A 265,810-nucleotide genomic window follows, 5' to 3' on the forward strand; every position below is an offset into this window, starting at 1 on the left:
GGCCAAAGGCAGGCACCAAACTGCTGAGCCACCCAGGGAGCCCACCTTGGCCCTTTTAAAGCCTTTTATTGTTAACAGACACTTTTTACTCAGATGCTGTTTTTAAATAAAAGATTTTATTTATTATTTGAGAGAGAGAGTACACACAAGTGGAGAGAGCAAGAGGGCAAAGGAGAAGCAGGCTCCCCGCTGAGCAGAGAGCTCAACGCAGGGGCTCCATCCCAGGACCCCAAGATCACCACGAGCCAAAGGCAGCTGCTTAACCAACTGAGCCCCCAGGAGCCCCTCTCAGATACTTTTATGAAAGCTTTCCACCAATGGGCTTCATCTTCAGTGAGGCTCATAAAAAAATAAAAACAAAAGCAGAAACAAAACCTCTGAGTACAGGTTTCTGATAACCTTAAAATCCTAAAACCAAGCTATATAAAAATTCCCAGAATTAGTAGAAAAAGTGGACTCGAGCAGAACAAGACTTAATAACAAGGGAATGAATGAACCAAGGAGGACTGGTATCATTTTTATGACTTCATGTTCACTTAAAACAATGTTTCATTTTCCCAGATTTAAGGAAAACTTTTTCTTTTAAGCTAAGTGACTTACAGCAATTCGATGCATGATACTGTTGAAAGCAGGATTGAAGCATTTACTTTTCTCTCCACCTGAACCCTCCAAAGTTCAGAAACTCGAGGACTGTTCGTATTTTTTATGGCAATATATCTATTTGCAAAAATTCAAAAAGAATCTGTTTTCCTCCCAACAGGAAACATTGGTTACATTACCAATACTTTGGCTGAGCTGTCATATCTGAGAAAGACGTGCACAGACTCAGACACGACCAGACGGCAGCTTTAAGGAACTGAAGTTGGCTTCACGGAGCCAATAAAGCCCCTTGAGATACCAGCCTGCTGCCTTGCTTACAGAGTTCCCAGCATCCTTACTGGGTACGTATAGAAGGTCACTTCTTGGGAGGTGCAGGCGCCTCAGGATATTTGGGGATTGGAGAAGACAGGAATTCACCCAAATCTGTAGGTATCACAGGCAAATCTGATAGCAGGTAGTTAGCTGGGTTCCTGGTCTTGAGAGGCCATTAAAAGTTCAATCTAGAAATTCCACATGAAAAGTTCCATCAGAGCAGGTTTTTAAGAGTCTATGTGATCAATCACTCTTCTTGCCACACTTAGGTAAATAATCAGGCCAAGTATTTTTTAAAACGAGACTTTTTTTTGCATATAAATTCATGTTAACTTGAAAATCTTTGGTAAAAATGAAGGTGATGTTAGAGAGAAAATTTGTTTCAGTAACACACCTTTGTAGCTAGTAGATTCTAATACCGTTCTTCATAAATTGAACTAGACTCTGATTTCTACAAGTGTCTTCTTATGTCTGGTGACAGTTCTCCAAACTAACATTTTTTATTTATTTTTTCACCTTTCAGACTTGGAGTCATTAGAGAACAAAATCTGTCCTTTTGCCTGAAGCCCTGCAAACTGAATATAAATGACTTGATGTACACTTCAGAGAAATCGCCACAACAGCTCATATATGGACCATCTTCATGTCTGTTGCTCTGTGGGCCACTAAAAAGGATCACCTGAGACATTTGACCTACAACCAGGAAAATCTATCAGACTGTCACTGCCTGCTCTCTATCTGAAGATCCTTTCAGATTGACGTCCAGAAAGCTCAACTAACTGCCCTCAGCCCTCAAAACTGGCTTATAACTTGATCCAGTCATTATTTTCCTTTTGGTTCCATAGAAATGCCTCTTATTTAATACCTGCTTATTTGAACCACAGGCCTAACTTTGAGACCACACCTGCCTTATCACCTTCTGAAATGAGTTTCAGAGAATGAGCCTCTTGTCAAGACTAAGAGACTGGTCCAACACGATGGAATAATTGACCAGCTCAACTTTTAATTTGTGGAACTTCAGCTAAGTTCCAGAGGAAGGAACTGGAGGGGCCAATGGCAGGCTACCCCCAAATGGGCCACTCTGACATGAAGACTGTTTGGAGTATAGAAGGAATCAAAACGCTGCTAATTCAGGAAAACTTCTTTACTTCTCCTTCAACCACCTAAAAAGAATGTAAGCAGAGGACCTGCTCCAGGAAGATAACTGTTACCATAGGTAACTACATGGTGATGTAAGCTAGGTATGCTAGGGAGGAACCTAGCCAGGCCACTTCCATCAAAGTCCTATCTTTGTTCCCTTGTTTCTGAGTGGCCCAGCCAACATTTATTTACCAAACATTGACTCTTTTGCATCTTCCTGTAAATCGCATTCCTTTCCTCTGAGGTCCCAGACCCCTACTGCCTTCTCCTTAGTTCAAGATGACATATGTGCCTCATTTTGCCTGTTTTTGGATTTCTCTGTCAGTGGATTCCTCATACATCTGCTACCTAATTTTGATGTTTTCCTATTAATTGGTCTTAACCTCATTTGATTCTTAATCTAGCTACAAGGACCTTGAAGGGGACAGCATTCCAGCCCCCAACAGGAATAACTTTCTCACTGTGGGATTCATGGCCTGCTACCATTACAACAATTTTGCACTCAAGTTAAAACAACCTCATGTACCAGAGAGGTACCTGTTTCCTCTGCATTAGTCAGGGTCCAGGTGAGGACATTATTGAAAGGGCAGTGTCATGGGCAAAATTCGTAGCAACATCCAAGAAGATCATGGAGCAGCCCTATGTCAAACACAGAGGGAGGGGAGATGGAATCCTCAATGGCCTGGCCCTGGGGACTCTAGGGCAAGGTTCGGAAAGTAGCTGTTCTCTTAAGAAGGAAGTTCTGTTAAAAGGGAAAAGGGGGCAACCCCTGAGGCACAGTGGTTTAGCGCTGCCTTCAGCCTGGAGTGGGATTCTGGAGACCAGGGATCGAGTCCCACATTGGGCTCCATGCATGGAGGCTGCTTCTCCCCCTGCCTGTGTCTCTGCCTCTCTCTCTCTCTCTCTCTCTCTCTCTGTCATGAATAAATAAATAAAATCTTAAAAAAAAAAAAAAAAAAAAGGGAAAGGGTCAGAGGGAGGATGCTGGGCATAGAAGCAAAGTGCTGCCAGAGTCTTTATACTTCTTTATGGAGATACCAGGGTGGGCAACTTTCCAATCGGATGTGGGCCCACTTGGGATCCTGAAGCCATAGTAGGAATCAGCCCAACCCAAATGTGAAGGGCTCAAGGACCATGGAGCTCACTGCTCCCACCTGGGAAAGGCCGTGGGGGGCATGCTAGGGAGCCTTTGGGGTCTTGAGAGCATGCACCCAGGTAAGGCTGGAACGGCCTGGCAAAGTCCCACCATGGTCACGGCCTCCACCTGCTGCAGGAGGGAAGACAGCAAAACACCGCTCACCTCCTGCAGCCACAGAGACTCAGATGGTGCAAGGTCCTAGGAGCCAGAAAGACAAGCCTCTCATGGGACCCTTTTTCTTAGTGTCGCAGTGACGTGCACTTGGGAACATGCCCCTCACCCCTCTGGGTGGTGCTGCCCCTTGGTAGAAAGCCCACTCATGGGCTCCCTTTGGTGCCTGAGGTCTCTATACCGACAAGAGCTTCCCAGGGACCCAAAGCTTTTATGGAGTGCTGAAGGACTTTTGTGAGTTCTGATTGGTTCTGAAATCTGGATTCCCCACCTTGGAAAAGGACTCAGGACTGTGGGTGGGAACCCTGGTGGACAGTGTGCAGAGGGGTCTACTTACAAACACAGGATTCCCCGAAATGATGAAATGGATGATCCCCACAATGTCCTGAGTCCCCAGTGGGTCTTACTGAACCCTCGAAAGGAAGGAAAAATTCCTCTCTACCAGGGTCTTCCAGTCGGACTAAGAATTAACTTGACATGAGACAGGTTAACAGGAGAGGAAACCAAAGTTCTCTTCTGTGCACACTGAGGCCCAGTAATGAGACCGAGCCCCATGGAAGGGACTGAGGCTGTAGTTTTTACACTTTTTAGACAAAGAGATGCTGGATCTGGGAGGAATTGACGGGACCAGGATAACCTAACTCCAGGAACTTCACTTAAGGAAGGAATTCTGCACAGAATGTGGGCTGCGTGGGAAAGTAGGTAAAAAGTCCCATGAGTGGTTACCCAGCCTTCTGGGCCCATGAATCTCCCGTCTCTGGTGACGAGAATATCTTTGTCTCCTGGTTCAGGGAGGGCACAATCCACAGGGAGGGATCTTGCCTGCTCTCAGGGGGCGGGGGCCTGAGTGCCTCAGCGTCTCTTGGGTAACTTTTATTCATCATGATCGATATGCCAAAGAGGCGCATTTGGGGGCAGCTGCCCTTGGCCCTACACTCTCATGCTGTGATCCTGGAAAGCCAGTCCAACATGAAGGGCTGCCCCGGCTGCTCCCCAATCACCAGCCGCTGTGGCAGCCAGGCTGTACACCCGGAGGAAGGTCGGGAGATCTGAGCCTAAAAGTGGAAAGCCTTCGTGAAACGTAAAATTGTAATTCTAGTTTTGCAGGATGAAGAACATTCTGGAGACCAATGGTGGTGATGGTGCACAGCAATGTGGGTGTGCTCACTGCCCCTGCACCGTGAAGGTAAATGCGGCTAAAATGAACAATTTTGTGCTATGTCTCTCTTACCACAATTTCTTAAAAACAAAGCAAAATATCCATAGACCTGAAACCTAAAAATAACCAGGTAACAAAAAAGCTTGCAGAGAAATGCACATGATTATCCACTGTGTGTAGAGGATTCAGAAAAGTAGGGTTCCCAAGACTGAGAGAGAAAAAAAAAATGATCGATTGCCATCTGGAAGAATTTGATACTTGTTTTTAAAAAACAAAATCTGAAGAGGGCTTATCATAGAGAAAGAGGTAAGAATTTTGTTTGGCCCTTTTCTCTTTTGTATACTATTCCTTTTTTTTTTTTCTTTTTTCCAGTTCGAATCCATACTTGTGATGGCACCATTGTCTTGTCAGGGCTTTGGATTCTTGAGGACACTATCAGGACCAACTGTGTATTAGGAGTGAGGTCATCTGATCATCATCTCCCAGACCTTTGCTGAGCTCCCATGGTGGGCACCAGCCTGGGGCTTAGCACAGGGACACAGAGACAGGTGTGCAGACACGGGCCTGCTCACCCAGGCTGGGCATGGGGCTCAACTCCACAGCTGCTCAAAAATGGCTGTTGGGGGCTATTTCCAGAGATTTTGCTGGGCTTGTCCTCTCAGTCTCCTTCATCTCTTTTATCCAGCCTCCAGCCCCTTACTCAGTGGCAACAACTGGTTTGTTTCCTTTTTTTTATGAATCTGTTCCATTTTTTGTTTGTTTGTTGTTGTGTTTTGTTTTATAGATTCCACATATACACAAAATCACGTGATACTTGTCTTTCTCTATCTGACTTATTTCATTTAGCATGATGTCCTATAGGTCCATTGATATAACAAATGGCAAAATCTCATTCCTTTTTACAGCTAGGTTATATTCCATTATATATGTACATATATAATGGCATACATATATATTTACCAAATCTTAATCCATTAATATATCATTGGACATTCGGGCTGTTTCCATATCTTGACTATTGCAAATAATGCTGCAATAAACATAGGAGTTCATATATCTTTTCATATTAGTGTTTTCATTCTTGTTGGATTGTCATAGTAGAATTACTGGATTGTATGGTATTTCTATTTTTAATATTTTGAGGAGCATCCATACTGTTTTCTATAGTGGTTGCACCAATTTCAATTCCACCCACAATGCATGATGGTTCCTTTCCTCCACAGCCTTGCCAAAATTTATTCTTTCTTGTATTTTTGATACCAGCCATTCTGACAGGTATGAGGTGATATCTTATTGTGGTTTTATTTTGTTTTGTTTAAATATTTTATTTAATTATTCATGAAAGACAGAGAAAGAGAGAGAGAGGCAGAGACACAGGCAGAGGGAGAAGTAGGCTCCCTGTGGGGAGCCCCATGCAGGACTCGATCCCAGGACCCTGAGATCATGACCTGAGCCAAAGGCAGACAGATGCTCAACCACTGAGCCACCCAGGCACTCCCTTATTGTGATTTTGATTTGCATTTCCCTAATGATGAGAGATGTTGAGCATCTTTTCATGTGTCTGTTGGCCATCTGTATATCTTCTTTGCAAAAATGTCTATTCAGGTCCTGAATATTCTGATTTTTTTTTTTTTTGGTTGTTGAGTTCTGTAAGTTCATCATGTATTTTGAGCATTAACTCCTTCCCAGATATATAATTTGCAAAGGTCTTCTCCCAGTCAATAGGTTGCCTTTTCATTTTATGGTTTCCTTTACTGTGCAAAAGTACTTTACTTTTTATTTTGGTATGGTCCCAACAGTTTATTTTTGCTTTTGTTTTCCTTGCCTGAGGAGACATTATCTGGAAAGTCTGCTAAGGCTGATGTCCAAGAGATTACTGTCTTTTAGGAGCTTTATGGATTCACACCTCAAATTTAGGTCTTGAATTCTTTTGGAATGTATTTTTGTATACGGTATAAGAAAGTGGTGCAGTTTCATTGTTTTGCATGTAGTTGTCAGTTTTCCTGACAGCAGGTATTGAAGAGACCATCTTTTCTTCGTTGTATGTTCTTGCCTTCTTTGTCCAAGATTAGTTGACTGTATAAGTGTGGATTTATTTCTTGTCTTTCTATCTGGTTTCACTGACTTAAGTGACTATTTTTGTACTAATGCCATATTGCTGTCATTACTATGCATTAGTAGCATATCTTGAAATCTGTGATTGTGGTACCTCCAACTTTGTTCCTTCTCAAGATTGCTTTGGCCATTCAGGGTCCTTTATGGTTCCATATAAATTTTAGGATTATTTGTTTTAGTTCTGTAAAAAATACTATTGATATTTTGATAGGGGTTGCACTAAATCTATCCTTTGGGGATTATGAACATTCTAACAATATTAATTCTCAGTGCGTGAGCATGGTATATCTTTCCACTTGTTTGTATTGTCTTCAATTTCTTTCATCAATATCTTATTATAGTTTTCAAAGTACAGGTCTTACACGAACCAAATGTATTCCTAGGCATTTCATTTTCTTTTTTGGTATTATTATAAATGGGATTATTTTCTTAATTTCTTTTCTACTATTTGATTATTACTGTATAGAAATATCACAGATTTGAGTATATTAATTTTGTATCCTGCAAGGTTACTGAATTTGTTTATTAGTTCTAATAGTTTTTTGGTGGAGTCTTTAGGGTTTTCTATATATAGTATCATGTCATATGCAAATAGTGACAATTTTATTTATTCCTTACCAATTTGAATGCCTTCTATTTATTTTTCTTGTCTGATTGCTATGGCCAGGACTTCCAGTACAATGTTAAACAAAAGTGGCAAGATTGGACATCTTTGTCTAGTTCCTCATCTTAGAGAAAAATCATTCAGTTTTTAACCATTGAGTGTGATGCTAACTATGGGTATGTCATATATCGCCTTTATTATGTTGAGGAATTTTCCCTCCAAACCTACTTTATTGAAATTTTTTTTTCATGTATGAGCTGTAGAATTTTGTGACATGTCAAGTTTTCTCATCTACTGGCTTATTTTAAATGCTCCTTGAATTAACAACACTCATTAATCAGTTTCTCGTGGTTGATTTCCTTCTTTGCCTGATTTGAGGGGCTGAGTTTCTGCGCATACTCCCTTCACTGGGGACACAGCTTCACTAGAGTTCTGGTCTCTTCCCTGTGTGAGACTCCCCTATCCTCTGGCCCAGGTTCCCACTTCTCTAGCCTCCTCACATCACTGGGCCTGGGAGCCAGCCATCCAGCCAGGACCCTGCCCACCTTGGCACTAAGAAACCACTGAGGGACTTCATCAGTCAACACAGACCATAAATAGTGAGGACCCCTCCAGAAACTTTCATGTAGAGAACACCCAGCCCCAGGGCCAACATGCAAAACAGGTTATCTTGTAGAATGTTCTGATTTGTGGCTTTATCTAATTGCTTTCTTCTGGTGGCATTTAATTTATCTCTCCATAAAGCAGAGAAAAGTGGAATAAAAGCTTGATTAGATTTTCATTCATCATTTTGGCAAGAACATAATCCTGAAATTTAGAAATAAAAATAAATTTTACTGTCACTGCCCCCAAGGCTGTAGCAGAAAGCTGTTACCCAAAGAAAAGTAGTTTTTCATTTTACTGATGCCTGATCCTTGAGAAGCTCTACTATGTGCCAGTGGTTCCCACAATTTGAGATGCTCATGGAATAGTAAAATTTCTTGGAGAACATGGGGGACTGACAGTTTGTTTTGCAAAGTAAGGCCACTTAGAAACAGCAACATCTGCTCAACACTATCATCAGTCATTTCAAAAGAACAAATTAAATATATTGTAATGCCAAATAAATCCCAAAAAAGAAAAGAGAGAAAAAAAGGAAGGAAGGAAGGAAGGAAGGAAGGAAGGAAGGAAGGAAAGAAGAAAGAAAGAAGAAAGAAAGAAAGAAAGAAAGAAAGAAAGAAAGAAAGAAAGAAAGAAAGAAAAAGAAAGAAGTTTTAAAAAAAGAAAATTAAGAAACTTGGGGTTTTAGAATAATGGACATTATTTCAATTGAATAATTTAATCTGGGGATCCCTGGGTGGCTCAGCAGTTTAGCACCTGCCTTTGGCCCAGGGCGTGATCCTGGGGTCCTGGAATCGAGTCTCATATCACGCTCCTTGCATGGAGCCTGCTTCTCCCTCTGCCTGTGTCTCTGCCTTTCTCTCTCTCTCTCTCTCTCTCACTCTGTTTCTCGTGAATAAATAAATAAAATCTTAAAAGAAAATAAAATACTTTAATCTTAGAAAAAAAATCACCAGTGATCCTTATTTCTACATTTCACTAGAGTAATAACTAGTTAATTGTGGGTAGTATGGATTTAAAGTTTATTGCTATTTTGTTTGTCCAAAAGTCTTTGTGCTGTGCTGTGTATAGAAGTGTAAAGCCCCACAACCTTTATCCCATGAAATATTTCATGGCCATGTAGATTCTATCCCCTGATACTATAAAACTCACCTCCTGTTCCACAGGTAGAGCCTTGCTTTGGGAAACACAGGGGCTCTTGAAACATGGTCACAGCTTTCATCTTTAGGGGGAAGCGGGGTCACACACGAGGTCAGACCACAGCCCTGTCATGAAACACGGGGGGCAGCCGGTCTCTGCTGCAACGGACCCAGGGAGAGAGAATGGGAAGAGCTGGTTTTAATTCATGAGTGCGCTGGTATTGCACCTGACCTTCCTGTCCTGTCCTACCTCCAGGTTACATGGAAACCTGGATTCCTCGTCCACTGTAACCAGGTAGACATTTGTTAAAACAATTACGATGCTAGGGCACCTGGGTGGCTCAGTCGGTTAAGCACCTGACTCCTGATTTCGGCTCAGGTCATGATCTCGGGGTTACAAGGTCAAGCCTAGCATCAGGCTGGCTCTGTACAGGGTCTGGCACCTGCTTAAGATGCTCTCTCTCTCCCTCTCCCACTGCCCTTCCCTGACTCCCTCCCTCTAAAAAAAAAAAAAAAAAAAAAGAGACCCCCCAGCCCCGTCCCCGCCCGGAAGAAAAAAAGAAAACAAAACCAAAAAAAGTAAACCCAGTGATGTTGCTGCTTGTGGATTCCTTCATCTCCTGAAGATGCGCACAGCAGAAGACAAGATGATCGTGAGTCAGGACATCGGAGGGGCCCACCCAGCTTCTCAGGAGCTTCTGGCATTTAGAACAGTGTATCTTTCTCTATACAGCCTGACTTTTTATGAAATCCAGGAGTTCAAAAATTCAGTTTGGGAAGTTAAATCTTGAATCTTTGACTCCTGTATTTTCATTTCTCCTTTTCAACTCCTGACACTTCCCAAGGCAATGGATGCTTCTGGCTTCATCAAGGGTGGGTTGAATACAAGAAAGGCAATAAAAGATGAACATGAACCTTCTAAAAATCATCACAGTTGAAATTGAGGAGCTGGGAGGATAAGGGAGTGGGGAATTAGTGGTTTATGGAGACAGAGTTCAGTTTGAGACAAGGAATGTTCTGGAGATGGTTGGCGGTGACAGCTGTACAACATAGGTGAATGCCCTAAAGGAAAGGAGTCACTCTGTTATGTGTATTTTGCCACAAGAAAAAGAAATTCAACTTGCTTCCCAGTGAGCAGGTGAGTGTGGGAAGCTGTCTCGCCCCCTCCTGGAAAAAGAACAGGAAACAAGTTGGGCACAATGGCTGTGGGTGGTCTCAGGGGGGCAGTGCTGACCACCTGGAAGACTGAGGAGAGCAAGACATGCCCAGCTCCCTGGTACTGTCCTGTGGGTGTGACCATCCAGTTGGGACCTCCCGCTGCGGCCCCCTTCCCCCCCGCTTGCCCCCATGTCTGGATCATGAGCTCTGAATGAGCAGGGCTGGAGCGGGTTGTGAACCTCAGCTGCAGCAGCATATTTCCCGTTGGCCCTGCAAATGCTTGCGCACTGTGTACACTGCCCCAAGGTGCCTGGAGGGTGGAGACTGTTATTTTATCTGCATTCAACCCGCTGAAATTTTAAGGCAACTATTCACTTGTGTTTGCTGGTAAGTCCATTTTGCCAGGACCAATGAAGAGTGAATCCTCTAGAAGTCAAGAAAGTCATTTTTGACTTTCTTGTTATTTTTCTGAGAACATGAATGAGAAGAGGAGGAAGAACACCGGCTTCCAAGATGGACCAACCATGAGCAAGTTTCACTGAGGCAAGGATGGACTAACCGGTGCATTTTGCCAACATTCTGCCCACTGGGGACCTATTTTAATGCATCATGCACATTTAGGGGCTGAACAAGCAAAGAAAAGCAGGGCAGAAAGCCATGATGGTGGAAGCTGGTTTGGTTGAGAGTCTTCAAAGGTGCCTTAGTCCTTAAGTCTCCTTCCAAGGACTTAAACAGAGAGCATACCTGTGGCTCTCTGTTGGAATGCTCCAGGTGAGAGTTGTGTCCTTGGGTCCCTGAGCCTCTGTCCTCTCTACTGGTCCTATGACCTCAGGTGCTTGGATCTCAAAGGCTTGTTGTCATGTGTTCTATTATTTCTGGATTGTCTGATTTTCTAAAATTTTCAGTGATGTGTCTTAAGATATGACCCAACAAGGGTGTCTCGATGATAAGGGCCCCGTTAAATTACAGAACATCCTTAAGAATAATAGTACTAGCTACAGTCTAGGGACTGTATGCTAACCACTAAATAACATAGCTTCTATAAATTCTCAAAATACCCTCAAAAGTAGTTATTTTTAATCCCCTTTGACAGATGAGAAAATGGAGTCTTTGGGAGATGAATGGTCTTGCTCAAGATTATATAGATGTTAAGAAGCAGAATCAATTCTGAACCATGAAACTGTTTAATTCCAAAATTAGTGGCCTAAATTACTACACATTTGTTTATTTGATTATCATCTGCCTTTGCCTGGCAATCTTCATGTCCACCACTCATGACATATGATGGATCCTAAATAAATATTTGTTGAATGAATGAGTGCCATCTCCTGTCCACACCTAAGGAACAGGGCATAATGGTGGAATTGCAGATCATTATTTTGTAGTTCCTTGAAATATCAGGGCCAGTTTCTTGTGGCCTCGAGGAGTCCAGCCAACCCCATGGCCCCTGCTACAGACATAGAAAGCCTCCTTGCATTACAGAAACATTCCATATCAAAACTTTAGTACAATTTCTTATTTCCTTTTATAATAACAGTACAGGTTGTTATAACAAGCTCAAGTTGTTATAAAGATGGAAAACCTGAATTCAGAAGTAAACACGAACATTTTTCAGAAGAGGAAAACCTACTTTAGCCTCAAATGGGAAATTTCTTGCCTCAAATAACAAAGTCTTTGAAAAATATGGCCAGCATTGCTTCTCCTACAGAAAAGTAAAATCACTTCCCTTTTTCAGAGACATAGGAGACATTATTTGTGACAGGCCTCAACAACCAGTGGTACCTGATCTTATTTCTTTGATTTTGTCTTTCTTTTGAGTTTAGAAAGGTTTTCTGGACCCTTTCCAACAGCTCCCTCCTGTCCTCAGCCCACCGCTTGCCTTTGTCCTCTGTCCTTCCCACACATTTTCTCAGGGACTCTGCGGCGCACTGAGCAGATGTCCTCACCTCTGCCCATCTCTTTCTCCTGGAAAGAAGAAATGATTCCCTGCATTTCTTGGAACTAGGAAATTATTTTGAATGCTAAGTACTGAGTTATTCCTAAAATAAGACCTAGTATTCTAGATAGTACCTATAGCCAGGATTCCAGAGAGTTCGAACTGCTTCTCCTCTCCCAGAAGCACTTTGCTGTGAAAGACATGGTCAGCAGAAGAGCAAGTCCACTTGGTATCCTTTAAAGATACTCATGAAAAGGAGCTACTATGTCTTTCTTCTTTTTTCTTTTCTTTTCTTTTTTTTAGAGAGAGAGAGAGAGAGAGAGAGAGCAGCCTGGGGAATGGGGGGGCGGGGGGAAGAATCATAATCAGGTACCACCTCCAGCATGGAGCCCTATACTGACCTTGAGATCATGACCTGAACTGAAATCAGGAGTCAGACGCTTAACCCTCTGAGCCACCCAGGCTCCCCTCTGAAGGTGTCTTTAATAGTGAAAAATTTATTGTCATCCATGGATCAGTGACCAGTTTCTGGAAATGTTTTTGAATGTTTCTGTTAACCATGCAGGACAGAACTGCTGAAGCAGTAGGGAGCATAAACAAGATGGTCAGATGGAGGAGGCTGAAGGAAGTGGAAAGGTTCAGCAGTGGCCCTTCAAGGCTGTGTGGGTGTGAGGAGAAGGCCCCAGACATGTGCCCCAGGCAGAAGGGAGCTGCAGGGCCTGTCCCTCAGACTCCATGTCACCAGAGAGAGGACTTGACCTTCCTCCCATAGGTCCAAGTTGTTATTAATCAGATCAGAAGGACAGGATGCATTCCTGCCCCTTACTCTACCCGCCCCCAACAAGGAGAACCCCAGAGTAGTGTTGGATGGTCCTGATGCTAGGAGGCATTTCTGGCAAATGTTTTACCCATTTCAACATTTGCTGAATATTCTCCAAAAAATTCTCCAACAAATGAAGTTAGGGATCCTGTGAAAATGAGGCTACATCTGAAGGTACCTAGAGGGATACGATGAGACATGATGGTGGGGTGAGTGTCACAGAGACTGTTCTCGGCAAATTTAGGCTGACTGTGTGATTTGGGGTCCTGTATCTAAATAAGGAAAGCCTTCTCATCACTGACTATAGTGGGAACAGAGACTAACCAGCAGCCTCCTGAGGGGCTGTCCAGTCAGTGGGATGATCCTAGTAGAAGAGGAAGTTGTCAGCATTACTGTTCACATGAGCTCAATGCTCCAGGGCTGCGTTATTGCTAGTAGCATTCAGCAGCTCCTCCAAGGCTTTGGGAACTTATCCAAAGCAGGCAAAACCAAGGTGGTAAAAAGTAAAGTAGGTCAACACCACTGCCTTTGGGGGAGGAAGTCAGAGAAGCAAGAAGAAACCCCCTGTGGGCCAGAGCCCCAGCGCATGGAAAAGTCTGTCTGGTCAGACAGAGGTGGCTCCACTTCTTCAAGCTCTGGGTTTGGATAATGTCCTCAATTCTTGCCCCTAGTTTCGGCCTGGACCCCATTATGCCCACCGAGTCATTGAGCTCTTCTGGTGTTAGTGAATGCACTAGTTGGTGAATACACACAGCAAGATGCTGATGAGCACCTACAGGGTTGACTTTGGCAGGTGGCAGGAGAGCTCACAGCTCACAGCAGGTTTTTGCATCCAGGGCCTAGTAACATGTCCCTGCTGCCTCATCTGATGCCAGAGGCTGTAACAGCCACTCTCACCAAGGCTCAGACTGGAGCCAGCGTCCCCACCGCTCCCTTTCTGATCCCTCCATGAGTAATGGAGTCACGTGCCACCGCGATGGCTAAGGACTGTGTTCCAGGCAGCTGGAGGGCCAGCGTCCAGCTTCTCAGCCTCCGCAGCCAGGCAGGTGCTACAGGCATGCCACCTCCCCCTCCTGCTCACCTCTCTGCATCTCTGTGCTGGCAAAGGAGGAACTACCTTAGTATTTTTCTCACTCTCCCCATTAGGGAAATTCTGAGGGACCAGACAGAGTTAAAGCCCCTAGGGGAAAATCTGAGCTGCTCAAAGGAGAACCTCCAAGTCCCTCACCCTTCAAAGCTAGGTCTCAGGCCAGTGTTGGTACCAATAGCCAGGAAATTAGTACTAAACACAACAATCTTCCAAGGGAGAGAAGCAATTAATGAGGCATAGAGGAAAGTGGAAATGAGAAACCAAAGATTAGAGACCAGAAAGTTCCACAGCATTAACTTCCTGCCCTTTACTCCAGTCAGAGAGTGTGACAGGATTCTCCAGTTATAAAAAACTTGCTGGGGCACCTGGGTGGCTCAGTCAGCTAAGCATCTGCCTTCGGCTCAGGTCATGGTCTCAGGGTCTTGGGATCCAGCCTTGACTCAGACTCCCTGCTCAGTGGGGAGTCTGCTTATCCCTCTCCTTCTGCCCCTCCACCCACTTGTGCCCTCTCTCTTTCTGTCTCTCTCTCTGTCAAATAAATAAATAAAGTCTTTAAGAAAATAAAATAATCAATATGCCAAAGCGGCTTATTTGGGAGCAGCCAATGTTGACCTCAACAGTTTCTTCCTCTGAAACTTCCCTGGATGTTTCACACATTCAAAGTGGCTGTACCGTTCCTTCTTCTCAAACCAGTCTCTTTGTTCTGACAATAGGTCAGTTCGGTTAAACTCACTTCAGGAGGTAGTGATGCAGGTGAGTTCTCAAAGTTAGGTATATGGTTTAAATAACCAGGTTACAAATAAAAGGCATTTCTATAAAAAGAAAAATAGAGGTTTAGATCAAATTACAAACCAATTTCTGAGTTCTGAGGGTGGCCAGTTGAGAACACTTTCAGATGTCATGCTCAAAGCATCTTCATAGTATGACATGGATAGTGGCCTTTGGGCAGGTTTCCTGGTTTATGGTTGGTTCCAGTGTCTGGAAATCTCTTCAAGTGGCCCCCAGAGCAACAGGTACGAAGATGGTCTGTGAATGAGTTGTCAGTGATTTCTCTGAAGTTTATATCAAGTGGTTTATATTCAGTTTCTGGGGCTTGACGGGGGGGGGGGGAAGCAGTTCAAAGTATCAAATGATTTCAATTCAAAAACGTGGGGAAAAAATAGGGGGAATCTGGGTGGTACAGTCAGTTAAACATCTGAGTCTTGGTTTTGGCTCAGGTCATGCTCTAGGGGTCCTCGGATAGAGCCCCACATCCACTCCATGCTCATCATGGAGTCTGCTTGGGATTCTCTCTTCCTTTTCCTCTGTCCCTCCCACTTTTACAGTCTCTCTCTTTCTCAAATAAATAAATTAAATCTTTAAAAATATATACATGAGAAAAAATTGAAAAAAAATTGTTTGGAGAGGTGTAGCTGGGCTTTGGCAGAAACTAAAAGAAATCAGGATCTAGTTCAGTTTATAATGAACTGTATTAGAATCTAATATCTATAAAGCCATGTTATTAAAACATATTTTTTTCCTCTCTGCAATCACCCTCATTTTACCAAAAATAGCCAAATGAAGACTAATTTGTTTGCAAATTAAGTTTTGTTTTTAAAAAGTTGATCTGAATATTTACATAGGAGCAACAAGAATAGTAAAAGTGCTTTGCTGGAACTTTTTATAAGGAATCTCTAGATTGAACTTTTAACAACCTCTCAAAGATAGAAGTCACGCTAAATACTTGTCATCAAAGATCACAAACCCACACACAAAGAGGAATGGGATTGGGTTTCACATCATCAATGCGAGGAATGGATGCAGTTTGAAAAAGATCAGACTTAATGTTTGGGACTTTATGGACTTCTGGTTCTGATGTCAGATCCTTGTTCACCAAACAATTAGCATTCTAGCTTGCATGGGTGTTGCATTGACTTTAACTTATTCAAAAATATGATTTTTTTGTAAATATCAAATCAGTGATACTGGTGTTAGTGTTGTAATGAGGTTAAACACATTTCCATTAAACTTGACAGGACTATAGAAGGACAATATTTTTTAGTTCATGAATTCTACTTTTCAAATATGTAAAAGCTGCAGGAGGGATAAAATCTCATACATGGATATTTTGTGTCTGCTCTCTTGTGTACTTTTGTACTTAACCTTGTACAGTTATTTTCATCTCTTGAAACATGAAAGAAATGTTATGTAGTTGTTCTTTAGAAGATCTGGCCATTTGGTACATAATCCAGCACATATACACTGGGAGGTGATGACAATAAAAATGGTTTTCTCAATAATAAATAAATAAATAAATAAATAAATAAATACTTGCCATCAGATATTGCTTGCAATGTCTATAGATTTGGGTAAATTCTAACAGATGCCGTGAAACGGCAGGACACCTGCACCCCGATGTTTCTAGCAGCAATGTCCACAATAGCCAAACTGTGGAAGGAGCCTCAGTGTCCAACGAAAGATGAATGGAAAAAGAAGATGTGGTTTATGTATACAATGGAATATTCCTCAGCCATTAGAAATGACAAATACCCACCATTTGCTTCAACGTGGATGGAACTGGAGGGTATTACGCTGAGTGAAGTAAGTCAATCAGAGAAGGACAAACATTATATGGTTTCATTCATTTGGGGAATAGTGAAAGGGAATAAAGGGGAAAGGAGAGAAAATGAGTGGGAAATAGCAGTGAGGGAGACAGAACATGAAAGACTCCTAACTCTGGGAAACAAACAAGGGGTGGTGGAAAGGGAGGTGGATGGAGGGATGAGGTGACTGGGTGACAGGCCCTGAGGGGGGCACTTGGCAGCGTGAGCACTGGGTGTTATGCTATATGTTGCAAATCGAATTCCAATAAAAAAATATGCAAAAAAATAAAGTACAATAAAAAAATTTTTAAAAAAGATTTGGGTAAATTCTTGTCTTCTTGAGGTCCCCAAAATATCCTGAGTTTCCCCCACCTGCCGGGAAGTAAACTTCTTTACTCACTTGAAAAGTTATCAAGCTTGTTGGGGTTTGCTTTTTGTTTTTAATTTTTGTTAAGAGGCTTTATTGGCTCCATGCCATCAGTCTTAGATCCTTGAAACTTTGTGGTCATATTTCACCCTATACATGTCTGTCTCAAATATGACATCCAATCAAAGCTTTGATAACATAATCAGTGTTTTCCATTGTGTTCTGTTACAAGGAGAATAGATTCTTATTGAACTTATGCAAATGAATATATTGTCATGAAATCTAAGAACACTCACTGAGAATTTTTTTTTTTTTTTCACTGAGAATTTTTGAATTCTGGAGGGATCAGGTAGGGAGAAAAAGATAAATGTTTCAATTTGTTCACAAAAGTATGAACGTATATTTTGTCCAATTGTAAGTCACAGCTTAAGAGAAGAAATTTTTTTAAATGTGGAAAAACAAAACATTAAAAATCAGCAATGTTTCAAACACAAATGTCATAAAAACTGTAATCAGCCTACTCAGTTCATTCAGTCCCATTATATGAATTCAGTTCTACTTGAATCCAGTTTTTCCACCAGTTCTAGAAATTCTTGCCCAGTTCAGTTTTATGATCTTCAGGTTATCAGAAACCTGTATTTATCAAAAATCCTTTTCACGAATTTCTCTGAAGATGAAGCACATTAGCAGAAAGGTTTTATGAAAGTATCTTAGTAGAAATATAACTGTTTGGAAATGATAGAAGGCTTAAAAATGGCCATGGTTAAAGATTTGGTGAGAGTTTGTGACAACGCAATTGACAAGAAAATTTGGAAATTTCTTCAACACACAATATGCCAAGATAACGACAGACATACCAGGACATTTCCGATTTCAAGGAATTTTATACAATTCTTAGAACACTTATTTTAATGACATATATTTACACAAATATAATCTAAGAGGCTTAGTATCACTTATTTGACAATGCTTCCCAAGAAATTTAAAATAATAAACCTAATCGATTTAATTTCCCACAAAATCTATTAATACTCCAGGGCCCTCTGGAAAATTTCAGGTAGATTGTGGTCAAAAGAATTGATTTTAGAATTTGATTTTGGGAAGTATGTCAAAAAATATGAAAAGATTTGAACGTTTCATTAAATGGATCACAGATCATTATGAAACAATACTTATCTTAAATAGATCCAAGTGACAATAAAAGATTTTTTTTTACAATAAAGGATTTTAAAGACAAATACAGATTATATGATTGTGAACAAAACTTAGTTCTTTTTATATTAACAAGACTCAGTTTTCTTGAATAATTAAAGATGTGATAAAATCAAAACACTGATACTTTGTTTTTCAAGGCAGGTTACATTGAAGGGGAAGAAAAACTTTGTTCACTATTTCTGATAAAAAGCAAACCAATAATCTAAGAAAACTTTTTGTCCTTTTTAATAGAAAGAAAAACCAAATTATAGGCGTGTACAAGTGTACTTCTGACATTAAAACTCATTTTAAAATGAATTTATTTGGGGATCCCTGGGTAGCTCAGCAGTTAAGCACCTGCCTTCAGCCCAGGGCATGATCCTTGAGACCCGGGATCGAGTCTCACATTGGGCTCCCGGCATGGAGCCTGCTTCTCCCTCTGCTTGTGTCTCTGCCTCTCTCTCTCTTTCTCTCTCTGTGTGCGTGTCTCTCATGAATAAATAAATAAAATCTTAAAAAAATAATAAAAAATAAATAAATAAAATGAATTTATTTTAATTTTAGTCACTGACCACACAATAAAATTCCTTTCATGGTTCCTTTTTAATAAGCCTTCTATAACTTTCTTGTTTTTCCATTTAGATTTTGTCCTTTTTCCCTCTTTATTTATTTATTTTTTTCTTCCCTCTTTAAATACCAACTTCGCAGGGCTCCTGGTGATTCAATCAGTGGAGTGTGTGACTCTTACTCTCAGGGTTGCGAGTCTGAGCCCATGTTGGGTATAGAGATTAAATAATAATAATAATAATAATAATAATAATAATAATAATTTTAAATAAAGAAATAGGATAACATAAATAAATAAATACTTTAGGACAAAATTATTTTCTTTCTCTCAACAAAATTGTATTTTAGTTTCCCATACTTTCTTACCAAAAACATACATCTTACTTTCCTTCATATGGAGTAGTCTATCTTATTATTTCGGTAGCTTTAACCATATATATTACTTAGAGTTCCTAATTCTTAGATGTTTTAATTTCTCATGAAAACTAAGTACAAACTCTTGTGAATTGTATCAGCAGCACTTTGTAGACAATACATTTATGAATATATTTCATAATTTCCAGAAACTTGTGCTTCCTCATAGTAGAATCTTTCAATAAAGCACAAAACATGTTTGCTAGCCAATCCAAATTTATTTTTAATTTCTCTGGAATAAGGAACCAAAAGTTAATAAACCTGTGCTGTGTTCAATACTTAATATTTGTTACTTTATCTTATTTGGAAATGACCAAATTATCCTCACTTATCACTTAACATAGCAGAACTCCAAGGTTTCAGGTTCTCAAAAATACTTTGGGCAACATTTTCACAAGTTTACCTAAACCTTTTTTAAAATTTTACATTTATTCAATTTACTTATTCTCAAAAATCGTGCTTAGGTTACCCAAAACAACTTCAAGAGACACCAAAGGAAGTCACACTATTATTGTTATTTTTTAATGTTTTCATAGTATACCAATCCTAGCTTTAAAGCAAAGTGTAGGGGTTGAGAAAAGTAAGTATTAATTTTTACTATTCCCCTTTCAAATAGTTATTGGTCATCCAAGTTACTGCTCCCAAAAGCCTCGATCCAAAATTTTAAAATTTAATAGCCATGAGATTTCCAGTTCAAAATTTATCCAAAATCAGACAAAAAGTAACTGTCAGCCATTGAACTATATAAAAATACACATTTAAATATATATATAATATATATGTGTGTGTGTGTAATATATATTATATATATGCATCTGTTTCATGGGAAAAGAAATGAATTACTACAGGATAAGACACTTGGTTCAGGGGATTCCTGAGTGGCTCAGCAGTTTGGCGCTTGCCTTTGGCCCAGGGCGGGATCTTGGAGTTCCTGGATCGAGTCCTACCTCGGCTCCTGGCATGGAGCCTGCTTCTCCCTCTGCCTATGTCTCTCATTCTTTCTCTCTCTCTCTCTCTCTCTCTCTCTCTCTCTATGTCTATCAGGAATAAATAAATAAATTTTAAAAAAAAAGACACGAGATTCAAATTTTAAGCCAAACAAGACAAATTTTTAACTGATCTTTGGATTTTTTGCCCGTAGTCTGTAGCTACCGATTTCCTGGCTGATACACTTGGAACTCTGACCCTACTGGCTGCTGTTCATGAGAGAAGACAGATCGAAGTTGTTCTTTTCACTTGTGGGTTTTTATTTTGAGCCCTTCACACCCAGTACAGAATCGCCTCTGGCTTCTAGAACTGTGAGGAGTTCACCCCTGCTCTTCTGGGAGTGATTGGGCAGGGGGAGGCTTTGCCTATTTATTTATTTATTTATTTATTTATTTATTTATTTATTCATTCATTCATTCATTCATTTTTTATTTTTTATTGGTGTTCAATTTGCCAACATATAGAATAACACGCAGTGCTCATTCCATCAAGGCTTTGCCTTTTGTTACTCATCACTACTGTTGCCGATTATCATTCATTCAGGGCATTTTATCCTCCACCCACTAGCTTAGGAATTGAAAACATAATGTAATTGAGCATTTCATTCACAAGAGCCTCCACTTTGACCAGTGAATAAACTCATCTAATGAGAGACCACTTAAAGTAAGAGATGGTATCATGTAAGAAACTTAAAGAAGGAGAAGGAGGAAGAAGAGAAAAAGAAGGAGGAGGGAGGAGAGGAAGGAAGAGGAGGAGGAGGAGGAGGGAGAGGGGAGGATATATGAAGGGGAGCAGAATAAGCAACTCCAGAATATACCACTTTGACATACTGATTATTTTATTTTATTTTATTTTAAAAAAAATTTTTTTTAAATTTATTTATGATAGTCACAGAGAGATAGAGAGAGAGGCAGAGACACAGGCAGAGGGAGAAGCAGGCTCCATGCACCGGGAGCCCAACATGGGATTCGATCCTGGGTCTCCAGGATCGCACTCTGGGCCAAAGGCAGGCGCCAAACCGCTGCGCCACCCAGGGATCCCCATACTGATTATTTTAAAGTCAAGTTACTTGAGAAACAGTCAGTACAACAGGGACACTCTGACCCTCCTCTGTCCCTCAGAAAGCAGAAATAAATCTCCCATGTGAACAGTACCCGTCCTGTACCGGGAGGAAGAAAAACCTCTTTAATGCCAGAGATAGAGAATTCAGGGCCAAACTGTATAAATAGACCTTGCTATTTCTTTACTAATTTACTACCCGAAGCCCAAACTTCTTTGTCTTCTCAATTCTTCACAAATTTATTGTTTCTTTGTCTAAAGGGTATAAAAGCTGTCTGCTTTCGTCACTTCTTTGAGTTTCCTGCATATACTAAATTAATTTTTTTTCTCCTCTTAGTCTGTCTTATTGCTACTTAACTATTAGACTGACCAAAGTAGCTAGAAAGAAAAAAAGGAAAAATTTCCCTGCCCTACAATACCAACAACCATTGCTCAGCAGCTCCTTGAAGTTCCTTCTTGGCTTACTATGTTCATGGCCCCCTTGATTCCTGAGCTCCAGAACTTTCTGAACAATAGCAACCATTGCACTTACTGTAAGTGGTGTGTGTCCACTGGGAAACTTGTCAACAGCTTTAGAAATCATTCAAAGCAATATATCAACATACTGTAAACATTTTATTTGTCCCGTAATGGAAAGAATATTTGTTCAAAAAAAAATGAGTCAAAGGTCATAATTTTCCTCAGTATCCAGCATAGAGGGTATGAATGTGATTAAAGTGCTCCTTCGGGCAAGTTTTTTTTTTTCCCATTCCGTAACCCATCTGAGATTCCTTTGTCTAATCTAATAATTCTCTAACAGCACAAAGGAAGACAGAAATCACCCAGGGCAAGCATTGAGGGTTTTGTATTTGGACAAAGTTTGGGATTAACTCAGCATAGCATAAGTAATGAATGACAAGCTAAGAGAAGCTTCACAATAAATACTTTGTTTGGTGAAAGAAATGTAATAGTTTTTCAAGAATGAAACCCAAGTTAGAATGAGTAATTGATCAGAGTGTATAAATACCAGTAAGATAAAAAACATAAGCTACTGTTCTCCTCAGATTTAGAAATCCAGTTGCTTTTTAAAGAAAATTTAGTTTCCAACACTTAAAAGTTGGTAAATTTCTCATAAACATCCAAATTTAAAAAACCGGTTTCTGTGGTACATGTGGATACAGGAGTGGATATCCATCAGATAAGGTGTCTTCCAGGTTGTCCTGGGAACTGCCACCTCTGTACACTTGGGCTTGGCCTCACCTGAATTAGATACTCCCTGACCCACACATCCTGGTTTAGGAGGTTTGCAAAGCAAAAGAAAATGACTATCAGAATCTTCTAAGGAAAGAAGGAGAAACCAATAACAATTAGGCTTGGATGGGACCAGAAAGAGAAATTCACCCAATAAAAGAGATCAAAATGCAATAAAAGCAGGCACTGTAGGTGATTCCAAGCCCCAAATATTAGATGGAATGCAAAATCTCCCATATGCCCTCTTAGGTAACAACATGAGTAGTACTGTTCAAAAATCTTGTGTAAACTCAGCTCAATAATTTTTCAGCATCTTATCCATGCCTAGCACCATGCTGGGCCCTGAGGATGCCAAAATCGGGAAGACAATCTCTGCCCCCACGAAAAATCCCCAACTGAAGCAGGAGACTAGCATATATAAATGTATAAAAATATATGAATTTACAATTCTATAATACAAATAAAATAACCCAATTAAAAAAAATAGACAAGGGGCTTAACCTTACACCACACAACTGATTCACTCCAAGTGGATGGAGGATCCACACAAAACAGCTAAAACTCTAAAACTCTTAGAAAACATAAGACAAAGCCTTGATTGATTTGGGATTTGGTGATTTTTTTTTTTTTTTTGTATGACATCAAAATCGCAGCCAACAAAAGAAAATGTTGACCAATTGATTCCATCAACCATTGAACCTTTTGTGCATCAGAGAACACTATTGCCAGAGTACAAAAGCAACCCACAGAATGGGGGAAATATCCACAAATCATTATAGGACAAGGATCAACACTCAGAATATGCAAATAACTCCTATGACTCATCAACAACAAAAGCAACCCAACTGTGAAATGAAGAAAGGATTTGGACACTCCCCCAAAAAAGTTATAGAGATGGCCAATAGCACATGAAAAGATGTTCACCATCACTACCTATCAAGGAAATGCAAATTTATGTTTCCAGAAATTAACAATTCATGATAGTGCTTATTTTCCCATGTCTTTTAAATCTTTGCCAATCTCACCCTGCATTTTATTTTCCATTTCTTTCTTACTAGCATTCTCCCACTTGCTGGCTGGACATTTGTGTTTCTTCCCTGACTTGTGTAATCATCATGCCCTTTCATGGTTTTCTATTTGGGGTTTCATCCTGTGGTAGGATTACAAGGCAAGAGGTCCTTGTGTGGTCAACCTGTTCACCTACTGTTGGTCATTCATGGGCTGATGACTTTTTTTTTCTCATTTGAAATCTCTCCTTCAAAGAGATTTATGGTATTTTTTTGTATAGGAGTTTTAAGATAAATATCATCTTTCATGGGTTCTAGAAGAGGCACTTTTTAAGCTTAGAATGGGAGCCACTATGAAACATCTCCAAGACTGGGAACACGTAGACAATTTTGACTTTATCAACCTTACAATTTACATCCTGTGACTTTTGCCCTCAAGACATTAGATGGGTTTGTGCCTCATGGCAAAATATGACCTAGAAGGACAGGTACAGAAAACTGTACTTTTGAGAACTTCACTTAAAAAACAAATGAAAGAAGAAACTACTCCAAGATTTCAGCAAAGACAGGTCCTAGCATCTTGGTTTTTCTTTTTTTCCCCCCAGCATCCTGTTGACTGAATGCCACTTGGCACCATGGAATCCTGAGCTCTTTCTCCTTGGAGTTCATGAGGACTTCCAGGGACAGCCAAGCTGGCAACCACACAACTGCCTTTCCAGTACAAGATAAATGGTGTCTCTAAAAACGTCTCCAGAATTTGGTGAGAGAGGGTCTCATTTGTAAACAAGCTTGCGTTCCTCTTCCAATTTAGAACAGACTTGACACACTTGATCTGGAAATTCTTTAACTCTGCTCCCATACCTGTCTTTAAAGCTCTCTTAGTATGGTGAACATACTGAATGGATTGTTTGGGCTGCATTAGTAAACACATGAAGTCCAGGATTTGGTAATCCCATTAGGAGACAAAGAGAATCCTAAAGCTTGGGGTAAAAACAAGGTCCTCCTATTAGGACACATAAATGAGACTTTCAAATACAATTAGTCCACCTAAAAGAAAATGTGAGTGACCAGACTCTATATAGATGGTAGCTCAGCAAACAAATGACTTGGGACATTCTGGCCTGAACTTCTGAATTTTGAAAATGTGATCTGTTTTCTTTATAAGCAATTTTTCTGGGAAAAACTAACTGGAGAATATTATCTTAAATAGGTAACTTTTAGCTGTAAAAGATATTGATTGCCTATGAAGAAAAGCAGAGTCCACCATTCTTACACTGACCAGAGCCATAAACAGTGGCAACCACCTCATTCAGCCAGGCCCCCAAAGCTGCCACCCAAACAGAGACCCACTGAGGCAGCATTCTCCCTTCTACTGCCTTAGACTTCCTTCACTCACCTCAGGAAATTTCTTTCTCTGTACATGCTTTAAGGTGCCAGCATTAAAAATACTTGGGACCACAGGACAGAGCAAGGTCAGCTTCCTTGACACAATTCTAGAAACAAATCAAACCCTACCTTCTTCACCAATCTCCAAACCTCTCTTATACATCTCAAAATGCTTCTGGATACTGTAAAATTCCAGGATATTGGAACATAATTGTCCTTTACTTAAGGGGAAAAAAAAGTAGATTTTAAATTGCAATTACCCTGAAACTTGTAGAAAAGAAAAATAAAAAATGCACATTCTTTCTTTTAAAGTTCTCTACACTGTTCCCTTAAAGTTATAAATCCTATCAAATTTTTAAAATGTAAACATAGCCCACAATCATGTGACAATGAAGGGAAAAAGAAGGTGGAAGAGGCATTTTAAAGTACAAACTTCAGGGGTACCTTGGTGGCTCAGCTGTTTAAGCTTATGTCTTTGTCTCAAGTTATGATCCCAGGGTCCTGGGATCGAGCCCTGTGTTGAGCTCCCTCTCCCTCTCACTGAGCTCAGTGAGGAGTCTGTTTTTCCGTCTCCCTCTGCCCGCCCCCCAACCACCACTTGTGTGTGCTCTCTCTCTTAAATAAGTAAAATCTTAAAAAACAAAACAAAACAAAAAACAGAATCACACCTCAGCATATGCAAGTACATTTTATTTTAAAAGGTAAAACTTTATGCAATCTTTTTTTAATGCAACCTTTTAAAACCTGAAAATTCAGTTATTAAGCAAGTGAATCACACAACATTGATTAGAGTGATTAAAGAAGTAGTGATGTTCACCACTGTGAACGATCACAGAAGGGAATCACAAGTTGGATCTTCAATGATTTAAAAGTTTTATCTTGCACAATTAGATATGGTCAGCTTTAAGACAAAATTCATTTTCTAGTCATTCTGCTCCCAGTCATGGCCCTCTTCATCACCATCATCTCAGACGACAGGAATACTCACCCTAGTGGTGCTTCCCCAATGGTTGTCCTGGTCTTTGGCTATCAGTATGCAGCCCTGCATGTCCCAGTCTGTGCCCTAGCTGGGAGACAGGGTTTGCTATTTGCTATTTATTACAGAAGAACAAACACATTTATCTTTATGAACAATCACACCTGATACTGAGCAGTGCAGCAGAGGCCAGGACAGATTCAGGAAAAATCAGGAGAGGCCATTCCTGTTCATCGTTGAGCTCTAACCCTATACAAAAATCTATCCCCAAACCTTTCATAGACTGCAAAATAAGAGACAGGTAAAGGGAACACTTGGGGGTCAGATGTATTTCTGAAATAAGAAAATTTCCAAATTTAGAAATGCAATGGTACCAAAACTGCACCAGGACCCTAGCAAACTTGAGATAGTATGTTAATATTACCATCAAATGAGTATATCTGTGCTCCGTCTAAGTGGAGTAAACGCTTCTGGGATTTCAGAAGTGTGTTCAAGTGTTGGAACATGGAAACCTGCATCCAAACACTGATTCCAAGAAGGATTCCCTTTTCAATTTCAAAGATAAGTGTTTTTGGGTTTTTTTTCACCCATTCTTGATAATCCAAGTTTTTTTGTTTTCTGATTCTGCTCCTTTAAATCCATAGCCAACCACCAGAACACCATGGTTCAGGTGTTTGCTGCTACAGTTTGGATCATAACAAATGCCTGGAAAAGAAAAATTCAGTCTCCAGGTAGGATCTCCATGTGACATGTTAACATGTGACAATAATCTAGACTATCAACCATGATAAGGGGAGCATCTCAAAATTCAGTGAAATAACATAACTCCAGATAAGATTTAAAAGCAGTTCTTTTCTGAACTAGACTAGGGATTCAGGCCCTAATCTAATACTAGCAGAAAGAAAAAGTGGCACAATCTTTTTGTAAACAACTTACCAATGGGCATAAAAGATCCCTCATTGAAACCTTGTCATTCTGCTTTTAGGATACCAGTTAAGGAAACAGCACAGAATCCAAAATTACTTGAGTTAAGCAGTTCTTTTGATTTCAATTATAGTAGTAAACTCTGTAAATTTTAAAAGCCTAACGAGTGGGGGGAAATTAAAATGAATTAAGCTATACCAATTGGCTTATATAGCCATTTAGATATATTGTGAAGTGCTTAAAATCATGAAAATATGGTTCAAGTCATGTCAAATGGAAACAAAATATTACATGTACAGAATGAACAATTGTGTTAAGTCCATACCCCCAAAATTCTACATTAGCTTCCACATACCAAAGTCAATATTGTTGTATGTTAGGGTGGTTTTTAAAATTTTCTGCCTGTATTTCTACATAGACAAATGGTTACCTTCTTTATAGACCAGAAGGTATCCAGGCTTGCATTGATACCAATAGAGACCGGCCCCACAGTTGCCACTGACACCATAAGGGACTCCTCCTGCTGAAGGATGTTCACGAAGTCAGTGACGTTGGCAGCAGGATACTCAGGCCTGTATTTGCAGGATCCATCCTTTCAAAGGGAAAGGGAAAGAGACTTGTTGACTACCATCCACCTCTTGGGGAGCATGAGTTCAAGACTGTTTGCAGTTGAATGATTTCCAAGTCAATCTCCTTATAAAGCATCTCAGGAGCTGAAGTAACATCAGTTGTTTTGAAGTTGGAGAATTAGCTGGTGTCTATTCAATGACACACTCTTGGTCTACCAGTCCAGAGGAAATATTCCATTCTAGAAAACCTGAACCATATGTAGAATGGTGTAGATATTTCCATATAACAAAGAAATAGGAATAGCCAAATGGTAACCGGCTAGCAGAACTGTGTTGGGCTAATACATTTTAATGACAGTTCTGACAGTTTGTAGATGCAGAGTCTACAATAGAAAATGTGAATACTAAATATGGTATCTTTTTTCTCCAACTCTTTTTCCTCAACTCTCAAGCAGAGCTGGAATGACAAGATAAGGAGTTCTATTTACATTTCAGTGTTTGGATAGGATTCCTTTGAGTCTAGGCCCCCGTTGTCCTTAACATACTGGAAGCTGTTATCCACCAGGCCACCACTGCAGCCCTCGTTGCCTTCAGCCCAAGAGAAGTCAGGTTCTGCTCACTCAAGGACACAAGTTTGCCAGTTTTGCGGAATGTCTGTCCTTCCCAGGCATCAGTTGTATTAAATGCCCACTTAGATTCACAAGGACCCTGAAACCAAATTAAAAAGCACTCAATTTCTAAAACAAATACAAAGATTTGACAATAGCTCATTTATCTGAAAATTCTCTTAAACATATTGTCCCTCACTCTGTCATAGCAATGACACTTGTTCCTTTTTTTACTTCACTATTGGAGGGTGACCTGCTGAATATGGTCACACTTGATCCTTCACAGGAATGACGTAGCCTTGCTCTCTCCAGTCCACAGATGAGGGGATCTCAGCAAAGACAGGTGCTCAGAACACTTTTCCCTTCTTGTGCTTCTGGATTTTAAATTCATTCAGCACCTGTTTGAATTCTTCATTGGTCTTCAAGGAAAAGGAAACAGAATGTTGACAAACATGAGATTTTTTGAAAGAATACTTAGAGGAAGCACAAAATGTTCAGCAATCCATGCCACACTCACCATGTCACCAAAGGCATTCATTGCCAGAGTGAAGCTGTGTTCCCCTTGGCTGTATTCCTGATTGTGCTGTTCAATCATTTCCATGTTCTTCTCCCACACTGTTCTCCTCCATCCTTCTTCATCCTGCAGAAAAATATATAACCCATCATCCTTATTTCTAGTTAAAAGCACTCAACTGCACCAAGTGGATGTGCTGACAGAGAGGAGAAGAAACCATGTCCAGCGCTGGCCTGGTGCTTCTGGAAGCTGTGCTCCAGCAGCCACACAGCAGGACATGTGCCCACCTCGTGTACAGACCCAGGGCCCTGCTTACTGCCTTGGTAAGAGCGGCCTCAGGAAGCTACTCTCTGCTGCGAACTCCCCGCAGCATAGACCGTTCTCTGGGGGTCTCCCTGGACAGCTCGGATGTTACCAACCTTGTCATATAGTTTCCCGTGTGCCTCCTTCCACTGGGACCAGTGTGCATATAAGCTGTGATCCAGTTGTGGAGCAGCTGAGGCTATTCCCAGGCAGAGGGCAGCCAGGAAGAGAGAAGGATGCATGATGGAAAAGAGGGATGGAAAAGAAATGAGTTTCTGATTAGGCCAATTGATATACAAAACCATCCTCCTTTCTTCTAGATGCTAGAGCCAATACAGTGGGGAGAACATTGAATATATCCTCCCAAGTACGTACATGGGGACTGCACTGGCCCCACCAGGGGCACTCATCTGATAATGCAGCTGTGCAGCATCGTCAGCAGGTGTAGCTCCAGGCCCATGGCTCTGAGGCCACCTACTTAAGACCCTGGGGCTTCGCCTGATTGGCCCTATCAGTACCAGCAGGGTTCACTGTAATCTTCCTGGGTTTTTCAAGGAAGATTTTCCTTGTGTTTTTCAAGCTGATGACTTCTATTCTGATGTTTTCTTGATGATAATTGCTTGTTCTTTACAGAACAAAAACTTTTTGACACTGGTCTGGGCTCAATCCCTATGTCAAATGGTCTCTAATTGGATTGACTAAAACAACAGAGGAGTCACAGTGGTCCAGCTAAGACACAAAAAGAAAAAGTTTATGCTTATTCAACAAGGAAAACTATGTATAATTTCTATTTAGTTGATGCCATTAGAGATGTGAAAAAAGTACATATTGAAGGCACATTGAAATATATGTAATATGATGATTTAGTGCTCTGTGTCCCCTCAAGTGAAATTCAGGAACAGGGAGCTAGGGAAAACCTTGAGACCCCTGCCATTCTCACAGGCCATGTATCAAAGATTCGAGGGCGTTGGTGGAATGGTGCCCGGTGGCTGTCCTTCCACAAGCAGGGGACAGAGGAACTACTGGTGGGGCTCTGGCCTAAGTGATCTGAGAACCCTTTCCTTCTCGGTTTCCCATTCCCTCTTGACTGCCTTCCCAGGTTCAATGCTTGGGCCTGTCTCAGGGGGCATCTGCGTGTTCCTTCCATTGTCTCACGTCCCTCATAGGACACGGGACAGGTCTGGCCGCACTGGGGGCAGGTGGGACCATTCACTGGTTTCCTTGTGCTTTGAGGGATAAGGGCTTCAGTAACTGGAAGGCAGGGCCACTAAACATCAAAGCAAGAAAAGCCATAAGAACATTTTATTTTTTTTAGTTTTTATTTTTTTTAAAGATTTTATCTATTTATTCATTAGAGACAGAGAGAGAGAGAGAGGCAGAGACACAGGCAGAGGGAGAAGCAGGCTCCATGCAGGGAGCCCGACGCGGGACTCAATCTCGGGTCTCCAGGATCAGGCCCTGAGCTGAAGGCAGCGCTAAACCGCCGAGCCACCGGGGCTGCCCCATAAGAACATTTTAATAGGTGCTTTTTTAGAATAAGAAGAGAGTGTGCTGTTTCAGTTCAGTGGGAAGAGAATGACTGGTGAATAATTAGCTGTTCATCTGCGAAAAAAATAGAAGTGGCTCCACAAGACATATTGCAGATAGATTCCAGAATTAAACACCTACAAAAACATCAAGATATTACAAAATGGTATTTATGACTTAACCAGGACCAAAGACACCAAGCAAAAGGTATAAAGGACAGAGAGATGCATTTACACCAAAACTAGAACAACACCCCTGAGCAAAGTTAGAAGATGCTCCGCAGCGCAGGAGAGTGTCTGTGACATGTAACAAAAATGCATATCAAGGATCAGACACATTAGGGGGAAAAAGGTGAACCACCCACAGAGAAATGCACCAAGGAAATAAAGCTGCAGTGTGTGAGGAGCGAGTACAAATAGAGCCCTGGGGAGGGGGTCAGCCTCCCTGAGGACAGGAAATGAGAAGCACAGTGGGCGGCAGTTCCCACTCCGGATCCTCGAGGAACAACAGGCACCTGTACCCCAGAGGTCCTAAGGTGCTGGGACGCCTCCTCTTCTGCCGCTGGGGAGACAGGTCGTGGGCCGGCCCTGGGACAGAATGTGGCAGTTCTGGGACGTGGAGAAGTTCAGAGGTGCAGGTCCCAGGCGCCCACCGGGGTCTGCGGGGAAGCCTCCAGGAGCCTTTCCAAAGCTGTGCATCGTCTGTGGGAGCAAAAACACGGGAAGGATGCAGGCGTCCATCAGGAGGGAGGCATTGACCTTGAGAACCTGCAGCCTTGGGTAGGTTGGGAATTACTCAGAAACCCGCTCCAGCTTTGATGAACACGCCAATTAATTCCTCCCCTAGTTTGACCCAAAGGCATTCTTCACCTCACGTGGACAAGAGCAGAGAGAGCTAGATGTACCCAGCAGCCCGCCAAGGCCTTTTGCTTCCTCCCAGCACGAGGACGTTCAACACGGTCTTTACTCTCTGGCTTCACCTCCAGGGATGGAATCGAACCACCTGCCTTTCTTCTGCAAAGAAGTGACACAGGCCTGAGTAAGGTATGCAGGAAAGTGGGAGATGGTGGGTGGCTGTCTAAGATGCGTCTGCACATCAGTGTGAGTTCTCCAGAGACGCAGAGCCTATAGGATGGAGCCCCACACCCCAGACAGACAGACAGGCAGGCACACACACACCCCCTATGCCATAGCCTTGAGGCAGAATTCCTTCTTCCCCAGAAACCTCCATTTTGCTCCTAAGACGTGCAACTGATCGTTGAGGCTGGGGCTTCTGCACACACCACCCCGAGGATGCTGCTTTGGCATATTGGTTATTTGAGCCGAAGGCACTTGAGAGGCCACAGAGTCAGGAAGGGCTCTGACATCGTTTTCCGAAGGCAGGTCATCACATTTCCCCCGAGAGAGGTGTTCGCCCGGGGAAAGGTACCAGCAAGAGAACAGCCTGACCGCCAGAGGCTGGGAGTCCACACCAAACCGCTTCTGTGTAAACACACTTCCTAATAACCCTGAGCTTCCCTAGTTTTGCCTCCTGCTCCCATAGTATCTCCTTGTCACTTCCCCACAAATTACTGCCCTTTGTTTTGTCATTTCTCTATAAATTTATCAATATATCCTTTAAAAGTAGAGAAGCTTCCAGCTCTGGTCACTCCTTTGAGTATTGAATTCAATTGTGAAGGTCCCCATGTCAATATAAAAATTTAGGGCAGCCCGGGTGGCTAGTGGTTTAGCGCCGCCGTCAGCCCAGGGTGTGATCCTGGAGTCCCTGGATCGAGTCCCACATCAGGCTCCCTGCACGGAGCCTGCTTCTTCCTCTGCCTGTGTCTCTGCCTCTCTCTCTCTCTCTGTCTATGAATAAATAAGTAAATCTTAAAAAAATATTTAATACAATGTGTATGCTTTCTCCAATGAATTTGTCTTAATCATTTTAATTCTCAGGCTAGATGAGATCTTAATAGCATAGAAAGGCAATTTTCAGCTCTCAGGTTCGGGTTCTGTGTCCTGGCTGGGGATCTCCATCCCCATACTCCATACTCCTCCACCCGAGTTGTGTGAATTCCTGCTCAAAGGAACAGTTCTAGATTGAGGTCCCAGTCTGCAAAGTGCTCAGTGAGCTCAGAGGAATGAAGATAGTCTGGGCACAAATCCCACCCAGGCTGTGCCAATGGTGTTACTAGGATGGTCAGGGCTTGCTGACAACAATCACCGGTACAGGTAGAGAGCCGGCCCCAGGAGCACTGGGCTTGGATTGAAGGCAGGTGAAATGTGACCCCTCTGTCGTCTCCTCCAGACACCCCAGACACCTCGAGCTTTAGGGCAATGTACACAGTACACAAGCATTTGCAGGGCCAATGGGAAATATGCTGCTGCAGCTGAGGTTCACAGCCCGCTCCAGCCCTGCTCACTCAGAGCTCATGATCCAGACATGGGGGCGAGCGGGGAGGGGGGGCGAGTAGGGGGGCCGCAGCGGGAGGTCCCAACTGGATGGTCACACCCACAGGACAGTACCAGGGAGCTGGGCATCTCTTGCTCTCCTCAGTCTTCCAGATGGTCAGCACTGCCCCCCTGAGACCACCCACAGCCATTGTGCCCAACTTGTTTCCTGTTCTTTTTCCAGGAGGGGGCGAGACAGCTTCCCTCACTCACCTGCTCACTGGGAAGCAAGTTGAATTTCTTTTTCTTGTGGCAAAATACACATAACAGAGTGACTCCTTTCCTTTAGGGCATTCACCTATGTTGTACAGCTGTCACCGCCAACCATCTCCAGAACATTCCTCGTCTCAAACTGAACTCTGTCCCCATGAACCACTAATTCCCCACTCCCTTATCCTCCCAGCTCCTCAATTTCAACTGTGATGATTTTTAGAAGGTTCATGTTCATCTTTTATTGCCTTTCTTGTATTCAACCCACCCTTGATGAAGCCAGAAGCATCCATTGCCTTGGGAAGTGTCAGGAGTTGAAAAGGAGAAATGAAAATACAAGAGTCAAAGATTCAAGATTTAACTTCCCAAACTGAATTTTTGAACTCCTGGATTTCATAAAAAGTCAGGCTGTATAGAGAAAGATACACTGTTCTAAATGCCAGAAGCTCCTGAGAAGCTGGGTGGGCCCCTCCGATGTCCTGACTCACGATCATCTTGTCTTCTGCTGTGCGCATCTTCAGGAGATGAAGGAATCCACAAGCAGCAACATCACTGGGTTTAGTTTTTTTGTTTTTGTTTTCTTTTTTTCTTCCGGGCGGGGAGGGGGGTCTTTTTTTTTTTTTTTATAGAGGGAGGGAGTCAGGAAAGGGCAGTGGGAGAGGGAGAGAGAGAGCATCTTAAGCAGGTGCCAGACCCTGTACAGAGCCAGCCTGATGCTAGGCTTGACCTTGTAACCCCGAGATCATGACCTGAGCCGAAATCAGGGGTCAGATGCTTAACCGACTGAGCCACCCAGGTGCCCTAGCATCATAATTGTTTTAACAAATGTCTACCTGGTTACAGTGGACGAGGAATCCAGGTTTCCATGTAACCTGGAGGTAGGACAGGACAGGAAGGTCAGGTGCAATGCCAGCGCACTCATGAATTAAAACCAGCTCTTCCCATTCTCTCTCCCTGGGTCTGTTGCAGCAGAGACCGGCTGCCCCCCGTGTTTCATGACAGGGCCGTGGTCTGACCTCGTGTGTGACCCCGCTTCCCCCTAAGGCTGAGAGCTGTGACCATGTTTCCACAGCAGCCAGAATCCCGGTGCTTCCCAAAGCGAGGCCCTGCCTGTGGAACACGGGGTGGATTTACAGCATCAGGGATGGAATCTATGTGGCCACGGACTATTGCATGGGCAGGGGCCTGTGGGGCTTGCCCTGCATGTCTCTACACAGCACGGAGCAAAGGTTCTGGACAGACATTGCAATAATAACCTTGATAGTCAACGGCCACAACCATATATTCACTGGTCTAGTGAATTGGAGAAAATGAGGACCATTGGATGATTTTTTTAGATTATTGAATAGAAAGAAATATGCATTATTCTAAAACTCTAACATACCTCATTTCAAAACATTTTTTTTTCTTTCTCTTTCTCATGGCATTATAATGTTGTGATGTTGTGCTTTGATGGTGACAACAGTGGACAGCTGTTGTGTCTAAGTGGTCTCACTTTGAAAGCAGTGTCAGTCCCCAGTGTTCTTCAGGAAATTCTACTATTACATGAAATTCACAGTGTGGGAACCACTGACCTAAAGCAGGACTTCTAGCATTCTAGAGGCAGTAAATGAGGTGCTCACAGCTTTGGGCTCCAGATTTTGGGTGCAAAATGTAGTACATTTTATTTTTATTTCTTATTTTTAGGACAGAATTTATACCAAAATGATGAATGACACCTAATCAAGCCTGAAGTCCACCTTTGTCCAGGTTATGTCACCAGAAGAAACAATCAGACGAATCCACACATCAGAACATTCAACAAGATAACCAGGTTTGCATGTTGACCCTGGGACTGGGTGTTCTCTCCATGGAAGGGTCTGCAGCGGGGTCCTCGCTATTTACACACTGTGTTGGCTGATGAGGCCCCAAGTGGTTCCCCAGGGCCAAGGTGGGCAGGGTCCAGCTGGATGGGTGCTCCATCCAGACCCAGGGATGTGAGGAGGCTGGAGAAGTGGGAACCTGAGGCGGGTGCCAGGAGACCCTTGCACAGAGAAGAGCCCAGAGCCCTAGTGAGGCTGCGTCCCCCATGAGGGGAGCCTAGACAGAAACTCAGCCCCTCAAACCAGACAGACAGACCTCAAACCAGACACAGACCACCACAGACTGGTTGGTTAATAGTGTCGTCAACTCAAAAAGCATTTAGATGAGTCACTAATTTCCACATGTCAGGAAATATATACAGGTTACTTATGAGAAGCCCCTGACATGATGCAGATTCCTGAGATCTGAAACCAGTCCTCAAGGTGTGTATGGCATTACCAAGAATGAGTTTAAAGGTAAAAGTTCTTTTTTTTTTTTTTTTATAGGTAAAAGTTCTAAGCTAACAATGACTACATTACTAACCAATGTATTTTGTCTCTTACAATGATGGAATGATTGAGCTTTCTTTCCATTCTGTTCAAAGAGTGATTATATATTTTTAAAGGATTTTATTTATTTATGAGAGGCAGAGACATAGGCAGAGGGAGAAGCAGGCTCCCCACAAGGATCCCGATAGCCCGATGTGGGACTCGATCCCGGATCCCGGGATCACGCCCTGAGCCGAAGGTAGATGCTCAACTACTGAGCCACCCAGGCATCCCAAAGAGTGATATTTTAAAAGCTCTTCTAGGTACCAAAAAATGAGGTAAGAAAGAATTAGAAGTTGTATCAAAATTAATGTTTTCTTGGGAAAAAGTAAAACCAGCACAGAGAATGCGAATACAATTTTCTACTCAGCAATGAGTCTTCTGTCTAGGATTTTAATTATTAAGTCACAAAAGACAACCCCTCCTTACAAAAGGAAAAACGTCTTCTCCAATCCAAAACACAGGAGAAAAAACGTGCATAAAGATGTTCATCCCCCCTTTATATGTAACAGAAAAATGCCTGATGAGGGAGGAAAGTCCGCTGGGGTATGACACTGTCCGGATCACGCAGACGTTAAAACTCCACTTTCGGAAGAGCTTCCATTCATTCACTGCTCCCAGGAATCCGCAGCAGCCTCGCTCCAGGCTGACTGGCCTTCCCTTCCTGAAGACAGCAAGGTGATCCTGAGCACTGGCTGCCCTGCATGCCGAGGCTCCGAGAACCCCATGGGGCTCCCCTGGGCAGGGGCGGCGTGGCGGGTGGGGAAGGAGACAGGCCCACCTGCTCTGTCAGTCTCCCTGCCTGGGGGAACCGGCGCCCGTGGGTGATGGGTCAGGGGCAAGGCGCTTGGCCAGGAGGGCGGCTCCTTAGGGCCAGAGAGTCCCTCAAACACAAATATATACGTGCTTATATGCAACACACACAATACAGGCACACACAGACACAGATACACACATACACATGCACAGTTACCCGGTAGACACATAGATGTGTACACCGACAACACAGGTACAAACACTACCATATAAACACTTAGCACAGGAGAATAATCGGAACTCAGGTGTAGTCACATGCCCGGACACTTAGTCGAAACCGTTAACAATTGATGGTATAGTTCTGCCTAAATTTCCGTTTTTTTAATTTTTACTTTTTTTAATTTAAATTCAATTTGTCAACATATAGTATGCTAACACCCAGGGCTCATCCCATCAAGTGCCCTCCTCAGTGTTCATCACCTAATTACCCTAACCCCCCACCCACCTCCCCTTTCCCAACCCTTTGTTCGTTTCCCAGAGTTAGGAGTCTCTCATGGTTTGTTTTCCTCTCTAATTTTTCCCACTCAGTTCCCCTCATTTCCCTTATAATCCCTTTCACTATTTCTCATATTCCCCATATGAGTGAAACCATATGATTGTCTAAATCTCCTTAAACACTTTGTTTCCGATCTCAGATGTGAGGTTGAAGCAAACCAAGTGTAAAACTCTTTGAGTCATAAAATTCTGTGATCGGGGACAAGCAGATCATCCACCAGGGGCTGACCTCAGATCCTGCTCTGGGCCCCTGACAAGAAGCTCCCAGGCTGGACTCACAGCCTAAGGCCCCGGGCCCCCCTCACCTAACATCAGCCCCAAGAATGAAGCCACAGCCAGGCCACATCCCGGGGACCTCTGCTAGAGATCCCTGTGGAACTTCTTTCCTGCCCCTCCTCCCCACGCCCACACTCTTCTTCATCCTTTCAGAGCAAACACTTGGCCCTGTGAACAGCAGTCACAGCAGCAAACCTCTGGGGCTGGAGATTCTGGAAGATTAGCGGCTGTCCCCTGAGGCATTTCCAGGGGTGCCCATGGAAGGGGGCTGCTTACCCTTCGAATCCCCTCTCAGGGGTTCCTCCCTGGCCCTCCCTCCCTCCCCTAGGGTGTCCAGCTGGCACCAGTGCTCCCGCTTCTGTCCTGCCCCATGTCTGGAAGCTGCTGGGTCCCTGGACTGAGGGGTTTGAGGGACCTTCGCTTGCAAAGATAAAGTCTTTATCTTTATCACCCCTCAGGTGTCCACCCAAAGCCCAGCACAGTCTCTGGAAATAGCCCCTAAGAGCCAATTTTTGAGCAGCTGTGGAATTGAGCCCCATGCCCAGCCTGGGTGAGCAGGCCCGTGGTCACCTGTCTCTGTGTCCCTCTGCTGAGCCCCAGGCTGGCGCCCACCATGGGAGCTTAGCAAAGGTCTGGAGATAATCATCAGATGACAAATACTCGTCATAAAGTTTGGCCTGATTAAGTCCTCAAGAATTCAAGGTCCTGAAAAGTCAATGATGCCTTCCAATGTGGGAATGGAACTGAGGGGGTAAAAACTGTACTGGAAAGAAAAAGAGAAAAGCCTAACTAAATTCTTACCTGTTCTTCCTATGATACCACTTTAAAGATTTTTTTTTTATTAGAAACATGAAATTCTTCCAAGACAAAAACTTTTTCTCTATCCCCTCTTTTGGAAGCCTGCTTTGCTGGATGCTATAAAAGCAATATATGACCTTGTACATTGCTCTCTAAGCTTTATTGTTACCTGGATATTTTTATGTTCCAGCTTTTTATATTTTCTCTATGTAAATGGTGGCAAATTGTACATTTTAGCCACATTTACCTTTACAGTGCAAGGGCAGCGAGCTCGCCCACAAGGCTGTGCACCGCCACCATCATGCGGCTACAGAAAGTCTTCATCTTCAGAACTGGAAATATTTAACCCTTCACTACAGATGTCCACTGTAAGCTCAGATCTCCTGACGACCTATCAACCTTACCTCCTGACAGGCACATAGCCACTGTTTATGTAGGAAGAGCTAGGTCAGCCCTTCACTTTGGAGAGGCTTTTCTAGGGTCGCACCATCAAGGCTTAGTAAGACACACGTGGACTCTGGACATCAATGGGGCCGAATGTGGTTTTGTCATTTCAGGAAATCCTACAGTTGTGATTAAGCCCCTTTCTGCTAACCGTGCAGAACCTCCGCCTTCAATTTTGATTCTTTTTCAAAAAGTGCCATCGAGAGTTGGAGCCAGTCAGACTCCCCCAGTGGCCTCCAGCCCAGGCCATAAAGGCTTCGGTCCCTGGGACACTCTTCTCCGTGTGGAGACCCCAGGCACCAAAGGGAGCCCAGCAGTGGGCTTTGTACCAAGGGGCAGCACCACCCAGAGGGGTGAGGGGCATGTTCCCAAGTGCACGTCATTGCAACACTAAGAAAAAGGGTCCCATGAGAGGCTTGTCTTTCTGGCTCCTAGGACCTTGCACCATCTGAGTCTCTGTGGCCGCAGGAAGTGAGCGGTGTTCTGCTGTCTTCCCTCCTGCAGCAGGTGGAGGCCGTGACCATGGTGGGACTTTGCCAGGCAGTTCCAGCCTCACCTGGGTGCATGCTCTCAAGACCCCAAAGGCTCCCATGGCCTTTCCCAGGTGGGGGCAGTGAGCTCCGTGGTCCTCGAGCCCTTCACATTTGGGTTGAACCGATTCCTACCATGGCTTCAACATTTCAGGAGCCCAGGTGGGCCCACATCTTGTGAACCTGTGCCAATCCCAGCACCTGCATGAAACAAGAGCATAAAGACTCTGGCAGTGCTTTGCTTTTCTTTGCCCAGCATCCTCCCTCTGCCCCTTTCCCTGTTACCAGAACATCTTTCTTAGAGAGAAAGGCTCCTGCCTCAATCTCGTCCCAGGGTCCCCGGGTCCAGGCCATCACAGACTCCATCTCCTCTCCCTCCATGTTGTGTGCAGAGCTGCCCCAGGACCCACGTGGGACCAGATCCTTCTCTGGGATTTTACACGCAGATGCTGCCAGACCAACCTCTGGGTTCCGGTGCCTGGAGCCACGTCCCTCCCCTGTGTCGCTCTCTTGAAGCAGGGGAGAGTGAAGTGACCATCAGGACCATTTAGTGAAGTGAGGTGACGCAAGACGACAGCGGCAACCACAGCCTCAGTCTCAGTGCTGCCCTTTCCAGGCGTGACTATGTGTAGCTTTTAGCTTTGTTTCACTTCTATTTCTTTTTCTCATCATAATATCATAGATTACGGTGGGTGATTTGGGCAAAGCAGAAATGAACTGTATTCCCAGCTCCACAGAGAAAATCACCATTACCATTTCACTCTTTTTCCTTCTCATCTTTTTTCTTCTTTTTCCAAAACTGTCTTGAGATTTTACTAAATGCAGGTTTTGTCACTCAGTGCTACCATGCAGGTCAGAGCTGGCATTTCTGGCGATGGCCTGCAGCCGGGGGCTCTGTCTCGAGGGAAGGGCAGGGGCTCTGCATCTTCTGAGGTAGGTTTTCTCTCCCTCCTGTGGGTTGCTCCCTGCACCCCTGTACAAGACAGAGAAAGCTCTCCGTGTGCCTGGGCGGGACCCAAGGATTCCATGTATGTTTGGGACACGCAAGGACAATGGAAGGGACACCTTTCCTCAAGTGAGAACAAATGTGAAAACCATCTGGGCTCTTCCCACTTCCCTGTACCATCCCCAATTTTAGTAATAACACCTTCCACCCCAGTAAACTGGGTGTTTCCACATGGGAATTTAGGTTCCTTGACTTTCTGGACCTCAGTTTGGTTAGCCCTGCTCTGTGGGTACTGATGGATGAAAACGAAACAGAGAAACAGGATTCCTTTTGAGTGAAAGACCAACAATCCAATGCAACAAGCAAAAGTTTATTTATATTTAAAAAAAAGGAAAAGAAAAAAAAGAGACCAGAAAAGAAAAACCAACATCTTTTTACTACATTGTATAGATTAAGTAAAAATACCTGTATTCATATATATGTATATACATACTGCATATATATATATATACACATATACACACATGTAATGTAACATTCAAATTACATGCTTCCCAGGACAGAAGAAATTAGGACACGTTTCCTCATATGAACTTAAAACTCTACCACAATTTAAAATCACTGCAAGAAAACTCACTTCCTTCATCTTGTTAGACTTCAAGTATAGGAAGTTACCGAACCAGGATTTACACCTGGAAATCCCCTGCTATGCACAATACCAATGGACTGCCACAGACCATGAATCGGGGGTCTTCTGAGTTCCCCCACAGGCCTCCCTTCCCTACAGCTGTGTCACCTTCTACCTGAGATGAGCGGGGATATGATGCAGGGGGACAGTTCTGCAGGTGCCACGTGGACGAGCACACGGACATTGACACAAGAGCAACAGGAAGTGTCTTTCCATGAAAACAACATTGGCTGTAAAATGACTCGAGAAGAGGACTCCTTCCTCCCCTTTCCTTGCCAAGTGAAACACAAAAATTACTGGGGGGAAAAAACAGGGTGAAGCACCTCTGGCGATAATCAGCAGACAGCAAGGGACAGAGAGGGAGCGTTTCCTTCTCGACAGCTCCTGGCTGACCTGGATGGTCTCAAACACACCCTCTTCTGCAAAGGCACTCACATGTTGTCTGTTTATCAGTCATACAATGGAATTCCATACATGGGAGTCTTTCCTACAAATATCAAAGAGATGAGCTGAGGACATGGTCTAACCAGGAAAAGACTATAATAAATACACATTTTGGATAAATGTGTGCTTTTTTTTCGTTTTTTCTTTTTAAAGGATAATCTCATACTTTAGTTTAAAAAAATTCATTGAAAGTTAGAATTCCAGTAAGGAATCAGCAAGGAGCAAGGTGCCGGAGGATGAGAGATGGATCCAGAACAGAGAGGAGGGACTCTCGCTTCTCCAATGGCCAAAGGGCAGGGTATGGTCTGTTCTGAAGCCAGAAAGACCATTCACACACAGTGGAATGTGTGAGAGGGAGGAAGGTAGCGGCAGAGAAATTGGTGAAGCAGAAAGGAGGGTGGCGTCCTTCGGTACGTGGGCTCAGGGCGGGATGCACCCTGGGTTTCCCATGGGAAAGCTGGGCCACATCCCCCCGTTCTGCAGTCCAAAGAGACCCGCCCCGGCCAAAGGCTGCCCTCACCGGGACACCACCGAGCTAATGGAATTATAAGATGTGCCGCTGTTGCAGCTCGAGTCGTAGGTTTCCTGGCCATTGCCGTCGAGGTTGATTTTGAACACAGAGGATGCCTTCAGCAGAAAGTCCGCTGCGTCCCGACGCCCCAGCTCCCTCAGTTTGGACATGAGGATGCCAACTGTGCTCTCGGGATAGGAGGCCCACTCCCGGAGTAGGGCGTGCACCGGGCTGGGGAGAAACTCCTTGGGGGCCCCATTATTGGTGTTGTACTTGGCCACGAGGTCAGGGAGACCCAAGTTCATGGCGAGAAGGCACCAGTCCTTCCCCATGGGATCAGGTGGGTCCAGCAGACGACAGAGTTTCCTCCGGGTCAGGAGGTTCAGATCTGAGGCATGGATGTCCATCCCCAGGCTGGCCTGTGAGTACACGTCGTGACACCCAAAGCACATGATGCTGCTGAAGCTCTCCTTGTACCCACCCATGGTGTTGGTCAGTGAGGTCTCCTTCAGGGTCTGCGCACGGAAAAAGTCCCGTGGCTGGTAGATCATGACAGGCTCGTGGTGCTCTCGCAGCTGCTGGGGGCTCAGGTAATGCTTCACGGTCAGCAAGCCCGGGAGCGTGGTGGCCATGACGTTCTCCATGGTGCTGCAAACGGAGTCCAGCAGGAGGCAGCACTTTATCTTCTCCGTCTCCAGCCCTCGCACCTGGACCTCGATGCCCTGGCCATGGTTGACCAGAAGCACCAGCAGCTCGGCCCCACGGTTGGCGATCTTGCAGCCATTCACCCACAGGCGGATGTCCGCATCTCCCTCTGCGCTCTGCTGGTGGATCCACCGGCAGAGGTTCACCTGGACCTTGTGAAAGATGCCGCACGGGAAGGGGGTGAGGTACTCCACAGGGACGATGCGCACACCCCCGTAGACCCTCCCCTCATCCTCCTCGTCTGTCCAGGAGCGGTGCAGGTTGTCCGTCTTGATCAGGGCAGGGATGTCCACCATGGTCCCGCTGCTCAGGTCGCGGGCACAGATGTCCATGGCATCGAGGATCTGCAGCAGCTCCTCCACGTCACTGTCGGGCACCAGGCGCTGGACGTCCTCCACGGTGTAGCGGCCCCGGTAATGGTGCAGGGCCCGGGGGGTCTCCACGGAGAGCAGCTTCCCCAGGACGTTGGTGCAGAGCCAGCGGGGGTCCAGGAGTAACACATCCTGGACCGTTTCACTCTGCATGATGTTAATCTGCCAAAAGGGACAATAGGAAGTCACGCCTGGGGACCGAGAGGGCTAGTTGCCAGCTGCTCAGAGCACCAGAGGACCGAGCAAGGATAAAATCTGCGCACATGTTGCAAAAACTGACCCGGGCCATTCATGTGGATGGACCTCAGTAATCCAACAGTGGGCCAGAATACCAGCTTGAGAAGACCGTGAGAGAGACTCTGAAAAGCCTACCTTTGATCATTCAAAAAAAAAAGGGTCAATGTAATGAATGAAAGACAGGAGGGAGAGAGAGAGGGAGAGAGAGAGGGAAGGAGAGAGAGAGAGAGAGAGAGAGAGAGAGAGAGAAGCCAAATGCAATGAGTATGTTTTGACTGGATTTTACATCCCCAAATAAACACACGAGTGAATAAACACAGCTATGACTCGGATCAGTGGCAAACACTAGAACGAGAGCTGTAACTTCAATAGCAGTATTCTCTCAATGCTGTTTCTGGAACATAATTAATTATACTGTGGTAACATTGGTGACCCTGTTCTTAGCCTGCTGTCTTGTTCACATCCACTCCCTGATGCCTTCAGCTACACGTTCTGGGGACTCTTGGAGATTAATAGACATACCTGAGAAATGCCCACCAAGGCCAGGAGGGTGGGAGGCTTGCTTTGGCCCTGCATACTCTTGTACACATAAGGAAGGCTCTCCCCTTCTTGACACACACATGGTGCCACGAGATCGAATCCAATGTCAGAGGTCAGTGAGGTGCACACAGACCCTATCTCACCACATGCCGTCTGGGCATCCCTTTGCTAGCTAAAACCTGCAGACTAAGGTTTTAGTGAAGAACAGCGGTGCAATTGGGTCGTTGTCCGCCACATCTCCTCTGCTGGTTAAATTACCCTGAGTAAAACTGTGGAAACTATAAGGAGTTGCCAGCTTCGTCTTCTGGTCTCAACTGGGGGGATCCCTCACTGTCCCTCCTCCACCCTGTGCCAGTGGGAGAACAACCCATGGCTTAGGAGGCTTACGTGCTAAGTTATATAGGGCTGAAATGTCACAGTATCTGCAAAATAAGTAAAGCAAAGAGAGAGAGAGAGAGAGAGAGAGAGAAAGCAAATGGAGCAAAATATTAACAACTGGTTAATTTAAGCATGAAGTATATGGTGACTCTGAGTTACTTTTGCCGCTTCTCTGAAGGCTTGAAATTCTTCAAAAAAAGATTCAGATTGTTCTATTACTGCATCATGTAAAATTGTAATGCACAGAGAAAAGGTCTGGAAAGTGATACCACAGGAGGATGACTGGGGAAATGTGCCTAAGCACTGGGCCTTCCTCACTGGCGGCAGGAACAGCACTGCGGGAGGCTGGCAGCCATGCAGAGTGTGGTCATCTGACGGATTTCCCGCCCTTACTCCTACTGCCAAATCTTCACTTACTCCCTAAAGTCTCAAGGGCAAGGTGGGGCATGATGCAGAATAAAAGTGGATTATACCCTTGATCTAGAAACTGCTAGTCAAATACCAAAAGGCAAGGGAATCCTGGGCCAATGGGGCGTGCTTATTATTATGGTTAATCTTATCTTATAATAAGCATCTTATAATGTAAGCTTGGATCCCAGTCCTTGGATTCAATCACTGTAAAGTACTGCCCGGGGGGTCTGTACATCACCGGTAATTTCAGTGGAGTTCGGAGGCTCATGCTCTCACTGCTTGACACCCTAGCTCTCAGGGTCACTGGATTCGGTCATGATTTCAATCCTCTCTAATCCATACAAACTGGCCTCGAGGCAGAAGCAGCACTAAGCCTGGACAGGAAGTTCCTGCTGTCTACAATTCTCAGAACCGCCTCTGGGTTTTCATGTTCAGAGCTGCTCTTCATGGCCCAAGACTAGCCTAAACTGTCCCCTGATGTCACAGGATGGAGGAACACAAAGGCTAGGTCCCCTCTCTGGGGACAGAAATAGGATGCAATTAGATGCATTCCCACACCACACCCCAGTGCAGAATGCCACAAAGACAGGAGTAAAGAGTCCCACTGCTTGGTCACCTGCTGGGACACTGCTTGCTGGGTCTCAGTGTCTCCGGACATCCTCTCATCACTGCCTTTTCTCAACCATCTGTGAACCCAAGAGTCTGTCTGAGCACACAGCAGCCTATGCCAAGCAGCATGCAGGGGCTTCAGAAATCGCAGTGAAGCACCAGGTGCCCCAGGAGGAGAGAGGAGAGGCCCAGTAACCCAGCGTAGCAGGATCAGTGCTCCCTAACTCATACAAGATGTAAAACAAACAAATCCAAGCAAAACCACAGGACAGCTCTCAGGGTGTGTGTGGGGGGAGCAGAGACTGCAGGTCAGAAGATCACCTGGGCTTCCGTGTGACAGCCACGTGTCTGGATAGATTATGGGTCCTGGGGCTATTTCCACTCTGCCTCTCTAGCCCCAAAGCACCTTCGGAGTGGGGACGGAAAAACATCCCCAACGCCACTACCCCAGCCAGGCCCCAGCCCCTACCTCGCCAGCACTGTGAAGCTGCTGGGCTATGCGCCGGAGGTCTCCCTCTCTAGCCAGGGGGTTCAGCTGGTCTTGCACATCGTACACAAACTGCTGCAGAGACATGAGCTGGTTGGGCCCGTTGAGCTTCCTCCAGGAAGGCAGAGTGGAGATGATCTTCTCACACAGGTGGGTCATCGGGGGGCAGACCTAGAACGTGCAGGGCAGGACATATCAACATGCAGCCGACAGGGGCTCCCCAGGAAAAGCCCAGGTAGAAAGGACGGCGCTCTTTTCTGCACTGTTGCAAGAAATACTTGGGACGAGTTAGTGAGGTTTTGGGTACACTGGGCCAGTTCTTTTCTTTATAGTGTTGCCTCCAAGCAAAATCCATTTATAAGCATAAAATGGCATAGATGCTTTCATTGCTGCTGCTAATGGAGAAGAGTGGGGAGGCTTCATAACAATCCTTGTGGACTATACAGACTCCATCACAGTGCTCCTTGGCCCCTAATGCTCTGCTCTCTCCATTCCTCCGTCCCTCCCCTGGAGTGACTCCTTTAGCTAGAACATGGTCACTTTATGAGCAAAGGGAGAGGAAAAGAGAGTAACTATCATTAGCAATACTGGGGTGGGTTTTTATCAGCAAATTAGGTATCCGTGGGACCATTGTGAAAAGTACAATTTAAATTAGACCAATTCTTGGTAATGGGCTTGAAATATATTTTTTTCTTAAATTATTTAAACAAATTGTTAAAAAATTTTATTTGACTATAGTCCAAATGCAATGTTACGTGAGTTTCAGGTGCGTGACACAGGGACTGGACAAGTCGTAGGTGACGCTGGGCTCAGCACACAAGAGTAGTACCTCCCTCACCACACACTATTACAATATGACTGACTCCATGCCCTATGCTGTGTCTTTTATTCCTGTGATTTATTCATTCCGTGATTGGAAGGTTGCATTTCCCACCTCCCTTCACCCATTTTGCTCATCCCCTCCTTTCCCCTTGAAATAGGTTTTTAATCTTTCAATTTGATTAACTAAATCATGTGTATGACAGACTCCTATAATCCGCACACCATCCTAATTAAAAACACCTGCCATACACTGCCCTGCATCATTTATCAGGCAGTCCCTTCTCGAATTCTACCTTTATGTCAAGCAGCATCCCAGCATCCAGGGGCTGCTGGAATCACAGTCAAGCACCAGGTGCCCCAGGAGGAGAGAGTCAGCTAAATCCCACTCCCTATTCATAAAATAAAATTCCCAGGGAAACAGGCAGTCTGCGTGATGGGTTCCACCTGCTTGGCCTCAGGAGCTGAGGGTGGGGGTTGTGAAGCAAACAATGTCACCAGGCCCTGGTTCAAAACTCTCCAGGGACTCCCCGGAGCCCAGGGCAGAGGCCCTACTGCCCCCTGGTGCGGAGGTGCTGGGGTCCTTCACAGACCACGTTCCCGATCACCATCCCTGGTTTCTGTGACTGGGTTCCTGTGAGTGCCACTACACGACTCCCCACTGACTGGGTTGAGGGCCAGGCTTCCGGAGGGCCCTGAATCTTCCTCAAGATTCCTAAAGCACACGTGGCTGGAGTATGGTGGTGTGCACAGGAGCATCTCCCAGCACGGAAGCAGTAAGCTTTCCCTCGAGAGAGGCCACCCACCACCAGGGCTGGGACACATGCTCTGCATTCACATCCAGGCTGGGGCAGCAGGAACTTTCCAGGGAGCATTGTGCCCTTGGAATGCTAACCCCTTTCCCATCAGCTTGGGAGAACTTGCTGAGTATCATAGATTAGCAACCTTTTACGGGTCAGAGGCACAGAGAATACTTTTTCTAGTCTATTTCACCTTTTAACTTTGTTCATGGAATTTATTTGCCAGAAAAGAAATGTCAGCTTTTATGTTGTCAGATAGGTATGCTATCTTTGAAGACTTCTAGGGTTCTCTATATTGCTTGAAAGGTTTTTCCAAGGCAGTACCACATTGTTTTAAAAAGACATTCAAGATATTGTGGGCTTTTTTCTTTTTGACATTTAAAAGTTTTTATCAACCTAGAATTTATTTTTGGAATTCACAGTAAGTAGAATTCAATCTCGTTTCATTCTAGACTAACAGCCAGTTGTGTCAGATCACTGATGAGATATTTTTCTCAAAATTTCAATCTCTGTTTTCTATTAAGTTTCTATAGATGTTGGATTATTTCTACAGTAATTTATTCCACTTGTTCAGTTACTGATTTTGGATTTATTAATTGCACAGCCTTTATAATAGGTTTTATTTATGCTTCCACTGAAATTTTAAGGTAAAATACCCAACCCAATTGTCTCACTCTCAGGAGATGCATGCTGGGACTGTACCAAGCTTACACAATATGGGAAAACCAAACATTGAATAAGATCTTGCTGCCCAAGAGCCCAGTGTCATCCATTTGTGCATCTATTATTTTTATGTCCTTCAATAAATTTTGCTGGTGATGGTTCTTCTATTTTTCTGCATTTTTTTTCTTTTTTTAAAACTTATTATCTGAGAGAGAGAGAGTGCAAGTGCATGCACAAAACTGAGGGGCAGGGAAGAAGGAGAGGATCCTCAAGCAGACTCCAGACTGAGTGTGGAGCCCGACTCAAGGCTACATCTCACGACTCATGAGATCAAGATCTGAGCTGAAGCCAAGATAAGGCACTTAACCGACTGAGCCATGCAGGTGCCCCTCTGCATTGTCTAACTATTTCACAATAAGTCACTTCTGGGTAGGTTCTATGATTTGTTTTTTTGTTTTGTTTTTTAGATTTTATTTATTTATTCATGAGAGACACAGAGAGAGGCAGAGACATAAGCAGAGGGAGAAGTAGGCTCCCTGTAGGGAGCCTGATGTGGGACTTGACCCCAGGACCCTGGCATCATGACCTGAGCCAAAGGCAGATGCTCAACCACTGAGCCACCCAGGTGTCCCAGGTTCTGTGATTTCTAAAAGGCCGTGCTACTTGCAGACTGGCCACAAAAGCTGTCAGAATCCTACACACTGTAATGTGGCCCCTATGCCCATAACCCCCCTCATCTCCAGGCCACCTCCGTATTCTCATCCTTCTTTCCTCCTCCCACAGCAAACATGGCCGTGCAGCTGCCTCCTACCATGACCCCTGGGAACCAAACCTAACCAAGAGGACAGCACAAAGAGGCCAGCTCCGGGGTGACCGGATGGTCTAAGCAAAGGTGGGCCTGCAGCCTCCCAGCACACTCACCGAGACAATCTGGCTCCGAATGTCTTGCAGGTGACTTCGAAGTACTTTCATGTCCTTAGAGCCCGAAGCGCCAGCATCCAGAACAAAGAGCTTGTTTGAAATATGGAGATCGTTCCCAAACCTAAGGGAAGAGCAGTGGCCTCATCAAGGTGATGCAGTCCCACCAGTTGTCCCCACAGACGGCAGGCTCCTGCTGGCCTGAAAAGCTGGTCTGAAGCCAGAAAGTTCTTATGACCTTGCAAAGGCCACCCCCTTCCTGCTGGCTTCTGTCACCTTACACTGGGTGGTGACCCCCACGCTCCGAGTCCTTAGGACGGTGGTGGAGGGGTGGGGAGTGGCCCCAGTTATACCAAACAGCAGGGACACAGTATGGGAAGATTTCAGAACAGGTGAGGCCTATGCTGTTACCTTGCAGGCTAGGAGGACAGTGGCCACCGCAGGGCGATGGAGTAAAAGCAGAGAAAGGGCAGGACAGCCACACCTTAGATGGAAAATATCAGTACGAGCCCTCTTTTTCCTGTCAGGAGGACTACGGGAAGTGTCTGCAGTAGATGAACCAAGAATTTGAATTCCCAGCAGAATATATAGAGCTGCAGCTTCAAAATTATTTTGACAGACACTAAGTAAAAATACACATTTCTACATTGTGACCTGTGCACATCCATCCTGATAAATGAAACAGAAGTTTTACAGGAATATTTGCCAGGAAGGTCCCCCTCCGGCCCATCCCCCTTTCCAGACCAGGTCGGTCTGACCAGTGACTGTCACGAACCACTCATGAGTGGAAACACAGACTTTGAGAAATACTGCTCAATGGGAAGAAGACAGTCATCGGAGGAGCCAAGAGGTAACGCAACAAAAGAACTGAGGATCTATGTCAACTGTGGTAACAACAGTGGATGACATTGTAGGACATGACTGACATTCACTACGTGTTGGACTTAGTCATCTTTTCTCACCAAAGAAATAAAAAAAGAAGAAATAGAGAAAAGAGAGAGAGATGTGAGGGGATGTATGTGCTCACTAACTAGATGGGCGCAGTGTCATCTATCCGGTCACCACAATGTGGACATGAAATCTCTAATACTGTTATTTGTCAATTATAGTTTCCTCCATAAAGTGGAAGATTAATGTATGAAACACTTAACAGAAGCTCCCCCTGGGCAGTGGTCCCAGGAAGTGAAGAAAGAAGAGCAAAGTCTGTGGGTTTTTTATCTTGTGCTCTTGATGTCTGTTGCATTTGTTACAATTTCAATTCTTTCTTAAAAAAGACTCTATTTACTTATTCATGAGAGACCCACACAGAGAGAGGCAGAGACACAGGCAGAGGGAGAAGCAGGCTCCCTGCAGGGAGCCAGATGTGGGACTCCATCAGGATCAGGACCTGAGCCAAAGGCAGATGCTCAACCACTGAGCCACCCAGGTGTCCTTGTTTTCATTGTTTTGATAAAAATAAAAACTATATCACAAAAGCCAAGCCAGCACAGGAGGCCTCTGCTCCCTGTGTCCGGGGCCCGTGAGTTCCGTGGATGGCCCTGCATCTAGCGACGCCCTCACCTGTTCTTGATCTCCTTCAGTAAGGACGTGTCCTTGTCATATCCGAACTCGCCTCCCGCTGGCCGAGGCACGTTCATGATGTCAGCGTGGGTGGCCACCAGGACGACGTGCAATGGGTTCTTCAGCTTGCCGCCGAAGGCTGGGGGCAGAAAGCAGATGTTCCACAGGTGGGTCCTCCTCCCTGGCTGCCGGCATCCCCAGGTGGTGAGGGGACACCGGCCTCTGGGGGTGCAGCCTGCTCTCAGACATGAGGGCCCCGGGCCTGCGGTGCGGGGTGACCCCGAGAAGGCCTAGGTCTGGACAACCTGGGGATGAGCCTGTTCACTGGACCTGGGAGAGGCTGCTCAGAACTCCTCCAAGTGGGCCCTGCTTGTCTGGTGAGGGGAAACCTAACTCTGGTCTTTATAAGACAAAGAAAGCCCTCTGAATGCAGAAATAGCCAGTGAGGCTGGGACAGTCCCCTGAACTGCACAGAGGTTTAGGAAGAAAACATCAAAAAGAATGTGAAAGAAAGAGGCAGAGCCGGGTTACCCTGAGGAGGTTAAGGCCAATTATTTGATTATTATCTGATTTTCAAAGAAAAAAAATTGATAGTCCAGTTTCCAGAAAAGAAGGCCACTCCTTTTTGTTTTGTACAAGGGAGCAAAGGAAGGTTCCATGCTGCTGGTCTGGAAATAAAGTTAAGGTAACACGTCCACTCCGTATGGTCCCTTCAGTTGTTGATGGAACTACAGAATGAAGGAGGGCTCATTCTGCTTCTCCATCATGTACTGTCAAGGTGGAGGCGCAGAGGCCATCAAAGAACAAATTCCACTTCCACCAACAAAAGTGACCACAGTTCTAAGGTGCAGGGAGAGAGCCAGAAACGACTCTCAAGGAATTGCTCAGACTCGGTCTCTGAGGCAGGTCTCCTGGTCTTTGTAAAAACTCCCTATGTACGAAGGGGGCAACTGATTCTTGGGAACCGGCCAGAGGTAGGATCTTGCCACAGGAAGGAGAGGCCAAAGGAGCCTTGCTGCTGGCCCCGGGCTGTAGTTCCACCAGGGCGGCTGCAGGGCCCTGGGGAGGGCACAGTGGGGTGTGCTAGCTCACCTATGGGTTCTTCAACTGGCACCAGAGACTTCAGGAAATTCAGCCAGAAAATCACTTGGTTCAACTGGATCTCGTAGGGCTCTTCCAGGCTGAAAACGATGATGTGGATGGACGTGGGATCGTTTGCAGCAAAGTAGTCATAACAGCAGAAGTATACAGGATTGCCGGAGAATTCCCACACACTGAAATCACCGACTCCTACGGAGAGAAGATTACTACCTGAAACAGCAACAGCCAGTCACCACTGTCCTGAGCACTTAGGGACTGTGGAGAGAGAGAGCACCGCCCTCAGCATCTGCCCATCTATCTACGCACCTGCGAGACACACGCACCTTCGAGACACACATGTTCCACCTTCCCCACAGGGACAACTCCCCACAGGGAAGGGGTCAGAGCCAAAGGCTGACCTTGGGTCTCCGTCAACATACACACACAGACTGAGAACGTGTGTGATAGGATTCTACATCCTCAAATAAGTACAAATTCTTTTCTGAACACAACGGGCTATATAATGTGGAACAGAAAAGTCACCAAGATATGTAATTTAACTTTGGTTCAATAAGGATGACATTCACCTTCCACAGGTGAGCAAGCAATCTGCTCAGGTGGGTCCGAAGTGAGCAGGCTACCTGTGCAGGTGAAAGATGCAAGAGCTGATGAGCAGCTCTGCCTCTGCAGGATGTGGGCAGCACTGTGAAGGGTGGGCTTCTGAAGGCCACCCAGTGTGGGGGGCGGTGGAGGGTGGAGCAGGGTCGAAGGTCGACCCTGCCCTAGTGTTGGGGGCAGCTCTCCCTCATGCCTGAGCAATGGAGGCCTTTCTTGGAAGTGACTGTGGGTGAGGCTCAGTGGTTTCTAAGGCACCTGGAATTTCCCAGTGACCCTCCAGACACATGGGCACCCCTGGCCCTAATGGCCACATCCCAGCAGGACAGTGACCACCCCCTCCATGAACCCCTGGGGTGACCCGGCAGGCCCACTTATGTTGTAAGATTTCAGGATCCCTTTCCCTCATTTTTCCTTTTGGTGTTTATTTTGGGCCAGAAATTCTTCAGTCAGTAGTCATTTTGGGAGGTCCAAGGGCTCTTCTGGGGCCTCCTCCAGGAGCATAGGACTCTATAAATAGTCTGGCACCTGAGGCTTTAGTGTGCAGGGTTCTGTGAGCACGGGGAGCATGGGGAGCCTGACCCGGGGCGGGGAGGGGTTGGGGAGGAGCCGGTGAGGGCGGGATGGGGGGACAGGCCGCGCCCCCCCCCCCCCCCCCCCGACATGCCAGCTCTGCTCCGGGAGCTCAGAGAACACTCAGCTTTTACAAGAGAAAATGCCCATGGACTTAATTCCATTTCACTGGGGCCAGCGGTCCTCCCAGCGGGGTTCCCGGACCAGCAGCAGCATCACCTGGGGACCCCTTGACCCACTGCCTTGGCAGCTCTGGGCTGCTGCGTCTACACGTGCCCCGCAGGGGATCTGCTCCCACACTGTAGATGACGAGCCTCTGCTCTAGGTACACACAGTGACAGTCTATGAGTCATGGGCTTTGGGTCCTAGAGAGCCCACGTGAAGCTGCACCGATTGGCATTTTCTGAGCACCTGCTCTGGGCCAGACACTCGGCCAGGCGCTCGAACGAACCTACAGTTCCTCACAGATAAGTCTCAAAGGAACTGCCTCATCCCTGCTCTGAACCGTGTCTCAATAAGGCGGGGGCTGGGGTTCAAGTGACACAGGCCACCTGGGAGCCCCGGGAACCAGGGGGCACTGCACAGGCGACTGAGCAGTTGCCGGAGAAAGTAACCTTCCCCGGGCAGTATTTAAAGCTTCGTCTCCTTGAAAATGTTTGAGAGCAAAGATGTACTTGACATTGTGCCCGTGGGGAAATCGCCGGTGCCTGCATCACAGCATCAGCCATGTGTGTAGACGTATTCAAGGAGGGCTCTTCCCACGCATGGATTTGTCAAACTGCTAGTGGGATTGTGTTCTATAAGGTTGCTCATTCAGATAAATATTGGGCTCTGCTTAGAAAACGTATTGATTTGCTCAGTGGTCATTATTAAGTGCCTACTGTGTGCCCAGGGCTTTCCTAACTGAGGGAGTAGGTGGGAGATAGGGGGGTTAGTTTCACTCTTGAGGGATGTTAAGTGGCCAGGCTTCACTGGGTCACTCCCAAGGTCACTTTGTGCGGCTCTTCGTCCATCCTTGTGGGGCCATGACACATGCAGCAGGCCGGGCTCCCTTGGGGGGTGACTTACAGTTCCCGAAACAGACAGCGCAGGCACTCCCTCCCCTGCGGGGTGGGTGGGCTACCTTACCGTTCAGGTAAGCATTCTGGATGTCAATGGCCTTCGTGGACTGGTCGTCAGTCGCACAGTGCAGGTGCGGGGGTGGGGCCACCAACACCCCCAGGGTCCCTCTGGTGAGGCCTGGCTCGAACATCATGCTGCGGCTCCTTACACTCACGTGCTCGCAGCCCGGATACAGGTTGCTGATGCTCACAGAGACTGTGGGTGGACAGGAGGCAGTGAGACCCGGGCAGCGGGCCTGCCTGTGCCCCTCCCGCGTGCCCACTCCCCATCCCTTCACGGGACACTGTCATCCCCACCCTCTGCTGCTTGGGGCTGGGCCCTGTGGACCCCCCACGGGTGCCGGGGACAGTGCTTCAGGGCTGCTGCTGCTCCTCCCACGTCCCTTCCCTGCCCTGCTCTGTGCCCCAGAGGCCCACCCGGGGGCTGCACCTCCCAGGCCTGCCTGCCACCTGGGCTTCTGGTTGGGGTCAGCCCCCAGGGGCACGGGACAGGCTGGGGGAGAGGAGGCTCAGATACCACCTCTCCCTCCCTCCCTGCTGCTCCTCACCCACCAGTGGGGTGTCTGTGATCCAGATCCCTGAGCGGCTTCACCCCTGCACTCCAGCTTTCTCAGGAATAGGATTTCTTCCTCCTATCTTTCTGCCTGGGGAGGGAATGGCTTCCCTCCATTCCAGGCCTTGGATGCTTCACTGTCTCTGGGATGTTCCCAAGAATTTTGCCCATTTTGTCCTTCCGTGAATGTCACCCTGGACCCTGACTGATGCAGATGAAGCAGTTGGACTCTGGTCCCTGATATGGTGTCAGGTTGACTGCAAAACAACTGTACACAGTAGCAGGCCAGGCCTGTCCAGGGAGAGCAGACAGGACTGGGTAAGTGCTAGGCATTCCTGAGCCTCACTGAATTCTCATTAGGACCACGTTTGTATGCAGCATCATAAAAATAACTTATTTCACAAGGAGACACTGCGAGCCTAGAAACCCCTGATTCTGGCTAACTGCTGCCCCCTGGTGGTGAAGGGTGGTAGGCTTGCGGGGAGCCCCCCTTCGACCTGGCCACCCCGCTCCCCTGTGGGGACAGCGGCAGCGACCCTGCAGCGCTCCCCAGGGACACTTGACCCTGCTCGCCACCCCCTTCCCGCCGCAGCCCCACGAGGCCTCCGCTCCCACACTCAGCGGGCCCGAGACCCGACGGCCCAGCGGCTGCCTCGGAGCCAGCTAGACCCCCGGGTGCCACCGTCCTGCGTCCTGCTGGTGGCCCAGCCCTTCTCCGCAGCATTTTCAGGGGTTTCTAGTGCAAACAAACTTCCTGCTGTTTGGGTGACAGAAATGTGCGCGTGTGGCACATTTATATCTGATATCAGATATAATGTAAAGTGGTGCACCCAGGGCTTCCAATTTTCTACAAAGAGCTTCAATGTTCAACTTTTTGGGGGACTGAGCTTTGAATGTCAGCAGTGAACACAATTTTCCCACACATGACACAGCATAGCAGCGGCCTGGGCCCCGAGTTTCAGCGCCTGCCTGAGGCAGACACGCATTGTATCTCCGAGCCCGGGATTACTTTTCTCTAAAGTTGGGTTATGACACAACCTCACAATGTCATGAAGATGCAGTGTAAGGACATGTGTACACCACGTGAACCCGGGTCAGCACAGATGATGTCAACCACACACACGGCTTTCCACGCTTCCTTGCTTCTAGGTTTTACTGTGGCCTCCCCAAGGAGCAGCCACTTTGCCAGCTGGACATCCTTTTGGTGCCCCCTTGGCCTTCTCTCATGTCTTTCCAGCATTTGTCACTTTCTTCAATCTTGCAAATTGAAGTCCCCCCCACTCCCCCCAAGGGGACTTCTTTTTACACAAGTGACTGTGGAGAGCAAAGCTGTGCCTCCTGAAAGAACAAGGCTCTCTAATCCCAGGGGAAGAGAATATAGAGCTTAAGGGGTTCCTCCATCCAGTTCCTTCTGGTAGCAAAGCCAGCGTCCTCGGGGATGCTTGGGACACCAGGAAGATTCTGGAATGGATTCACTGGGGATACTAGAGAGAGCAGTATTTACCTCCTACCAGTCCTGTCAGGGAAGCCTGACCCCGCTAACCTGTTATCTTGACAGAAATGTGAGGGTTTGGCCTGGAGACGCAGCTCTGAAGCAAGGGTGGTTGAAAGAACAGAAGTAGCCTCCCCAGGAGATCTGCTTCTTTGGTCCAGAGCAGACATTGTCCTCAACAGAATCTTCTGTCATTTAGCCCCACGACCCAAATCTCTCTATGCACTGGCTGAAGGACACTGCTACACATGGTGACCTTGGCGGATAATGTGGCCTTCGAGCCACATCTTATTAAGAATCTACTTCCAGATTCTTCCAGATATGGAAGATGAGTGGTGGGGGCTGAACAGGAGAAAACATCTGTCTGTGGCTGGTTCAGTGTAGCTCCTGGGCTCCTGGCATAATTGTCATACTCAGTGAGGACTTAGACATTCCAGATCAAGATCTAAATAGATCTCTTTGTCTCTGTCTCTGTGTCTCTCTCACACACACTTGGAAACACTGGCCTGGGCCACACAGAGGCAGACATTATGTATGGAAGACTGCTGGCTTCAGAGGAGGTGCAGGCCATCCGACATCTCCAAACTGAGCCACAATTAGAGAAGATAACCTAAAAGACAACCTAAAACGTGTGCCTGAAAATGCCCTTATTCCAGCCAGAACTGCAAGCATCGCCACCAAGCACCAGCTCCAGAATCAGATGTGCCACGACCTTCTAGCTGGGTAACACTGGGCAGCCCACTGAACCCCTTGAGACTTCAGTAACACGCTGGGGAGCTGCCTGGATGTTGTTGCATGGATTCATTGAGGCACCACAGGGCCCACACTCTGTCCTCGTCCTGGCATACAGTGCTCAGGGAGCACTTGTACGATGGAGAAGCAACACTGTACTCCTATGAGTTATAAATCCATTGTGGGTATTATTTCTTCACGTGGTGACATGTCTACTGCTGTTCAGAGAAAAGAAGTTGAAAGGGGCACGTGATTCTCAGGTGCCACCCCTTAGCCCCAAAGAATGCTCCCCACACACCCTCCCTCGTGGAGGGAAGGATGAGGTAGAAACAAAAGTCTAAACCATGGTTTTCAACGTGGGGAACTGACACATCTGGTAATGTCAGGTACGGAAAATGAATCCTTGCAGAAAATTGTGACTGAGGAAACTCCCTGAAGAGATATACTCTTATCTTTGCAACATGTAATTCCCGCACTTGAGGGGATTTGGGAGAAACGACATCCCAGATGGCACAATTCCTGGTGTGCCCTGTAGTTGCTTCTCTGGGCTGGTGGGGAGCGGGGAGGACAGGCACGCTGAAGCTCTGGATGTGAAAGGACCTATGACCCTGTCCAAGAAGGAGGGGGAGGACGGCAAAGCCCGCCTCCCAATGGGGCTCCGAGGAGTGGACGGAACAACCATGGCATCATCAGGGGCCTTTCAAAACCACAAAGTGACTTTGAGACGTGCGGGGATGGAAGTGACCTCTGCTGCTGTGTTCTCCAGTTACTGTGTGCACCCAGCATTCCAGGAAGAAAGCCCGAGGGGGAGAACCCACCCGGGGACCAATATTCCCTGTGTGCAATCTGGAACCCGTATCCATCCACTGGGTTTGTCTGCAGGGGCTGAGCACCCTGATCTATGATTGTTACCCACGTACGAGGTATGTTTTATTCCACCCCACTGGATCTAAAAGAGATTTGTGTAATGTGCACATAATGTGCAATTCACCATGTGAAGCATTTTAGAGCAGAACACGACACCATCCTGTGATTTGCACATTTGCAGTTTGGCCCTTTGCGTCTGTAACCGTGATTTCAGGGAGGCCCCGGCCTTGCATCCGCAGTGTAGGCCAGGAGGGTAGACGTGGGGCCCACAGCCGGGTAAGACCATACCTAAAGCCACCAAGACAGTGAAATGTGGTCAGCACAAGCCAGGTGACCGAAGCCAAGCCACCAGTCCTCCTGGGCCTTGACAGGAACGCCCAGCGAAGCAGGCACCCAAGGGAGAGACAGGAGCCGGGGAGACGGTGCCTACCTGCTGGCTTGGACGCCAGGGGCGACGGTGGGAACCTGGTGGAGTTGGTGGAGGAGAGTCTGGGCCGGCGTCTCCTGAAGAAGCTTCTCAGCAGCCCACACTTGAGAGATTCCACCAGGGTGGTCTTCCCAGAGCCAGAGTGGCCGAACAGCTTCAGCTTGATTCTGGACTGGAGGTTCTGTGTGGGTCGCAGTTGCTGGATGAAGAGTCCCCGGTGAGCATCCTGAGCACAGAGGGACAGGGGCCAATGAGCCACAGATACAGAGAAGGCTCGGAGCAGCCTGCCAGTGCTGAGTCTCACAGTTTGGGAGTCTCACCATGTCCTTCCTCCTCGGGGATTTTTTTGTGATGAGAAGCTTTAAGAGTTACTCTCTCAGAACTTTCTAATACGGAATACAGCATCAGTAGCTGTGGCCGCCACCGTGTACAGTACATCCCGGCATCTATTTTATAACAACTGGACGCTTGCAGCCCAGTCTGCGATTCTTACCCGTGTCGTAGACAGGTTTTATTCCATCCCACTGCATCTACAAAAAAAGTCATGCAAAGTGCACATGCCCTGTTTTTGCCATTTTAAAGTGGACTGAAGCTCCGAGGCATTAGTACGTGCACAGTGTGTACAAGTAGCCCCGCTCTCTGGTTCCAGAGTGTTCCCATCACCTAAAGAAGCTCTGAGGCCATCAGCACCCACTGCCCCCTCCTGCCTAGCCCCTGGCAGCCACCAGTCTGCTCTCTGCCACCAGGGATGTGCCCAGGTCCGTGGCATATGGTACATAAGGAATGGGGTGAAGCAACCCTGTGAGGCCAGTGAGGGACACCTGCTCATCTGTGTGGAGGGGTCCTGTTCCCTTGTGGCACTGCGATGGCACCAGGTGCTGAGAAGGAGGGCCTCAGGGGGTACCAATACAATTGCTGTGACAGGGCCAGGAAACCAAGAACCTTCCCACTGTCCTCTCTCTCAGCCCTTCAGGGAGAAGCAGGATAATCCATAGACTCACTCACTCACTCATCAGCAGACATTTATGGAGACCCCCTGTGCTAAGCATAGTGCAGGGAATGGGAAGGTGCAGACCCGGCCCAGATCCATGTCCTGGGAGGACATGGACATGGGAACACTGACACCAAGTATACCAAGAGGGGGACGGTATAGGCAGGTGCTCTGTGCACCCAGAGGCCCCACCTTGAGGCCCGCACAATGAGGCATGGCTCTTGCTGCCCCAGCCCCCCGGTTGCATCCGGCCTCACAAGCAGTCTCATTACCCACCCCTGATCCTGGCTCCGGAACAGTGTCCCCAGTGCCTCTCAGAACCATGGAAGGCAGCCTCGGATGCTTTCCTTCCCCCAATTCAGGATGGTCCTGCTGCTTTAGCCGGTTACCTTCCAGCATCCAGGGCACTAGAATGTTCCTCCCTGTGGGAGGCTCTCCATCCTGACCCCTCCAGACAGTAGGATGTGAGGGATACTCTCCCCCTCTCAGTGGAGCCAACTGAGGGGAGAGCTGGTGTCCCCAGCACCTGGCAGGGCAGGGCTCAATAAAGATGTGTGCTAGAAATGACCTGCCTCAGGGGGACCCTGCAGGAGCCTGTCAGGGGGACTGCCTGTTAGTGTCCTGAGATCAGGCCCGGCAGCCACTGCTTCCCCTCCTAAACTCGGGCGGGGACTCCCTGTTGTGCTCTTCCCTCCAACCACCCAGCAAGCGCACCTGTCAGACTCAGCTCTGCTGGAGGCTCCCGTGTCCCCCCATCTTCTGTGTGGGACCCTGACCCGCTGTCTCCCTGCGGCAACACCGCCCCCGGTGGGCCAGCTGGAAACGAAACGGGTGGCTCCAGGTTTAGTTCAGATGGGGAGGGGGGGGGGATGCTCCTGGATGTGGGTGCATGGGCGTAACAAGTTCTCAGGTCCACCTGCCTTCTGACGGTCTGCTGAGCACTTATATAAGGTGTGATTAGGTGATCTTAACACTAAAGTGCATGTTTTGGAGGATATGGTTTAATAGTCACCAACATTTCCAGGAATGTAGCTGTTCAGTGAATCAGCAGGGGGCGCAGACTGGTGTCTGAGAAGGCAGCTGCCATCGTGTGCTCTCCAAGGCTCAGTGGGGTTCTGATAGGGAGATGGCCTGAGGAAGACAGTGAGTAGCTCCTGACCAGCTCTGAAGGTGGGAGAATATGGACTTCTTTGGAGGGGAGCACACAAGTCCAACCCAGGCCTCTCTCTACCAGGAGCTCCCAGCTGGTCACAAAGCCCCACCTGGTCAGGTCAGGACCTCCTGGCATAACACCTGAGGACCTGGGACCACTGTGTTTCCTACATTCTGGCTCCTGCCTTGAATAGGTCCCCTGCTCCCGTCAGGCAGGTGGGGCTGGCTGCACAGGGGAGGCCTGGGGTATCCATGGCTATGGGCCTCTTGCAGGAGAGGCTGGAGGCTCGGGGAAAGGACAGGAAAGCAGCGGAGACTCTGAGGAATCGGAATTTGAAACCAGTCCTTCCCTCCAGGTGGTCAGAAAGGGGTATTTGTGTAAGTGAGACAGAACACGCACTATCTCTGCTTCTTTGCTTTAACCGTATACCTTAAATATTTACCCAGGGATGGGAGCTCTGTTTGCATGCCAGCCCACGGCTCACAGAGTAACTGAACCTCAACAATCCATGTAAGTGCTGTCATAGCTCGCCTGGCTGTCAAGATCACCTCCTATCTGGTCTTTCTGGGCAGTCCGAGCGAAAGTCCCAAAACCAGAGTCAGGTCTTGCTGGGCACACCTGGACCAAACCCAATCTCCTGACCTAGGTGTGTAAAGGCACTGACCTCTCCAATCAGATCCCTTCAGGCCTGATCCTCCCCCAGACCACCTGGCTCAAGCCCTGGTGCCAGGCGCCTTCAATCCTTTTGATCTGTTTCTTGGGACACACCTAGCTCTCTACTGCCCCAGGCCCTTTGCACTCACTGTTCCCACTGCTATCCCCCAGCTCCTCCTCTGGCTGCCTCCCCTCTTTAATCTTTCATCTGTTGGCTTAAATGTCACCAGCAGAGAGGTGTTGCTGACCAATGGATGGAAATAACCCACCTCTCTTTTTTCACCTTGTTTGAATCTCTGCACTTACAGGAGAAGCAGTCATCCTCTATAAAGGGTTTGGTGGTCTCTCCTGTGTTTGCCATGTATGCAGAAAGCAGCAATACACAGTAAGAAAAAAGGGTGTGGCTGTGTTCCAATAAAGCTTTATTTACAAAAACAGGTGGTGGTGGGCTGTCCCCCAGGCCATCATCTGCCAACCCCTGACTTACCGCATCTGCCAGTTTTGTTATTTGTTTACAGTCTGAGTCTTGCCTCTTGCTCACTGTGGTCTCTCACGTGCCTAGAATAGTTCTCAGCATTTCTAGACGTGGTCAATCTCTCTTAAGTGAATATTATTTGCTAATTGCATCACTCTTTGACACCCTAGTGAATCCCAGTTTCTAGTTAACCTTCTTCCTGCACCTTTGCCCCTGGCAGCTTAGCTTCACTCTCTCATCAGCAGAGATGACTAACCACCAGAGATGACAGGGAGGCCCACCTGCAATCTGGGAGGGCCGGATGAGAGCAGGAGGAGGTTATGTGACTTCCCCCACGTGGCAGGAGGCAGTTAGAAGGAGAGGAACAGCAACTCTTCCTTATGCAAATGTCGTTACTTGTACTGAATTTTAAATTCTGGGCAAACTCTACACTTCATCCTATTTTCCAAAATATTCTCAGGCATCTTTCTTCACTGTCTGATTTTAGAGATAAAAAAAGGAACTATTTTTTTTTAAAGATTTTATTTTTTTATTTATTCATTCATGAAAGAGAGATTGAGAGAGAGAGAGAGAGAGAGAGAGAGAGGCAGGCAGAGACACAGGCAGAGAGAGAAGGAGGCTCCATGCCAGGAGCCCGATGTGGGACTCGATCCCGGGTTTCCAGGATCACGCCCTGGGCCAAAGGCAGGTGCCACCCCGGGATCCCCGAAAAAGGAACTATTTTAATATCACCTTATGGAAATCTGATTGGAAGGACAATCGTGGAACCCCCAATATGAGGGCACTGAGCACACAGAGGAGATGTGTGGGGTGGGCTCTGTGGGTCAGGACCAGAGGCTCCCACACACTGCGGCCCCCAGGCACCTTGTGGAGAGCTGGGTCAGAGGTCAGGCTGCCCCCACAAACTCTGGCCTCGGCCACCCTCAGCTCCACCTGCCCAGATGCACTGGCTGCAAGGTCTCATCTCCCCAGGGTCAGCCCCCTGTGATGAGGACCCCAGGACCCCCACTCAATTCCAGCTGGTGCTTTGCTGCCCCCTGCAGCTCAACAAGAGGACTGTCATATTTCTGGAGCGGGAAGCCCATGGCTTCCCTAGAAACCTTCTTTAAAAAGATGCCCTTGCCAGTTCAGACTCTGTGCACACTGAGGACGCTGAGGCTGTGGAGCAGCTGTGAGAAGCTCTACACGAGTTCCTGCTGGAATATGAAGCCGGCTGGGCAGGCCCTGGAGGGGGTGCTGAGCGGCGGTGGGCAGGCAGGCTGCTGCTCACACTACTGCTCCTGCACCAGACAGCGGGCAAAGTGCTGTCCCATTTCTATGGGGTGAAGCTGGAGGATAAGATGCCCATGCACAAGCTGTTCTTGGAGAAGCTTGAGGCCCTGATGGGCTGAGGCAATGGGTGGGCATGGGTGGGGGTGCTTGCAGGACCCACTTGGAATGGGGTCAGCCCCAATGGGGCAGAGCTGGGGTCTGGGCAGTGCTACAGCCTGCTGGCAGGGCCAGGGCAATACCATCAGCCCCTGGGAGCAGGCCCTATGCCCTCCCTTCCCCTCTCCCAGGGGGGTCTTAGAAGCTGGGAATGTGTGCACCCAGGCTCTGGGCACAGTGCTGCCCCTTGCAAGCCATAACGTGCCCCCAGACTGTAGGGGGCCTTGTGGAAGCCAAAGGGGGCTGCAGGGGACATGTGGTGTGTGTGTGGGAGGGGGGCAGAAGCCTGATTTCAGGGAGGGAAGGGAGTGAGGCCACAGTCTCCCAGTGGGTGATGCTTTTGCTGCTGCTTAATCCAACCCCCTCTCCAGAGCAGAGGGGGATTTGGAGAGCAAAGGCCCCTGCACCCTTCACTCCTCTCATCATTTGCATTGGGCATTACTCCCCCTGCCCCAAGCAGGCTTCAGTCCCTTGACCCCTGGAGTGGCCAGGCCCCCCCCCTCCCCATCAGCTTCCACCCAGCCTCCTCAGGGGGTAATGAGACCACTGCCTCTATGCCCTGCAGAGCAATAACTGTATTTATTTTTGGGTTTGGCCAGGGAGGTGCAGGGACATAGGGCAAGCCCGGCCCAGAGACCTAGGCTGTAGAGACTCTATTTTAATGTATATTTGCTGCAAAGAGAAACCGCTTTTGGTTTTGAACCTTTATGACAAAAAGAAATATATTGAGCTCAAGAAAGAAAAAACAAACATGTTCCTAGGCTCATCACCTGAATAGAGGTGCAAATAAGGGGGCGTTTCTGTTGCTAATCTGGTCCACTGGCAATCCTAGGGCATGACAAGGCAATTTAAGGCCACCCCCCTGCTGTGCAGAGACAGGCTTCTCCCCAGGGATGTGTTTAGGATCCACATGAGGGGGTCTCAGGGTGACTGGCTCCCCCCAGGTCTGTCAGGAAATGTGTAGAGGTGATTTTTTTTTAATGTCACAGTGGATGGGGGAGGGGAAGCTATGACCTGGGCTGCTTGGGGTCCTCATGTCCCCCCTCCCCAAATGCCCACCCAACCTTGGAGAGAAATACAGGGACGTCAAGGATGAAATGACAAATAAAGGAAATTGGGGACAAGATACTCCTCAGTGAAATTGGCCTCTTCCTCTCTCTTCCCCGTCCTTACTGGTGGTGATCACTCTCCTCCACCACATGACCCCAGTTACAACTGCAAACACATCTGCCATCTTGGCTTCTCTGCAGGCATGGCCTGGCTGGTGATGACTTACTACAACAAGTCCTTGCTGACCTATTCTCCATGGGACATCTCAATCTTTTTCCAGAACTAGATTCCAGTACCGGGAGTCCCCACACTCCCAAGCAACTACTTATTTGGAGATTTTTTTATTAAAGAATGTGGTTAGAAATGCATGGCAGCCCCCTCCTTGCTCTCTGGTTCATCAAGAAGTTGGGCTCTAGAGCCTTCCAAGAGAACAGCTGAGGCCAACGAACCTGCGGGTTTCACTGGGAGACTCAGCTGCCCGGAGCTGCCCTGTGACCCTGGGAGGGAGATCGGGGCTCTCCACACAGCAAGCGAGCTCAGCTCTGGGGAAGGGCCCCCTCCCGCCCCACAGAAGGGTCCTATTTCAGGACTGAATGTGGCACAGTGCTGATGGGCACCTGCTGAGCCTCACGGAGAGCCCCCTTCCTGCAGGACCATCTTCACCCTCTGGATGTCGTACAGACAGCCCCTGGCACGTCTCGAGGCCAGAATGGTGGCTGCGACTAACGATGGCTCTCAGGGTGGCCTTGTTGACTCGCTGGCACCTGCTCCGGGCACTGGACCACAGGAGGGGCCACCATGGGGACTCGGGGCGGTTTGCAGGGTACCAACCGCAACAGCAAACACATGGTGCTTATTGTGTGCAAGCACTGTTCTAAAGACATCGTTTCTATCACCACCGTACTGGAAGGCAGCACTATAGTTACCTGCTTTGACAAATGGGAAACTGAGGCACAGAGCTGCTAGAAGGTAGCAGGACTGGGATTTGAGCCAGAGGGTCTGATTCCTGAGTCTGTGCACTTGGCTATCACTTTATATTTTGCTTCTCAAAGCAAAGATAAGAAAGGAATCTATCTGTGGGTTCTAGGCACGAACAGGAATGATGTCCTCTTGCTCATAGGTATTAAAATAACTTTTCTTTGCCTTGACTTCTTTGAGAAATATCCCAGGATAACGGTAACATGCTAGACAATGGAATATTCTTTCTCCCATCTGTCTTTTAAAAATCTAGTCACCAAACACGAGGGTGCCAATCGGTGGGAGAAAATAAAGGAAACTTGAAACAGGGACAGTGCAAGAGCCCACCCACCTCAATTGAGAGATCCTAGTCAGGAAACAGCCAGCTGCCTCCCTGGGCCTCCCCTGGGCCTCCCCTGGGCATATGGGGTTGGCAGTAGCAACACACAAGCTTCTCTGTATTTATATTTCCAATTACAAGAGCAACATAAGCACAGAGCAGGAAATCCCAGGATCAGATTAAGGGAGAAAGCACCTTTACCCCCTCCAATCCACTTGCACCCTGGCTGTTGCTTCAGGGCCTGGCCTTCCTGTCTATTGTCTGGGCTTTCCTGACTGTTTCTCACCCATCGCTGCAATGACACTGGCTTTGCACCCACTTTCTTTTTTTCTTTTTGCACCCACTTTTATATAAAGGATCAGAACTGCGGACGTCTGGGTGGCTCAGTGGTTGAGCATTTGCCTTTGGCTGGGGGCGTGATCCCTGGGTCCTGGGATCGAGTCTCGATGGGGTTCCCAGCAGGGAGTCTGCTTCTCCCTCTGCCTGTGTCTCTGCCTCTCCCTCTGTGTCTCTCATGAATAAACAAACAAACAAAAAACCATTAAAAAAAGAAAAAATAAAAGAACGGACCTTTCCTGAGAGGTAGACAGGCAGTTAAACACAGCACAGCCCAAGGAAAAGCTGTCACTCTGACCAAGAATGATGTCTCCTGGGTGACCCACCAGACGAGTGTGGATCATGGTTTGTCACTGATTTCTGCTTAAAAATAAGTGCCTGCACTCCGAGGGCCACAGCTCTGGGAGAAGTCTCTGAGATGGCGAGCAGTGCTCCAAGCCAAGAAAGACTTGCCAGATGCTTTGCTGTGAGAAGCATGTGGGCTGTGGTCGCTGAGCCTGCACACACAGACACTGGGGCTCAGATTCGGGTGGTGGCACCCAGTGTGGGACGGGGGTCAGACTTGCCCTCTGTGGCATGTGGGAACCCTGAGAATCCCCAGCCCAGCGTGTTGATCCCCTTGTAAGGTGTTAATTACATTAGCAAAATCCCACAAACCTCTGTTCATGTTTTCTTTTTATGCACTTTAAAAACACAGGAGGGATTATAATGTGCATATATATATAACTTATTTTCTGCTTTAAAACCCCGGAACATCCGTAAGCATTAAGCTCTTCTGTTTAAAACCTCTTCAAAGATACATTAGTGGCCAAACACAGTTCTAGGGTATAGCTGTAATAGCAATTTACTAGACATTATTGTTGGTCATCTGATGTTTCTGGCTTTTATTACTGTATTATAAATAACGTGACAATGTGTGTGCATAAAACACTATTTCCCGCATTTGTTTCCTAGACATGGAGTTCCTACCTGAAACGGTGTGACTCTTTTGAAAATTCTTGATAAACATCCCTATGACATGAGCTGGAAAGACACCATTGGATTTACTTATTTTTGTCCTGTGTCCTTAAACCTTAGAGCAACGATGTTTCCTCGACCAGAGTATATCATGTGATGTTTTGGAGCTCAAAACATTAAGAAGAAAAGAAACATTCAGCTTTCTCATTTCCTATCTACTTTATGGGAACAGTTACTACAGAGAGGGTAGATGGAGAGAAACCAGGCACAGCCAAATGATTTCCAAGTCCAAATACAGAAGAAGGAACCCAACAGGTAGGTGATGCGTTTACGCTAAATGTATGCAAACCACAGGCCAGGGACAGACACCAACCCATATGTCCAACCCCTCATTTTGTTCATCTCGTTGTTTACAAGGAAAAAGACACTTTTTCATGTAAAACAGAATTTCAGACTGATAAAAAGAATTTCTTACCTTTCGGAGTCTTGCAAGCAGACCTGCTACATGTTCATGCTGTTCTGACTTAGCAAGCTCTTCTGCTGTCTTCCCATCCTGTTGAGGAAAAATGATTAGTTTCTTTCCTTCACAAGAGAGCTGTTTGTTCCATACATTAGTTCAGCCTTTGGAGGCAGAAACAAGTGTTAACGGGCCTTAGAAGAAACAAGAAAGGTGGACAGAGTGTGTCCTGGATTCTTTCTCTTTCTGTAGAGTGCTTATTTCACTTGGTCCCGGGAAGAAAAATGAGAATTAGAAAAAAAAAAAAAAAAGTGCACTGGTGTCTTGAAGTCCATCAGTGAGAAGTCTCAGACCCCCAGGCTTTAACCACACTTGGCACCTCATTGGTGAGCAGATGACCCCAAACGCTGAACCTCTCTCCAATAAAGCAGATGATGAAGCCATTTATAGATGCCAAATTCTAGTTAGTACTAGCTAAGGTCTTTAAATTCCTCCCCTAGACATCAGCACTCAGAGGAAGCTAGTTCCTGGTAACTGTTGTGCATATCAAAGAAAAAGCTTAGCTTTACAGACAATTTTGATCTAAAGCTCTTCAGTGACCATAAAAGGAGAAAACCAGAGTTCACAGCACCTTTCAATTAGAGAATTTTCATAGGGTTGTAGTTTCAAAGCAAGCAAATTAATTTCCATTTCTGTCCCACAAATAAGCACAACTCTGGCTCCTAATGCCACGCGCTTGGTCCAGCTCTCCAAGCTTTGCGCGCATTAACCCTCAGGGTCACTCAGGGGAGGTGGAACTGCGGCCGTTCCTGTGCCACTGAGGAGGAAACAGAGGCTTAAGGACTGTCCTGCTGCAATTTTAGTCATTACAAATTTGAAATAGAAAGGGTGAGAAGCAATTTCCATGCAAATAAAAAAGAACTTTTTAACAAGGAACTTTTCAACAAGGAGACTAAGAAGCATCTGGGTCCATCTCTCAATAAACAGAGCTCCATTCCCATGGAAGCTCAGGGATGCCGAGTCTGGATAACAGCACATCTTCCAGCTTCTCAACTCAACAATCTGAACCATGTGTGGGGCTTCATGAGACCAGTGCTTCTCGACCTCAGCACCCCTGACATTTTGGCTCAGATAATTCTCTATTGTGCGGGGCTGTCTGGCACTGTCGGATGTTTAGTGCATCTATCTTTCTCTGGTCTCTGCACTAGATGCCCGCAGCATCACCTCCCCAGTTGAGGACCACTGTCTAGGGTAAAGCTGGAAGCTCACATGAGCACTCCGGGAGGAGGCTTTATGGTCACACTGCCCATCTTGCTCTCCCATAAAGTCCTGAGATGTCTCTAATGGGCATGTAGGGCCTCTAGTTGCCTTTGCGGTGATTAAGGATCTTGCCAGACACCACACCTCACCCAGGGATTCATGCCAAACTGCCTGGATCCTTACTGACACGATAAGACAAGGCCTCAGGTTAGCGGTTCCCCAACCTCACCGCACACTGGGGTCTTTAAAAACCCCTGCTGCCTGCATGTGCCCACCCCCTCCTGGACACTCTGCCTCCGTCAGGCTGCTGGCCTCCCAGACATCGCGGTGGTCAGCGTGCCCAGGTGATTCCAGCGGGCAGCAAGGTTTGGGAACCACTGTCTTAGTTGGAAGAAATCTGAACCTTGACTAACACTGTCTCTTGGCCACAGCATTTCTCGCAGAGACCCCAGATCCGCACATGACACAGGCAGAGGACCTTCAGTGACAAAGGCCCCTGTCTGTCACAGAGCCTCTGCAGGGACAAGAAAACCACCATCAACCAAATGCCCTCTGTATGCCCAGTATTTTACAGTTTGCAAAACACTTTGCCCAAAGAGACACTATTCAGGCTCCCAATAGAAGGCCAGCTGGGGGATCCCTGGGTGGCGCAGCGGTTTGGCGCCTGCCTTTGGCCCAGGGCGCGATCCTGGAGACCCGGGATCGAATCCCACGTCAGGCTCCCGGTGCATGGAGCCTGCTTCTCCCTCTGCCTGTATCTCTGCCTCTCTCTCTCTCTCTCTGTGACTATCATAAATAAATAAAAATTAAAAAAAAAAAAAAAGAAGGCCAGCCAGGAGAGTGGAGAGTTTGACCTTTGGAGTCAGAAGGATGAGGTGTAAGGCCTGAGTCTACCCCTCCCCAGCTGTGAGTCAGTCACTCGGCCTCCTGGCATTTGGCTTCTCCATCTGCAAGGTGGAAACGGGTGCCCTCACCACACAGGGTCTTGAGCAGATTAAAGAAAACCAAACATAAAGAACCAGCAAAGCACCAGGCGTGGAAAAGCAAGCAGCAGGAATTATGAATAGTGTGCTGAGAATTTCCCAAACTCCCTGGTCTTCTGTCCAAGAGGGAACAGGGTGGGAGCTGGATGTTTGCATTCTGGCCTTGCCCTCCCCTGTGCCCTGGAGTCAGGTGCTGACTCCCACAAGCAATTCGAACACTCAGTGTCCTCCTGGTTATAAACAATGGTCTGGGAGGGCCTCCTTGAGAAGATGATGTCTGAGTCAAAACCTGCAGGAGGTGAGAAAGCAAGCCATTTGGACACCTGAAGAAAGTCCTGTGAAGAAAGGCAAGTGCAGAGGCCCTCAGGCAGCAAGATGACTGTCATGTTTGAAGAGTTTCAAAGAAGCTCATATGGTGCGATGGGGTCAAAGGGAGAAGATGGAGTAAGAGATGGTCAGGGAGGCAATGTGAGGGGCCAATCTTTAAGGGAGCCCCCATCATAAGCACTTCTAACTTGATGGGTTAGAAGGGTCTGAGCAGAGGAGGGACAGGATCTGACTTATATTCAAAAGGGGTCACACATGTTGCTGCCTGAAGAACAGACTGGACAGGTGAGGGTAGCAGCAAGGAGACCAGGCAGGAGACCAAGACAGATTGCACGTGATCATGGCCCAGGGCTCACACCTCATGGGGGAACAACAGCCAATTCCAACAAAGCAAGAAAGGGGAGAAAACCATACCTGCTGGGGGGGCTGGCAAAGAGGAGGCTGTCTGGGGCTCCAGCTGAATACTGAAAGATGAGAAGGAGCGAGTGTTCCAGAATCTTCTGCCACTTATGTTACCTGTTACTATGTGCCCAGGCACCTGCTAGTAGGCATTAAGTCTCTCACTCTGAAAGAAGGAGCACACTGTGTCTTCTAGCAGGGGTGTGTGCAGGTGGCACTCTGCAGGACAGGGAGGGAGTAGAGACCGAGGAGATCCCAGATGGAAAGAAGAGCATACCCAAGTCGGTGAGGTGGGAGCAAGCAAAGGGCTTCCCAGGACCTGCCAAGAGCTCTGTTCTGCTGGGGGTAGCCGAGGGGGAAAGGGTGGAGGGTGAGGCTGGGCACAGAGGGTGCCAGGCAGTGGAGGTTGGAGTTCACTGGCTTTTCCAGAACCCCAGATGTAGGGATGGAACGGAACTGTCAGGAAGGCCAAGGTGACACTGAAGGGACCAGATCTGGGCCCAGATGGTCTGGGAGAAACACACACTGAGGTCCTTAACCAGGTAGAGGCCAGAGTGCTAGGAGACCAAGAAGAATCCAGGATGCTGCCCCACGAGGATGCAGGGGGAGGAGAGGCCAGCAGAGCTCCCCCATCGCGGGACCCACTGAAGCCCTCTATAAAGGCCCACAAGGGCAGAGAAGGGCACAGTGGGGGTGGGGGTGGGAGGTGAGGATGAACCTGGAGGCAGCCCTCCGCTGCTGGGGCCCCAGAAAGTCCCAGAAGGCCGGGGCAGAGGGCAGGAGGATGCCCGGCAGCACATGGGGTGGAGGAGGCCAGCAGAGGCCAGAGGACAGGCAGGAGCAAGTGGGGTTTTCTTACCCCAGGCGGGAGGGAGGGTCAGGAAGTGTAAGTCCTGGGGAGACCACTGGTGCCCTGGGATTTAGAAGAGCTGCTGGTACTTAGCTGCTGGGGAACGGTTACCCCCAAAGCCAATGCGTGGAGGAAGACGCCAAGACTGACTCAAACCCTAGGGGCTTTTGACCTGACCTCAGAAGTTCTATTTCTTGACCTTGAGTGGGTTACAAAGGTGCCAATCTTGTAATAATTCAGTAAGCTTTTCTTTTGTTCAAGTGCTTTGTTAAAAAAAAAATCTATTTTATCTTAAAACATTTTGGGGATGCCTGGGCGGCTCAGCGGTTGAGTGTCCAGAGTCCTGGGATCGAGTCCCACATTGGGCTCCCCATGGGGAGCCTGCTTCTCCCTCTGCCTATGTCTCTGCCTCTCTCTGTGTCTCTCATGAATAAATACAATTTTTAAAAATAAAACGTTTTGAAGGCAGGAGCTACCAGGAGGTGGTTGGAGGTTTGGCCAAGAGCACGAGAGTCCAGGGGGCCCTGTAGGCGGAGTCGGGGGCCCGGAGCCCAGGAAAGACAGGGCAGGGTGTTCAGAGGGTTTTCCAAGTAATTGGGGCTGAGCCCGGCACTGGAGGCAGGCGACCGCCAGGGGGCGCCCCAGGGCCGCGAGCTGCGTTAGGGACGCGGAACTCCGCCCGCTCAGGTGCGGGGGGGGGGGCCGGAAACGGAAGGGCGCCATTTCTGCCGATAAGGGGGCGGCCCCGCGCCACTCGGGGCTGCTCAGAGCTTGAAAGCGGCGCATGAGTTGCCTGTGGATGTGAAGCACACACCGGATTTCCATGACGGAACAAACCGGAGAATGTGAAGTAGCTCGGTGGCCTGAAAATACCGACTGCAGGTCGAGAGGATGCCATTTTGCATGTTTTGTGCTGCATTAAATATATTCCGGAAATTAATTTCTTCAGCTTCTTTTCCGTTTTGGGTATGGCTTCTAGAACATTTAGAATGGCTCCTGCCGCCCGTGGTATGGCTCCGTGGGGCTGTCAGCGCGCCGCAGCGCAGCCCCGCCCCGCCCCCACCCCCACCCCCACCCCCACCCCCACCCCCAGGCGGCACCGCACCCTCCTCCTGCTCCGCTCCTCTCTGAGGAGCATTCCCCACCCCTGGAAACTCCCTTAGGGCCGACCCTCACTTCCATCCCATCCCAGTAGTTTATGGCTGTGGCTCTTAGTCCGCCCCCTCCCCCACCCCCACCCCCCACCCCCCGTTAGGCTAGAAATTTCCAGAGGGAGGGGAGCTCACCTGCCCAGGCCCTCCTGTGTTCCTGATGTGCCCGCTATTTGGGGAATGAAGAGACACGTCCGGAGTGGACTCCCGGGTGCGGATGAACGAGGGGACGCCCTGAGGAGACGCCCTGAGGGGACGCCCTGAGGAGACGCCCTGAGGGGACGCCCTGAGGAGACGCCCTGAGGGGACGCCCTGAGGAGACGCCCTGAGGGCCGGCTGGGGGGGAGGCCGCAGGTGGGAAGCAAGGAAACAGCGGCTGTGGGCAAGTGCAAGGGGAGAGGCCCCGGGGCGCTCCGAGCCCCCAGCAGAGGCCTGACTCTGGGATTTGGCAGACTCAGGTATCTTCAGAGCCGTCCTTGACAGTTTATTTTTTTTTGAGGCAACATTTGTGACCAAAAATTAAAAGACTTTTCCTCATAAAAATGCATATGAATACCACACTGTGTAAATAACTGGATCGAATGCCAAGACATGGCTGAGCAGGGCTTGATGATGGCACATGAGGCCTAGAAGCCCACGCATGGCCCTGTGGGGCTTTGTGATGGGCAGGGAGGTGCCCCGAGAAAGGGACCATCCTATCTAGAACACTGGTGTCCACTGGTCCGCAGAGAAGCCCTGTTCAGCGCTCAACCCTACCGAGGATGGGCCGACTACCTGTGGGGACAGAATGACATCAGAGGAACACCAGTGCGTTCAGGGAGACAATGCCCTCAACCAGGGGTCACCAGACGTTTTCTGTAAAGGGCCAGAGACTAGATGCTTTGGGCTCTACGGGCCATCGGGTCTCCGTGCAGCTGCTCAACTCCACCCTTACAGCATGGAAGTGGCCACAAATATGTAAACAACGAACACGGCTGGGTCTACAGAAAGCTTTACTTATAGAAACAGGTAGTGAGCTGTAACCCATGGGCATGGCTGGCTCCCAGTAAAACCTTATGTACAGAAACAGGCAGCGGGCTGGATTTGGCCTCTGGCCCATAGTTTGCCAACCCCCGCATGGCTCTCCAAGAAATGAAGCCTCCCTTCCAGCCCCAGGGCCCTGACTTCCCCAAAGTTGGCTACCATATTTTAAAGCTCCAGTGGTCCACTGTTTAAAGGTAAACACTTTACATCAGCAAAGCACTAGTGAGTTCCAGGAACCTCCCACATAAAAGAGTGGGAGACTCAACCCACCCTTAGGCCTGAAGCAAATCAAACAATAAAATTTCACTGTAGCCGTAAAGATGACAACCTGACCTCATCAGTCCCCCTATTTTTCCTCTTTGGAATTTCATGAAATGTAAATCAAAGGGCCCTTCCTGCAGGGCAGGACCAGGTGTGGAGTGGGGAGTGGGGAGGCAGGGGAAACCGAAGTATCTCATGTAAAATCACTGTGGCGGCCTAAGCACCAAGCCAGACTTCTCAAACAGGAAAGAACAGCTGTCCTAAGTGGTTCCCTCACCCCCAACCCCCAACCCCGAGGCACCTCCAGTGTTGGGGGGAGCACACGGAAAAGGAAAACACAGATGTAACAACACACACAAAGGCGCCGTTGTGTAACAGGGGACACAGCAGGCCCCTGTGGCTGCTTGGGCCTCAAGCGCAGTGAGGCTACGGCCGTGTGGGCCATCACCCAGCTCTGGGGGGCAGCCAGCCTCCTAACCACGGCACCCGAGCAAAGCTTAACAGCAGCTTGTCGACTTGAGATGCAGTTGCCAAGCAATACTTTTCCCCTCGTGCCCTTGAGGCCTGAGCCAGTCTTCTATCATTTTCTCTGGCTCTCTGCTGCCAGAAGGTGACTCACCGAGGTCAGCGCCTCCACATTGGCGCCTGCCAGGCAGAGGTAGCGGACCACGTCCAGAATCCCGTTGTTGGCTGCAAGGTGCAGAGGCGTCCGGCCGTACTGGAAAACACAGAAAGCCCCAAGAGAGTCCTTCTTGCAATTGCTGCCGAGGGCCTCGGTGGAGCCTCCCCTGGGCCAGCCCCGTGTGACAGATCTGGGGACACCCCCACCCCCAAACGCATAGGAGGCGTGGGCTCCCTTCCCCAGAAACTCGCCCTCTCCCGAGGGAGGCAAGCCCAGCAGAATGCATTCCAGTATTTTCCAGTGAAAAGAGTAACTTGGAAATAAAACTCTAAAGCATAAACGAGTGGGAGGCCTCTCATAAGGTAACTAGATCAAGTCTCTTGCTGTGCTGACAGAAAGGAGGCATGAGTCAGGGCTCTGACAAAGGGTCCCAAAGTTCCAGAAAGATCTGCAGCACAGTGCAAACATAGACACTGCAAAGGACAAAGGGATGGACGACAGCCACTGAGGTCAGTCTAATGAGGGGACACTGCAAAGCCCTGCCCACCACGCTCCCTACTGTGTACATCTATGGTTCCCAAACTGTGTGCCCAGGCATGTCAAGGCACGTGGTGAATCATGCGGTACTGAGGAATAGTCTACGTTACTGATGGAACCAACAGGTACACACACGAAGTGAACTCCCAGCTCAGGCAGTTCAGGCTCTTAGCATCGGACTGCACTGCCTTCCTTTCAACAACATGTGGGCACAGCGGGGCTTTGCTGATGACTGAGACAAGAAATCGGGATCCTGAGGACATCGGTGTAGAACAGAGGACAGTGACCAACCTGGGTTCATGGTCCCAGGAGGAGTTGCCTGGTGCCCCACAAGCACACCCCTCCTTGGTACAGCCTTGCAGTTATGGAAGAACAAAATAAAAACATATTCATTCACTTTCCATTTATGTGGATGATTTTTTTCCCCACAGATACTGAGTCCTGGGACATAAATTCTTACTAGGTCGTTTGGACCGAGCCACCTAATAAACAGAACTGTTAGGTTTCTTGCGTCCTGGGGGAGCCAAAAAAGTTAACTAAGACTCAAAGGAGTCTCACAGGCTTTAGCCTGGTGAGGTATACGGCTCAGGCTCTTTATTTGCAAATACAAATTTTTGTTCCCAAGTTAATACATGCTGATGGGGAACAGGCAAAGGACACAGTGGGGACTGGTAGAAAACAGAAGTGCTCATTCCCTTGGGTCCCCTCCCCCAAGCTGCTCCCCTCAGAGCACTTCCTGCTGAGCCTTTGGGTGCCTCTCCTTCCAAGCATGTAGCTCTGAATCCATAAAAGGAAACAAATTACTTGAAAAGCCAGGACATGATCATACTTCACTTTCTATTCTGTCCCTTGCTACATTCAGCTAACAATATGGGGCAGACACTGCCATGCTTGTTCACCAAATCTATTACATTCTCTGGGATGCCTGAATAATACGGGGACGGGGACATGTCATAATTCACTCAGTCAGCCCACTGAGGATGGACGCTTGAGGTGATTCCATTCTGTGCCCTAATAAATAATGCTGCAACGTGCATACACGTCCAGGTTTTGTTTCCTGTCATCTTTAGATGCTTTAGAGAGCAGATATGAAACTTTCAAATACCCTAGAGAAGGGGTTGAGGGGGTTGTAAAAGATATGATGAAGTGTCTGGATTTATGCAGGAGGAAGAGAAGCCTGGCAATAGGAGGCATCACTTTATGGAAGGGAAGGACGACAAAGAAAAAGGACTGGGGAGTGGACCCTTTTGAAGACTCCAACCTTTGACAGAACCAAACCCAAACTCCCGAGTGTTAGAGTCAAGGTCTTGCACCATCTGGACCCACAGTCCCCCTCCACCTGCATTTTCTCTCTGTGCCCCGCTGCCTGTCTGCCTCCCTAAATACCTACACCCCATGTCAGCTGCAGGTGCATCCCCACCATGACAGTGTCATCCCCACGCATACACGAACACCTCCCTCAGTCTGAAACACATGCTCCTCTTTTCATCCAGCAAAGCTCTAAATGCCCCTGAAATGCTGTCTGCATTTCTGTAGCACTTGTGCCCCTTTTTAGCAGAGCCTACAACCTGAGATGCAGCTGGAGCGGACAGCAGCCTGAGGGCAAGACCATTCACTCCACTATCCACAAGCCCCCCAGACCTCACTGGGCACAGGGCCCACCACAGCCAGGTGTTAATACACGCTGAAGGGGCATGGCAGTCTCACTCACACACTTGGATATGTGCATGCACGCACGTGCGCGCGCGTGTGTATAGGTGCATGTGTGCCCATTTGTGTATGCAAGTGTGTGCGTTTGTGTGTATATGTGCACATATATGTACCTGCATTTGCATGTGTGCACATCAGTTTATGTGTGTATACCTGTGTGTGGATGCACATATCTGTGCTGGTCGGTGTGCATATGTGCACATGTGTGTGCGCATATACGCATGCATGAGCACAGCCTTCCCCGTGTTCGCTGTTAGGAAGAGCCATCCCAGAGGAAGAAAGGGTTAAGGCCCGTAGCTCTGTGCTCCCAACACACCCGTTTAAACAGCTACCTCCTGACTTTCCCACGGGACGAAGGAAGAGTGAGAAATACCTGTTTCACTGAGATGAGTGTCAGAGATATGGACAAATTCCTGTCACATACTGAGGACGGGCCACTTTTATCTCTGGGGGAACTGCATCCAGGTAAGGAAGGGCCAGATGCACCATGAGAAAGGAGTGACCATCTGCCTGCGGGACACAGATGCTGCATGCTTGTCCATCTTGACTGCTGACTAGGGGGCTGAGGCTGGGTGAGGCCATGCATGCTTTCCCAGCACATAAGTCCTTCCTCTTACCTTATGACCAATTCAGCTCCTCTAGAGCTCCATCATTTTCCCAAAACAAAATACTAAAGAAAGCAAAAAAGAACCCGAAGGTGCCACCAAGCCAGTGAAGGAGGCGTGCGACCCGCAGTGTCTGGGTGTGGTGAGCCCGAGCTCTGAAGGCAGCCCGGGAGCTTTCTGAGGCTCCGAGCGCACAGAGCTGCTGAGCAGTGCGCTGCTGCCCTGAGCAGCTTCCAAAGCACGGTCCGAAGGAGGCCGACATGTGGAGTTTCAACTGAGCTCAAGTCAGGGACAAAATCACCTACTGAATGCCCTCCCTGAGCTGCTTTGTGACCGTATGTGGTAAAAACATCTATGTGGGCATGTCTGAACTACCATCTGCAGTATCACATAGGTAGAGGCTATCCCATCAAAACATGAAAATCTAGGATCATCCTGATGGCTATTTTGTCTTATTTTTTTTAAAGATTTATTTATGTATTTGAGAGCTAGTGTGTGAGAGCAGGGAGAGGGGCAGAGGGAAGGAGAGAGAGAGAGAGAGAGAGGGAGAATCCTCAGACTCCTCACTGAGCCTGGAGCCCGCCACGGGGCTGGATCCCAGGACCTGAGACCATGACCTGAACTGGAATCCAGAGTCAGCTGCTTAACTGACTAAGACACCCAGTCTTGCTGGGTATTTTAAAGAACATATTTAGCAAGTGCACTGTTTGTACTTAGGCGTGGGGTGAACACCCATCCCTTTCTTTAACTTAATGCAAAGTACCATGAATCACCCGCTCTGTCCTCCACCTTCCCAGGAGACAGCTCATCCCAGATGCTGCACGCACAGTAGCTAGCTGTGCCAAATCCAAAGGTATTCAAATAAGTGCCACTATGTTCCTTGAAACCACTTTTAATGTGTTTAAAGACTCCTGGAAGGAAAGTCAAGGTCTTGATGCTGCTTAATATTACATTTGGCTTTCCCCTTAAGCCACTTACCTAACGGACTTGGCAGGATTAGAATGGGATAAACAAAGAAAGCAACCAGCACTGCAGCTGATGGCTAAGACCTACAATATTACATTTTCAAATTTCAGAATGTGAAGATTGCCAATTTCAATTTTCATTAGAATTAATCACATAATAAGCAAGAGGAATAATTTTTTTGTAGAAGTGTAATTTTCCAGCTGTTTCAGATATTAATTCTCTCGCCTCAAATAAATCATAATAAAATTCTGCTGGCATCATGTCTGCCATTTATAAACAAACACTTCCCACATTCAAAAATTTAATTCTACTTGGACTCTCTTCTTAACACAATCATAAAAGAATAGTGTTTGCCTTCCATACAGTTACACGGCTGAAACCACATGGATATCCAACTCTTCTGTCTTATTTGGTAAGGAAAATCTCGATGGTATTCAAGGAAAAGGGAGGGTGTTAACAAACCTCTAAAAGTCAACATCTGGGGTCCTGAGAGCATGTAATTATTTATTTTCATTTCTTTATTTGCCAAATGATAGCATTCCCTTGGTCTTACCAAATTTACTTAGCACAAAAAAGGTGGTGTTATGAATGCTTGACTATAGAGCTCTCAAAAGGTGAAGCCAAGAAGAGAAATCTAGTTCTAGGAATCTCAATGAGGTGTCTTCCTAAAGACTCAGCACTCCAGAAAGATGCTCTAATGTGACCGATGTTCTGGAATTTCTCTACAAGAGGTCACAACACACACACACACTCTCTCTCTCTCTCTCTCTCTCTCTCCCCCTCTTTCTCCTTCTCCCTCTCTCGATGTTCCTAAGTGACAACCTGGCTAGATAGAAAACACTTAAAATAATTAATGTAAAAATCTTCTGTTACTTCAGCCAAGTTATTCAAAAATCAAATGTAAAATAGGACTTAAAGTAGAGAGTCCTATAAGACGGAACAGAACAGGTCCCTGTGAGTAACACAGACTTGGAACAATGAAGAGCCACAAGGAGAAACTCGGCCAAAAGCCAGAAGCAGATGGATGGATACACCTGCTGGCCTCTGCAGAGAGATCCCCTCCAGCATTACCTTGTTGGAGATATCCAAGTTGCAGCTGGCTTCACAGAGGGCCACCACGATAGGCACGTTGCCATCCTTGCAGGCCACATGGAGCGGGGTGTTGCCGTGCCTGTCTTGGAAGTCGACAGAACATCCCTGGCTGATGAGAGTCTGGATGACCTCCATCTGACACCTTCTCACAGCAAGGTGAAGAGCGATGTGTCCATCCTGCAAGAAGCACCAGGGACCATGAGCACTGTCCCCTCGGTACATGGGCCTGGTCACACTGGCCTTTCCGGCCACCATGGGGCCAGCTCTAATTGGTAATGGCCTTGCTGGTGCAAAGCCTGAAGGAGGATCACAATGCAAACTTTGCTCCTGGTGGGTGGGGGAGAGGCTTTGTGTACCCCACTCTGCATAACCACAGATGAAGCTCACCACCAGCCTGACTACCCTGGGCTTGGCCAGGACAATCAGATAGAAAGGCCCATTACTTCTTCTTGTCCCTGAATTTATGGAACTATAGTAATTGCTGGTACTTACTCCAATGGCCTGTTTTGTCACATACTTGAAAACCACTTTAAAAAACATTTGCTCAGCAGTCTTTACTAACTTCCTAAGCAGAGAGGGCACACATGCCTATTATTTTACCTCACTCTGGAAGAAACTGAGAAAGCCCTGGGAAGTGATGTGCTCAAGTGCTGTCATATATATTTGGGGCAAATATAACATGCTAAATCCATGCATCCCATTAAGGACCAGCCTGAGAATTCCCTCCACTTGTTACAGAATCCCTGGTGAACAGACATGTTGAGTTTCCTGAGCCAGGTAGAGAGTTTGGGGACATGTGTGTACCATCTGTTCTAAGGTTTCTCTACCCCAGTACTATTGACATTTGGGACCCATCCTGTGAGCTGTGGGATATTTAGCAGCACACTGATCTTTACCAGCTAGATGCCGGTAGTAATCCTCACTCCCGACTCTGACAACTGTAAGAAGTCTTCAGCTGTTATGAAATGTCTCCTGGGGGGCAAGCCTGCTTTCAACTGAGAACCACTTGTCTGTACTAGGAAAATAAATACTCCACAAGCGTCCACTAACTTAAAGACGGCATCCCAAATCTGACTATGAAGAGTAACATCCCAGCCTCATGTAAGTACAAACTCATAATAAGAACAGATGATGCTGAATTTGCTTCATTAATAAAGGAATACCTGGTTTAGGATGGCAATTATCAGACAAATAAGGGTGGTTTCCAGAGTTTTACAAAACAGCGGTGATGAGAGTAAATAAACTACCTACTTCTTTGTTTATCTACGAAGTAATAGTGAGCTGCCAATTTTCACTATGACTGAAGATTGTCTTAGGCTCAGTGATCACCACTGTACCTGCTCCAAAGCTAAAAAGGCTAAACTCCTGAATCATCTGACCATAAAGTGTTATAGGCCATAAGTGAATATGAATTATCAGACAGAATCAAGGAAAGGCCACAAATTTCTGAAACAGAGAGGAGAAATGATCATTGTAATTTGCTACATTCAAGCTTGTTAATTTAGGTAAACTAAGGTAGGAGTCTTGTGGTCCTGCCAACCCCCCAGATCACCTTGTCAGAGGCATTAAGGTCAGCTCCGTGTTCCGAGAGACACTCCACGATGTCGTGGTAGCCCCTGGCAGAGGCCGTCAGGAGGGGCGTCTCTCCTTCTCGATTCTTACTGTTCACATTGCAGCCGGCTTCACAGAGGGCTTTGGCCACGGAGTAATAGCCGTGCCAGGCAGCACAGTGCAGGGGGGTTTCTTCTTCCTGGCCAAAAAGACACACGCATAGGGGAGAAGGATGCGACACTGCATAAGGGCACGCATGCTGAGCTCCAGCCACCACGGCAGCCGCGGCATGGCAGCACGGGGAAATGAGCTCCTGGCTGCTGTTAACCTGAAATAACGGATGTGGGTCTGACATCTCTCCTTCATTAGTTCTCTGGTCTCCACGCTTGTGTGTCGGACAAACTCGGTTTTCCCTGCAGGTTCCTGGTTGACTTTCAGGAAGGAGTCCACTAGAACCGTCAGCTCTGAACAAGAGAGCCTCAGTGTGGGCCGAATCATATAGCAGCTTTCTCGTAAAAATGCCTTTGTCTATTTCATCAGAGGCTCCTCATAATCATAGGGCACTGACCCGTGCAAGATTTCCGTCATGTGTGTAACATAAAGCCAAGTCACGTAATTTATTGTTGCTCTGGCAAAGCAGTTAGAAGATAATAGGGCTTTAACAAGTCAAGGGAAGAGCTAGGGTCAGGTCTGTAGGACTGCGAGGTCTGTATATTCACGATCAACATCATTAGACACGTAAGTCTGTCTGTGTTACATGGTAGTGTTTACAGCATGACTCTGGAACCAGACAGAGTGGGTTTGAGCCCCAGCTCCACCACTTAGGAGCTGTGTGAGCTTGGGCAAATCACTGAACCTCTCTCTGCCTCAGTCCACTCTTCTGTAAAACGAGGATGAAAATAATACCAACCCACTTATCAGGCTGTCCAGAGGAGTAAAGGAACAAATGAATGAGCTAGTGTTTCTATTTGAGCTCCTGCCCTCTGAAATCTAAACAGAAAGCCAAGCTTGGATAAAACTCCAAAGGACCTGACTGTATCCATCGGCTATGTGGACCTCCATACAGCAAGCAAATGGAGGCAAGGACATCGACCACCAATACCCACCTTGTCCTGGAAATTGGGATTAGAGCCAAAGCTGCACAGTAACTGAACCACGTCGGCGTGGCCATAGCGAGCTGCCACGTGAAGGGCTGTCTCTCCAGACTGCAAGAAAAACAGCCAAATTTAGCAGACTGTGGAAACTCAATGCTCAGGACTGGAGGTCAGATCCCACGTATGCCTGGCTCCATGTCTTCCCCCTCAGGGCCCCCACCACTCTCAGGTCAGGCCCCCTTTGGGGACTGGGCTCGGGACTCTGGAGCAGAACATGCACCACACAGCTAGTGTTAAACCCACACACGTAGCTCATCCTGTTTGTCACAAAAACTCCTAAGTGAAAATGCTTTCCTTTTCTGTGATGGTGGTTCTCGGTCTTCTTTATACACTGATTGATGCTTGGAGCCACGGGATTTTTTTTTTTTTAAACACAAAACTCCTTTTTTAATATTCAGTTATTTCAACAGTTTTTTTATGAGCAAGTTTCTGATTCCATTGTCTATGTTAAGAATGTTATTTCTTACAGTCTCAGGGATTTTTAAAAACACCACTATTAGCCCACAGTTGCATTCTGTGAATTTGTAATAGGTGCAATTTCCTTAGGATATTTTACTTTTTAATCTGCCCCAAACTTGTGAGTATAAACAGATTTAAAACAAAACAAAGTACTTGTTCCTACCTGACCAAAAATTGCCATAACATATAAAGGTGTGTGTGTGTGTGTGTGTGTGTATGTCTTTGATGTGAATATCATTCCTTAGATATAGAGCAGTGCACAGTCCATACAACTGTATGTGGCAGTCCTTACTAAATATGACAAATCAGTCTACAAGTATTAGGAGCAGATAGGGGCTGCAGAGTAGAATGCTTAAGAATCCTAGGTACATGTTCCAGTCCTATCAATTAACTCACAGGGTTGTAGTGTGAATTACATGAAATACAGATATATGAAAGTAAGGTTATGCTAAGTCAGTAATTTTTATAATATCTTGGCCCCCCAAAGCCTTATTTTACATGCAGTCTCGTGAATCAGTCTAGTGCCCATGCTTTTAAGGTCAGCACTGGCAGCTACTTCACAGAGGAGAAAGGGAAAGAGATGTACCCAGGGCAATTCAATAAAAGAATCAGGCTCTGTTTCTGGTTGTCTTTCTAGTAGAACCTTGAACTTCCATGTTATGGGGAAGATAATTCACTGCTTGCATATTATGCCAACTACCTGGCAGACTTCAGCTAAAAGCAGATTTTAATATTAGACCAAGCCAGCAGCAGAAACTTCTAAATTAAATTCTCCACAAGAAGAGTTTGATCATGAACCTTTTTGCTTTGGGTAGCGATGCACATGGGGCAGGTCAACACTCACATGCAGCCTCTTATTACTTCCCATTGTCCCTGAGAGGAGAAGTGGCCTTACCTTGTCTTTAACATCCAAAGGGCATTTGTTCTCATTGAGAAATTTCAGGGTATCGACGTGGCCATGCCGAGAAGCCCAGTAGATGGCATTGGATCCGCCCTGTGTAAAAACCAATGTGGAGTCACATTCCAGACCCAGATGCATGCATCACTCAGACTCACTCTATTTCCCTTCCTATGTGACAGCAACTCCAAAGGAGCAATTTCCAAAAGGAATGCACTCCCATTTTATTTTTTAGTCTTGACAAGGGTATATAAGATGTTAACATTCTGGGGAGCAGGGGATATAGAAGCTCTCTGTCCTTTCTTTGCAAGTTTTTTGTTAAATCGAGAATTATTTCAAAATCTTGTTTTTCTTTTCTTATAACCTTCATTTCAAGCTCTGGTTAGAAATCCCTCTGTGTTCAAGGATCAGATCCACTCCCTTTACAGTTCTGTTGAAGATCTATGGAAGCTGATGGCAGATCCACTGTAATGACTATTAGCCGCTAAACAATCATGTCTGTTCCTCCAACGTGACCCGTGCCTCAAAGCATATGTATCATCCTTACTTCGTTGCCCCAGTAAACATGTAGGCAAATATACTTCTAATAAGACTACTTAGAAAAAAAAAAAAAAAAAAAAAAAAAGACTACTTAGATAATGAAGTTTTGCCAAATGTGACATCTAATAACACTGTTGAATAATGATTCGTGAGGAGTGAATCTAGGGGTAGCGCACAGGGAAGAAAGGTTAATGCCAAGAGGAAGGGAAGTGTTTGCCTTTTTCTTTATAACATAGGTTAGACTGTGCCAGTCTGTTCAGCAGGTCTTCTCCTTCTCCTTCTCCTTCCCCTTCCCCTTCCCCTTCTCCCCTTCTCCTTCTCCTCCTTCTCCTTCTTCTTCTTTTTAGATTATATTTATTTATTCATGAGAAACACACAGAGAGAGGCAGAGACACAGGCAGAGGGAGAAGCAAGCTCCCTGTGGGGACCCTAATGCAGGATTCGATTCTGGACCCCAGGATCACACCCTGAGCCAAAGGCAGATGCTCAACAGCTGCCCACATCACATCTTCCTTTATAGGAAACTGAGACATGAAGTAAGCAGCACATGTTATTTTTCTCTGTTACCTCTATGATAGGGAGACATTTGGAAACACTTAAAAACTAACTCAGTGGAAATGAAACAGAATTATGACCTTATCCTGGACATCAATTCTTGAGCCTCTTTTAATGAGCAACTGTAGTATTTGAATATTCCCACAGCCAGCAGCGATCAGTAACGGAGGTGTCCCATGCTGGAATAGGCAAGAAAAAGATATTTTTTCAGGTTTGGTAGAAAAAGGAAAAGCAAGTATTCCCTGCTGCCCATGCCACACAGCTTCCTATGTCTCAAAAGACGCCGGACTACTTTGCATATTAGGAATAGGGACATTCAGGAGAACACACAGCCTTTCTCTGCCGGATTCACAATCAAATTACATCCTGTTCACATTTGCAGAATGAGCACATTTACAATGTCATGATTAGAGGTGCCTGAAGCGCACAAGGAAAGGCCTGGCATGAAGAAAGGCCCTCAGTGCACTCGACCTCATTTCTAACTCTATTCACTCTCGACACAGAAGTGACTTCCCTACAGCATGGAGTCTGTAACAGCCAGGGAGAATGGAGATGTAGCAGAGATCTCTTCCACTTGGAGGTATATAGTCACAGTGATCACTCTCCCTGCCCCACCCCCAGCAGAACAGTATCAGACCTTGTTGGGTTGATTAACATCATAGTTGGACAATGAGCCCAGGAGGTGCTGCAGGCCTGGGACATTGTCATCATTGATGGCGTGGATGATGGCTTTCATCACAAACGAGTCTTCTTCATCCTTGAGATGGACAATGAAGAGGGAAAAAGAGTTAGTTTGCTGGCCATGATCCTCTTATCACCATAAGAGAAATCAATGCTCATTTGTCAAGAGAAGCATTCAGAGGAAAGTGAGCCACTTTGTCCCCAAATCCACATGGTCATGAAGGGAAGCAGAAGGTTACTTTTTGCTCCTTCCATGTTGGAAACTGACGCCACTTTCTGTTTACCTGTGCCTTAATGTCACTTGCATTGTAACCCAGATAGCAATAGCTTTTAAAACTCAAGATTTAGAACAATGACTGGTAACAAACTACCCTCTGTTTATCTTAGGAATCTTTCAAAATATATAGTCCCAGAAACCACCGTGAAAAATAGCAGGCATAACTCAGACTCTAAAAACCATAGAACCAAGGAAATGATACTTCTGATTTCTACAGTCATTTTTGTTAAGATTTTATTTTATTTTTAAGTAGGCTCTATACCCAGCATGGGGCTCGAACTCACAACCCCAAGATCAAGAGTTGCACAGTCTCCTGACTGAGTCAGCCAGGTGTCCCTGAATTCTATAGTCTTAATTTGTAATTCATCCAATTATAGAATTATTTTCTGATCACTAGGATTTCTCCCGTCTCTAGGTACAGAATAACATGGCAAAATTCTCTGAAAGCTGGCCACAACTAATATTTATTCTTAAAAAGGCACCAGAGGGGGAGAAGTATGAAAATAAAGGCCAGATAAAGGAAAACAGATGCATTTCTAATTACAAGGAGAAAAATAACTAGAGAATATTGAACGACAGCTTAGTTAAATCTTTGCCACTTTGTCAAAGTTTTTGTATGATAAGGTATTTACCAAATATGGCACATTAAAACTAAGGAATAAGCTAGAAAAACCTCAAACAAAATCTCTGGATTTACAGAGGTATGGCTTCTAATATTTCAGATCTAGAAAAGCATATCTACAGAGGCCGAGTCTCTGCCTATGGGGTGGAATGGAGAAAGCATTTCTCTGGGTGCTGCTTTCTCTTCTCTACGGATCTGAATCCAAACAACCCTCATGAGAGTTTTAATAATCTTCGTACAAAGCCCATGTTAAGAATGTCACTGGTCTTACTTTTCTATCACAACTCAAGTTGATCACTAAGAGACATTTGTGTGAAAGTGACAGTGCAGAGAAATGGGGTGAATAGGGGGAAGAAGCAGATTGTTATGATAGGTCCTCAATTAGTGGGACATCAGGATGATGAGGAAACCTGAGTTGTGGGAGGGATCATCCCACCCAGAGCCCCAAAGCCCTCTCCTACCCTCAACTTCACATTGTGACACTTATATTTCCCCTAAGTGATTATTCAAGATGATTTTAACTTATAATATTTAATTGTTCTCATCGTACTTAGATTAATAGTTTTTATCTTGGCTCTAGTTCCACTGTTATCCTCAAATAACTCCCAAAACCAAACTTTCTACTCCTCCTTCAACCTTTTTTATCTCCCATTCCTGTTTTCTTCTTAACATTTCCTATCTCTTTTTTCTCTATGAGGCTACACTTGGAGCCAAGTAACCAGCTTTAGGGGGCAAAAAAGAACTGATGTCTGCAGATGAGTGATCCTGCCCCAGAGTCCCTGGAGCAGCTCAGGGAAACACTCACAATGTAGTTAGGCGAGCAGGCTGGTTCCCACAGAACCAACCTTTCTGACTTCTCTGAACTTCCTTTTACCTCCAGGGCTCCCAAAGCCCTGTCATCTGTCAGGGGAAAGTCTTAATGAATTCAGGTGTGTCCAATCATATCTGAAGAGTTAATCTGTGATTAGGGTTCACTGTAGAGTAAGGGAGAAAAATTTTGGAGCTGTTCTCAAGGGCACTGCACACTTAATACAATATCAACAGAGCAAGTGGGTTTGGTCTTATGGTCTACCATGAACTCCCCCAGCAAGTATTGGGACTGATTTTTGGGTGTGTGTGTGTGTTTGTGCATTGGCAGGAAGAGTATCTGCCCCTTTTGTACTATTATAACCCAGTATTTTCCAAGGTCAGTGGCAATAGAGGACTCTCATTTTATTCATGAAAATCAGAATAAACTCTTTCCTTTTCTGCTGGCCAGTTACTCTTCCATCAAACTATGAATGTGGGAGGGGTGCAGTGGGGAGTAGTAGTGTTGGAGGCAGTGGGTGGGAGTGGGTATGGTGCCAATCCAAGCAGAGAATAAAGAAAAGAAGCAATAGAGTACACCAAATCAGCCACTTAACTCCCTCCCTCAAGCAGAGGAAGAACAGGCCTGACACTTCCGTGACTTCAGGTTTTCTGGGTTGTTGAACTAATCAAACAACCTAAACATTTGAAATACACACTGCTTAGAAAGAACCTCACCAAGGCAAACAGGTTTGCTTACCAGAGTATCATCACTTCTGGCAACACTCATGTTACTTCTGGACAAGAATGACCTGGATAATCTTTGGCACAGTGATATCAAGCGAACGGATTGCTGTAAACAAACAAACAAACAAATAAATAAATAAATAACCAAACCAAACAAAATGCAGGGGGAGAGGAAGAAAGAGAGCTTATAAAAGGATGCTCAAATTAGTGCAAATGGCAAAGTCTTTGGGATAGCATTCACTGACAGCATGTTCTTTAGGGGTGGGAGGTCTATAAGCAGGCTGGATCACATTCGCTTAAGGAAATTTCTAAAAGTCTTTATAAATCAGGACAACAGGACAGAGATTCTCCTTCCACATTTCATTATTAACTACACAATTGCATGCCCTGCATCCCTTCTCTTAACATGTTATTCTCTACTTTTTCCCCACTCAGAAAAGCATGGTTTGCAAGGGTCTGGTCCTGTATCCTTGTGCCCAGGCAAGCTGACAATGGTAGTAATGTGACTATCAAAGTTCATACAGTTGTTGGAAACAAACAGTGGGGAACTCCTTAGCCTATACGACAAACACACCTTCATCTACTCTCAAAAGCAAAAGCAAAAGCAACAGCATGTGTGTGTGTGTGTGTGTGCGCGCGCGTGTGTGAGTACCCCAAAAAGAGAGAAACTTATGGTGGTTCTCTCTATAATTTTAAGCCTATTCTCAGGGTTTCTTTCAGACTAAGTGTTAATTAAGCAACCTAGTGCTATAGTCCTCCTCATTCCTATCATGGAACCCTGAACTTGATGAGTGTGAAAATGAGGTACATTTCTGGCCCTGTGCTCAGAGACATGGCAGGTACTTGCCTCCTCTGAGCTTGACAAGACCATGGGCATAGAAAAACATCCTGTCACCTTCTTAACTTTGAATTTTTATTAGTTCAGGGTTGACTAGAATGCATTTTAGAGCCATGTGAAAAAGCCCCTTCAGTGGCCATCCACACTGAAAAAGTATGAGAGACCACATTGCAAATGCTCATGGCCCCTCCCCACCCCATTCTAACCATTCACAGACCAAGGCTGGATTTAGAGAATAATTTATACAAATTCTACTATAAATGCAATTCCGTACTGCTTACCACAAAGGACAGATTTATTTAAAATGTAGCTTTGGTGAATTTAGGGAAGGACTGCACTATAATTTTGTTGTGCTGATTTAAAAATTTGCCTTGTGAATGGTTTTAATTTTTAAAAAATGCAAAATTACATATGAAAATATGAGTTAAAGAGGATTGAAATATTATTTTGCTTATCTTTTGAAAATAGCGTAATGGTATAGAAGAATATAGAGTAAATTTAAACAAACAAACAAAGGTTGCACTTTTGTATGGCCATTATCAGAAGAGATGAGACTAGCCCGAGGCAGTGCCACAGAGAAACTAAATTAGTTAACCCTTCCCTATCAAACATTCTTACTTTCCACTTTTTCCGGGCTGCGAACTTCTTGAACTTCTCCATGTTGACTGCCGATGCCTTTCTACTGAGTGCTTGTTGGGTATCTTTAGGCTAAAAACAAAATCCAAGAAAGCAAATTTAAAGCACTCAAATGATGGAAATGTGTTACATGAGAACTTCTAGAAACCTCTAATTATTTGGGATATGTACACACTCACCTTAATGAGATAGCAAAACAAGTTGGGATAATATGCAAGAGCTAGGAACCTAGTCTCTGGAGGCCAACTCTTGTGACTAAGGGTTTGATAAAATCCATAAAGACTGGATCTTGGGAAAAGCTGAGGAGGTGAGCTAGGACCAGGCTGAATTTCAATTTTCTGCACTGAGAGTTTGGGAATGGCAAGATTCATGGTAAGGTCATGTGATGAGGCATTTGAACTTAGTATCATTAAGTAATTTAGAGCTGGTAGGGAACTACGGTTAGCAGATTTGACCTGACAGCATTAGAATCCCATATACTGCATCTTTTTTAGGAGGCCATTAGCTCCACTGAGGAGAGAAGGAGCCACCACTGCCTCGTCAGAGAACCCATGCAACTGCTAGAAGCTCTCACAGCAGAGCTCTCCAGATGCCCCAAACCTACTTTTGCAGCACAAGTTGTTATACTGCAATCCCCTTACCAGTTCCATGATTTTATTCTGGAACTGCCATATTGCCCGCACTTAGTCGTTTCTGCTCTGGCTAGAGCAACTTCAGTTCTCTAACCCAAAAGCCAATGGGTGTCACAGGGATGTAGAGGTAACTGTGCAAGGTTTGGGTGGCCTATGGAATGAGGGCTCAATATTGGTAGACCTTCAGATTTTACAAGAAACACTGGAAATCCAGAGTTGATCTGATATTTAAATGCTGGAATTCAATTCCAAATATTTAAAATATTCTCTGGGCCAATATTCCAGAGGTCTAACCAAAACTAGCTATTGAGTAGACTTGACCTTCAACTCCCCATTTACAATTCTGCATTGTGATTGCTTACTCTTTTCTACCACCATGATCAATGAGACATCCTGTCAGCCATTTTAAAATATGGAACCAATATCAAAAACAATACTCCAGACGTGATCTGTAGTGAGACCCCACAGTAACTAGTAATACTCTAGGGCAAATGCATTCCAAGATGTCCTACAATGCCAAACCAATCACAACAGGCAACTTACCTTGATCCAGGGATGCTGCAAACTATCTTGAATTGTCATTCTCTTCCTTGGTGGGGGGAGGGGAAAGAAAAAAAATGCTGTGACCATAGAAGCAAACACTGAGGTTGTTTCCATGCCGGCTGGGCCTACGAAGCAGATACTCTGGAAAATGCAATTCAGGGCCTGCTTTATTGAAGAAAGCTGAAAAGAACATCGGTCTTTCTGTGACTATTTCTCTGCGCCTGTAGGGACTGACTAAGCAGGTACAAAGGGCCCTGCCTGCATTTTCTGAAGCATTCCACATGGCATGCTTCCTTTGCCACACAGAACCAATCAGGCTCTCGTAAACGTGGCCACAGGCACAATAGAGGTGCTGAAGCCACCACAGCCGAGTACCCTTCAGGAAAAACAAACACTCACTTTGGATCCTTGACGAGGAGTCTTCTTATGAAATCTTTGGCTAGGGCACTGGTATTACTGAAGTATTCTTCCTCAAATTCATAGTTGACAGCGGATACATTTGCTAACGTTTCTTGCTTAGTGTCTCCAAGAAATGGGGAGGCTCCACTTAGGCTGTTAATAAAGTGGGGTGCAGAACATGAATAATTACCTCTTGAGTTGTCATTCCTATCATGGCTGATGAGGGAAGTGAGGAATCAGATTATAATCTGGTGCTTGGGCAGTTACTTCAGAATCCAATTACATTTTATAGAGCATTTAACTGTCATGCACAAAAGTTTCAGCTTAATGCATATGATGCATTTAAAATGTTAATTTGGAACAGCATCTAGTAGTCAAAAAAACACCCCTTTTCTATTTTCTCAGCAGTGATGGACAGCCATGCTTGCTTTCAGCAATTGTGCTGCAGTTTCTGATGACTCATTGCGAATTAGAGGATAATGTTTAATTAGTATAAATTAAACGTGTTCTGGGGGTGTAAAATGGATATGTTTACAGAAAAAGCATGCATAAACTGAAGAGATCAACACGACACATAGATGGTTAATAAGACATATGGTCTCAGAGAAAGAGAAAAAGAACGTGAGGCATGGATTTTGGTACTTACAGAATATAGGTTATTACCCCAATACTCCTAGACACAAAACAAAAACAGAAGCAAATGTCAGAAGAATAGTAAAGTAAATCAGAAAGATGACAGTATCAGGGGCACATGCTCCTTACCACATATCTGCCTCAAGACCGAGAGGTTCATAGTTGACGATCTCAGGAGCTAAGAGGAAATAAACATATGTTTAGTTTTGAAAGAAAGTAAATCAACAGATTCTATCGTCATATATAAATCAAAAATAAGTATCAGGGAAACCGATGATGTTATAGCAGTGGACACTTTGTCAGTATAATTCATAATATTTGTGAGAAATAAATGATCACAGGAGTAAAAAAAAAAAAAACAAAAAAAAAAAAACTTACCAACAAACTCTGGTGTCCCAAATATGTTTTTGAATTCATTTCCAAAGTCAATTTTATGGGCCAACCCAAAATCAATGATCTTGATGCGAGGTTTAGGGACATTTCTATCCAAAAGCATTATGTTTTCAGGCTTAAAAAAAAAAAGACAGAAATATTACACGTGTTCAAAACAGTGTATTCATATAACCAAAAGGTGGAAACAATCCAATGTCCACCAACTGATCAATGGATAAACGAAACGTGGTGTGTATATACATATATAGATATTAGGTATTAGGTATTATTCAGCCTTAGAAAGGAAGTAAATTCTGACACATGCTACAACATGAATGTACCTTAGAAATATTCTGCTAAATGAAGTAAGTCAGACAAAAAAGGACAAATACAGCATGATTCCACTTATCAGAAGCACCTGCAAGAGGCAAACCCATAGAGATGGAAAGTAGAATGGTGGTTGCTAACAGCTGAATGAGGAGGATGAGGAACTAGGGTTTAATGGATACAGAGTTTCAGTTTGGGAAGACCAATTAGTTCTAGAGATGGAGTTTGATGATGGTTGTACAACAGTGTGAGTACACTTAATGCCACTGAACCATACATTTAGAAATGGTTAAAATGCTATGTTTACTTTATTGCAATTTAAAACAGCTGTAATACGCTGAAGACAAAGTGGCAGAGTTGTTCTCCCCCTTCCCTGAAAATACAACCTAAAACTAGGGATGAAAGGGTAATTGCAAGAGAACACCGAGAAAAACAAATGTCTTTGGTTTAGGTTCTCCTAGGAGCAGACCTATGACAAGGATTCAGGTGTAAGTGGCTTATGTGGGAGGGGACTCCAGGGAATGCTTGGTAGAGGATGGGGAGACAGGAAGCAGAAGAAAGGACACCCAGACAAAGTATCCTGTCAAGGTTGGGGTGACTGGAGGACAATCCCTTTGGAGAACTTGAGGAGGAACCCTGAGTTTTCCAACTGAAGCAGGAGGGAGTCGGGCACTTATCCACCATCTCTCCATCCTCTGTTGCTAAGAGAGGCTTCTGAGGGCATTTACTCTGGCATCCGCAGCCCCCAGGGCCAGAAACCAGACATCAGGTGGAGAGCCCCATGTGTGTGCAGCAGCAGTGTTCAGTGTGTGTGTTGGGGGGATTGGATGGGGTCTGGACAGCTCTGCCACAAATAAACATGGGGAAAGTCCTCCCTCCTCTGAAGTCTTGTCCCAGCTCCAACGATCTGAATCATTCACTTGGCAATTGACCATAGGATATTTCATGACTATTTCTCAGTCCCTTGGACTATATCTTGAATCTTACATTGTCACTGCCCGTTGCTTGGGTATATACCTTCCCTTCCCAAAGAGACTGTAACTTCTCTGACAGTTACAAGTATGACATGCCTTTTTATCTCTCATGGTGCTTTGCCCCTAGGCAGGCAAAGACCCCAATTAGCCAATCTCAGAGTTTGTCTTGATCAATTGCTGGTGACAGGTCTTTGCATCAAGAAGGAGAAGGGAGATCAAGACATCTTGCACCTTACGCACCCTGCAGCCACAGGGGGTGGGAACTGGGCAGCCAGTGGCCACTCTAAGCTGAAAACACCCGGTAACCAACAGCAGCCCTCTTTGCTTAGAGATCTGGCTGGTAAAATCCTTTGATTCTGCCCCAAGGATTCTTGAACATAATCATTCATCTTAAGCTTCTATCTCACAAGAAGTTAGGAACCCTCGAGTAGGTATGCACTATATACTGGCTGGTTTAGCTTCATAATTCCATCTGTTACACCCATACAGGATAAAAAAATGTATCTCTCGGATGCCTCAATTTTTCTTAACAAACAACCAACCAATGCTGTGCTCTCTGGTGGCTTACACTTAGCAAATGCTGTGCTCTCTGGTGGCTTACACTTAGCAAAACATACCTTAAGATCAAAATGGGCAATCTGAAGGGAGTGCAGGTAGTAAACGCCATTAAGAATTTGTTTGAGAAACTCCGTTGCTTCCTCTTCAGTCAGAGATTCCTTTTCAGCCAAGAAGTCAAACAGCTCACCACCTGCAACTCTGAAAACCAGGAAGCAGAGGTTACCGGGAACCGTTCGGTTTCACACTGATTTGTTCTCTTATGTGGCCTGCTGGCGTGCTCAAATTTCAGGCAAGGGAAAGGCATAGGAACAAGCTGAAAGTGCTAAGCAAGGAAACAGAATTCTCCGTATTTCTCACAACTGGATGGGAATTCTGTCTTCAGGCACGTTTGTGCTTGAAAGCACCTTGGTACCATCCTCTTCATGCGCTATGTTCACATGCAAGGGCACGGAGCAGAGATGCCATGGGCGGGGGTGAAATAGATCTTTAAAACATCTTACACATATCTACAGGTGAAGTCTTAACTTACTGATTTAAAAACAGAACTATACACCAACTTTGTGCAGAACTTATAGAATGTATCTTCCTCGTGCAGAGTGCCTGGAAAGTTTGTAATCTGTGTACTAATCAATTCTTCTAAGCTCCAAATCACAGTATATGGCCTACAAGGATTTTCTTCTTGTTGTTTTGTATCTGTTTATATGTAAATACTTATATATATTTTTTAAATCACATTTAGTAATGAATTTAGTACCTTCAAGAATAAGAATAAACATGTGCAAAACTGAAATGCATGAGGTTGTTTGGGATTTATCAATCAGTCCCCCTGGCCAAACTGTAAATCCCTAATGAACAGAGGTCAGCCCGTGACTGTTCCCACGTCCGCACACGGTGCCAGCCACATAGCAAGACCTCAAAACTTTGTTAGCCGGTGGATAAACGAGCAAACTCCCTGAAGAAATTCTCAGCAGTAATTAATGGCAAATAACAGGGAACTTTTTTAATAAGAGTTTTTATAAGTTCATCTTTTCTCAAGTTTAACCATACATTCCCAACATAATAATTAACTGCAATTATGCACATAAATGCTGTGTTCATTATCTTTCTTTCGGCAAGACAGCTCCATAAACATACCTACCACTTCCACATCCAGAAAAGAAATCTGGTGCTCGCGAGATTAAACTCTAATGACAAGAAGGCCGGCATCTTAAAGAAAGGGGTCAGATCCTCCCTCTCTCAAGTTGTTGTTTTTCTTAGCCTGGCCGACTAGCATCAGGATGCTTGGGGTCTTTGAAAAATGTAGATTCTGGACCTAGGTTCCAGCCTGCTGCCTGAGAGTTTCCAAGAAATGTAGTTTCAGAGAAATGCAAAACATCTAGCCAGCACCCCAGGTGATTCTTAGCACACTGAAAATGAGGACCATTTTTCAAAGTTTTAATTGCATTTTCCTGATGCACAGCCTCCCTCTGATATTTAACATCTGGATGTTTATCTGGAAGGCAAGGTGACTCCTCCACCCCGGGACCCTAGCAGAGGGTTCAGGGTAGATCAGCCACGGGCCTCAGAGCCTGAGCCACGGTGAAGGTTGGGAGCCCCGACCGGCCAGATGCCCATGGGAGTGGCCTCTCAGCCCACACCCTCCCACCCTCCCTCTCCGAGAGGAGCCCTCGGCCATGAACTCTGCATTGGGTCCCTACCACTCTTCACTCTTCTGTCTTCTAATTCGTCTTTAAACCAACAAAACAGAGAAAGGGAATCCTTCAACTCTAGGGAGGAAAAGGGAAAAATGGGAAATGATGGACCAAGTAAATTTTGAGAAAGATGCTGGATCATCTGGGTGCTCCTTTGTGCTCTCGCCTGCCCAGCCTCACCTGAGGGCGGGGGGGGGGGGGGGGGGGGGGGGGACTGCACCATCGTGGCCTGCCCTGTGGAGTGAGGTCCAGAGTTGCCACATGTGTTGCAAACCTTCCCTCTGCAGCTGGAAGCCCACTCCTTCACTCGGCCTCATTTTCTCACCTAACAGGTGTAAGAGGACTTATTCCTGTGAGCATTTTACAGATGAAAGGTAATAAATACAAATGAAGAGGTTGGCAAGCCTGGCAGGAGGCTGGGGTCCAGTGAGCAGAATGGGTGCCACTTAAAGGAATGCCATGCCACCTGCCCCAGTGCTCCAACAGGAAAATCCCCTTCCTGCCCTGCTTCTCTCCGCTCCCCCGCCCCCTCCTCGGGCCCACTATCTGGCCCAACCTCTGCACTCCCGAGAATGGGGTGCTGCTGTGGCTGTAGTGGCTGGCCTAGCCCTGCCCTCCTCTGCCCCTCTTCAGGGGCATCCCCACTCCCACTCCCACTGACTGCTTGTGCCTCTAAACACGTCGGAAGTTTCCTGGCAGTGAGAAGTGTCTAGACGTTGGATGTCTGGAGATGGGGTGAACCTTCTAGTACCCAAAACCTCAGTGTAGGGCGGGGGCCTGGGTCCTTCCTAGAAACCCCACTGCCACTTCAGGCCAGGCCTCTGCCGGTCCTTTTCTCTGAGGCAGCCTTCCCCACCTCTCATCTGACCTGAGTTTCCTTTCAGTCAGTGAAGAGCAACCTATTTCATCCTCCTGAGGGCTCCAGGCTCTGTGATGCAGGACAGCAGGGGGTGGGGAGACTCCAGTTCAAATCCTGCCCCATTACCCAACCTCGCTGAGCCTAGGATTCCTCTTCTGTAAAATAAGGGACAATCACACACCGCAGAGATGTTCTGAGGTGCCAGGACACACAGAGCCCCTTGGTGCTCAATAAATACTGTTTTTGTTCTCATTTGGCTTCAAACTAAAAGCCCTCCCACAGCGGCAATGGTGGTGTGCTGGTCTGTATTTAACAGCAGGCTCTCTGGGGTTGGGGGCGAGGACAAGGCCCATTCCATTCCACTCTGGGAGTGTCCTCTCACAGCCATTTCAAGCCACCCACGGAACGATGGTGACCATGGGGTTGGGAGACACAAAGAGCTCTGTGACCTGGGCAAGCCAGCTCACCCTGGGCTACCTGGCCCACCGAAGCATTCCATACTCTCCAGAGCTGGCGCCACAGCATGTCACATTGTCACATGCTCTTCTGCACTGTGATGGTGCCTCTGTGGCTCCACCACCTGGAATCTAAGCAGATCCCACTCTGACCAATAAGACACAGTAGAGTGACTCTGTGCCAGCCTTAGTGTGGTTCTTCAAGGTCCCGTGGCTACCACATGCTGAGGCCCTCATGGAGAAGTATGAGGATCCTGAAACCACCATGCTATGGTATGAAGAAACCCTGGAAGATGAGACACCTCATACAGAGAGAAAGAGGCCAAGGAGCATTAAGCAAGGAAGAAATTTGGGAGTGGGTCCTCCAGTTCAGCTGATGCCATAGAAGTCACACTCTCCACCTGAGCCCTTCTAGAATTCCTGACTCACAAAATCGTGTGCACAATAAAATGGTCATTTTAATCTGCTATGGTGGGTGCCGTGAGCACCACCCATACTCTCCATGGAGAAAGGACCTGTTAGCCAACTAAGGGGAGACACTAGAGCTTGCCTCTGCTGCAACATGCCACCCAAAGTCACGTCCAATGGCTACTGAGCACAGGAACATAAAGCTGGGCTGGACAAATTTATATAAAGGGCTAAATATGAATATTTCAGGCTTTGGGGGCCATATAGCTCTGCCACAACTACTCAACTCTGCCCAAGTAAGTGAGAACAGCCTTATGGGACGCCTGGGTGGCTCAGTGGTTGAGCATCTGCCTTTGGCTCAGGGCGTGATCCTGGAGACCCGGGATCGAGTCCTACATTGGGCTCCCCGCGTGGAGCCTGCTTCTCCCTCTGCCTGTGTCTCTGCCTCACTTTCTGTCTCTCTCATGAATAAATAAATAAAATCTTAAAAAAAAAAAAGTGAGAGCAGCCTTAGGTGATATATAAATGAAGGGATGTTGCTGTACTTCAATAAAACTTTATTTATAAAAACAGGTGACCACCTGGATTTGGTTCACGGGCTGTAGTTTGCCTACCCTGACATAAAGGCCAGGTCATCTCAGTCCAACTTGGAACAACTCTAGGGGTCCTTCAGAGCTGTTGGGCCAGTGCAGGCTGTCCCTGAGCTGCAAGCTGTCACTCTTCTGCCCACTATTGCTCCTTCCCTTCTGTTCCATGTCTTCATCCTAAGGGTAACAATTAATACATTTCCTGCACCCTCTTCTCCATCTCACAGTCTGCTTCCTGGGAACCTATCCTGCCTCCCACCAGATCTGGGGGGTGGTTTGTCACACAGCAATAGAGGACCATAACACTATGTTAAACTGGGTCTGTTCACTTGGTTCAGCCAACAGAAACCAGGTCTGCCTTTCTCTGGGACTGGTCATCTCCTGCCCTTTCAGCCTTCCTGTCTTGAGCAACTCAACTCCCAACAGTGCTTCCCGACCATATCAGTGAGAACCGGGAACAAGTCTGGAGTCCCCAGGGTGAAGGAGAGGGAGGGACCAGCCTACAAAGTGGTGATGCCTGACCAAGACTGAGAGGAAAGAGGCACGAATCATCTCTGATTTTCCCATCACCCTTTTCCATGCACTGATCAAATCTCAGGGTGTTCATGATGAGGTCTATGCTGTGGCTTATCCAGGGGATCATTCAGCTGGACCCCAGGAGTGTTGGGAGAGCCCCCATCTCACAGGGCCTAGATCCATCATTGGTTTCCTGCTACCCTGTAGGCCATACACATATATACATTCTCCTGCATACCATGGGACGGCAGATGTTCTAGCCATCAATTTTAAATATAGCTTATAAGACACTTGGTCATTAATCAAGATAATCAACACTATATGACTTCAGTAAAAGTTTAGGAGCATAAAAAGCATCACTGGATATTTTGCCCTATTTGTTCCCCTAATCTCAGAGGTAGAAAGTGACATAAGGATTTTTTCATATACATGCTTAGAACCAGGACACAAACATTTATAATGTAGTTGGTGAACAGCAGGAAAATGTTAACAAGAAGATCAGCCAAAACCTTGGTGTTTCCAAGGTTTGTAAAATTTGTTCCAAATTTTACATTTTGCTTAAGAGAAGGAAGATTGATGGGGAGATGAGCAATCTGTGCAGCAAGTTGAGAAAGCAAGTCTAACCTCCTTTATTAGGTCTTTGACTCAGAGTGTTTTGAAATTAGAGCATGATCATGGAAATTGTGTGAAATGCATACTAATAAGCATTGCTGTTTTCTCTAAGAAAGCTGGAAAATAGGATGGCTTCTTCTCCTCCCCATGCCTTCCTCGACCGCCAATGCTTCCCCTAAAAGGTAGCTGTCACAGAAGGTATTTAAAAACAAAGGGGGCCTTCAGAGTGAATTTATTACAGAATTCCAATTTCTAAATTATAACACTATTCAGGGTCCCTGACTTTTGCTAGGAATTGTCCAAGATGTAGCAGGACTTGTTCTGGACTAGATATGGTCATGAGCTAAGCTGCAGGGGACTGTTGGCTACAAGCTAACTATAGCTGATGAGGTATTTTAAGGCAAATGCTATGATTTATCAGTGTTGGGCTGGGTTTCACCATTTGGTGAATGAGGGGCCATTGGAACAATTCGGGGCACTCTCAGGGTCCTGGCCTACTATGACACAAACCCTGCGAGGTGGCATGGCAAGATGACTGGACGGACCTCAGCACAGAGGCCCCCAGCCCTGGATCCGGACCGAGGCTATGGGTGACTTAAAGGAAAGTATGGAGCTCCCAGCCCTTCTCTGGGCCTCAACATTACCATCCTAAAATGAGAGGGTTCAACAATTTGGCCAAGTGACTCTCTAACGTTTCTGTGTTTCATAACCGGAGGAATTTTGTAAAAATACTATTTCCTAGAACCTACTTCCTAAGGTTCTGACTCAGCAGGTAGGGCCCCTGTGAACAAATTACTCTAGCGATCTTGGTGCTGAAGGACTACGCTCAGAGAGACTGCTCTCTCAGGCCCCTGCCACCTCTGGCCACTTAAGATTCTATGAGCCAGTGTGAGGGTGTAGCAGAGCCTTTGCTGTGCTCCCATCACATTTAGCTCTTCCTTCTGGGCACACAACTAATCTGCACCCTCTTCTAAGGACACCTGCCCCACCAGATGAACGCTCACCTTGTGGCTTCGTTTTCACTTGACCACATCCATTAAGACTCTATTTTCAAAGAAGATTATATTCTGAGGTGCTGAGGGTTGGGACTTCAACATTTTTTTTTCAGGGGTAGGGTACAATCCACCCCTAACAGGTAGCCGCTGCTCATAGGCTACAAGCAAAAAGTTAGAGGATAGCTGAAGTGGCTAAAGCAAGTGAGACTCAGTGAAGGTAACCAGGATCTGCTAATGTATTTTGTCAGCGCTGCTTTCAGATTCTCCTAGGAAGGAAAGATTCCTTCACACACTGTAATAAAAATCTTTAGATCCAAGTCAGAGAAATGTGTGTGTGGGGGGGGGGCGGGTGGAAGAAATGCATATCTGTTCTCATCTTGAAGTAATTTCCCCAACACATTAAGATGTCATAGACCTTTCGTGATGGACGTGATGTGAAGGTTGAGGGCAAGCTCCTGGCCACTTCCTGGATCTGCCTCAGAACAAAAATTAGAGCTCCTGTGCTCTCCTATCATCATTACCAACAGAATGTTCTTCTTTCTTGTTAATCTAGGGGAACCCCTGAGGGTTTTCACACTCACACCTCCCACCTCTCACCTTCCAACTGCAATCCCCTGGGTAACTGAGGACTTTGGGGAATGCAAAACTGCAGCTGGGGATCTGAAGGGAAAGGTGAACACAACACCCTCCTTCTTGATTGTGTGAAATAGGTGTGAATCTAAGGCCTGCGGTAGACTAGGGGCTTGAGAACACCATTCTCCTGTGTTGCCCCCTGAGGTACCATATAAACAGCATCAAAGGAGTTCCTAATCTTCACACCTCCTCCGAATCAGCCCTGCCTCCTTTGAACGCAAAACCATAAACTGTATCTGGAAACACATCTTCTGTTTTCACCTCAAATTCAAGTAACAACTTAAAAGAGTTCTGGGGATTCTCACAGAACAGCATGGCCGGCACTCAAAATTCATGGGGGGAAGTGATCTTTCACTTTCCCCAGAGAGATAGTGCACACAGCAGGGAGGAGCCTTCTGAGGGTTTCCAGAAGGAAATCCCTATGGGAAGAGCAACATTTAAAGGGTAAAAGGCGTTGCAGGCAGGCGTTCTGGGCTTCAATCTGGGCTCTGTGACTTCAGATAGGTTAAGTCACCTTCATAGGCAGGTCCTTTGTCTATAAAATGGGGAGAATAATACCTACTGTCCATTATTACTACCAAGGATGAAAGGAGGAAAATATGACTTAGGATAGGAGCACCTGCACTCGGCAAGTATATCAATACTGCAGGCAGCGGTCCTTGGCCTTCCACTCAGCCACAGGTGTGTGGGTGAGGAAAACCCCAGAGCTACTCTCTGCGTCTCTAGCTAATGGGGTGGGGTGCTGACTGGCGATAAGGCTACTCACTTGGTTAAACAGCAGCCTTTCCTTGAAATGAGTAGACATTCCTGAGGCTACAAACCTGGTGAAGAGGTGGGTTCTTAGGCATTTAAGTTGGAAAGTGGGCCTTGGCTCCGTTTCCTTGGGTCCGGACATGGAGGGCTCTAGATGAGCCTGAGGGCAGCCATGGGCCAATGGGAGAAAGCGCATCTGCCATGGGGAGGAAGGTGTGGGCAAGCGGGAGAGAGTGCTGGCAGTCCCAATCCGACACCATTCACTTACTGTGACTATTTCTCTCCTGTCAAATAAAGACGGATTAAACACGGTCCTGTCTAGACAGTGTGACGAGAGACGTCGGTGGTTTCTTGCCTAGTTAAGAGAGTGAAGGGATATCAAGGCCTGAGTGGAGGAGAGAGAGGTGATGCTGAGGAGGGAACCGAAGGCCAGCTGAGCGGGAAGTGTGTGACATTCCTCCAGGAAGCTCCCAGATGTCTTAACGCCTCGCTAGAGGGAAAGACAACCAGGTTTTGACAACAGCAGGGCCTCCAGTACCTTGTGAGTGAGTCCTCGTTAGCATAGGAAAGTCCTTTTGAAAACCTCCCTTTTCCTGACCTCCCCCAACTCCCAAGTATACAACCAGCCACCCCTCACAGGCCCCGTGATGCAGCTCTTCCCGCCCACAGGTCCTGTCCCTGTGCTTTCATAAAACCACCATTTTGCACCAAAGACGCCTCAAGAATTCTTTCTTGGTCATTGGCTCTGGACCTCACCCCAGCAAACCTCGCCTATGTTCCAGAACTATGTCAATGAAGCCCAGTCCCCAAGGGAAGTTCAATCCCAAGGCCAAAGCGACTACCATGTCCAGACACTCCCCTAGCCTTCCATGTAGCTCCTCAGATGGTCAACCTAGCAGACCTATGCTTACCCAGGGAGCTGACCCATTCTCTTACAGAAGCCACTCCATTTGGGTAGAATGGAACTTTAACTTCTTTAATTTGGTCTCTTTCTCTCTCTTTTTAAAGATTTATTTATAAGAGAGAGAGCATGCATTTGTGCACCAAGTGCAGAGAGGTGGGGCAGAGGAAGAGAGAGGCCCAAGTAGACTTTATGCTGAGTGAGGAGACTGACTCAGGGCTTAATCTCATGACCCTGAGATCACAACCGGAACCAAATCCAAGAGCCAGACGCTTACCTAACTGTGTCACCCAGATGCCCCTTTAACTTGGTCTCTTAAAAATATTATAGAAAAATACATAAATATATTCTTCTTAAGAAAAATTAAAACACCCATATATAAAACTGAAGTCCCCTCTGACTATGGCCCTCCTCCCCAGTCCTGGCCCTTCTCCCTCCCTCCCTCCCCCACAGTGTACTCTACTAGGAATATGCTGATAACCCTCCAGAACTTTCTCTGTATGCTCTGTGAACTACACAGCACTACATTTTAAAGAACCTAAATGGTATCAGATGTGCCACTGAAATTTGCCACTTCGCTGTGGCAGTGTTGGCTGGTACAGAGCTCTCACAGCCAACCAATGGCCATCTGGGCATCCAGACCATGACTACCTAGCCATTCTCTGGTTGCTGTGCTTTATGTTGTTTCTAATTTTTCATGATCACAAACTACAAGGCAATGATTTTTTTGTGTGTGTACCTGCCTCCTAAAGATATTTTTCTAGACCCCAGGATGTATGGCTTGATTTGCAATTTCTAGGTCCTAGGATATGTTTGTTCTTAGTTCAGTTTACAGTCCTGCAGCAATAGCCGGTGAACATGCTGTGGCTTCACAGCCTCGTGTGCTTGGCATTATTACTGTGCACCAATCCAATGGACCTCACTGACGGACTCGCTTTGTATCCTACACGTTCCTGCTCACAGGCTGCTCTTCCGTATCGAAAGACGGCTTAATTTTCATGTTTATCAGCCTTTTGCTTCTGAGTATAAACTGTCCACACTCTGCCCATCTTCTTACTGGACTATCAGTTGTTTTTTAATTTTACTCGACTGATCAGGGTTCCAATCATCCTCTCAACATGAAACCTCGATCTCTTCTATATTCTCAATGTTTTCTCACAGTCTGTCATTTCTCTTCTAACTTAAAGTGATGCATTAAACAAGTTCTAAACTTGGCTCCAGTTGAACTTATCACTCTTGTAGAAATCAATGTTTTTGAAACCAAATGTGCGGACAGTGAAATAGCAGGTGGAGCTTAGCAGCTGTGGAGCGGAGCAAATATTTCATCCTTCCGCATCTGCGGATTTTAAAGGTATTTATTTATTTATTTATTTATTTATTTATTTATTTATGATAGTCACACACAGAGAGAGAGAGAGAGAGAGGCAGAGGGAGAAGCAGGCTCCATGCACCGGGAGCCCGACGTGGGATTCGATCCCGGGTCTCCAGGATCCTGCCCTGGGACAAAGGCAGGCGCCAAACCGCTGCGCCACCCAGGGATCCCAGCATCTGCGGATTTTAACAACAGCTGCCTGTGAGCCCAGAGAGGCAGGCACAATGTCAAAGGTTTTTCCAGCACTATCGTTCCTCCCTGAACCCATGTGTGTCCCTAGATTGGGAGCTACCTGAGGGGCCACATGAACCTGTCACGGTGGTAAAATGGGGCTCCAAGAGCAGATGATGTGCCTCTCTTCCCAACTCCGCCTGGAAGGACAATATGTTGGAACTGGAAACTGGCCAAGGTGGGATTTGTACAATTACAAACATTACAAATCAGGGCTTCTCTGACTTATTAGGCATTTTTTTATAGCACACCACTCATCTATAGCATCCTAGGCATAGCCACCTGCCTGCATAACCTTCAGCTATGAGCTGCTATTTTTCATGGATGACTCCAGTCAGAAAATTCCTTCTTACATAGACCTGGTAACACAACTCCAGATCCTGCCTTCTAGAACGGTGTCAGTGAACATTTCTATAAGAGGCTTTGGGTTGCAACTTTTTGACTCTGCTATATAGTCTTCTTGCTTTTTTCTTCAACTGTTTGAACATGTTAATAAGCCATTTGCCATTCTTTTCTTCAGAGCTGTGCATAAACAGGCAGCAGACTTTGGCCCACCGGCTATAGTAGATCCTGTAGACCCTGCTCAAGAACGCAGTTACAGAATGCACATCACCCTTCCCAAAGCTGAATGCAGTTCTTATACACCCCCTGGATCTTTTCAAGCCTAGGATTCTGCTGGAGTTGCTCCTAAAGCAGATTGGATTCCAATCTTGGATTCTAAATCCAAGTAAAGTAATTTAAGGATGTTTCTAGAACCTGCTTTACTGGGTCTCCATAGCTGTGGTGAGGTTACTCTATAGGCCCAGCTTATAGCAGGAAAAGGTACAGAAATCTGGACTGAGGTCAGTCAGGTACTCTGGCCAACTCAAGAGTGTCACAGAATCCATGAGAAGTGGGACACAAGGGGGACGCCTGGGTGGCTCAGTGGTTAAGCACGTCTGCCTTCAGCTCAGGGCATGATCCTGGAGTACCAGGATGGAGGCCCACATCGGGCTCCCTGCAGGGAGCCTACTTCTCCCTCTACTTTGTGCTTCTCTCTTTCTGTGTCTCTCATGAATAAATAAATAAAACCTTAAAAAAAAAAAAAGTGGAACACAAGGGTACCTATCCACGTGCTAGCTGTGTAATCCAGGGTGAGGCACTTAACCTTTCTGGGCCCCTGGGAGAATAAAGATGGCCACAAATTCTTACACGACCCGTTGAAAGCTGGTCTCTTTGTCCTCACCTTGAACCTAAGCAGGCTCTGTGTCTCCTTGACCAATAGAAGATGAGAGAAGTTATCCTGGGTCAGTCTTAAGAAACTGGCAGCTTCCATTTCCCATTTGGAATCCTTGGCCTAGGAGCCCAGCTGCCACGCTGTGGGTGAACCCAGGCGGCCCTGGGAGGGCGGCACACGGAGCGGAGCCAGCACCCTGACTGAACTCCCAGGCGACAGCCAGCGGCACCCAGCCGCTCAGGTGAGGGAGCCGCCATGGAAGGGGGCCACCCAGTCCCCGCAGCAGCCCAGCCAACTCTGCAGGGAGCGGAGATGAGCTGGCACAGCGAACCCATGCCCACACCGGAGATTCGCGATCAAAACAAGTAACGGTTGCCATTTCAAGTCGTTGAGCTTTGGAGTGGTTTGTTATACAGCAAAAGGCACCCAGGGCAGTGCCTCAGAACCCTGCCTCCCCGGGATTTTGTGAGGATTCAGTGATACGCTGTTTATAATGTACTCAAGCTCCATGCCTGGCACATAAAATGTCCTCCATGAATGGCGAATCTTCAGAAAAAACACAGCTGCTTGAGTTCTCTTCCAGGTTTAGGGGAATGTTTACCTCCTCATCTTAGGGGTTTTGCTTCTCAAGCCAAGCTTTAAAGAGGCTGATGTTTCTCATGGCTTCTTCATTAAATGAGATGACATGAAAAGCACTTTCCACAGAGCACAGCACATAGTAGTTGCTCAGGAAACATAAAAAAATCCTTCTACTTTGATGTCTAGAAACCTCCACAGGAGGCCTAACTTGTCTCAAGCCTCCCCTCCGAACCCACCTCCAGTCCAGCATGTTACTGCTCCATCTGGGTGGCTGCCTGATTCCCAAACTCTCCAAGAGCTACCACTTTTATTTCAGTTCCTTTGTATCCTGGCAGACATACTCTCCCTGACTCAAGGGGGGACAGAGAGTTGTCACTGGCAAGAAAACCTGAAGTGGTGCTGAGTAATAAATGGAGAGTGAGACTATATGCTTCTGGGGAATGTATGCTTTGTGAGTAAGGGCCCAAACCCATGACTGCTGCCAAGCTGTGGCAGGAAAAGGAAGGTCCCGATCCCATACAAAGACCCACACTTGGAAAAACAAAAAACAAAGACCCACACTTGGAAATAAGCTGGGCTATCCAAGGTCACTTGCTTCAAGACTCTGGTCTTCCATCATCATGAAGGACTAATCTGTGAAGTTGGATCAAAGCATGGCCTCTATGGAAAAATGATGATTTTGAAGCAATCACGTTCATTCATTGAGGAAAGAACAGAATCATGACTTTTTTTCAGTGCCCGAGATAGAAGCAGGATGCTGGGCTGGTAACGAAGAAACGTGTCATGATTTATCAAAACCAGCAGGCATGAGCAGACCGCATTTCTCAGCTGATAGGAAGGTGATAGTGGCTGTGGACACAGCATAGTAAGTAGCTGTGCTCCAGCCGAGTGGCCCCTGACAGGATTACCCACTCCTTCACTAAAATGGTGGTGAGCTCAAATTCAAGGCTGGAATAATGGAGCTATAGTTTGCTGAGGCAGATTTTCAAACAGGAGGCTGTGGTTTTCAACCAGACAAGGTACTAAAAGCAAAACAAAAAACACCCTCTCTTTTTTTTAATTGAAGAAGCTTTATGAGGAATATAATGAAGCATTTATAAAACAAGCCAACAAACCAGAAACAATTTTGTTTCTCTTCCTCTTCAAGGGAACAGGATCTACTTGCTTTCTGCCCACTGACTAGATCAAAATCATTGTGACTCAGGAAAATATGCTATCGGTTCAGAGACGTGGCAGGTTAGGGCCAGCTCTTTGGAGACGAAAACGCTGATGGTGTTTTATGGGTGACCAGGGAATGGGGTGACAGGTCAAACCTATGGGATATCTTATGTAGGTGGTCATCACTCCTATGGTGGATGCCCATACACCAGAGCTTCCCCCCAACTCTGAGCACATCCTTGTTTTCTGATTCCCTACTTGCATGTTTGTTTCCATACTGGTTAGAGAGAGGGGGGACATGGGAAAGAGGAGTGGTTGGAGGAGGGAGCAAAAAATACGCCAGTGATAAAAATCAGTTTAAAGCTTCCAGAAAACTTCTAGAAACAAACAAGAACAATGGAGTCCATCAGTTCAGGAAGGGAAAGAGGAGTAAGACCAGAGGAATGAAAACCTTTGTAGAAAATGGCTCAATGAATGTGCTTCCCAAATAATTCCATGAGACCAAAGGATGGCCTGGAAGGGAGGTAATAATATACAAGAAAGGGCCATGTTGGGAACCTGGTGTGGATGCTTGCAGAATCTCAGGTTTCTGGGTCACAGTAATGAGGAGCTCAGGATCTGGAGCCACCCAGGCCTCAGTTCTGATGGGGGTGGTGGGGAAGAAGAAAAGGAGGGGAGAGAGGGAGAGTCAGATGTGTCCATGCCAGGTGAAATCATAAGCAAACTCAGATGAGAAAAAGCAGATGCTAGTATGCCAAAGAGGGAATGCAGGGTTGGTGCTGGGGATGCAGTGTGGATTTAGAACCTGAAGCACAAGGCACATCCCCCATCGGTCAAAGCCCTGAGGACTGCAGACAGTCATGGACCATACATTTCACAAGAGATTTGGATCTGAAGAACATTCAGGAAATGCCACACCAACAATGAAGGTGATACCCACGAGGCTGACCGTAAGGATGGTCCGGCCCTCGGGACATTTAGGGCAGCCAGGAGATGCAGGAATGCTGGGCACATTGGCCTCGGGGATGAAGGGATCCCTGGCTGGGCTGCTTCAAGCAGGGAGCCCACGAGACAGACCATGCAAGGGCTTCTGGGGATGGTGTCCCAGAGTTCAGGGGCTAAGCCTGCTGACCTGGGTACCACAAGTGGGGTACAAGCGTGCAGAGGCGCAGGAGCCCCAGCCTTCCACCTCATTGGAGCCCAGAGGTGCCTGGCTGGACCCCATCTCCAGCCACTGAGAGCCTCAGCTATTTACCCTCATGCTCCCAATGACAAGCAAGTGCAGTGCGCCGGGCGTGACGGACTCGGGATGAGATGTGCTGACGTTGGCAAGAGGGTGGGGATGGGCGGAGGGTGGAGGGAAAGGGCTGCGAGGTAGACCAGTTCCACTTCCAATCGGTCCACACATGGTCCTTGAAGTAAAGTTCTCACATAAAGGGAAATAAACTCAATAGCATACACCCGGCCTCTTTTTACTTTAATGGCTTCAATCCAAGCTTCAGACGCCCAGAGAAATAATTAGGCCAATCAAAATGGGGGCAAACGGAAAAGCCGAGGCAGCCAGACATCTCTTCAGCCCGGGTCACTGCACCAGGTGCTGGAACAAAAGGCCAGCGGGAAGTAAACCAAGCTGGCACAGCCATAGCTGGAGGTTTATTCCAAAATCAATCAGTCTCGTCTAGTTGAAAACAAGGGACAGCTATTATCTCGGGAAGCACAGGGACCCAGCTCCCCTCCCACTCCTTGACCGGGTTTGTTCTCTCTGACAATCCAGCCCAAAGGGTGCCGATGAAAGCTGCTAATTGTCGTTAACAACGTAGAAATCTCAGGATGACAGACCACGGCCCATCAGATCGGGGGCACCTGCCAATCTGAAGGACAGTGCTGCCCGTTCTTGAACCACTTCCCGAGACGGGGAAAGCTGTGATTTAAAATGAGCTTAAAGCAGAGTAGTCTTTCCCTTGAGTCTGACGATGAATCTGAGGAGGAAGAAGCAGAGTTGGAAGAAGAGGTGGGAAAGGAAGAAAAGATGGCATTCACTCAGCAGGTACAGAGGCCATCAGAACGCCTCCTGCCTCAGTTTCCCCCCAGGAGCTCTAAAGAATCTGGCCACTGGCAAAAGCCAGGTACCAGGGCAGAGGAGGGCATGGAGCTGAGGGCCTCCTACTGAACACTTGGGTAAAGGGAAGGGGAGGGTGGAGCCTAAAACCGGGCTCTGTAGGAAGGGGAGGCAGAGCTCTAGGCCTCAACACACAGCCTCCAAGAAAGATGGATTTGAGATCTGGATCTCTTTTTGAATGGCATAGTCAGCCTCGGTCCATGCCAGGGTTTGAGCAAGGATGGCTCTATACACAATGCTACGCTGGGCAAAGGTGACTCCTGATTACCTGAAGGGCTTGCCTCCTTCCTTCTTTTCTTTCTTTTTCTTTTGCATAAATGTTGATTGAGTACCTACCATGTGACGAGCATTATTATACAAGATACCAGTGACAATCAGCTACTTTAATTCTAACTGCCCACTTGTGACTGTCACTGACATCCAGCAACATAATGCCAGGCACATAGTAGGTTCTTAGTTCCTGTCCCTTGGAGTCCCGCCAGCCCTCCCTCAGTCTACTCCTTCTTCATCCCAGGCACCCAGCTCACAATGATGGCCCAGCCCTCTGAGGCCCAACGTGGAAATGAGGTAGGGTGACAAACTGCTCTGATCTCCGGAAAGAGGCTACTTTCGGCAGATCACAAATGATGCATAACATTCAGCTTTGTTCCCTCTCGTCCTCCCCGCTGTCTTTACTCTAGTAAGGCCGCTCACTGCTGTTCACCAGGATCTCCCTGCTGGTCTTCTTGAATGAATTCAATCTCAATTACTTTTACTGGGCACTGACTGTGCTGGTGTGCACGCCTCTTCTAGAGAGAGACAGACAGACAGAAAAACAAATAAGCAAAATGCTGGCGTGTCCTCTGGAAAGCTCACTGTCCCTTGCAGGAGAAATACACACAAACATTTAAAATACAGTATGGTAAGTGCTATAACACACTTCTAAAAAGTGATGAAAATGCACATGAAGGAAGCAATTAAGCTAACTGGAGCAGGTAGCAAAGCCCAAGAGAGAGGATGATGTCTGAGCTGGACCTTAAAAGATGAGTACAGATTCTCCAGGTGGGCAAAGTTTGGCATGTCAGGCAGAGGGTGAAGCATTAACAATGGTTTGGAGGTAAGAACATGGAATAATCTAGTAAAGGCAAGAGGTTCTCTGTGGGTTTAGCATCAGGGGCAGAGGTGGAAGGTGTGGAGGAGAAATGGTTGGATATAAGGAGGAGGCTGAACATAGATTCAAACATCCTACAAAATTCTACAGATCATGGCCTCATTCTATGGGAAGGATGCAGCCATCAGAGCTGTTTTCTAAAGTTTTATTGAGATATAACTCACATACCATACAACTGACTCTTCTAAAGTATTCAATTCAGTAATTTTTAGTGTATTACAAAGTTGGGCAACTATACCACAATATAATTTTAGAACATTTTCATCATCTCAAAAGAAACTTTGTGACCACACCCATTCTCTGTCCCCACTGTCCTGTCTGCCTTAGGCAATCAACTAATTTATTTTGCGTCTCTACAGATTTGCCCATTCTGGAAATTTCATATAAATCCAATCATATGATACATGGTCTTCTGACACTGGCTTCTTTCACTTAGCATAACATTTCCCAACGTTCATCCACATTGTAGTGTGTATCTATACCTTATTCTTTTTTCATGGCCAAATACCAATCCATTGTATGGACAGACCACATTTTGTTTATCCATCCATCGGCTGGGCTGTTTCCACTGTAAGGCTTTTGTATTCTGGTTTTTATTCCCTACCCCTTAGAAGACTTAGTCAACAGTATGTTTCCTGAAGCCCAAGTGAGTAGATCAGCAACTTGGAACAAAACCATCTACATCAGTGGTCAACAGGCTCTTGAGACACACATGACCTTTCCCTTACATCATGATGTTCTTCTTGTTCTATTTGGACTCTCACACATTTATTAGACCACAGTCCTAAGTGTGGTACATGCCAGAGCAGGCCATAGTCTTGCTCTCAAAGAAACATACTGAGGGGGGCAAATAGGCCCATGCAGCTATGATACCAAAGCTGCCACAACGCCATCCCACCTTCTGGACTTCCATCATTCCCGTAGCTACACTAGAACGTGTTCTACCCTCTTCCAGAAACACGGACATGCCAAGAAATGAGGGGTAAGAGCAACATGGCTGTTAGAAAGGTCCCCCAAGTTCAAGTTAGCTTCCAAAAGCTGCAACACCACTGCTTAGAAACTGAAGAGGAGCAAATACAACTCTAGACCTACTGAAAGTTGAGAATCCCTGCCCTGGGGGTAACGGTCACAGGTGACTGGCCAAGTCCTGCAAGAAGAGGAGAGTGAGTCGGGCAGGCTTGGAGGGCCCTCGGTGCTCCAAGGGGGTCTTCTTTATTTCCCCACAACCTCTAAAGATGACAGCATTTAAAAGATGGGCAATGGGGGGCACCTGGGTGGCTCAGTTAGTTAAGTGTCTGCCTTCAGCTCAGGTTGTGATCCTGGGGTCCTGGGATCAAGCCCTGCATCGGGCTTCCTGCTTTGCAGGGAGCCTTCTTCTCCCTGCTACTCCTTCTGCTTGTTCTCTCTCTCTCTTTCTCTGTCAAATAAATGAATAAAATCTTATTAAAACAAAAAAAGATAGGCAATGGGCCTTGTAGGCTAAGTCCTACAGGGGCTTGGCAGAATTTTAGGGCTCAGACACAAACTTTCCCTCCCCAAAAAGCAACTGTCTGAGAATCAGAATCCCCCACTCCTGTATCTAGACAGAACAGGCCTAGTTTCCTGAATCTGCAGAGTGGTGACAATAATCTGAAGCTGCACCCAAGGATTAAATCAGGTAACGTCAGGCAGGGGCTCCACCGTGGCTAACCCAAAGAGCCATGTGAAATCCAGCTTCCCTCTCTTCTCCAAGAAAAGTCTCTCTCATCCTTTACCTACATCCTCTTTCTCAAAACAGTTGGCCAAGATCCACACCAAACTGGAAAGACCTTAGAAGAAGTGAACATGCTACCCTATGTTTCCGAAACAATCAATTCCACTTGAATTTCCCCATCAGAATATCAGGCAGACGCTTCTGTCACCAAGGGTGGTCCAGGTCTATGAGCCTGTGTCCCACATCTAACAATCTAACATCATCAACACGGCAGCATTCAGGTCACGCGGCAGCCACACGTGGTAACTGCAAAGGTCCACAGACTGGAGATGAAACTAGCATTTGAGTATGACACATGCAAATACCGACCACTGTGCCACTGGAGCCCTGCAGTCCCTCATCTGCATCACAGTGATTCTCACTGTATTAAAAACAAGTCACACACTTGGAAAGAAAAGGAATGATTAAACATGAGAAGGTCAGATAATATTTAGTTACTTGGAAATACAAATTAGGAGGGAAAAAAGCAAATACAAGGTCATTTTAGAAATATTTTGATTTGATTTTAAGCAACATTTTGCAACGACATGAGGCAGAAAGGAGGCTCTGAGAGGCTCAAAAATGATCGGGAGTGTTTGCTACTGACCTGCCCTAGATGCTAGCCTAAGGAAGGGAATGCCACCCAGGTCCTGGAGTCTGGGGGCTCTCCGTTTCTTGGGGTGAGTCCCCCAGGCTTCTGTCTCCAAGCTCAACCCAACCACCATCTAGAATTCTGAGCACAGTGTGTCTAAATGTGGGTGCCATATGACCAGCAGGGAGGAAAGCCACGTGGAAGGTTTAGGCTGAGCCGGGAGGATCAAAACAGCAGCCCTTGGCCTGGGAGGGACCTGGGCTCTGGTTGCAGAGAGGAAGCCAAGCCGTATAGGGAGTTGTGACCCATCACTGGGATGGCCCAAGGCACAGAGAAGAGAAACTGGGGCCAGCAGGAAGAGAGAATGGGACAAGAGAGGAAATCAGAATGTCTGAGGGGCCAGTTGGGCCACAGTTCTCCAGAATTTCCTTCTGTTACATCCTCTCTATGGTCAGGGGAGTGGTGACCAAGGCAGGAAAATAATAAGATTTCTCTCCATGTTTCCAAGAGGAAGTATGAACAGTTCCCAGGGATTTGGAATACCCTAGAGTGTCATAAAGTGGTCTGTGGTCCCTGGAGAGGGACCCAAGAACAGCCAGCCTGTTAGGGAAGCTACGGATGTCCATAGGCTGGCTGGCAAGCAGCAGTGCTAACCCATTTACCACAGGGGACTACAGGTCTTCCTTGGAGGTAAGCAAAGATTGCAAATACCGATTAACTCATGGATACATCACAGAAAACACAAAGCCAGATACTAAGATAATGAGTATGTGATGAAAAACAACAGAACTTTGAGCTCAGATGCCTCACATGGCTTTTATAACTTCCATTTTCCCAAATTTTCTAAGACCAGCCAGCAACCAAATGCTCCACTTAAGTGAGCGAAAATGCCCATTGAATAAACACTAAGGGAACACTTTTCAACTGTGCTGGCAAGAAGTGAGAGTGTGGGGGAAGACACACATGCAGGGTTTTGTTTCTCCAGAGAGTGCCTGAATGGAAAAGAACCTATTTTACGTGCTTTAGTTCTGTTGAGAAAGGTAAGGCTGCTGCCAAATGCACTTCGGTTCTCTGCTCTTGCCTAATAGCCGGTATCTGAGGAGCGAAGTGCCAAAAGTGCAACCCAGCACAGTTCTTGAAATTACCTCTCTGAATAAAACCAAAAGTTCAAAAAGTCAAAAGAGCTGGCGGGAGCTCAGAGAAGAAGGAACAAATGCAGCTAGGGGGGAAAAACACATTGAAGAAATCTGAGTGTGCTTTTGTGTCTTGTGAGAACCAGGAGAAGAGAGAGAGAGGAACAGAGAGCAGGGGAGGGGCAGAGGGGTGGAGGTGGGGGGCTGACTGGCCCCCCCAGCATCAGATACACCTCACTCACCAGCATCACATATGTCCCTACAACTATATCCTGCTTTGTGCAACGTTGCCCCTTTTAAGGTAGCTTGAGACTATCACCCCAATCACTGCATTTTCTTCTTGAAAAGCTCTTGTGATTCTAGATCTGGTGATGTCAGGATGGAATGAATTCATCCACATGCACCGAGCTGATGACGTACACTGAAAGAATTCACCTTGGCTTGGCGATGAAAGAGAGAGTGAGCCAACTTTACAATGATCCTGCTTCAAGTGACCTCAGATTGCACAAATGTTTGAGTAGAACTCAGCGGTTGTTTGCAATGAGCAAACAGAATTCCAGCAATTATTAACCAGGTCAAAGTCAAAAAGTAAGCTAATAAGGGAAGTTGTCATTCCAAAGGTATAGAGATGAAAAAGTTCTAAAGAGCTACTGGACAACAATGTACATACAATTATATTATTATACATCTAAAAATGGTTCAGATGGTCAATTTCATGTGTTTCTTACCACAATAAAAAAATAATGAAATTTACATTGCTCAATTTAAAAACTATTAATAACAGAATGCATTATTCATTCCACGCCCTGCACTTGGCTACAGCTACAGTAAACTAAGTAAACTGAATTTCTGGTCACAAAAAGAGAGAGCAAGCAAGTGCACAAGCTAGCCAAAATGGGCTACTCTGATTTCAAGATCTGCTTTACATTCCAAGCAGAACAAATAAGAAGAAAAATTTAAGACTGGAAAATCCAAACTGGTTTGATTTTCCTGTTAGAACCCATCATGCCAAGGCTTACATAGCAACGTCAGCATTTTTACTTTGTAAATCTTTACATTGTCATGTTCAGATAGGTGATTCAAAGCTACAGGGATGACTCTCCCAAGGCAGGCGGGGATGGGGTGATGTCCGCTCCCACCTTGAGTTAAGACCCCAGCCACCACTTCTGCCCAGGCCTTCAGCAGCTCGACTGCTTCACAGAACCGTCATAATTAGGCATTTTGTTTTGGTTTTGACTTGCTTACAGAATTTAGACTAGCATGTGAGTGGGCTCCCAGTCTAGGAATTACAGTTTTCTACTCAATCAGTACATCTGTATTAGTTTGCTAGGGTTGCTTTAATAAAGCACACACCTTGAGTGGCTTGAAACAACAGACTAACGCCTCACAGAAGTTCTGGAGGCCAGAAGTCCAAAATCAAGGTCTCGGTGCTCTGGGTCCCTCCTGAGGACTCAGAGGGGGAAGCTCTGCCATGCCTCTCTCATTCCAACCCTCCACTTTCTGGGCCTTCTCCCCGAGCTTTTGTCCTCGTACAGCCTCCTCCTTATGATGGCACCGGCCATGGTGGATTAGACACCCACCTTACTCCAGAGTGACTTCATCTTAACTAATCCACATGCACAGATCCTGTTTCCAAATAAGGTCACATTTTGAGGTACTGGGACTTAAGATTTCAACACAGCTGGTTGGGAGGGTCACATGTCAACCTGTGACAGCTTCTAAGAAGATGAACACCAGACCTGCAGCATCAGTATCACTGGGGAATTTGCGCAAATGCCAACTCTTGGGTCCCACTCAGACCCACTGAATCAGAAACTCCAGAAGTACAGCCAGATGATGTATACTTTCCTAAGCCTTCCAGGAGATACTGATGTGCGCTAAAGTCTGAGAATCACCATAAAGTAATGCTAAGTGTGTGCCTTGCCCTTCTGGGAAGTCTCTGACTGTATTTATCATGCACTGTATCTTCCCCAGCAGTGGTCAACTAGTTCTTACGGCTACAATAAAACAGACTGGAGTCTCAGGTCTATGCAGGTCATGTGTGGCCTTCAGATAGGTTTTATTTTTTCTGTTTATGAATACTATGAACTGCCAACATAAAAAAAATAGATTACAGACTTTTCTTGGGAAAAACATTCTACGATTTGGCAACACTAGATCCAAAATTCCACAACAATCAACTGATTGGTGTGATGTGGGGCATCAGGATTCTGGCTGAGTCACAGTCCTCCCCATTCCCCGATGCCTCCCCAGCCCTGAGGCTTCATGCAGACTGCACTCGTTCGCTTTGACCACCTCTCCGGCCCCTGAGGCAGTTGGGCTTGAATCAGGTCTGGAGGGAGGAGAGCTAGAGAGAAAAATGCATCATGACCCACAGCCTAACACACATAGTTGTTTCCAGGGAGCGAGTTTAAGAATGAAATTTGAGAAGCCAGTGGCTCTGATTAGCACTGACTTTGAGTTCTGAGAACTGAGCTTCCCTTTATACGAGGTAGCAGTTACCAAATGAGTCAAGTACTGACCTCAAGGTTTTGTAGAGGCTTGCCCATGGGACAATGCACAGGCGAGTAACAGCTCCCTTAGAAGAGAGTTCCGGGTTGACATGACTGCGCTAGGGAACAGTGGGATGGGGAGGACACGCAATCGTCATCAGACATCACGTATGCCTCTTTTGTGTGCATGCTGTGCTGGGCTCCAACAGCAGATCAGCTATGAAACAAATGATTCTTTCCCCGTAGAACACGTTTGGTGGGGGCGGAGGTGGTGGCAGAGGACTTCATTCTTTAAAGCGACTTTCAAGGCTTACACAATTCTTAAAGGGCAGATCCTGAACTAGGATTGAACGACCGTGCCTTTGACACACACACCAATTAGTTTCTTCCCAAAGGACAGAAAAGATACCATTTCCACACACCTCCCAGGTCATGGGAGGCAGCTGGAGAAAAAAGGAACAGAGTGGTGGTTTGGTCTCTTCACCTCTGCTGTAAGGACGGGCCTGAAGTTGGTAGGTAGACAACTCACACACACAAGTGGCATTAGGCACAAATTTTCAAGGAGGGAAGAAGTGTCCTTAGAAAGCCTGAAGGAAGCTCTACTTACCAGGGAGCTCATCTCAAAGCAATAAATCAGACAAATACATCCACCGAAGGATTATTGTACCAGTGGATTCAGAGAAGTGGCCCCCATTACATGACAGGGTTATTTTCTCACAAATTCTCAAATTTGATTCTCTCCTGAACCATCATTAATACCTCAGAATTCTTAAGAGGAAATGGAATATGTCACTGATGGCTAAACTTCCCATAAAGCTATTAGAATGTAGAATGATTTCTTCCATGACAAAGATGATGGTCTCTTCCAGGCAGACCTAATATTCTGAATTGTCTATTAAAAATTAAAACACCTATTTGTGGGATGCCTGGGTGGCTCAGTGGCTGAGCATCTGCCTTTGGCTTGGGTCATGATCCTGGGGTCCTGGGATCGGGTCCTGCATTGGGCTCCTTGCGGGGAGCCTGCTTCTCCCTCTGTCCGTGTCTCTGCCTCTCTCTCTGTGTCTCTCATGAATAAATAAATAAAAATCTTTAAAAAAAAACACCTCTTTGTGGCAAAGTAAATAAACACAAATGGGACAGGCTTGTGATGTCTACAGAAGGGTACATATTCCCTCTGACTATATCAGTCAGGGGTCTCCAGAGAAACAGAACCGATAGGAAGTATGTGTACATACATGGAGGGAGAGAGAATTTATTCTAAGGAATTGGCTCACATGATCATGGAGGCTGACAAGTTTCCAGATCTGTAGGGTGAGTGATCTGGACCTGGCTAGACACCCAGGAGAGCTGAAGGTTCAGTGCAGTCCTAAGACAGGAAAAAACCTCTGTCCTAGGCTCTAAGGCCATCAGGTAAGAGGAATTCCTCTTAGGAGAGGTAAGGTTCCATTTTGTCCCATGGGGGCCCTCAACTGACTGGATGAGGCCCACCCACATAGAAGGTGATCTGTTTTATTCAGACTACTAATTCAAATGTTAACCTCATTCAGAAACACTCTCACAGACACGACCCAGAATAATGTTGGATCTAACGTCTGGACATCCCCACTGACGCATAAAAGTCGCCATCACAACCCCCACATGCCCAGTGGGTGAAAAGACAGGAAAATCAGCTCACAGGGTGCTGGAAGCTGTGAAGAGCAAATACTCAGGGAGGAGAAAGACACCGCTAACCTTGTGGGGAAGGGGCACCCTCTCAGGCCCCTCCTGTCCTCTCCATCTAAAGGCCATTCTCAGTAGGTTCGCTCAACCCTCATTCAAGGTCACCATACGATGGACTGCGAATGTTACGTGCCACTACGAATCCCCAGAACAGCTACAATTAAAACAAGTACTGACACATCCAAGCATTGGTGCAGCAATGGGAATTCCCAGTCTCTGCTGGAAGGATTGCTGTCCTGTACGGCTGCGGCAGGAAGCCACTCATCAGTGTCTCACAAACCGGCAGTTATGTGTGACACACCAATCCCACTCATGGGTATTTATCCAAAATAAATGAAAACTTGGGGTGCCTGGGTGGCTCAGTCAATTTAGCCTCTGACTATTGGTTTGGGCTCAGGTCATGATGTTGAGGTGGTGGGATCGAGCCCCATACTGGGCTCCAGCTCAGTACGGAGTCCTCAGATTCTCTCTCTCCCCCTCCTGCTCACACTGTCTCTGCCTCTCTCTCTCTCTCTCTCAAGTAAATAAATAGAATCTTTTAAAAAGAAAAAGAAATGAGAACTTAATATTGTACAAAAGTCCATAAGTAAATATTTACAGCTGCTTTATTCACGATCACCAAATACCAGAAAGAACGCAAATGTCCCTTCAGGAGGTAAGAGGACAAACGAGCTTCCACTCAGAACACCACTCAGCAACAAAACGGAGCAAAAGACGCATATATGAATCTCAAAAGTAATATGCTGAGTGAAAGAAGCCAGTCTCAAAAGACTGAATATTGCACAATTCTATTTATAGGACATATTTGAGAAGACACAACAGCTCAGCGGTTACCAGGAGGTAGGGGGCAGAAGGTGTGTGGCTGTAAAGGATTGAGACACGGGAGCTTATGGGGGGGGATGGGACTGTTCCGAATCCTGATTTGGGTGGTGATTCCACAAATCTAAGCACGCGTTCAATTCCTAAGACTTGCACCAGATTGACTGTATGATACTTTTAAAAATTGGAAAAATGAAACGCTTAAAAAAAATGCATGTCACCAACTGATGCACAGGACAGGTGGACCTACAGGGAAATATGTACGGTATGGGGCCAGGCAAGCAGCTGACTCCAGAACATGCTCAGGGGCAGGTGAGGACCAGGAGGGCCATAGGCACAGGCATCATCCCACAGCCCGGTGTGTAAAGAGGATATGTGACACTCCTGAGGCACTGGGCACAATCTGGTAATTCTCTGAAAAGTCAAAACAGCTGTGACTTGTAACATTTCTTCCCCAGGAATTTTATACTCATGGCCTCTTACAACAGTCTTAAGAGAGGAAACACAGGCTGACGGACGGTGAAGATTGGCCTGGATTTGGATCTTGGTTCTGTCTGGTTCCTGCGTTGCCATATGAAGTCGCAGCAAGGATTACACTGTGCCATGTCTCTTTCCTCTGCCGTACCTCAGGGAGCCCTTAGCACCCCAATGAGCCCCGTAGCACCCCAGTGAACCCCTCTTAGTACCACAGCAAGCCCCTTAGTACCCCAGAGAGCCCCTTGGCACCCCAGCGAGCCCTTTAACTATGCTGGGGATTGTCAAATTCTTAACTCACTTATTTCCTCATGACCCTGCAGAGGTAGCTATTAACAGCCCCAATTTACAATTAAGAAAGTTGCTGCTCAGATCCATAACAAAAAAGTACCCACACACTAGTGACAGACAGGAAGGTGCAGGCATCCCAGGGGCCTGCAGTGTGGTACCCTCGGGGCTACAATGTGTCCTCCATAAACCTCCCTCTGCTGCTTTCCGTCCCATCTGGTCTCCAAAACCCCCTCGTAACCTAAGAGATCTGTAAACAAGGGAAACTGTTTGGCAGTGGGATGAGCAGATTTGAATTCTAGAGGCCCCAGGAAACAAGTGGGGCCCATCAACACTAAGAACCACCCAGACTGGTGTGTCACCTTGGCTTCTCGGGCTCCATCCATGGCTCCTGCCCTTGGGGCATTAAGGCCTGGCCTGCAAAGCCCACAGCCCAGAGCCATTCCCAGCCAGCTGCTGTAGGGGAGCAGGAAGCGTCCTCTCCTCCCTGCCAGCCTGTCCCTTCACAGGGGTAGAGCACTTGGGCAGGGCCCCAGGGCTGGGGGACAGACAGACACATCGCAGAACTCCATGCTGCAATCAGTTTCCCACAATAACATCCCACAGGCAGGGCCTCCCTGATAACAGAAGTGAAAGGCTTGAAAAGCAAGTCCTATAATCACCTCTGAGTGATTCTGGTTCCATTTTACCCTCTCATGTAATTAGTGTTGACAGTTCTAACAGCTGAAATCGGAGGTGGGGGTTAAGACGGAAGGAGGAGGAAGAGAAGTGGAAAAACAGAGAGAAGGCAGAGGAACAGCCAGAGGAGAAAAAGAACATTAGCTTAAAGTTTATCATAAAACTCAGGAAACAGATGACCTCCCGACAAAGGAAGAGGAGCCCCGAGATTTGGGGACCTTCTGAAGCATTCTAGATCACCACGGACAGGCCTCAGGCAGGCAACGCATGGCTGTCCTCGAATTTGGCAGAGCAGAGTTAACTCCCAAGGGGGCTGGGCAGCCCTGGGCCGACCTCAACCTGCCCTGACCCCCGCCCCAGGCACCACTCACAGTTCTAGAATCAGGATGACGTCGGTCTTGTTCTCGTAGACCTCATGTAGGGTGATGACGTTGGGGTGCTGGATCTCCTTCAGGATGCTGACCTCCCGCTCGATGTCCTCGCGGCTCACGCCCCGCCGGCTGGATTTCGTCCGCCTCTTCTTGATAAACTTGGCGGCATACTGGAGACCAGTGCTCTTCTCCCGGCATTTCTTCACGACTGCAAACTGCCCACTGCCAACAGAAGAGGAAGGGTTTCAGGTCATTTATACATCTCTTTATTGTGCGCTACAAAAACCTGGATTTGAGCAAGGACGCAGCAAGGATGTGGCCTGGCATGAGCAAGGAGGGGCATTGTGAGTAGGAAAGCCCATAGTTTGGGCAATTAATGAATTAAGCAGGATCATTTCTTATTACATCTCATTTTCATTAAACTTGTTTCTTTATGAATAATGTTGCAAGCGACACAGATTCTTTTCTTGAAGAATATTTTATTGAATGGGGAATGAGGCCTCCATTTCTGTGTTTCTTCCTCCCTCCCATTTCAGATTCTGGGATAGCAGCAAGGAGCTCCTCAATCTGACAAGCCTTTCTCCTGAATGTCTGGGAAAAGAAGGGATCAAGACGAGGGAACTCATAGAAAAATAGGGTCTTGCTTTTGATGACATATCTCTAGCACCAATATTTATCAATTGAAAAATCCAGAATAAAAAAAAAAGCTATGTATTTTGTTCACACTTCACATTGATTGGCAGCTTCTCCAGCATCACCTCCTTCTTTCCTTTCTAGAGATCCCACAATTCTCAGGAAGGTGACTCCACTCCCATCTAGAGACACACATCATGTACCTCAGCTAAGCCAATCAGTGTACTGTATCTTTCTGGCTCAAGTGACAGGCATACGACCTAAGTAAGACCCCTTGGAGAATGCAGAGACAAAGACCTCTCCTGAGACGTCTTTTTTCTGGATGTGCATACTTAACTATATAATCCCAAACGCTGCTTCCAGCCACCTGGGGACCAGGAGGAGGTCCACTCTTGGTTTAAAGGCAACCAATGGGGATCCCTGGGTGGCGCAGTGGTTTGGCGCTTGCCTTTGGCCCAGGGCGCGATCCTGGAGACCCGGGATTGAATCCCACGTCAGGCTCCCGGTGCATGGAGCCTGTTTCTCCCTCTGCCTATGTCTCTGCCTCTCTCTCTCTCTCTGTGACTATCATAAATAAATAAATAAATAAAAAAATAAAGGCAACCAATGCAGAGGCAGAGCCAGTAGAAGAAACAAAACCAGGTTTGTGGGAACCCTGCAGACTGGCTGGATTCACCCTAACCTGGAAGCCATCTCCCTTTGAATTCTTCAGCAACAGAAACCAATAAATTCCCTTTACTGCTAAAGCTAGTCTGATTTGGGCTTTCCATTCTTGCAGAGGAACACATCCTATGCAACCTATGCCACAGCATGTACCCAGACCCTTCTACCTACATAGAAGAGAATAACAGAACTTAACGCAAAATAATAAAATGAATACATAAAACAGGGAAAGTCTTGAGAATCTTGAGAGGAAAGTCAGTAAGCCACCCTGAAAGTAAGAGGGGCACAAGACAAAGGACTCTTCCTGTACCAATGCTGGTACCCTCACTTCTTCCCCAGAGCCCAAAGCAGTGTGGATCCACCCATCACAGGATCTGTATATTTCTTGGCAGGTGCTGGAGAACTGCTATAGAGAGAATCATCACAGTTATTTTTAACTGGCTTTATTCTCACATGAAGACAAAAGGGGGAGAGAAAATCCAATGAACAGTAACATTTCAATGTTAAAGAATAGATACTTTAAGACAGTACTCATTTACTTTGGCAGCAGAGGTTAGGGAAGAAAAACACACAGTAAAGGATTTTTTTCTCAGCACTGCCAAATTTTTGCACGACAGGTGATTCCGACTCTCCTTCCCCTGCAGCAGAATCGCAGAGAGGCTGCAGAACCAATCCCACAGAATGCTGGCACCGGACGCCTGTAAACTCACCACTTTCAAGAGCCTCGGGACCTGTTATGACTTTATTACAACCCTTTCTGATGTTTCTGAAGAGTAAAGAATTGGGCTTTTTCTCTCATGGAGGGTGGTGGGGGCAGCGGACATGGGATTTGCAGATAAAAGAAGGGCCTGACTACAGAGCAGAGTCAGCTACTGCTTCGCAGAGGCCAGTGAAGCGGTGCTTCTATGCCCCCACCACCCTCACAGAGGGTATTGTGTCCCTACTGAGCGCTCCCAAGGGGTCCCCCAGCGGGGGGTGGGGGGAGTGCACTGGTCCCACCCGGCAGCTCCCACTCCACCCCCAACACAACCCTCGCTTGCAGGGGCTGGGCCCCTGTGCCCCTCACAAAGTCCCCAGGACTTTTCTCAGGGGCTGTAAAGGTTCAAGGCATACTCAGTGCTTACAATCATGTGGGTTTATTATTTTTTTTAAGGATTTTTATTTATTTATTTGAGAGAGCGCGAGAGAGCGAGCACACAAGCAGGGGCAGGGGCAGAGGGAGAAGCAGACTCCCTGCTAAGTGGGGAGCCCCACTCAGTACTCAAGCCCAGGATCCCAGGATAACGACCTGAGCTGAAAGCAGATGTGAACCCGACTCAGCCACCCAGGCTCCCCGGAATCACACTGCTTTAAACAACAAACCCAAATAGCCGGGAGAGCCGCAAAAAACCTAAATACAAGCCTTAATTCAAAGACTATCCCAAACTCTTTTTACTGCCAAATGCTCCATGTTGACCTTTCCCCTTTTAATTATGGGGGAGGTGGAAGCATCAAGGCCCACCTCCCCTAGCAGCAGGGAAGATGTGATTCTCACTCCCTGGGCTGTGGCTGCTGTCCCTAATACCCTTGGCTGCAGGTGGTCAAGAAGGTGTAGATTAATTCTGAGTACCATTTTTCCAGGCCCACCTCAAGGTTCCTTCTTCGGAAACACCTTCCCTACTTACCTCTGACTACCCAGCACCGGCCCCACCTCCCTGCTCCAGCCGGTGCCCTGCCTGCACTAGAGTCCACAGGGCACCTTGAATGTCTTCTGCCTGTTTCCTGTGCATTCCCACTCCTCCCACGACCGCAGTCCCACGAGGACAGAAACCTGGCAGGCAGACTTCCCACCCCTGGAGGCACCATGCAGAGCTCCTCCGGGACCTCACACATGACGCTTCTGCACCGCTCCTGACTCCTAACTCCTGAACACGAGAGGTGTTGACTGAAGATGCGTCACTGCAATTCTGCAGCACTGTGTGGGGCTGGGGACACAGGCTGCCTGTTGGAGCCGGTGCCCTGCCTACTAGCTACGGAACTGTGGGCTTACTCCCTCCTTAACCACTCTCTGCCTCAGTTTCCTTACCTGCCAAATGCATAGGATAATAGTGCCTACCTGGGAGGGTTCTTGGGGTGCAAAGGAAGGATTAAACGAGCCAATAAAAATATGCATGGAGAGTGGTGAGAATAGCGCCTTGCAGTATTAAGTCTTCAATAACCTTCGGCTATTACTAACCTTCAACAACCAGAAACACTGTCAAGAGCTGCCGGTCTGTGCTGAAAGCTCAGAGTGCCACAGTCTGCCCTCAAAGTATCAACCTATCAATCTCTCCAAGATGCTGGGGGGGGGGGTGCTAAGAAGAAAACCACAACAGGGGCTACACTGTGTCTAAGTGTGTCAAACTCAAGTCAACCCGGGCATCTGGGCTTCCACCTTCAAACACAACATCCCCGGCTCGCTCCCATGCCACGCCAAGGGAGAGCGGCTGCCCTCAGCAGCCTGGTGAAACTGAGGCACAGTTGGGCCAAGGGCAGCCAGAGACTGACGCCAGGCTACGGGGCCTCAGTGTGCACTTGGTCACTCGTGCCAGGATTTTCCCGGCAGCATCTCCTCGGGCAGGCAGCACACAGAAGGCCGACTCCTCGTAGACAAAAGTCCTTTCTAAACACAGTAATTTGCTTCGTGAGGCCTAATTTGAGTTGGGCTGGTGGTAAATTGCTGCTCCCATCCTTTCCTTCCTGGGCAGCTGGGTCTTGCCCCCCCACCAGCTCCCTCACACCCTTTTGGGGGGCCAATTCCTCTCCCTCAACACCCCTCTTCTAAGGATGACAACTGAAAAAACAATTAACTTAGGCTTTTTTGGGCAAGCGCTTCTAAATCATGGGATCACAGAGGAAACAATCCAATACAGCTGCCAGCGTGAGCTGTGGCCAGGGAGGAAAGGAAGTGCACATGGAGAAGCAAGTCAACTGCACACCCGGGGGATGCCTGAGCTCCAGCCTCCCTCCTGTGGGGAACAGCGGAGGCTCCTTGGTGACAGGCTCCCCCAAGGACAGCTGCAGCCATGGCATGTGGATGGGGGATGCAGCTTTGTCCCTGGAGAACAGAAACTCACCGTGTACCAGCACATCTGAAGGGACAAAACAGAATACAGGTGTTCCTTACTTTTTGTAGGATGCGTATTTGCAAATTCACCTGCTTGCTAAACTGTACTTGCACCTTCATAACCACCCCGCAGTGCTGTCGTGGTCATTTTAAGGATGCAAGTCACCTGAGGGGCACATCCCCAGCTGAGGCAGATCAAGGCCACACACTGCCTTGTATGTCAGCTTCCATGCAGGAAATAAATGTCCTTTCAATGGTCTGTTTAGTGCCATGCTTTTTTTGCAATTTTGCTTTTTGTTGGTGATTTCACTATTTAAAATGGCCCCCAAAGTGTGAAGTCCAGTGCTCATAAGCACAGGGGCTGTGACGGACTTTTTTTGAGAACACGTGCACTGGGTAGACAAGCTTTGTTTGGATGGGGGCATCCGTGTTTGCTGGCTGTGAGTCCAACATTAAGGAACCAACAGTATGTAGTACAGAAAGCCCTTTAAACAGAAACACACTTGAAACAAGGCTATGCATTGATCTGATGGTGGAAATGTTAAGAACAGAGGCTCATAGAAACATAATTCTGTATCTTCTCTAGAACTAATGGTTCAGTATTTGCTAATTCTGTGTTTGCAGTGAAGTCACAGAACACAACTACCCCATAAATCATGAAAATTGATTGCATGTTGTTTTTTAAAAATTGTATGTTGTTTTTTTACCCCTTTTTCTATCATCTAATAACTGACACAACAGTTTGTTGGACTAGGTAGAGCCAGTCAAATTCATTTTGGCATAAAAACTTTTAATTAAATGTAATAAACATGTATCAACCACTAATAGCCAGATCCATCCAAGCCAACAAGACATATCCCTGCTTTAAAGAGTTTTATTTTTTGTTTTTTTAAGAGTTTTATACTAAAAAAGAGTTTTTGATTTAAAAATGATCATAAATTTTATCAAAAAGATAAAACTTCACCTGAAAGGAGCAAAACTTCATAAAGAACAACCTGTCACCTAATGTCTTTGTCTAACCTACTGATCTATCTAATTGGAACACCCTATAGTCACTCAATGACTCTAACCAGAATTCTAGGCAAGGAGCTTTATGCATACTACCTTATTCATTATCACATCACATCATGTGATGTGAGGTTCGCATCATCATCACCTCTTCCATCAATAAAAAAACCAAGCCTTAGAGACTTTTTTTTCTAGTTGCCTCAAATCTGTCCTGCAAGTATAAGTTCTACACTTAAAAAGTGAATTCCAAGTGTCTTTGCCTCCAAGGCTCTACTCATTGAGCCCTGGTGCTGTCCCAGGCTGTGTCATGCTGTTTGAAATATAAGCCACATCCCTGTGAAATCACAGATGGGTCTAGAAATCATTCTAGGAAGAAGCTTTGTGAGGGGAAGGCACACAGAGGATGCTGGCTGAAGGCATGTGGGCAGTGTTTTTGCTCCTTTCCACTAAACACTCATAACGTGTTTTAAATAATTAAATCCATCGTGTGTCTGTGTGCTCTGAAGTTCCCTGCAATAAAAAGTAAGTCATGTTTCTGTGTGTGCTTCAGAAGCACTATACTAACAATTAGAGCCACAGAAGATTCTCAAGGTCAGCACAAGGATGGCAGGCATGCATTTGTGAGGCACGCGGTGTTCATGGGTCCATTATACTTCATAATGCGTTGAAAGTAAGGCTACTGAACTCGGTTTAATCCAGTTGGGTTTTATTTCCAAATTCATTTATTTGTGGGAATTTTGCTCATTTGGGGAAAGATGGGATGAACATACAATGTCAGAGGTGTTGCATTCAGAAGGGAGGGAGAGCAATCTAGCTGCATGTGACGATGTGCTGTACCTTTGCACTGGCACCTCACTGAGGGGCTAACATTTCCACTGCTGACTGTGAGCTGGGCACCACGTTGAATCAAGGTTCCACCCAGGAAGGTGGATGCCATTCAAAGAAAAGGAAACAGCCTACCATTTTTTCATTGATTTTAAATATGTCTCTGGGTTTCCAGCACCTATAAATTAAAAAATTATTGGGATCCCTGGGTGGCGCAGCGGTTTGGCGCCTGCCTTTGGCCCAGGGCGCGATCCTGGAGACCCGGGATCGAATCCCACATCAGGCTCCCGGTGCATGGAGCCTGCTTCTCCCTCCGCCTGTGTCTCTGCCTCTCTCTCTCTCTCTCTGTGACTATCATAAATAAATAAAAAATTAAAAAAAATTATTTATGGTAACTATTAATTGTTATGAATTCCCTGTGTTAATTCTAGAAACAGATCTGGCTTCAAACCAATGATAAGCTCCATCTCTCCCCTCCTCCCAAGCTGTTGCAATAAGGTTTCTAATTAAAGCAAAGTAACTTCTACTTCTGAATTCATGTATTAACCCCCAGCACAATCTGAGTGCTGGTTCATGGGCCATTTATTTTTGTTGACGAGCTGTATTGAAGGAGTGGCAGCGTCTTGAATCCTGCCTGAATACTGGAATTACAGGTCTTAAATAAGGTATGGCATTCAGCGTTTCAGAGGGTTTGGGTCGTGCACCATGAAACCGTGTTTTGATTTTTTGGCTTGTGTTATGTTTTTGTTATGAAGCATTTTGAAATCCAGTTTTTTAAAGGAAAGTTTGCCTTAGTCTTCTCTGCTAGTTAAATTCTTTTTCAGAGCTAGGACTGAGCCCTGTATGTCCAGTTTCCCTTTACTTTTCAACACAAAGCTGCATTTTGAGGTCACTGCCTTGGGGTGGGGCGGGGCAGAGCTGCATGCGGTGCTGGCACCAGGAGGGTCCAGGCCCTTATGGGGGTCTGGCCCATTAGACGGGTGGGGACCAATGGAGTCAGGCCAGGAGAGGAGGCCGTCTGCTACTGCTGGGGTGAGTGCTCCCCTGCCTCGTTCTGGCTGACGGTCTGGCTGCATAAAGGAATCATCTCAGACTAATTTTTCTTTTCTTTCAAGTGGTCAGGGGGGTTGGATATTTTGGACGGGAACTGAGAGCCGGCAGGGTAGGTGTGGAGAGAGGAGGACCCCAGGCACAGTGCAGTACTACTTGCTGGTCAGCTCACAGGAGAACTCTTGAACCCTCCTGCCTCCCTGGACCACGAAGGCCACCACCAAGAGTGTGGCCATGATGGGAAGGGGCCCAGACCCTGCACACCCCTGAAAGCAAGTCCTCAGCAGCCTCGGGGCCCTTGATTTACACAAGCCTGGAAGTAACATGCCATCTTGTTCTGGGGAGGCAGGGGTTCCTTTGCTCACTGTCACTTGTGGCCATACCCATCTTGCTCATTCGGATACAGTCTGTGACTTAGAAATTTACAACACACAGGGACTCACAAGACATTTCCATATAACGTATCTGTGAGTGCTATATATGACGGAGGTGTGCAAAGTGAGTGGGGTCCCACTCTTGCTGAGGGCTGGGGGGTCTCCATCCATTCCACCACCCAGGATGCCGAACTCAGGGCGGGTACAGAACACATGCTTGGTGTCTGCTTTTTTTGTTCCTGAACTAAAGGGAAAGGAAAGAAGAAAACAGGTTTGGAAAAGCATTACATGATACAATCTAAAGAGGACCTTCCCAGACAAATAAACTACAATACTCCAAATATTTTCTCCAAATGTAGCAAGTCCTACATGGAACCAGGATTTCCCTTTGAGTCCAGGATTATGGGAAGGACAAGGTCCTTAGAAGGAAGGGCGTCACGCCAGGATCAGCCCTCCCATGTAACCAATGGTGACCATGACAGGTGACTGCAGATCTGGGCTTCCCGCCCCCGGACTGTGTTCGAAACACAGGGCAGCATAGGCTGCCCCGTTGAAACTCAGATGGGTAGGTCCCTTGTTTGCTCACTCCGCCTTCAGCATGCGATCCCCGGGGCCAATCCCATTATTTGATTGTCCTGACTTTGTTATATCATCCCCTTTCAGCTTCTGGGCTAAAGTTAACTGGGTCATAAGGTACTATCTGTTCTCCACTCAGCAAGCTGCTCTCAGGGGAAAGGAGCTAAAAAGGAGAGCAGGAGGTTCATATAACTTCATGGGGCAAGGGAAGACAAAAAGGAGCTGAGCTGAAGTCCCTTACCCTGTGACCAAAAAAGAAAGTCAGATTCATTCACGGTGCAGAGACTCAAGATGGAGAAAATCAGCCAAACGTAACAAGAAAAGTAAAGATTAGCAGGATCTAACGGGCACATGTTGTAATGGTGCAAATACTACGCTGACTTGCATGGATTCAATGAAGCTTCTAGAAACTGTATGATAATCCTCCCCGACATATACTCTACCCAGTTCTGGAACGTGAGAGGCACTTTGCTAAGATATTTAGGTGTTTGCACATCTTCCTTCTCAGCTTAGGTAGAAATACTATTTGCCCGTGTGTTTTCATGGGCAGGGTTGGTAGACGTGCTGTCACGGTGAGCATGTCATGGGCAGCATGACATGGGACTCCCCGCAAGGATTTGTCATGGCAAGAATTAGCTCCACCTTACCTCAAGAAGCCAGGCTTCTTGGACCTGCGTGACTTGGGAAGAAATTCAAATATGCTCAGGGTGATGTGGCTTCCAACACAGCTTGATGACCATGCACTTGGGGGACACTGTACAGAGGCCCATCCGGCTCTGGAGACTGAATAAACTGAGGGGAGTGGCTTCTTCCTGGGTTTTCTTCCCAGGCTTGCAAGAGTCACAGGCCCAGGTCTCAACAAGGCAGCCAGTGGCTATCAGCCAGCAGCCTGCCTAGAGGAATCCTTCTCATGGTGCTCTTGGCCAAATCCTTTCCCATGCTGCTTACAGACCCATCACCTTGGCTCTGAGGCAGGTGGGGACTCACCTCTCAGAGGAAGTCTGGGGATAGGAGAAAACAGGCAGAGGACTGAGGGGGTCACTTCAGGCCAGGCCAGGAGAGCCTGGCAGGGAAAGTCACTGCTGGAGTTACCTGAGGAAAGAGCCACGCAGATAAAACTGAAAGATGATAAGTTAAAGAAACCAGAGCTCCCGGGAAGCCTGAGTCTTCCCTCCGTGGAAGCAGAACTCCCTGGAAGCTTGCCACAGAGGCTGACCTCAGCCCTGTGCTCAGACCTGAGCAAACACAGAGATGATCGGCAGCAGTGGGGAGGGCTGTAAGCCCCTCAGCCTGGAGACCCGGCACACAGATGACGTTACTTCTCCCAGGAAGTGGGACCTCTGAGGAGCAGGGGGCACTAACCAGGTCGTAGGTCAGACACCACAGGAAGTGAACCACATCTGGCATGGGTGAGGTATGAAAGGGAAACCTCCCAAGGCAGGGATTGCAAACCCAACCACCTTTTTGTGGGGTGTCACTTCACCCCCTTGGGAATCCTGGGGGAGTCAGAGGCATCAGCCATGGAGGGCTTCACAAGCTCTGTCTGATGGAAACAGAACTTTCTGGCAGGCTTGGGCAGAGGCACCGTGGGACAGAAGGGGTGCTGACCCTTCCAAAGGCCCCATCAAGGTGCGGTGGGAGGTCCTGTGCTTGTGGGTGCCCACGTCCTTAGCTGTAGTGTAGGGGGCTGAGGGCCACGCACCCCTCCACACACTGCTTGCCTCTGACCCTGCAGGGCTGAGTGAGGCTGCCAAAACGCCTCCCCCAAGGGTCCACGTGGTCTTGCTGTCAGATTAAGAGCCTGTGCTTATCTGCACTCATGTGGACATGCCTAGGCCAGGCAGGTCACCTCGTTTAAAGATCCAGCATGACTCCCCAGCAGGTGATGAGGCCCAAAGGAAACACGGGCTACAGGCCTGGGGCAGCGAGGACTCTAACACACACTTGCGATGCCCTAAGGCAGGTGCATCACACCTCAGGCCACTTGTTTAGGCTTTCCACTCTAGGTGCTGACTTCTGGGGCTTTTAGATCCATTCCAGAAGTGAGCGCTGCTGGTCTCCAGTACAGTTAGGTAGCTACATGGTAACAGTGAATTCTGGGAGGCAAGGGCTGGCTAAAAAGCTGTAAAAAGCCAACACCTGGGTGGCTCAGTGGTTGAGCATCTGCCTTTGGTTCAGGGCATGATCTTTGGGGTTCTGGGATCGAGTTCCGAATCAGGCTCCTTGCATGGAGCCTGCTTCTTTCTCCCTCTGCCTATTTCTCTGCCTCTCTGTCTCTCATGAATAAAGAAATAAATACTCTTTAAAAAAAGTCAACACATTATTTTCCACTTAATAGGCAGGTGAATGGCACAAAAACAGAACCCATGTTTCCAGTTACTCCATGATTTGTTAGGCATTTATGAGAGATACACTACTATTTACTCTGTTTAGAACCACAAAGAAGTAATACTGGAAGAACTGGCTTACCAAATGTGAGTTTAAATCTCCTTCCTAGCACTCTACCCATAAATTAGCTTTAAAAAAAAATTGTTCATATCATACTTATACATAGGATTCTTTCTGAAAACTAACACCCAAGAATCTAATATGGTGCATTCAACAAATTTTGTTTTTTATTAATACAGTTGACCCTTGAACAACACGGGTTAGGGAAGCAAGCCTCCCCAACCCAACCATGGAGCTGAAAATCTACGTATTGACTCCCTAAACATTTAACTACCAATAGCCTACTGCTGACCAGAGGCCTTACCAATAACAATATAGTAAATTCACACATATTTGGGAAATTATATGTATTGTATACTGTATTCTGTATTCTTATAATAAAGTAAGACAGAGAAACAATGTGACTAAAAAAATCATCAGGAAGATAGAATATATTTATAATACTACACTGTATTTATTGGGAGAAGAAAAGCCCATGCATAATTGGACCTACACAATTCAAATCTGTATTTTATAAGGGTTAGCTATACCTGTTGATTCAATGACCTTTGGGTCACCCTAAAACTATAGGCTGACTACCTATCTATTTAAATGTTTTCGCTGACCCTCCAGACTTGGAGAAACACCTGCTCCAGTAATTAGAATTATTACAAGAGATGTCTGATCATTTGCTTTAAGAACATTCTAGCTCTGGGAAGTCCATGTGCATTCACATTTTTCCAACATTTCCTGGGCTCCAGCTACTTGCTAAGTCTCAACTGGCCCCTTAGCAGTTGCCCACCTGCCTCAGAAGCTTGTCAAGGGGACAGTGTATTTGATCCTGTATGTTCATTTGAAAAGAAAGGGTATATTATAGTCCTCATACGGGCTACTGACACTTCAGGGAATTCTTCTGGTCTCCTTGGAGCTAAGGCCTCCTTGGGGCTAAGTGCTTTACGTCAGCAGATGCCTTAGGCCATAACTTTATGTAACTGGGCAAATTCCCTAATTGAAGCACAACCTAAATATTTTTTAAATAAGAACTGTCAAAAAATAAATAAAAAAAGAACTGTCCATAGTCATTAAGCAATTTGTCATTGGCCCATGAGAGGTCAATGCAATGTGCCAACACCATGAGGTCAGATTCCCAAAGAAGGAAAACAGAAAGGCAAGACTCATGATCTTGTATGAATATAACACAAGAGCACAAATTATTCAGGAAGCCCAAATGAACTAAGATTTGAGAAAGAAAGAAAAAAAAAAACCTCAACACATAACAGAAGATCGACAGAAAATGGCTAAGAGTGGCTGGTCAGAGTGGATGGTATAATAGTAGGAAACAAAATTAAATCTTTTGAGCTTCCATGTTTTTTACGTGTGAGGTCCATGATCTTTACTTAGGGAAGAGTTGGGAAAATATTGGCAAGCTGGAACTAACTGAAGCTTGAGTTAGTAAAAGGTTGCCTGGCTGGGCACTTAAAAGAAATTCAATTCTACAGATCTGAGAATGTCAAACCTCAGGGTGGGCAAAGCAATCTCAAATCATTGCTGGCAATCTTGGACAAATGTTAAGGAATGACACTATACCGATGTTCAAAATAAGACCAAAATGGCTTCATCTCTAAGATCAATTGGCTTATTATTAATCTCCAGCAAAAAATGAGAATCAATTATTGATCATATGAATTAAAAATAGCAGGTGATCAACATACAGCACAATCAGCAAGAACATTCTCCCTGCCTCTGACTGTGTTATAAAGATGAGCAAGGATAGGAAATGATATACACAAAGAAAATGTTTTGATTCCAGTAAGGCCTGTAACATGATTTTTCACGATATTTTTGTAGATGAAATGGTGAATCACCATGTGGCAGACTAGAGAGCTCTTGAGTTTAGCACTGTCTTAGTAAGATGTTTCTCAATATATCAGATGAAGGAACACCGCATTTTTAAAGAACTAATCTAAGCGGAATGGCTCTATTCACTGATAGAACCTACGATCTAAATTATTCCAACTGAATAATAAAATTCACAAGAGAGATAAACAGAAATCCCTATATTTAGGTTCAAAGAAATTAACCTCACATTAACAACAGCTCATACTGAAGATGCCTGACAGTTCTATCTGACCACAAATGACACAATCCACGTCACTGCCGACACCATGGGCATGGCATCAGCATGTTTAAAGGGTGCAATGCTCCTGCACTCAGCCTGAGTCTGGGTGCGATGCCAGGTACTTGCACTTAGTAGGAATGATGCCAACAGTGTAGGTGGCAGTGGGGTGGGGCAGGGCAACAAGAAGACTTGGCTTCTGGGCAAAAGAATTGTCCCTATCTGAAAGGTTGTCAAGAGGAATTAGGTCATCAGCCAGCAATGAGTAGAAGGTGAGACAACAGTCTCTTAGATCCTTCTAACCTTAAGATGCTCTGCTTCCATGAGCTGCAGAAATCAAGGCTGTGCTCTACTATTCTCCTCACTTATCTAAAAGAAAATATATCGTTGAGTGCAGTTGAAATCCAATGACAGAATTTCTTCTTTATGCATTTTCTAAATCCCTATTATCCTAATGATCTCCCCAGATGGAAAAATTGAAGTAAAATCCATATTGCCATCAACTTCTTTAATCTCTTCTTGGAAATATATTTATTTTATGTATATGTGCCTTAAGATTAACTTTCCAAAGTGACAAGAGAGTACCCATAACCTGAACAGAAATGTATCTTGGGGAAGGTAGAGTGCTAGGCCATAATATAGCAGCATGGGATGTTGACTGCCATCTAGCATGGGAATGCTAATCCTTCAGTACCTCTTCTGGGATTCAACATGGTCATTTAGGACATTAAAAAAAAATTGAAGCTAATAATGCTTAACTTACAAGACTGCTCTAAGACTCAAAACTAGTAAAAAGATGTAATTGTGTCTTATATATTCCTTACTATCAAACAAAGATAATATTAATATTTGGAAATATTTAAGTGATATCACAGCTGGGAATAAAACCACTGTGTCTACATCTAATAAAGATTTAGACATAGGGTTTGGGTCAGTCTCTAATAGGGAATAATGAAGGAAGAAAAGTATGAAGGTATTCTTTTTTTTTTTTTTTATCTCAGAGAGGAGAAAAAGAGTATGAGTGGGGAGGGACAGAGGAAGAGGGAACTTTATGTAGGCTCCACACCCAGCACGGAGTCTTACATGGGAGCTCAATCTCATAATCCTGAGGTCATGAGCTGAGTCAAAATGAAGAATCAAACACTTAACCAACTGAGCCACCCAGGCGCCCCAGGAAAGGATTCTTGAAAAAGGGTTTAGAAACAGCCAATTCAAGTCTTCCAAAACTCAAATACCTAGACAGATTGATCTTCTGCATGACATTATAACTCATAAATGCTAGAGGCAGAAGGCCTGGTTTTAGATCCTGGCTTTTCCACTTAAGAGCTGTGTAATCTTCAGCAATCTCTCAACCTCTCTGTGACTCAGGTTCCTCATCAGCAAACTGAGCATAACTGTACCTACACTGAATAGCGGTCGTAGGGATTAAATGAATTATACATGTAAAATTCTTTCAATACTGCCTGAGACTCATAAGACAGGCCAAATGCTTGCCACTGTTATTAGAATTGTTATTACTGCATATGATTGCTTAAAACCATCTACATCTCCTAAGGATATGTCAAGACTCATATATTGTCCTAATAGAGAAAATAAGAAAAGAAAATCTATCAAATTCTTTCCCACCCTGTTGTGGAAAAGTTATCTTGAGCAGGGGTTGTTGAGTGTAATTCCTGTGAAGGTCGTTGGCATGAGAACACTGTAGCATGAGAGTATGGTACTAACTACTTGGATTTATGAATACTAAAATATTCAGGTTAAAGAGAAGGAAAGTATGAGAACAAAAATGGCAGATTTCCACATCCTGGGTCTTTAATTATTATTGTGAAGCTTAACAGCCTCAGGAGTGAGTGGACAAATTCTAGGAGGTAACCTCACCCCAGAACAATTATAGGCCGTTGGTCCACCTCTTGGACAGCCATGGATCAGAGTCTAATTGAGGCCATATGAGGCTGTTAACTCAAGTTTGCATGTGTTCCAAGAAGCCTCAAATTTCTCCAGTTAACTTTGCAACTTTGATCATTCAAGCCCAACATTCATCATGTACAAGAAAAATAAGATTAGCATCCTCCAGAAATGCTCCCTGTCAGAGAACAAAGAGTCAAAAAGGAAATTTAAATATGCAAAGAAAGCACAGAATAATCTAATCTTGTTTTCCCCCCCTTATTATTTTGTGTGTATACGTTTAATTCCAGTATAGTTAAGATACAGTGTGATATTAGTTTCAAGTGTACAATCAGTGATTCAACAATTACATATATCACCCTGTGTTCATCTTAAATGCACTTCTTAATCCTCATGACCTATTTCACCCATCCTCCCACCCACTTCCCCTTTTGGCAGGCCTGGTAACAATCTGTTCTCTACGTTAAGAGTCTATTTTTTGGTTTGTCTTTCTTTTTTTTCCTTTGTTAGTTAACTTGGTTTCTTAAATTCCACGTATGAATGAAATCATATAGTATTTGTTTTTCTCTGACTGACTTATTTCACTTAGCATTATACTCTCTAGCTCCATCCATGTTATTGCAAATGGCAAGATTTCATTTTTTATGACTAATATTCCACTGTGTGTGTGTGTGTGCATGTGCCTGTGTACACACACATACACACACATATATGCACCACATCTTCCTTATCCATTCATCTATCAATCGATACCTGGGCTGCTCTAAAATTTGGCTATTGTAAATTATGCTGCAATTAACATAAGGGTGGATATATTCTTTTCGATCAGTGTTTTCCAAAATATACAAATAATTTATAAAAATCAACATCAAAAAACTCCCAAATAATCCAATTCTTCCATATTTATTAATAATGTAAATGTAAAATACTACCATGCATCTGCTATGAAGGCAGGAAACACAGAGGAAAGCTTCATGCCTGGGAGCTAGCTTTGAAACTGTCCACATGAGCCTGATAATGATTAATGAGCCAATGTGAGCAGCTACTAGAACATCCTACGGAATTCACATGAGGGTGAGGAGGGAGTTCTGACCCCGCAAGGACACACACCTTCCCACCCTCATCCTCCAGCAAATGTTTGCTGAAGGGATGGATGAATCGATTTGTTCTGCCTTGGAATTCCAAATTTCTCTGGTCAATTTTTGATTCATTGGCCCAATCACTATAGAGAACATTAATTAGATGTTTTTCATCACTAGGTCCATAAAATTTGATAAAGACATATGTAAACAAACTGAAGAAGGTGACTTTTAGGATGCTGAATTAACTTGAGAAATGTTGAGTGACATGTCACTATACAGCTGGTTCAGAAGAATTAATATTCGTGATTCAGGGTAAAACAAATGGAATTGAACTTAGCACCAAACATACATACTTCAACAGAGTAAATTTTCACATTGGGAAAACTTTGAAAACTTACAATCTGACTATATATTAAAGTCAATTCCATTTCAATTAATCTATTTAGTACTAGTGTCAATTATTTGTTCAGAGGATGGGCCCAATAATTTTCTGCTACAGGAAATAAATTATAAATATGTAATCTTCATAATTAGGACACACATGTACACTTAAGTTTTAAGCAATGAATATCTATAAACCAGAACAGTGACTTATTTAGAAAAGAGCCATCTAAAGAAATACAATGCAAGCCACAAATGTAAACGCCATGTGCAATTTTAGATTTCTGAGTAGACACATTAAGTAAGAAACAGGTAAAATTAACTTTTATATTTTATTTACCCCGGCAATCAAGATATTATGTAGTCAATAATTAAAAATTATTATGTCATATTTTACTTATTTCTGGGGTGGGGAGCATTTAAACCCCAGTGGGTGCTTTATATACACAGCACATCTCAGTTTGGACTAGCCACACTTCAAGTACTCCACAGCCACAAGTGGCTCATGGCTGTTGTGTCAAACATCACAGCTTCAGGCTAATTTTATAGCTTCAATATAAAACTGGGACATAGCTTGATTATTTTATTTATAGAAGGAAAGTGGAAAAGAGACTTGTGAAGTCACTGAGGTGAACCATTGCTACTATAGCACATTAATCATTGGAAGATGAAAGATACTACTGTTGATCTTATTAGAAGAATAATAGAGAACAACTGTTTCTTAGAAACCCAGACTGTGTATTCTAGATATTTTTATCTTAAATAAATGTGATTACACTTTTGACTCTTCATTTATGTGCACTAAAATGGTTTTCTTTTTAAATATACTCTGCCATCTGGAGCATGGAAGTCAACTGGACAACCCACATGCTCTAACATTTCGGTACTTGAAGGTATTTACCAAATCTCCTTTCAGCTTCTCTAGCAAATTCTTGTCGGTATAACCAACCACCAGTTTGTGTAGACGAGCTTATGGCTGCAAGAAGGATTTCTATGCAGTGAAGATTTCTATGCAGATCTCTAAGCAGTATTCTACAGGAGGCTACCATGTGTCCTGCCCCAGTGAGAAATACAAACAGATGACTATTTGGGTAATTAAAAGTTTGACTCCCTTTGGTAAATTGATATTCTAGGTGATCTTATTTCACAGTTACCCCCTTGTCCTGCCCAAAACCTAAAGTACAGAAAGGAGAGCAGTGATAGAGAGTGAAAACGTGGTGGGTGGACTGGAAGTTTCCGTGAGGCTAAAGGGTGGTCACGGAGGAAGGGCTGGACAAGTCGGTGGGAGCAGGGGCTATGTGAACGCTGGCGGCAATCAAGATTTTGGTTGTTCAGGTGGATGGCCATGGAGTAGAGGAAAAGCTACTGGTAATGAGGAGGCAGGGTAATGGTTACCTCATCTGCAAGGAAGTAAAAATTGCTGACAGGATGGTGGGGGGAGGTGAAAGAGAAGTCTGCGTGCCCACATTTTCACTGCTCCCAGACATCTGCCCTCTCTCTGCACCATATTTCTTAAACACAGGGCTGACTCATTCTCTGAAAAATGGTAGTACCGATGCCCATTATTTCTCCTTGGTGGTGAAAGTCATAAGGATTAACAAAGCCGTCACAGGGACTCCGTGGGCACTTACACACAGAGTGCAGAGGGTTCTGGCCAAATGGAAAGTTTAAATGTGCTGAGGTGCCTCAGGGGGCCCTGCCTGAATCCACACAATTGCTACCTACGTCCACTTATTCTTTCACTCAGTGAACATTTCTTGAGCGCTGTCTCTGTCTCAGACACAGTAGGGTGTTTGGGGTTGTTGTTTTTTCCCCTAAATTTCCCCTAGACATTTCCTAAAATGTCTTAAAATATTCAAAATACCACCAAAAGGGGGAATCAGTAACAATAAATATTCTCCCCTCTCCCGGCTGAGAATTACAATCTCTAGGAGTCTTTCTCCCTGTTTAATGTTCCTTCACTTCCTTTCTTCTTCCTATTAAATAATAAAGGTGAGTGTCACGCCATTTTAAAAGCAGCCAACTGTATCCACCACAGACCTGGAGAAGACAGGTCCCAAGATCCCAGGGATCGGCTATTCCTTGACAAGCGGGAACATTCTGTGCCGCTGCTGCTGTGGTTCTGATCAACGATAGTCCTTTTAGCACAGAGACCCCATTAGAAGCAGGGGCAGTTAACAAAGTGTGACCACAGTAGAGAAAATTTTCATGGTCAAGATCATGGCAGAAACAACAAGTGGAGTGGCAGGCTCAAAAAACAAATGTGCTGGCCACTTCTGGCCACACATTTTAGGATTTGTCCATGATACTGAAGAGCGGTGAAGACTGTCATGAAATGTCAACCATTAATGGGCCCCCAAAGCCTAGATGCTATGGTCCCAGAGACTCTAATGATTGCTGTTTCTCTACTGGGATTTTTGGACACATCCAACCTTTTTTTTTTTTTCTCCAAAGATTTTATTTATTCATGAGACACACACACACACACACACACACAGAGAGAGAGAGAGAGAGAGAGAGAGGCAGAGAGAGAAGCAGGCTCCCTGCAGGGAGCCAATGCAGGATTCGATCCCAGGATCCCGGGATCATGCTCTGAGCCAAAAGCAGATGCTCAACTGCTGAGCCATCAGGTGCCCCAGATCCAACCTTTTAAATCACTCTACCTTGTTATGGACTAAACTGTGTCTCCTACCCCTGAAATTCATGCATGGAAGCCCTAACTCCTGGTGTGATGGCATTTTGAGGTAGGTCCTCTGGGCCTCAGATGAGGTCATGAGGATGAGGAGCCCTCATGATGGGATTAGTGCCCTTAATAGGAAAGACACCAGAGAGCTTGTGTTTCCACCCTGCCCCTCTGCCTCTCCCTCTCCCCCTCTGTCTCTTCCTCTCCCTTTCTCTCTCTGCCAGGTGAGGACACAGCAGGAAGGTGGCTGTACAATCCAAGAAGCAAGTTCTCACCAGAATCTGACCACCCTGCACCCTGATCCCAGACTCCTAGCCTCCAGAGCTATGAGAAAACATACTCCGTTGTTTCAGCCTCTCAGTCTATGGTATTTTGTTATGGCAGCCTGAGCTGACTAATACACACCTCCAACCTCCTTTTGCTTTAAATCATTTTGGTACAATCATTTTGCTGCCAAGATTCTAGCAATTCCTTCACCATTACTTTATGCACACTGAATTCAGGTCTCCCTGGATCCTCCAGCTCATTAACAAAGGACTCGGAGAAAGATGGACCTGGTACGGGGCCACATTCCAGCAGGGCATAAAATCTAACTCTGTGGAAAACATAAAGTTAATTATTTTAAGTGGTATAGCTTCAAAGGCCTCCTTGATTTGTTTTCTTCTGGAGTGCAGTTATTTTCTGTAGTGTACCAAACTCTATGTGAGGCCCTGACCAAATTAAATTTCAGTTAAAATTTCTTATTACATTATGCCCAAGAGTTTCAAATGAAAGAAAATGAGAGGGAATGGATGTTTAAAAATACATATGACCTCCAGGCACATGATTTACTCCAGGTGAAGGACCTGAGATGAATGGCTGGCTTGTTCTGTTTCTTACAGACCCTCTCTCCCCACCAAGGGAAATTTCTCCAAGTTTCCAGGCTGGTTCAGTCAAGCCAGTTTTAAGGCTGGCTCTGTCTTGCAGGCTGGTCATGTGAGCAGATTGCTTCTGACCCACAACAGCTTATTTTGGCCAAAGGGAACTGGAGCAGTTCAGGGAAAGAATCCCATTCTGATTTATATCCCACCCTAGCCACAAATACACACAGAAGACATGGGCCTCACAACTGAAAGGGGTTTGCACACCTCAAAAACACAGGCTCCAAGGTCAGCTTTCTCTAGTATTGATAATAATAATGGTGCAATTTTAAATCCATTTTGATTTCAGGATACAGTTGTAAGTAAAATTAACTATGTTCTTTACAGCTGTCACTGCATGGTTCCATTATCATGGCCTGCACTGAGGTGAGCCTGAATCTATCTGCCTATAAACACAGAGCTCCAAGGATGCTAATCAAGATGCAGGGAGGAAAATCGCAGCCAGACCACTACTCATGACTAGTCCCAGCTCCTCTCCTTGGATGGAAAAAGGGAAACAAAGGCACAATAAAACTATGCAATTTGAGAAATATAGTTTGTGTCCAAGCAATAATAAATATGTCCGTGCGTTCCCGAAAGCAGTGTGTTTATGAAGGCTAGTCTGAACAGCAGTGAGCAATGGCCTTCACCAGTGTTACATGGTGAGTTTGAAAAAAGGTGGAGGGATCCCTGGGTGGCGCAGCGGTTTAGCGCCTGTCTTTGGCCCAGGGCGCGATCCTGGAGACCCAGGATCGATATATGGAGCCTATATGGAGCCTGCTTCTCCCTCTGCCTGTGTCTCTGCCTCTCTCTCTCTCTCTCTCTCTCTCTCTGTGCGACTATCATGAATAAATAAATAAAATTAAAAAAAAGAAAGAAAAAAGGTGGAGAGAAACAACTTGGATAAGTTATTTGATTTTTATCTAACTGGGGCATGCACTCACTCTGCACCAGCTCTGTAGCTAGGGAAGTCGGTGTAGTGGTCCCACAGAGCTCTGTCTCTACATTGTCTAGCAGAGTCCATACCCAAGCTGAATAGAGGCCCCTCACCGAAATCATGACCAAGTGGTCACATTAAACATTCTCACTGGCTGTTTGAACCACTCCAAGCCTCACTTCTCCTTAAAACTTCAGAAAATCTCTTCAGAAGTTTAACCTCTCAGTCCTAGTGGTAGATCCATCTGAATCCTGCTGAGATGTCATGGAGAGCCAAAACAAAGGATGTCTTAGCTCAGGAGCTGCTATCAATCCTTGTGGTCATGCTTACACGAGCCCTGTACACAGCCTTGTGCACAGTGAGTGCTCAGTAATGTTTGCGAGCTAAAGTCTGGAGTAAGAAATTCCTCCAAAGGTCAAGGGATAAAGGACAGAATTCATGACTGTGCATATACGATGGAGGTTTCATTTTCCAAACCCAAACTAAGGCATGCAGTCTAAAAACTACATTATACTTATGAGGACAAAATATTTGAGATTGCTTCTAACAATCTCAAAATATTTGAGATTGAAACTAACCCCATGTTAGTTTCCTCTCACCATCTCTGTCAAATCCCTTTTGCTATCTAAGGTCACTATGTACAGGTTCCATGCATTATTAGAAGAAGGACATCACTGAGGTCATTATCTAAGCCTACAACAGCCCTCAAAAGAGCTAAACATAATCACAGACCTTATTTATTTACATTTAGGAACTAAAAGGAGTTATCTACAAGGAGGAGCAGACAGGACCATTATAACCATGAGGTTTTGACCCCCAGAGGTAAAGGCTTTCCCTGCCAGCCTCCTCAACAGCTAACATCTGCTATACCCACTGTCTTTGAACAGACAGTGGCTTATTATTGACTAATTTTATATATTTGTCATCTCTTTCAGTTTAAATGAAAAAAAAAAAATCCTACATATACCAGTGAGCCCAAACCAGGCCACCCACCACCACTGGCTTCTGGACACTTAGCACACACTAACATATGTACGTATTATTACTACACTTTAGAAAACTGAGCCAAAATGGGTGCTTTCCAGTTCAATAAAAATTTCTTGGAAGGGTGGATGGATGGATGGATGGATGGACAAATTCAGGAGCTCTGGAATAAAAGTAAGACCATCGGCTCACTCCTGGAGCATTAGTTACTTGATGTCTCTGAATCAAAGAAGTGGAATCACTTTGTGAAGAAACAGAACAGAATGTGTAAAGCTGTGGCCTGGACTCTAGAGAAGAGTCCTTCTTGTTGCCCTTGCCCCTCCCTAATTTTCCCACTTCTCACATAATGCCAATTTCTTAGAACTCACCAAAAACTGGGCTTCCGCTGCCTTCTCCCCAGGCCCTGGGGCTGTAAACTAAGGCCCGAATCCAGGCTGGCACGTAGACACCTACACTTTCAAAAGTAGAGTATACAGGATAGAAAGATGCCAGAAGAAGCCTCATGGATTACAACAACGACAACCCACTACTTCTCCAGTTGCCTTCCTGCACGGAGCTCTTCCCAGGAGCATCCCAAACCCCAAGACATGTTATCTTGGCTTGATCAATATGGCTTAACCACTGTGACAAGTGCAAGATATTAATGTGACAGTGGGATTGTTCTCTACCACTTCCTCAACCAAACTAAGGCACATTTCAGTTTAAAAGAAAAGAACAATTCAAGTCATTTGGTGCTTCAATCAAATATCATTTGTCAAGGAAGGCCAAGGAAACAGATCTCTGACTATTTCAGTTGGGGGGTCTTCCTTGCCTAATGTACTGAAGAAGCACACTGTGTGTGTGTGTATGTGTGTGTGTGTGTGTGTGCGCGCGCGCGCGCTACGCAGGGTGCAGTATCACTTCAGTAATAGACAACATACCCCTTGGGATCTGGGATAACTTAGCTTTGATTGTAATGCTACCTGTGCCTTCGCTACAATATCTCATAGTACTTATTTAGGATCTCCTGAGGGTGTTGTCCTACGTGTCTTCCTGGTAAGCACTGATGTGTGTGGCATGAGTGGGTTAAAAGGTACAAAAGCATTAAAGATGAAGCCCAGCTACAATGAAGATGGAGTTACAAGAGGGCTGGGCTGAAATCCCAAAATAAGATGAAAATCCCCAAACTAGAGCTGTCAGATATGAAAACATAAGCATGATTCCAAAAGGATGAATGAAGGGAAGATAAAGACGCATGGGTTTAGCAATCCCACTCCTGTGCACCCAGGTGGCACAGCTGGTTAAGTGTCCAACTCCTGGTTTCAGCTCAGGTTGTGATCTCGGGGTCCTGAGGCGAGGAGGAGTCTGCTTGAAACTCTGTCCTCTGCAACTCCCTCCCCTCTCCTATAAAGTAAACAAATAAACCTTTAAAAAAATAAAAGAAATCACACTCCTAGAGAGCTGCTAGAGAACAAGAGCACAAGGACACCAACTCTTGTGTCAGCAAAATGATACATTGTATTTGTTGGTTTGTTAAGATAATAACCAATGTCAACAAGGGAAAAAGGAAACAGCTCTCAGAGCAGGAGTGAAAATGGCAGGGCTGGGGGGTGGGGGGGGACACGAATGGAGCACAATGTAACAAGAGCCTCTGAAACATTTATAACGTTTGACTCCAGGACCCTACTTGGAGGAATCCATCCTAAGGAAATAATCAGCAAAACGAAGATTTACTTATAAAGATAACTGCACTTTGAGGAAAGAAGACTGGAATTAACCAGAGAGAAATGACTGAGCCAATTATGACAAATCTACCCGGTACAAGCTGAGGCCGGCTTTGAAAATGGGATTCAAATATCATGCAAAAGTATCATGTTCTAATGTTAAGGGAAAAAGCAAGATATGCAACCATCATTGTGATCCTAAGTTTATATTAACAGTGACCTATAAGTGCAACAGATGATGCTAATGTAGCAAAATGTTACTATTTCACGGATCTTTGGAGGAACAGGATTATGGGAGATTTCTATTTTGTCCTTCATATTTATGGATTTTTTCCAAACTTTTTACATAAGTATGTGTTACATTTAAAATTAGAAGACCAAAGGGTACCAGAGCACTATAGGGATGAGGCAGAGGCAGTGGGACTTTGCCAGGGCCAGTGGTAGCATCTCACCTCAGCCCCAGGAGGGCCTTTGAGCTTGAATCACAGGGAAATCCTGCCCCTATTTCCTACACCCCACCCAAAGACTACACGATGAAGGAGAGGAAAAAGGGAGGAGGCAAGGAAGGGAAGATGACAGGAGATAGACAAGACAAGACAGAGACACTTAAAAGCAGCATTTTTCAATCCTGGGTGCATTGGGAATCACACATGGAAATTTTTAAAAATCTCCAAGCCTGGTCTCTTTCCAAGACCTGCTGAATTAAGAGTCTCTGGGGACAGGACCCTGATGTTCGTGTTTTAAAATGCTCTCCGGGGAAATCTAAGGTCTAAGAACCCCGATGTAGACACGAGTGGTTTGCAAATGTTAGAATGCATTCAAATCATCCAGAAGTCTAGTTAAAACATAAATCATGGGCTCTGCCTTTCAGAAAAGTGGGCTCAACCCACTTTCCAATTGCTAAGTCTGGGAAGGGGCATTTGTAACAAGTTCCGGGTTAATGATGCTACTGCTGGTACAAAGGACCATGCTTTGAGAACCTGGATTTGCCCTGGCGATCCTGAGTTCCACAACAGGTTCCCAGATAAATTTTAGTGACAAACCAGATTACTCTTTCTGCCCCTAAACACTGACTTCCTTACCAAAGATGGCAAAAGGAAAATAAAGACATAGAAAGGAAACACCCATTCTGTGAGCAGCTGCAGCAAACAAGGAGTTCAAGGAAAATCCTGCACCTCTTCTAGAGCTCATTCTATCCATTTGTGAGGAAGGCACAGCCATTTCTATCATAGGAAAATGACAAGTGAGATCCAGAGTAATGGTAATCTGCCGGGGACACGAAGCTCATGACGCATGGAGGCCAAGATGCAACCAATGCTTGTCAGACGTCCAAGTCTTGTCTTTTGTCCCTCTGAGAAGAGACATTCACCGGACTAAGAGAAAACCTTTCCTATAAGCAAACATCATGCTGCCCGAAAAGATAGCACTTAAATAATACGGAGAAAATACTGGAACAGTTGTGAAGTCATTGTGCTTTTATTTTTTTAAATTATTCTTACAGTTCTTAGTTCAGGTAAAGAGGCAACGCATTCAGTACAGGAAAACATGTGCTCACCCTGGCTTTATCACAAATTCAAACCTATTTTCATTGCCTCTGGTCTGCGTGTGTCTATGTGTGCAAAGAATGAACCCTTCAAAATCCAGCCAAGTTTAAAATACACTATGAGTGCTAACCCTGGAGAGGGTCACAGGAACACAGATATCCTGAGTGTCTTACAAAAAGCAAAGCACCCAACCATGGAGAGGTTCTGTGGACATGTAAGATCTGGCTACTTGGAGTTAGGACTTAACTGTATCCACAGCCTGCCTCCCAGAACACACAGGGTTGACCTCCGTACCCACAGGGTGCACGTCCTACCCACACCTTCTGTTCTGCCCCAGAGTTCACTTGCCAGGGGAGCTTCCTAATGCCTGTGAATATGAGGGCTGTTTTGCTCAACTGCCAGATGATTAGGCTGAAGGAAATTATTCTTATCCTTCCACCTCCCTCAGCACATTCTCTTCTCTCTGTGTCCTAAACACAGAGAACTCTGTGTTTGCTGTCAGGCAAAAAAAAAAGGGGGGGGGAGTGATAACCCTCAGCCCACGAATAAGTTTTCACCTGTACAGAAGTTATCCTAGGTATTTTCTAGGAACAAGATGGAACATTTTAGAAAACAACAACAACACAGAATAGCCCTGTCAGCACCACACGAGCTCTAGAAGTCTGTTTAACTCTCATTGTTCAAATAATACAGATGCCACTCCTCACACTGCTCCTTTGGAACCCTGTGAAGACTGACATGCCCAGTACCTCCAGCTCCAGACTTCCTTTTTACAAAATAAGGATCTCAGAGCTCACACACTCTTTAAGATTTCTAGGCTTCATCATGTCCCAGAAAGCCCTCAGTGCTGACTCAGAACCAACCATCCTGCTAGTGCTGAGAGACTTGGTCCATTTTTCTATTCTTGCAGAGGTTATGGATGTTCATCTCTTTGCCTGGCTCAAAATCCATGTACAGACATTCCCAGCAAGCTGAAGATGGCACCATTGGAACAGCCACGAATCCATGAGTCTTTCTTTCTGCCTTTAAGCTTTGATTACCGGCAGCAATGTTCTCTTTCTTTCTGCAATCCACATCAGCACTAATTAATTAAATCATTAAGCCATTAATTAGTTGAGTGCAATCTGAACGGGGACAGCTCTGGCTCATCCTGGAAGGATGCTTATGAGGTCCAAACCTCGTAATGCCAAACCTCCTGTGGCATTTAAAGTAGCTTAAAAGTGGGACGCCTGGGTGGCTTAGTGGTTGAGTGTCCACCTTCAGCTCAGGTTGTGATCCTGGAGTCCTGGGACTGAGTCCCACATCGGGCTCCCCTCAGGGAGCCTGCTTGTCCCTCTGCCTGTGTCTCTGCCTCTCTCTGTGCCTCTCATGAATACATACATACATACATACATACATACATACATAAAACAAAGTAGCTTGGAAGCATCAACCTGAAACACTGGACTTAACCCAAACATTACCTGGGTTTGAAAATGACCTTAAGACCTAGGTGAGGCAGGACAACTGTGTATTCCATACTTGATCTTTCCTTTGTCTTGAGTCTGAGAATTACTAATTTTTAGCTGTGAATCTGGCCACCTGATATAAAGACTACATTTCCTAGGGTTTCTTATGGTCATGTAACAACCTCCCTGTGACCATGTAATTACATTCCTGCCAATAGGATGTAAGCAAAAGTACGGAGCACAATATTCAAGGAATGTCCTTATAAGAAAGGGCATGCCCTTCTTTCTCTCTTCTTCCTGAATGAAATGAAGATACAATGGCTGGAGCACAAGCAGCCATATTAAACCATGAAGTGAAAAAGTCATATTCTCAGGATGGCAGATTGACATCATACCTTCATACCAAGACCGGCCGTGCCTGCTCGAGACTCCTCTACATGACACAGAAATAATAACTCCTCCTTTCTTTAAGCCATTATTATCCTGAGTTTTCTGTCTTGAGCAGCCAAAACAAATCCTCAGAAACATCCAGTACTGAAAATACTTCTAAAGAAACCTTCAAAACCTCAAATGGCCAGGGGACAGCTTGGGTTAGGATCACAGAGATTAGGGACATGAAGTGAATCCTGTGGGACCATTCCCTACAGCTTGTTGAGATCCTAGACACTTAGTGGGATTGGAGCTACATACAGAAGTGACCAAAGAAGCCTGAGTCCTCACAGAACACTGAGCTGAAGCACTGGCTAGGGTAGGGGACACTTCTGGAAGCCTGACCCTCCCTGGTTAGGGATGTGCAACAGCAATATGGCTGATTGGGGGAAGCCCCGAGCTATGCCACCCACCCCTGCAAACACAGCAGGCCTCCTTCAGAGCCACATATTCCTACCCCAGACTCACTCTACCCTCCCCCGTCCTCTCCCTCCTCCCTACAGCTGTGTGCTAAGGACAGAACTCAAGTGTCACCGGCTCTCCTTCAAGGAGCACTGTTCCCATCCTGGACAGACAGGGCATCAGCTGTACTGCCACCGGGGAGAAATGTGCAGCACACAATGAGCCTACAAGGACGGAGACCAGGGGTTACTGAGCAGGAAGGGAGGTTCATTCCGCCCAGACAGCCAAAGTGGTTTACCGGTGTTGCAGACTCGGGGAGGATGAAAGATGGGAACTTGTGTGCACCTTTCAGCACATGATACCAGTCACTGGTAATGTGAGGCAAGAGTGCGTTCCCAGCCCTGGGAGGCGGGGTTCTCACTGTGTGATCCCGTCGAGATCACAGATGCTTTCAGGGCCCCCCATTTGGCTGACTGTTTTGTAAGAGCGAGGCTGGTGTCTTAAGAATCAGCATCTTGAAAGTGGGAGGGAGGCTGTGCGTTTCAGAAATCTTTCCAGGCGATTCTAACGGTCGGCCCGGTTTGGCAATCTCTAACTTAGAAACTTGCTACTCGGAGTGTTGTGTGGACCTGAAGCATCACACTCCCTAGAAATGCAGACTCTCAGTCCCTGCGTGAATCTGAATCTGCATGGTAACAAGATCCCAGGTGATTCATCTGGTGATTGCATCTGTGATGTCATGACTACTTAGTCATTGTCCTGGGACCCAATATAAGTATTTGCTTTTTATTTTGCTTCATTTAAAAAATAAAAACCATATCCATTGACCTCGATTTACCAAAACTCAAGAGAACCAATAGGGGAATGGGAATTTCAAATTCTGAAGCAACTCTTTTCACTTGAGGCATTTTGTTTCCACCCCTAGCAAGCCAACATTCCTCCCAATGAACGAAAAACACTTGAAATGTTGTCTTGACTGATATTCCAAAGACAAAAGAAAACACAACAGCCTGGGACTTGAGGTCATCAACCATTGACTGGATTGAGCCAAAGGCAAAGCCAACTCCTTGGCCACTTTCAGGAGAAAAGAGGCTTCTAACCCCTACATCATTGTTCAAGGAGATAGAGTGACATCACATTCAAGTGACAGAAGAATCAAGGGATGGCCCTGATCTACCTGAAGTGCTGAGTGCTCCTCTGGCATGCACTCATTGCCTACAGATATTGAACAGTGGGTAAACGTTTTTTAAAGGGATTTAACCAAAGCTGATCTGCGGGAAAGCAGATGGGCAGCCACATGACACCACGTGTCATGGGGCTTCTGCAGAGAGGCAGATTGGGTGGGGGAAATCAAACTTCCTCTTTTCCCTCTAGGATCTCCTTCTTCTGCTTCACACTTGGTCATTGTCTGGGGGCTCAAGGCCTCGACCCTTGGCCTCTCCCAAACAAGCCAAGCTCCGCTTTGCCACGTTCCTCTCATCTGTAAGAGCCAGGAGAAACTAGTCCATGGATTACAATTTCAAACACCAGTTCAGACATTTGCTCCGGGGTTCCCAGCAACGCTGCCTTTCTAGAGAGTACAACAGAGTGAGCCGAAGCTTGGGGTCTCCCATCTTGTCCCCAGGTAATAGCTTTTGTTCCCAGGGCACAATGAAGTCACTGTTCACCTTGTGCGTGTGTGTGTGTGTGTGTGTGTGTGTGTACCAAATACACAATACCTTCCATTCTCAGGGACTAAAGAAAACAGGCATTGGCATGAGGAGTCCACATTTTCCTTAATGAAATGAACAGCTCAACCCGAAATTCAAGTGCTAAACTTTCAACAGCAAACAAAAGGCTCGTGTTCCAGCCCAGTCCCCTGAAACCAAGTGACTTTTCTCTCAGTCTCAAACCCTGAGAGTGTTTACTTACTTATTCTTCTGTTATCAGCACTTTTAGGGGTCAGTTGCACATGTAAGCAAGGAACACAAATTGAGCATATGACCCTCTGGATGAAAAAAAAAATCATGGAGACTCATACCCAAGACCTTATGTGTTCCAGGAAGGTTTCTCCCCTGGCCTGGCCCAAGGATCTGGAGAATCAGGCATTTTGGACACTGGAACAGAAGATTCAGTCTTTGGAATCACATCTACTTCATGGCTGCCATGAATGGGCACTGTTTTCCATCGAGAAACACGTGAGAGTTGGATGCGCTACACAAGCTTTCCAGTCCCATCCCAAGGACCTGAGCTGGTTGATAGGTGAGACATGAACCACAGCCCTGCAGTGTAAAACCTGTAGCGGTTAGGCTACGTGCAACTGGCTATTAATTTGCAAAATAAATAAGTACAAGGATGGAAAAGGGCATGGCCCAACTAAAGGATATGATTGCTGGCCTTAAAGTAAAGTGTTTGACACTTATAAAAAGACTCACGTGGTAGATTTACATCAAAGCCACTTTGAGAGGTAATAAAATCGTTTCCCCAAATATAGGTTTTCATTCCTTTTCTAACCACGTACTTGTAGTATTTCTTAGTGTTAATAATTAGACCAGGTTAGAATCAGAAGGGAGGTTTCTAATAGAGAGGCCTACTCAGTCAGAATAAAGTCTGTCTCCTGTAAACACAGGAGGAACATGAGGTCAGGAGTCCATACGGGCTTAGGTGATATTTGATCCACAGTGTTTGACACCTGCTCCTTCCTGGACTGCAACTCACAAAGATTATTCTCTTATCACAAAATAACAACAACAAACTTTAGCAAGGGCCTTGGTTACGTAAAGACCAACACTAAAAGTACGATGCAAACTTTCAAGATAAGGGGTAAAAGAACCAGATGCAGGAAACACAAACTGCTTTTATTTCATAAGCTTTTTCCTAACTCATTAAGACCCAGAAACACAAGCATTTTATCACCAGGATGGAAAGCATCACTTACAAGAGGTTTCCATGTTGTATTTTATGATTTCTTTAATCCAAAAAGAATAATAAAAATGCGACTTTAGCACATTGGTCAAAGTTGTCTGGAGTCTTAAAAAGAACAAAGCAAAGGAATAATAGCTCTCAGTCTTGTGTTTACAGCTGTTTGGCACCATGTCTATCAAGCACCATCCCGGGCAGGAAGCAAGGACACAAGGGCAGTGGCTGGTAAATCTCTCACAGGGAAAGACTCCATTTAACCAGAAAGCTGCTGCCACATACCTAGCCTGATCCACGCCCCACCCCTCCCTCCGCCAACACGACCTGTACCCCACCCCCCCAGCCGAAGAATCAGGGTGCCGTGCCACAGCCTTTGGATCCTAACTGAGGTTTCAGGAACTCTGGTTTTCCCCCAAGTGTTTGCCCAAAGAAGGACACTCAACAATTCCTATCTCTCAGGTGTCCATGGCACGTATGTATGTTTGCAGGCAGGTGCTACTCCAGCGGGTACAGAAGGCCACTTGAGACCTAAGCCCACAATCATCTGGGGCCAGCCTGAAGGGGGGGCCTTCAAAAATACAGATCCCGGGGCTGGTTCCATGGATGGGGTGGGGCCCAGCGGTGGATGGTTCCACATGCCCCCCAGGTGCTCTGAGCCTAGCAGAGGCTCTCACCCAGCGTTCTGGGGAGTTGCTGAGAATGCAGGTGCCCAGGCAAGCCTGGGACCAAGGAAATCCCAACTCTGAGACTGGACCCAGGAAGCAGTGGCTTTTTTTTTCAAGATTTTATTTATTTATTCATGAGAGACACAGGCAGAGAGAGAAGCAGGCTCCATGCAGGGAGCCTGATGTGGGACTCGATCCTGGGACAGGATCATGCCCTGGCCAAATGCAGGCACTAAACCGCTGAGCCACTCAGGGATCCCCAGGAGCAGTGGCCTTTAAAGCTCCCCATTGACTCCCCCAGAGGCCCCAGCTGAGAAGCACTGATGTTTATGCAGAACAAGGATAGCCTAATGTGGTTTCCCCCGTCAAGAGGAGCCCCTCTCCCCAAATGTTTTCCTAATTACTTCTGCTACGCTGACACCTCCCTTCAGGAGCTGATGTGTGTTCCTATAAAAACTCCTTTCTCAGTATGAAAGCTGGTCCTTATTAGCCCATGGCTGTAGCCCAGGATCAGAAGGAGCACCTTCCTGAGGAGAGCTCCCCTTTCAACACAGGGCACAGATCATGAATAAACCTCAATTTAAAAGTGCACCTGTTTTGTGACGACCCCAAAGTATAAACCATGGTTCAGATGGCTCTCTTCCCCTTCCCAAGGAATTTTAGAAAATGGTTTTTAGAGGAGTTCTGCACATCACCCAAAGCACATTTAGACAGCCTCCTCTCCTGCATCCTGGCAGGCTGCCACCTTCAGGGTTCAGGCTCAGGAGCAGACAGGATGTGGGAAGCACAGGTTAGCTGCAAGGCACCTCCACGCACACTGTACCTCATTTTCCCACTCTCTTTAGCCAAGATTCATTGAAGCTGGGAGACCAGAGAAGGCACAAGAAGGTGCCACGCATGAAAAAACATCCCCATGGACTGGATTAATTAGAAACTAAATTGCTTAAAAAAAAAAAAAAAAGACCTCTTTGAAAATGCAAGTAACCCTCAAAAGAAATTAAGCTTCTTTCACCAGGGAATGTTAACTTTAACCTATTGGTCAAAACTGAAGGTTATGTGGATGATTTTTGTTTTGAGCCACAGTGTTTTGAAAAGAACTGACTCCACCTTCCATTTTAAAATCTAATTCTCTGCATTGCCTCACGTTAGAAGAGCTGGAGAATAATCTGGTGCAAAATGGCTGCCCATGTGGGTGGCCCTGTACCCTCTGGCTGGATACAAACCTCACTGTTCCCCATCACCCGGTGCCTACAGGCATCTACTTTTGCAGACTCTTCTTTAACTAATGACCCTACAAGGACAGAACTGATGACGAAATTTGTAATCACATTTTCGGTCTTCTACTCGTTAGGCATAAGACCTTGGATGGCCACTGTCTCTCCTCCTGGGATGGAGCCTCCATTTCTTTAGCATTAGTCTTCCAATGGAACAGTGATGTTCTCTGGGGTGTTTACAAGTATTAAAAGGAACTAAATGTGAATAGGAAAGTGTTTGGAGGCTATAAAGCAGTATGCACATACAAATGACAGCTGTTCAATCTGTTCAAGGCTGCCATCTTGAAAATGTGAGCCATGCTTGTGCAGGACCAACATGAGAGTGGTCCCAGTGGAGTGGGTCACGGATTAATAATGAGAAGGCAACCTGGGGACTCTAGGTGGTAGCCCCATGAGAGCAGAGATTATACTCCTGGGGCCTAGAAAAAGGCAAATCTGCTGAGCACAGCAAGCCCACCAAAGGAAATCAAAAGGATCCTTGCTCTTGAGCGTAAAGAAACTAGTCTGGTTGGCTGCAAAATGCATTCTCACAACCAAGGCTCATTACTTCCCTACTGACCCAGCATCTCCGATTCAGACAGGGTCTCCTGAACCACACCTGGTCCCTCCCCAAGAAACACAGGAGGGAGGAAAGACATAGAAGAGCTGAGAAGCTAGTCCCTTATCCCTCCCCCTCCCCCTTACAGACCTTATCTTTCTCTCTATTATTAGTTTAGTAGGTTATTTGCATTTTGGCAGGATTTCCCCTATCCAAGGCCTATCAACCAAGTCTGGAGGAGACAGCAGATGGCCTGCTATGCAGCTAATTTCAGTACATATTCAAGACAATAATCAGCTACAGATTGACTTGGCACCAGTAACCACTGGAGAAGATACAGGCATTTCTAACGTCCGCCACATCCCTTCCACTTTGCCTTCACTTGCTTTGCCAATACAAAGAGTATATCTTAATCTCATAATAATTTGTTTTGGAAGGAACTCTGGACTGAAGTAGTCCATCTGTACCTTCAGATAAACTATCGACATGAATCCTGGGCACTTCTCTCTGCATTGGTAAACTGTCATTAATCAGCTTTCTTGCTATTTCACTTTTTAACTAGTCACTCCAATGTACAGATATCAGCTCATGTGCTTAGAGCACACAAGACCACAAGGATCCGTCCCAGGAAGGACACTGTCTAACAACCTCCTGACACCCAATGTGTACCAGGACTACATTTCTCTTTCAACTGTCCACTGATGTTTTCAAAGAAGAAAATGGGTTGGGGGTGCCTGGCTAGCTCAGTTGGTAAAGCATGTGACTCTTGTTTTTTTTTTAATTGAAGTTCAATTTGCCAACATATAGCATAACACCCAGTGCTCATCCCATCAAGTGCCCCCCCCTCAGTGCCCGTCACTCAATCACCCCATCCCCCCACCCACCTCCCTTTCCACTACCCCTTGTTCATTTCCCAGAGTAGGTGTCTCTCAAAAGCATGTGACTCTTGATCTCAGGGTTGTGAGTTCAAGCCCCACATTGAATGTAGAGATTTCTTTAAAAAAAAAAAAAATCTTCAGGAAAAAAAAAAAAGAAGGAAAATTTGACCTGATATGACCACTCCCTCATGTTCACTGCTTTCCTTTCATCCTCCTAAGACCCTAGCCAGTGTATCTATCCACCCCATCCTAGTTCCTTTTGTTCAAAACACAGGTATAAAAAACTGTTTTGCTTGTTTCTGTATTTGTATTTCTCATAATCAGCCAGGTATAGTCCACTGCAGTGAACAGTACTTATATACTTGATGCGCTCCCACTTCATTTTTGGTAGACCCTCTCACAATCTGAGCTTATTTAGAGTCTTCCTTTTCCCCAGAATATTTTTCTCTTTTTATCATCTCTCTTCAACTGGAGCACCCTTAAAACGATCAGGCTCCCTTTGGTCATCATATTCTAAACTTTGTGGCCAATGGGCACTACTGTCAAGTCTCATCCCTATTATTTTTCTTCAGGAACCACTGAGGACCTATGTTACTACTGATCATCTTTCTTGGGCACATGAATTATCTTCTGTGGCCTTGCTATTCAAAGTGTAGACTGTGGGAGTTTGTCAGACATGCAGATTTTCAGGCCACTCCTACATCTGCTAAATCAAAAGTTGCATTTGACCAGGTCTCAGGTGATTCATGTGCACATTAATAAAGCTTGAGAAGCACTGCGGAACGGTATCCATTTATACCCAGGATTTACAGCCACATCCTAACACCCCCAGTGCAGTGCTCAGTCTCACATAGTAGTTGTTTTCTGTGCCTTCTCACCCAATGGACCCTGCCCCCTCAATGCCCACTCTGTGTCAGGATCTGAGTAAGTCAGTGATGGACAAGAAGAGTCAGTGAAGGACAGGAAACAGGTTCTTTCCCTGGGTGGTGGCATCCGATGGGAGATACCAACCTGTCAACAACCAGAGGACCATGGAGAAAGTGCCAATCACAGAGATGTGTCTGGAGGGCTCTGGAGAATCACAGAGATGTGTCTCGAGAGCACCTGGATCTCGAAGACAGGAAAAAGTTCCAAGCATGGAGATTCTAGACTAGAGGAATAACATGTGCGAGAAGATGCCAAGAATCATGACATACTGGAGAATGGTAAGAAGGTCTGTGTGGCCATCATGGTCAATCACTGGGAACAAAACCACTCAACTCAGTGGCTCAAATAAAAACTGTGCCTGGCTCTCAGTTCTATGGGTTGCAACATGGACCGGGCTCAGTTGGGCAGGTCATCCACACCTTGAGGTGCTGGCTGGGCACATCCACGGGTCTGTAGTTCAGTGGGACTGGCGGGGGCTGGTGGTGAGTGCTGGCTGTCAGCTGGGTCTCTCACTCCACTTGCAGGGAGGCCACTCAGATCATCATTACATGATGGTGACGTGTTCCAAGAGAGCCTTAGGAGTCACACAACATCCCTTCTGCAGGACGTGGCTGGTCAGAGCAAATCACAGGCCTGCCCCGATTCAAGGGGTCAGGAAGAGTGGCAGAGCCAAACTGCCACAGGGTGAAGCACAGGGAGGCATGGTTCCTTGGGGGCCATGAATATTACAGTCCACCCAAGTGGAAAGATACATGATTAGTGCCTGTGTTCACACTTCATCTGTGAGCCCCTTAAATTCGAAAGCATTCAAGGAGCTTACAGTCCTGTTTGCCTTTGTGCCCCTAATGGCGATTCCCATGTTTTTTCCCAGTGGGTGTTTAATAAACTCACATGGATTAAATTCTCACAAATGCACATACTTATACACTTAGGAATTGGAGTTTACCAAGAGAGAATGCTCAAAGGTACAGTTCATAAAAAATAAAAAGTCTCGGGCACCCGGGGGGCTCAGTGGTTGAGCATCTGCCTTTGGGTCAGGTCATGATTCCGGGGTCCACATCGGGCTCCACTCCGTCCCACATCGGGCTCCCCACAAGGAGCCTGGTTCTCCCTCTGCCTGTGTCTCTGCCTCTCTCTCTGTGTCTCTCACAAATAAATAAAATCTTAAAAAAGAATAAAAAGTCTCTATTGCTTACAGAAAACATCAAGATGACTTAGGAGAGGAACATGGCCACTTCACAAAGAGTAACCTGTTTCCAAGCGGACTGCTGCCCTCCTCCCCACCTTCACTCCAAAGCCCGTCATTGGTCATGCAGAACATAAATAAATCTAAGAGGTTAGCGTCTGCTTTAGGTTCCATAAAAAAGCAGAGCGAGTCATCGTGTCCAGGCCAAATCCTCTTTAAATCACTCTATAAGCTTAATATAGAGCAAACTGTCTTTGCTCCGCAACAGGAGCAGACCACTGTTTCAATCTGTCTTCCTAATTTGGGCAGTTGACAAGCTATCATTTTTTGAGTTAGACTTGGCAAGTGTTACCTCCTTCTGGACGCTGAGCCTGAGATTAAGTGAAATTGTATGGTCTGAGCTTATACGGGCAATCTCAACTTTCTTTGGGTGTGTAAATAATGTAGGTTCTTGGGTTAGCAATGACCAAGTTCCTGACCCTTTCTCTGTAAAAATATAACCCTTTACCAAACTAACTCCTATGGCAATGCTATTCCTCACTCTTCAGCATCCTTTCCACCAGCACAGGGTGGGAGGGCACCGCCATGTCCGTCAGGTGAGCTGTGGCCATGTGACTTCTTTTGGCCAAGGAAATGGGAGCTGAAGTAAGTACCCGTGTTGGTTCCTAGCTGAAGCTTCAAGAGCTAGTCCTCATTGTGCCCCACGCTCTCCCTTCACCAACGCCGCCCAGACTATCCAGATGGTAAAGACTCCATTAATGGTGGTCCTAGAGTCTGAACGTGTGACGCAGAGCCTCCAACTAAGTCACTTTAGCCATCAGCACTGTTTGTTCCACAGTGGCATAACGCTGCCCACCCTAACTTCCTATAACTACAGTGAACGCATACGTATCTTTAACTGCTACATTTTAGAAAGGGAGGGCTCGCTGTAAGCAGGCTGTTTTAGAGTAGCTTAAATGCTAGTAACTACACCTCACTTCCTTTTGGCTAGTCACTCCTTCTTTCTTCTTGCTTGCCTTGAGTTTAGGAAACTGCTTTTCTTCCCTTCTCTGCAAGAAAGCCACAGAAGTTACTGGATGAAGGGAGAGAGTGTGGGGCTTATCTTCCTTGCCTACCGCAGGACCTTTGTCTTCATTCCTCTGATAGCCATCCCCAAGTCTGGATCATGGGAGCAGAGGATACTGCCCACTGCCCACTGAGGACATCTCACTCATAATTTTGACCTTGACAGGCAAAGGGAAGGCCACTTGCCCAGAGTAAGTAGCAAACCCAAATCTAAAGGCTGGGTTGTTTTCCCGGGGCCAGATCCTGTGGACTAGCCTGACCCCCAACACTAGTGAATGTGCTGCTTGGAGCTCAGCTTCTGCCTGTCTTCCCCTTCCCCTGGAATCTGAACTTGTCTGCCTCTCTGCAGCAGGTCTGTGGGCTCCTGGCCCTGAGTCTCCCCATGAGGTTTCTCTTCACTGTTCTTAAAGCAACATCTCCACAAGGCCAGCTCCTGGATGCTTCCAGCTGCTCAGAAACGAAGCTGTGATTGGTTCTCCAGGGCTCCCACTGAGCACTCAGAGGCTCAACCCAACCACCCAGTTCCCACTTCACTCCCATTAGGAGCCAGGACTTCCTACTGTCCCAACAAGCCCCACGTGCCTTCCTTCACAGACCCACACTAAAGCACCCAGAAAGATTGAGTTACATGTCTGCTCCAACCCTGGGTATCTGTGCAATCGCAGGCTCTGCAAACCAGCTCCAATAACTCTCCCTCATCCTTTCTCACGAAGGCCTAATCACCATGAATGAGTGTCTTTATTAAACTGCAGTTTGATGGAACTATCATCTGAAAGAGACTTCTTTTAGGGGCCAACTCTTTTTTTCCCCTTTCACATTTTAAAACCCATTTAAATTGGAGAATTTTAAAACAGACCCATCCACAGGAGTCCTTGCAGGCAGCGACTTTATCCCACACTTCTCCATGACCAGACACACAAAGAAACGGAGACCAGACAGAGATACAACACATCCCTTTCCTCTATTTTTGGAAGAAGTTAGAGCCTGTACTCACAAAGGGAAGCTGGCATGCTCTAGCAGCAAAAGCAAAGCAGTCAGATGCCTCTAAGTATCAAGGATAGGCCATGTGAAAGGGGCCTTATGCCCTAAATTCTTGGAACCATCACCCAAACCCCAAGAGGGTGGATGGTGAAGACCACCTGGTGAATGTGGACCTCATGTCTAAGATCTGCCCAGGTTCACCTCCTTCTGTCTTCCTATTAGAACCAAATTGTATTCGGGGCAGCAAGGTGCTTCTTCTCCTATGCTCTGGGGTTGGGGTCAGGGTGCATGCTGACACAGTCTGTCTGGTAAGAGGTGAACAGAGCCCCAGTGGCCTTTCCAGGAAAGCCCATTAAGGAGGCCAATGAAGCAAGCTAGCATCCCTTCTTGCCCTTCCCACTTCTCTTCCTCTTGTCTAAACCATGGGCACAGTGCATAGGGCTCCAGTGGCCACAGGGAAACTCACAGATGCCAGTGACCCCAAAGGATGGCAGGGCAGGAACCCAAAAGGAGTCTGAGTCTCCAAAGGCACTAAGAGACTGCCATGTCACCCTGCCTCCCCCTTTTGTAGAGATAAATCTTTAACTTGGCTAAACTACTACTACCTAACATAAAACGCTACCCGAATGCCATGCCTATCTAACCTGCCATTCACGCAGGGGCATTCCCTAGGCAGGCCTGGGTCATTTCTTTTTTCTATGGAAAGTCTATGACCCAGAGAACTGAACAGTCAATGGATAGTTACATTAAACAAAAGCCCACTCTGGGTAAACAAACATATGTGGCACATTTTGGGGTGATGATGGGAGAAAATACAGTGGCTTAACTCTTGTGTCTCTTAAAATATGAAATAAGCACAAACTGCTTGTCATCAAATAAAGTAATTGTCTAATTTTAGTTACATATTGTATTTGGGGGGAAATCAGAGGAAAAGATAGAATGCTACCCAAAAGTCCACCAATGCGTACACGGATAAAGGAAATGGTATATACGTATAATGGAATAGTAGTCAGCCTTGAAAAGGAACATCTAAGCCACCACACTGGACGGCACAGAACATTTCTATAATTGCAGAAAGCTCTGCTGCACGGGACTCCACACTATTTACTATACTCTGATGAAAGCAGCTTCCCCAGGGCCGTGGGAACCTGGGGAGTACTGGTAATGATATATGATGGCCTCTGTGTCCTCTTTTGGCCTCTGTGTCCTCTTTTGTAAAATAAGGATAGTTCACCACCTAAGTGGAGTAAATGAGATCGTACTCACAAGCACACATGTCTGGCCATTGTGAGGAGTCTGTATACTGGCTATTATATTGGGGAGAGAAAAGGGGGTGCAACTGCTGCAAGCATGCGCACAAACTCACATACATTTGTGACTGCTCGCAGAGAGAGAACCTGAATCACTTACTTGCACCATCATCCACCTTCCCCATCCCCAGGATGTGCTGAAGAAGGACAGCACCTCCAGGGAGCCCACCAGGCACTGTGACCAAGCTGCCTGTCAGGAATGTACCCACAGGAAGTGTGGGACTAGAAACCACATGGGTGGGTGGGGCCCAGAACGGGTTCTGAATGAGCCTCCTCGTGGTTCCCGCAGGCCCACCAATGAGTCCAGTGGGGAATTCGCAGAAGGAAAGTGCTGCCCATATCAACAGAAGCCCCTATGATCCCAGCCTTTCCCGGCAAGGACTCTGCAGCCAGAGACAAGCAGGGACCCAGGGACCAGCCGTGACCAGGAATTGTTCATTTCCATCAGAAGGAATGTTTACCTACAAAGACTGTCCTGCATGCACCTTGCATGTCTAAGATCTGCTAGACACATGCACGTGTGCGTGTGCAGATACACAAGTATATGTGCGTGCAGGTGGTCACGTGTATAAGCATACTGCTCAGTGTACTTGTGCGCAGACAGATACACATGTTTAGGTATATTCAAGGATTCCAAAATCCTTTATTTATTTAAGGTTTTTTTTGCGATTTATTAAAATACACCTTTCGTTTCTTTTTTAGGCTTTGTTTCTCCCATTGGTCTATGTGTTTATCTGGAACTTTTGCTGCCCAGTGGGCTGCTGGTGACAAAGGGCATGACCCACTTTGGATCAGATCTCCATGGTATGCTTCAGGGAAGGTACTGACAGGCTGAGACTCTGTGCACATAGGATCCCATGACCAGGATGTGGGAGCAGAGATTGCCTGCCTCTGTCCTTGGCTTCCACAGGGCGGGTGACGGGATCAGCGGACCTGGACGGGCTAACTACCAGTTACCAAACTGAGCTCTTCCTCACGATTCTGGCTGTTAAAATTTAAATGAAAAACTGATTAAGCCAGGTAGATGAAACAAGGAAAGCATTCGAAGGATCATTAGCTGACTTTTTCAAGACACACATTTGTCTAAAGGATTAGGTATTTTTAAAAACCCTGTACATTTTAATAGATTCCTTCACAAGGAGTAATGGTTTAAAAGTAGTAAGTGGGGGATTCTGTGGGAAATAGAAAAAAAATCTAATGACTTTGTCCCCAAATCATGTCGATAAGACCTATGAACATCCATTACCTTAAATGTGTAATTTCTGAATCTGCATGGTTTTAGAGCTCACAGAAGAGGATTCTTTGAGCCACAGAAAGAAAACTGCAATTTTCTTCCTGAGAGGAAGGCTCTGCATTCAGAAGGATGAGGAAGTGGCCCGAGAAGAGAGTAAGGAACAGGATGGGCAGGGAAAGGCAACAATCCTCCCGCCTTAGTCACGGTGTCTCTGGACCCTTCTCAGAAGGGTCCTACTTTCCTCAGAGGTCTTCCTGGTGGAGGTGAGGCTGCCAAGTAACAGTCCCTTTGAATAAAGGACTCTAGGACCAGAAAGGGTCTCAAAATCACTGGTCCCATAGAGCCAGACACTGAGCTGTGAGAGGTGGCAGGCTGAGAAAGGCACTGCCTCCTCCTCATGGCAGAGCAGGGCTGGGTGGGGAGCATCGGGTAGAGACTAGGCCTTGCTCTTCCTCTTTCCTTAGGGGATGTGAGCAGCTGAGGGCCCGAGATCCTCCATCCACCTCTTCCCCCAGATCCCAGGAAACTCTTGTGGCCTCCACCCCACCTACCAAGCTGGCCCCTCACAGAACACAAACTTGGATGTGGCTTGAGACTAAGCCCCTGGGTCCCCCACACACACATGTGACGGGCCTCCTGCATGCAGCCAGACAGGAGCAAGTCCTTCCCATTATTGTCCCTTAGTGAGAGTGATGACAAGGAAAAGCAATCCTGCCACCTCCTGAACTAAAAACTTGAGGAGGCTATCCATCCTCCTGAGGGGCTGGGCGGTGGGGCCCACAAAGGCCCACGGTGGAAATCTCTCTAAGTATCCCGGCCTTGGGCAAATGGGTTCACTCCTCAGAGCCCAAGGCTCTCCTCCAAGAACAGGCAGCTGAGGGGACGTCAGAGGGTTTCAGCAGGACTGCCCTGCCCTGCCCTGCCCTGCCCCTGCCAGCTCCCCGGCACACCAGATATGAGCACCATGGGCTCAGGCGGTCTCGCCCACTGCTGCAGCCCCAGGGCCGGGCAGCTGGGCAGCATCCAGTGAGATCAGTGAGCCGGAGAGCTAACGGAAGGAAGCCCATGACAGCAGCACGAGAAGCTGTCTGCCTGCTGGGCACCTCCCTGAGCCTGGTCACCTTTCCTGAGGGAAGCCCGAGCAAGTACTTCACCTCTCTGTGCCTCAGTTTCTCACCCATGAAAGGAACACTACAGTTCACCTCAAGGGCTGAGTGGCAACACGTGGAAAAGCACTCAGCACGATGCCCGACCCGCATCGGGGCTCAGCCTCGGCAGAGTGGATGAAATGTCCACCCCACCCGCCTTCTCTTATTTCAGGAGAGGAGTCCGCATGACTAAGCTTTGAATGCGAATACACAGCCCCTCATCTGCTCCTCCGCAGTCATTATGATGATCACATTTGGTCCTCTTCTTTCATGATACCTTATTTTCTTTATTTGTCTTTATAAGAATAAAACAGCATTTCCCACAGTGGAGCACCATGACTACCTCCATTCCTTTAAATAATAACTCCCCCATGCACTGCTGAATTTTATTCACATGGAACTCACCTACCTACCTTTTAGTAGCTAGCAATTTTTTAATAGCATGCATTTGGATGATTGCATATCTGTGCTTAACAGTAAGTTTTGAGGTGCTGAGAGTGCTTGATTTTTTTAAGTGTGGGGCTCAGAATTTCATTAATCATCTTTATTGGTCTTGTTTATCAAGTTATTAATATTTCTTGAGGAAGGGTACCAGATGACCCCAGGGTGTCATTGCCATGTTCTCCCTGTGTCCATGAGAGACAAGATAGGGGACAAAAGAAAGAACAGATACAGAAGGTTAAGACCAGGCTTAGCATCGACGTAACTGCTTCCTGATGGAACGTGTCCTCAAGAATGCGTGCCATATTATGGGAATACTCTAACTGGGCAGCTAAGATCAGGAACTGTGTCTTCTGGGACCATGAAGTTCAGAAATAAGGAACTTGCTTTGCTGAGAAAAGGGGATGTTATGTAAATGCCTTAAGTCCTTAAGAGTCATAATAGTGAGGCTGCCTGAGCACAGAGCTCACCCCACCCACTCCACCGTGGGGGGAGTTGATCTGTCTACAGAGACATTGTTAATAGCCTCGCTGCAGATCGTGGCAGAGAACTTGTTACCAGCTGAGTTTTTCTTTCAAGACTTCCCAGAGAACCAGCTGTAGCCTAGAGCAGAAGCCTCCTGCTCTGGGTGTCTGGAGGAGGTGGCCCAGGAAGCCAGGGCAGGACAGCCACCTCCATCCCTTCCAGAATACTCAGCAGGCCCAGTATGGTCCACAGGCTTTGCTTGTTTAGGCCCAAGTTGCCATGGAGATCAGCAGTGTCCCTGGATGCCCCCACTAAGGACCACCTGGTACTTTCCTGACAAGGGAGCTAAGTGGGCATCCTAAGTCACGTGGCAGTAGAAGCTTAGTGTATAGAGCTGGTAGGTTGGGTCCCCCATCTCCCTGCTTGGTCAGAGCGAACATTCTACCTTAGTCGGTTATGTCTAGAGGGAAAGGGTTTTTTTTCCTTTAAATTAAATTTTCTATATGAAGTGAAGCACGCACTCTCTCTCTCATTGGTATCACTTTTTTTTTTTTTTACAGTTTCTTCCACTATGTCAAAATTGTTTAAATTGATGGCTTGAGGCATTGCAAAAAATGGGAATAATAATTTAAAAAACAGTAGTCAGCAACAAGAACCCTTCAAAGCATCAGCAATGCAGCTGTATTCAAGAATAACTTCCTTTGACTTCCATATGCTTGTTGAAGAGATTACTGATGGTAAAACCAAGCTCGAAATCTCAATGAATCAGTAGCTCTTTATGAACTAATAAGCTACTTAGATGAAAATAAGCATTTTGCCTATTTTTTGCTCCTTGGCACAGGATTTCCGACCTGGGGTAAGAGGCATGGGGGCAGGGGGTGCTGTGAGTCAGCTGAGACTGTGGGTTATGTGTTTGAGTATCTGAGGCCATTTTTCTGAGAAGGAGGTATATAGTTCTTAGAGGCATTCCCCAAAAGTTTAGAGTTCACTTAATTTATAGCTAAGTTTCCCCACCCAAACCTTTTATTCCAATAACATGACAAAACTCAGTAAAAGGCACAAACTGGGGCATTTCCCATCCCCCACCACCACCACCACCACTTTTTACCCATGGGCTGCATGGCTCATCTTTTGCCTTCCTTATCCTCTCCTCCTCCCCCTCATCTATGAAGCTTTAGAAAAAATACATATTTAGCACCATATGTGCCAGACATAGTGCTCACTGTTGGGGATTCAAGGACAAATTAGACAGGGTCTATGTTCTTAAGGAGCTCAGAGTCAGATGGAAGAAAAGGCCACATAAGTGGATAATCTGCCATGTGTTATAATTATTCAGATACATATGGACAGAAGGCTAGGGGATGTCAGAGACTGTTGTGTCGATGTCAAGTAGGCCCCATTCCCCCAGCCCCACTCCACGTCAGAGACAAAGAGTCAAGAAAGAAAATACTTAAAGAGTCTGATGAAAGGGGTTCTGCTTGGCTTAATTGACTGGCTGGATTTTAAATATCAACATCAAGAACAAGACACATCTTCTCAAGAGTGGTCTTAAATTCAGAGGCAGAAAGTGGAATGGTGGTTACCAACGGTTGGGAGGAAGGATGGGAATGAGGAGTTAATGTTTCATGGGTACAGAGTTTCAGATGGGAAAGATAAAAAGTTCTGCTGGTGATGGTCACACGTCATTGTGAATGTACTTAATGGCAATGAACTGTCACTCCAAGTGGTCAACATGATCAATTTTATGGACTGTACATCTTACTACAAATTTTTGAAAAGTTGTCTTGATTTTTCTGCATGTTTTTGCAAAAAGAGATGTTATTAGGGCCCATATCTGCCAGGGTACTAGGAGAAAGGTCTGCTGGGTGAGGAGTTTCACAAACTCTAATGGTACACAAGCTTCTTCCCTATCTGCCAGACAGTGGGATTCCTGTCACTGCCCGGCCCACACTCCTGTTCCCTCTTTCCTCTGGGATGGCAGCAGGGCTGGGAAGGAAGCCCTGGGAGGCCCTGACCAGAGATGCGATGTTCCAGAAAGCCTCACCGAACCAACTCCCCATAACTCAGGAGCGGCCGCTGGCCTCAGCATCTCCTGCCTGCTCCCTGCTGGTCCCCGAGAGGATGGGCCCCAGACAGTGTCACATTTCTATGACTAGCACTGAAAAGTGAGCCACTTAGGGGGGAGGGGAGGAAAGGGCTTGGACAGAAGAGTTACACGGCCCCGAGGTGAGCCCAGAACCTGATCACGGTTATCACGGAGACTCCCGGCCCACGAGGCCCCAGGCTGACTGGCAGCTGAGATTACCCGAAGTGGGGTTCATCTAGATTCCCCTGCAGATCGCAGTCCCACAGAGGCATCTGAAACCCCACATCTGCTTCAAGCTCAGGCTCGCGTGTCTACCTATAGTGCACCCCCAGGGATATGACAACACATGCTGATGCTTATCTTCCAGATCCTCCTTCGGGGTCCTGTGGTTACACCACTGGTTTTGTTACAGCTTCTCTGTGCCTGTGTATCAGGGCCTGAGCTGCCCTGAAGAAGTTCCTGGCGCTGATCACTTCCCCTTTGCAGGTTCAGGGGTATCCTGATGGGCCAGCTCCCAAGGATGCCCAGGGAGCCTCAAGTCCCCTTTTCCCCCACAGGTCTGGGGGACTGTGGCTGCTTCCCTTCCTTCATCAGCTGTCACCACAGTCCTGGGGACCAGGACAATCTCCCCAACTCCTTTCATCTTTGCTGTCCCAGGTAACAGGCCCTCAGCCACTGGGTTTTTAAGGATTTTATCACTAACCTTATAGGGAGACCAACAGGTCCTGGCTTAGAACCTAAATAAAGGGTCATGAAGACTTTGCACAGTTTTAAGAAGCAGGATCCTCTTGACTGGACTCTGCGCCAGCAGTGCTTGAGGCTGCAGCCCACTGGCTGGGCTCCTCTGGCCTGGGAAGGAACACCCTTCCACATCTATCCCAAGATAAGCCCCCAAGCCTGGGACCAGACCCTCTGGTTTCCATGTCGGTGAGGGGGGACCTTTCCTCAGGCTCCCCAAGATTTCTACCTTTGTCTTTGCCTTCCTGAGTATTGCTGCTCTGGATGGGGGGACACCTCATCCTTGCTCCTGATTCCAGATCTCTGAGATGACACAGGGGTGCAGAGTCTCCTCTGCTGGTCTGGAAGTCTGGAGCCCCCGGCCACCCAGCCTTGTCCTCTGGCCCTGCCCCCTCATCGTGCATGGGTTCTGGGCTCCCCAGTCACCCTCTGCTGATTTCTAAGTTCTGCATATTTCTAGATGAAGTCGAGCCCCACTCAGGTTCTGCTTACTTCACAAGCCAGCTCAGGTCCCCTGCACCACACCGAGCCCATTTTGTCTCTCCTTTCCTTGGCTCAGAGGGGTCTCCCTTCCCTGAATTTCCATTTCAGACATGAGAAATCACTTCCGTTCTCAGCTCAGTGCCCCCGCTGTCCTGGTAGTCACACTAGCACTCCCTCAGGGTCTCAGGGGGATCAAACACATGCACACATGTGCTATCTCGAATCGTACCTCCCACCCCTGCTGAGTCCTACAGCAAACAATGCCTCAGAAACTCAAATGCGTTTAAGTTTTATCCAAAGGACAAAGGAGGCTGGCACACTTGCTCCCAACCCCAAACCCCCAATGCTTCATGTACCTGGTGCTTTGCTTACCCGGCAAAATGAACCTTCACTAAATACTACACATATCACCCACCCACAGGCCCACCAAATCTGCCGAACCTCCTTCACTATCAATTAAGTAGAGACTAACCTTCTCACTATTTCATTAAGTACCTACCATGTTGTAAAGAAATATCTGTGGCCAAACGTCAATTATTCTATAGGAGCCACTTTTCAGCAAATGTGAAGTTCCCCTGTTCTTCCACTTTCCCTCTGTCTTCACAGCACACATTCAACGCTTACTGTAGAGATGACCAACTGATAAGACCTGACATGCTGGGAGTTCTCCATCTCTTGGTTATAATTGTAGAAAAATGCACAAATTTTGAGCTATTTTCCTAGCGATTAGTTTAATAATCTTTGTTACATGTAAAAATACAAGCCCAGAGATTTACCACTGAAACTGAGGCGGTTACAGCTGAAAGGGGATGAGCCAGTCATTCCACACCTAGGTATATCTCTAAGAGAAACAAAAACTTGTGTCCACAAAAAGACTTGTTCTGGAATGTTCCGAGCAGCTTTATTCACAATAGCCAAAATGAGTGTCCACCAACAAGGTAACAGCTAAACAAACTGCAGTTTATGGACATGTAAAAAGAATGAAAGAATGAAACTGGACCACCTTTTAACACCAGACACAAATATAAACTCACAATGGGCTAAAGACCTAAATGTGAGACCTGAAACCATAAAAATTCTAGAAGAGAATACAGGCAGCAATTTCTCAGACACTGGCCACAGCAATATTTCTCTAGATGTCTCCTAAGGCAAAGGAAACAAAAGCAAAAATAAATTATCAGGACTATAGCAAAATAAAAAGCTTTTGCCCTGCAAAGGAAATCATCAACAAAACAAAAAGACAACCTACTGAGTGGGAGAAGGTATTTGCAAAAGATATATTCAAGAAAGGGTTATATATGAACTATACAAAGAATTTATGCAATGCAACATCAAAAAAATTAAAAATGGGCAGAGGATCTGAATAGATATTTTTTGCAAAGAAGACAAATGGCCAACAGAGACATGAAAAGATGCACAACATCCGGGCAGCCCCAGTGGCGCAGCGCTTTAGTGCCGTCTGCAGCCCAGGGCGTGATCCTGGAGACCCTGGATCGAGTCCCACGTCAGGCTCTCTGCATGGAGCCTGCTTCTCCCTCTGCCTGTGTCTCTGCCTCTCTCTCTCTCTCTCTGCATCTCTATGAATAAATAAATAACATCTTTAAAAAAAAAAGATGCACAACATCCCTAATCAGCAGGAAAGTGTAAATCAAAACCACAATGAGGTATTACCTTATACCCACTAGAATGGTCAAAATAAAAAGGACAAGAAATAACAAGTGTTGGCAAGGATGTGGAGAAAAAGGAACCCCTGTGCACTGCTGGGTGGGAATGTAAATCGGTGCAGCCACTGTGGAAAATAGAATGGAGGTTCCTCAAAAAATTCAAAATAGAAACACAACATGATTCAATAATTCCACATTGGGTATCTACTCAAAGAAAGCAAAAACACTAATTCAAAAAGATATATGCAAAAAAACACACAAAAAAATACATGCACCACTATGTTCACTGCAGTATTACACAGTGGCCAAAATATGGAAGCAACCCAAATGTCCACCACTAGATGGACAAGGAAGATGTGGAGTATTATGCAGCCACCAAAAAAGAAGATCGTGTACAGCATGGCTGGACATAGAGGGTATGATACTAAGTCAGACTGAAAAAGACAAATCAGATGATTTCACTCATAAGTGGATCCTTCAAAAAATGAAATAAACAAAAAGCCAAAGCAAACCTATAAATACAGAGAACAAACTCATGGTTGCCAAAGGGGGAGGGGCAGTAGGAGTTGAGCAAACTGGGTGAAGGGGAGTGGGAGGTATGGGCCTCTAGTTATGGGGTGAAGAAGGCACGGGTGTAAAAGGCACAGCATAAGGACCACAGTCAAGGATAAGGGGACAGATGGCAGTGACACTCGGGGTAAGCACAGCATAAAGCATACGCCTATCAAATCACTATGCTGTACACCTGAAATTAATGTCACATTGTGGGTCAACCTCACTCAAAAAATTTTTAATTTTAAAAAGCATGAAAGTTAAAACAAAAAACACACTGCTTACTTTATATGATGAGAAACTACTCGGCAACAAGGAACAAATTATGGACACAGGCAACCACCTACACCAATCTCAACATCATTGGTTGATGTTGTGGGTTGAATTTTGTCCCCCAAATTCCTCTGTTTAAGTTGTAACCCCACTGCAGATGTCATGAGTTCAGATGAGGTCACCGTGTGGAAAGGTGGCCCCCTAATCCAGTATGACTCATGTCCTTATAAAAAGAAAAGATTTGGGCACAGTGACACATGTACAGGGAGGGCGCCAGGTGTAGACTGAAGGTCTGCTGTCACAAGCCAAGGAGAGGAGAGGTCTGATATACATCCTTCCCTGGTGTCTTCAGGGGAACACGGCCCTCCCTGTACCTTGAACTTGGACTCTACCCTCTGGAACTGTGGGACAACACATTCCTATCACTTAAGCATCCCTCTCAGGTACGTTGTCATGGCAGCTCCAGCACACTCTCCGGCTGATAACACAGGCCTCCCACAAAAGAGGACATCCTATGTGATTTCCCCTACATTGAGTTCTAGAACAGGTTAAGCAAAAACACAGTGAAAAGAACTAGAACAGGGGTTTCCTTTGGAGTGGGGGGTGGGAATACATAAGGGACAGAAGGGAACTTTCTGGGGCCATGTGAATATTCTGTGATTATCTAGACAGGGATATGGGTGACACAGGTGTCAAAGCTCATCAAGAGATGCGCTAAGGATTCGTGTATTTCATTATGTGTAAAATACACCACACATAAGAAGAACCATAAGCCAATACTGAATTCCAGGGGATGATATGCACACTGAAGTGTTCAAGGGGTGGGGTGGACTGATACCCACAATTTACTCCGAAATACATTAAAAATGAAGATGGTGTGATAACAGCTCTGGATGCATGAACAGGTACGTGGTAAATACAGCAAAACATTCATTCTGGAACTTAGGTCACGTATACAAGGGTACTCATGATACATGTTTTGTTTTGTTTTTTTCTTTTTAAATTTTTGTCTAGAGTTGAAAATCTTCAAAATAAAACGTGGGAAAGTTACCATGCCCACAGCCTGATCTCTTTTGGGGCTCCACTGATGATGGTATGATCACAGGATGATGCTGCCAAGGACTTAAAAGTCAAGTTAATATAAAATGTTCTTTTTTTTTTTTTTTTTTTTTATTTATGATAGTCACAGAGAGAGAGAGAGAGGCAGAGACACAGGCGGAGGGAGAAGCAGGCTCCATGCACCGGGAGCCCGATGTGGGATTCGATCCCGGGTCTCCAGGATCGCGCCCTGGGCCAAAGGCAGGCACCAAACCGCTGCGCCACCCAGGGATCCCAATATAAAGTGTTCTAAAAGAAAACTTGACTCTAGGAGAAAGAGAACAGTACTTTATGCTGAAATGTTCACTGTTTAAGATGAGAGACATTTTATCACTCGAACCTATTGATAAAACTAATTAAAGTTCTGTGAAATGTCTATTTAAAACCAGAAGAGGTCTTTCTTCATCTCAGAGTTGTCTATTCTTAAATATCCTGAGGACAGCCCAAACCAACCACCTACTGAAGATTTCATTTGCTCTATGTGGTAAGCTCCTAAGTGCACTGTTTACAACCCTGCATGGACAGCAGCCGCGCAAAATAGAACCAGACTCTGACACACTCCGGGGAAGGCTCGGGCGTTGGAGATGCTTGCAGACTAAGAGAATAATCAGCACCGCGCTCCCCAGGGTGACAGCCAAATACAGGGCACACAGGTTCAGAAATGGTTTCCCAAAAGAAAATACAAACCACACATGAGGACAATGCCATGCCTTCCTCTGTGCATCAGCAAGGAAATTCTGATTATGCAACTTTGGTAGTTGCAAGATCAAAGAAGCAATTTCTGGGGGATCCCTGGGTGGCTCAGTGGTTTAATGCCTGCCTTTGGCCCAGGGCCTGGTTCTGGAGTCCCGGGATCGAGTCCCACATCAGGCTCCCTGAATGGGGCCTGCTTCTCCCTCTGCCTGTGTCTCTGCCTCTCTCTCTCTTTCTCTCTCTCTCTCTCTGTGTCTCTCATGAATAAATAAATAAAATCTTTTTTTTTTAAAGAAGCAATTCCTGCATTTTAGTATTATAAAAAAAAGATGTAAATCAATTCAATTTGTCAATAACCAAATGTCTTTTATAGATAATGTTAGCAAGCTTATATTTTGCAGAAAGGACACAGGAATTGGAAAGATGTCCACAAAATGGTGAGAGAGAAAACAAAAAGCCAGGACCCTCTCACTCATTCCCTCTGAAAAAAAATCCATGGGGGGAGAAAATGATCATTCCTCTATTACAGATGATGCTACTGAGGTTCAGAGAGGTTCACAGGCCTTCTCGCTTCAGCACTCGTGAAAAAGAAAGGTTGGAGTTTAGGAAAGAAGTCTGGCCCTCAAAGCCAAGGGAGGCCCAAAAGAGGTCTGTAGCCAAGCTGCCTGGGTGTGAACCCTGATTGGCCAGCTGTGTGACCTTGGGCAACTGACTTACTCTGTGTTTCCTTACTGTTTTCTATAGAATGTATAATAACAGCTCTTATCTGATGGAGCCCCAAGTAAAGTGCTAAGAAGAATGTGTGGACCTCTCCAGTAATGTTGCCACACCTGCACTATCTACACCGTGGCCACTAACCATGGGTGGCTGCTTCCATTTAACGTCACATGAGCCAAAACTGAAAATCCGGTTCCTCAGTCTCACTAGTAGTTACATTTTGAATACTTAATAGCTACCAGTGGGTAGCGGCTACCAGATTTCACGGTGCAGACTGAGAACATTCCCATCATCACAGAAAGCTCCACTGGATAGTGCTCATCTAGAGAAGGAAATGAACCTCTTCCCGAGGAAGCAGCCAGTGGATCAGAAGTAAAAGGTTTGTTAGGACACCAGTGTGGGGTTTGGCTTTGTCGTCATCATCATCATCACTATCATCATCATCATATTAGGTTTTTAATACCCCCTGTGAATTTTTTATTTACAAAAGGAAAGTGGAATGCAGATTGCTCTACTTAATGCTGAGTCCTCCGTTAAAAGGGGCAGGAAAACAAAGAGATGAGGTGGGAGGGAGAAGGGGCAGGAAAAAGGAAAAGGAGAGGCAGAGACAGAGGATGTGGGAAGAGAGAGGGGAATGTGTTTTATCATCCAAAGTCAATGTACTGTCTGTATTACTCAGGCCTTTTTAATTTTATATTCTGATGCTTTGATCTCTGGGGCCTTGCTGATCATGGAGGCTCCTAGAGATAAACACCTCACCTGCCCAAGTCCCTTTCCCATGCAAGCCCACCAACCCAGAGTCCAGATCATGCTCTCCCCTATCAGGCTCTCACACCTGGGGCCACTATTCTTCTGTCGCCATCACCCCAGGGCCAGGTATCTGACAACTCCTGACCTTCCCTCTGCCCCAGTCTTCAGAAGCCATTCAAACCAGCCCATCCTAAACCTGCTCATCCTGCCTGCTCCTCCCTCCCTCCCTCCCTCCTTGCTTCCTTCCTTCCTTCCTTCTTTCCTGCAGAAACCACAAGGACTCTGGCTCACATTTTCCCCTCACCTCCTCTGCCTCCTGACCCACCCAGGGAGGACCCAGGTGTTTCCTGGCCTGACCCCCAGGGTGGGGTGTGCCCCTGCTCTCAGGAACAAACTCTCCCCCCACCTGTTGGCCTCACTCTGCCTGAATAATAATAAGATCTACATTTCATAAACATTTCCTTGATCACCCTGTCTCACTACAGGAAATCTCAAGTTGATTTAACTGAAAATCCAGGCCAAGAAGCTGGAAGGTGTGATCTGACTGTGTTGTGAGAGGTACTGAGGCTATGTTAAGGACCACAAAACAGAAACCAAAAACCAAAAACCTCTTCTTTTCTACTTTTTGGGAATGTACCACAAAAAGGTCCCTCTTAGGGACGAAGTGGAATCAAAGTAGGCACTCAGGTGATCAGATCAACAGTCTCACTTCTCAGCTGAAATGCCTAACCCACGGTCATCTTCTTCACCGGGAGGGGCAAAGCTAGGATTCCAACCCAAACAAGTCTGACTGATGTCTATCTGGCATGTTTTATTCAGCCCATTCGACATTCATCTAAAATGCAAAGAAACTAATAAATGACTTAGATTCTTGCTTGTGGTCTGCTGATCCACCACTATCGTGTGTATTTTAATTAAATCAGCCATTAAGATCTCTTCATCCCAAGTAACTGCTGGAGGTGACATTATTAACAAATGGTTCAGCTGTTGCTTCAGGAACCACTTGTAAAGTTAAGCACTTCCTACGACCAGGGAGGCAGGGAGGCAGGGAGGCCAGCCGACCAGGGAGGCAGGGAGACCAGCCGAGGCCTCGGATTATCTGAGAAAGAGGTCTGCTGTTCAGGAGTTCTGTCCTTCCATGCAAAATATGGAGGGAGCTGATACCATCTTTCAGACAGGAAGGCAGATTGGAAAAGCAAGCAATGGGAGGCTGGAAATAACCCAGAGTGTGTGAGGACATCGCCCACAGTGTGGGAGGCTCAAAAATGGGCTGCAGAGGTGAATGGAGTCATTTACCTGGAGAAGGCAGAGCTGTGTGCTGCCATGCTGCGGGGCGGGAGTAGGTGGGTAGGGATGGGGGAGTGGGAGTGGGGTGGGGGGAGCAGGCTGGGTGAGCAGGCCCAAATTAAAAAATCATTTTTCAATTTCATTCTGTTGAGAAATGCCTTTCTTCCTGCATTTCGAAAACAGGTGGGGAAATGACCTTCACATCAATCTTAAACTCTCCTTTAAAAATTACCACTATCCTGAGTTGGTAGAACATTGGGACGCTTGATCTCAGGGTTGTGAGTTTGAGCCCCACTTTGGGTATGGAGATTACTCATAAATAAAATCTTTAAAAAATTTTAAAAATCAAAGTTACCATGATCCAGTCCTCTCACCATCCCTGTTTGAGACAATACATACATAATCTATCTCACTGGGCAGAGCTTGGAGGACGGTGTTCTCTGTAGGGAACACCCCAGTCCTGCCATTAAAAATAAAGGCTAGAGTCACTATTTAAATAAATTGCAAAAATACTTACTTGCAAAAGGTGCTGATTGTGTTTTGGGAGGAATGTTAGACATATTTTCTGAAATGTGTATATGTGTGTACATGGACACACACATACATGTACCCAGGCATATATCTCAAGTACCATACTATCCTTGAGTAAGATGCTACTTAGAAAAGTTTTCCCTGCTCCAGCATGTAATATTTAACAGTGAAAATGTGGTGAGCTCACTGGTTTATCTTCATTGTCAAAAAGCATTTACTAACCCCAAATCATCACAAATACTAAAATAATGAGGCTACAAGTGATTTCTACTTTTTCCAAAACTTGGATAGTGGATTATGTTACTTCTATATTTTTTTCTGAAGCTAATATATTTATATACTTAATCATATATTCCTCTTATGAAACATTATCTTAAATAATTTTATGGACAGAATCCCTGCCTTCCAGGGGATTATTTACAACCTCTACCTTTATTATCTCAACAGGAGCTTATGTTTAAATATGGCAGACTGTTAATTTAGGTCACATGAAATCTTCCAAGTCCTAGGTCCTTAAGCACAATGTTATAACAAATAAAATCTAAACACACAAGACTATCATGCATTTAATATGGATATTGAAAAAAATGAGGCTTTCACATTTTCCCCAAATTTACAATCAGCTCACAACGTCTTCTACTAAGCAATGCAAGACTCAATAAGGCAACTTCATAAAAACCCCAGATAAGGACAAATGATGAAACCGCAGAGAGTTCCATGAAATGAACAGATAATCCTTGGTTGATTGCGTGGTTTTTATAAACTATGTCAGAATCCACTTACCTACTGCCAGAAAACATTTATTAATGCCAGTGCATTTTTAAGAAACTGGATTCTAAAAGATTAACAGTTATGCTTTATTGGTGAGCAATCAAAAAAAGTGATAAGCACTGAGAAAGATTCAACCATATGCCCACTCAGGAGGCCACCATGATTTTATATTTTTGTAAAGACTTTCTCTCCTTGCTCCCTCCTATTTCAGAGACAAGACATGTTCCTTATCAGCCCAGCTGTTCTAGACAAGTAGAACTAAGACAGCCAAGCAGTACATATTTTGTACATAAATGTGAAATCTTAAATAGTACTCTTTAAACCTCTCTTACATTAACATTCCTTAACTTGTTCTCCACGACTTAGGCCATATTTGAAATACTTAACTGTTAAAAGAACTTTTTACAAATGTCTACATTATGTCTACCATAGAAACAATAAACATTTACCTTCTGACTTGTCACCCCTATGGTCACATTAAGATATTGAATTATAAAAAGACATGCTAACAATGAACCATGTCACTTGAACATCTATTCATGACCATGATGATATTCTACATATGTCAGTGAGCACTGCGGTGGGGACAGCAAGGAAGGGCGCCCAGCATGGAACCCGAGGCTCCACAGTGACTCTGCAGCTAGGCAGCCTGGGCAAAGACGAGGGTGTTAGTCTTAGCATCCTATGGACCTGGGTTTCACTCCTCACTCTCCTTTAGTGGACTTGGCCTCTGGTCACAGTGTCTTCACCTTTAAAACAGGAAAGGTCCTTCTTACCTCATACGGTTTGCTGAGGCAACAAATCAGTGACTATAAGCCAACCAACACAGTAAGTAGGTGCTTGATAAATACTTATTTCTCTTACAAAAGACAGAATGGACATGCATAGGAAAACCCAGTGGGAATCCCTACAGCACAGGATGGCTTGCAGTTTCCTACCAGATTGCTGACACAGTTGGCAGTGGTGGGCAGAGCCTTGCGCCAAGGACCAGGATGTCAGGTACACCCGGCCTCATGGCCCAGCTTTACTCCTTGTCTCTGTGTGACCCTCAACAAATCCTTCACCTCATCCAGCCTCCACTTTCTCCTCTGTAAAACGAGCAGAGGAGCCTAGACCCTTTAGGACTGTTGTGATGATAGTGGGATAAATCATAGAAAGCACTGCTGCACACAAACACAGTCTGGCTTGTCTTACACATTCAAGAAATATTACCTACTATGATTAGTAAGTAATTTCCAAAACTTAGAAAACACCGTATTAATTTTTCATTGTTAACCCATGATTAAAGTGAGCTAAATCCTTATGAAGTCCTATAGCTGTAGATTAGTCTGAAACTTTGCTGACCAACCCTGTAAGTCATTTTTCTGTAAGCCCCTGACTCTTCTGCATCAGAGCCAGGGCTTAAAATCAATGTTGTTCTCCTTAAGTTTGGAGCCCCAAAACAATCTGCTGATTTGTTTCTTCAAAAACTCATTTAACAATTAAATGTTACTATTCACTAGTTTAAATATTGACTTAAATGTATAATTAAATAAAATGCAATTAATAAAATTCTGTAGAGCTGTCAGTACTGTTTTAAAGACGAACAAAGACACTCAGGCCCAAGACACAAACAGCAGCAGAAAACACCAAAATCTAATTGAAACAAACAAGAACAACATCAATATAAAAGGACTGTACAGATATGTGATAAACATAAGAGGAAAGTGAGTGAAACACATTAGTACCAGGAAAGGCCACCTGTTAATACATAAAACGTTACAGCAATTCATGAATTAACGAATCATGAAGATGCTCCCCTTGAGACGTAATATGTAGACAGTAGTTCACGAAAGCATACCCTGAAAGAGGTTCTAACTCTTCTCACTTCTAGTTTCAATTTGAAAATAAATCTCACACTTCCTCTTCTGCATTTCTTCAGCGGTTAACCTGAGTATTTTGAGGAACTTTTCTACAAGTCCTGTTTCTTCTGGTGGGAAGCAGTCTGCTCTGAGCCCTTCCAATGTCTTTCTCCATCATTCCTTGAGTGTTGGAAGAAGGACCCCTTTCATGTGAGCTGGACTGGACATTAATGACACAGGAACAGATAGGCACTCACCAGAAGCGCCGGATCAAGGAATCAAAGGAGTAACCAATATTCAGTGTGGAGGAAAGAGATGGTCTATTGGAACATCTTGATTTTGTTTTTTTTTTTTTTAAATAGGTTTGATGATTTATACATAACACATATTATAACTTTTTGAAAATTTGGAGGCTTTTAATTAAAATATGGTAAAGTAATAAAAAATAAAATAAAATAAAATATGGTAAAGTATGAGAAGGCTCCTGGGAAGTCTTTCAAATTACTCTCATTTCTGAATGAGATTTAGGTAGGCATGGAAAATGGAAACAGATTTTTGCGGTATCTCCATCATAGTCCAAATGAATTTGGCTCAAGAGAAAACAATTCAATCGAGAGGGTCTTTCATTAACTCAACAATTATTTATATCTCAAGTACATGTCAGCCCTAGGGATTAAAAAATGACAGGTTCCCCTCAGATGTTCAACAGCAAGGAAAGACAGGTAAGTGTGTTGGGGTATGACATGTGTAATAACAGAATTATTTACAGAGGTCTCACTGAATCTCCTATTATCAGCTCCCATTACTTGTCTAGTTAAACTGACTTAAGGGCAGTAAGGGAAAGGTATATTTAGCTTTCACCAGCACACATAATCTATACATTTAAACTATGCATCTATGCATCTTAAATCTATGTAAAATCCATGTCTTAAACGTCAGTGACTGCCCTAAGAGAAGTCTCATCACTTTTAGAAGACTTCATGTCAGATAACACACACAGAGTCTCCATAAAATGCCTCCAAATACATACACAATCCAACTTGGGTTTAGCTCCTTCTCAGAGACCAGTACATTATCTAGCAAGTACAAAGATCTGTCACAGCTAAAGACTCAAAAACATCTAATTTTAAAAACAGAGTTAAAATTAATTAAAAAAAGAAAGACAACAGTTTATAAATTGTTGTTTTGTACTTTAAGTTTCTAATACTACAGACACTGTTAAATTTTTAATTAACCAGATGGAGGTTTTTGTTTTTTTTTTAATCTCTCGCAATTTCTTTTTATGTTATGTGGGCAATTGCTATAGAACCAGCCAGCAAGAAAACAGCTGGGCAGAGAGTCACTTCATGCTTAAATACTGGATCTCTCTTTATTTCAGTGTTTTAAAAGAATTCTGCTCAAATTTTTGTTCTAATAAATAGGTCTCCTACACAAATGATATATTGAGGCTTTCAATGGACTTCAGATAAAGGCCTTTTAAAGCGAGGAAATAATACAACCTTAAAGTGAATGGAAACATATTAGTCTTTATACATACAACATGAACCCCAGATCTGCAAATTAAACCAACACCCCCACCCACACACCTCCACACACTCAGACATCTACATACATGATTGGGGAATTGACTGATTATTTACACTGATTCTTTTGAGTAGTGGGATTTCCTTCCTTCCTTCCATCCTTCCTTTCTTTTCTTTCCTTCCTTCCTTCCTTCCTTCCTTCCTTCCTTCCTTCCTTCCTTCCTTCCTTCCTTCCTTCCTTTTCAGTGAGCATGTATTACTTTTAAAATGAGGGGGAAAAAAACCCTTCCTTTAAAAAAATATGTACTCCAACAGGGCAGATCCTTAAATTATTCTTTAGTGTCATTATTTGGCTCAATTATTAGCACACTATACTTCCGTCGGCAATTAACATCTTAAATTGCCTCTAAAAAAATTCCATGACTATAGTCTTGGTGAATCCATTTAAACAATGACAATGAGATTGTAGCTTTAGCTTTAATTAGAATCCCTTTGACCTTAAAGAAAAAAAGGGGAAGATGCTGAATTCTTCAAGCCATCTGCTGAATTACAAAGAGTCCTGGAGCAGTAAAACAACTGTAATTCCTGTGGGATTGTGGATGAAAGCTAGTGGCCACTATTTTTGTGAATGAGTGCACATTTCAGCTCCTCTGAACCCTCTGGGTGGCCCTTGGGCTCTGCTATCTGATTTTATAGTTTTCAAGAGTTGATTTTACGAGGATACTCCTTTCTTGGTCTCAGAACCAATCTGGTCCTCACCAAGATTTTCTTCTAACTTTACAGCTGCACATTTCATACCATCTGCTGCTTCCAGAATACCTCCATTAAGAGCAGAGTGAGAAATGTCTCTTTTGTGGCATCTTCCACTGCTCCTTCCAAAAACATATGAACATAACACACACCATATATATCACATACTACAGACACACACGCTCCCTTACTCTACACACACACAGACCCAATTCTACCTAGACACACACATTCCACAGATATGCACCCACACCATATAACACAGATTCCACAAAAATACACGTACCACATACACACGTACTGTATTCCCCATAAGCACAAGCACACACCCTACACATCACATTCTACATATATTTGCATTCTACAAACATGTGTGCTCCCCTTGAACAACACATGATACACACACTGCACCACACCCACATACCACATGTACCCCCCCCACACACACACACACATATATATCACACTAGTACACCGGGAAACATCCCCTGGGCACCAAGCCTGTCAAGAGGAGTGAGCTAAGACAGGGTGCTGAGGAACTATACAAATAGAGCTTCCAAAACATATTAAAACCTCATCTCTCCAATATCTAGTTTTTCAAAGTAAAAATTAATTTAAAACAACCATATTGTCCAGATAAGAAACCTAACACTGCTACTCCCTTACAAAAATATAAAATGATCAGGCTAATTAAAATTCTTTCCTACCCTTGAATTTTGAATAGATTTATTGTTATTGTGCTTATTCAACACAATTCATAATTTAAATAAGAATGAAATATTCACAAAGAAGATATCATTTGCCCTAAAGCCAAAAAAGCTCAGAAAGAGTAGCTACACATGCAATGATTTGCAAAATGAACTGAATATGGCATAATACTAATTTCATCCAAAGCTGACAAAGACAGGGAGTGACAGGAAGGTAGAATGATGGAAAAATCAGATATTGATTATTTTTTTACAACTCCCACATGACCTGTAGTTTTTTTAAACTAATTAAGCTGTCAGAATCTTAGGCTCTTGGTTTTCCAAATCAGCACAGGCATATAAAAGCTTTATTTAGCATTTCTCTAAAGAAAAGAATCTGTATTACTAAACCACCTTTGGGTCAGACTCATTAGCACAGTGAATATCTTAAAAACAACTTTACTTGTAGGCGTGCACTATGATTTACATCTCCTGTGGCTCATCCTGATACCACCTTTAAAAAGAACCAAAGTCTGAGCTCTCTGCATGCTGTGGTTCCCAGGACAAACCAAAAGGCTTAAAACCCAGTAAGCCTTGCAGCCTTCTCCACATGAGGATCCACCACTGGGGTCATTGGTGACACCAAATTGCTGTTACTCCTGACCTCCCACAGCACCTGAGATTTGATGTGAGCACTAACCTAACCTAGAGACAATGAGGAATGTAAGTCTAAACCCATGTGGTAACTACAGTTAATGACACTGTACAGTATAATTCACTTTTGCTAAGAGTAGTACTTCCACGGTCTCACCAAAAAATAAAAAAAATGAGTGTGTGCATGCGTGTGAGTGATGAATGGAATTAACTAGACAGGAGGAATCCTTTCACAGTGCATATATGTATAGCAAATCATCACAAAGTACACTTTAAATATTTTACAATGTTCTCAACTGTACTTCAATTAAGCTTAAAAACACACACCCAAACCCTGACTTACCTGGGAGGGGAGAGAGACTGAGGCTGGTATAAATGACTTTATTTAAAAGAACAAACAAGTATCATTTTGTTTCTTATTTCCCAGATAAAATCTCCACTGCGGAAATTTGAGAAAACTGATGAGCAAGAGGGAAACAAGAGGTCACCAAGATGTAATTTTCTGCCAAAAGATAACCACACAGGCCTCTAGGTAATATTCATCTAATCCTATTGTTTTTCCTCTTTACATACAAACATATTAAGCTGCCTCAACTATGCCTTAGGCAAAGGGCATTTACTATTACTATACCGTCATCTATTTTATTAAAAATAAATAATAAATAATTTGTAAAGACTTGGTAAGGGAAGTTTATGGATCTGGAAATAGTCTAAGATATCTAGAATTATGCAATGATATAAAGAGAAATATAACTCTAAGGGACTATATATTGAAATACGAACTAGACCAGAATCTACAACCTTTCCCAGAGGAAAAAAAAAATCATATATTTCACATCAAAGGGGACCTTCACACATGAGAACTCCTATGAGTTATTCCAAGTGCCTAAAATTTATTATATAAAATGCCTATCCCATGTAAGTTTCAAATGTACAGGGTTGGTTTTTTTTTTTAAACACACTCGAAACGTAGTATGGCTTACAATTTTTATGTAACTCCATATCAAAAACACATCAATTTCATGTAAAATACTAGAATTGAAAACTGAAATCAATCTTGAGAGCACTGGTGATGCAGCATGTTCATAAGCATCTCTGTGCTGATTTTCTGCGTGAAGCTGCTGAGGGAATAATAATGCAGGATCAAGTAAGCCCAGGAAAGGGGAGGGCTAATGGAAATGCAGCTCATAAACTGTGCTGAACACAGAACAGGGGCCATTATAGTAAGTCCAGCCCACAGCAGAATTTGCCTGGGGCGACGAACACACAGAGAACACACCAAAAAAATGGCATGTGTCTGTGTCATCTGTTTATCCACTTGTATCTTGTGGTTTGCACAAGCTAAGAACTGATGAATAGTTTTTACTTATTTTTCTTGTTTGTGTGTATATGAGAACATTTAGGTTCTCTCTTAGCAAATGTCAATTATACAATACACCTTTTTCATCTTACAGCCTAATGTTTACACCCTTTTACCAACCTCTCCCTATTTCCCCCCACCCCCCAGCCTCTGGTAGCCTCTTTTCTACACTGTTTCTATAATTTTAACTTCTTCTTTTTTTTTTTTCTTTTTTTTTTAAGATTCCACATGTAAGTGATACGATGCAGTATTTGTCTTTCCGTGTCTGGTTTATTTCACTCAGCATAATGCCCTCAAGTTTTATCCATGTTGTTGCAAATGTCAAGATTTCCTTCTTTCCCTCGGCTGAACAATATTCATTCAGATACGTATAATACTCACATATATAAACAATACAGGTTTGAACTGCATGGGTCCACTTACATGAGGATTTCTTTTCAATAAGTATCAATTACGTACTGTAAATATATTCTCTTATGATTTTATCGTTTTTTTCCCCTAGCTTACTTTATTATAAGAATACACCGTATCATATGTATAACACACAAAATATTGCATTAACCGACTGTTCATGTTATCAGAAGGATACCAGTCAAAAGTAGGCTACTAATATTTAAGTTTTTACATAAAAACTTTTTTAAAAAGTCGAAAAAGTCGACTTTTCGGCTTAAAAATTTGGAAGTTATATGGAAATTTCTTTTTTTTTAAGATTTATTTATTTATTTATTTATTTATTTATTTATTTATTTATATTTTTTAAAAATGTATTTACTTTCAAGAGAGAAAACCCAATCAGGAGGGGTGGGCGGGGGAGGGAGAATCTCAAGCAGACTCCTCACTGAGCACAGAGCCTGACACAGGGTTCAATCCCATGACCCTGAGATCATGACCTGAACTGAAACCAAGAGTCAGACACTTAACCAACTGTGCCATCCAGGCACCACTTATGTGGAAATTTCTGACTACATGAGAGGTAAGGGCCCCTAACCACTGCATTGTTCAGGAGTCAACTATATATACCACTTCTTTATTCATTCATCCAACAACTTAGGCTGTTTCCATACCTGAGCTACTTTGAATAATGCTGTAGTAAACACAGGTGTGCATATATCTCTTTGATAACCTATTTTTGTTTCCTATGGATACATACCCAGAAGTGGAATTGCTGGGTCATATAGCAGTCCTATTTTTAATTTTCTGAGGAATCTCCATACTGTTTTCTAGTGGCCAAACCAATCTTCATTCCCACCAACAGTGCACATGGGTTCCCTTTTAGCCACATCCTTGCCAACACTTGTTATCTCCTATCTTTCTGATAATAACCATTCTAACAGGTGTGAGGTGATTTTTCATTGTGGTTTTGATTTGCATTTTCCTGATGACAAGTGACACTGGGCACCGTTTCATTTACCTGTTGGCCATCCATACGTCTTCTCTAAAAATACATCTATTCAGTTCTTCAGCCCATTTTTTAATTGGATTGTTTTTTGTTATTAAGTTATAGGAGTTCTTTATATATTTTGGGTATCAGAAATATGATTTGTAAATATTCCCTCTCATTCCTTAGATTGCCTTTTCTTTTTAATTTGATGTAGTCCTACTTAATTATTTTTGCTTTTGGTGTCAAATGAAAAGAATCACAGCCAAGATCAATGTCAAGATCCTTACCACCTATGTTTTCTTCTGGGTGTCTTAGGTCTCAGGTCTGACACTCCAGTCTTTCATTCATTTTGAGTTGATTTTCGTGCATAGCATAAAAGATCTAGACTCATTCTCTTTTATGTGGCTGTCCAGTTTTCCCAGCACCATTTACTGAAGAGAGTGTCCTTTCCCATTGCCTCATTCATTGAAAACTTACCATAAACATGAAGGTTTATTTCTGGCTTCCCCATGCTGTTCCAATGATTTGTGTATGTATTGTTATGCCAGCACCATACTGTTGAGATCACGATAGCTTTGCAGTATGGTTTGATTTCAGGAAGTATTTTTACTTATTCTTTAATCTTCTGAATAACCTGCCTTCTAAAAAAGTTTTCTTTCATATTAATGCATTTGTACAAATTGAATCAATTATAGAAGATAAATCAAGAAAGAACAAACGCACTTTTGAAATAAGGGTACCCAACAGGAAAGTATTTTACTTGTCCACAACAGTACCTACCAACAAGAACACAGAGTGTGCCTCAAGTTGTTTTTGCTGATCCTGAGTCAGAAATGGAATCAAAGCTAAGGCATCCTCCCAATAATTCAAAATAAACTCATTGGAAAGTAAGCATTTTACCAAGTGGGATCACCACTGGTTAAGGGCCTTGGTGGAAGACCACCAATGAAGAAGACCCAATGAAATGTCTGTTAAAAAGGAGACAGCAAGCCCCAAATGGAGTCTCTTGTGCCAAGCCTCACAGCAGCAAACCAAGGCTTAAAACCTAACCTAACTGCAGATTCAATCCCTTGGGGATGTAATCTTTTTTTTAAAAAAAGATTTTTATTTATTTATTCATGAGAGACACACAGAGACAGGCAGAGACACAGGCAGAGGGAGAAGCAGGCCCCATGCGGGGAGCTGGATGCAGGGGTACTCGACCCCAGGACCCCTGGATCACGCCCTGAGCCAAAGGCAGATGCTCAACCACTGAGCCACCAGGGGTCCCAGGGAATGTAATCTTTAACCAGTTAACGTGGAATTAGCTAGTCAGCACTGGTGAGATACTCCACACAAGAGACCCCCCATCTATTCTCCTTAGGAAGGTGACCTTGCCTGAAACAATGCGTTCCTTACTAATAATTTCTTGTTTCCACCCCCTTTCCTTTTTAAAAAACTTTCCATTTCTACAGCTCAGCAGAGCTCCTTTCTATTGTTAGATGGGATGCTGCCCCGTTCACAGATTGTTGAATAAAGCCAATGTGATCTTTAAATTCACCAACATGGTACGCTTGCCCTTAGGAACAAGTATTCAGGGCGGGCGGAGGGGGGGGTGGAAGTGCAGCAAAGACTGTCAATTTAAAAACTCCCAAAAACAAAAAACAAAAATCTTCCAAGCCAAACTAGTTGAGCAGCACTGTAGCCTTGAAACAGAAAAACAAACAAGTGCCAAAATAGCACAGTACATATTTACAGATAAATAGGACCCAGTGTTTATGACTTACTTTTCCCCCCAAATTCAAAGCAGTTTGTAAATTTTTTTTAAATTCCCTTAAAGGGGCACCTGGGTGGCTCAGTGGTTGAGCATCTGCCTTCTGCCCCGGAGGGATCCTGGGGTCCTGGAATGGAGTCCCACATTGGGCTCCCCGCAGGGAGCCTGCTTCTCCCTCTGCCTGTGTCTCTGCCTCTCTCGGTGTGTCTCTCATGAATAAATAAAATCTTTTTTAAAAAATTCCCTTAAGAAATTTGGATAATAATGTCCATGGGACCTTAGAGCGGGCCAATACTTCCAATGAAAAATGCTTTAAAAATTGTAAAGCACTACACAAGCGTGCGTTTAAATAGGCCTCAGGGACAGAAACTCTCAGAACAGCTGGAAGAAAATGATGAACACACTGGGTCAATTAAGGATAAACTGTTCCTGTCATAAAAAGACTCTCTGATAAGGAAAGGTTCCTCACTGGCCCTTGAGGTAACAGGCTGCCTAATGGATTTCAAACATTTTTCCCAGGGACCAGGCTCACCCAGAGGCCACATCTCCTGCCCCTTCTCCCTGCCTCCTGGGAGACTCTCTTGGAGGGGAGCCAAATGGGTTCAGGAAGCCACAACACAACTGCTCTGAGCTCAAGCTTCTCTCCAGGATTTACCGGCAAAGGGCAAGAGACCCAAGGCTGCCCTGGTGAAGCCACACAGCCTGGCCAGAAACAGGAAATGCACAAGGAGGGACTGTGACAGCTTTAATTTCCCAACACTGCCCTGGTGTCCGAACACTGCCTGGTACAGTTCTCTCCCAGCAGCTGCCCCTGAATCTGCTCCCCTGAACTCCACTGCTTTACTGACCATCTTCTTTTATTTAATATAAAGATATACACACACATAGATGCATATATATACACACATAGATACAAAATTTTACAATGTGCCTGTGCATACATATGGACACACATATTTTTTTTAAACCCAGGCTATAATTACATTATATTTTTCTTTTGCTCCCAGCTGCTATTAACGCTTCCCTCTTCTTCCATTCAGGGAGTACAACTATTCCACATCCTTTGGGCTACGCCTGGCCAACAGTGGAAATAAAAGTAACCCATGGTTCAAATGTAGTAGCATCTACCACTGATTTTGAAATGCACCAAAAATGAGCTGGAAAAATAGAGATATGTGATAGATAAAATAAAGCAAAATGTTAGCAGTTGTAGAATGTAGGTGGTGGCATACTGGTACCCACTGAAAACTTCTCGACTACTAGCTTCTCTGTATATTTGAAAATTTTCAGAACATGCTAGAAGAAAAGAAGAGAGTAGTAAAGGAGAGATGAGATTTTGTTTTTCTCTGAAAGCATCAAAAATTATAGATGGCTCGTAATGTGTATTCAAGAGGTTAGACATTCTTTCATTGACTAGCATTTTTTTAGATTCTTATAAGGGGTATGACAAGTGCTACCAAAATAAAAACTGTTACATTATCATATGAATGGAATTAACTTAATGTTAACAAAATCAGCACAGGCTAATGGTACAGTGTGTCAGGCCTGTCTCGCCCAGTGACATAAGCCATGGATTGGCAAACTTCTGTAATGGGTAGAAACTAAATATTTTCACCATTCAGGGCTCCAGGACTCTGTCCCAACTACTCAACTCTGCTCCTATAATATGAGAGCAGTCATAGACCAACTGTTAAAAAATGAGTGTGGCTGTGTTCCAATAAAACTTTATTTATAGGCACTAACATCTGAATCTCGTATAATCTTTACAGATCACAGTATACTACCACTCTTATGATTTTTTCCCCCCAATCATCTGAAAATGTGAAAACCGTTCTCAGCATATGAGCCATACAAAGAAGGCAGTGGACCAGACTGGGCCTCAGAGTCATTCTTTTTGACCCCTGATGTCAACACGGGACCCTGGCCCCTGTCTGACAGCAGGGAATCCCGGTACCTAGCGCTTACCGACAGGAGAGGATCAAAGGTGTTATGAACCGTAATTTGGCCGGAAAGGGAGCAGGCTTACCTGGGCACTAAGGCCTGTTTGGAGATGCACCGTGAACGGTGGTATCCCGCAAAAGGAAAACCAAGAGCAGCGGCCCTGAAAACGCTCAGCATTACCTACATCAGCTCATGGGAGTGCAGGAGGAAAGCTGCCTAAATAAGACAGTCTGTGGGGATTTCTCTGGGCTGACAGTCTTTCTCAGGCACCTGTTCTTCCTCCATCCTCAGTGTGTCCATCCTCAGTGTCCACATTCCCATAGGCCATGGGGGATGAGGCGGAGTACGGCCTGCAGGGCGGGGGGGGGGGGGGGGGGGGGCAGTCCCTGCAAGAAATCCAGAGGGGCTTCCTCCCCTCTGCTGGACAGGGGTGCTTCCTCAGCGTCAAACTGAGGGGGCCCTCTCCTGCATCCATGCCTAGTCCTGGGTCACTCTCCAGGGGAGATGTGAGCACACACACACACTCATCCCTGAGGCCTTCCTATGGTCTCACCCCGGGACGCCCCCTCGTGCTGCTTCCCCAATTACAAACTGAGGTGGGCACTTGAGGGGATGAGCACTGGGTGTTATTCTGTATGTTGGCAAACTGAATACCAATAAAAAATAAATTTATGAAAAAAAAAAAAAAAACAAAGTAATCCACGCTCTGCAAACAAAAGGCAGGAGAGCCCAGAGGGAAAAATCAGGCCTGTTTTTAGATGTTGCTTCTTCTTGAAGGAGGCGGGAGGGTGGCCGGGGTAGTGGGCGAGGGGCAGAGGCTCCCCCGGGGCCGTCCACACGGGCGTCAGGCATCGGCAGGCAGGCCCAGAGCCACCGCAGTGGAGAAGCGCTGCACCTAACCCACTGCGTGCAACGTGAGAAGGGCAAACCATTTTTTCCCTAGATAATGTGTTTGACAGAGTCTCTTTCTTTCCCTCTCCTCCCCACTGTCACTCTTCCCATAAATGCACCACCCTCCCCATCTGTCTCCCTCTGTTTCTGGCTCTCCTACCTTCCTCACTCTGCTTTGTCTTTGAGAGAGGGGTGGAAGGATGGAAGGACGGATGGATACTTCAAAACATATCCATGGCTCTACTTCACTTTCCAAAGGATAAGCATTTCTTAAATTCATTACTCTCTATTTTTAAAAGGCCTGATGCTAATCCTTGGCTCACAGCTGCTCCAAGCCCCCTGGGGGAAGGAAATTACTTAAAAACCTCCTTTGAAGGGGAGATCTGCATGAATATGAAGAGGTCACTGGTCTGGCCCCAATGACTACTTTGTTCCAGCGATGTTGACCTTTAAAAGGGCCCCTGGGGATTTCCTTGGATGTCTGTTCCCACCTGCCAGGAGGAGGCTTCCCACAGCACATCCTTTTCTTGTGGCACCACCTAAACCCAGCTGACATAAAGGGAAATTGGCTCATTCAGACCGTCCCAAAACATCAGAATTCACATGAAGACCGGTTTATTTTTTCTTTATAAATTTATTTTTTATTGGTGTTCAATTTGCCAACATATAGAATAACACCCAGTGCTCATCCCGTCGAGTGCCCACCTCAGTGCCCATCACCCAGTCACCCTCAACCCCCCCCACTTCCCCTTCCACCACCCCTAGTTCGTTTCCCAGAGTTAGGAGTCTTTCATGTTCTGTCTCCCTTTCTGATATTTCCCACTCATTTTTTCTCCTTTCTCCTTTATTCCCTTTCTCTATTTTTTATATTCCCCAAGTGAATGAGACCATATAATGTTTGTCCTTCTCCGACTGACTTACTTCACTCAGCATAATACCCTCCAGTTCCATCCACGTCGAAGCAAATGGTGGGTATTTGTCGTTTCTAATGGCTGAGTAATATTCCATTGTATACATAGACCACATTGAAGACTGGTTTAAAAATTAAATAGCACGTTCAGCTTTTTAAAAGAGCCAAATTACTATTCCTCAGACAGAGGAGAATTATTCCAGAATTTTCGAAGAAGTGCAGTGCCTTTAAAAATAATAATAAGTAAATAAATAAAGCTTGGTCTCCTCCAATGTAACCTGTGCCTTCCCTCCGGCTTTGCAGTCAAGAAATGAAAGCAAACTAAATAACCCAAGAACTGTGCTATGTATCCTCTCAAGCATGCGTTCCTTCACTCCCTAACTTCACTCCCTAACCTATGGTGTGTCAGACATTGTTCAAGAGACCTGGAATAAAACACAGATCTCAGATGAAAGAGTCGCACAATAAACAACGCCCTTAACTTTCTGAAAGACAAGACAGGCTATGTCAATAGCATGCTAGGAAGTGCTAAGTGCTGGGGGGAAAGTAGGGCAGAAAATGGTGTGCAACGCGGAGTGAGAGCAGATTTTTTCAGAGGGCAGTAAAGTTGGGCTTCACTGAGAAAGTGACATCTGAGCAATGGCTGAAAGAGGTGGGGGCCGGTGTGTAGCTCTGTGGGGAGAGCACACAGGGAAGAGGGAACAGACAACATCTTCTAATGACAGGCTTCTCAAGGGACAAAGCGTTGAAATGCTCAGGCACATTGACATTCTCGAAAGTCTAACTTAGGTGAGTGTCTAAGCAAGGATGTTAGTCTTACACCGCACGTCAGTACCAGAACTACCAGCATGCTCTGTGCAAAGCTGGCCACATATATCCATGCATGGAATTCAAACTACCTGTGCCTGCAAGAGTGTGAAGTAGTGTGGGGATACGCTAGGGCAACCAGGGCAACGGGGAGACATTTGAAATTTGACTTTCCATTTCAAAGTCACTAGGAATGCCGCAGGGAAGGAGGATGAGTGATTTCTGCACTCTGGTTGGCAAATGATCCCCTATAGATAAGATCTTCGCCAAAAGATCTCATTTCCTTCTCGGCTTTTCTCCTGGCCTAACATGCAAAGCCTGGCCTAACATACGTGCTTCAAAGGAGAAGTATTTTAAAATGTCACTCGCAAGAAAAGGAGGATGTGAAATAACCACCTGAGGGAAGTCCCAATAATGCAGCCACTAAAGGCTCAAAAGGAAGCTCCCTGTTTGGTAACACAAACACTAGGTTTGTGTTTCAATGTATTTGCTAGCGGAAGACAATATTGCATGCACATTGACATATGGGCTTTAACGTCCTTAGCGATCTTGTCAGACTGCCTTCCTTCCAGGCTTGGATTCAGCAAAGTTTCCCCTGAATCTCACCTGGGCTGCGACCTGCTCAACCTGCACTCTCCAGGGCGGCTCGGCTTGGCCAGCTCAGCATGTCCCACGACAGAGCACAATCACCCTCAGACACTGGGTGAGCAGTGAGGGCAGCATGACATCCCCGAGGCACCATGCTGCTGTTTCTGGATTCACAGACCCAGCAGGTGCAAAGAGCAACCATATCCTGGAATCTGAAGAGGGTGAGATCAGTGTCAGAGATCCCCAGGGTCCATCCTCTCCAAGCCCCTCATCCTAACAAAGAGAAACTGAAATAAATATACATAGTGCTAAAGATGACAATGTCCCGATCCAAGGCCAAGTTTCCTCAATGCCACTCCTGGGATGTTTTCAGCCACTAGGGAGACCATCACCTAAAGAGGCAGAGGGTCGCTCGAAATGACACAAACTGTCAGTGAAGTGTGCAGACACCAGTTCTCCTCCCTGGACTGTACAGCCGTATTCCAGGCTTTGCTCTCATAGAGTGTTTACAGAATTCTGTTTCCATCAGCTAAATACTCAGAGACAGCTAACATCATTGGCCCTCCACCCTTCGGGTGTCCAGTTCCCCAGGCTGCCCGAGACTGATGTAATCAGGGGGTTCTTTCTGTCCCCTCTTCCCTGGCCCCACTGCTAAGAGCCATCTGTCCTAAAGGAAAGAAATTGTGTCAAACTATCCTCCACTGTCTTTGAAGTAGAAAACAAATATGGAGATGGTCTAGTGTGGGTTCCGGGTTTTCAGAGACACACTTTTATAACATTTCTAATTGGCCTCAACATCAAAGAAGGTATGTCACTCATGAGAGAGAGCAGTAGACAATAATTAAAGATGGCTGAGTGGGGAAGTGTCAACTAGACTTGGGCATGGGGACACCACTACCACCACCATCATCTTAAAGGACCATTCAATGCACAATTATAGAAGGTGTCTTGGGGGATGCTGGCCAAAAAACCTTACCCTGAAGAAAGATACCAAACATAATTGATTAGTACCACAGTGATTCTCTAGAAATCCTCCCACCCACTAACAGATGGAAAGAGTCAAAATGCCAGTCATACACTGGAATCCTGTGGATATCCTTCATCCTGGTGAATAGATACACTATGGCATACTCATCCAACAGAATACTGCTTAATGATGAAAGGGGATGAACTGCTATCCCAGCAACACAGATGCATCTCAAACACACTATGCTAGCCAGACTTAAAAGACACAGACACCATGACTCCATTCCTATGTCATTCTCAGGAGACCACGGGAACAGAAAATTGATGAGTGGCTGCCAGATGCCGGGGGAGGCAGGGTGCTAGCTCAAGGGGCACAAGAGAATTTGGGGAGACAAGGGAACAAGTGCATATTCTGACTGTGCTAGAAGTCACATGACAACATGGATTTGTGAAAACTCCTAGAACTGCTCGATAGCAAGTGTAATGTCACTGCAGGCAAATTATACTTGGGGAAAAAAAAATCTCGTAATCCGGGGAAAAAAGCAAAACTCAACAAAGAAGTTAAATATTTAACGTTTCCAGGTAAATCTCATTTTAATATTTCAAAAGAAACGTACATCTGTCTGTATAGCAATGGCTCAACTGACTGGTCATGTCCTTCAGAACAACCGATTTCTCATCCCGTGGTGAGAGCAACAAGGAAACTAAGGTTCTCATACATGCAAGCTTCTAGGGATGCCTGGCACAGTGGGTAGACAGCTGGGCAATGAGCAGAGCAGCCATAGTACCAGATCTTGGAGAGCTCTTGGAGAGAAGAGATGAAAACATACAGAAGAAGAGGTAGACCAGAAGCCCTCAACCTAGACACAGCTGCCTTAACAAAAGAAATACCTCTGCTTGGTTTTAGAACTTGGCATTTGGTCATTCATTAGTTCAGCTCATTTCTGAGCTGGGCACAGTGAAAAATAGAGATGCAGAAAGTCCTAGAACTCCCGCCCACACAGAAAGACATATTCCTCCAACCCAATGGTTTTATAGGGCCACCCACAGGCTACCACAGGATAAAAGGTGGGCCTGGGAAAACCACAGGACATACCAGTCATGTTGTTTGGGATATGAATGTATTGTAACTGGTGTCCCCTGGAATTCCTTGAGCGGGTGCTTCTGGCAGGGAACCCACCCTGGCTCCACCCCAGGCTTCTGAGAAAGATGCAAGTTCAAGGCTTCCCAACCTTTCCTACCCCACCTCATGGAACACACAGAAATAATGTCTCTGTTGCCAGCCACTGAGAAAACCAACCTGGGGGCTCTGATGCCCCAGCCCTGCCACCTACCCTGAGGGTGGGGGGCTCAGCAGCCCAACACAGCTGGAATGCTGGGGTGCTCCTGGATGCTCCTCTCCAGGAGCCTGGGAGGACAGATCCTGGAGGATACTAGCTGGTGGATCTAGAGACTCAGGAGACTGGCTGCTAGTGTCAGGGCACCTCTGGCCTATTTGGAGCCTTTTGGTGAATTATAAACAGGTGCCCCCCTCTTCCTGGCAGAGGCCCCTGAGCATGCGCTGCATTTCAGCCCTGATGCCTGTCCCTCCCTAGCCTCCTTCAGTGCCTGTGGCAGGGCATGAAGTGCTTGTCCTCGCCTGAGAGACGGGAAGTTCTATCCTGTGTGCTGTACAGATCCTATCCGACTGTGTCAGCAGCAGTACAAATAGACTGTCTTTCAGCAAGTTCAGACAAAGTACTGATGAGCATGTCTGTGATTCTATTTGAAGTTAGCAAACATAAATACCCAGGAGCTCATGTTTTCCTAGAATGAGATTTCCTCAATCTAAGTCAGGCTCATTTCAGAAGCCCCCCCCCTCCCCAATTTACATGGACTGTTGGAAATGGCTTCTTTACTGTATCCCCATAGCTACTGAGGTGCCAGACACCCCTGCTCCCCCCGCCAAGTTGAATCCAGCTTGTCCTTAAACCATGTTTGATGACCAAATGGCAATCAAAGTGCTCACTATCTGGAAAAAATATATCTGCAACCATACCTCATTCTTTATATCCAAATGAATTCCTGATGGATCATGCCTTTAAATTTAAGTAAAACACCACAAAAGTACTACAGAAAAAAAGAAAGATTATTTATTAATAAGCTCAAAGTGGAAAAGGACTTTCTAACCGTGACACAAAAACCACAAAAGATGAAAAAAACAGTTTGATAAAATTTGACATGTTGAAAAAACATCCATTTGAGATGATAAAAAAAGTTCTGGAGCTGGACAGTAGGATGGTGCACAATCAGTGTGAATGCGCTTAATGACCTGCACATCTAAAAATGGTTAAAATGGAAAATGTTACTTTATGGAATTGTACCACAATACAAACATGTATCCATGGGAGGAAAAACACTAGAGATAAAGTCAAAAGACAAATAATAGTCTAGAAAAAAGATGTACAAATCACATCACAGACAGAAAGCTATTTTTTTGAGGGGGGGCACAGAGGGAGAAAGAATCTTAAGCAGACTCCACAGCCAGTGCAGAGCCCAACCCAAAGCTCGATTTCATGACCCTGAGGTCATGACCTGAGCCAAAACCAAGAGTTTGACACTTGACTGACTGAATCACTGAAGCACCCCTGAAAGCTATTTTTCATACATAAAGAGTCCCTATAAATTAATAGAGGTCTACAAAGCTATTTAAAAATGAGCAAATTAAAAAAAAGAGCAAATTGCGGCGCCTGGGTAGCTCAGTAGGGCAACTGCTTTTGGCTCAGGTTGCAATCCCAGAGTCCTGGGATCTAGCCATGTTGGGCTCCCTACTCAGGAGAGAAACTGCTTTTCTTCTCCCTCTGCCTGCCATCCCCCCTACTTGTGTTCTCTCTTTTGCACTCTCTCTCTTCCTGTCAAATAAATAAAATCCTTTAAAAAAGAAAAAGAAAAGTGAGCAAACAGTATGTACTGAAAGTTCACAGCAAACAAAAACAATTCTTAAACTCATGAAAAGCAGCTTACACTCATTCATATTTAAAAATTAATGAAACCATACTCAACAAAGTGGCAAGAACCCAACAGTTATGGAAGACACTAGAGAGATTGGCTTTCGATTATGAGTGGCTGGGTAGTTAAAAAGAACAACCTGGTAATATCTACCAGAATGACAAGGGCTGATCACCTTTGATCCAGCAATTCCACTTCCTGGAAATTATCCTATAAATAACTATAACATTTTACACAAAGGTATTCGTTGCAGAATTATTTGTAATACAAACATTAGGAAAGAACCCTAAAAGTTCATAGACTGGGCAAGAGTTAAACAAATTATGGTAAACCCAGAGAACGGAAAGAGGCATTTCTTTTTGTATAGGAACAGAATGATTTCGAGATGTTGTGAAGTTAAAAAAAAAAAGGAAAAAACAGTGCAGAACAAAATGAACAGCATGATACCATTTCAGTAAAAAACATGAAAATATTTATACGTTTATTGACTTAAATGTGCAGAGACTATCTGGATGGATCCCAAGAAGCTGAGTTGCTGGTGCCTGGAAGACAGAGAGACAGGGGCTATGTCTTCCTGCCCAGACTCTTTGACTTCTGTGCCATGTGAAGGTACCACCTGCTCCAGAAGACAGGGCTATAACTCTCCTGTTCCCCATGACTCGTCATCCCCACTGGCTACTGATGACTAACCAGAAGTCACCACCCTGCCAGACGAGAAGGCCTTCCCTTTCCTAGAAGATGGAGAAGAAAAATGTCAGCTTACATGAAGCTGGAAGAAAGAGACACAAAAGGAGAGGCTGTCTTCTCCCTTCCTGTTGGTCTCACACTGTTCGAGGGCTGACATCCCACCAGAGGGCAGGGCTCTGCCAGTGGTCCTGAAAGTGGACACCGCCTCTGGCTCTGGAGCCCCTTCTTTCCTGAGTTTCCTCTTGCCCGCCAAAAATAATGGGGTACAGCCAGTTCTCATGAACTGGCTCCCAGCTCCAGTTTGGAAACCTCACTCTCTCTCGCTACCAGTACTTTCTGAATATCTAACCAGACATTCAGCATCATCCTGGGAACGGAGTAAAAGAGACAAGCACCTCCTTTCTAGATTTTAACAATGGACTAGGGAAAGTGCTCCAGCCCGCCTTTGCCAGCTCAGGAGAGCTCCCTGTCCACTTTGCAGGGATCTGGACAGCTGCATGTTAACCACAGACACCGTTAAATCACGGAGGGTCAGACAACGTCTTGATCCTCGTGATGACGCTGAAAGCTAACGAAACAGCACGACTGCAACTGGGGGTGAAGTTGAAAAACTGCTGAGTTTAATGAATATAATTTGTACAAGGATGAGAGAGAGTCCACCAGGAGATCACATGTCAGATTTGATGGTGAAAAATTTATTGGGAAAAGAATTAGCAGACAGGTTTGCAACCTCATTTGTCACAACACTGTCGACCACAGGTCTCCAGAGGCAAACATCAAGGAGAGCGTTCTGTGAGACTCAACTCAGCTATATGGAATTTCCAATACAGGATGCATATTTTACTATTTGTAAAATTGTGTGTTAGACATCCTTCATATCCATCAAGTTTATAATACATGTGTGCACGTGTAGACACATCCATGTGTGCATATATTATATGCACACGTATGTATGCACGTACACACAAGCTCACGTTTCAACCACTGCTGACCTGAACCCTGCTGCCTTGAGCTGTCTCCCAATTTCTAAGAGCTAAACACTTCCTACCTACCTTCAAGGGTTGATGAGGAGCAATAAAGTTTAAATCCAGTTGTTACCACTACCCTGACTCTTCCCACTCCACAGTGGCTGACTTGAAAATACCTGCTCGTGACAACCTTCCCCTTGGCTTTCGGGCACCTGTCTTCTTGCCTGTCATGTTTACTGCTGCCGAGGAAGTGCAATCCCAGGAACAAGGGCTGGACACTGTCTCCAGCTGCCCCTGTCCCTGTGTGCCCAGGGGTGGCTGAGGGGTCACCCTCGGGTGCTTTCACAGGCCCTGCCCAGCCAGCCCGCTACTGGCCCCAAGCAGGGAGGAGACTCATGCGACCAATGCCTGTCTCCCCACCAAGCCTTTACACAATCCCACCAGAACTGCTGTTTCTCCTCTCTGAGTGTGACTGCAAGCACTTCCTGGAGAACTAATTTTAAACCATAATTAAACCCTATCCCAGAACACATGCTACACCTTTCTACACATACTAGAATCAATTAAAATCTACTGAGGAAGAAGCTGACTCTCTGTTAAGACTTCCTTTTTCCTCTTCGAAGCCCCAATTTTCAATTTTCAAGCATTATTTTAAAAAGAGAGCAAATGTGACAGAACTGACAGCAGGGCAACTGCAGACGGCGAGGAGGTTGCACACCAAGTCCCTCAGCAGTCCACCCTCACAGTGCAATCACTCCAGGGCAAGCAGCTGTGCCATACAGGCTGCTCCCAGCTCCGCATGGCTGTGACCCAGGACCGATGGGGACCTGGCACCCACTGCCTGCACGATCTAGCCCCCTTGCTGTGACTAGAATGGGATCAACCACACTTCACTCTCACCCCCACACTTGAAACATACACAACACTCAGAATACCTGACATGGTCAAAAGTACCAGCAGAGTTTGGGGACAATATCACTACACACAGCCGTTCTGTCCACATCCTCCCCTGCAGGTGGTGGTGTGATATGGGGACCCTTACAGGGCTAGCACTGCTCAGTGTTACCCCAAGGGGGAAAACACACCATGCACCTGAGGAACTTGTTACTGATTATTTGTCCACCTTCACGACTCAGGAGTCTGTGTGACCATTTCAGGAACTGATCGTCCAACAACAGATATTCCTGGAATACCTTCTTGCAAGATGCTGGGAACAAAAGAACGATGACATCTTGAAGGGCTTACGGTCCAGGGAAGACACACACACACACACACACACACACACACACACACACACCGTGCGTGCAGATAACCAGAAACGCAAAGACAGGGAGTCTAAATGTCGTATGGCTGTGCCACAGAGGATCTGCCCCAGAAGTTTGTGAGAGGAGGGCATCACTTTGAAGTGGGGTGCTCAGGGTGACCCCCTGGGGGAGAGGGACTATAAACCCACACCCAGAGGGGAGAGGAAGGTCCCGCATGTTCCAACCACCTGCACGACAGAGGAAACAGCAACCTGCACACCCAGCATCAGTTCACTTCTGCCACCAATCGATGTCCCTCTCGTGATTATCCTCCACCCGGTCCATCCATCCATCTCCATCCTGCACCCCCAGGGCATTCTTCATTCTTCTCTGCCCAAGCAGGAGGCTGCCCCCCATATACTGCACCACTGTGTCTCCCCGCAGGTGGTTAACGGGAGGCCCTGGCAGGAGGGTGGAGGGAAGGAGAGAGACATCGGCTGTTTCTTACCTGACATGGCAGGTGCAGGCAGCTCTCCCTGGGGGCTCCAGCTCAGCCTTGGCTGTATCAGTGAGTACCTGGGCATCCCAAAACCTTCGCCTGAACCCCTGTTAGTGAACCTGCTTCCTGCCAGCACCCTGGGCTAACACATCTCCCTTTTACACAACACCGCCCAAACCAGGGTCCTCTCACACACTCCGTCTCTGGCAAGCTTCCCCAGGTGACTTCTATACAAGCGCCCTGTCCCCAGGTTGCTGGGGGACAATGCACAGCACTCTTCACACCTCCTGCCTGGGGCTTCCAGACCTCACCTTCTACCCTTAAAGCCCTGCCAGGAGGAAGGGATGGGTGAGGCCTCACTAAGCCATATGGGCTCCCCACAGCCACACAGTCACAGAGCGTGCCATACCATCCACTCTGCTAGAAAGGCAGAAACTGGGAGCTAAAAAAATGAAAAGAGAATAAAAGGTAGGAGGTCTCTAGCTTTGACTTAAAATTAGCAATCAGTATAAAAAAAAAAAAAGCAACTACCTATTACGCAGGTTAAAAACAGAGTCATCAAGACAGGAGCAGAATGCCACCCTTGGGAGAGAGTAGGGTGGACCAGGGTCAGGCAGCAACAGGAGCCTAGCTATGACTCACAGTAGCCTGGTCAGCAGGGTGGGGCACAGCAGAAACCAAGATCTTAGCCATGGTAGCTCCCACGCCCAGGGGAGAGACATCTGGAAGTCTGACTGGGAGCCTCTCTAGGTCTCACTCACTGTGAGTCCCACCCCAGGCCTCTGAGACACAGCAGACCCATCCACTTCTAGAACAGGATGTCAGACAGCATCTGCCCCAGACCCCCTGATCAAGCCACCTGGCCACCCGCTCTATTCATTCCCCAACTCAGAACACCAATTTCAAGAGCTTCCTTCAAGGATGTCTTCTTTGCCCACTGGGTGCAGGATCCTGTTTGCCAACCACCAGTTCCAGCCCTCAGGCCTGTTACTCAGCACTTCCCTGTCTTGATTTGATGCGGGAGCCCAGTCATTCTCAATGGGCAGTGGGGAGGAGGGCGGCCCTCAGCAGACATCTAACAATGTCTGCAGACATTTCTGGTTGTCACAGGTTGGGGGATGGAGGGTGCTGCTGGCATCCAGTGGGCAGAGGTGAGGGATACTGCTAAACATCCCACCACGTACCAGACAGCACCCCCCACCCAGCACCCCACCAAACTGTCATTACTGCCGAAGCTGAGACATGCCAGGTGCAGAAGGAACAAAAGAAACCTGCACTGAACACATCAAAGGAGCTGGCGCTACACTGGATGTTGTCAAGTTCTTTAAGCATCCCTTCCGAGACAGTGACCAAGGAACAGGACACAAAGTGAGCTGCACGTCCCACAGCCCAATTTCCAGACGCGGGTTAGCAGTCTGGGTATCCAACGGTCGCCTCTGCCATTCTATATACACCAGCCAACACCGATGTCTTTATGAACCTCAGTTTTCTGATCTGTAAAATGTGGAGAACAACATCTACATCCAGCCCCTGGTCTAGATGAGTTCCCAGTAAATCTGTTTCCTCGTCTCCTGCTTCACTCCCGATTTCCACTTTCTTCCAGGGGAACATATGGATAGAGACACACACACATATCCACTCAGGCACCCACCTGCTTACATTTTTATATCCCCACAAGAATCTGAATAAATGAATGAAAAAAAATCAATGACCCCTCTAGGTCAGAGCAACTTCTCCCTGCCCAAACTCCAGAAACAGGTTTCCATCCTTGGTTTCTCTCCCTTCTTGAGTTTTCAATTTTCATTGGCTGTATAAAGTCTGTCTACCACACGTGGTTAGAAATGTGTTTCAGAAAAAAAAAAAGAAATGTGTTTGAGTGCAGCCCGGTGGCTCAGCGGTTTGGCGCCACCTTCGGCTTGGGGTGTGATCCTGGAGATCCGGGATCGGGTCCTGCGTTGGGCTCCCTGCATGGAGCCTGCTTCTCTCCCTCTCCCTCTGCCTGTGTCTCTGCCTCTCTCATTCTCTCTGTCATGAATAAATAAATAAAATCTTGAAAGAAAGAAAGAAAGAAAGAAAGAAAGAAAGAAAGAAAGAAAGAAAGAAGAAAAGAAAAAAAGAAAAGAGAAGAAAAGAAAAAAGAAAGAAAAGAAAAGAAAAGAAAGAAAGAAAAGAAAAGAGAAAAGAAAAGAAAAGAAAAGAAAAGAAAAGAAAAGAAAAGAAAAGAAAAGAAAAGAAAAGAAAAGAAAAACGTGTTGAGATAAAGGGTCCTGCCAAACACCTCATCCGGTGCTGGGTCATTACATGTCCAACCAGCCCTGGACAAAGGAATAGGTGACAACCAGATGGTATGGCTCCCATGAAAGTAGTGTTTAACGGTCTGTGTACAGTGCCTGTTGACAGTTAGCTGTGCCACTCCTTGCGGAGGAGGAGATATTTCACCTGAACTCACCTTCTAGCTTCCAATCATTTTCCTTTTCAAATCTGTGAGCATCTAATGTCACTTCTATGAACTCAAGCTATCCATCAGTGGGCCTGAAGAATTAGGAAGTGTCCTTCTAAAGAGACCTCTCATGCCGCAGCCATGTTCTCTGCACCAATGAGACCCCGGCCCAGGGGAACGAGGATGGGCACTCAAACATGTAAGTGGGCACTCACTCACAGCAGCTGGCAGGGCCTCCTGGCCATTAAGTAAGTCCTAACAATTCAGTCTTTCAGCCACCAACCTAATAGGCTTTTCTTGGCACAGGCCATGTGGGCTTGACCAAACACTCATTTTCACATCTTAAATCAGGACGTGTCAGAGCTGAATGGAGGCTCGGACCCGCCAGAGGTCTTGTGCTCTGCAGCAAGCTCATCTTGGTCAGGAGCTCAGGGGCTTGCAGGCTCATTTCAGACCACTTTTCCCATAAAGATCTGAGGCAAAAATCAGTGGTCTGTGTCTCTGATCAAATTCCCAGGGTCTTGTCTGGATGCTTAAGATAATTTGTAACTTAAAAAGCAGCTAGAAAAATGAAATAGGCTTTTCAGGAACTAAAGGAAACCCACACGAAAGCTGAATCTGCATGCTGACGTGTCCGGGGAGCCCAATGAAGCCAGGAGGGCTGGTCCTCGGAGCAGCCCTGAGCAGGGGATGCCTGGTTGTTGTGCAGTAGCCCTGACTGCCCTGGGCACATCTCTTCCCATCTTAATAGACCCTCCTTAACAAAAGCTTCCCCCTCCCTCTCTCCTTGGCATCTAGGTAGACTTTTTTCTTTCTTTTCTTTCTTTTTCTTTTTTTCTTTGTTTCTTTCTTTTCTTTCTTTCTTTCAAGATTTTATTTATTTATTCAAGAGAGAGAGAGGGATAGCACCAGCAGGGGGAGGGGAGAAGTACAGTGGTAAGGAGAGGCAGACTCCCCGCTGAGCAAGAAGCCCAACACAGGGCTTGATGGCAGGACCCTGGGATCATGACCTGAGCCAAGGCAGATGCTTAACTGACTGAGCCACCCAGGTGCCCCTGGATGGACTTTCAAGATGGCATCTTATCCGCAGCAGCCTACTTTTGTTTTGTTTTGTTTTTAAGATTTTGTTTATTCATCACACACACACACACACACACACACACACACACACACACACGGAGAAAGAGAAAGAGCGAGAGGCAGAGACATAGGCAGAGGGAGAAACAGGCTCCATGCAGGGAGCCCGATGTGGGACTCGATCCTGGGACTCCAGGATCACACCCTGGGCCGAAGGCGGGCGCTCAACCACTGAGCCACCCAGGCATCCCAACCTACTTTTGAATACACAACTAAATTCCTAACTTGTTTCTCAGGACCTCGAAGACCATCTACCACACCATGAGGCAGACTCACTGAGGGAGTCCAGCCCATGGACCCAGGCCTGGGTCGGTGCCCACCAGCATGGGGAGACACGCACACCTACAAGGACGGAGCAGATGAACAAAGTCGAACTCAGCAGAATGAGCCCAGCCAAAGGTAGAGAAGAAAGGAGAAGAGAAGGGGTAAGGATGGAAGGATGGAATGTCCTAGATGTCCAGGCCGGAACCTGAGCAGAGAGAGGAGGAATGGGTGCAGGCAAGGTAGGGTTCTGTCACATAAATTAAGAAGTGTGTTAGACAGTGTCCCCCCCCCCCCCGCCTCGTTTTCCCTCTCACTCTCTCCATCTTAACCAGCCACCATTTCTCAAGAGTTTACTGTGTGCCTGGTACTGGACCAAGTACTTCACACACATTCTATACAACCTCACAACCAACATGTGGGATAGGTATGATCATATCCCCATTTAACGGGTGAAAAAAAGTGAGTATCACAAAAATTAAGTGAGTTTCTCAAGGTAATAGCTAGTGTATTGTAGAATCAGGGCTCTGGGTCCGAAGCTCTGAACCATAACCTAATTTCTGCACATGTACCTTCCCAAGGGAAATAAACAAGGCCTACCGTGTGTTAAGCTTAATCCCACCCAATGGAAGAGACACACGAAGCTGTGTTCTCTACTCTCAGGAAAGGCACAGTCTATAGGGAGACCCACGAATCATGTGCATAAGCCAACTGCAAAAGTACACAAAGTGGCCACTTCTTCATTCCAAATTGTTAAGGAACACAAAAACTAAGAGAGGCAGCCAGGGACCTGCTCCACAGAAGGCGTGGAATGAGAAGGGCCGGGTCACTTCCTATTTACCCATTTCCGATCACTTCCTATTTTCTCCAGGTTACGACTTCTCTCTAATATAGATAATTTTTAAAAACTGTCTTCATCAAAGAGAGAACATTGCTTCTGAAGATGAGACCTAAGAGGGTGGTCCCCACTCATTAGCAATATCCAGAAAACAGGACATACTCATTCCATACCCGAATCACATCTAGTGAAACCAGGGCACGTCGTGCTTCCACGCACACCACCCCGGGGCTTGCTTGTCCGTGCACCACTCTATCTGCCAAGCCCTGCTGCCTCTGTGCCAAAGGAGGGGCGGGGAGAGAGCGGCCTGATAAAACTTCATCCTGGAAAAAATATTCCACTTGTACTAAATCACTTCCTCTCCCAAGCCCCTGAATCAGCTGCCGGAAGCTCTACGTGAGGGAAAATATATGATGGTGCTCAGAGCCAGGCCTCATCGCTGCTACGTGGGAAAGCGGTGTGCATCTCCCAGCTATCCTGAAGCTCATTTGAATTACAGGGCAAAGAAACGCCAAGAAGAGGATCCCAAGCGGTCACTTTATAGGCTACCAGCCAGAGGGATGACAGGTGAGCAAAAAGGAGAGAAGTGCTTCAAGTGAGCATGGCCTCGGGGGGGTGGGGGGGTTGGGCGGGCAGGAGCGGGGCCTCACACCCTGCAGGGTGCAGGGTGCACCCTCGTGACCATCCAGACGCGACCCCAGAGGACAAACTCAGTAGACGTTCCTGGCTCCACCATCGCGGTTCGCATGGTGATCCCAGACACTCTGAGTGGCAAAGACAATATTTAGAGAGACGATGTTGCACATGCACATCCCAGGTGGCCGGCAGAAACCCTGAGCAGGCTCTGCTTTCAATTATACTGAGTTACGCACCAATAAAGTGGTATCTGTAGGGCAGCAAGTGACTTCTCAGTGCTTTTGTTTTGGGTCTTGCTTACCAAATTTCTACAGACAGCTCCTCTGTGTAACCTGTGCGATTCAGCATCTCCAACATTGGCAGTCAGCTGGTAGAAGTCTATTCTCAACAGGGCCCGTGTACCTGCACTACCTAGCTGAGCCTGTTGGTGGTGGTTGGTGGTGGTGGTAAAGTGAAGCAGCTTGCAACTCTGAGCCTATTAAAAACTACACTCGAAGGGTTGTGGCCTTTTCCATCACTTTCCCAGAGACACACACGCTGCTTACCCAGTAACCACAGATGGCAAAAGAGAGAAAGAGAAACATGGAGCTCTGCACAGAGGAGGCAAAGCAACCTCTCAAAGGAGGGCGGGAAGCTGAGGACTTGTCGGCTCCAACTACTGGTCTCTCCCACCCCCAACCACTCCGTCTCTGTCCCCACAGATCCTTCTGCTGCTGTTCCAAACCTCACCTAAGTCACCTTACCTTCTGCACACACACAGCCTGGCCACAGACAGACGTGCAGCTCAGAGGAAAAGCCAATTCTTTCCATGATAGATCGGAAAAAGGGGCAGTGATGATTTTCCCTACGTTTATTTTTCAACTGGAAAACTCTATCCTCGAGGGCCTCAAAAGGGAGCATGGAAGATTGAAGTAAGGTCTCAAAACCCCTTTTTCAGTTACAAAGGTCAAGTATGCATGGCTTCAAAGGCAGGAAATGGCAAGCTGCAGAAAGAACTAGTGAGCAATGGGAAAGAATGGAAATTAGCTCATTCCTTGCTGGCGAACACCTCACAATATTCACTGTAGTTGAGATAAACCAGCCTCATTCATCCCATTAGATCTAAATAAGAATAATTAGGTAGCTTTGACAGAAAGTGTATCCCAAAAGAGAGGCCACATTCACCACCAAATTTCCCAGCCGAAAACCACCAGGCTTATGAACATAAGCACCATCAATATAAACTTTTCAAACAGCAGAGATGAGCAGCTCCTGGCATTCACTTGCTCACACGTTATGTTCCTCATCCAAAGTTGAACATGTTTATAAACAGAAAAAAAAAAAATCAAGCATATCCACCCCACCTCCTCTCCTGACACCTCTGAATATACATTATGTTACTGAATAAAGTCCCTCAAGCTCACACTGGAAATGTCGGAGGACAGAGAGGTAAGATCCATGGTCACTTCTCAGGCAGAGGCAGTATTATGTTTAAGTGACCACAGTGTGATCCGGAAAGCCACACTAGCTTATAACGTCACCTAAAAGAGAAGTGATCAACCAGAGTCACCAAGGATGACACTGGTCAACCTACTGCCAGAGACTCGTTACTAGCACATGACTGGTTTGGTTTGGTTTGGTTTTGGACAGGGATTGAAAATAAGACACAAACCATGTTAGGTTTTAGATGTTTTCGTTGTAAAAGGTAAACCTAGAGAGGGCTACAGCACTTTTTGGTTCACCTAGGAAAGACTTATTAGTCAGACCCAAGTGTTCTCGTCTCATTTAGTTAGACATTGTAGAAAAACCGAATGGCAATTCTTTTTCCTCCTCTCTCCTAACTGCACATTTAAAGGAATTCATTTAGAATGTTAACAAAGTGATAAATTGAAGTTACTATAATTAATTATACTGTCATATCATCTCTTTCAAGGCTGAGAGATGATGCTTTCTGGTTGTGATAATTTACCTCAATAAACTAAAGGAAAACAATTAAGTATTACCTTCCACATAAAGCCTCAATCACACAGCTGCTCTAAAGCAGACAGACTAGTGCCACTTAATGAAATAAGAAACCACGTATTATTGAGGGGATGGCCCACCGGGCAGAGCCATGACTCGTATACACTACATTACTCAAAGGTTAAATAATAATAAGAGTGTCCTGTGAACTTTCTAAAAAGCTGAACTATTAACTTTGGTAGTTGGGTCAAACTGTGCCACACACTAACATCATTCACAACCATGGGGCACGAGCCACTGGGAAAAGGAAAGAAGTTTCTGCATGCAGGAACATGCCCAGGAGAGTCTGGAGCTCAGAGTAAGCCTCTGGCTTCAGGCAGAATAAAAGCTTCAGTGAAGGGACCCCTAGCTGTTCCTCACCACCCTCCGGGGCAGATCTTAAAATGGACTGGCATTAGCTGGCTGCCCAAATCACCTCCCCTAAATATCAGCGTCCTCTAGCTTCTGAAAAAGAAAAATTGCCAAATCCTAACTATTGTAAAGAACATTCGAAGCAGGCCTGGCCAAGGTTTGGGGTCCACCTCCTGCTACTTACTACTAGCTGCTTCAGACACCTGACCTGTCTAAGCACCGACTAGATGAAATGAGAAGGAAGGACCCACTGATCCCTCCAGCTTCTTCCAGTTCTGGGTGCCGAGGGGCCTTTGGCTGTCCTTCACCAAGGCAAGCACCTCTCCACCAGTAAGCAGCTTCTTTGCCTCATGATCAGTAATAAGTTTCTACTAAATTCATGTTTTATTGCATTTATACAAAACGCCTGGTTAACCTAGGTACACAGAGCAGCTGGCTAGAATTGAGGGTGAAAGTTCACAACACATTTCCCTGCAGGAGACAGAGGGTCTTTGAAGAGGTCAGACCATGTAATTGACCTTGTAATTCACAGGGCTCAGGCCTCCCCCCACCATACACCTCCAGGGGTATCCACATTCGTGTCTCTCCACCCAGATGCCCTGCTCCACCAGGGAGGATATGGTCTTTGCCTTTAAAAGGCCACATCTTTGTTAGGAGGTAAGAGGACATGTTGACACTGTTATCTCTCCTGATATAACCCTCATAGGTAATGACTGAAATTAATTTGAGCAGCCATCTCTGTAAGCCTACGGTGTGTTTTCCATGGCTTTGCAGGGGCAGCCAATGTCATGGGGCCTGGGTTCCCAAGTGGCTGAGTAAAGTATAGGCTTAGGGCAGCAGGATATAGAGGGAAGAGGGAAGCTTCAATGCTTCTTGGCCCCCCATCAATAAAACCTCAACCCCCTATGTTTCTGACCCCACCGAACTGAAAGCAGGCCTGCCAAGGTGGTCCAGAGATGCCTTCTCAGTGCTGGCAAGGAAGCATCCAGCCAAACTGCCACTCACCACCATCACTGTGCCCTCCCTTCACACCCTGGAAGACCATTATGAAACCTTCCTAAAATGCACAGAATTCAAAATCACTGAACACAAAATACAGTTGGCAATGGTATCATAGTGTTGTAGAGCGAGTGAGGGAGCAGCTATAACACAGGGTTCTCAATCTGTTGTTCACTCGAAATTAATGTAACATTGTGTCAACTATTCTTTAGTAAAAAAAAAAAATCACTGAACATTACCTTTAATAAATACATATGAACTTTATCTCTCTTAAAACTTTGCAGCGTCTCCTATCAGAGGAAACATCTGAGGGTATGTGGAAGCAGAGATGCAAAACAAAAAACACATTTGGCTAAGTCCTAGAGGATGATCTCACTGGTCAACCAAGTGGGCCTGTGATTCCCACTTCCAAAGAGAAAACACACCAAGTCTTTCCTGCTTCCATCCATGCAGGACTACCATAATTCTTAGGACCCACCCTGTGGTCCACAGTAAACTAAATGAAAGATGTACTCTGACTCCTGGGGGTTAGGACAGAGCCTTACTACAACTGATGTAAACTATCTATGTTCCACTTTGTTTTGCTCAAAGCGGATCTTCTGCTTGGAAATTTTCGCTGCTGTGTGTATTACTGTTCTGTCGCCAAGAACACAAAAGGAAAAACAGCTTTTATTTTTATGAGCTGCAGTCTGTAATATCCTATGTTAACTTCCACTGGGGTCATCACAGATTGAGGGCCACCTGTATGTACATGCATGTGTGCGTGTGTGCACGCACACGTGTGTGTGTGTGTGTGTGTGTGGTGTTTACGTATATCCATCTATTCATACGATCAGCGAGCATTTCTTGAGGCCCTACTGACATGGATCTAATTAGGCTTTAGAGATACAAACTGATGAGCAAGTCCAAGATCGCAACCCTGTGACAACCTGTGAGGAAAGCACATAATCAAATAAGCAATGACTCTACCATATGGTAAACATTGGGATGGGGACAATAGGTTATTAAAACAATACCTCAGGCAGCAACAATGTGTCAGGTGTTTACAGTCCCAGTCTCTCATTCCCACAATACCCTAAAAAGGTAGGTGTCTCCCCACTTTCCAAATGAGTGTACTGAGTCTGTTTCACCGTGCATTGCCTCCCTATCAGCATCAGCATCCATGTCATCATTTATGTCTTAAGTCTCCGTTCTGGTCCCAGTATTGCACCTGCCAACCTGCACTCGCTAGTCCAGGCAATGACCAAACTTTCGCCTGGTGTTACACAGCACCTTGCATGCCCAGAGAGAAAAGACCACAGAGCTCACCAGAGGAACTCCAAGCTGGCTGCAAGAAGCAATGTGAGAATAATGCCAACACAGAGCAAGGACACAGCATGGCACGATGCAGTCTGGACTCACGTGCCCACACAGGACAGTGCTTTAAGACAGCAAGTCTAGGGTAGACATCACCGTGGAGGGATTTCTTCAGGAGGCAGGACCTGGGTGTGAAGATCATGTCAGGCCAGCCAGCGGGAGAGGAATGATGGCCAGGTATCCAGGAACGTGGTGCTCAGAGAGATGTCTAGAAGGCTCACAGATTAGGCTGCACTACCGCCAACCGTGTAATGGGAGCCCAACTGTGGGACAAGCCAGACTGCAGCCTCCCAAGTGCCAGCTGTCCAGAGCAGCTCAAACACCCAGGGCATTAACAACACCCAGCTATAATGCAGGCAGAGAAATCTGCATTCATAAGAACTCCTCCCAGATCCCATTCCATGAGATGGAAGCACTGCTTTGTTCCACCTCCTGAGACAGAGAGTAACACCCCGAAGGGCCGCCCGGAGGCAACACATAAGGTCACCACCACACAGTCTCCTAAGGATGGGGGGCCTGTTCACTCCAGGAACTTGTTTCCTCCAGGTGGCTCTATTCAGACTCAGAGTGGGGAGGCCAAGGGCAACACCAATGTGTCTCCCCCATGTATGACGCTTTACCCAGGAGGCCTCCGCTCCCAAAACTGGTAAACAGACACCTGAACAAAAATTGACTTGCAGGCCAAGTAATTAGCCTGCCTGCAACACCCACACATCTTGGCCAGTCCTGCAGATAATATCTGCATTGGTTTAACTCCTCACTGCTGATTAAAATACTTTTACATGGGTTAGATATGTGATTTTCACAACAGCCATGACATAAGCTTTAAGCCTCTCACTTTATTTTTTTTTTTTACTTTTTCTTAAGTTTTCATTTATTCATTTAGTTAAGTAATCTCTACACCCAACATGGGGCTTGAACTCGTGACCCCAAGAACAAGAGGTTTCCTGAGCCAGCCAGGTACCTCTAAGCCTCTCACTAAAAATGAAGATCCTCAGGGTCAGTCGGAAAGGGTGAGTGACTTATTCAAGGTGATTAGCAAGTTGCAGAGCTGGAGTTTGAACCAGGCTATCTGTCCAGCGGGCTTTCTGCTGGATCACTACTGCAATAATCAGAATCTTTTATAAAGTTTTTACAGGAACAGAGAGCTTTTACAGCAGTCCTGGGCAGTCCGTTCAGACACACGCTATCACACATAGACACAAAGACACACACAGACACTCATTCACACATACACACTCTCTTGGTTTTCCTAAAAGTAAAATAATAATAATAATAAATAATAATAATGATAATACTGAGTTGCCCCATCTTCCCTCCTCTGGCTATGAACCCGGTCTCAGCATATACATAAGTTAAAAGAAAGAGTATCTATTATTTAGATGACTCCTAAAAACATCCAGATCAAGTGGTGAATGTAAATCTGATCTCTGTATAACTTACTGCTTGGAAGGGCCTTGCATTTGTGCTAAATATCTGCCCATTTCCATTTCTGGGACACATGAAGCAGCCTCCTTCCTTCGTATCTATCTTAGGTCAGGACTTGTTTTCAGGAAGTGGCTACATCCAAGGCAGATGTAAAAATCACAGGGCTTGGAAAAAAAACTTCCCCCTAAAATCAACCTTTTCCCCATTTTTAGGCAAAGCAAAAGCAGCTCTATCAGATGGATGGGCATATATAATTTCTTTTAAAAAACCCCAAATCCGGGGATCCCTGGGTGGCGCAGTGGTTTAGCACCTGCCTTTGGCCCAGGGCGCGATCCTGGAGACCTGGGATCAAATCCCACGTCGGGCTCCCGGTGCATGGAGCCTGCTTCTCCCTCTGCCTGTGTCTCTGCCTCTCTCTCTCTCTCTCTCTCTGTGACTATCATAAATAAATAAAAAATTTAAAAAAAACCCAAATCCCACTTTTTCAGAACCCTTCTTTCAAATCCATAGGTCACACAAATTAGTCCATAAACGAGGTGTCAATTAATCTTGCACAGTAAGGAGAAAGTTATACAGAAACTGATTCTGAACAAGAATCAAAGCGAAATGTACTGACAATCGAGCAAGCCACTCCCAGCTCAGAGGCAGAGGGCTTGTCATCTCGCCCACGAAATAAAGATCACAAACTCCCCCACCAGCCTCAGGGAGGCATCATTTTTTGTCTTTCACATAACACAGAATTCTACCAAAAGATCTAACTGAAAATAAGAGTCATATACTTAATCCAGAAAACAATCAGCTCACCTAACTTTAATAGCTCCTTCTTACAGAATTTATATAATCAGGCCACATTACACAAATGAAATTAAAATATATTCTTTCACTTTTTTTTTCCCAGTAGGAAAACTCCATATACCACTCATCTTGCTGAAAATCAAAGGAGTAAAGTGATTTAATTCTAGTTAAACCAAGTACTTCAACCACATACCCTTAAACCTTAATCTTAAACATATCCATGAAATACGATTTTTGAGGGCCTTTCTTTTTATGCACTCAGTAAATCTGCAGCGTATCATAAGCTCCTCCTAAGTGCAGGTTCTCCTAAGTGATGTCCTGAGTTGATACAAAACACATAGAGAAATACCGTTACAAAAACCTTTTTAAAATTGCTTTTATTCCCGACTCTTACTTGAACTTGTAAAAAAATTTTAGTTAAGCTCCACACTCATTAGGTAGTTTAGGATAGGAGTGTTTTTGAATTTCCTTGTAATAAAGAAAAAGCTTAGGATCAGGACATCAGGTGTGTATGGAAAAATACATATTTTGATACAAGTGTAAGTAAATATATACTTTGTTTCAGGATCCTTCACTGAACACAAACCCACTACAATCAAATTGTCATGTTGAATTTAAATTTAAGTGTGAAAACTGGGCTTTGTGCTACTTAGATCAGAGCTCAACACAATCTGTCAAACACCCAGTCAAGAGGAAACTGAGCCAGCCCTGAGACATCTCAAGATAATCATTCTTTGTTCACCTAGAAACTGAACAACTTTGCCCTCAGAGTCACGGCTCCCACAGCAATGGAAGTAAGCTCTGAATCCAGACAGCCACATAGGACTCCCAATCATTTGCCAAAAATTTAACATTGTGAACAAAACCAAAGCAACCACTAACACCAAATGGGTTATTAAATTCCTGGTTGGAGGAAGTTTCAAAATCCAAACCCAACACCAACATCTGGCAAGTCGCCATATATGATCTACCAGTACTTGCTCCTATGACTCTGAAAATTCAGGAGAGCAATAAGATTTTAAAAGCCCACTGGAAAAAAAAAATAAATAAATAAAAGCCCACTGATTAGTTTGCACTGTGTTTAAATCACATAGAAGCTCTAATCCCCCTCCCCCACCCCCATGAAAATACATCTTAGCTTTTGCCTCACCTTAGAAGGGCCAAAGCTGACAAGCATCACTACAGACAATTAAATCTGTTGCCGTCCAGGAGTCTTGATCAATAATAATACTTTGCACCATCATCATGCAACACTGAAACTGCCTCTCCATCACAGCCCCTTGGACCACAGCCCCTTAGGTGGATTAGGTGGCGGTTTATTTCTGGACCCCAGGCTGCGCTGGGTCAGTAACTCTTTTCTCTGCAATGTGCACGTCTCTTGGAAGGAAGAGGGAGAGCCGCCTGGTTCCAACTGCACTTGTTCACCGCCCAGGGCCCCGATATCATGCGTTCCCACGACCCAGGTGCACGCGCTGCGGGCACCCCGCGTACCTGCCGAGCTCCTCGCCGGTGTCGTAGTAATCATCCACGTTCTCCTGCCTGAACACAGTCATGATACACCGTCCCGCCTCACCAAAGCCCGGCGCACTTCAGCTCCGCTTCCCACACCATCACCACCGCCGCCGCGCCGCCGTGGGCCCCGCATGCATCAGTCTCCAGCCCTCTAAAACAACAGCAATGCAATAACAATAATGTCACAAAATGACAACCCGAACAGGAAGGAGACCTCCCCGGCGAGGCGCCGCGCGCCGCCGCCCACCCTCCCCGCGACCGCTCCCCGCCGGGCCCAGAGGCGCACCCCTTTGTCAGACCCGCGCCAGGGCCGCGCGCGCGGGCCCCGGCACGGCCGCACCCCGAGGTCCGCGTCCCCGAGGGCAGGCGCCCGGCGCGGCCCAGGGCCGGCTCCGGAAGTGAGCGGCCTCCCCGCCCCCGTCGGCACACACACGCCCCCCAGCTCCCCACCTCCGGGGGCGCCGCGGAGAGGAAGCCCCGCCAGGCCCGGCGGAACGCGCCCGCCGCGAGCATCCCCTGCAGCCTGCGGCGGCGCAGCGGCCCGCGCTCCCGGCCCCCCCCCCCCCCACGCAGTCCCCCGAGGCACATTCCTGGCGACTCCCGCTCCGTTACCCCGCCGACCCGGCGAGCGGCCGCCCGGGGGAGCAGGCGAGGGAGGGGGAGCGGCCGGGGAGGCGCGGCCGCCCGCTCCCGTCTCCGCGCCCCGACACAAAGCGCCCGGCCCGGCCCGCGCCACCTGTTCCCCCCGGGCCGCGGGGCTGGGGGCGCCTCCGGGACGCGCCCCACTTGCCACTTGCCCCGCAGGCCCGCCGCCCCCGCCCCGGCCCTCCCGGTCTCCTCGGGCGCTGCCCGGGCAGACCCCGCCGCGAAAGCAAAAGCAGGCAGCGGGGCCCGGGCGGAGCCGGGGAGCGCGCGCGGCCACTCACCCGGGCGCCCGGGAGCGGCGCGGCTCCCGCTGGAGCGGTCGGAGGCCGACCGGGAGCGCGGGCCACGAGCCGGGCGGCGGCGGGAGCGCGGGCGGGGGCGGGCGGGGGCGGGCGGGGCGCCCGGGGCGCGGATCCCACGCGGCCGCCCCGGCGTCGGCGCGGCCGGGCGCTCCCCCTCCAGCTCGCCAGCGGCCTCGCGGCTCCTCGCCGCCCTCCCGGCGAAGGGCGGCCGGCCGGCGGCCAACGGGGACCCCGCGGGCGGGCTGGCGGCGCGGCCCACCCACCACCCACCACCCACCACCCACCACCCACCTCCGAGCCGCCCGCTCTGCGCGGCGCTGCCCTCCCTGCTGCTCCCCGCTCCGCGCTCCCTGTGCCCCGCTCCGGCTCCCGCTCCCGGCTCCGCGCTCGGGGCTCCGCGCTCGGGGCTCGCCCGCGCACCCCACGGCGCACGCCCCCGCCCCGCCGCGCTCACACCCACCCCCGCCGGGGCCGGGGAGCGCAGCCGCGCGCGGGGCCGCCCCACCTGTGCGCGCCGCTCGGCTGCCCCCTTGGGCTGCGTTCCGGAGAAAAGGCGATCGCTCGGCCCAGCGAATGCGGGCGAAGCACCCGGCGTGCGCCAGGCACGGTGCTCGGCGCCGAGAACGCGGAGGCCAAGACAGATTCTTAAAAATCCCTGCCCTCGTGAAGCTTACATTCTGCCGAAGACGGTACGAAAGAAATCTGGAAGCAAATGAGTGAGACCGTTCTAGAAGAAATCCGTTCTTTGGAGACAGTAACACAGGAGAACAGGATAGAGAAGGGCAGGGAGAGAGAGAGAGAGCGCGGGTCGGGTTACTTGCCTTTCCTCTCCAAATAGGTGTTTTGAGCAGAGATCTCAGTGGTGAGGAGGTATGTAAACAGAAAAGACAAGACTGAGGTCTCAGAGGACCAATGAAGCAACAGAAAGGAAGGGTGGATGTGTGCTCTTCATCATGGTATTGGCTATCGATGACTTGAAATGTGGCTCTTCCCAAATGAAGTGTTCAAGAAGTGTGAAATGGACGTCGGATTTCAAGACTTGGTATAGAAATAAGAATGAAAAGTATCTCATAAATATTCTTATAATGACTACACGTTGAGATGACGGTGTTTTGGATATAGAGTCAAATAAAATCTATTATTAAAATTAATTTCACCTTTTACTTTTTAAAATGCAGGTATTAGGGGATCCCTGGGTGGCTCAGCGGTTCAGCGCCTGCCTTTCACCCGGGGCATGATCCTAGAGTCCCAGAATCGAGTCCTGCATCAGGCTCCTGGCATGGAGCCTGCTTCTCCCTCTGCCTGTGTCTCTGCCTCTCTCCCTGTCTATGTCTATCATAAATAAATAAATAAATAAATAAATAAATAAATAAATAAATAAATTCTTTTTTAAAATGCAGGTACTAGAAAATATAACACTACTGTTGGGGCTTGCATTATGTCTCTGAAGACTGTGCTGGTCTACACAGAGACCCCATATCTCCTGGAGACTCCTCATCCACTCTCTACTTCTTACCCCATGTTCCCTCCCACCAACACTTTGGGCCTGGGAAACAGAGAGGGTGGTTCTCCATAGAGACTCCTGGGGATCCAAACAGAAAAGCTCCTACAGGGAAATCTACCTTACTGCTTGGAATTACAGGCATTATTTGAGCCCTCTGAGATTTCAGAGTTATATTACTGTTCAAATAACCCAGATTTTCTAAAATGAGGTTTAAACTGTCTTTGGGTCAACAGAAGTTTCAATTGTAGGGATGGTGCCCTATTGCCCCTCCCCCCAAAAAGAATGCCCCTTAGACCTTATATCAGACTGTCCTCTTTTTTTTTTTTTAAGTTTTATTTATTTTAGACAGAAAGAGAGCACACAAGTGCCCACAAACTGGGGAGACAAAGGGGGAGGGAGAAGGGAGAGAGAATCTCCAGCAGACTCAGTGCTGAGTAGGACCCCAACCTGTGGCTCAGTCTCAGGACCTTGAGATCATGACCTGAGCTAAAAACCAAGAGTCCAATGCTTAACCAACTAAGCCACCCAGGGGTCCCTCAGACCATCCTCCTAAAGAACATTTCATTTAGTGGCCCACAGGAAGGACTCACATTCATGATGGTGGAAGTAAAGGAGGATTCCAAATCAGGAAATGGTACCAACCTAAGTAGGGAGTTTGAGAATTAATACAAAAGGATATTGAGAGGTAAGAAATACAGTAAAAAAAATAATAATAATAACAAAAAAGTGATTCATCTGAGGGAAATGCAAATGAATACATCTGTGGGGGGGGGGATTTAAAACACAGACGTTTGGGAGAAACTTAGAAAGTGCTTATGGACAACTGTCTCTGGGTAATATTTTTTCCTGCAAAATAAATGTAAGTGTGTTTTCCAAGACAATGAGGATTGGCTCTATTTGGGGGCTAGCATGTCTTACCTACTATGTTTGGCATGCTAATCACAGAGGTTTCCTGGGGTCTTGGAAAGCCCATGGCCGTGGGAGTCACAAAATTGGATCTAATATTGGCGGAACCACTTAAGGGCTGACTGACCTCGGACGTGTCCCTTATGCCCCAAGTTTCCTACCTCCGTTAATTTATGCAACCGTGGGCAGCCCCCGGTGGTGCAGCGGTTTCGCACTGCCTGCAGCCCAGGGTGTGATCCTGGAGACCCGGGATCGAGTCCCATGTTGGGCTCCCTGCATGGAGCCTGCTTCTCCCTCTGCCCGTGTCTGTGCCTCTCTCTCTGTGTGTTTCTCATGAATGAATAAATAAAATCTTTAATATAAAAAAATAAAATTATACAACCGTTTTGGAGAAGGAAAATGTGGTATTTAAAAAATATATATGGGGAGTCTAATTTCTCTCCCCATGAACATAAGTTGGCCCTAATGCCTTGCTTCTTGGCCCTAATGCCTTGCTTCTCAGAAAATGTGATGGAAGTGACACAGCATAACGTCCTTCCAAGGCTGGGTCATAAGGCATTATGAGCTTTTGCCTCACCCTCTCTTTCTCTGCATCTCACTCTGGCTCTCTCTTTCTTGCTCTACTCTCTCACTCCCTCTGTTCCCCATGGAAGCCTTTAGCTGCTATGGTTACCCTGGGGCTGCCATGTGGAGAGACCATGTGGAGAGACCACAGAAAGAAAGAAGCCCAACGAAACCAGCTGTTCCAGCCCCATCCCCACCCCCAGCTACTCATGTTTTCACAGCCCGGCTCTGGGAGCCGAATCCATGATTGTTACTGTTTTAAGTCATTATTTTGGGGTGGTTTGTTACACAGCAATAGATAACTTAAAAGAGAGTTAGAAAGAAAATAAGAAAAGTCTTAACGTGTACCAGATGCCAGGCAGACTAAATTATTCTCTTGCTTATTCTTCAGACAACTCTGTACATTAGCTGTTTCCATCGTTTTCTCCATTTTATACTTAACCTTTGTGTCAGCTTCATCACCTGCAAAATGGGAACACTAATAGATCCTTGAAGATTCCTCGGATTTGCTGGGAGAAGACAGAGTGACATTGCATGAAATAGGACTTTGTATATTATAAAATACATCAGAATGTTGTGTATTTTCCATCATGTTCCAAGCAAGAAGGGCTCTAAGAGGCATCTCACGAATGGAAGGCAGCAATACAGTAATCCTCAAGTTATGAGATTCAAGCTGGAAAGGACTTCTATGAACATAACTGATTATGAATACAGACAATCGATTATGATAATTGTGGTGACAGCGTTTAAAACAGATTCAGATATAGAATTTAGAACATTATTTCATATCTGTGTTAGAGTAAAATAACTGCTACTACAAAGCCTAACAAAACTTAGAGTTCTAACAAATTGAAGGTTCGTTTCTTGGTCTCAGCACAAAGGTTTGCAGGAGGTAGAGAGGTAAAGAGAGTAGTCTTTACTGGGGACTACTGGTCCCCAACAGTCATTCTGGGAGCCAAGTTTCTGCTCTCTGAGGGATCCATGGTTCTAGTTCATGTGACCGTCTTCAATGATGCTTCTCTTCTGTTGACTGATAAGGGAAACTCCAGAGAGGACTACGTTGGAGGCTTATTTAGTGGGTCAGGTTTGAAGTCTAAGGCCTCACCATTGGGGGCAAGATATTCTAAGACCTATCAGAGTGGATCACATTGTTTCAATTCACCTTTCCATGACTTTTTAATTACAAGTCTGGCTTTTATCAAGGGTTTTAAAAAAACCCTTTAATTCCAATATAGTTAACATACAGTGTTAACATACAGTGTTATATTAATTTCATAAGTACAGGGGCTTATATTTTTTTAAGATTTATTTATTCATTTATTTGGGAGAGAGAGAGTGCACAAACATGAGTAGAGGGAGAGGGAGAGGGAGAGGGAAAGAATCTCAAGCAGACTCCAATGCCCAGCATGGAGCCCGAGGTGGGGCTTGATCCCACAACTCTGGGATCATAACCTGAGCTGAAACCAAGAGTCAGACGCACTAGCAACTGAGCCATCCAGGAGCCCTCAGAAGCTTATATTTTTAAAAATAAAAAAATAAAAATAAAATAAAATAAAATATATTTTTAAATCCCTGTGAAAAATATTTCTGCACCTGTGGCTTCCCTTGGAGGGATTACCCGTTAACGTAGTTGAGTATCTCTTATGTAGAAGACCATGTGACTGCTTCCAATTCCCTCCCAGTACCGAGCACTAAGGTAACTCATTTCTCTTGAACAAGTGATATTTCTCTATTGTGAGACAATGAAAATCAAAGCTCATTCTGTTTTCTATTTTCCCTGGATTCCAAAAAGCATGAGGCAAGCTCAGAAAGTATAGTCCTCTAAGTAATATCAATTCACCATACTCTCTGAATCAATCGATAAGCATGTATTATCTAGTATGTATTAGATACTGAGGATGCAGAGATGAAGTAACTCAGTCTAATGGAGGGAGGCTGACAAACAAAGAGACAGTTCATTAGAGTGTGATTAGGCTAGACATAATCCATTCACTTCTCCAGGGCCAATCTCAACCCTTTTCCAACCTTACAGATGGGCAGGCTAGGCTGTGAGATTATTTTAACTCCCTTCCTTGTCCCCTGTCTTCTGGTTGGTTTGGTCAATGGGGAACCCTGTTATGAGGTCAAGTAGAGGGGAAGAGAATGAAGGCAGGAGAGTTTCTCTCCTGTTCTCCTCGCAGAAAGGTTGCCTTGGTCACTGTCAAACAGAGTCACTGCTCTTCAGCAGGTAAGCCCCTCGACATGATTTTCTCTGTTCAGCCTGTTGGTAACCACTCCCTCACCTTGTCTTCTTGGACCTAGAATTGGTGCCAGATCAGCTGTTACTAACCTGGGTTCCTACTCCATCCCTTATGGCTCCCCTGCACCTCTCCCACACCTCTTTGAATCATCCTAATTAGAATGTGTCGCTTTCCTCTGGGACCCTGATTGCTAGTATAATGAGAATGGAATCTCAGACTGCTGTGAAAACACGAAGGGAGGGCACTTAATTCAGAAGAAGGCCAAGGATGGAGGGTGATGATAGGGGTGAGCCTGGGGTTTTAGGGAAATTTCCTAGAGGAGCTGACATCCTAATAAAACGTGAGAAAAAAAAAAGATTAAGAGTAAACAGAAAAAAAATAGTGGGCAATGAGGTGGTGGATTGGGGGTGGGGGGGTGGGGGGGTGGTACCAGGGATGGGAGGAGGACATCTAGACAGAAGAAAACAGTGAGGGTAAAATCACAGATGTGAAGAAGATAATGGATCATTCCGGCATCTCTATGCAATTAAGTTCGGCCAGTGAAATGGCAAAAAGTAAGAGCAGGGAGAGAAAGGGTCTTTTCCACCATCCCCAGGACTTAGAGAAGAGCGCAAAGATAAACCCAGGTAGATTTTGACAGCCTTGCCCATTACACTTGTGCATTATGTCCTTATTTTGGCGCATGCTCAGAGGTGGTGGGTAGAGAACAACGAGATACTTTAGGAGATAGAAATCACAGGACTTTGTCCTTAAAAAGGACAGAGTCAGGGTGATATCCAAACTTTCGGTGAAGTGATTAGGTAGATAGTGCTGCCATGTAGTCTGAAATACAGGTGGACAAGTTGTTTGGGGGAAGAGAAGATGATGACTGTCTTGGAGATACAAAGTTTGAGGTGTCAGGGGCGTCCAGATGATGTTAAGGTGAGAGGGACCCGCAGGATAGACAGGGTGATTCTGGTGTGGGCCAGGGGAGCCAGGGCAGGAAGTAGATGAGGCCACCTAGGAACAGGATGCAGGACTACAGAGAGGCTTGCGCCAGAACTCTTGGGAACAGAAGCGATCAACTCAAGCAAATACAGCGGGGTAGGTGTGCCTGACCCGGAACTATAAAATGCCAACTAGCCTAATGAGCTGCTTTGAGTCTCCCTTGTGTTTCTTGGGGCCAGAATGGGCATCACCGGCGGGTAGTGAGTTAAGACCTCATGAATACTGAGTGCCTTACGTGCCTGTATATATAGTGCATTATGAATATGAATACTTGCTATCTTCTTGGTCTGATAGGTTACCAACTTCCTTATCTAGGCTAATACACCTTATGGATTTCAGTCATCCCACTTATTTTCTTGTTTTCTATAGTAGAATTGAATATGCACAAACAGAATAACAAATGCACATTACACACGTCCTTCTGAGCTGTGAGTTATTCGAAGCATCTTTCTGACCCCTTTTCCCACCATTGTTCCAGACTCACCTTTTTTTGCAGTGCACGGGTTTAAAAATTAGTCACATTGTCTTCCTGGCCCTCTGAGCCGGAGTATGTGACCTCAGGTTTAAGATCCCATGGCATAAATTTTGCCTACTTCTCTACCCTTACTTCCCCTTCTGACTCAGCTTCTTTCCAATTTTTGTTTATTGTACCCGAGGTTTTGAATGCATCTCTGACCCCCATCAAATCCTTTATGAAGACGAGTAGGGTGTAAATAGACACATGTAAATCACTGACCAGTGTCTGAAAGGCCACAGGACATAAACATCTGGGGCTCCAAGTTTACTCTTGACCTTACCCAGATTTCTTTTATGCCTGGACCAATTTCTTCTAAGTTCTGACACTACCTGAGACAAAGATTGGTAACACTTGACAACACTTATAAAATTCATGGCCTAGAATGTCAGGCAGGTCCCTAACTAAAGGCACACAGGGCTGCCTCTACACAGCATACACTTCACTGCAAATGTGGAATTTGTGTGACAGGTACCCTTCTCGCCCCATAGGAATTACCCACTGGTGGGTTTTTAGTGCAGGTAGCTACCAGATTCTACATTTCCCTATGAGACTGTGTGGCTACAATTGGGAGGAAGAGTAGAACATTCAAAGGAGTTTTTCTTTTGTCAAATTTAAAGCAAGACTTTAAAAAAAAAGTTATCCAGAAAGAAACACTCAGGATAATTCATCCATTAGAACTGGATGTACCAATCATGACTGCAGATAAAATCTGAGCTTATAGCCCATCAGTTTAGTGAATGTAGTTATATTTATTTTCTGTTACTTCTAATTTTTTTTTCTGCTGGTGACTAATAAACCTCTTTAAAATCATCAGATTTAATACCATTGATTTCTGTTTATTTTTCCTTTCAACAAAAATTGTGGTAAAAAATATTTTCAGTCAGTATCAAAATTCATCTTTTCGGGGGCAGATAGGTATTAAATATTACAGAAGATTCAATATCAATGAAAGCCTCTAGGTTTCCTGGCACGGTTTCATGAAATACAAGTCCCATTACTCAAGTCAGTGAAGTGATTTATAGCCTTACTCACAGCAGTTTGGTAGGATTTATAGAAACATCGCTTTTTTAAAAAGACAAACTTGTCATAAATCTTTCCAGAAGGTTCTGTCAGTTTGAAGATTTGCAAATAGAGCAATAATCTTTGACCCATTCAGTGCTGTATTCTCCCACCAAGAACTCAAAATTTATACACCTATAAAATTGGTGTTTTCTGCTTGTATAGACTTAGTGAGTCTAAATTTACTCTTAAAAAAAAACTGTATAAGAATAATGGATGTAATTTAATTTGCTGCTGAAGTATTTCTGCAATTTTCTCCTTCAATTTTAAGAAATTTTGAAAAGATGAAAATTTCTGAGAAAATACCCTTCAATATACTGGGTTTATAACATCTTAGAAATCCAGAATTACTTCTCATAGTCTAATGCTCATCAGGAATTTAATTATTTATTGCATGATAAGGTAAGACAGACCCAGGAATTGATGATTTAGAAGGAGCCACATTTTACAATTTTTTAGAAGTCTCTTATAGAAAGGATCTACTTCGGTTTTCTGTTATTTCCTGCTGGTTTCCTAGAAGAAATCCCTAAATTGAGCTTTCCAACCGCAGTCAATAAAAATAGTCCCTAACCAACGTTACCCAAAAAAGGCACAATAGTTGAAAATACATTTCCCATCTCTCCTGCACACATCCACCCACTCCCTCTAGTTCACCCCCTTGAGGTGTACAAAACATAGATTCCTCCCCATCCTATCCTAGGCTGGGTGAATGGCACAGGTGAATTAATTTCTCAAGTATTAACAAAATAGATTCTTCTATATATTAAAAAATTATATTTTAATGGACTTAAATATGTCGTAAGTGACTTTAACGTGTCTTTTAAATGGTTTTTGAATAGGTACTTGATTATAAGTCGCATTTATATAGCCTTTTAAAATACTTGTAGGCTCTGGGGTGCCTGGGTGGCTCAGTCAATTAAGCATCCGACTCTTGGTTTCTGCTCAGGCCATAATCTCGTGGGTTGTGAGATCAAGCCCCAGTGGGGCTCCATGCTGCGTTTGGGATTCTGTCTCTCCCCCTACCTTTCCCCCTCTGCGCACATGTGCTCTTTTTCTCTTAAATAAATAAATCTTCAAAAAAAATAAAATAAAATACTTGGATTGATTGCCTTTTAGTGTAATTAATTAGCTACAATAATATTTTGATATACAGATAGTGCTGACTTTTAAGCAAAATGCATTCCAGGGAACTGGAGCATCATGCAGCCTATAGTAAAGCAGGTAGCACTTTTCTATGGGAAGAGCAGGATAATTGGAGGTTGTAATCCTGATCAAGGATTTGGCATGAAATAAATTGTGGCAGTAAACAAGACTATGTCATAAAAGCCAAGACTCAGCAACTATAACTCTGAAAATACAGAACAGTAAATTCTGCTCCAAGCCTAATAAAATGGCTATAAATGCACTGTCTACGTCCACCAGAGCACTCCATTGTTATAGGTGTGTGTGCCTGTGTGTATACGCACATATACAATATCACATAAACTGCGATGTTATAGTAAGATAAATTCTAGATAAAATTTGTATGTGAGTAAAATAAATAATTCGTCATTTATAACTGTACAGAAGAGACAATAAGAGTCTAGAGGGACTTTTGAGGGATAATTAGCAGGGGGTAGGTTTCCAATATCTGTCTGAGAATGTTTAAGCTGATTCCCCTTTCACGATTATAGAAGTTCCTCCGACATCTGAGTGGTTCAGTAGATTAAATGGCTGATTCTTGATTTCGGCTCAGGTTGTGATCTCATGGGATCGAGGCCCCCATCAGAGAGGTCCATACTCAGCAGGGAATCTGCTTACGGATTCTCTCTCTCCTGGGACACCCGGGTGGCTCAGTGGGTTGAGTGTCTGCTTTCAGCTCAGGGTGTGATCCCGGGTTCCAGGATCAAGTCCCACATCGGGCTCCCTTGGGGGGAGCCTGCTTCTCCCTCTGCCTGTGTTCTCTGCCTCTGTGTCTCTCATGAATAAATAAATTAAATCTTAAAAAAAATAAAAAAAGGATTCTGTCTCTCCCTCTCTCTGCCCCTCCTGCCACTCATCCACTCCCTCTCTCTCTCTCTCTCTCTTAAAAAAAACACACAAAAAAAAGTTCCTGGAAGCAACAAGGGTCTTTGGAATTCATCAGTGCTGCTTCAAAGGATGGTATGAGGTATGCAACACACGTTATTTGTTCACATGGAGGGTTGCTGCACAAAGAATTTTTTTGAATTTTTTAAGGATCTCAAATTTGACCAAAAATATCTCCCTTCACTATTTGCTGCTTCCTCTATTAATTTACAAGTGTTTTGTATTATGACATGTAAGAAATGTTCCCAGAAAAGAATACAGAACAGCTTTTCCTAGTTCATTGGAAAAATTTGAACTTACAGTAGTTTTATGTATTCTCACAGACTTGCCAAGCAAAGGATACACCAAAATCCAACCAACCAATCCAATGTAACCTCAGTGTCTAACAGAAGTCATTCGGCGAAGGCCAAAGGGCATCTGAAACTGGCAGCATATGGAATAAGGAACCCTGAAGCCCTCTAGCTGTGAGCTACTAGCAACACTAATAACATGTAACAAACATCATGTAAATGCACATTCGTACCCGAAAGAAAGTAGAGAAGACACAACCAAAGAAAAAAATTAAGAAGATATAAATGGATCTTGTCAGCACTGGGGATGGGTGTTAGCTTCAGGAATGTAAGGCATTGGATTTTTAAAACCCAGATGAGACAGGAGAGGAGACTTTTGGCAATTCTGGATAAAACATTCTCAGAGATCAGGGTGCCTGGGTGGCTCAGTGATTGAGCATCTGCCTTTGGGTCGGGGCATGATCCCAGGGTCCTGGGATCGAGTCCTGCATTGGGCTCTCTTGGGAAGCCTGCTTCTCCCCTACTTAAGTCTCTGCCTCTCATGAATTAATAAATAAAATTAATTAAAAATATACTCTCAGAGGCCAAACCTTCAGTAAGAGGTGGACTGGATAAAAATTCACCATGGGCCAATGACAAAAAGTTGACCTGCCATAAAGTGCATGAGAATTTGTAACCTCAGGCCTCCTTCTCACATGAAATTGAGTTTAAAATTGATACTTCAAGTTGATTCAGCATCACCTATACCAGGAAAGCGGCCCTGTACTGATCAGCTCCTCCAGAGGAACTTGCCTTTATCCTAGGCCATGGAGAATACTAAACTCCACTGTTGTGAAGATGACCTCACAATTGAAAACTGTAAAACCTCGAGAAACCAAAGCATCGTAACTCTGAATCATCAGATTTAATAAATAACAGAGTAGCTTCCTTCCTAAGAACTTTATTTTTTTTTAAGATTTTATTTATTTGTTCATAAGTGACACAGAGAAAGAGAGACAGAGACATAGGCAGAGGGAGAAACAGGCTCCCCTTAGGAAGCCTGATGTGGGACTTGATCCCCGAACTCCAGGATCATGCCCTGAGCCTAAAGCAGAGCTTAACCACTGAGCCACCCAGGCACCCCATACTTTCTTGTGGGGCTCAAACTCATGACCCTGAGATCAAGAGTCACGTGTTTGGGCAGCTCCAGTGGCTCAGCGGTTTAGTGCCACCTTCAGCCCAGGGTGTGATCCTGGACACCCAGGATCGAGTCCCATATCAGGCTCCCTGCATGGAGCCTGCTTCTCCCTCTGCCTGTGTCTCTGCTTCTCTCTCTCTCTCTCTCTGTGTGTGTCTCTCATGAATAAATAAATAAAATCTTAAGAAAAAAAAAAAGAGTCACATGCTCTGCTGATTGAGCCAGCCAGGCGCCCCCCTTTAGATAACAGGACAATTGAATGGTAAAACAAGACTATTTAAAATGGTTAAAGATGGTAGCAAGGAATCAAACTTGAAAATGATCAAAGGCAGGGAATGCAAGGACTTCAACACAAGAAAATATGAAACATGGGAGCTGTGTGTCTTCTTATATGTATATTTAAATTGGATTTTTCTCCATTCACTGAGTTCAGCGGCAATTCATAAATGTCTCTTATTTCAAGGTAAGAACTAGGTGGAAGTGTTGCAATTCTTAAGAAGAAACAACAGATTTGCATGGCTAAGAAGTAGACTAGAAATCCTTATAGAATTTCTTGGTGATTGTAAATTCCTATTGGAACCATCTCTATGCCTTTGAACAATTTCGACATTTTTGCAACCATAAAGCATTTTTCTTTCTTCATTTAAAAAACTTATATTTGGCCACATTTGAGTAGGTTGAACTTTAGGCTTCTATTTTTTTCCTTTCAAGATCAGTGGTGACATTGTTCAATCTGTTCATCAGGCTTTCTGAGGGTTTCAGGATGTAGATAAGGATGCTTCTGCGAGATAGAACTTTGTAGAACAAGGGCAAGACTATACTTGAGCAGATCTGGATTCCACCACTCACTGGGCCATTAGGACAGCCATATAAAAACTCTCTTTCTTAAAATAATAACTCTCAATACCAATTTTTCCTTGTTTTGTTTTGTTTTGAACAAAGCTTTGTACTAGACAGGTGAGGTAGGGGAAAAAAAGGAAAAAAAGAAAGAAGAAAGAAAGAAAGAGAAAGAAAGAAAGAAAGAAAGAAAGAAAGAAAGAAAGAAAGAAAAAGAAAGAAAGAAAGAAAGAAAAAGAAAGAAAGAAAGAAAGAAAAAAGAAAGAAAGAAAGAAAGAAAGAAAAAAGAAAAAGAAAGAAAAAGAAAGAAAGAAAGAAAGAAAGAAAGAAAGAAAGAAAGAAAGAAAGAAAGAACAAGTATGTGGAGCAGATTCCAATGGAATGCAATGCCTGCTTGACTGGATTGCATTAAAAAAATAGACTTTATTTTTTTAGAGCATTTGAAGGTTCATAGCAACATTGAGGAAAAGGTACAGAGATTTCCCCCTAAACCCCCCGTTCTTACCATATGCACAGCTTCCCTATTATCACCAGAGTGAAGTACATTTGTTACAATCAATGAATCTGCATTGACCCATCATTCTCACCCAATGTCCATGGTTTACATTAGGGTTCTGTCTTGGTGTTGTACACTCTATAGATCTGGATAAATTTATGATGTGTATCCACCATTATAATATCATACAAATAGTTTCACTGCCCTAAAAATCCTCTGTGCTTCACTTATTCACCTTCCTGCTCTCATAGCCTCCGGCAACCACTGATCATTTTACTGTCTCCACAGATTTGCCTGTTCTAGAATGTCATATAGTTGGAATCCTACAGCATGCAGCCTTTTCAGATTAGCTTCTTTCACTTGGTAATATGCATTTAAGTTTCCTTCATATCTCTTCACAGCCTCTTAATTCATTGTATTTTAGAGTTGAATAATATTCTATTATCTGGATACACAACAGTTTATATATTCATTCACCTACTGAGGCTCATTTGGTTCCTTCCCAGTTCTGGCAACTATGAGTAAAGCTGCTATAAACATCTATGTGCAGGTATTTGTGTGGAGATAAGTTTCAACAACTTAGGTAAATACCAAGGAGTATAGTTGCTCAATCCCATTTACTTTTGTAAGAGGCTATCTTCTGAAGTGGCTGCACCCTTTCGCATGCCCACCAGCAGTGAATAAGAATTCATGTTGCTCCACATCATCACCAGTATTTGATGTTGTCGGTGTTTTGGGCTTGGGCCATCCTGATAGGTGCATGATACGATCCCCTTGTTTAATTTGTATTTCCCTAATAACACATGATGTGGAGCATCTTTTCATATGTTCATTTGGCATCCGTATATCTTCTTTGGTGAAGTGTCTGTCAAGGTCTTTGGTCCATTTTAAAAATTGGATTGTTTGTTGCTGTTGGTGGATTAGTATTTCTCAATCTGTGTCCTGTAGAGTTCAGTTCCTCTCACAGTCTATTCTTTGAGAAAGAACATTCCATGGTCAGGTGAGCTTGGGGAATTCTGAAGTAAACAGAGCTAACCAGTGTCTCTTCAGCACAACTTCTCAGACCTTTAATCTCCTAATGTGTGGAGTGTGCTCCAAGTCAGGAATTTGGTAAGCCAGGTCTCTCTGAGTGACTGGACCCCCATTTTTGCTCAGGAATTTGAGAACAGTGAAGAACGCCAGACATTGGCAAATTCCTTTTTGTATCTTTCAGTTCCATTGTTTTGTGTGTAACTACATGGAAACATTTTTATTTATGTGCTATTTCTAAGTCAATGTAGGTGGGAAAAGTATAAGTTATACCACTCTATCAAAATTGTAAACCAAATTTGGAAACTCTCTCTTAAGAATATAAACCATCCCTTAGGTCCAGCTCATGTCTTGTTACTTCCATGAAACTTTCCCCAATATTAATGGTACACTGATCTTTCTCTAAACTGCTTTGACCCTTTAGTTTTCTCTATGCAATTTACCTCAAAATATGTGATCCCTCAATAGTTTTCATTATCCCATCACCTATCAGTAGGGTTCACCTCTTCAGGAATGTACCTTATATTACTGCCGAGTGTCATACACATGGCCTACACATGGATTTTAATTGAAACTGTCAAATAATTATTTATTTCCTAGTCCTTCCTTTCTTCCTTCCCTCCTTCCTGCCTTCCTTCTCCTTTTGATTAAATATATGTTAATTGAAAGCATCATGCTTCCATCTATTTTCCAAGTAGATCACATTAGTATAGAATTAGATCAGCTAGCTTCTCACAGGCTTTGCAAACTCTTTAAGCACACCAATGCACAGGTGTTCCTAAGGTGCAGACTTTATGCACCTTCAATTATGCATCATGGCATTCTTTGCCAATGACCAATAGGCTGTACACCAGACAAAATAGCAAAGAAAAATGTATTTAATGACAACTAAATGAATTGTATTTTGACGGTGGAATAAACCATTTTAAAATATGATTGCAGGGCAGCTCAGGTGGCTCAGCGGTTTAGCGCCGCCTTCAGCCCAGAGTGTGATCCTGGAGACCCAGGATCGAGTCCCACGTCGGGCTCCCTGCATGGAGCCTGCTTCTCCCTCTGCCTGTGTCTCTGCCTCTCTCTCTCTGTTGGTCTCTCATGAATAAATAAATAAAATCTTTAAAATATAAAATAAAATAAAATATGATTGCAAAAGACAAACTTATATGCAGCATTGCAAGTGTTTAATATATCATGGCCTGCCTTCAGAGTGTTTTTTGATGTTAAGCAGCATGAGCCAGACAAAATTCTTGGTATTCCCATTATAATACAGATAGAACAAACCAGATATTTGTTAAAAATTTGTCATCAGGGAAACCCAGGCCTTTCCATGTCCTAGCTAGCAAGAACTGTGAGTTCTGTACAAATGAGATACAGAAGGCACCAAAATACCTGAATTGGAAATGATTTTTATGATTGAACAAAACTCAATACATGCTTTTATCAGGGATAATCATTGTTAATAAGGATCATAAAATGCACTAAACATCATTGAATTATACTCTGAAAACAAGTGAATTTCAAACAAGCTGTTAAAAAAACCAGAATTGCACAGTTTTATCCACAGTGATATTGAGAGTACTGCTCTGATGTGATAGAATGTACCATCTTGCACTCAGTTTAGAGTGTGAGCATCTTCTCAACATCTGCTAGATGGGGCTGAATGAGTCATCAGAGAACAGACGGAATTAATATCGTCATCGATTGCTACTACAACAATTTTGTTTAAAATAATTGTTCACTATTTTGTGTTGAAGGACAATTTCAAGTATAATGCCATGCAAGATACATTTTTAAAGATAGCTTTCATCATCTTATTGAAAACATGATGCGTTTATCCTGGAGCAAGGCCATTAATTAAGTGCCTAAAAATAGATAGCAAGATGCTGCCGGACAAGGACATTCCTCAATAGTTACAAACGTGAAATACCCAAATAAAGCATTTGTTAAATTTGGCATTGAAGGGTTACGTTTCTCCTATTGAGATAATAAGGATGTGATGCTCAAAGACCCACTTGTGAGCAGCAAGCAGTGGATGTGTCCCATCAGTCTCTCACGTTGTATGTAGATGACTTTCCCTCACCCTGCCTTCCCTGCAGAAGTTCAGGGTTCAAACCCTGTTCAAACCAGTCTACGGCATTCAAACCAGTCTATGGCAATGGGGATGGGGCCCACCCCTTATTTTTTAAAAAAAGATTTAATTTATTTATTCATGAGAGACACAGAAAGAGAGGCAGAGACACAGGCAGAGGGAGAAGCAGGCCCCCTGTGGGGAGCCTGATATGGGACTCAATCCCAGGACCCCAGGATCATGACCTGGGCCAAAGGCAGATGCTCAACCACTGAGCCATCCAGGTGCCCCTCACCCATTACTTTTAATAGGCAACCCTACAAATTGCCTTTTACTTGTGCTTTGGCCCCACAACAATGGCCTCGAGTAGACATTCGGTTCCTGACAACACCTCTTGCAGAGTCAGAATTTGATTAGCAGTTATGACTACTGAGGTCTTATCTTTCCCTATGTTATGTTTTGTCCCACAAAATGCTTATTTCAGTCCTACAGGCTGGACGTGAAGGGAGACATCAGAGGGTTGTCACGAGTGCTTCACAGAGCTGTGGCCGGTTTGGTTAAACACGAAAATGGTGTCATCGTTAAAATGGTTGACATGACCTTGTCATCTTTGTAATTGGGGTGAGTCTCGAAAGACTGATGATGCCATTTAACATTGTGAGCAAAAGGAAGATGAAGAGAGGAAAGTCTACTAGAGGCATCTTCCTGGACAAGAATGGTTGTTTGGCCAAGGACATCTACAGTGGTTCATCTACCACAAAAACCACATGCTCCAGGAGTTTCTCTTACCTCCAGAAGCCTGGGACAGGGAGGAAGGGGTGAGGGTACATCCTGATCAGCTGTAATACAAGCATTTATCACATTCATTCATCATTGTTTTTTGTATAAACATTCTAGGGGCAGAACTAACTAGAAAATGGGATCTCTCTCACACATAGAATTTTAGAAGATATAAAATATCCTACATGTGTAAAGTATTATCAATTACTTATTTTTCCACCCCCTGGATTTCTCCTGCCTTCCTGATCTGCCTAGAGCTGAGGTAACCCCCTCACATCCCCACTCACACCCCCACCTCCACCAGGCTCACCCCACTCCACATCCAATGTGTTAGAAATCACCTTGTGCCTCTGGATTAGCTGCACCCCACGAACTGTGAGTCTATGGCCCAGACAATCCTGCCAGGATTCTAGGGAATTCTGTGTGTTTCCTTATTACCAACCTGGCCTAAGAGAGAGGACAGCAGGACAGGGGACCCATGTCACACCTCTAGCACTCACAGTCCCCACTTGGCACCTACTATCTGGGTTGGCCCTGTCACAGGCATGAGTCTAGTGTGTGCACTCTGTTGTGAGGCATGGATTCATCCTCCAGACTCTGTTCACGGGGCACCCCTCCCCCATCCCTTCTCTTGAGGTGGAAGTTGTGCCCTGACCTGTGTGTTGGGATAGCAGTCCTAATGCCCTTGTCTGGTCTTATAAAGCCCGGCTCCCAGGAAAGAAGCATGTTCATGACCCCAGAATGGAGCTATGATGCATCCCCCAGCATCTCCCTGCAAGGAACAAAAGGCCGCCCTTTCTGGCTGCTGGGAGTGCTCCTGGCAGAAAACCTTTAGCTGTCAGCCTGCTGGGGGGACTTTTCCAGGCTAAAGAGAGCCTCCTGGCCTTAGCTGGGGTGGACTGTGTTCAGTGACCACTGGAACTGGACTGCAAAGGCCCATCGCCTTTGTAGGAACTTGGGACAACCTTAAACACTTCACCCCAGTTTCAGACCTCCTGGCGGGAGGCCTCTGCTCATCCTCTCCTTCTGGCAACCCTTTGTCCTGTCCTTCCCTTCCTCAGATGTTGATCTCAAGAGCACCACTCACTGACCTCCTGCAGGCAATCTCCTCAGCTCAGAGTCCAGGGGAATGCAACCTGCCCCACACCCTAGACCCAGGCCTCCAGGGCTCCACGCCTTCCACACCTCCTGGATTCTCTTGCAAGGCTCTGGCCACTTTCTTTCCAAGTATTTTCCCAAAAGGGACTTGGTTCCACAGCTTTACAGTTGTGGAAGAAGGTAAATTTACTGAGGTTTCATGCAAAAGCTTATGGGAGCTTTCCCCTGCACAGAAGCATAAATGCTAATATTTCCTCTGCCTGAGAGATCTCGATGCTGTATTACAACTATTTTCGCTCTGTTATTTTGACCCAGTTTTCTTCCAGTTATACTTAGAACCCTCTGACTTTTCTGGAGCAACAAGATGACCCGGCTGTGTCGACTTTTAACCACTTCTGCTCAGCCCAGCTGCTCTAGTTAATAAGTATATTCTGGGGTTTAGCAGATACAAAATAAACTGCCATATGGAGAGATAGAATAAAACAGGTTGCATAACAGCAAAATGACACTGGCCATAATTTTATCTTTTCTTATCACAATCCAAAAAGCACCATGAGACCTTGAAGAACTTATTAGCATGTTTTATAGACGTTTCAGGTAACAGAGATTTGGAGGTGCGGAGTTATCACTACTCTAAAGCCACATAGAATGCGGACCTCTGGTACATTGCTGTTCTCGTCTCTATTATGCTTGAGATGTGAGGTGCAGAGACATTGGTAACCTGGATAAATGGTTCTAGTTTTACCATAAATGTTGTGAATCTGGGTAAGCCTCTCCCCCACGTGTTAGCCTTCTGCTGTCACTTTGGTAAAAAGTGAGAACTGGTTGGGATGTTGCTATGGACTCAGGTATGTGTCCCCCCCTTTAGGTGCATACTTTGAACCCTAATGCCTAGTGTGTTAGTCTTGGGAGGTGCTTGGGTCATGGGTGGGATCAGTGCCCTTATTATACAGGGTCTGAGAGAGCTCCTCACTTCTGCTATGAGAGGACACAGCAAGAAGCTGGCACTCTGAGACACGGAGGAAGATTCTTCCCAGAACCCCACCATGCTGGCCCCCTGGCCTTGGAATTCCAGCCTCCAGAACCATGAGGATAAATTCCTGTTGTTTATAAGCCTCCCCCTCTTGGTATTTTGTTAAAGCGGCCTGACAGGCTAAGGCAGGTGTCAAGCTCTGTTCCTATGGTTTCTCATAAAGTTTATTACATTAGGGAAATGCTGTTCAGGTCCATAACATCTGGAAGTAGGGGCAAAGGGACCCCCCCAAGTCTGCATCTCCCACAGTATCATATTCCTAGTGGTAGGTTCACTGCTCACCTCCTGGCTGGCATCTCCCCTGAATGATAGACAAGACCACCTACTTGATCATAGCATTTCCCTTTGGGTTATTTGTGTTTATTTGTTCTGCCTCTGTGGACTGGTGTTTGAACTCCTGAGAAGGAAGAGCAAAACTGTAAAATGAAACCTTATCATTTTTAGTGGGGATTGTATGCATCGTTTTGACCACAGATGGTCTCTGCAGTTTTGAATCTCTGCCCCCACTCTGTGTAAACATGGGCAGGATACAGAAGTCCCCTGTACCTTAGATTTCTCCTCTGACAAATAGGGACAACTATTAGCATCTAAGTAATGGGCTTAATGGGAGTCTAAAAGGTACTGATGGCCTGTAGTAAGGCTTAATAAATATTGTTTTCATTTTTATTATTTGATCTGTGATGTCATGATCACCACATAAGATTACGTGGGGTTGGATGATTACTATTATAAAGATGTAATTAAAGTAAAAAATAATATTTACAATTACAGGGCATCATTTAGTCTTAGACAATAGCTAAATTTTTACCTTCTATCTCATGTTATTGTTACAATCACAGGAAGAGGAAAGACCCAGCATTGAATCTGATGTAAATGTCTAGAGAAGAAATAACAATCGAATAGCTAACAATTTCTGAGCTCAAAATTCATTCCTCAGCAAAAATAGAACAGTACAGATTTCTCACATACTCTACGTTCTGACAAGGGAAAAAAATAACTCAGAGGGAAATGGATAAACTAGTGTGGGAGTGTTTCAAAGTGGGCTAGGAAAGAAAAGTCTTGTGGCTGCTCCTTTGAAGTTCAGTTGAGATGAGTCTATTCCCTACACAATAAGTAAAGGCACAATTTGCAGTGTATGTTTAATTTTTGCTAAAAATGTGTGGTTAAGAGGAAGCCAAGGAAATATTTTCATTTAAGGGAAGCCAACTTTGCTGTTGTTTTCTGTGTGGGTGCAAAGTGCTGTGTTTTTATTCTTGCCAATCAATAACCAAAATTCAGTCTCCATCAATCAAATGAAATCTCTCTGGTCTTGGAGGAGGTTAATGCTGACAACAGCACAATCTCCAATGAGAAATGTATCTTTCTTCAGTTGAGGTACACATCATTCTGATGGACAACCAAGAAGTTACTTCCAATGTTCTCATAATGCTTTTCTTCCTTGAATTTAAGCCTTTTATGTAGGTCACATCTGAACATAAACTAGACCCCTTGACACATTCTCTTTGTACAGTTGGAGCCAAGGAGGGAGATGTGCAGTGTTCTGGGAGTGATCAGAACAAGGTTAAGAATCAGATTCACTGAGCTCTGGCCCACTGCTGGGTAGTCCTCCAAGTTCCACAAAACGGAGAAAATCACACTATCTCATGGGACTTTTGTGAGAGTTAATGAAGTCATATATGGGATATGGGTTCATCAAATAGGCAATGTAAGTAGCGGTGAAAGCTCCAGAGATTTCAAACTGCCTGAATCTGAGCCCCATCTACCTCACTTCCTGCTTATGTGATATTGAAAACGCTGAGTTTGGGTCTTCATCTATAAAATTGAGAGAATGATATCTGTTGCCCTCTTAGGGTGAGTTGAGATGAGTAAATGAAATAATACATAATAAAAATTTGGCTAGGGATGCCTGGGGAACCCAGGGGTTGAGCCTTAGGCTCGGGTTGTGATCCCAGGGTCCTGGGATCGAGTCCTTCATTGGGCTCCCCATAGGGAGCCTTCTTCTCCCTCTGCCTGTGCCTCTGCCTCTCTCTGTGTGTCTCTTATGAATAAATAAAATCCTCCCCAAAATAGTAACAACTTGGCTACTGCTGGTTAATATTATTTCTTCTTGCTCTTCCCTATTGAGAAGTCCATATTTCTTTAGTCTTTTATGATGGGGATTATTTTTCAATGCTTTAACCTTCCTTGATTTTTCTTTCTTCTGAATGCCTGTAGTAATTTCTTGTACCTGTCTTACAGGATTTATTCCATTGTCAGTTTTCTGTCAGCTTGGCTGGGCTATGGTACCTGGTTTTTCGGTCTAACATTAATCTAGGTGTTGCTGTAAAGGGCTTTTGAAGAAGTGGCTAACAGTTCCAATCAGTTGACTTTGGGTAAAGAATATTACCCTGGATGTGGGTGGGTCTTATCCACTCACCTGAAGTCCTTAAGAGCAAAAACTAAGATTTCTTGGAAAAGAAGAAATTCGGCATCAAGACTACAACATCAGCTCCTGCCTGTCTTTCCAATCTGCCAGTGTGTCCTATAAATTATAGGCTGGCCAGTCCTTGCTCCAGTTGCTTGAAATAAAACATAAATCATATACCTCAATTCCCCGCCCCATATATGGGTTTTGTTTCTCTTACTGCATGCCACTCTGCCCCTATCTTTATTATTCTGTATGAAAATTTTAGTTGTATGTGACATCTATTCTGGAGAGCAGATCTTTGTATCTTAGGCACCAAGTAAAGACTATCTACTCCAGGGCAGCCCTGGAGCCCAAGTGGCTCAGCGGTTTAGTGCTGCTTCCAGCCCAAGGTATGATCCTGGAGACCCGGGAACGAGTCCGCATCAGGCTTCCTGCATGGAGCCTGCTTCTCCCTCTGCCTGTGTCTCTGCCTCTCTTTCTTTGTGTCTCTCATGAATAAATAAATAAAATCTTTAAAAAAAAAAAAAAAGACTACTCCATAGTGGATCTGAAGTCACAACTTTCCCTCCCCCCTGCTCAGCCCTTTTCATTTGGGCCTCTACAATATATAAACATTTAAAAAAATTAGTTATTGCTGTAAAAAAAAGTATTTTTTATGAAAATGTAAGGATTTGACATGTCTCATAAAGGTAGTAGATTTGGAGACAGGTGATTCATTTTCCCTCACTCAACAATTGGGTAGACCTTCACAGGGGCTGTTCAGACAGAGCTGTTATCCAACATACCTGACCATAGACATCTGTGTTTGCCAACACTTGACGCTTCGTATGCATTTGTTTAAAAAGGGTGGGGGGGGGGGCAGGGGGGAGTTACTGGGGGATTCATTTATTTTTGTCATGTTTTTATCAGAATATCCAGTTTTGCTTTTAAGGTTGTGTCCTAACGATATGTGGGACTCTAAGACTATCTATTCATCCACCTCCTCTCTCTCCATCATGTATCTAAATTAAAGAACCTAATTATTTGTAACCTAGATGCTTAATTAAATATCCTAAACAATTATAAACCTTAATTCCAGAGAGAAAGAAAATAATCAGAATCTTAGACTAGGGCAAAGGCCTTGAATGTAGAACTCTAGCAGTGGCAGGTCGTGATGGGGTTTGGCCCAACCTGAATAAGCCAAGGTCTTGACTGAAAAAGACTGGGGAAACATAGATACATTTCTATGGTATCAAGTAGAAGTAAAATTACTGTAACAACTTGGGACTACTTTGAATTCATTGCCCTCTCCAACAGAACAACAGCAACCATTTCTTGGTTTCATTTTGTTTACTACTTGTTCGGGCTTATTTGCCTTGCTTCACTGTGCTTAATGAAATTATTCTGGAGCCGCTCCCGATTCATTTCAAATTAGAACCAGACTGAATTAACCTCCCTAGACAGAACCACTGTGGTCTGGTTTCTGTGAAATGACTTAATATGAAGTGAAGTTATATTTTCTGAAACCAGAAATTTGAGATGCTTTATTAAAACCTTCAGCTACCACCATTTCAGGCCTGTGTGCTTGTATTTTGGGCAATTCAAAGATAAGGGCCAGCTACATCTGTGCATTTGCATCAGAATGGAGAAACCAGGAGAAAGAAAATTGCCACCAGCATCTGCTTAGTTTAACTAACGGGAGATGAGGGCTAGAACCCTAAACCTGTGACAGAGGAAGTGAGGCCACCTTTAGTCAACGTGGGCAACTCTTAAGCCACACTGGGCTCCTTGCTGGAACCCTCTTCTGCAAATCCATTAGATGCCCCCAAGTGTAGGGTGGGAGAATGGGAAATGGTGTCAGCAAGGAAGGAGCTGACAAATAATCCTGAAGGGATTGGAGGGATATGTAGACCTGTATGTTGATGGTGCCAATGCTAAACATTAGATGCTGGAGTGAATAGGCTTGCTCAGAAAGGAAATGTCATTAGTTGCTGCTGGCCATGCCCCTGTCCCCTCAGCCACAGCATTTTAGCACATGTCACCTACTAGCACTGACATCCCTTTGCCGGCAGGCTTTCTCTGTCTGTTCCATGTGGTGGGACAGAGGTGCCCAGGATTCCCGCATCCAGTCCTCTCAGCACACTGCAACTAAAGACTGACGGGAAATAGTATACAAAGACCCTGGCTCTCTCACTCTTGGGAGGCAGGGGGGACCTCAGGCACAAATTCTGTATTGTTCCCTAAAATTCTCCCGCAGGACCAAGCTGCAGTTGCCCACAGTGGTAATTGGTTCAAGAACACATCCTATTTTGTGCCCCCTGCCACCTTCCCACTTCTTCACTCTCTTGGTATTTTGAAGATTCCTTCTCAAATACATCACTTGCTTCAAATCCTTGTCTCAGAGACTGCTTCTGGGAGGAATCCAGACCAAAATAACATGTATTCTCCAAAAGTTTCTCATTTGTCTGTGGAATTGAACTGAGAATGCCTGGTCTTCCATCCATCTGTGTTCATTCATACATTCATTCATTGACTCATTCTCTTTTTCAGAAAAAAACATTGATTGAGTGCATATATGATGCAAAGTCACTGAGCTCCATGCTGGAAAGGCAGCAGAGAACAGACATGGGTCCCGTCCCTTAAAGCAACCTGTACATAGAAATCTCAAGTGAGCCACATGTGTAATTTCAATGTCCTAGTAGCCACACTGAAAACAGAAAGAAAAAGAAAGGAATTAATGCAGCCAAAATACTATGATTTCAGGGTATACGATAAAGCCTCATGATCCAGTGTTCCCAATATATTGGCAGCACCTCTCAATTTTGAACCAGCCACAGTGTCAAGTATTCCATAGGCACATGTGGGTAGAGCTCCCACTATAGCGAAGAGCAGCACCTAAAGTTTATAGTCTGGTGAACAGGAGGGAAGAACAGGTCATGTAAGATGTAATCACACAGTAAGAGATTGGTCATCTAAACTGATGGTTCTCCAAGTTGGTGAATACCTGAATTGCCTGAGAGCTAGTAAGGAGCACAAGTCCAAGGCTCACGGACTGTGCATACTCACCTGGTTCCTCAGCTGGTCTGGATACACAGCAAAGTTCAACAACCACTGCCCTACCTGGTCCTACTCCCCTACTCCTGATCTTCTTATCCCAGGTTATCATGTGAGTGTAGGGGAGGAAGAAAGAACTCTACCCCAACCCTTCTAGGTTCTTGGTTGACTATCCCCTGTAATAAATAGACCTGTTAATGACAGAAAAACAAATAAAAGTTTATTAACAACAACAACAAAAGAAGTTTATTAACATGTATACCTCACATATACATGGGAGAGACCCAGGTAAGTAACTCTCCTCAAAATGGCCCAAACCACCACCTTCAATATCATCTTCGCTTAAAAACAAAAGAAAGATATTGGGAGTGGGCAGGAGGGGAGCTGGTTATGGGAAAAGCACAGTAAAGGAGTGCAAGGTGGTTATGCAAATTTCAGGGTTGCCTGGTCCATTGATAAAAGTTACTTGTGACTTAGGGTTAGCCAGCTCTTCCTGGCACAGACAGGGAGTCACCCCTACAAATGGAGACTAAAAAAATAATAAATATAAACGTCCCTTAGTGAAAGGTAATTTCTAACCCCTTTTCAAAGCTTCTCGTGTGTTGGCACTTTCTTAAAATAATCCTTTTTTTAAAAAAATATTATTTATTTATTTATTTATGAGAGACACACACACACAGAGGCAGAGACACAGGCAGAGGGAGAAGCAGGCTCTCAGCGGGAAGCCCAATGTGGGACTCATCCTAAGACTCCAGGACCATGCCCTGAGCCAAAGGCAAGTACTCAACCGTTGAGCCACCCAGGTGTCCCTCTTAAAATAATGCTTATGCCAGAGATGTATATGCATATTTGGAGGTGATAAAGTGTGCTATCCTTCACAAGGCTTTTGTTCTCAAACATTTTTGTACCTTGACTACAGCTAGGGAGTCTTAAAAATACTGATGTCTTGGTCTCATTCCAGAAATTCTAATAATTTAGTGTTAAGGAGTGAGGCCTATTAAGGTATTGAAAGTATTCCCAAGTGATTATAATGTGCAGTCAGGTTCAAGAACCACGGACCTAAATTGTGGTAACAAACAACATGTACTTCAGATGCCCAGTTTTGTAAAAAAATATTATCTGTATGTATATGTGCCCCCCTGGAAGAATCTTGAAGGAGGATGTACAAATATGCCATCCTAGGAGATGGAGGTAGTGAATTCAAAGACGTTCTTTTGGCTTGTTTCTGTTTTGTGAATTGTGGGTAGTAAGTGTACATGGCATTTGAAAAGCAAGATAAAACAAAACCCAATGAAAGAAAGAATCTAAGAGTTGGATCTAGATTTGTTTAGAGGGTATTTTTCTGCTTTTGATTTTCAACTAAGTAGGTCAACTCTGCTCTTTGGAAATGTTTTCCTCAATATTTAACTTGGCCTTGAATTAAATGGTGGGTTGAATGTTTCCTGTCTTCGCCAGAAGGCTGGCCTGGGCAGCCCCTTAGGGACTCGCTGGAGGGTGACAGGAGGGAAGCAGGGAAAACAAGAAGCTGGTGCTGCCAATGAGCAGGATTTCTGGGACAGGGTCAGATATGTGGATGTGACTTCCTCCTCTGTCCCTGGACCCCTCTGTGCTATGTGGGCTCCGTGCTTGAGGGCTCAGAGCCGTCTGGGAATTTGCGTGATACTTTTTGCTGGGTTGGCCTATCAGTGAAGAAAAAATACCCCCGAAATGTCAGCCTTTGGCTTCAGGCATAAACCAGCTTGCATTTAAATTAAATATTGAATGAATTTAAGGCTATAAACATTGATCTTCTCTGAGAACAGTTGCATTTATGTCTGAGTGGTCAGATTCAGCGGTGCTAAATTCTGTGTGTTTGCGTAGATAATCCCTGGTGCTCGAGATTGATCTGAGGGTGTTCGCTGGGGCCCAGCCATGCATCATGGGAACGGAGCCGGGCCTTCTCGGGCAGCTGCTGCGAAGGGGCTCGGTGCTCAGCCCATTTGTGGAAGCCCCGGGAGGCATTTTTAAAGTTCGCTTTGAAAATTGAAATAAAATTAAGCTTAAACCGTTGCTAACTTTTTAAGAGTTGTCTAAACAGTGATTTGATAGGCTCTGACAACTGTGACAAATTCAAGCCAAAAGACAAAATTAAGCAAGAAGGAAGGGGTGACATTCTCACTATTTGGTGCTCCTATCTTTCTTGGTTTTCACATTAAAATGTTTACAGGTTTTGCTTTGTATTTCTTTTCCAATGAACTTGACCAGAATCAATAGACCCTTTTAGAGTAGTCAAATGCTAAGTTTCTTTTAGCATCACAGAAACTGGTTTTATTTTCCCCAAACTGCTTTTATTTTATTTCTTCTGCAATATAAAATGACAAGGGAAATGCACGTAGCTAAGATCCCTACTTAAGCTCATTAGGAGATTCAGACTTATCCAGACCTATCTGAAGAGCAGAAGGCTGATCCATAAGAGGTGATTTGCATGAGCTGACCTCTATCAAGTCTGATTTTTGTTTCAGGGAAGTGAGGCAGATTCTGGTGTGCCCACGGGAGAGATGGGGGTATACGGACGGTGTTCTGGCACCTGCCATGCCTCTGCCTTGCCGGCCCTGTGGCGCCATTGGTAAGAGAGTCCACTCCCTTCAGCTCCTGGAGACAAAATGTGGGCCAGAGTCTGTGATGCTTTCTCCTCAGTCTTCAGAGAATATGTCACCAGACTCTCAGTGAGGTTTGGTACAGTAGGCAGCATTAGAGGAAGCCTGAGAACGGACTTTAACCTTCCTCTGATTGATGCTAATAGAGGGGCAAGGGGCTCTGCGGCCAGAAAGGGAGAAGACACAAGGCAGAGGGGAAGAATGTGAAGGTGGTCCTCCTTGGGGTTTGTTGAGGGCCAGGTTTGGGAGATGAGAAGAGACACCAACCAGGGACACCCAAATGTACCCTTTGACATTCTTCAGTGTTCTAAAACAGGCCAGGTCAAGGATTGGAGAAACGTGGACTTTCCCCCACTAATATGACTCCTTTTCTACTAATCTCTTGTACTCAATGCAACCAGACCGGAATCACCTGGATTCCGAAATAATGATTTACACTAGCAGTGGAAATGCTGCCTTAGCCAGATCATTCCCTCAGTGGTGAGAGACTATGCAACTTGGTAAGGCTTTGGTTCCTAGAAATATTCCTAGAAGTCTTGCACTGGAGCATAACAATAAACAAGGAGTGTTTGGATTTTCATAGAGGAAATGCCCTTGGCCAGCAGTCATCCGCAGGAAATTTTCAGAAATGCATGTGATGCCCAAAGAGGTGTTGTTTGGGGAATACCTTGTAATTAGTTCCAAACTCTTACCAAACAGCTTCACAGCCTATAATTTCTATGTAAACTCAGCTCACTGAATCATGCTGTCTTTCTTTGTTCAAGATTTATCATATGATGAAAAAAAATCTTTTGCTATATAGGAAAGCAGTCACCTGAAATTGAGGAGGGCACAGGTAGTTTGTGTAGCAGGGATGACATATCAAGGGGAGGGGAACCAAGAGACAGAAAGGGGAAATCTGAGCTCCTCAGTCCCTCATTGCATGACGGAGACCAGGAACAAACATCTTCACCTTTCTGATCTGGGGCTTCCTGTCTTATAAAATGAAGGACTAAATCCAGGTTCTTCTTCAAAAATGACTGGTTGAGTAACAAATTTGTGCTTGTGCTTCCACACACCTTCCCCAATCCGATCATCATTATTTCATTTTAGGGCCATCTGACTTCCAAGGTCCATTCCAGTCCTAACTGCTTTCTGTACTGGGAACTCAGGTTTCAAAAATTCTGTGAGACTTACTTAGTGTATGAGAAAAATACACACCTCCATTGTTTTCTCTTGATTTCAGCTTGCCAATTATAAATATTCATACAACACAGAAATTTAGAAAATAAAAATCACTTGAAAGCATCTGTCTCAGCAATAACCTCATCCATATTCTGGTGTAGCAGCATCTAGACCTGTTTCTGCAGAGACTCACACACATTTCTTCTTCCCAGGGTATTTCCAGAAGTCTTCCAAATCCCTACTTTTTTTTCCCACCATATGTTATGTGACTATCTTTTCAGGTCAATAAGAAAACTTTTCGTGTCAAGAAATATAAATCTACATCATCACTTTCAATGGTTTCAGAGCACTCCATTACATGGTTACATCATGATTGATATAACTATTCTCTACTGATAGGTACTGAGGTTGATTCCATTTATTGTGTGAAAACAAAGTTGAATATCACTGCATATGCATCTTTGTGAATATATATCCCTATTTCTCCATTTTCCCCTTTTTTATTTTTATTTTTTTTTTAAAGATTTTATTTATTTATTCATAGAGACACACACACACACACAGAGACAGAGACACAGGCAGAGGGAGAAGCAGGCTCCATGCCGGGAGCCCGACGTGGGACTGGATCCCAGGTTTCCAGGATCACACCCCGGGCCGAAGGCGGCGCCAAACCGCTGCGCCACTGGGGCTGCCCTATTTTTATTATTTTTAAAAATATTTTTATTTATTTATTCTTGAGAGACACAGAGAGAGGCAGAGACAGAGGCAGAAGGAGAAGCAGGCTCTGAGCAGGGATCCCAGTGCAGGACTCGATCCCAGGACCCTAGGATCACAACCTGAGCCAAAGGCAGACAATCACTGAGCCACCCAGGAGCCCCCATTTTCCCCCTTTTTAGATAAATTCCTAGAAGTGGAAATCCTAATTCAAAAGGTATTCAGAAAGGTTGTACCGATTTACATTCTTACCACAGTGTACAGGAATGCCCAATTCTCCAGTAAACTCTGGCTATATTGGCACTTTCATCTTTTTAAATTTTTACCAGTTGCCAGACAAAAAATGATACTTTAATTTTTATTTCTTTGACTACTAGCAAGGTGAAACATCCTTTTAAGTGTTTATTGAACATTGTATTATTTTCTTTTGTAAATTGCTTATTATGTGTTTCCTCTATTTTTCTATTGGAAAACATTTTCTTATTGCTTTGTAAAGACACTTTCTATATTAAGGATAATCCATAAATTCTAATACAGACCACACACCTTTATTCTCAAATTACTCTGATTTTAAGTTAAGGTTCCCTTCATCTGTTGGCATATAATTTATAAAATGAAAATTTGAGAAGATGGGAAGAGTATATTGCTGTATGGAGAAGGTCAAACCTTATTTTATATGATAAATTAACTTATTTTCAAATTTCACTTTTTTCTTGTCATTTCACTCTCACTCTCCATACATAACTCTTTGCTAACCACACCCCCAAACTCCCACTAGAGCTCCCCAAAAGTGAGGCTCTTAAGGTACTCAGAGATTAGAGGACTTGAAAGAGAAGTGGGTGTTGACAGCATGTTATTGAAACTTGAAAGAAAGCCAGTGTGATATAATTTCACATTGGGAGCTCATCACTATGGAAACAAAGAACAAGTTTTAAAAAATAAGGTTCTATATAATAGAATTAGGGGAGAAAAAATTTATTAGGATCAAAAGATTTTTTGTTTTAGTCTTGTTTATTGTGTGTATCAGAACTGTGCTTGAGCACCCAAGAAACATATTTCAGCTTTCAAAAGTGAACACATTTTAATTATGTTTACATAGTACAAAGCCAGAAGAAAGAAATGCTTTTGGTAATATTGCTTTTGTTTGTGATAATAGTGACAGTGTCTCTATGGAGTTTTATTTGAGAAGAAACAATATAATATGCAATAAACGCATAGCTCTGAATTCTTTCTTTTTTCACTTAATATTTCCATCCATCTATTCATTCATCCAACAAATAATCACTGAGCCACTGTACAAGGAATTGGAAACATTTGAACAAATTCAGGCTTGGTCTCAATTCTCATGGAGCTTACCTCCTATAGGAGATATTGTTCCATGTCCTTAAATATTCTTCAAAAGATGAATTCCACAGTACCTAATATTCCAGTGTATGTATATGTGATAATAAAATTGCTATACTATAGTTTGACAGTTAGACTGATTTTAATTTTTTTATTAAGAGAGATGACTGAATGGTGAGCATATCTGAGTTTCTGATTGTTCCCTTAGGATTGTTAGAAAGAGAATTACTAACTTAAAATACCTAAACTTCTTTTTTTAAAAAAAATAGAATTTGAAAAATGATAAAAATCACACAGTCTTTCTAGTGAAGAGATCATTTGATTGATAATAGCATTTCTAGAAATGCAGCATGGGTAGGATAGGGCAACAAATTCTCTTATTGTATTAGGATAGGGCAACAAATTCACCTACCTAAAGTAGGTGTTAAGTGTTGAATTTTGTTTTAGAAACCAAACTAAAGTTTAACAAAATACTACTCGATGAATAAAATCTTTGTAGAGAAGGTTAGCTTTTGATCAGAAAGCAAAAAGATTCCATATCTACACATGAAGGTTATGTTTCAGGGGGAAAATAGGGTCCAGTGTTCAAGTTAATTTGCTTCTTCAGGGGATCAGTCTCAAAGGTCAATGGCCAAATTAAGAATGTCATAGTTGACAGACTAAGAAACCAGTTAGGACTTAATTACCTGTTTGGTCCATCATCACTTATGACCATGAAGATTCTCTGTGACCAGTGATGGTTTCTTGCCATCCCATTTTTATTTCATGAAGACCTCTCATTATACCACTTCCCAGAATATAGAGTGTTCATACAGAATGTATTTTATTTGCTCAAAGACATTTCAATTACATTTTACAAATCATCAGACCCACCAGCTTAGTATTCTACAAAGCCAACATTATAAATACTGCTTTCTTTTATTTGGTTCTGCTCCTGTGAGTATTTCTCAATTAACCCCACTTCTCCCTGAGGATAAAATGAGAAGAAAAAACGCACCACTGTTGAGTCCGATTGGCTAGTCTTGGTTCTGAATTTGTGGGACCTGAGGCACGTCACTGTGTCCCTCTGTGTCTGAGTTTCTGCAGCTATAAAATAAGGAGGTGGGAGTCCATTATCTCCAGTATGTTTGGTGGTCCTTCTTTTTCCTTCTCATCTTCCCAGAATTCCCCTCTACTTCCACACTTGATTATCAGAATTTGCTTATTACCACTTGTTGCTTTGTAAAAAATATTGAGAATTAAATCTCATATATGCTATTTATGAATGTTGCACATTCAGATCTAAGGTTAAGGTCCCTGCAGACAGAGTACTGCCCCCTCTTCCTGGTTCTCCCCTTCTCCTCTCCCCGCTCCTTTTTCTATTCTTTCTTCTTGTTCTGCTCTTTGCCCTCTATCTCTTTCTTCTCTGCTTCTTCCTTTGCTTCTCTTTGTAGGGTTGCCTGTTTTCCACCATGGTTTTGCTGTATATTTGTTTAGAATCAGGTGCCTCAAAGGGACAGAGTTCAACAACCTGGAGTAGGTCATTTCATTTCTCTGGGCTTTGATTTTTCCTCTTGTCTCCCTTTTCAGCCCAAACTCCTATAATATCCCCCCTCCCCCCCACACACACAGAGTGTACCAACTGAAACCAATCTCTTTGTCCTCTCTGACATATGGCTTAATGTTTCTTCCTCCAAACTGGAGCTAATGCTCCTTCCCAGGGTTGGGCTCCAGTCCTTCATCTCTTACAATCTCTGATCTCAGGCCCAGTTCAGTGGGCATCCCTAAGATGCCATTTTTGGTACTTCTGCAGGTTAAGGTGGCATTGTGATTTCAGACATCTGTGGTCCCCCACCTTTCTGTCTCCTCTATCTCTACCCCCCAATGCATATCAGTGATACATGAACATAGCAAACTATTAAATATATAAATAAATAATAAAGGCATGACTTTCCACCCCAGACAAGACAAAGATCTCTCTAGATCTGAACACAAGACAGATATATAAGACAGTGAACTGGGTTGAAACCACAGGCCAGCTGGTCTGTGGGTGTGAGAGAACAGTTTAACATCAGTGGAGTAATTGCAACCAAAATATCCCATGAAAAGTGAATCAGGCACAGTGCCTACAATTGGGGAATACTGTCAAATCCCTGGCCTACAAACAGAGGCTGACGGATGCGCTGATACTGTATGGAAGGGCAGTGTTTGTAAAGTTATGTGCCTCAGTGGCAGGCGGAAGCAGATTCAGCCTCACTCAAGGAAAGAGTCCAACTGTTTGTGGGAGCCTCGGCTGATGTCTCTACCATATCCTCACTATCATCCTAATGCAGAAGCCCTGAGATTCTCTGATAGGATCTGGCTCTCCCTGGAAACACAGAGGTGGCTTGTGAGGAAACCATAAAACTGCTAGGAGGGGAAGCTAAGCCAGAAAGAAGGAAAGACAAATACAATTTAAAAAAAATTCTGTTTCTAAGTTACTCACAGACTCCAAGTTGAAGGCACATGAAGAAGGAGGACACTAAAAAGATAGGGAATAAGCTCAACAATTGTATGAGGAATTTGCTCCCAGAGAAATGAAAATAATGAAGCAATCTGAAAAAGAACTTAAAATATGTCTAAAATTAAGAGACAGAGAAAGGAAAAGTATTTAAACCTTACAATAACTAGGGAGGAAGTGTCATTTGTTCTTTTGTGAATTAAGGATCTAAGACTTAGATTAAAAGACTAGTTCAGTGTGCCCTAGCCAGTAAGTAGGAGAGTGGGTTTCATGCTCAGAGCTGTCTACAATGCCAAGCACTCCAGCACTGTGTCATTATTACCCCCGCCAGTGTCTATAGGGCAAAATATCTTTGCGTGTTTCAGCCTACCTGGAAATACAACAGAGGACTTCTGTAAGAATGATTTGTGTGAGCATAGATTTGGCTTCTCTTGTATGCAGGACTAGAAAACAAAAATTCCATCAAATTCCAATGTGACAAATATCTATTGAACATCAGCCTAGCTCCCTACTAGGTGCTATGAGGGTAGGTGGTGATGGGGGGGGGGGGGCGTTGGGTGGGAGTAGGAACCACTAGAATTTGCAGTCTGATGAGGAGAAGGACTTGGATCTCTGCACTAGGTTTCTGGAAACATTCAGCAAGATGTGCTTGGGTAGGAAAACCAATAGTGCAACCAGTAAGACAGCGAGGATGCCAGAGAAAGCAGTGGTCATTTGAAGCATTCCAGAAGGGTAAAGAAGCATGTGCATGATTTGGATGGGGTGTTCTCAAGGAAAGAAAACTCCAAGGAATTGAAATAACCTGACCAAGGGAAAGAGGCAGGGGAAATAGCCATTTTGGGGGCACCCAGAAAAGTTATCAGGTTAGAGATTAGACAGAAGAGATTCCACTGTGGACGTGCAACGTGCAAGAGTGCATTCATATAGACTAAATTCAGACCAGATTACACCCATCCCTCACTTAGTGTCACTCATTCCTGCAAATCCTGCTGTTAAGTGAAAAATCATGGAGTGAAAAAAAAATTCCATTAGTTTTAATAGTAAAAATTGGAGTGTGTCTCAGACTAGTGCCAAGGTGCCCAATGTGCATGGATAAAAAAGCATTCCGATTATACAATGATACTTTTATTTAAGTTTTAAAGAATAATTTCAAGGTTATTAACACCACTTGTATATGGAGCACTAAAGGTTTATGGTCCCACAAAAGGAAGAAAAGGTGATGGCTCATGGTGGCTGATGGAGGAAAGGCACCAGAGAGTTTTCTTTGGAATGCTGGAATGCACATTCTTCTTTCTGCCCCATTTTCTTCACCAGCTTTTCAACCTGTTTGGAGCCCATGACTATTTTGTATAAAACAAACCATCAACAAAACAAAAAGGCAGCCTACTGGATGGGAGAAGATATTTGCAAATGGTACATTTCATAAGGGGTTAGTATCCAAAATATATAAAGAACTGGTACAACTCAACACCAAAATCAAATAACCCAGTTTAAAAATGGGCAGGGGGCCTTAAAAGACACTTTTCCAAAGAGGACATCCAGATGTCCTAAAGACACATGAAAAAATGTTCAGCATTTTTTCCCTCATCATTAGGGAAATGCAATCAAAGCTACAATGGAATATCATTTTATACCTGTCAGAGTGGCTAAAATAAAAAACAGAAAGAAAGGGACGCCTGGGTGGCTCAGCGGTTGAGTGTCTGCCTTCAGCTTAGAGCGTGATCCCAGGTCCTGGGATCAAGTCCCGCATCAGGCTCCCTGCATGGAGCCTGCTTCTCCCTCTGCCTGTGTCTCTGCCTCTCTCTCTCTGTGTCTCTCATGAATAAATGAATAAAATCTTAAAAAAAAAAAAACCACACACAAGAAATAACAAGTGTTAGTGAGGATGAGGAGCAAAAGGAACCCTTGTGCCCTACTGGTGGGGTTGCAACTGGGGCAGCCACTATGGAAAACAATATGGAGTTTCTTAAAAAAGATTAAAAATAAAATTGCCACGTGATCTACTAAGTCCACCATTGGGTATTTATCCAAAGAAAAAGAAAACATTAATTTGAAAAGATATATGCATCCCTATGTTTATTGCAGCATTATTTCTAATAGCCAAGATATGGAAGCAACCTAAGTATTCATGTATAAACGGATGTATAAAGTAAAATATTAGCCATAGAAAAGAACAAGATCTTGCCATTTGCAACAACATAGATGGATCTAGAGGGTATAAGGCTAAATGAAATAAGTCAAAGGAAGACAAATACCATCCGATTCCACTCATATGTGGAATTTAAGAAACAAAATAAATAAAGATGTGGGCGGGGGGTGGGGGTGACTGGGTGACGGGCACTGAGGGGGGCACTTGATGGGATGAGCACTGGGTTTTATTCTATATGTTGGCAAATTGAACACCAATAAAAAATAAATTAAAAAAGAAAGAAATAAAGAAAAAACAAACAAACAAACAAAAAACCAAAACCCCTCCCAAAATAAAAACAGGCTGTTAAATTCAGAGAACAAACTGGTTGTTGCTGGAAGGGGGGTGATTGGAGGGTGGGTGATTAAGGGGATTCAGAAAAAAAGGGGGATTCAGGGTACATTTATCTCTGGGAGCACTGAGCATGCACAGAATTGTTGAATCATTAAATTATACACCTGAAATTAATATAACACTACTTTAATTACACTTCAATTTCAAAAAAACTGCATGGGAAAATGAAATGGTAACTTAGACAAATGTCTTTTGGGCAAAACGGAGACTAGATGAACGTGCTGTGAAGAAAACACCTGGAGGCAGGAGCAGCACGGCGCAGGTGGTAGGGCCCAGATACCGCTTCTCCATCCTTGTTGCCTGACATATCCACGCAAAGCAAACCCGAAAGCGAAGCTCCATCCTTGACCTTCCCACATGTGAGTCTTGGGGTAAACTCACAAACATGGCTTGGGTATAGCGGTGAGCGGATTTGTTAGGAAATGGAGGAATCGCTTGTTTGAAAAGTGCACCTTTTCGAGAACCTTTACTAGGATGAAAGGTCCTTGGTGAGCCCTGGAAACCCCGTGGGGTGGGCTGGAGTGGGAGGGAGGAAGCCAGGGGGTGTTGCCCAGGAGGGAACTCCGCTCCCCCGTCCGAGGCACCTAGCACCTGCAAATACCCTGCTTGCACCTGCGGTCAAATGATCCCCGGGGGAACCCAAGGGTGAACGGGGGCAGGGGCAGCAGCCTCGGGCCTTAGCACACGTGCCTGTCTTTTTCCGTCAACATGTGAAGAATGGGCTGTGTGGATTGCAGACTATTATGCCGCACGTGGTAGTGTAAAGGGAGGTGGGCCGGGGTGGGGGTGACTGGGTGACCGGCACTGAGGGGGGCACTTGACGGGATGAGCACTGGGTGTTATGCTATATGTTGGCAAGTTGAACTCCAATAATAAAAAAAAAATACTCGCGATCTTATGAACAGGATGTGACCTCTGTCTATTACTTCCATGGGCTCTATTACCTTCTGGGGCTCTATCCACCCCTATCAAATTAGCCTAACAGAATTACCCAGACCGACTCAGTTGTTATAGCAAGAGCTGTTTGTTTTATTTTCCGGTTTGATATGTAAACCAGACAAATATTGACTTCGCTGTTCAACTCGATACCTTCAGCATATGTATCACACTAACCTCCTAATGACAGAGCACCTGCTTGGAGTGGCCATTATGAATTATATCTGGGCAACTGAAGGGACAGCTCCATTAATAATGATTAACATTTTCCTCCTTGCTTTGATTTAAACAATGTTCTGCTCACCAGAGGCGTTCTTAAAAATGAGGAAAGAGAAATCTCCAAATACAAGGCTGCTTGTTGGAAGCATTCCAAATCAATGTGGCTTTATTTTGTAAAAATAAATGTGTGTGTGTGTGTGTGTGTGTGTGGTGGAGGGCGAGGAGGGGTCGTTAAAAAAGAAAAACAAACAAACAAAAGAAACAGCACAGGAAATGAGGAAGTCCTGGCACATTCTGTGCTCAGTCACTATTCACAGGTGATCCCACTCAACCATCTATTTTAAGGTGAACGTTCTTTTTTAAAGATTTTATTTATTTATTCATGAGAGAAACAGAGATGCAGAGACACAGCAGGCAGAGGGAGAAGCAGGCTCCATGCAGGGAGCCCGATGTAGGACTTGATCCCAGGACCCCAGGATCACACCCTGAGCTCAACCACTGAGCCACCCGGACATCCCTAAGGTGACCATTCTGAGAATCTTTTTCCAAAGGTGCTCAAAAGCACCACATACGTCCCGGGGAAGGAAGAATCTGTGCAAATGCAAACATCAGAGGGAAATTCCAAGTTACTATCATGACTAAAGGAAATAGATAAGCGAGCTGTTCATCTTTAGGAATCAGTGTTTTCTTTTGGATCATTTCCAGTGTCTCTCTGCTCTCCAGTTTCTCAAATGCAGAAATAACCAGGTCAAACCCTGCGTGGGCCCCTGGGCAGGCTTTACAAAGGCTATCGTTCAGAAGAAAAGGGCAGTAAGTCTGCAGGTCCTATCTCTAACTTCAGCTGTATTTTTTTCCTTTTATCTCCATCAAACTGAAAGCAGAGGTTTGACTTTATGTTCTCTGCTGAGTCAAATAATGTTTACTGACGCTTGACTACTCTATTAAGTAATTAGTCAGGTCTTTGTTATTTTATGGTTGATAATAGGGACGATGATAATAATTAGTTATGCAGGAGTGATGCATGGAACTTAAGGCATCACAGGTCATCCTTCCTGCTGAGATGTTAAATAGCTTTCAGGATTTATCTAAATTGAAGCTAATTTAGTCTGAAATAATTATGGACAGTGAAACAATTACACCAAAGGTATTTGTGTCCTCCTACAAATTATAGCTCTCAGACCTAAGATCCCTTGAGATTTACATATTTTTCAACCTAATATAGAACACATATTTGGCCCAATTTATATTCAGGCAGATCCTGATTGAAGAATTCTTAATAATTAATGCATGAAAGCCAAGACCACACATGTATATTAATGGATAGACAATTATGTGAAGGGCTAAATAACATTCTATTACATATTTTAATTATGCATTTTATTGGCAGGTCGCTTTTTGAAGTGGCTTTCTCCACACAGGGCTGAACTTGTTCTTCCCATTTAGAGGAACAAGGAGCAGAAGGCTTGTGTAGCAGGTGACCTGCTCTAGATCACAGAAGCCAAGTGAGAGGTGGAATCCAGGGCCTCTGAGCTTGAGTTGTTTGCTTCGTCCTGTGTTGCTGTGGTCGGTTGCCTAGGAACAGCGGTGCTGTATCTCCGTCCCCAGTAGCACACAGTCTCTGCAGAATGCTACTACCAGTACAAGGGGTTGTAACTGGAACTCAAATTCTTGTTAAATCAGTTCTTTGAATTCTGTCAAGATTTGAAAAGAGAAAGTTTTCTCCCAAGGACTCATTTACTGTTCCTTTTCCTTTGGAATTCCCCCTTCTGCAGAACAAATGTGTCTGTTCTTAAGAGGTGACCTCAGCAGTTTGCAGCCAAAAGGAATCTGTTGCTCCCAGGAGGAAACAGTAAGGAAAGAACTGGGGGAGCAAGAGTGATAGCTGATGGTGATTGGCTGTTTACTAAATACTGACACTGTTGTCAAAACTTGATTTGTAAATGGTGGTATCAGAGTTTGAACCTAGGACCCTGGCACCGACGCACGACCATCAGGGTCATGACACTACTGTAGAACAGCGGAGGGCTGGGAAGCGTGAGTTCTGGGGTCAGCCTCCAAGTCTAGGCCTGGCTGTAGTCTTCATTACTATGGGCATCTTATGCTACATTCTGGTCTGTCTTTGGTGCAGAACAGGGAGCCTTATCTCATTCACCTTTTATATGTTAACCAGGAGGGGTCAAATAACAAAAGTCTTGTCAGGCACCTAGCACCATGCCTGGCACACAGCAGGTGCTCTGTAGGTGTCAGGTGACCATTACTTTTATCTATATTCTTAATCAGGAAGGATACTGACGTAGGAGAACCTGTGTGCAAAGTATAGCAGCCTTTCAGAATTGGAAGGGATCTTTAAACTCTCTACTGAATCCCATCATTTTCTGATTGAAGAAACTGAGATGGGCAGCCCCAAGCAATTCATCCATGTTCTTCTAGCAGACAGTACCAAAGTCAATGCCATTCGATGAGGCCAGGCCTTCAGGAGTGGGAGGAGGTGTTGTGAACAGAGGTAGAGCCATGAGACAGGGCACAGACATACCAGGCTAGATTCAGACAGGCTTTGAGAGCCAGAGCAGAGACATGAGCATTTGTGTTTTGGTGTGGGGGTGGGGACAGGGGCTGTTTTTCTGGGAAGCCAACTAGGGGCTGTGGCTGCAGAGGCACAAGGAAAGACCATGGAACGTGTTGGGCATACAGAGAGTCCTGATTACGCACACATCTGATGGACAATGAAGAATACAAATAGACCCCAGCCATGGAAACAGAACTGTCAAGCACGCCCTCCCATTGTGGGGAGATGGGGACATTGGTGAGGATGAGGAGTGCAGAGCCCCAGCTACCCAAGGGATCAGTCCAGCTGCCGCCTTGTCCACTTTTGGGGACATCTGCTCCTTGTGTAGATAGGACTACCTCTGGACCCTGCTGGCTGCTAGGTCAGTGGCTGGGTGCTCATCATGAATGTTTGAGAAGAGACTAGGGCTTATGACTATTAGCAACTACTAGTACGCAACTTCTGACCATCTTGGACATTTTCCTAACTGTGTCTTATGGAATGTGACCTGAAGAAAGATACCTAAACAGATGTAAAACAACAGAACACATTACCCAAAATACTGTTTTAACTTCAAGATCTTCATTTATGGAATTTACTTCCAGCTCTAAGCTTTTGAGAGAACAAGTCAACTCTAATGCACGACCATGCTAACCTTTTCTTGCTGAATATTGTGCACATTTTGTGCCACGAGTCGTTGGGAGTCGCCTCTGTAGGTGAGGATGCTGGGCTGGACAGGCACTCATGCAAAGCAGCATTAGTGGTGGAAATGGGGCGGAGAACAGCCAGCCACACCTGGGACGATGGTCAGGAGCTCCAGGTCTGAGGGGCAGGGTGAGAGTGGAGTGGGAATGACCAGTGTCATGGGACAGAAGTGTTGACAAGGGGTGGGTGGCCTGCAGAGGTGAGCCTGTTCTAAGCTGTGGGTTAGATATGCCATAAATAAGAGGCCATGGGTTGCTCTTACTTTCCACTTGATGGAAGTTTTAAATTCTTTTTTCATACATTAAAACTCTCAGAGCCTTCTTTTTGAGAGCCTTTCCTGAAAATGTCCTCTTGGGGCATAGGACTACATTCCAGGTTCTCTTCCAGGGTACAGTTACATGCATAGAACTGAAAACACCAATCTGCAACTTAGCAGACCAGAGATTTGTTTCTTTCTTACATAAGAAGGTTCTGGAGGTAGCCAGGCTCCATCATTCCTTCTGTTCCTCCATTTCAGCAAACAGCCTCTGTACTCGGATAATTTCAGGGCTCCAGATGGCTCAGCCCCTAAGTCTGAGTTCAGTGTGGTCTCAGGAATGAGAAGGGGTTGGTTGGAAAGAGTACACTTCTCAGCTAAGTCAGTCTCCCTGTGGAGGAGCAGGAGAGCACCACTCAACAACTCCATATACATCTCATTGGCCACCTCTAGTGGCAAGGAAGTCTGGGAAATGTAGTCTTTAGCTTACAATGCAATTCTATTAGTGAGGAGAAAGGAGTCATGGATATGGCATGGGCAGCTAGTGCTCCCTGCCACACACCGCCTGCACCCCCATTATAGGCTTTCATTCCTGCCTCTCCTCACTCTGTATCAAAGGTTTCTTGACCTGACCTGACCTGACTCTGATTCCCAGCTCTTTTTCTAAATTTTTTTGGCTAACATGTTAGTGGGCAGTAGGGCTCAGTATGAGAGGGTTATTTCTGGGAGAAACTACTAATAATGGGTGTCAGAAGGGCTTATTACTGGCTCTGTTGGTTAAATGTCTGTCTTGACTCAGGTCATGATCCCAGGGTCCTGGGATGGAGCCCCATGTCGGCTTCTTGCTCATTGGTTGTTGGCTTCTTCTTCTGCACCTCCCCTCGCTTGCTCTCTCTTTCATAAATAAATAAAATCTTTTAAAAATGACAGAATGTCAGATACCTGTGGTGATCTGAAGATGGGAGGAGAAGGGAAATTCTGAGGTAAATATATTTTATACATAGAGCCCCACACTGTAATGTCACCTCCTTTCCCACGTCTGGTGGACTGACTTGCCTCTTTTCACTTTTCCTGTGATTTTCAGAGCTGGGTTGAACAGAGCTTCCTCATCTCCAGGCTTCACCCCCTCCGATTTCTAACTCAGTCCATTTTAACTCTGACTGTGCTTGAGAACCAAAATGTCCTTCTGTTGAAAATGTATGTATCTGAGCTCCCTCACAATCTCTGAGGTTACATCAGGATCATGCATATTTTTAAAAAGCATCCCGGCTCATATAGGGGGCATTCAGTGTTGAAAACTACTGCTTTTAGGCATTTCTGATTAATGTGGGAAATGGTTTTAATGCTTCAATATCACCTTTAAAATAACCAAAGGGACGTAGCATTGAGAATGCTACCCATCCCAACTCTTACTAACCCAACCAGGGAAGCAATCACTGCTGGAAGATGGGATACTGGAATATATGGAATTTTTTGGTGCCTGAATCACAGAGCTCTGTCATCAAGAAGTCTCTGCTCTGAGAATGGGGTGATCTGTCTGAGTTGCTGGATAGGGATCTGCAGTTTGCTAAATTAGACTTTTCCTTGAACCCTACTTCTAAACTAGATGGCTACCCTGATTTTACAATTTACTGTGATGAACATCCATTATTTGTGTTTGGGAATGTCTCTTCCTTTGGGACATATTTCTCATCCTGATCCATATGGTTCTGATAAGGCTGCTCATCAGAAGGGCATGTTACTATTTCTACCAGAGACTTGACATAGCACATCAAGCTGGGCCAGTTAGACTCTCTTTGTTATAAATCTGAATCATTAGTAAGTATGTTTGGAAGAGAATCTTCCAGAGAGAGTCTACACATGCCTGAAACTGAGATTCCTAAAACTTACTGTTCCTACTTTTTCCAAAGTTTTTTCATGAGTTCTTTTGATTTCATGGTACCAAGTATACTCTCAATAAAATTTGTTTTTGTTTTTGTTTTTAGAGAGAGAAAGTGAGCAAGAGCAAGAGATAGCATGTGTAAGTGGTTGGGGAGAGATAGAGAGAGAGGGAGAGAGAGAATCTTAAGCAGGATCTGAGCCTGACATGGGGCTTGATCTCACAACCCTGAGATCATGACTTGAGCTGAAATCAAGAGTCAGACACTTAACTGACTGAGCCACCCAGGTGCCCCTCAATTAAGTTTTTAAAAAGATTTATTTATTTATTTGAGAGAAAGAGAGAGAGAGTAAGGGGAGGGGCGGAGGGAGAGAGATAAGCAGACTGTATACTAGGCACTGGGCTGGATGTGGGGCACAATCCCGGGACCCTGGGATCATGACCTGAGCTTAAACCAAGAGTTGGCACTTAACTGACTAAGCCACCCGGGTGCCCCTCAATAAACTTTTTTTAAGTTGAGTTAGCCAGAATTGATTTTTGTTATTTTCATCCAAAGAACTCTAAGTCATACAAACATTGACAGGAGAAAGAATGATTTGTAGGATCTAGATCCTCAAGGAAATGTGATTTATTAGAATTAGTTATTGAATCTAAATGGGGAAAATATGGTGAAATTCCCATTTATGCACCAAATACATAGGGGCAGGTTATGGCCTGGTAAACTGCTAGTCTAATTTTTACCTGTGCTCCAGGGGGAAACACTGTACCACTGAGGGAGAAGCTCTTAGGAACTAGGTAGCTAAAGCTGGAAATCAGTTTAAAACAGATGAGAAATGCTGGAAGCACGAGGGTAGGATGGTGTCTCCTAACACCATTGGGTATTTTAAGCAGCTGTATCAAACTTTGAAATAAACATAAATCTCAGAATTTTTATGAGGTTGTGGTTGAAACTCATTATTGTGTAGTTAAAACCAACAGTTTAAAAATAACATAATAGAAGAGAAAATATCAAAGTACATTATATATAGTTGCAGTTAAAAATGTTTCGTGTAATTTATGATTCAATTGTATGCATACGTGAATTCGCTTGTGATATAAAATTTACTTTATAATGTAGGTTATGTCCAAAAATGCTTGGAAAAAAAACACAATTTATATTTATGGCTTGCTTTTGGCTTATAGACATGGAGCTAAAATAACTAAAAGAAATTCGCAGGCTGACTTTGCAGGTTGCTAAGTTATGCACCTGTTAAAATCACAATCTAGCCAGGTCTCTGAAAATTAAGGCTTTGACCAGGAACCTCAGTGATTGGAATGGGGTATATGGCAAGATTTGATGGGCTTTTCAGATACTCAAAACTTTCTAAAATTCTTTCTACATATGAGGAAGCCATATCTCCAATGTAGAAGAATAATTTTCCATATGCTGCATGTAGTATTGATGCTCTAAAGATAATCAGAATTTAAACACAATAAGGTCAGGGAAATAAAGTGCAAAATTCAGATATCATGAACTGGAAAGGATTTGTGAATTTGTTTCATTAAAAGTCTAGACAAATTTTTTGAAATCAATTTTGAGCTTATTTCACTAAGGATGGGACTTAAATTATTAATATGGGTATATTTGCTAGAGATTCAGCATAAACTGGACTAGATTTAGCTAACCAGCTATGGTTCTACCATTCTTCTGGGTTAGCTTACATAATTTTGTATTAAATTTTGGCTCATACTAAATGACACCGAAAGACCAGTAAGGCTTTTATTAGAATGCAGGAGTAATAATTTCAAGAATTATTAAACAGAGGCACCTGGATAGCTCAATCAGTTGAACAGCCGACTATTGGTTTGGGCTCAGGTCATGATCTCATGAGTTATGAGATCCAGCCCTCCATGGGGCTCCACACTCAGCATGGAGTCTGCTTGGGATTCTTTTCCTTTTCCTCTCCCTCCCCTTCTGCTCCTCCCACTGCTTGCTTTATCTCTCTCAAATAAATAAATAAATCTTTTAAAAAAAATCATTGAACAGATGCTGAACTGAATCTATTATGTTTCCTTATCTGCCCATTACTATATCTTCTGATATGACCAGGAAGATTCTCCCTTTACTCTTGCCATGAAGACATGTTGATGAAAGAAGTACTGCAACATTTAAAAAGAACTTTACAGTTTGTTCCTAAGAGATCATGAAGTTGGTGGAAAATGCTGTAATTGAAATGGCCTCCTTGATCTCAGTTTGAAAGGAGCCAGAATGCCTGACTCCAAATGACAGCAGAAACAAAGTGATTTAATCATTTCATTATGCAGCAGGGAAAACATGGTGTGAAGAATGTAAGAGATTGTCAGACATGCATAAATATCTGGCTATGGTCTTTAAATTATGGGTTCCTCATGAATGAAAGCAACAGGCAGCCCATGGATAGAAGGGAAGAGAAATTTAGTTCAAATTGTTACATTAGAAAAGAACACTTATCCAACTCTATAATGTAAGACGGTTAAAAAATAGCCTCTTGAATAAAGGGGAAGCCAAGTACTGTGGGTGAAAGGCTGGGCTATAATCCTACATGTGTCTAAGAAGTTCCTTCCAGCATCTCCTCAAAGTAACTATGGCTATTTTATTGGGAAAACTATTATATAGCAAGATTAAGTAAATTCTCAGTTTCTCAGTGATATAGAATGACCTTGTAGTTTGCTGATCAGAGTAATTGGCCAAATCCACTGAATAGTAAGTAAACGGAAACAAAATTCTATTACTGGGGGACATTCAGAGATTATGATACAATCACACATTTAAATACGAATAGCTAATGTTTTTTGTTGCATTCTGATGCATTTTTCAGTTTGGTAAATTAAAAATAAAAGACCAAAACCCAAAACAGTCTGATCCTCTATAATAACTGTAAATTATAAATGTAAGTAGGTAGTAATTTCCATTGTGGATGCTCATTCACACAGTTTTATTACTGGAGCAAATTAATAAACTTATGAAGATCTTTTACTTGATGGACTGGTATTCATCTATTTGGGCCAGTTTACCATGTGACCCCGAAAGCTGTCGGCTTTGTATAGAGCCCAGAATAAGAGACTCTCCAATGAACCTGCTCCTATTTTTTCCCTTTGGCTCAGAACATTCAATGGTTCTTGAAGTATCTGTGGCAGAGCACAGATTCTCCATTGAGAAATAGCTTCTGACTTGCTACTGTGCTTTGATCTGATGACCTAGATACTATCTGATCTACCTGGACATACCATGAAGTCAGGCCTTCAGTCATCAAGCATAAGAAGCCCGAGTAGTCCCTAAAAGCATAACTAGGTTGAGGGCTGTGTGGTTCACAATGTCATTGTGTCTACTTTTGCCACTCATCTGTCCTTCTGTCAGCCCACCCTTGTAACCACATGGGAAGCTGTCACAACTGAAGATTCTTAAAAAACCCAACTTGATCCTTCAACAGATATTCCTTCCAGACTTGTCAGCCTCCACCAGAAGTAGACAGTTAGAACATTTCAACTGAGGGTAGCAAGGGAGGGAAATCTTCCCAGTGGGCAGAACTTTGAACAGTGTATCTCTTTGTCCACTCTCCTGGAAGGAGGATTATCTGAAGTAATAAGGGTCTATTCCAATTTCTAGATGGTGATTGTAGCCAGATGATTAGCCATTTGGAAAGAGAAAGTTTAGTTTTGGACAAGGAGGTCTGGAGAAGGCACAAACTTCTCAGAATGGGCCCAAAATGTGAGAATCTTTATATCTCATTTGGATTGTCAGGGAGAACTTAGGGAAGTGCCCTGAGCTTCCCTGGGTATAAGATAAAGAGTACTCTCACTTGAGAAGGCCATAGGATGCTCGCAACCTCAGGGACGGGCATGGAGGTGGAGGCAATAATAAGTGAAGATGCCCTGGATATATGGAGGTGCCAAAAGTTTCAGGAGAGAACAGAAGACTAAAATTTTGCATTGGTAGAGTGCAATACAATGTAGGAGGCTCTAGGCTTAACAAGGGACTTCCATTCTGGTTTTTGACCAAAGCTAACAGAGAGGCAAGACTTAGTGGGCTTGTCTATCTCAGGGAGTACTGAATCAGGTAACAGTACCAGAAAAGGGATACTTAATAAGTAGGACTGCAGCTGGAGAAGGGAACTCTGACCTCTGGAAGGACTTAGTGATGGTCAGGGCCCCAGGGAGGGAACTCTGATCTCTATGGAAGGACTTAGTGATGGTCAGGCCCCCAGGGAGGGACTTAGTGATGGTCAGGGCCCCAGGGAGGGACTCCAGTATTCAGGCTGACACTACTGAAAACATATCTGTTTTCTCATTTTCTTTTACTAACACAACTCAGCTTTTGTTCAGAATAGCATGTGACCCTGCCCCAAATCATCTGATTTCTCAGGCTCCCTAGCCATAGCCATGGGATATAAATCTGAAAATTCACTGGTAGGGTTTCTTGGGAAGCTGTTCTTTTCTTGACAAAAAAGAAAGACTTCATAGGCTTGCCCTTTTTGACCACTGACTGTCTCCCTTTCTCCTGCCTGAATACAATCATGTTATCTCACAACTATAAGGATGAATAGAGTTCATGCAAAGGGTAGTGGAGAAGAAAGAGGATCCTAGGTCTTTGGTGGTTTTCCCAATCCACTACACCTGCTCTAAACTTCCTACCTTCAGACTTCTTGTTTAGTGGGAAAAATAAACTCCTTGTTTGCTTAAGACCCCACTGTCAAGTGTTTGATGCATGTAGCCCAATGCAATCTTAACTGAAAAAAGCTCTGGTGGAGAAGGTAGACACAGGGATAGAAGCTTAAAGGATTGGAATCTTGTCTCCAAATGTTAAACCAGTTTCTTTTCTTTCTTTTTAAAAATATTTTATTTATTTATTTATTTGAGAGAGAGGGAGAGACAGAATGGTAGGGAGAGGCAGAGGGAGAGAGAAACAGAAGCAGACTCCCTGCTAAGGAAGGGAAGTACAGTGAGGAGCTTGATCCAGGACCTGGAGATCATGACCTGAGCTGAAGGCAGATACTTAATCGCCTGGGCCACCCAGGGACCTCTCAATTTTCTTTCTGAATGTTTCATTGTTGTATCTGGAACGAGATGACAATGTGATATTAGAGTAGAGAGGAAAGAACACCTATTGGAATTGTTTGATGAGATATGGGCTTATTTTTATGCAATCAGTTTAACAAATAATTAAATGATAGCAAGGCTTGGCAGCAAACAGCCTGGAATCAAGCATTATCTATATGTTCACCTACATTCTGAACTCTGTGTACATGAGAATCCCCGACCCCCACCCCCCCCGCCAGGAAGATTTATAGCATGGAGAAGCAGAGGAGAACCAATGGGCAGAACTACACATGCCCAGTATGCTAAGTCACCCTACCTCCTCAGGGGCAAAGTGGTTAAGTCAGAGAGACCCCTGGATTATGCTTTGACAAGGAGAAGCATTGAGGCCTGCCACATCCCTTCTTAAACTTTGTGGAACTCTGCCAAATTCTCACTTATGACTTGGCCAACATGTTAGAGACCTAAGCCCACGGCTTACTCCACTCATCATGTTTATGAATGATAAAATGTACATGACTCATTAAATATGCAGAGCTTGGCTCATAGGAAACGTTCAGTGTAGTAAGATAGCATCATTATTTTTCTGTTGTTATTATTAGTAAAGTATGGGAGGCAGTTTGGTGTATTCAGAAAGATTGTGATCCAGAGATTGGAATATAATCCTGGTTCTACTAGCAGCTAGCTAAGCGACTTGCACAAGACTTCTCTGCGGGCCTTCCTTTCTTCACTGGTGGAGCATTTGATCATTTGTGTGCAATGTACACTTCCAGGAGTCACTGTTGACACAGGGGACAATGTAAAGTATATTCCCTGGAATCGTAAAATGTGGAAGGCCTGCAGCTGCTGACTTCCTATAATCGAGGAGCCCAGGATGAATTGGGATGTTCTCAGCTTGGAGTCAATGCTGTCTTGATGGCCCCTCGTATAGTCAAGGTGCAATCCATTAATCAATGGTACCTCCCTCCCCCTCAGTCATGTTCTCCTTCTCTCTCTCCTTCTCAAATCAATAAATAAAATCTTAAAAAAAAGAAACTGCCTAAAATTCCTGCCCCTCATGAAGGTCTCATTCTCTGCTGCAGAGTGCAGCAGCTTGTTTAGGTGGATGTCTCTGGTTGTCTAGGGACCTGGAGATATGTTGCAGGGAGACATAATTTTTTTTTGTTTCTATTTAAATTCCAGTTAGTTAACATACAGTATAATGTTAGTTTCAGGTGTACAATACAATGATTTAACACTTCCATACAACACCCAGTGCACATCACAACAGCTGTACTCCTTAACCCCCTTCACCTGTTTCACCCATCCCTCAACCCACCTCTCCTCTAGTAACTGGAAGTTTGTTCTCTCTCTTTTTTTTTTTGAAGATTTTATTTATTTATTCCTGAGAGACACACAGAGAGAGGCAGAGACACAGTCAGAGGGAGAAGCAGGCTTCATGCAGGGAGCCCGATGCAGGACTCGATCCCGGAACTCCTGGACCACGCCCAGAGCCGAAGGCAGGTGCTGAACTGCTGAGCCACCCAGGTGTCCCCAGAAGTTTGTTCTCTAGAGTTAAGAGTCTGTTACTTGGTTTGCCTTTCTCTCTTTTTCTTGCTGTTGCTAGTAAATTTCTTAAATTCCACTTATAAGTGAAATCATATGGTATTTGTCTTTCTCTGACTGACTGATTCTGTTTATCATAGTAAACTCTCTAGTTCCATCCAAGCCATTGCAAATAGTCAGGTTTGATTCTTTGTTATCCTTGAGTAATATTCCATGGTCTATATACACCACATCTTTATTCATTCATTGGTTGATAAGATACTTGCTCTGTTTCCATAATTTGGCTATTGTAGATAATACTGCTATGAACATAGGGATGCATTTATCCCTTTGAATTGGTATCTTTGTATTCTTGGGTAAATACCTAGTAATGCAGTTGCTGGGTCATAGGGTAGCTCTCTCTTTTTTAAAAAGATTTTACTTATTTATTCATGAGACATACACAGAGAGTGAGGTGAAGACACAGGTAGAGGGAGAAGCAGACTCCATGCAGGAAGCCTGATGTGGAACTCAATCCAGGATTCTAGGATCACGCCCTGAGCCAAAGGCAGACACTCAACCGCTGAGCCACCCAGGCATTCGAGGGCAGCTCTATTTTTAACTTTTTGAGGAACCTCCATACTGATTTCCAGAGTGGCTCTACCAGTTTGCCCACCAACAGTGCAAGAGGGCTCCCCTTTCTCTACATCATTGCCAACTCTTTAAAATGAGGTTGAATACAGTTTTATTTGATAAATATTTAACACCCGTGTTTAACAAAAAAACACATCCTAATTTATAGCATTTACCAATATCCGTGGTGTTGATACTCTCACTGTGGCCAGTTTCAAGTGACCAAAATACTGTCCCTGACACAAATCTGGGAATGTGCATAAATCATGAGAGCTGGCATGAGCAACTGCTGCAACACTGAGAGAATTCTAGAGCTGACTGTTTAAAACAGGAGAATTTCAGACATCTGCCCATAATCCTGCAAAATCTAAATCCCAAGAGGATTGAGTTCAAAGGGTAATAGTGTTCAGGAAAACAAAACCAAACCCAAATGAGTTCAGTTCCACTCACCCACAGATATGATTTACTTGAGCTTCTGAAGAAACAGGAGAAGGAGAAGAAAGTACCATCCTCCAGACAAGTGTCTGGAATATGATAAATGCCAAAGTATTACCTGCAAAACGTTAGCTATATTTGAGCACTGACTGTATGTATTCTTATTTAGTTAAATACTTTAATTGGCTTTATTTAAATTATTCTAAAAACTTATCTTTACTCTAAGCAACTGTATTTTATTAAAGCTTTGAGTTGGTGAACTAGTTGTTTTCAAATACAAAATTAAACAAATATGCAACCTTTGTAATAACAAATATTCATCTGATAGGACATCAGATTACTCTGTGTTTTTTTTAAAGATTTTATTTATTCATTCTTGAGAGACAGAGAGAGAGAGAGAAAGAGAGAGAGGCAGAGATAGAAGCAGGCTCCATGCAGGGAGCCCGATGTGGGACCGGATCCCAGGACTCCAGGATCACGCCCTGGACCAAAGGCAGGCACTAAACCGCTGAGCCACCCAGGGATCTCTGACATCAGATTACTTTGTATACCACCTGTGGTCTCTGAACCTGTACCATGCTTTGTGAAACAATACATCAAATAAGTGATGGCCATTATTAATATTTATTTGTGGAGTCTGAAAAGACTCCCTTTATTCATGCAGATGGTAAAATTTTAGTACTATATTTAGATGAATCATCAGGAAACTTGGCTGCAAGTATCCTGAAAAACCTTTAGGAAACATCTATTTGACCTTTCTTTAAAGGTCACTGCTGCTAGGCAACACCATTCTTCTGAAATGCTGACCACATTTCTTAGATTTTATTAAAACACCTGTCTCTGTTTCTGTTGGCGTGGCGGGGGTGGGAGGGTTGGGGAGCACATTCTGTTCCTCGCTAACCTGTCAGGAAGGTAAGAGGCTCAAGGAGGACTGCAGGATCAAATACAGAAGTGTTCAAGAATTTCCTTCCCTGCTCCCAAACATCTGCGGAGGTCATGTGCTATAGGCAGCAAACAGCATTGTAGATTGGAAAATGAGGAGCTCCGTGTTTCAATGTTGAGCCTGCCACCTACTCGCTAGCAATTACTGGGCAACCGCCCAAACCTCGGTTCCCCCATCATCAAATCTCCTAAAGAAACAGGCTGTCTTCAGCCATGGGGAAGATCAGATTTCAGAAATGCAGAATGCTTCTCCCCATCCTCCTCCCTCCTGAGCTGATCAATGGCAATTATTCACAACAATAACACATGGTGGCTAATTTTCTTTTTATTCATTGATTTTTTTTTTACCCATAGTAGACAGAGCTCTCCTACTGTAAATCTGGAAGAGATATTCTACACTCTCGAATTATTATTTTTCCTTATCTTATTTAAAATATTTTTTAAAAGATTTATTTACGTTAGAGTGAATCTGAAGCTCAATCCCATGACCCTGAGATCATGACCTGAGCTGAAACCAAGACTTGGACGCTTAACTGACTGCACTACCAGGGGCTCCTCTTTTTCCTTGATTTAAAGGAATTCTGTGTTCAAATGCAAATCCAAATCAAAACCCAATTTCTTCAGGTGGTTAATTAAATCAGAAGAAGAGTTGCTGCTAATTACCAGCTGTCTCCTGATTGCAGGGTTATCTGTATTCATCCATGACTAGTAAATTCATAATTTATGAGGCCCTACACAGCCACTCGCCTTAATAGCCCTCATTTTAAAAAGCTGATGTCTTTGAGCCAAAGGAAGCTGAACACAATGTTTACTAATGTTGATATGCCTTGATCAACTGTTCCCCAAGTGAGTGAGTGTGGAAAAGGAAGTAGTTTCTAATTCATCTCTGTTTCTTCTCTGGGCCAATCCATCCCAGCTCCTTTCTCCCAACCACCAGAGAATCATCTGGGTGGAAGGTACAGGAAAATGCCCAGTTGCTGTATCTGACTTCACTGAAGAAGCTGAGACAGCTCAGTGCATTTTCAGCCTTCCAAACAGCAGTTGGTGAGGGGCTGGTTCTCTATTGGCTCACATTTTAGCGCTCAGTGATTCAGGCTTCTTGCTTGGCAACACGTACTTGAACTTCCAGTTTCTCAAGAGTCCAGTCGTGAGAAAAAGACCCATCAGGAAGAGGTCTTTTGCCTCTGGCAAGATTTGACCACAAGTTCAGAGCAGGTTATAGTCATGGTTTTGGTGAAGGAAGCTTTCCTGGATCTGAGAGAAGGCCGGCATCAGCAAATTTGAGCAAAAAGGGCCAGTGATGCCAAATGCACCACAGAGAAGACGCCCAGGCAAAGTGGAATTAACTTATAGGTGACTATGATCTAAGAAAAGACATACAGTCTCAAGGATTCTGTCTCAAAATCCTCTTGGAGTGGGAGGAAAAAGTCACAAGTCTATGTGAGGCACAGGGCTAGCAATGCCCTGGTTAGACTGGTGTTATCATCTAGCTTTGTGGTATTAGGCAAGGCACTGAGTTTTCTGAGTGTCACTTTTAAGCAGAAAATGAGTTGGACAAAATACTTTCTAAGAAAATACTTTCTAGAGGATATCTAATAGTTCTAAGATTTTATGGCTTATTTATATACTTTTGATGCCAGAATCCTACTTATTCCCCTGGGCGGTCAAGTCACATTTCTGAATGGGATTGTCATGTGCAGAGATTAATGTGTTAAGATTAATGAGACTAGAAGTTTCTAGAGTCTGGTATTTCTTCCCCAAGGCATTTTAGTCCTACTTTTTATTTTCTCTTCTGGGCTTAGAATCCACTGCCCAAGAATACCATGGATCATGTCTTAACTTCCTTGTGCTTAGTCTTACCAGTGAAAAATGGAAGGTGCATACTGGCATAGGGAGAACATAATAAGCCTTGAAGCCACAAAAACTTAGGGTCAAATCCCAGCTCCAACCACTTACAGGCTTGAGTGAGGTTAGATAGTGAGTCAAGGTACCTTTTATCAAGTGTCGAGTGATGACACTTTTGTCAAGTGATGATAAAAAATGTCATGCCATGTGAATTTGTGGAGAGGACTGGATGCCCTCCACATCCCAAAGGCATTTAATGGCTCACCCATTCAAAGTTCACCTTTCCATTCCACTCTTGGAGAAACCCACAACTACATAGATGATCCATCTTGCATGTTAGAGTTTCACTTCCTCTACTTTTTCTCATTCATTATTTTCCTTTATCTCACCTGGCTATTGGCTGCTGTGCCCAAAACACTTCATCATCTATTTTCGTTCCAAGAATTTTTTTCCCATATTTTACTTGGTATCCTTACATTTCATCAGATGCTTCCAAAATTTTATGAAGTCAAATTTATCTATTGCTTTATAATTTTGCATTTTGCTGTCTTGCACAAGAAGACTTTCCTTCTCAAAGTACACTCTTCCATTTGCTGTTTGAACAACTGCTAACAGAGTGCTCACACAGTGTATAATTGTTGTCGGCTCCGAGCACATTTATAAGGTAATCTCCTTTGGGCAACACACAATTTTAGTTGGGGACAGGAAACATGTGAACTGCTACTAATTTCAGATTGTCATGAAGGCCTTGAAGGACAAAAACAGAGTGATATGGGAGCGCCTGGGTGGCTCAGTGGTTAAGCTGATGTAGGTAATGCTGAAAGTTTTCAGGGCCAGGGGCACCTGGGTGGCTCAGTAGTTGAGCGTTTGCCTTCGGCTCAGGGTGTGATCCTGGAGTCCTGCATTGGGTTCCCTGCATGGAGCCTGCTTCCCCCTCTGCCTGTGTCTCTGCCTCTCTTTGTGTGTCTCTCAGGAATAAATAAATAAAATCTTAAAAAACAAAAACAGAGTGGTATGATTGATACCACCCAGGCAAAGGGGTGAAAGGGTCACCTGAGATAAAACAGCTAAGACCTAAAAGATGAAGAGGAATCAATTAGTCTGTCACCTACCAGGGTAGTTTGGCAAAGGGAATGGAAGGAACAATAGCTCTGAAGCAAAGAAAATGTGGTAGACAGTAGCAAGAGCAGATTGTAATGGAGAGAGCTTTGTGAGCAAAGGGAAAATGTGATGAGATGAGGTTGGTGGGGTAGACAGTGTCAGTCCTGTAGGGCCTTATGAGTGCTGGATTGAAGTCAGAAACCAGTGGAACATTACAGAGAGGTTTTAAGTAGATTAGGGCACGAGAGAGCACCTGGTTCCCAACAGCTTCAAAGGCATCAGCCCCACCTTCGTAGGAGGAGCTGGGTGTAAGTTCACTTGATGAAAATCATCACAAAGGGTCAGGAACATTCTCCAGAATTTTTTTTTTTTTTATTTGTTTGAGGACCCAGAGCCAAACCTTTTATTTCAGTACTTACATTTCAGACTGGGAATAATTACACAAAAGTGTGTTATTTCTCTGCTCTCAACAGAGAAATATATTTAAGGTAATACACTAGAGGTCCTGCTTTAGGAAGTGCTCTATTTTAAAAGTAGACTGTAATATCCTTGATGTCTCCATGCACTCAGAAACAGGATTCTTTTTAAAAACATCTAAGTCAATATTATTAATAAGATGCTACGTAGTAAACAGTTTTATAAGAGGTAGTCTTTGTCCTCAGGAGCCTAAAACTCATCAAGGAAGACAAGGCATGAACATGTCTACAGTATGTGATCAGGATCTTAAAAGAGCTAAAAATAGTCTTGTCCTCATTCAGGGGAGAACTTTCCTTGAGTGCTGGGGTGACCAAGAGAGACTTCCTGATGCAGGCTGCATTTGGGCTGGATCTCAGGGAAGTCTACAGTAGATGAACTGAGGGGAGAGCATCCTCAGGTAGAGGACAGGGATGCGATGAAGGCAAGAAAGGCAAGGGATATTTGGTGTAAGCTGACAGTGAATTTGGATGAAGGCTGAGGTAGATCCAGGGGATTACTGAGAAGTATGGCTTAATGGTGGCTGCTTGATGACAGGAGCCCGTTGGCAAAGGCTGTGGACCCAGATGGAGTGGTACCCATGGGAAGGCATATTTGAAACTGAATTCTAAATCCCTGATTCTACTAGGCTATTTTGTCTTCTGTCCAGAAAACATTGGGTTTCTTTGACCATGTCTGTGCATCCTTCTGAAGGAACCTGTGTGCTTTGGTCTCCATTGGTCCAGGTCTGCCTCTGTTTTTTCAGAGGCCTGCCCTCAGGCTACTATGGCCACCTTACTTGTGTAATCGAAAGAGCTAGTAGTTCTGTATTTTGTGTCCCTTCCTGCCTCTCTGGGGTAGATTGTGAAAGCTTCCTGGCCTCAGGTCAGGACTCTGAGACACAACTTTACCTCCAGAGTCCCTTGCAGGATCAGACTGAATTTACTCCCTGGGATTTTGCCTGAAATTATGCCCATACTTAGCTTCTTCCTCTTCCTCTTCTGCTTCCCCTAACTCTTAGTCGCTCCTTGGAGAAACTTCCTTAATAAATCACTTGGAAATGAGTTGTTGTCTCTGTGTCTACTTCTGGGGAACCTTTCCTAAGATTCTGACCAAGGGCTACTTTAATTTCCTCAACTAGTGCAAGACTGACACAAGAAGATTCATAGCATGTCACTGAGGAACAGCTGTAGGGGAATAGTGAGACTGAAGCCAAACTGCAAAAGTTAAAAGAAGTAGACACTGTGAACAACTTGTCATTCTTTCTGGATGTCCTATACCTTTTGAAATCCTTGTAATGTTTGGGTATTTTTGGCCTTTTGCAGCTTGCTTTACCAGAGCAGAACTCAGAAATTGAAATTCTCAGTATTTCTCAAAGCTGGGATGTGAGAATGTAACCCAGACACACCCATGTTAAACATCTGTTCAGAAGTGAACAACTTATGAAAGAGATCTATTTGAAGAATTATTTTTCTTTGTGGTGGGTGGCAGCAGAGGTTTTGGCCTTTTTGAAGAGCAGTGATTGTGAGGTTGTGGTCCTGACTAAAAAAAAAAAAAGTCATTGTTGGGATGGCAGTGATGGTGGTTGTCCCCTGTAGTGCTTAGTAGGGCAGTGGCAACAGCAGCCGCAGCAAGGACTGTTAACCCATTGGGCCCGTTCGTTGGCACTGTTCCTAGAAATGTAACTTCAGCCACCCTGGGTCTCCTGTCTTCCCCCAAAATATCCTTTAAATAAATTCATCTTCTAAATACTTGGAGTCAAGTTCAGTTGCTTGCAAACAGGAACTCTGCCTCAGAGAGTAGAGGCTGAGAAATTGTGGCCAGTGAGGACAGCCTTCCTTTTTTTTTTTTTTAATTAAAGATTTTATTTATTTATTCATGAGAGACACACAGAGAGAGAAAGAGGCGGAGACACAGGCAGAGGGAGAAGCAGGCTCCATGCAGGGAGCCCGACGCGGGACTTGATCCCGGGTCTCCAGGATCATGCCCTGGGCTGAAGGCGGCGCTAAACCGCTGGGCCACCGGGGCTGCCCGAGGACAGCCTTCCTAAGGACATGTGGAAAGAGGAGAGCATAAGAGTGGACTGAGGTAGTGTCTAAGGTGGCCTCTCTGATCATTAACGTGTGGTGTTCAAGTGCTTCTGCTGTCCCCGTCCGTGTCGAGTCAGGGCTAATATGTGGGGCCAATAGAGTAGAGCAGAAATAATAGCATGTGGCTTCCAAAACCAGTTCAGCCAAGCATTATAGCTTCTGTATTGGAAGGTGATCCCGGAACTAGGGACAGCCATGGCAGGGAGGTTGGACCTTCCTTTCTTGAGACAGGAAGAAGGAGGAAATGAGATTGTTAGAGTCAAGAATGAGCATAAAGGAAATGGCAGACAGAATTTCATCTTCTCAGTGAAGTAAGTCAGGCAAGATCAACTGCAAAGATGATGGGGTGCGGAGAAAGGGGGTTCTATGTGTTAAGCTCACATTTATTTAGTGTTGATTTTGTGCTGGACATTATGCTGGCTCCTTTAATCTCATTTAACCATTCCACCAACTCAATGAGCTAGGAACCATTATTTTCTTAATTTTGTAGGTGATGAAGCAAAAGCTAATGGGAGTTAAGCTAGAATTGACAGATCAGTGAGATAGGTCAGCTATCAAACAGGCTCTTGAGTATGTTTTAGAAGATAACACACAATTAATGAAATAGCACAAAAAAATGGGGAAGGAATAAAGTATTCAGGAAGTGATCCAGGTAAAAGCCAACATCAGGCTTTATCAGGAATGCGTTAGAATAGTCACGATCAGCCCTGCTATTTCACCTTGTTGTGGAAAAATATGTAGATTAACCATGCACTCCTTAGTGGGAAGGATCTTTCTAACCATAAGCACTATGTGAGAAGTCCCACAGAAAAAAATCATAATTTTAACAATATTCAATTTAAAATGTAA

General features: G+C 45.1%; 2 protein-coding genes and 1 long non-coding RNA gene across 8 annotated transcripts; 1 reads left to right on the plus strand and 2 right to left on the minus strand.

Moving 5' to 3' along the window:
- Nucleotides 1–26,334: 26,334 nt before the first annotated feature.
- CTSL (cathepsin L) lies at nucleotides 26,335–28,911 on the minus strand. Its single transcript, XM_041733136.1, is given in 9 exon segments — nucleotides 26,335–26,456; nucleotides 27,106–27,120; nucleotides 27,123–27,267; nucleotides 27,601–27,604; nucleotides 27,733–27,853; nucleotides 27,856–27,952; nucleotides 28,125–28,271; nucleotides 28,370–28,492; nucleotides 28,786–28,911. Coding segments are annotated over 9 exon segments (900 nt in total).
- A 10,977-nt stretch (nucleotides 28,912–39,888) lies between these two features.
- On the minus strand, nucleotides 39,889–210,076 carry DAPK1 (death associated protein kinase 1). 6 transcript variants are annotated; one of them, XM_041742461.1, is made up of 26 exons: nucleotides 210,053–210,076; nucleotides 208,411–208,582; nucleotides 118,434–118,655; nucleotides 91,960–92,098; nucleotides 90,048–90,177; nucleotides 89,799–89,847; nucleotides 89,683–89,709; nucleotides 89,037–89,189; nucleotides 88,638–88,683; nucleotides 87,445–87,534; nucleotides 86,002–86,094; nucleotides 83,513–83,632; nucleotides 82,956–83,054; nucleotides 81,778–81,876; nucleotides 80,376–80,474; nucleotides 79,271–79,468; nucleotides 77,698–77,895; nucleotides 72,806–72,904; nucleotides 65,951–66,028; nucleotides 57,138–57,360; nucleotides 53,071–53,259; nucleotides 50,767–50,964; nucleotides 49,675–49,813; nucleotides 48,118–48,238; nucleotides 44,897–45,085; nucleotides 39,889–42,414 (listed from the first exon to the last, which is right to left on the minus strand). In XM_041742461.1, the coding sequence occupies exons 2-26, from the start codon at nucleotides 208,470–208,472 to the stop codon at nucleotides 41,182–41,184; spliced, it is 4,293 nt and encodes a 1,430-aa protein (XP_041598395.1). In that variant the 5' UTR covers nucleotides 208,473–208,582; nucleotides 210,053–210,076; the 3' UTR covers nucleotides 39,889–41,181. The 6 variants fall into 6 exon arrangements, with proteins under 6 accessions (XP_041598395.1, XP_041598394.1, XP_041598393.1 ...); XM_041742460.1 differs by lacking the exon at nucleotides 210,053–210,076 and adding an exon at nucleotides 209,884–210,014; XM_041742459.1 differs by lacking the exon at nucleotides 210,053–210,076 and adding an exon at nucleotides 209,670–209,731.
- On the plus strand, nucleotides 137,904–138,695 carry LOC121483961. Its single transcript, XR_005985903.1, has 2 exons — nucleotides 137,904–138,389; nucleotides 138,489–138,695. It is a non-coding gene; the product is annotated as an uncharacterized LOC121483961 (long non-coding RNA).
- Nucleotides 210,077–265,810: the final 55,734 nt, after the last annotated feature.

Source organism: Vulpes lagopus, chromosome 2, assembly GCF_018345385.1.
Source record: "Vulpes lagopus strain Blue_001 chromosome 2, ASM1834538v1, whole genome shotgun sequence".
Taxonomy (NCBI): domain Eukaryota; kingdom Metazoa; phylum Chordata; class Mammalia; order Carnivora; family Canidae; genus Vulpes; species Vulpes lagopus.

Excerpts from the sequence above, each read along its gene's own strand:
- DAPK1 (XM_041742461.1), bottom strand. The coding sequence starts at position 208,472 with ATGACTGTGTTCAGGCAGGAGAACGTGGATGATTACTACGACACCGGC. Across the intron at positions 90,178-91,959 it reads TTGCCCATTTTGATCTTAAG|CCTGAAAACATAATGCTTTT; the intron begins GTATGTTTTGCT and ends TTTTTTTTTAAG. Across the intron at positions 57,361-65,950 it reads TGCTTGCAAGACTCCGAAAG|GATGCTCACCGGGGACTCTT; the intron begins GTAAGAAATTCT and ends CTCTGTGCTCAG.